The sequence below is a fragment of the Peromyscus leucopus genome, chromosome 20 (genome assembly GCF_004664715.2).
Source record: "Peromyscus leucopus breed LL Stock chromosome 20, UCI_PerLeu_2.1, whole genome shotgun sequence".
NCBI classification, from domain to species: Eukaryota; Metazoa; Chordata; class Mammalia; order Rodentia; family Cricetidae; genus Peromyscus; species Peromyscus leucopus.
This window is the reverse complement of record NC_051080.1, coordinates 36047094-36326057: the sequence shown is the minus strand read 5'-3', so window position 1 is coordinate 36326057 and position 278964 is coordinate 36047094. Positions and strand designations below refer to the sequence as shown.

At 53.7% G+C, this 278964-nt stretch overlaps 7 protein-coding genes and 1 non-coding gene across 24 annotated transcripts; 5 read left to right on the top strand and 3 right to left on the bottom strand.

Annotated features, from left to right (window-relative positions):
* The first annotated feature begins 10211 nt into the window (after window positions 1-10211).
* Window positions 10212-48185, top strand: LOC114694261 (casein kinase I). Of its 5 annotated transcripts, none has more exons than XM_037197667.1 (12): window positions 10212-10293; window positions 27861-27944; window positions 37476-37586; window positions 37772-37920; window positions 40565-40793; window positions 41397-41567; window positions 42087-42235; window positions 45190-45250; window positions 45984-46176; window positions 46287-46426; window positions 47067-47129; window positions 48104-48185. In XM_037197667.1, exons 2-11 carry the CDS (start codon window positions 27869-27871, stop codon window positions 47081-47083), a joined length of 1296 nt encoding a protein of 431 aa, XP_037053562.1. In that variant the 5' UTR covers window positions 10212-10293; window positions 27861-27868; the 3' UTR covers window positions 47084-47129; window positions 48104-48185. The 5 variants fall into 5 exon arrangements, with proteins under 5 accessions (XP_037053562.1, XP_037053563.1, XP_037053560.1 ...); XM_037197665.1 differs by lacking the exon at window positions 10212-10293 and adding an exon at window positions 24625-24739; XM_037197666.1 differs by lacking the exon at window positions 10212-10293 and adding an exon at window positions 25844-27685.
* An 11925-nt stretch (window positions 48186-60110) lies between these two features.
* Tmem184b (transmembrane protein 184B) lies at window positions 60111-103209 on the top strand. 2 transcript variants are annotated; one of them, XM_028871140.2, is made up of 10 exons: window positions 60111-60213; window positions 83652-83918; window positions 85231-85396; window positions 93704-93794; window positions 94073-94148; window positions 96826-96917; window positions 97665-97834; window positions 98228-98422; window positions 100072-100092; window positions 100945-103209. In XM_028871140.2, the coding sequence occupies exons 2-10, from the start codon at window positions 83724-83726 to the stop codon at window positions 101184-101186; spliced, it is 1248 nt and encodes a 415-aa protein (XP_028726973.1). In that variant the 5' UTR covers window positions 60111-60213; window positions 83652-83723; the 3' UTR covers window positions 101187-103209. The 2 variants fall into 2 exon arrangements, with proteins under 2 accessions (XP_028726973.1, XP_037053559.1); XM_037197664.1 differs by lacking the exons at window positions 60111-60213; window positions 100072-100092 and having other exon boundaries at window positions 83656-83918.
* Window positions 103210-104493: 1284 nt separating this feature from the next.
* Maff (MAF bZIP transcription factor F) lies at window positions 104494-115757 on the bottom strand. 2 transcript variants are annotated; one of them, XM_028871143.2, is made up of 3 exons: window positions 115394-115757; window positions 106531-106597; window positions 104494-106148 (listed from the first exon to the last, which is right to left on the bottom strand). In XM_028871143.2, exons 2-3 carry the CDS (start codon window positions 106564-106566, stop codon window positions 105714-105716), a joined length of 471 nt encoding a protein of 156 aa, XP_028726976.1. In that variant the 5' UTR covers window positions 106567-106597; window positions 115394-115757; the 3' UTR covers window positions 104494-105713. The 2 variants fall into 2 exon arrangements, with proteins under 2 accessions (XP_028726976.1, XP_028726975.1); XM_028871142.2 differs by lacking the exon at window positions 115394-115757 and adding an exon at window positions 114940-115234.
* A 6722-nt stretch (window positions 115758-122479) lies between these two features.
* Trnaa-agc lies at window positions 122480-122552 on the bottom strand. Its single transcript has one exon. It is a non-coding gene; the product is annotated as a tRNA-Ala (tRNA).
* Window positions 122553-136532: 13980 nt separating this feature from the next.
* On the top strand, window positions 136533-178798 carry Pla2g6 (phospholipase A2 group VI). 6 transcript variants are annotated; one of them, XM_028871133.2, is made up of 18 exons: window positions 136622-136723; window positions 137126-137206; window positions 147004-147252; window positions 151448-151663; window positions 152626-152809; window positions 155275-155462; window positions 158240-158336; window positions 159265-159447; window positions 163748-163856; window positions 164903-165067; window positions 166680-166758; window positions 168840-169003; window positions 170602-170752; window positions 175547-175683; window positions 176036-176190; window positions 177177-177344; window positions 177769-177842; window positions 178090-178798. In XM_028871133.2, exons 3-18 carry the CDS (start codon window positions 147044-147046, stop codon window positions 178232-178234), a joined length of 2424 nt encoding a protein of 807 aa, XP_028726966.1. In that variant the 5' UTR covers window positions 136622-136723; window positions 137126-137206; window positions 147004-147043; the 3' UTR covers window positions 178235-178798. The 6 variants fall into 6 exon arrangements, with proteins under 6 accessions (XP_028726970.1, XP_028726972.1, XP_028726966.1 ...); XM_028871134.2 differs by having other exon boundaries at window positions 136622-136951; XM_028871137.2 differs by lacking the exons at window positions 136622-136723; window positions 137126-137206 and adding an exon at window positions 136533-136606.
* Window positions 178799-178893: 95 nt separating this feature from the next.
* On the top strand, window positions 178894-205511 carry Baiap2l2 (BAR/IMD domain containing adaptor protein 2 like 2). Of its 5 annotated transcripts, none has more exons than XM_037197661.1 (14): window positions 178894-179726; window positions 180455-180530; window positions 180959-181045; window positions 181618-181679; window positions 196557-196628; window positions 196879-196995; window positions 197428-197574; window positions 201696-201848; window positions 202122-202260; window positions 202376-202589; window positions 203979-204101; window positions 204384-204543; window positions 204879-204922; window positions 205074-205511. In XM_037197661.1, exons 1-14 carry the CDS (start codon window positions 179676-179678, stop codon window positions 205147-205149), a joined length of 1521 nt encoding a protein of 506 aa, XP_037053556.1. In that variant the 5' UTR covers window positions 178894-179675; the 3' UTR covers window positions 205150-205511. The 5 variants fall into 5 exon arrangements, with proteins under 5 accessions (XP_037053556.1, XP_037053555.1, XP_028726965.1 ...); XM_037197660.1 differs by having other exon boundaries at window positions 204357-204543; XM_028871132.2 differs by having other exon boundaries at window positions 204336-204543.
* A 980-nt stretch (window positions 205512-206491) lies between these two features.
* On the top strand, window positions 206492-211464 carry Slc16a8 (solute carrier family 16 member 8). Its single transcript, XM_028871278.2, has 4 exons — window positions 206492-207370; window positions 207942-208085; window positions 208304-209089; window positions 210828-211464. Exons 1-4 carry the CDS (start codon window positions 207157-207159, stop codon window positions 211145-211147), a joined length of 1464 nt encoding a protein of 487 aa, XP_028727111.1. The 5' UTR covers window positions 206492-207156; the 3' UTR covers window positions 211148-211464.
* Window positions 211465-213187: 1723 nt separating this feature from the next.
* On the bottom strand, window positions 213188-234525 carry Pick1 (protein interacting with PRKCA 1). 2 transcript variants are annotated; one of them, XM_028871131.2, is made up of 13 exons: window positions 234116-234525; window positions 233699-233802; window positions 232611-232722; window positions 224554-224682; window positions 223104-223170; window positions 221964-222053; window positions 217809-217862; window positions 217394-217456; window positions 216591-216724; window positions 216204-216296; window positions 215271-215321; window positions 214319-214463; window positions 213188-213923 (listed from the first exon to the last, which is right to left on the bottom strand). In XM_028871131.2, the coding sequence occupies exons 2-13, from the start codon at window positions 233737-233739 to the stop codon at window positions 213652-213654; spliced, it is 1251 nt and encodes a 416-aa protein (XP_028726964.1). In that variant the 5' UTR covers window positions 233740-233802; window positions 234116-234525; the 3' UTR covers window positions 213188-213651. The 2 variants fall into 2 exon arrangements, with proteins under 2 accessions (XP_028726964.1, XP_028726963.1); XM_028871130.2 differs by having other exon boundaries at window positions 233966-234180.
* Window positions 234526-278964: the final 44439 nt, after the last annotated feature.

The window sequence follows — 278964 nt, the reverse complement described above, 5'->3', positions numbered from 1 at the left end:
GTACCCCCCACCCCTCTTCCCCAGGCTAGTCCCACAGTCCCCATGCCCTCTTAGAGTCACCCTTTCCTGGTCCCATTGCTAGCCCCCAGGTGCTGCAGCTTCTTCCTGCAAGAGCCCTGGGTACCCTCTGTCTTCATCGCTGCACGGGTTGGTTCAGTTCCACGCAGACCAACTGTAAATGGGGGTTGGGGGGGGTTGGGGGGGGGGGTGAATGACATATCCACAGTGGGTGCAGGCTCCCATGGTTACCTCTGGCTGAGATACCAAGGGATCACTTTGCACACATGCGTATTATGATTCTGGAGGAGCAAGGTGCTGTCTGTCTCCAGGCCTTTCTATGGGGCGCCGCTCGGACACCTTCATTCTTATCACACTCGTCCAGAAGGGGCAAGTCTAGCTGCCACCTTCGTGAGCTGGGGCTTTTCTTTCTGAAAAAAAAAAAAAAAAGAGGAAACAATGGATGTTTCTCCATCAAATAATGGCTCAGAAAATACCTGCCAAGTTGAACTTGTGCACGCTCAGGCCACGACCGAATGGCATCTCGCCCTGCCTGTACTTCCCTAGGTGACCACACGGGGGCAGCAGCTGAGCGCAGGCTGAGCGCTCCAGCCTGGGCTGGGTCGTAAGGGGCACAGGGAACCGGGGCCAATGGACATCTTGGGGCTCAGATCTTTCAGTGGTCTCATTCCAAGAGCCTCAGTTTCCCCATGTATCAAATGAACTATGTTGTGTGGAAGGACATTTTAGGTCTGTCAATCCCCGAGGATTTGGACCGGTATCCCTGCTCACAAAGTGGGATTCCACCTTCTCACAAAAGCCTGGCATGTCCAGAGGGAGAGGAGGAGCTTGTGGGCGGGAGACCAGTTTGGGAAGGCCTCACAATCACAGGTTCAGGTCTGGACCTAAGGAAAACCCAAAACTGAGTCCTGAAAGGGCCAGGGAGCCGCCACCTCTTACCTCTGACATGAGGACAGGCTAGTGCTGACCCTGACTGACAGAGGTTTCTTCATGCCTCCCTCAAGGTCTGAGGACTTAGCACCTTTTGCTGGTCCTTGTCCATTGTCAGTCTACTCTCTACAGACCGCGGTGCTCACAGGAAGGGCTGCTTGGGGGACTCTGGATTCATCTACCACCACCCTTCACCACTGCCGCGGCCTCTGTTCTTCCCTTCCAACATCTCAGCCACGGCCTTCACCAGCGCTGATTGGCTCTCCGTTTGCTCTCGGGAAGGAAGAGCAAAGCTAGGATGTAGCTTTGTAGCCCCTGTGACCCAGCCATCCCGGACCCACAGCACAGCAGTCATCCAAGGCAGAGGAAGATCCTGAGGTTCAGAGAGCCGCAGAGGCCTGACCCTCCCTGTCTCTGGGCCTGTCTACATGAGCTGCCACGGAAAAGGAAAGCAAAGGGAGATATGCACAGAGCCCTGACCTGAAGGACTTGTCTCTCTGGGTATTTCAGCTCCACCCACTGAGGGGCGTGGCCATCTCGCATCCCCTTTATAGTTAGTTGAGGTTCAGCCACACCACCTGGGAAGACTGAGCCTGCCTCAGCTTAGCTTTGGCTATCTCCTTGTGCGGGGGCCCTACAAGTAGCTTCCTTATTAGCCCCTGAGCCCAGAGGATGTCGAGGACAGTGAGTTTATCAAAGGTGACCTAGAGAGCACACTGTTCCATGCCTCAGTTTCCCTAGCCCTCCCCAGTGGCCCAGGTAGCATGTGACGGTTACAGAGCTGGGCCTGCAGGGCAGGCTGTCTGTGAGCATCTTCCTCCGCTGTGTGACCAAGCCAAGACTGTGAAGGCCCTTCAGCCACAGGAACCCAGGGCCGGAAGTGGAGGGTGGGGGTGGGGGTGGGGGGAGGCTGGGAGCATCCCAGGATTCCAGGGCCCCCAAGTTGAGAAGAGAAAAAGAAAAGCAGGGACAACCAGAGTGTCTGGGGCGGGGAGCTGGTGCTTTTAAGGGGAGAACTGGAGACTTCCTCTCCCACCACCCCACATTCAACTCAGCTGGGCCCAGTCTTGTCAGAGAGTGAGAAAGACATGATGCTGGCCTCTGGGGGTCACCCTGGCCAAGAAGGGTGTCAGTCCCAGAGAGGGTGTCAGTCCCTGAGATTCCTCCTGCTCATTGTCATCACCACCAGCAGCATCATCATCACCTCCACCACCACCACCACCACCATCAACATCATCACCTCCACCACCACCACCACCACCATCATCACCTCCACCACCATCATCATCATCATCACCACCACCATCATCATCATCACCACCACCTCCACCACCACCACCACCACCACCAAGATCATCATCACCACCACCACCTCCACCATCATCATCACCACCCACCATCAACACCATCATCATCATCATCACCACCTCCACCATCAACATCATCATCATCATCATCATCGTCACGTCATCACAGTCATCATATCTTCGTCATCATATCTTCGTCATCGTCTTCATCACTCTTATGGACTTCAAAGCAATGGGAAGAATTTCCAGCTGTGAGCAGAGAGCCCAGGCGTACAAGGCCAGTGAAGAGCTGAGGTTTCAGCCAGAGTTGGGGTCTGGACTGGAGGCCAGCGGGCCCTAAAGCTTCTTGTTTGAATACCTGGTCTTATTCCCAGAGGAGGCACCTGTCCCAGAGTTTCAGAAATGAACAGGTTAGAGTGCTTGCTTAGCATATGTAAGGTTGGAACCCTAACACAGTCCCCTCCCTCCCTCCCCTCCCAAGAAAAAACAAAGAGGGGGAGATTGTGTGTCTGGGTCCGTTCCTGTGAGGGAGCTGGGGTAAGAAGTTCCTAGAGACAGAGAGAGGAAGGGCGAGTTGTGGGGGCTGCGAGTGGCTAGGAGCTGGTGTTTTAAGGGTGCAGCTTTGGTTTAAGGTGACGGAAAGTTCCAGAGACAGATGGCGGTGATGTTTGCCGAGCAGCGTGAATGTGTATGACATCATTAGACCTTAGAAATAGCAAGCTTCACGTGGTGTCTGCGTCATTACTGTTTTAATAGTTACTTTCGTTTAAAAAACTAAAAAGAAGTAAACAGAAAGCTGTCTGTGGTGGCATACACCTCTAAACTCGGCACTGAGGAGGTGGAGGCAGGAGGATCAGGAGTTCGAGGCCGACCAGGGATATATGAGACCAAAAAAAAAAAAAAAGTTGAGCTATGTGTGGCTGCAGCACAAGCCTTTAATCACAGCACTGGGAGACAGAGGCAGGTAGAGCTCCGTGAGTTCTAGGCTAACCCCATCTATTTATCTACATAGAGAGCTCCATACACAGAGTGCTGTACACAGTGAGATGCCGGGAAAATACATACATAAGACAGTTGCCTAAAACTGTGGGAGGGGAGAGAGATTGTGTTCAAAAGGTAATGGCAGCCGGGCAGCAGTGGCGCTCGGCCTTAATCCCAGCACTCAGGAGGCAGAGGCAGGTGGATCTCTGTGAGTTCGAGGCCAGCCTGGACTACAGAGCGAGATTCAGGACAGGCACCAAAACTACACAGAGAAACACTGTCTTGGAAAACCAAAAAGGTAATGGCAAGGCGTGTGGACACTGAATTAGACAAGGTGAGGAAGTAGGGCCGGTGAGGCGGGACACAGCCAACATTCCCACGTCCTGCCTGGCCCCTTGCCCAGCCCCCAGAGCCTCTGAGTCACACTGAACAAGACCCTCCAGCACTGGACACAGGAAGCTGGGGAGCTGTCCGTCTGTCTCCCCACACAGCTGCTGTGCACACCTCTGGGGTGGGGTTGCCAGACCCTGAACTGTGGGCACCCGCACCTGCCTCAAGAGGCCCAGCCAAGTGGTGGTGGCGCACACCTGTAATCCCAGCACTCAAGAGGCAGAGGCAGGAGGATCTCTGTGAGTTCAAGGCCAGCCTGGTCTACAGAGTGAGTTCCAGGACAACTAGGACTACACAGAGAGACCCTGCCTCGAAAAACAAACAAACAAACAAACAAAAGCAACAGAGAGGAAGGAGGAGAAGAAGAAGAAGAAGAAGAAGAAGAAGAAGAAGAAGAAGAAGAAGAAGAAGAAGAAGAAGAAGAAGAAGAAGAAGAAGAAGAAGTGACCTCCCCAGGATCCCCTGCTACAGTCTAGACCCTGAAGTCTGCCTTGTCCCAACCTCCAGACCCTCTCTACTCTGGGAATGACCTCCAGCCTTCAAGGCTGACCTTGACTTTTTCAAAGAGCCGCCCATGTGGACACAGGTGCTTTTCAGATCAAATTCCAGATACTACCCAGCATGCCTTGAATGTACAGCCAGGATCAGGAGAGAACATCGTCCTCTGTTCAGGCCCTGTCCCACATTTACTGTGTGACCTGAGGTAAGTGTCTACCCTTCTCTGGGCTTCGGTTACAACGGAGGAAATGTGGCCTACAGCAGTCATTCCCATAGGATGTGCTTTGTCAGCCAGAGAGGGTGTGGTCAGGATTCAAAGCTTGTGGGTGGGGCATACCAGAGGACAGAGCCAAGGTCATCATCCCTGCAGCAGTTGGCTGGGCACTCGCTCAGCATTTACTGGGCCTGCCCTAGCTGCTGGAATGTCAGGGCGTGGCCAGAGCTATGACATCACTGCCTTCATCACTGTCCCATCATCCTTAAGAAGTTCAAAGAACTTCCTTCTTTAGAGAGAGCCTCCCCATGGGGATGCTCAGGCCGATCTCTGGATAGGGCAGGTGCATGGACCTCAGACTTCTCAGAGTCTGCTCTGGCCCTTCACAGGTGGGAGGGAGGAGCCGCCCCCCCCCCATGTCTGCACTGGGCCTTAGCTCTGGGAGGTCCTCAAGGTGGAATTCTTACCCACAACTTACAGGTGGGAAAACTGAGGCCTGGAGCCCTCGTGGGGAAGACATGGCTTACTCCCAGCCTGCCCTGCAGTCTGTGCTTCCCTCCACCTCTCCAGACAAGAAGTAACCCAGGACAGGAACACTAAGGGGTGGGCAGTTGAGGAGGCCGAGGTCCGACAGTAAGAAGAGGTCCCTGAAGTTCCTGTACACAAAGTTCATAGTCTTGTTTCTTTTTTTTTTTTTTTTTTTTGGTTTTTCGAGACAGGGTTTCTTTGTGTAGCTTTGCGCCTTTCCTGGAACTCACTTGGTAGCCCAGGATGGCCTCGAACTCACAGAGATCCGCCTGCCTCTGCCTCCCGAGTGCTGGGATTAAAGGTGTGAGCCACCACCGCCCGGCTTGTTTCTTTTTTTTTTTTTTTCCTTTTTTTTTGTATGTTCATAATCTTGTTTGGGGATGGCCACAGAACATTTTTGTGAAAGGACCCATCCCTATGCAAGGTCTAAAGCCCAGCTATGTGACCCCAGAGTCTTCACAATAAACTTGTAGGGAGTCCCCTCTCCATTCCCAAGTCATTTATCGGTCTGTGCCGGATGGGTGTTACTGTTTCTGAGTTCACCCAAGGACTGCTAACATCCTTCTCCCCCAAAACGGAGTCAAAAGTTGCCTGTAGGCCAGGCCTGATGGTACATACCTTTGGCCCCAGTACTCAAGAGGCAGAGGCAGGTAGTTTTGTATGAGTTCGAGGCCAGCCTGGTCTATAGAGTATAAGAAGTAGTTTTGGCTGGGTGGTGGCGCACACCTTTAATCCCAGCGCTCGGGAGGCAGAGGCAGGCGGATCTCTGTGAGTTGGAGGCCAGCCTGGGCTACAGAGCGAGATCCAGGACAGGCACCAAAGCTACACGGAGAAACAAACAAACAAACAAACAAAAAGAAGTAGTTTTGTTTTGTTTTGTTTTCTATTGAAGGCATTAACCCAGAAAGGAGTCACATTTCCACAAGGAGCTAGCGAGTCCTGTCAGTTTGTGATGTTGAGCGCCTACCAAGGGGAGGAGATTGAATCACCACCTAAGCCAGGGATGAAAGGCAGAAGCCATGTTGGTCCTGGTGTGTTGTTAGCCCCACGTGAGCTCTGGAGCCCAAGTTTTGCAAAATGAATTGCCTTGTGGAGAGCTTTCATTTTGTGTGTTCCTTTATGTGACACTGAGATAATTCGTTGTTCGTAACACAGGCCATCCTGCTGTACATAGAGAGTTCTAGGCCAGCTTGGGAAGATCTAGAGGGAGGGGGAAGCAAATCTTGAAAGGAGAAGCCATAATTCAATCAGAAAAGCCATCCCGATGCTTTAATTAAAAAAACAACATCCGGGCGGTGGTGGCACACACCTTTAATCCCCGCACTCGGGAGGCAGAGGCAGGTGAATCTCTGTGAGCTCTGAGGCCAGCCTGGGCTACAAAGTGAGTTCCAGGACAGGCTCCAAAAGCTACACAAAAAACCCTGTCTTGAAAACAAAACAAAACAAACAATAACAAAAAAAACCCAGTTAATTACATTTCTTGATAAATTGTGGCCTATTCAGAAATCCAGAACATGCTGGCTTCATCTGGTGTAAACTCCAAATCGCTGGTGAGCCAGGGCCAGCCATTATAATCCTGTGACACTCAGGCTGTTTAGCCCTTCAAAAATGCAGTGAATTAGGCAAACAATGGTCTACTTTGGGCAAATGACCAGAAAATCTAGACTGAACTTCTAATCCTCCTGCTTGTCTGGGGCTTGATTGGAGCCACGGGTCAGCTTCTGCTCCTGGTTCTGGTAGACTCCTGTGCTCCCCGGTAGGTAAGCCGGCTTGGCCACGTAGGTGGCGCCTGTTTTCTTCAGTCTAAATTTCTCTCCTTCCATCATGTGGGCCTGGGTATCTAATTCAGGTCATCAAGCTTAGCGGTGAGGCGCCTTTACCTACTGAGCCATCTCATTGGCCCTTATCTTTATTCTTTAAACCAGTCCTCACCAGGGAGACATTGTGGGGCTCCTACAGAGGGGCTGAGCTCAATGCTTGACACAAACTGACTCCTTGAATCTCTTGTGGCTGGCTTTACACTATGATAGTCCTTTGAAAACGAGGAAACGGAGGCCCGGAACACCAGGGGGCCTGCCTTTGATGAATCATTTGATAATTCGTGTCAGGAGAGTCTGTTTGCCTCAGCTCCTGCTTTGGTGAGTACAGACATGGAGGGGCCATCAGAGATCAAAGAGAGAAGGTAGCAATCTTGGAAGTCTTTCTGGAGGAAGGAGCACCACAGCTGGGCTTCAAAGTATGCATAGGAGTTTGCCGTGATGGAGTAAAGGCAGAGGAATTGGTCTGCCACCTGAGTAAGGCCTGAGGTGTGATTTGAGATGTGATGTGGCCAAGGACAACTTACCACGAATGTCTGCCCTTGGGCAAGAGAGACAGGGCCATGGCATGCTTGGGGTGGGTGGACATTGTTAAGGAGTGAGGAGTTCTCAGGGCCCTGGCCAGGTGTCAGAGCATGAGGGCAAAGTCTGGGTCTGCTTGCAGATGTGGGTCCCACCCTGAGAAGTGATGGGCACCAAGTAACCATGGACAGATAACTCCAGTGCTCAGAAGGCCAAGACAGAAGGACCGTGAGTTCCAGCCCAGCCTGTGCGCTGTCTAAAACCAAACCACAAAACATTGGAAAGAGAGCTGGGAGGGTCAGTCAGTAGCACTACCTCCAAAAGGGGAAAGGCCCCAGGCCAGAACCTCAGCCACAGCTCTGTGACCCCCAGCCGAAGCCCAGATCTCTGGGCCCCGGATCCCAAAAGAACCCTGTAACTCCAGTTGCAAGCACCCACCGTCAAAATCTCTGCAGGGGTCCAGAAGAAGAAAATATGGGGGCAAATCATGCTTTCCTTAATATGTAAAGAATCCCTAGAAATAAATAAGAAAAATAAGCCACCAATGTAGTGTAGATATGACTAAGAATAGCAGCCAGTAGCTGGTCACAAGAAAGATAAGAAAAAGGCAAACTGGGGCTGGTGACTATGTGGGGGATGGGCAGGGCGAAGTGGGCAGAGATGTGGGGGGAGCTTGGGGGTGAAACCCAAACTTTCCATACATTCTATTGTCATCTCTGGCAAAACATGGTAGCTTCCTGCAGAAGAGTCCAGAGGGTGGGGGGGAGGGCAGGGAGGAAGGGATATTGTTTGTTTATTTTAGAATTTAAAATGTATTACAATTATTTTATTTAGTTGTTTGGGTGCTTTGCCTGGATGTGTGTCTGCACACATGCATGCAGTGCCCATGGAGGTTAGAAGAAGGTATCAGATCCTGGGACTAGTTACAGATGGTTGGGAGCCATCATGTGGATGCTGGAAATTGAACCTGGGTTCTCTGTAAGAGTAGCCAGTAGCAGAGTAAACTACTGAGCTATCTCTCCACCCCTGAAAGGGCACTTTGTGGTGGTGGTGGTGGTGGTGGTGGTGTGTGTGTGTGTATGTGTGTGTGGTATGTATGGTGTATTTGTGTGTGTATGGTGGGGGGTTATGTATGGTGTGTGTGTGTGGTGTGTATGGTGTGGTGTGTGTGTGTGTGTGTGTGTGTGTGTGTGTGTGAGTGGTGTGTGTGTGGTGTGTGTATTTGTGGTGTGTGTGTGTGTGTGTGGTGTGTGTGGTGTGTGAGTGGTGTGTGTGTGGTATGTGAATAGTGTGTGTGTATGAAGTATGTGTGTGAGTGGTGTGTGTGTATGGTGTGTATGGTGTGCATGGTGTATGCGGTGTGTGTGTGTATGTGTGTGTGTGAGTGTACACTAAAAAGACAGATTAGGGAAACTTGAATGTGGAGTATGGAATGATGGGACATGCTAAGACCTGGTGTTCTGGTCTTAGCAAAGCAGTTTTTTGTTAAAGATATTCCCTGAAGCACGTCTGTTTCCTTTCTTCACCTTTTTTTTTTTTTTTTTTGAGATAGTTTGACCCCAAACTCAATCCTCCTGCCTCAGCCCTCCAAGTGTTGAACTTAACTGCCACACCTAGTCAGAAGGCCTATGAGAGACATTGAAGGACCTGGGAGCAGGTCTCTATTGGCGCCCACACCTGTCCCCAAGAGCCTGTCCCATGCTGCAGCTGTCGCCCCAGGGCCTCTAGAGGAGGGCAGGCTAGGACAGTCCAGCACAAGGTGGTTCCCCGAGTCACGGACCACCTCCCAGTTCCTTTAGCCCAGATCTGAGACTGGCGGCCTTTCTGGCCTGGGTACTTCCCAGAAATCAGCTTAAGAGGCCTTGTTGGCCTCGGGACAGAGTAGCCCTTGTCTGACCCTCTGTAGTCAGGTGACTGGAGAAGCCGCTTCTCAGACCTTCATTTCCTGCTCCTAACATAGGAAGTCTAACTCTTCCTCCCTCGGGCTGTGTGCGAGGGCTGTTTCTGGAGAGGTGCGTCCAGCTAAAGGGAACTTCTTAGGAGGTGAAGGCTGGAAGGTGGCTTGCTGGGAGAGGACTTGATCCGCATGGACAAAGCCCTCAGCACAAGAACAAAGGAAAAGAACGTGAAATAAGCCCATTAGATGTTGGGAGGAAAGGCTCAACAAGCCTGGTCGTGCCTCCACCCACAAAGGGCGCAGCGAGCATTTTCTTCCCGGTGCATAAATTGTGTTTTTGTTTTCAACTGTGACTGTATCCACATCCTGCTCTTAATTCTCTTAATATGATAACATTTCCTCATATTATCATAAGCTGTTTGTAAACATGCCCTTTGATGCTTGCATAATATTCCACTGTCCATTTGCACTGTTCAGCAGTCCTCCACTCTGTTGGTCATTTAGATTAGTTCCAGTTTTTACCAGCATAAGGATCTCTACAATGCATGTGTTCCAGATGACTTTGTTAGGACAGATTTCCAAAAGTAGACTTGCCGGTCCAAGGCAAACACGTTTTTCAAAGCTTTGGGGGTACTCGCAAATTTCTCCAAAGACAGCTCTTGTAGGGGCGATCTCAACCAGGATACCTTTACCCAACTCACAGCGTTCCATAATCCCGGATCCCTTAGTGGTGTGTGTGTGTAGGGGGGGAGATTGGGACAGCTGGTGGGCGGGACAGGGAGCTGGTACAAAAAGAAGAAAAAAACGTCCTGGGGATCAGATCCCTGATGCCAGGCCCAGGTTCCTCCTCACCCATAGATAGCTTCAGCCCGGAGTCTGACGGCTCTGTATTAACAGGGAGTGGGCGGGGGGGGGGAGGGGGAGGCGGGGCAGATGGCCGGGAGCCCAGGCACGCAGGGCGTGAGTGTCGACAGAAGTGTCCAGCACCTCACCCAACAAGCATGAGAACCATGAAGCCCCAGGGCTGGGAAGCCGGGGCGGGACCGGGAGGTCAGGGGCGGGGCCTGGGTGACGTCACGCCCCGCCCCCTCCGACTCCCTCCTCCCGGGCTCTGGGCTGGCTGGCGAGTCCTCCCCTGGAGTGACAGGTGTGCGCGTCTTCGAACCGCGGAGGCTGACCTCCCTGCATCAGGTAAGCCCTGCTGATCAGGTAAGCCCCACAGGAGAGGCTCCGAGGCCCGGGCCGGGCAGAGCCTGGAAAAGAGCTGGGGGGTCCCGCGCTCCCAAACTCTCCTTGTCTCTTAGACAGACTTACCTGCACTTGAAAACGTAGGCCTTGGAGGGATTTGAGGCTCGGGAAGTTGAACCGGAAGGAGCCAGTCTCAAATACTTTACAAATGCATTATTCGTGTTTTATGGGACACTGTCCTTAGAAAGGAGTGTGCACTGAGCGCTGACCATTTGTTAAATCGAGAGAGCTAGGGACCAAGTCCTCAGTGTTACTGAGACAAACTGAACCGCCGTGGGATTTGGGTGCCTGTCCTTGCGATCTCTTTTTTTTTTTTTTCTGTGCCCAGGGATATTGGCGTCGCTTTCTCGTACTGTATTTACAGTTCCCATGTCTTGCTTTTCTCTCGACATCGTAGAAGCATCCTCTGGTGTTGCTATTAGTCATCCCCATACGTGTCATCATCCTTTTTAATGGCTGCATAGTGTTACAAGTGAGGGATGGGCGGTGGTTGGGTGCATTCTGAACCCCAGAGGAAGGAAGTGAGGAGAGATGGAGGTGGTATAGAAAGCTGCTGTTTGGGGCGCAGAGGTCAGGAGCCCCCCCCTCTGCCGTGGGATCTTGGAAAAGAGCCTCTTGTTCTGGGGACTTGAGGCATCTACTTTTTTCCCAGGTGTATGAGGCATAAAGGGCTAATAAGCAGAACAGATGGAGGCTGTTTGTTTGGGACCTGGACCAAGGGAGGTCCTAAGGAAAGGGAGGACTCCCAGAATTGGGGGCGGAGGGGTGGTCTCTGGTCTGGAACAAATGGGCAGGCCCCAGGAGAGACAGTGCAGGTCTGCTCTGTGGGGCAGACACAGTGTCCTAGGAGGCAGGGCCAGTGAGCACGAGGCGTGTAGAGTCAGCCTCTTGGTATGAGGCTAAGGAAGAGCTTCAGAGTGGAAGAAGAGGAAGTAGAGGAGGCGAGAGGGCTTTGTAATCAACTCCTGAGTGGACCGGGACTAGGAGGATAAGACTTGTTCAAGATCCAAGTGGGCAAGATGGTACAGGCTTGTGATCCCAGCCCTGGGGAAGTCGAGGGAGGAAGATCAGAAGTTCAAGGCCATTCTCTGCTCTAGCATGGGCTGTATGAGCCCTTGTCTTTATCAAAGGGGGGACCGGGCGGTGGTGGCGGGTGGTGGCACACGCCTTTGATCCCAGCACTCGGGAGGCAGAGCCAGGCGGATCTCTGTGAGTTCGAAGCCAGCCCACTGTACAGAGCGAGATCCAGGACAGGCACCAAGACTACACAGAGAAACCCTGTCTCCGGGAGAAAAGAAAGAAAGAAAAGAAGATATCAGGGGGGTGCGCTGGAAGTAGCTGAACCGGTAGACAGCTAGCCTAGGTGAACAAAGCCATAGGTTTGGTCTCTACCACTACTGCGATGGATGTGGTAGCTCACGCCTGCAATCCTAACACCAGGGACGGGGAGGCAGCCTGGATTAGAGGTTCAAGGTCATCCTCAGCTACATTTTAAATCTGAAGCCACTCTGAGATACATGAGACTCTGTCTTAGCACCCCCCACCACCACCCCACCCCCTGGGCTGGGGAGATGGCTAAGCAGTTAAGAACACTGACTGCTCTTCCAGAGGACCGAGGTTCAGTTCCAATGGCAGCTCACAACTGTCTGTCACCCCAGTGCCAGGGGATCTGACACCCTCACACAGACATACATGCAGGCAAAACACCAGAGCACATAAAACAAGAAATCATTAGAAATGTTTTTAAAGCCGAGTGTGGTGGTGCATGCCTTTAATCCCAGCACTCAGGATTCAAGTTCAAGGCCAGCCTGGTTTACAGAGCGTGTTCCAGGGTCGGCCAGAACTACACAGAGAAACCCTATCTTGAAAAAAAAAACAAAATTAAAATTCCACATGCGGGGGAGGTGCTGGTGAACCAGCCCGGAGGGTAAAGGACTTGCTGCCAAGCCTGAAGATCTGAGTGTGACTCCCAGGACCCACATGGTAGGAAGAGAGAGCTCTGACCTCTGACCTCTGCACAGGCTGCTGTGGTACATGCACACAGGATCTCAGAGCTTGACTGGGTAAGAGGAGAGAGCGTGAAATCATCACTGTCCTGGGACCAGCTGAGGCTTACTTAGAGAAAACAGGAGTCTCTGCTGAGTGTCCACTTCCTCCCCAGTGAACTGGGTCTGACAGTTTCCACCTGCAGAGGAAGCCAGGCCTCCTACTTCAGGAGGTCCCATCGACTTCTGGTCATGCGCCCTACCCTGCCTCTCACCTTCTGAGCTCACGAACCATCTTCAGAAGTTAAGTGGCGGTGGACTCAGGGGGAGCCAAAGTTTTGCCGGTTAGGGTGGGGGGTCACACCCCTCTGTTCCCAGCCCTGCAGCTGCCCGCTGGGGTTCTGAGCTTTCCTGTGCTCGGTCCTTCTGTTCCCAGCAGGTGAGAAGCAAAGCCAACTTCTGGGGTAGCAGCTAAGCTTCAGGAGTGTGCAGTTAGGGCCGGCAGACCGTCAGGTGTCCCTTCCCACATGGCCTGATACATCAGGGTGGTAGGTAACCAGGCCTCCTTATACCTGGGGACCTAAAGCAGGGTGGTGCTCTGACTTTATCACCTCCCTGTTCACAGACAATAGGTTTCATTTTATAGCTACAATATTTTTAACAGCATGCCGATGAGGCCCAGGACTCAGAATCAGGTCCCTTGCCTTGGGCCTGAGACCCATTCACTTCTCCACTGATCTGGTCAAGACCCAAACCTCCAGACAGGCATGGAGGTTCATGTCCGGAGTGCCAGCAGCAGCACTCGAGGGGGAGGCAGGAGGAAGAGTTTCGAGCTTGAGAGGTCCACACTTTCCTTAGCAGCGCTGCCTGTCTGAAGAGACAGAGGATAACAAAAACAATGGACCACTGACGCTCCTGGCAAGCCTCGTCTCCTACCTGGCCGTTTCTTGGTGTCCTTTACGGCAGTACCAAGCTTGTTGGTTGTTGAGATGTCGCCCAGGCTTGCCTGGAGCCTGCTATGGAGCTGAGATGACATTGAACTTGCTGATGCTCTGGTCCTGGGAGTGCAGGCGGCGTGTGTCAGCAGCATGCCCCGTTTATGTGGTGCTGGGACTTAAACCCAGAGCTTTCCCTGCGCGCTCGGCAAGCACCCCACCAAGCGAGCCCCATCCCGTCCGCACTTTATTTTTGTGCTAGAAATCGAACCCAGGGACTTGTGTTTGCATTGAGTACATCCAGCCCTCAGAGCAATGCCAGTGAGGTAGACTGTCATCTTACAGATGGGGAAACTGAGGCACAGAGTAGTAGACTGGCCCAGAATAGAGCCAGGATCCACTCCTAGGCCATCTAGTACCAGCATGTTGCTGTTTCTTTTCTTTTCTTTTTTTTTTTTTTTTTTTTTTTTTTTTTTTGGTTTTTCGAGACAGGGTTTCTCTGTGTAGCTTTGTGCCTTTCCTGGATCTCACTTTGGAGACCAGGCTGGCCTCGAACTCACAGAGATCCGCCTGGCTCTGCCTTCCCGAGTGCTGGGATTAAAGGCGTGCGCCACCACCGCCCGGCAGCATGTTGCTGTTTCTATTCTGATTGGCTTTCTTCTGAGTGTGCCTAATACCCAGCCAGATTTTCTTTGTTTGTTAGTTTGTTTTCTATTTTTTTTCCAAGACAGAGTCTCTTTGTGTAGCCTTGTAGAGCTATCTTAGAACTCACTCTGTAGACCAGGCTGACCTTGAGCTCAGAGACATGCCTGGCTCTGCCTCCTGAGTGCTGGGATTAAGGGTGTGTGCCACCACCTGGGTCAGGTTTTCAATTTTTAAGACAGATTTATTTTGTTGGGTAGTAAGTAGTGCACACCTTAAATCCCAGCACTGGGAGACAGAGGCAGGCGGATCTCTTTGAGTTTGAGGCCAGTCTGGTCTACAAATTGAGTTCTAGTACAGCCAGGGCTGTTATACAGAGAAACCCTGACCCTAAAAAACAAACAAAACAAAGTTATTGTTGTTGTTATTATTTTAATATTTTTTAAAAAATCTATTGTATAAGTGTTTTGTCTACATGTATGTTTATGCACCAGGTACATGCCTGATTCTGGCAGAGCCAGAAGGGGCCATCAGATCTCCTGGAACTAGAGTCACAGGTGGTTGTGAACTGCCTAATGTTGGTGCTGGGGACCAAATTCCAGACCTCTGTAAGAGCAAGTGCTCTTAACCACTTAGCCATCTCTCATGACCCATCCCCACCCCCACCCCTGACACACACACACACACACCCCAGACAAGGTTTCTCTGTGTAGCCCTGGCTGTCCTAGAACTTGCTCTGTAGACCAGGTTGACCTGGAACTCAGAAATCTGCCTGCCTCTGCCTCCTGAGTGGTGGGATTAAAGGCGTGCTCTACTACTGCCCAGCTAACCCCACAATTTTTTTGGGGGATCGGTTTCTCCATGTAGCTTTGGTGCTGTCCTGGATCTCGCTCCATAGACCAGGCTGGCCTCGAACTCACAGAGATCCGCCTGCTTCTGCCTCCTGAGTGCTGGGATTAAAGGTGTGCTCCACCACTGCCCGGCTAAACCCACAATTTTTAAATACATTTATTTACGTGTTGGTTTGTTTAGTGCATGTGTGAATGGGGAGCATGCCACAAGCATACATGTGTAATATACATATCAGAAGATGACTACTCAGTTCACTCCTTCCTCTGTGAGTTCCCGGGATGAGACTCAAGTAGCCTGGCTTTTTATCCACTGAGTCATTTCCAGGCCAGTTCTGAGACAGGAAGCTACGGTTAGGAAAGATTTTGAAAATCAGCCTCCCAGCATAACCTTGGAGTAGCCGGGGAAGAACATGTGGGCACATGCGACCCACTTGTCTAGCCTGTAAAAAATACTTAGAGCGTGCATTTTGTAGTTTTATTCTTACATGTTCACAGCATGTAAGTTCTACTATGTTAGGAATACATTATAAATATTGCAATAGAATCCCCAGGGGCTGGAGAGATGGCTTGGGAAGATGGAGAAACATGAGGTCTGAGCTTAGTGTGAAAAAGGCGGATGTGGCAGCTGCCATCTCTCTTCCTGGAGCTGGGGAGGCAGACCCTTAGGGCTGCTGGCCAGCCAGTCTAGACAGATCGGAGAATTCCAGGTTCTCAGACTGACCCCATGTCAAGATTAAGGTGGCTTCCAGCCCCCAAAGAAGGTGGTTCTCAGCAGAGGCAGAAAGAAGTTCAAGGCCAACCTGGTCTTCCTAGGGAGTTCCAGGATAGCCCAGGCTACACAGAGATCCAGTCTCAAAATAATAATATAATAATAAATAAGGTGGAAGTTGATGGAGGAAGGCATCCACCGTCAGCCCTTGGCCTCCATCTGAATGCACACGCATGTGAACATGTACCTGCCTACATGCAAACAAATAACATCTAGAAGACCAAACTGGATGCTGAATAAGAACACAAGCTGTAGTTTTTCTATTTTTCTTTCTGTCTATGCTCACTAGTTCTTGCTAGGTGCAGAGGCCCAACCATGGACACAGCTAATTTTGTATTGTTTGTGGTCTGTCTGTCTGTCTGTCTCTCTCTCTCCAGGGTCTCACTATATAGCCCTGGCTGGCTTGGGACTCCCTACATAGACCAGGTTGGCTTGAACTCAGAAATATCCCCGCTTCTGCCCTCTGAGGGTTAGGCCTCAAGGTGAGCACCACCACACTTGAGAGACACAGCTCCCTGGGTGGTCACCAGCATCCGTGGGGAGTGGATTTGTGGTGTCTAGAAGAGCAAAGAGACTTTTCAGTAGGGATCTCGGGTACCAGGGGCAGGTCCCCATTGTCATGTATTGAGGAAGCAGAGACCCACCAGGCTCCAAGCTGGGTCTATGGAAAGAAGCACATTGGTCCTTCATGGTTTTCCTGAATGTAAACTCAGCTCTCTGAGCCTGGGCTTTCTCCCTATTCACAAGAAGAGGGATTACCTTCCACCCACAGAATTACTGTGGAATTACACCAGATGCACTAGAAATGCCCAAGGGGCAACCAGACATACTGTCCATTCCATACATGCTGACTGTCGCTCTCCCACCCCATCTCCACGCAAGGTTCAAAGCTGTTCTCAGCAATCTAGACGTTTCACTCAGAGTCCTGGGGCTGTTGGAGAGAGTGACCATCCGAATCTGAGGAGAGGGGGAGAGGGGGTCATGGGCGTCAGCTGACTGGCTTCCCGAGAGGGAAATGGCTGAAGTGAGTGCTTGCTGGGGTCATTTCCCCCGACTCCTACCTCCCCTACCATTCAAATCCTACCTTCCTCCTGCCCCACCAGCTCCCTCCTGCCACACAGTCAACCCCCCAGATTCTCTGTAGGTAGGATTTTAGGGGGCAGTCTGACTGTGGGAACATTGGGCAGTGTTTCCCTTAAGCTTAAGAACAAAAGTGCCGGGCCGTGGTGGCGCACACCTTTAATCCTAGCACTCTGGAGGCAGAGGCAGGTGAATCTCTGTGAGTTTGAAGCCAGCCTGGTCCACAAAGAGAGTTCAAGTACAGCCAGGGCTGTTATAGAGAAAAACCCTGTCTCGAGGGGAAAAAAACGAAAAAAAAAAATGTGGCTGGATATGATGGTATACCTGCTGTCTAGACACTCAGGAGCCGAGGGGTGCGTCCTTGAGTCTAGGACTTTGAGACCAATCTGGGCACTGGTGTGCGTGCGTGCGTGCGTGCGTGCGTGCGTGCGTGCGTGCGTGTATGTATGTGTGTGTTTGTGTTTGTGTGTGTATGTATGTGTTTGTGTGTGTGTGTGTGTGTGTGTGTGTGTGTGTGTGTGTGTGTGTGTGTGACTCAGTGGTGGCACTAGCCTGGTGGTGCAGTGGTGTCATGGAATGCCCTGGGGACAGAGCAAGAGGGCAATTCCTGTCTGTAATGTTCTTTCTAAACTGGCTGCCCATCTTTCTTATGTATCACAAGCCCTGTTGTTGATCTGAAGTCTGGGTGAAGTCTCTCAGGCCCCTCAAAGGAGCTGGCATCAGGAAGTGTTTGTGGACAGGCATGTGACCCGGCCAGGACCCGAGTCACGTGGAGCTGAGGAAGAGGGGACATCAGCTTCGCTCCAGCCCCAGATAATAAGTGGTTGTGCACCCCTGGGGAGGCACTCCTGACTTCCCAGAGTGGAAGAAGCATCTTTTTGGAGACTGTTGACAGCCTTACAAACAAGGGGCATTCATTGTGCTGAGCGGCTGTTAGAGGAGCCCAGAGGGGCAGGGAGGTGACAGGCAAAATGTAAGGAGATGGGGTGGAGTTGAGGGTGGGGTAAAGAGTCTTTGGGGTCCGTGGGAGATTTTAGAGTTTCTTCTTCTTCTTCTTTTTGTTTTGTTTTTTTTTTTTTTTTTTTTTGAGACACAGGGTTTCTTTGTATAACAACTCTGGCTGTCCTGGAACTCACTTTGTAGACCAGACTGGCCTCGAACTCACAGAGATCCGCCTGGCTGTGCTTCCCAAGAACTGGGATTAAGGGTGTGTGCCACCACTGCCAGCCACAGGCTGTCTTCTAAAGGACAGAGAAGAAGCCCACTTATGACCATGGGGTTGGAGGCCAGAGAGATAGCTCAGCAGTTAAGAGCATTTACTGTTTTTGCAGAGGACCCGGGTTCAGTTCCCAGCACCCACATGGTGGTTTAAAACCATCTATAGATAAATACATACATTCAGGCAAAACACTCATACACATAAATAAGTAAACCTTAAAAATGTTGCCAGATGGTGGTGGCACACACTTTTAATCCCAGCACTCAGGAGGCAGAGGCAGGCCTGGTCTACAGAGTGAGTTCCAGGAAAGGCTCCAAAGCCACACAGAGAAGCCTTGTCTCAAAAAACGAACAACAATAACAAACCTCAAACAAAAACCAAAACAAACAAACAAACAAACAACAACAACAACAACAGTCATACTTATTGGTGCAGACCTGGATTTCCAGGTACTCAAGAGGCAAAGAGGATTGCAAATTAAAGGCTAGCCTGGGCAAACTTTTTTGAGACTGCCTCAAAACAAAAAGTCAAAAAAAGGCTAAGGCTGAGGCCATAGCCTTGCAAGGCCCTAGGTTCAACTCCACAGTACCAGAGTCCGTTGGTGAGTGGTGAAGGACCGTGGAGGTGACTTGAGCTATGTACAGGTAGCCATTGAAGAGACTTGGGCAGGTCGGTCTAGGCAAAGGCTTTGCAGTCCGATGAAATGAAAGAGACCAGTATGTGAGGTGTGAGGTGGGGCTGGAGGCGCTTAGGAGCCAGATCGCTGCAGCCCAGAGAGTGGATTTCATCTGTAGTTGTATTTATTGATAACTGAGGGAAGGTTCTCAACAGCTGTCCGGGTAAAAGGCAGAGGTTGGCGGCAGGATTCAGAGTACAGTGGGGATGTACTAGGAGAGAGGATAGCCCAGTTTGAAGTGGGGGATGGCGAGGGGAGAGAGAGCCCTTTCCCACTGAGCCCAGGCTCATGTATCCTCAGAGAATTTGCTAACACAGAACCCTGGCATCTGGAACACAGAGATGGTTCCCATCAGCTCCACCCCAGGGCACAGGGCAGGGAGACTGAGGACCTGTGCAGGCAGGTCATCTCATTCAACCTCCAGAGAGAGACTTGAATTCTCGAAGATTCCATTGATGTCCGAAGACTAGTTGGGATTCAAACCTAGGCAGGCCTCTTGCAGCTCTGGCTCCAGGCTCTGAAGGTGGAGCCTGAGCTGGGTAGCTTGTGGGATTACCCAGCAGCCTGAGTGTTAAAAGGAAGAACTGAGAGGCAGCCAGAGCCTTGGGGAACATCTGGGGACAGGGAGCTGGTGCCCCGTTCAGCAGTGGGGCAGCTTCCACAGGCTGGCAAGCCCCTGGGCGAACTCTTCAGGACACAGGTGAGCTATACACTTCAGGGGGCTGGGGAGACACCCAGGGTCTGCCTGCTGGTGCCTCAGATGCTCAGAGCAAGATGGGTAACACTTTAAGTGCTTCCAACTAGGCCTGCAGCCTTCCAACCTGGTCCACCCCTGAAGGGGCTGCTGGTGGTCCTTCAGAGGATGGAGGAGGAGGCAGGAAGTGACCAGGATGTAGCTTACAGCACTAAAAGGAAACCCAGTTAAGAGGCCCTGATTTAAGTCTGCTCTCCTAAGAACAGAAAAAGTAACTACTACTCAGGCCTTCTTCTGGGCAAAGTTATTTTTGAGGATTTATTATTTATTTGTGTGCTTGGTGTTTGTTTGTTTGAGACAGGGTTTCTCTGTGTAGCCCTGGCTGTCCTGGAACTAGCTTTGTAGACCAGGCTAGACTTGAACTTATAGAGATCCACCTGCACCATTAGGCCACTTTTGTGGATTTTATCTATCTATCTATCTATCTTTCTATCTATCTATCTATCTATCTATCTATCTATCTATCTATCTATCTATTTTTGGTTTGGTTTGGTTTTTGAGACAGGATTTCTCTGTAGTTTTAGTGCTTGTCCTGGATCTCACTCTGTAGCCCAGGCTGGCCTCAAACTCACAGAGATCCACCTAGCTCCGCCTCCGAGTGCTGGGATTAAAGGCGTGCACCACCACCACCACCACCACCACCACCACCACCACCACCACCACCACCGGCTGGCTCTTTTGTGGATTTTTAATCCATGTCATCCACACTTTACAAAAGAGATGAAGAGGCTTTAAGGAATTTCAGCCTTTGAAGACAGCTTCTTTTCTGGTTGTTGTTGTTTTTTTTTAAATATACTTATTTTTAATTATGTTCATGGGGGGGGGGTAGTGTGCACATAAGTGTAGGTGTCATGGAGGCCAGAAGAGGCATTGGATCCCCTGGCTGGGTTAAGATGATTGTGTTTGACGTGGGCTTTCCACACACGCAGTATGAGCCCTTAACTGCTGGTCCATCTCTCCAGTCTCTTGGTTCTGTTGTTGTTTGAGACAGGGTCTCTACCATGTAGTCCTGGCTGGTCTGGAGCTTGCTGTGTAGATCAGGCTGGCTTCAAACTCACTCCTGCCTCTGCTTCTGAAACACTAGGAAAGCATGCTTGACTATGCCCATTCCCTGAAACCAGCCTCTTAGAACCACAGGGACTCTTGCTTCCAGCTCCCCAGCCAGGTTCCTGCCCTCCTTAGACATCATCGGTCTGCAGGGGTGGCAGGCCGTGGAGGAGAGTAAGTAACGGGGCCCTTGGGACCCCGCAGTTCTCTAACTGGGAGGCTGGAGTTTTAAAGTATCTATTTGTTTGTTTGTTTATTCATTATTATTTAGCTTTTTGAAACAAGGTTTCTTTGTGTAGTCCTGGCTGTCCTGGAACTCTCTCTGTAGACCAGGCTGTCCTGGAACTCACAGAGATCCGCCTGCCTCTGCCTCCTGAGTACTGGGATCAAAGGCGTGCGCCACCACCGCCCGGCTTAAAATGCTTATTTTTAATTTAAATTTTTTCTGTGTGTGAGGGCTGGAGAAATAGCTCTGGTGGCCCTTAACTGCCGAGCAGTCTCTCCAGTCACTTCCGTGTTTTAAATTTACATTTATTGATTGTGTGTGGGCCATGGCGTGTGTGTGTGTGTGTGTGTGTGTGTGTGTGTGTGTGTGGAGGACAGAGGACACCTCCTGCCACCGCGTGGGTCCCAGGAACCAGATGTAGGTTTGCCAGGCTCGGCTGCAGGTGCCTGTCCCATCTCCGCAGCTCCGGAGTGGCTTCCTTACTGGACAGTATGGAGCCTGAGCCAGAAGGAGGATGCCAAGGGCTTATTCCTTCACAAGCCTGGGTGAAGAAGCCCTGGCAGGTCACCGCCTCCTCCCACGGTGGATGTGAGCGTCTCATGAGTCAATGCTGGCAGTGTGGCCTGTTGCTAGGGTCTGAAACTGGGGGACAGCACTTTGTGTTTGGTTGAAAGGGGGAGAGCAGAGGCCTCTTCACAGTCCACTCCCTCACCAGCTATCTGTTAAATGCCTCCCAGGTGCCAGACACCATTACAGATATTCACGACATAGCAGGACCCGAAATAGCACCGACTCCCTGCTTTCATGTACCTTAGTCCTCTACGTGGGAGACGGAGGTGAACAGCACAGGGGCAGCACCCATGTTACTGGGTGCCGAGTGGCAGTGTACAGTGGCATGCTGGAGAGACGCTAACCCCACCGGGTCCGGGGTCCAGGATGGAATTTTTTTTTTAATATTTTTTTTTTATTGATAAGGAGTCACACAGTCTTTTTTTTTGTTTGTTTTTTATATTTTGTTTTTCAAGGCAGGGTTTCTCTATGTAACAGCCCTGGCTGTCCTGGAACTCACTCTGTAGACCAGGCTGGCCTTGAACTCAGAGATCTGCCTGCCTCTGTCTCTCAAGTGCTGGGATTAAAGGTGTGCGCCACCACTGCCCGGCTCAGGATGGAATTTTATACAATTGATTTTAAATTTGGTTCGATGATATGTGCATGGGGGTACATACATGCCACAGAGTCCGTGTGGAGGTCAGAGGACAACCGTAAATAATCCGTTCTTTCCTATCTTAACATGGGTTCTGAGGCTCAAACTTGGAGTCCTCAGGCTTTCTGTGGGGCTAGCACTTGACTCAATAAGCCACCTTGCCAAGCCAGCAATAAAATTTTAAATCAGGAGACAGGGAAGCCCTTTCTTGAAAGGACTGAGCAAGGAGCCCCAGGGAAGTGCTTGGGTAAGTGTATGGCTTTCAGGAAAGTGTGCCAGGCAGTTGAGTGGCCAGGGCCAGGACAGAGACTCCTAACGGAGGAACCAAAATCAAGAATGCTGCAGGCGGGCCATGCAGGGGAAGGTCATTTTTAGGACTGTCCCAAACACTTGGTAAGCCAGAATGTCCGCAGTCAAGAGTCCAGCTTCTCTGCGAGGTCCTGGTCTCGTCTGCACTGTGCTGCATGCCCAGGGCTGTGCCTAAGCCCCGAGCGCAATGCTCAGGAGTGCCCAGTGGTGCTGAGGAGTGTGAAATTAAGAAACAGTGCAATGTCCAGTGTGGAGAGGAGGAGGGAGAGCCGTCACCCCTGACAACAACACAGAACTGTGAAAAGCTGGTGGGGCCCCTGGCGAGCTTGTGGGTGAATGGAGGGTGCCTAGGGGATGCCATCAGGCTATACCTTTGGGCTTGAAAGGTGGAAGTTGAAGAGGGGGGACCTTTGAGAGAGAGTAAAAGGTAAAGCAGAGAAGACTGAGGCGGGCCCTTGCTGCTGCTGGCATTAGGCAGGATTTCTGTTTGGGAGCAGTCTCCCGCCTTGCCTTCCTTCCTCTCCTCGGCTGGGTTTTGCGTCACGGCTGTCTCCCCTTAGAGCTCAGCTGCAGATCTGTGTGGAGGACTCACAGCTTGGACTTATGGGGGTGTAGGAAGGAAGAGGATCAGGCCACAGGCAACTGTGTGGGGAGCATCCTTCCAAGGGGGGCAGATCTGGGAAAGAATCTAGGGGGCCCAGCGACCCTGTACCCCACAGCAGGTCTGATGTGTGTGTGTTGGAGCTAGGGGCTCTAAGACCAGCTCCCCCCCCCCCGACACCTACCAGAGGTTCCATAGTGGGGGGGGGGCCAGGGAGAGGCTACAAGTCCTGCCTGGAATGGAGGCGGGCAGGTGACGGGATGAAGAGAGGAAGCTGGGACAGTGAACCGCAGACACAAGTCTTGTTCCAAAGGGCATGCGATGTCCAGGAGAGAGGGGGATGGGGGGAGAGTGGCTTTAGGAAGAGCTGGATGGGTTCCAGTCTCCAGAGAGGCCGACCTGTGCTGCTGAGTGAGCACTAAGGAGCCTCCAGTTCCCTTTCTGGAAACCCTGGAATGAATGCCTGTTGTCTTCACTGGGGAGGCTTAAAGGAGCTAGCCGCCTCTCCTGGCGCTGAAGAAGAGCAGGCCCACATTTGGAAGAAGCTGGGCCCAGGTTGGAAGGGTTTGGGGGTGGTGGAGACAGGAGGACATTGGTACCTGCTGTGTTCTGTTCAGTCTTGCCAGGGCCCCACCTGCCTGGGCTCTGACCACAGGGGCTGGCTGCTGCCGGGACCAGCTGCCTCTGCTGAGGACCTGTGCCCAGAGTGGCCAAGGCTTCAAGAGAAGTCAGGAATGTGGGCCTGTAATACAAAAAAATCTGCCAATTGGGAATCAATTGACAAAAACCAAGGAGCACCATGTAGGCTCAAGCTCAACCCACCATCTGGCTGATGGTCTCTGCCTGGGCAAAGGTGGTCCAGAGAGCCAGTGCCCAGTTTACCATCACAGATGCCTTCTGGAAGCGGCTCCTCCTCACTCTTCTGCCCTCTGGTCAGCATTCCCCAGGACCACCAGAAGAAGAACATGGCCATCTTGCTGGGCTGTGTGGGCCTGGGCACACCTCTTGCCCTCTTCCGGGCCACAAGTTCTGCGTCCTGTGAAAGGACCTGGTCTGTAGGGCTCCCAACAATTTGGGGGAGCATCTGATTAAGTCCCTCAGCCTTGGGGAAAAGATGCAGTTATTATGAAGCGACTCTTTCAGAGACGTGCTTCCGGGATGGGATGAGGTGATCAGAGGTCCACAGTCACAGCTGTGTGTGAGAGAATGTAGGTGTGTCATCAATTTGGGGCTTTGCATGACCCAGTGTAAATATCATCATTTTAATAGCCTTGTGCTGGGACCTTTCATGGCTGTGCTGGAAGCTGGTGGGAAGCCTTCATTAACTCTCCCGTGACCTGAGCAGGGGATAGTCCTTCTTCCTCTTCCTTTGCTGTTCAGGAAACCCAGGCCTTGTCTTGGGGATGACATGGCTGAATGGGCACCTCTGGGCCCCCTGACTCACGTGTGAGCTCTTGGTGGGGGCAGGGGACTCAATGGGTGAGATACTTTGGAATCTGAGGGCCTGCCACATTGGAGCTGAGCGGCAGGGAGAAAAGGGTCTGTCCAAGTTTTCTTTGGCTACCTCCGTTGTCCATGCCCCTCCACCCCTATCCCCAAAGCGCCTGGCCCGTGTTCTCCACAACCTTCAGGCGGGCGATCGAGCCCCAAATCTCTTTTTGCAGCGCCAGGCGTGTTGGCCAGTCCTCCCGGGAGCCCGTAGCTTTGGCTGGAGATAGGGCAAGAAGGCCGGAGTATAGGAAATCCGAGTTTTGTGTGCCCTCCTCGTCCAGGGTGGCATCGTCAGCTCGGCGCTCCCGGGGGCTGCGGGCCCTTTAAATCCTCCGGGGCGGCGGCGGCGGGCGGGGGATGACATCAGCGGGCGGGCCCGGGGCTCAATGGGAGCCGCGGGGACGCGCGCGCGGGCCGGGAGCGCGCGAGCCGGCGGCGGGGGCGGGCGGCGGGAGGCGGCGGCGGCGGCGGCGGCGGCGGTGAAGCGCGGAGCCTGAGCCCGGCCGGGCCGAGCGCAGCGCAGCGGGCCGGGGAGAGGCTGGCGCGCCCGCGGCCCCCGCGAATCCTCTGGCATCCGCCCCGGCGGGCCGCCCCGGCGCGGTGAGCATCGGGGCCGGGGAAGCGGGGCTCCCTCCGCCTCTTTGTGTTTTCTTTTTGCGCGAGCGCGGGGCGGACACGCGCGTCCGCGCTGGGCTGGGGGCGCCGCCCGTGAGGACAAAGGCGCGGCCGGGGACGCGGAGGGGACGGGCGCTTTGCAGGCCGCCGGCTGCACCGAGGCGGCCCCGGGCTGGGGCGGTGGGGGACCTGCGGCAGGGGCCTGGCCGGGGTCCCGGGGGCGCGTGGGTTCCGGGCCGGCCGCGGCCCCTCCTCTGCGCCCTAGGCTCCGGGTCAGCGAGGCCGTTTGCGTGTAGGGTGGGGGCGCCCGGGGGGTCCTAAGTGATGGGGTGCGTGGTCACCCAGGCCACCGGCTTTGTTTTCCTTTGTGGCGAGAAGAAGGGAGGGGATTATTTATCGCCTGGATTCTCATTGCGGCGTGTGAGACAGCCTTGTGCTGCAAGCCTCTGAAGCGGGGTGCCTGGGCGCCTGAGCCAGGGCTGCGACTTAGGCCAGCCCCCTCCCCCTACTTTGCCTAGAGTTTTCCCACATATTTCCTTGGCATAACCTCCCCCTGGGAAGGGGTTCTGGAGAGAGAGAGAAAGGGGTACAGTTCCGATGAATACTTGGGTTTGGGAAGCCAGCCTTCCCTAGGTTGAGGGTATTCCTTCAGCTTTTACTTTACTGTTTCATTAACCAGGGTCTTGGCCCTGGGGGAAGGTGGGTGGTGTGTGTGAGTGTGTGGGGGGGACTACCTGTGTGCCCCGCTGGTTGTACTTTGTAATTTTTTTCTAACCAGCTGAGAAGTCTTGACTCCTCATGACCACCTTTTTTTTTTTTTTAAACTTTGTTTACCGGCCCCCCTCCCCCCCCTCCCTCCCGTAGGGGAGAGGGAGTGAAGAATTGGAAAGCTACTCTGATTCCCTAAAGAAGCCCTCAAAGAAGCCGGTTTTTTTCTTTCCGGGTGGGGGGCTTTTAAGTGGAGGGGGGCTGGGATAGGCTAGACTCTCTCTAGGGCTCTGGGTCTCCAGGGTGGGGAGACCCTGGCGTTGGTGGGGTCCTGCATGGTGGATGGTTTGTAGCCACCTTTCTGTGCATACAGCCGTGAGCAGAGAGGGGGCTTGGGGGGGGGGGGGTCATGTGCAGTGTATTTATGTAAGACACCCAGACAGAGGGCACTGGTATTTATATAACCTGGCGTGGGTATTTATGTAATATAGGATGCAGTATATTTATGTTCCTTTCCTAACCTGTGGCTTCCCCAGCTGCCATGTGTGGTCTCTGAGTTGGCGTTGGTGGAAACCCGGCGGGGAGTGTGTGTGTGGGGGGATGTTTGTGAGTACACACCCAGGGCCCCCCCCTTTCCCTTAGGGATCACGAGGGTGAGCCTCTGCTCCTGTCTTGGGGGGGGGCGGGGTGTGCACTTAGGAAGCTGGACCATGTGTGGACCTGTGGTGCCAGGCTGGTGGGTTTTCCACAGAGGTGCAGTAAGTACTGCTGTTGGCAACCAGGGCAACTCAGCTGAGTCCAGGCCAGCCATGTGGGCAGAGGCCCTAGATGAAGAGCCCAGAGTTTTTGGCTGGCGTCCAGTGGCAGTCTCTTCCTTGTGAAAGGACTGTGTGGCTCTCTGGGAGCTAGTACTAGGCTGAGGTGGTTCTCCTGGCTTGGACCTCTCGGCTCTTAGGCTGCTCAAGGGGAGAGCTAGTGAATCTCTCCCGGCTTCCTTCCAGGCCTGGCAGCTAGGGGTAGGCTTGGCACAGGGAAGGGGCAGGCCCCTCCCCGAGCAAGCCGGCACAGCTACCTACCATCTCCCGGTTTTACTTCTCACGCCTAGAGTGAAATAAGTTCTGGGTAGGAGGCCTGGGACCAGGTGGGCTAACCTGACCCCTTTTGATCCTAGGTGAAATTCTGCTTTCGACTTGCCGCTGCTGGGTGGCAGGCAGCAAGGTCACCCCAGGCTTGGGTCCCATCTGCAAAAGGAGTCCCCTCCTGTTTGCTCACATTAGCTCATCTGTAAACAAGCGGAGGTCTCAGAGACCCGTTTTCTCCCCCATTTCCCTGCCTCCCCATCTTCCGGCAGCCCAAACTGCCCTCCAGTCTTGGAGTCGTCTTTTTTGCTGGCCTGGAACTGTACCCAGACCTCTCCCAGGCTAGTACAGAGGGATCCTGCCATGGTGACCCAATCCTTGTTACCCAGGGTTTGGGGCATCCGGTTATCTCAGGAAGGAGGGATGCTACTTAGATCACCCTTGTTGGGACCAGTGACTTCAAGGAAGCTTGCCTGAGAACCCACCCAAAGAGACATGTGCAGAGAGGCCTAGAGATGGTCCTCTACATCCTGGGTAGATAGAGCCTGGGAGGCATCAGAGGCATTATGAGGGACCTTGCCTCCCCTTCCTGAGTGGGGATCAGACCTTCTCATGTGGGGCCTACCCGAACAGGCCAGCCCAGCCCTGTGTTAGCATCCCAGGGGCATGATAGAGGTGGTACCCTGTGCCCACAGGAGTCTCATAGTCCCTTTTTCTTCTTCCCACCCCTGGAGGTTGGATCTTGGTGGTGGCTCTGGTAGTTTTCAGGATGATCTGCTCCATGGACCCTGTTCCTCCTACTTCTGACAGATTTCTGGGGTTCAGGACCTCCCTGGGGTATTCAGGTGCCTCTAGAGTGTGCATGCAGATGAAGCACGCTGGAGACCTTTGGCCTTTAGCCTGTTAGGGTTGGTGGAGAGACGCTGCTGAGCCCTGGAAGCAGGACTTGGGTCCCCTGGCTCTTCCCTGTCCCCTCTTTGTCCTTGATGTTCCTTTAGGGCGTTAGCCCATGGTCACCAGCCTCCCCCCTGAGGAGGCTCACGTTGGATGGTCCACTTGGCTTTCTCTTCCTGGGCCTTGGCTCTGATTCCACCTTTTCTGGACTGAGTGAAGCTTGTTCTAGACCTGCCTCAGCCGTGCCCAGGTGTGTGGGCATGAGGACTACCTGATACCTGGCTGCCCTTGAGCAAAGTGAAGCCAGATAGATCACTTCCCAGACAGTGGGAGGGAGAATGCCAGCCTCTGGCGGGGGAAGGAAGGGTCCAGGCTCTCGGGTGCTCGAGGTCCCTTCTCTGACCTGTTTCTGCTTCCACAACTAGGGTGAAGCATGGAGCTGCGTGTGGGAAATAAGTACCGCCTGGGCCGGAAGATCGGCAGTGGGTCCTTCGGAGACATCTACTTGGGTAAGTAACCGCGCCTCGGGCTGTGGCCCCCGGGAGAACCTGGGATTTTATGATCTGAGGGCAGAACTCTGCTCTGGTCACATGGCATGGCTCGCACGCCTAGATCCAGAAGGAGGCTCAGGTGGTCTGGGGATGCCTCTCACAGCTGGGCCGGCAGGGCTCTGTAGGCAGCCACAGCAGAGGCGATAATTAGCAGATTTCCAGCTGCAGCTGACCTGGGTCTCCACTGGGGCGTGGGAAAGCCCTGGCTGGGTAGACATCCCCACCCCTTGGGTCTTGGCAGGATGATACTGGTATCGTGGACCCCTGGGGAGGCTCCCCAGGAAGTACAGGCCCCTCCTGCTTAGATGTGGCTGTCTGGAATGCAGCCTGGGCTGCTTTGGCATGACACAAGGAAGGTCTCATCCCTCTGGGTGCTCTCTATCTTCTGGATGTGTTTCCTGTTGGAAATCAGCGTTTGCCCCGATGTCTTTTTAAGGAGATTGCTGGCATCTCAGCCTCTAGTGAGGAGGAAAGCGAACCCTCCATCCCCTTCCGTCCGTTGTCTTTCCTAGCCCTGTCCTGTGCCATTTTGCGTCTTGTTGGCCTGGAGGGGAGTTTGCTTGGTAACTGCGTAGGTGGAGTTGGGAGTCGTGGAGTTGCTAGAGTGATTGGCAAGCCTCCTTAGGTCACCCTTGGCACTGCTCCTGTGCCCTCAAGAGTAGGACCCAGCTGCCTCGTTTTCCTCCTTAGAGAATGAAAATCACTTCTGTCCTGGGCCGTGAGAATGGGCAAGGCAGGATACTGTAGTCATTAATTAGTTCACTCTAGGGTTCCTCTTCCCTAGTGCTCAGAGTCCCTGGCCCTTGAGTATGCATTCTTCCGTTCAGTAAGCCTCAGAAGGGATGGGCGGGGCCGGCACGGGCCTTCCTGGGCTCCCACCTGCAGGCCCCTTTCTGAAGTTAGCCCCAGAACCTCTGGTGGCAGAAGATGCATTGTGGCTAAGGTGACCGCTGGCGATAGCTCCAGAAACCTAGCTGGGGTGGCCTTGTCCCCACAGCTCCACTGCGTGCAAGGGTAGAAGAACGGGACACAGACAAACCTGGATCCTACATCTCATCTTGTGCAGCTGCCCTGGGACCTCAACGTCCCCCGTCTCTGTCCCCAGATGATCAGGTGCTGTGGGCGAACACCAGTGAACCAACCATGAAGTACAGTTTCCTACCTAGCATCCGGTAGCTCACTATGTCCTGTAAACAGATTGGTGTTTCTCTCTGGAGGTGGTGTGTGCCTGTACACCCCCGCTACTCTGGAGGCCGAGGCAGGAAGATTGCTGGAACCCAGGAGATAATGGCCAAGCCATAGCAAAGTAGTGAGATAACTCTGCTCAAAGAATAAGACGTTTCTGGGTCCTCTCATGCCTTTTAGGAGAAGCTGGTGAGAGCTTGCGTCTGTTCCCACACCCCCACCCCAGTGCCCAGTATGTGGCCTATCCACAGTGGATATCCAGTGAAGGCTTGAGAGACTCAGCAAGGAAATGGGACTGTAGCCTGTAAAAGCCTTGCTGTGGGAGGCCAGGAGATTGGGACTGGGAACTGGGCGGGCCTGGTTCCTGTTTTTAGTGATCCTCATTTACTGTGTGACCAGAACAGTCCCTTTCTCTGAGCCTGGCGTGGGTGTGTGCGTGCATGGGTGCGTGCGTGCATGCGTGCGTGCGTGTGTGTCCGTGCGTGTGCGTGTGTGCTGCTCTTGGTGCACACTCAGGGACCCCGCTGTGAGACAATACACTCTCCTGACCCCTCTTCTGCAGAAGGGACATGGAAGCTTGTGGACGGAGAGGTGCAGCCCAAGGTCACTCAGAAAGGCCAGTGTCCCTGCTTCCTGTGGTCTACCTCCCTGGGTGCAGAACTTCCTGTTTATCTGTGGTGTCGCCTCTGTTACACTAACTGCCAGGAACAGATTTGCCCCTGCCTGTGTCTGCTCTGGAATGAATTGACCCTGGTCTTCCCTTTTGCCTGCTGTAAACTCTGGTTCCCTGCCAGCCTCGACTTCCCCCATCTGGGATGGAGTTGTGAGATAAGTAGTCGGGGCGTGTTGTGTGAACCCCTTGCCTGTGCCGGCACCTTTACGTTGCACCCAACTTCGGCTCTGTTGGGGAGCCGACGCCTTCTAAGGATCTCAGTCCTCTGGGGGCCTAAGGGGAGGGGAGTTCTCCCTCTGTCCAGCTTTGACGGGGTGCACCTATGTTGGGGTGTTTGTGGTGAGCGCCTCACGCCAGCCCCATCCTAGACCTCTGTCTTGCCTGGGTGGGAACAGTGGTGGCTGAGGGACCTCTTTGACGGGCTTTGCTGGCACCCTTTGTTCAGAGTGCTGGCCACATTCTCATCGTGGTGTTGGGCCAGGGCCTGACTCCAGATGGCCTCTACAGGTGGGGCCAGGCGAGGCTTCCACAGCTAGCTTTCCAGGACTGACCTCGAGGAAGTCTTGGGACGAGAGCATTGTGGAGTGATCGTGAGGCCCGAGGCCCTCCTTCATGACCACCCATAGTCCCCTCTGTTGTGATATTGAGTGCAGGGGGACCCCAGCTGGCCAGGCTGTCCCACGGGTGAGGGAAAACACGTTGGGCAGATGTGGCGGCGGGCAGCGGCACGTCATTCACAACCCAGGCGCTGCAATCCGCGTGGAAATGAGTTTATTATAATAGAGAGATGAGGAGAAGGACAGGGAAAGGGGAGGACAGAGAGGAAGAAGCGGGGGGGGGGGGGGCGGGGGTCGAGGGTGCACGCCTCACGGGAATGGAGAGAGAGCGGAAGAGAGAGGAGGGAAGAGTTTTTCCTTAAATCAGGCTCTTACGTCAGGACGCAGGGCAGCCCCCAGGGGCAAGTCAGAATATTAACACCCTCCCTTTAGGGTCTAAGGTTAGCTGTGCGTTCTGGGGGACTCTCTAGATCTGTGGAAAGGTGGGGAGGACCTCTGTGCCTCAACTCTGCAAGGGGGATGGAGCAGGTGGTTATAGGGATGGTCTTTTTGTTTGAGACAGGGTCTCACTGTGAGGTCCTGGCTGGCTGGCCTTGAATTCAGAGATCCGACTGCCTCTGCCTCCCTGTCGGGGGATTGAACATGTGCACCACCATGTCCAGCATCTAGCCTTTTGACATGGGAGTTCGAGTTGCTGCTGCTGTCGGTTCTGGCCTGGACGGGCTCTGCGCGTCCCTCCGCCCGTCTCTGTGTCTGTGGAGGTGGCCGTCGTGAGCTGAAGGGGTTGCTCACCACGCCCTGTGGCCTCTTTCTAGGTTTCTAGTCCATCTGGAGCCAACCAGGCTCACACCTTCTCTATGTCCAAGATTGTTTGGGGGACCGATCAGTTCCTCCATTTTGGTCGGTGCTGTGTGGAACTGTGGGCCAGGAAGCAGGTCGTTCCTTTGGCTTCCAAGCCTTCCCATATGTAGCCCCTCAGCGAGGCACCCATGCCAGCCATCTCGCCTCTGTGGTTGCTCTGACCTCTTCTTACAGCACTCCCACAGAAGGTGAGCAGAGCCTCAGGACAGCCCGGCCGGCTCCATGCTATCCGCAGCCACTGCCGTGAACCCATGTGCTTGGGAACTGGAGTGGCCGGAGAAGCGGAGGCTCTGGGAGAAATGTGAAATCCTGGCTCTGCTCCAGCCAGTTCTGTCTGGCCTAGGCCAGTCACTTAGCCTCTCTGAACCGTAGCTCAGTGGTTGGCAGGATTAAGGGAAGTCAGAGAAAAGACTGGCTGCCTCCCGATGGGAATCAGACTGCCAAAGGCCTGGCTGTGGGGGAGGGAGCCATGGTGTGCATGTGCGTGTGTGTGTGTGTGCGTGTGCGTGTGCGTGTGCGTGTGTGTGTGTGGCTGTGGGGGAGGGAGCCATGGTGTGCATGTGTGTGTGTGTGTGTGTGTGTGTGTGTGTGTGTGCGCGCGCGCGCACGCGTGTGTGCGTGCGCGTGTGTGCTCGTGTGCGTGTGTGAGTGTGTGTGTTGAGAGGGGGAGGTCAGAAGGCTTTGCCTAACAGCTTAGGTCCCAGGCCCGCGGCCTGGGAAGTTGTATGGCAGGTGGTCATTCAACCTTTGCTGAGTTTTCCCTGTGTCCGACAGAGACACCATAGCCCTGCAGGGCGGTGTCAGAGTTCACAGGGATGAAGAGCCCCTACTGAGTCACCAGTGCGTGTAGGGATCCTCTCTGCCCTCTGCCAGGGCATGGCCACCCTGCTGTGACCTGCCAGGCCTCCCTTCCCTCCTCAAGTCCCCTCCATCCCTGGTTTATACACTGGTGATTCTTAGTGAGAGGTGACTTTTGTCTCTTGGAGGGCATTTGGCAAATTCTGAAGACATTGTGGTTATTACGACATGGAGCGGCGGGGTGGGTTGGGGTGGAGGGGGTGGGGGTGTGTGGTAAAGGTGGCATCCAGTGGGTGGAGGTCAAGGATATTGACAAACCCCCGACGGTGCAGAAAGAGTCTTCTAACCCCATGTCAGCCGAGGTGAGATTGGGAACTCTGTCACTGTGTGTCTTTACCGGTCTCTGTCACTGCGTGTCTTTACCCGTTGGGACCCTCAGCTGGGTGGCCAGGACCTTAGCCCCTCAGGTCCCAGTCCTCACCTTTGTCTACCTCTGTCACTCTTCAGCTGTCCCTGGTCCCACCTTCCCAAATCCCTCAGCTGCACCCTTCCTGCCGAGCCTTTGCATATTCTGTGACCCTGGTGTGTCTGGCAAAGCCTTGTCCCTGTCCCAGGAGCTCAACGGCCTTTTCTCTAGGGAAATGCTCCCCTGCCAACACTGTTCTCCCTCTTCCTTGGTTCCCGTGGGGCCGGTGTTGACCTTTGCCACCCCACTTCATCCCACCTCTGGCAGGGCTGCCTTGCTCCTCATCAGTCCTCATCACTGTGGAGTGCTTACTGTGCCCTAGGGCTCTGCTGAGCTCCTCTGTGTCCTAGACGGCCCGGCAAGCTGAGTTTGGCTAGCAGTTTGCGGGAGGGGCACCTGGACTCAGAAGTAGGCGATCTGAGCCATCTTTCCAGGCCCTCTGTCGTAGAAAATGGGGTGGAGAGTGATCGAGGAAAACCCCCCACACCAACCCCTGGCTTCTACATAGCCGTATACATAGTGCATGCACATGCGCCAGGTGATAATGAGGTCCCCTGGTCAGCCGGTGATGGGCTCAGGACCTAGGGTCCAGCAGCGTGGCTCCATAGCAGCCAGGCTCTTGGTATGAAGTCCAGACTGGCTTCTAACTCCCCATCCTCCAGTCGCAGCCTCCCAAGTGCTGGGATTGCGAGTGTACCCCGCCACACTCCCTCACAGCCGCTCCATTCTACTGCTTTTGATGCCCATGGCAAGACAAGGTACACCACAGGACTCCAGGTCACCTCAGGTCCCTTTTTGTGCCATAACCTTATGGTCACATGAAAAACTCCAGGCTCTGGAATGATGACTGCTGATGTGTAAAAAGTACTTTACAGGGAACTGGGGAGAAAATGAAGCGTTTGAGGTCCTCAAAAGCATGAGAACCTGAGCGACAGTGTCCCCTATTCACACACATTAAAAAAAAAAGCCAGGTGGTGGTGGCACATGACTTTAATCCCAGCACTGGGGATGCAGAGGCAGAGAGAGGGGGTCCCTGGGACTTGCTGATCAGCCATTCTAACTGATTGACAAGCTCCAAGTTCAGTGAGAGACCCTTCTCAAAAGAGTTACTTATTTTTATTTTGTGTGTCTGTGCACTCGGTTGTAATGCTTGTGGAGGCCAGAGGGGGCATCAGATGCCCTGGAACTGGAGTTACTGATGATTGTGAGCTGCCATATGGGTGCTGGGAACCAAAACCAGGGACTTCTGGAAGAGCAGCCAGTGCTCTTAAGTGCTGAGCCATCTCTTCAGCCACTGTCTTAAAAAATAAGGTGGAGCCAGGCGGATCTCTGTGAGTTCGAGGCCAGCCTGGGCTACCAAGTGAGTTCCAGGAAAGGCGCAAAGCTACACAGAGAAACCCTGTCTCGAAAAACCAAAAAAAAAAAAATAAGGTGGAAAGTGATTGGGGAAAACTCCCAACACCAACCTTTGGCTTCCACATAGACGTAAACATAAGTGCATGCAACACACACACACAAATAATAATAATAGTAATGATATAATTATAATAATAACAACTTCAAATTTTTTAAAGTAGTTTGCAAACCAGTCTCCAGCTGCTCCCAGGATTTAGTCATCTAATCTGTTTTTCTTTTATGTAGCTCAGAAATCAAAGTACGTATGCAAAAATTGGAATAATGTGTTAAGGGAAAGGAAACAGAAGACCACATAATGGGTACTTTCATTTCATTGAAATGCCCAGAATAGGCAAATCTATAAGCAAAAAGTAGTTAAGTGGTCACTAGGGGCTCTGGGAAGGAAGTTGGGGTCACAATTACTAAAGAGCATGGGTATTTGAGGCTCTGTTGGACATTTTCTCAGACTGTGCAATGAATGGAGTGTACAACCCTGTGAACGTCTAAATAGTTTCACAATGCCGTGACTGTGTCTCACAGTTTACATATTACATTTCAACAGAAGTACACAAGTAAGAAGTGACATAATAAGGTGTCCATGAAGTGTCCCCACCCCATCAGCCAGTCTTGTTTCTTCATGTGACTGCAACCCAGCACAGCCGCTTCCCTGTCTGAAAGAGCGCAGACAGAGTACGTGGTCTGTGTTTTGCTTTCTCGCTTCCCGTGTCTTGGAGACCTTGCACTGTCCGTGGAGTGAGCTTCCTCCTCTCACCATTGTGTTCTGTTAGGGATCAGCTGTTCTTTATTTAGCCAGTTCTGAGAGACGGACACGTGGGTGGTTTCCAAGCTTTGGGGTATTGCAAGCACCTCGACAGTGGACAGCCTTGGCCAGGCTCTTTGTACAGCATACAAGGATGCTGGCTGATGGGACTGGAGAGATGGCTCTGGAGTTGTGTACTCACGGGACGGGCACCGGGGAGGCAGAGGTAGGTGAATCTCTGAGTTCCAGGCCAGCCAGGCTACATAGTTAAGGCCCTGCCTTTAAAAAGAAAAAGTAACGGGGACGCCTCTAATCCCAGCACTCAAGAGGCAGAGACAGGTGGATCTCTGTTTTGGAGGCCAGTCTGGTTCCAGGACAGCCAGGGCTACATAGAGAAACCTTGTCTGGGAGAAAAAAAAAGAAAAGCAAATGAATAAATAAATAAACAAATAAATAAAGACGGAAATAAAAGAAAAAGTAAGAGTTTATACTGTTTTTGCCGAGTACCTGAGTTTGGCTCTCGGTTCCCAGCACCCCCGGTAGGTGGCTCATAACCGCATGCGATTCCAGCTTTAGGGAAATCTAATGGGATGCTCCGGCCTCTGCAAGTCCATATGCTACTCCCCTCCAAACACAGATAGGTATAATTTAAAACAACTTTTTGTTTTTTGAGACAAGGTCTCCCCTATGTAGCTTTGACTGGCTTGGAACTTATGATGTAGACCAGGCTGGCCTCAACTCACAGAAATCTTCCTGCCTCTGCCTCAGAGAGTACTGGGTCGAAGGTGTACCCCACCACACCGGGCAGAAATTAAAATCTTTAAGAAAACTATTGAAGGACTATCAGCCACCCTCCTAAAGTAGAGGTGCCGGTCACAGCTGGGCCGTGGAAAGGCGCCTTCCAGCTGTGTAGGGAGGAGAGCGCGGTGGCCCGTGAGAAGCGTGAGCATCGTGGGACTGTGGCTGTCCAGAGGCCGCACTCTCCCCGTGGGCACTGTCCGTTCGCATCCCCCATCCCGTTTCCCCTCGGCTCTTTCCTGCCCATCAGCTGTTTGCCTGTGATAAGAATTATGTGTTTTTATTGCAGCCTTATTCCTGGTGCTTTGGCCAGTGTGAAAGGATGCTGAATGTTCTCGAAGGAGAGGGGAATCTTTGACGTTTTCCCTCGTTATCTCTATTTGTGTATGTGTAAGCTTGTGTGCATGGAGGTCAGAGGACCGCTCTTTGAAGTAGCTCTTTCCTTCTGTGTAGGTTCTGGGGATTGAACTCAGATCATCAGGCTTGGCAGCAATCACGTTTACCTCTTGAACCATCTTGCCATCTCTTTGAGCATACCACCCCCTAACTTCCTCTCTCTCTCCAGGGTTTCCCTGTGTAGCTTTGCACCTTTCCTGAATCTCGCTCTGTAGACCAGGCTGGCCTCGAACTCACAGAGATCCGCCTGGCTCTGCCTCCCAAGTGCTGGGATTAAAGGCGTACGCCGCCGCTGCCCAGCACCCTCTGTCTTTTTGAGAAAATTTGTTTCGTGTGCGTGTGTGTGGGCACATGTGTACCGTGGCATATGTGTGGAAGTCAGTTATCTCCATCTGAGGTAGGAGGATCACAGGTTCGGGACCAGCCTGGGGTACATCGTGAGATCAAAACTGGCAAGCACGCAGTTGGGTGACCCTCACTGCACTGTTGCCCCGGCTAAGTCCCGCATTGGCATCATTCCCAAGAGCAGCGGCTGCCCCTCCCAGGGTGCCGCAGCCGCAGATCTGCTTCTGGCCTCCAGTTTGCCGGGAACCCCCTCCCTTCCCCACCCCGTCTTCTCCTCCACGCAGCCCCTGGTAACTACAGTTCTCTCAGCGTCTACAAGGATCCACTTTGACCCCTCCTCTCCTTCCCTCCCTTCCACTCTGTAGCCCAGGCTAGAAATTATTAATAGCCCAGGCTGGCCTGAAACCCGTGTGTAAACCAGGAAGTTCTCTTGCTTCGGCATCCTCCGCATTGGGATTCCAGGTGTGAGCCACCATGCCCAGGTTGTCTTGTGACTTCTTGAGTCACAGCTTGTGGCTGAGAGCTAGGCCTTGGAGTGTGTAATTCCCTAGATGGAACATCTTGCTGCAAGGGGGGGTAGGCAGTGATACAGACAGGAGGACTCGTGCCTAGACCCAGAAGCCAGGAGGACGGGGCTCGCTCTCCGTTTCTCCATCCAGCCATGTGGCCTTGGCTGAGCCTGTTTTCTTCTTATCTATATAGTGGGGTTGAGAATCTGATCAGAGAAGGTGCTGGGGTCCAGTGTGGGGACCGCCTCTGATGGAGAGTGAGGGGTTGGTTGTTTAGACCCACTTCTTTATTGAACTACCTTCTTCTAGGAGTTGTTGTGGGGGACATCCCTGGCCCCAACAGTCCCCACTGGGCTCTCTGTGGCCCTTCAGACCAAACACACCCGCTGGCCTGCCCATCTCTAGAGTCAAGTTCTGTTCCCTGGTGATTTGCAAGCCTTTGTGTGCATCGTTGTCTATCCCCTGACCCTCCACAGGTGTCAGCCTGTCTGGATGCACCTGACCTGTGGCCTCTAAGCAGCCTAGGGTGTGCCAAATCCATATACTTCCCATATGCTGCACAGGGGTCCCCTTCCCACACATTCCCTGGTTCCTCTGTGACCTGGCTTCCTTCCAGCCTCACCAGGTGCTGCTGATGCCCAGACAGCCTCAGGCCCGAGTCACAGCAGCCGCAAATGCTGAATGGGGAGGGACCACACGGTCACTTGAGACTCACCCTGGTCCTTTGCCTCCTCTGACACTGGCAGGTGCCAACATCGCCTCTGGTGAGGAAGTAGCCATCAAGCTGGAATGTGTGAAGACGAAGCACCCACAGCTCCACATTGAGAGCAAGTTCTACAAGATGATGCAGGGAGGAGGTGAGGCAGGGGTGGGACTGGGGGGGAGGTGCAGAAGGAGAGGAGGGAAAGGGAGGGAGCAGAGGGAGGATGCAGAAGATGGGGGGCGGGTGGAGGCTGGCAGTCCTGGTGCAGGGCAGGGAAGAGACACAGCAGAGGACATGGCGGGGAGTGACCCTGACCTGGCCTCTCTTCCTTGGGCCCAGTGGGGATCCCGTCCATCAAGTGGTGCGGGGCTGAGGGCGACTACAACGTGATGGTCATGGAGCTGCTGGGGCCCAGCCTCGAGGACCTTTTCAACTTCTGTTCCCGAAAGTTCAGCCTCAAGACGGTGCTGCTGCTGGCCGACCAGATGGTGAGTCCCACCCCTCCCCTCAGGTGTCTCAGATGTCTCTCCCTCCACTGGCCGCTGCTCTCAGCCATCTTGTCAGTGGGTCCAGCCCTGCCTCCCACCTCCTGCGGCTGGACCGTTCCTTCTAGGGACCAAGGGGCGCTGACTACCCATTGTGGAACCTCATTGACATGTAGACTCCAGGCTCAGCTCCAAACCCGATGTGTTAATTACGTCTCTGTTACTATGATAGCACATGTGACCAATCCAGGAGGCAGCAATGGTGTGCACCTTCAGTCCCAGCCCTCAGGAGATAGAGGCAGGTGATCTCTGAGTTCAAGGCCAGCCGGGTCTACAGAACAAGTTCCAGGACAGTCAGGGCTACCCAGAGAAGCCCTGTCTCGAAAAACAAAAACAAACAAAAACGTGACCAAGAGCAACTTCTGGAGGAAAGAACCGATTTGGGCATAAGGTTCCAGAGAGGGAGTCAGGTGGTGGGGAAGGCAGGTGTGGTGGCGAAAAGCCATTTTTGATTTAAACCACGCTACCTGCTGAGTCACCTGCTAAACCTCGGGCTGCTGCCTGCTCAACTGTCAGGCTCTGTCCCAGTGCCGGACCTGACTAATTCCTGGGGCTTCAGCCACCTTGTTTTCCCTTTGCCAGGTTGTCATGGGGATTAAGTGGGGTGCTGTGCAATGCCGGGGGTGGGGGGGTGGGGCAGGGAGCCAGAGCAGGTGTTGGGTCCTGCAGCCCTTGGCGATCCACAGAGAAAAGAGAGGAAAGAAAGCCTTGTCTAAAGGTAAAACACTCCCCCTCTTTGGTAGGTCCATCCCTACCTTAGTGAGGTTACTATTGCTATGATGATTTAAAAAAAAAAAAAAAGCTGAGGAGGAAAGGGTTTATTTGGCTTACATATCCCGAGTCAGTCTACTGCAGGAAGTCAGGACAGGAACTTAACCCAGGCAGGAACCTAGAGGCAGGAGCTAGTGCAGAGACCATGGAGGAGTGCTGCTTACTGGTTTGTTCCTCAGCTTGCTTTATTACAGAACTCAGGACCACCATCTGAGGTCCTACCAAGCACTAAGGAGGCCAGGCAGATCTCTGTGAGTTCAAGGCCAGCCTGGTCTACAGAGTGAGTTCCAGGACAGTCAGGGCTTATTACACAGAGAAACCCTGTCTCAAAATACAGACAAAAATCACTAAAACCCACACTTACATGTAAGCCTGTGCACACATATATAAATAACTGTATTAACTTATTAGCCTTGGGGCCGACAAGATGGCTCGGAGGTAAAGATGCTTGCTGCCAAGCCTGAGGGCCTGCGGTTGATTCCCCGGGACATGGTAGGGAGAACTGACTCCCTCAGTGTTCTCTTACTTCATACCCATGTCATGGCACCCATACCACAGGCAGACATAAACACAAATAAATAAGGAATCTTGCCGGGCAGTGGTGGCGCATGCCCTTAATCCCACCACTCGGGAGGCAGAGCCAGGAGGATCTCGTGAGTTCGAGGCCAGCCTGGGCTACCAAGTAAGTTCCAGGAAAGGCGCAAAGCTATGCAGAGAAACCCTGTCTCGAAAAAACCAAAAGAAAGGAAAAAAAAAGAAATCTTAGAAATTTGCACCTCCCATGGAAGTTGCAGGTCTTGTTGCAGGCTTTAGGTCTTGGTCTACAGCCACTGTGCATTTTTAGTACACCTGCATGCACACAGAGAAGAATGGGCAAATTCTCACAGAGTGAAACCCAGAAACATCCTCGAGGTTCTCAGACATTGCCGAGACACGAGGCCTACCTGCCAGAAGCCATGTCACATGCATTCATGTTAATTTGAGCTCTTAAAAATCCTCTGTGTCACCGGGTGGTGGTGGCACATGCCCTTAATCCCAACACTCAGGAGGCAGAGGCAGGTGGATCTCTGTGAGTTCGAGGCCAGCCTGGGCTACCAAGTGAGTTCCAGGAAAGGCGCAAAGCTACACAGAGAAACCCTGTCTCGAAAAACCAAAAAAAAAAAAAAAAAATCCTCTGTGTTACCGGGCGGTGGTGGCGCACGCCTTTAATCCCAACACTCAGGAGGCAGAGGCAGGTGGATCTCTAAGTTTGGGGCCAGCCTGGCCTACGTAGGGAGTTCCAGGACAGCCAGGGCTACATAGAGAAACCCTGTCTTGGAAAAACAAACAAACAAATTCTCTGTCTCAGAAAGAGTTTCGCTCTGGACTTCTCACTTGAACTTGTACTGATCACTCACTAGTAAAAACCTCATAAAGGGAAGTGAGTTGTGGGTCTGTCGGACTGTTGGTGGCGTTTGGAAGCCGAGTGATAGTGATGAGTCCTGGCTTGTGCTCCATTTCTCTGACCTCACCCCACGTCTGGTTGACTGTCTCTGGCTTCGGGCCCTGGGAGGGTCGAGCCAGGCAGGGTTCCATAGAACGAGGCTGCCTTTCTGCCTGCCTTCCCCTAGATCTTGGCCTTCCTCTTCTTGTCTCTCACCGTGTTTTGTGAGCTCCTTCAATGGCTGTCCTCCTTGCTCGGGAAAGCCTGGCCCGGCCCCTGAAACCACGCTTTTATACCGAGGCTAGATCTTCTTCCCCCTGGCCAGAGCGAGGGGCCTCGCATACGTTTGCCCTCCCTCTGTGGAGTGACCTGCTGTCTCCTCACCTCCCCCAGATCAGCCGCATTGAGTACATCCACTCCAAGAATTTCATCCACCGGGATGTGAAACCTGACAACTTTCTCATGGGCCTGGGGAAGAAAGGCAACCTGGTCTACATCATTGACTTCGGCCTGGCCAAGAAGTACCGCGATGCCCGCACCCACCAGCATATCCCCTACCGGGAAAACAAGAACCTGACTGGCACTGCCCGCTACGCCTCCATCAACACCCACCTGGGCATCGGTGAGTGGGCTGGGCCTGAGCAGGCATGCCAAAATGGCTGCTGGCCAGGATGAGCCTGGGGCGGCGACCCCAGAGGTTTTTTTCCTGGTGAGCCTTACCGAGATCCCCCACCCTGTCTGGCCCAGGTCTGGACTTGTTCCCCCGGGACCCCTTCATAAGTAGAGCTGTGTGTATTTGTCTACCTTGGCAGTCCACTTGTATGGTGGCAGGGTTTCCTCATTCATAACCTCTGAGACATGCAAGCCCAGGGGTTGTAACGTGCCGTGTAAGGGCATGGAGCGTAATGAATTCTGGAGCTGGATTTGACCCCAGTCCTGGCTCAAGCTCTAGTGTGAGCTGTAAGCACAAGACGGGCCGGGTGAGGGGGTGGTGGGTGCCCACACACAGTTGTTGAATGAAATAGCACCTGGGCTGGAAAAACTGGCTGGAACAGCCCTGAGAAAGCTCTGCCTCAGGCCGTCTAGAAGAGGAGGAGAATCGGGCACCAGTTACAGTGTTTGGGAGGCGGGCGTGGGGGGTGGGGGAGGTGCCCAGCGAGGGAGTGCAGCCTGACTGGGACTTTGACCTCCTGACCTGTGGCCCCTGACCTCCTGACCTGTGCAGAGCAAAGCCGTCGAGATGACCTGGAGAGCTTGGGCTACGTGCTCATGTACTTCAACCTGGGCTCCCTGCCCTGGCAGGGTCTCAAAGCAGCCACCAAGCGTCAGAAGTATGAGCGCATCAGTGAGAAGAAGATGTCAACGCCCATTGAGGTCCTCTGCAAAGGCTACCCCTGTGAGTAGCCAGCGGGCATGGCATTTCCTTCTAAGGGCAAGACGGGGGGGGGGGGGGGGGTTACCCATGGGGCTACCCATGGAGTTACCCCTGACCTTGACACCAGAACGCTTAGGACAGTCACTGAGATCTCTCTGCCTAGGAGCTAGCTGGGATACCTGAACCCCACACCTGGCTGTCACATACCAGGTGTCCCCAGCCCCATCTCTTGCCTTATCCTGAAGGCTCACTCTCAGCCCGGATGGTTTGAAGAAGTAGAAGCTGGGCTTAGGTCATGATGGGACTCTGCACCCCATCAGGGTCTGGAACGGCCTTTTTGAGTTTGGGGCAGCCGTCGACCCGGTCGGTGGCCGTGACCTCCGGGTGCTTGGTCAGACAGGTGGCAAGCTGTGAGCCTCGTAGTTTCCTCTCAGATTGGCACTGTGGCAGGGGCAGTGGGTGCCGGGGACAGGGGCGGCGGTGGCTGAGGCTCTCAGGGGAGTGCGCCTCACGGTGGCCTCTTGTGACCCCCCCCCCCAGCCGAGTTCTCGACATACCTCAACTTCTGCCGCTCCCTGCGGTTCGACGACAAGCCGGACTACTCGTACCTGCGCCAGCTCTTCCGAAACCTCTTCCACCGGCAGGGCTTCTCCTACGACTACGTCTTCGACTGGAACATGCTCAAATTCGTGAGTCACCGGCCGGCCAAGGCGGGCTTGGGGGACTGGACAGGGCAGGCCCTGACTCGGAGGGCCAGAGTGACCTGGTGGGGGGCGGGGCTCCCACTAAACGGGAGGTATGAGCTGGACCGTGCGAGTGACCTGGCGGGCCATCCCGGGGGACGGGGCCCAGGGAAGGCACTGCTGCTCCCTGCCAGGTGGAAAGGGGCCTGGCCTGGCCTCCGGTCCCTTTTGGGTAGGTGCGGCTCGTGGATGGCGCTGCCTGGACCCACCGCCGTCCTGATAGCTGTCTACACTTTCCTGCTCCTCTTGTGCGTCCCCCAGGTGGTGGCCCTTTCTGAGGCCTCTGCAGCCAGCCTGGACTCTGCCAGAGTGGCTTCTTTGTTCCTGGTTATGGGACCCTGGGTCTTACTAGGCAGTTCTGTCTCCCTCTTTTAAGGGTCCTGGGGGGGGGGGGTTAGGGAGAAGCGTTCACCGGCCATGCCTCAAGCACTGGAATCCGTGCAACTGTATGTCTTGTTTCACATCTCTTCTGGAAAAGGGGGCTCCCTCCAGCCAGGCTCAGCCCCGAAACAGCGAAGCTCTTGCGTCGCCCCGCCCCCACCCTCGGCCTTGCGCTGGGCCCACGTGCCCGCCCACCTACTGGTAAGGACCCTCCGAGGCCTGGCCTTTCCGACATTTGCAGCTTAGCCCGGGAGGACGAGGGCCGAGCCTCAGCTGGGCTCTCTGTCTGTGCTTTCCAGGTGCCCGGCGCCCCTGGGCACCCAAGGGCCCCCGGATAGGCCGGTGGAGGAGGCGGAGCCACTGCCCCCCCAAAGATACTGGCCTGTGGTCTGGACTCCAGGGCCCCAGTTCTGACACCGCCAGGGGTGTCTCAGCCCTTCTCAGCCGAGCTTGAGGAAGCATCCTGTGGGGGGGGCCGGAGTGACAGACACCCTGTCCGGTGGAGAGGGTGTGACAGCATGGGATTCTCAAGAATGAACCTGCTGCCTGAGGACTAGAAGAAGCCTGAAGAAGAGAGAGCGACGCTGTCTGGGAGGGCTTGGTGGCGCATCACAGGACCCTGCTCCATCTAGACCTCGTTGTCGTCGTTGGCCTGTGTACTGATTCTGAGCTCATTAAATACTTCCTTCTCTTCGACCTCGTGTGCCTCTCTCTTCCCAGAGTGGCCCTTGGCCCGCTCCATCCAGTGTTAAGAATAAACATAGGTCTTGTCTTCTGGACACCAAGATGGACACATTAATTTCGGGGCTCCTCTTCTCTCTGGGCCCCAGTCAGTGGCCTGGGTCTGTTCTCTGAGGAAGCTTCACAGACCAGGGACCTTGGGGACAAACCTCTGTGGCTTTTATCTCTGAGGCTGGAGGGAAAGGTGGGCAGTAGGCTCCTTCTGCCTCAGAGCATGTTGGTCAAGGGCCTAGTCACGGGGCTGCCTCTTCTTATCACAGGATGTCCAAAGCATTGGGCACCAGATGTGTGCTACAGAATCCAGTTTGGGCATGGGCTCAACCTTCTCAGTAAAACTCAAAGAACGGATTTTGTGTCCTCTAGATCAGGGCAGCCCACTCTCATAGCCTCTGGCCACGTAGTGCTGACTTTTCCACTCACTAAACTATTGGAGATGGACGCTGGCCCCTCAGTCATTCACCAGACTGCACTCAGAAGGCCACAAGTGGCTGCTACATCCAGCATGGCAAGTGTGAGCATTTGTTATTCCGGGAGGGTCGACGGACAGCTGCTGTAGATGCTTCCCTCACAGGGCCCCTGGTGTGATTGGCCAGCTGACAACATTTCATACTTGGCCAGATGCCACCCTCCCTGGAGCCTTCTTGGAGGTAGACTCTGGAGTTCAAAGCCGGACAGCCCCTGGCTCCACCATGTGCGACCCTGTCACCACGTGGCCAGCTCCGTTACCAAGAACATCTACAGGACACGCGAGAAACATTCACAGCCATCACCTCAAGACCAGGCCTCTCCATCTGCCCTGCAATAAGCAAGCCACCACCAGACTGGGAAGATCCGCTTGACCTTGGAATGACCTTCCATGTTCCACCCCAGGGGACTGGAGTCCCCAGATGCTGGAATCCTGGGATGTCAATGAGAACACAGCCGCTGTTCTAGCCAGGAGGAGACGCCACACAGCCAAGGACAGAGGTCCACACAGTAGAGCCAGACGCTTGTGTGACTTGGACGCTGACTTTGAGTTTCCTTGTGGGCAAATAAAGGCCATGAAAACTCTCTGGTGTGCATTTCTGGATGCGTCCATCACATTGAGTAGGTGGAAACAGGGTGAGGGGCCAGGTCTGGCCTGAGCCTAACGGAGCTGCTGAGACCCCAGCCATCCTCGTGGCTATTGATAGCAGGGCCCTGCGCCCCTGGGTGAAGCTCTTAGCCTCACCAGGCCTCAGTTTCTCTTTTGACAAGAGACTGAAATTGCTGCTGTTGAATGCAGCTGCCCTTGTTTCTGTCAGCTTGGGCTGTGTTCCTGCCAAACCAGGCAGCCGGTAAGCGGGCGGCGCTCTGGCAGTCCTAAGCCCTGGTTTCCGAGTGGAGGGCTAGCAGTGTCCAAGGCAGGTCTCTGAACAGTGTCCTTTTGAGGGGCAGTGGGACTCGGTGGCCCGACCGTGTTCAGCCCTAGCTTTCCTGGCTGAATAACTTCAACCAGGTCACAAGGCCTCCGACCAGGCCAAGGAAGGACAAAGATGTCAGTAGTGCCCCTTCAGGGGGTGGGCCCAGACAAGGAGTGAAGAGTGCCAGCCATGTGCCTGCCTGGCTTGGCTACCCTAATAGGACTCGGGATCCTCTGAATCAAGCCACTCCCTCCAGGGGTCCCTGAAGACAGCTCCCTCCCCATTTCCCAGAGCATCGGGGCTTCTTAGTACCAGGAAAGTCACAGGTTTGCAGAGCCCAGACCCCATGGCCCGTGAACAGGCTCCTGTCTCAGCCTATAGCTCTCTCCTTCACAGATGCGGCCCCCCTTCTGCCAGCCCCCTGCCCTTCCCTGTGGACGGCCTCAGGACCAGCTAGGTAACTCAGCCAGGCGCTGCTCCAGCCCTGCATCCCTTTCTGGTCCTTTCTTCCTTCCTCTCGTACTTGGGGTGGCAACTTAAGAGGACTGGCCCCCGGGGGGGCTCAAGGCGTCTTCTCTACTTTGCCCGAGGGCCTCCTTGCTCCATGGAACATCTAGCCTGGCTTTTACTCCCCAGGCTTTCCGGCAACAGCCTTAATGGGGTCCCCTTGGTCTCCTGGCTGTCACCCCATAGTAGGAGTAATGGCCAGGTGCGGGAGCCAGGGAAAGGTGGCCTGTGATTGGGCACGAGGGGACCTTGGGACAGCCCTGGCTCTGCTCTCGTTGGAGTCCTGACTCCAAATCTGCACTTTCTTCCCTGGCTCTGGCCTGTCTGTCAGCTAGTTGGGCCTCTGAATGCCCTCCTGCTTGATTGGGAACACAGAGGGGCCAGCCTGGAAGAACCCAGAGGTACCCTTGGTTGTCCTGTAGCTATCAGCCTGGTCAGGCTGAGCTCTCTCTCTGTTTCTCCTCTGCAGTTCCCTCTTCTAGGTGTTGGGTGACTTGGTCCCTGGGTGCTATGGTCGAGGGTAAGCTCCCGCCTTCTTGGGAGTGTTGGAAAGAAGGTGGAACTCGTTTTCTGAGCTGTCCACACACCTCTCCCCCTCACTCCTCTGCGCGGCTAGGGTTCCGGGTTGCAATGTAGCGGCGTCCTTACAGGGCTGACTCAGATCTTCTCTCGTGTCCTTACAGGGTGCAGCCCGGAATCCCGAGGACGTAGACCGGGAGCGGCGAGAACACGAACGAGAAGAGAGGATGGGGCAGTTGCGGGGGTCCGCGACCAGAGCCCTGCCCCCTGGCCCCCCTACGGGGACCACCGCCAACCGACTCCGGAGCGCAGCCGAGCCTGTGGCTTCCACCCCAGCCTCCCGCATCCAACAAGCTGGTCAGTGGGGGCCTGGGGCCTGGGGCTGGGCCCGAGGGCAGTTAGGGGACTGCTTGTACCCACACTGAGGGTGGCTCCTTGTCCTCCCTACCTCCCTCCCTCCCTCCCAGGCAATACTTCTCCCAGAGCGATCTCACGGGCCGACCGGGAGAGGAAGGTGAGCATGAGACTCCACAGAGGTGCGCCTGCCAACGTCTCGTCCTCAGACCTCACTGGGCGGCAAGAGGTCTCCCGGATTTCAGCCTCACAGGTGAGCTACCTCTTGCCAAGCATCTCTGGGACGTAATGGACCTAGGTATTCCTGGTGTTGGTTTGACTTTATGGTCCCTTTCCTCCCCTTATCATCACCCCAGAGCTAATTAACCCTCTTTCATTGAGCAAACTGAGAAACTAAGGCTCAGAAATAAGCCGGCCCAGTAAGCGGTAGCACTCAGCACCTTCAGGACCCAGTCTGGGTAGGGAAGCCCGCTGGAGTTCCCATCAGCACTGATAACAGCAAGGGATGCCGGAGGGAGGCCCGTCCTGTGTGGTGGCCCCACTTAATGGTCCCATTTAGGCTCAGCATGGAGGGAAAGGGACTCGGCGGAGGTAGATCTAACCTAACCCCCCTCTTTCCTTTGGGAGATGAGCCTCTGTGGACCCCAGACCTGGGGTTGAACCATCCTTGGCCTCCAGTTTGGGTGTGGCCTGCATCGGTCGCTTTGCTTTATAAAGCCAGGGGCAGCCTCCAACCCCTGACCCCTGAAATCATGTGGCCTGCCTTCGGATTGAGTGCTCTGCTGTGGTGGGTGGGGCTCTGGGTGGGGAGAGCTTTGGGGAATCACTGTAGCCAGCTGCATAAGGACTTGACTGGATTCTTCCCCCCCCTCTCTCTCTGGCCCCTCTTGAAGACAAGCGTGCCATTTGACCACCTCGGGAAATGAGGGGAGCCACACGGACCAGTGTTCTCTTAGGTGAGTGCCGGTGCCCGCTGGGGTCTCTGAGGGGAAGGAAACTAGTGGTCCGTGGCACCGTGGTCCGTGGCACTGTGGACCGCCCCTTCCTGCCATCCGACTGTGGCTTCCTACAAGCCATCCTGCATCTGTCCATTAACACTTCCGGGGAACCTGTTTTCAGCCCTGTTTCTTCTGTCCCCTTGGCTCCTTGGAGAGACCAGGGTACCAACCACGTGGGCTCCCAAGGCTTTGGCCTAATTCTGCCTTCTGGCTGTTACATAAGCTAATTTGTGCAAAGCCAAAAGGGGGCCAGGATGTAGAAAGGGCCTTGGTGCTTTTATACGCAGGAAAGGCCCTCTGGCCGAGGTGAGTTAGGGTTGGCCTGCTTGAGGCTTGGGAGGCAGTATCTAGTAAAATACCCATTAGCTCGGTTTGGGGGAAGGGGCCACAGGCTCCTTTGGTACATATTGACTGGGCTCCCTGGAGAAGGGGGTGGCAGCAGGCAGCAGCTCACCCTTTTTCTTTTCTTTTCTTTTCTTTTTTTTTTTTTTTTTTTGGTTTTTCAAGACAGGGTTTCTCTGTGTAGCTTTGCACCTTTCCTGGAACTCGCTCTGTAGCCCAGGCTGGCCTTGAACTCACAGAGATCCGCCTGCCTCTGCCTCTGCTGGGATTAAAGGCATGCGCCACCACTGCCCTGGCAAGCAGCCCACCCTTTAAGGGACTGGCTTCCCAGCAGGTGGCCTTCAACAGGAGTAACTCTGCAGAAATTCTCCCCCAGACAGCTAGTCTGTTCAGGCTGGGAGGTGGCTGGGATGGCCGCTCAGCCCACCAGGACAGAGGAGCATGTTGCTTCTCTCTCTTCAGACAGTGGGGCACTGTGTGCTGGACCTGAAACCAAACTCTGGGCTCCAGGAGAGACACGGAGGGGATCTGGTGTCGGGGTAGACTGAGGCAGCCGGGCCCCTGACCTGTGGTCTCTGTTTCCTTTCTAGTATCTTCACTGCGTTTTCTCTAAAAACAAAATAAAACAAAGGACAGAAAGAAAGAACCAACCACTCGAATGATCAAAAAGGAAAAAAACAAAAACAAAACCACAACCCAGCACAAAGTCGACAATGGATTTTGTTTCTTTGATTTATTTTTCCAATGGTAAAAAGACAAGATGTCCTTATCACTGAGGTTTCTTGTCCCCTTGCCTCGTCCACTGCTCCCAACCTGAAGGCTGCCAACACTCCTCTGCTGACACACTGGGTCACGCTCCAGCCACCTGTTCCTACCACCACCCACCACGTGCCGGGCAGCCGTTGGAGGTGCCGGAAGAGCTCGCATCGGGGAGCGGTTTGGCCAGTCACAGACAAGTCCCAGGAGATTTCGTGAGCCTCGGATCCAAGGAGCCACACACGGCTGCAGCCCCTTGGCAGCGAAAGTGGCCAGCTTCGTATTGGGCTTTCCCAGAGTCCCCCTGAGCATCCTGGTCCCCCTTCACCCCCGCCCCCTCCGTCACCTCTGTGCAGAGACCTCGAGGGGGCGATGAGGTGGTGGCCATGATGTCGTGTGCATGTGTGTGTGTGTGTGTGTGTGTGAGTGTGAGTGCGTGAGTGTGTGAGAGAGACACCTGTATTTTCCAGGGCAGCAGGTGGCCTGCTGTGCCTGCCTGGCCAAGTTTCTGTTCTCATCCCCCTAAAGTCAAGGTGGGGTGGACAGTGACCTCCATATCCCTCAGGGCATAGAGTCCTTGCCACCACCTGTTCCCAGATGCCAGTGTGTGGCAACCCCATCTCCCATACCTGATCTTAGGACAAGTTCACGGAGTCTGCTCCCAGATGGCGTCGGCTCTGACTTACCAATTAGTTCCCTGGTCCTGACAGTCACCTGTGGTCACCCCTCTTCCCAGGCCTGACTTCTGAGTAGGACCCTGGGTCAGGGCTAAGTGTTGAATTTACCCTTCCTGGTTAACACCTGGTTTTTTAATTTTATTTTATTTTTGTTTGTTTTCTCGGTGTGTATTTCCTAATTTATTTACCTCTTTTTCCCTTTCTTTTTTTTAATTAAAGAGCAAAACTTTTTATTACTTTGTAATTTAAAAAAACTGAAAAAAAATTACTGAAGAACTTTGGGGGGAATTTTGTACTTTTTTCCTGTGTAAATATTGGACTTTTTTGAGCTTTATTGTGGTTGTTAATTTGAAGTAATAAAGTAGAAAAGGACAAAGTGATGTAGGCCGTCCTTTGTCTACCTCTTTGCTCTTGGGGTTTCTGTCAGGGACAGCACATCAGAGAGAAGCCATTAGCCTCAGAGGCAGCTGTGGCCAGGCCATTGAGACATGTTGTCTTGTACATCCAGGGGCCTTCGAGAACTCAAGGTTCTCGAAGTAGCACCTGTCGGTCTTATTCAGTGCAGCCTCTGAGCCCATGGCGATGGTGGCGTCTTTAATCCCAGCACTCAGCAGGCAGAGGCAGGTGATCTCTGAGTTCGAGGCCAGCCAGGGCTTCATAGTGAGACCTTGAAGATATATTTAAGAATACATATGTTAGCCGGGCGGTGGTGGCGCACGCCTTTAATCCCAGCACTCGGGAGGCAGAGGCAGGCGGATCTCTGTGAGTTCGAGGCCAGCCTGGGCTACCAAGTGAGTTCCAGGAAAGGCGCAAAGCTACACAGAGAAACCCTGTCTTGAAAAACCAAAAAAAAAGAAAAAAGAAAAAAAAAAAAAAAAAAGAATACATATGTCGCCAGGCGGCAGTGGCGCATGCCTTTAATTCCAGCACTCGGGAGGTAGAGCCAGGTGGGTCTCTGTGAGTTCCAGGCCAGCCTGGTCTACAGAGCGAGATCCAGGACAGTCACCAAAACTACACAGAGAAACCCTGTCTCAAAAAGAAAAAAAAAAATATATCAAGTAAATAATTTAAGTCAATTTCCTTGTTCTCTGGATGTTTCTGGGTGTGTTCAGACGTGACTTGAAATCATCCATTGAGTGGCTGTCTCATCAATTAATTAATGAGTTACTGTTCCACCTCCCAATTTGGCTTCATTTATCTGGAGGTGCAGTGTTTATATATAGGAAAGTCACATTATTAAACAACAACCCTAATCAAAGCAAGGTGTGTTGTGGTAACAGGTGCACCATGGTATGAACCTGAGGTGCAGCTGAGGAGACCCTGTCTCCCCAAAACACAGAAGCTAAACCCCCAAAAAGTGACAACAGTATCAGCCCCGTCCGAGCCACCCTGTTCCTCCCCAACCTTGTCGCTTCCCCTTCTGCGGATCCTTCCAGGGAAGGGGCAGTGGCTGACCAGAGGGAAGGGACATTGAGGCCAGAGGACACCTCCAGCCATGTGGTTAATTATGCAGGCCAAACAAACAGCAGGAAGTTTCACTCAGACTGAGGGCAGCCATGCCACCTGGTGAGTCACTGTCACTCACACGGCAAACACTGGTGGGTCAGAGGTATGCTGGGCAGAGGTGGAGCAGAGATGGAATCCAGAGAATACCTCTTGTGCAAGGTGAGGTGGATGATGGATGTCCACTCTCGAGAACTGTCGGGACTAAACAGTCTAGACGGATACAGTTCACAGAGGGCACCTGTGCTGAGCCCTGACACCCCAGCAAGGATAGCTAGGGTCTCAGTCTCCATTTTGTGGAGGTCTACCTTGGTGTCCACCAAGGCAACGAAACAAGTTCCTGCTCCACAGCCCAGTCTCTGGACCTTTAGTGTAGGCACCTGCACATGCTTGTCCAGGGCAAAGACTCAGGTAAGGAAGTGGTTCATCCGGCGCTGGAACATGCTGCGGGCTGGGATGTGCCTCAGTGGTAGAGCTGCCCAGAATATATGAGGCCCTGGGTTCCATCGACAGCACGAGAATCCAATGGGTGGCCCCAGGTCAAGCAGGGCCTGAGGAAGAAGAGAATGAGTGTCCTTCGGAGGAGATGCCCCAAGGATGCTTGCCCTGGGCCTTGAAATGAGCACTGAGTGGGAAACATTGTTCCCAGCAGGGGAAAGAAGTGGAAAAGAGGCCTAGCGGTTTAGTCTCACTTGACATTGGGGTGTGTGTGTGTGTGTGTGTGTGTGTGTGTAAATGTGCAAGCAGTTAGCATGCATGCATGTATGAACTCGTGGAGGCTAGAAGTTGATGTTGAGTGTCTTCCTCTGTTGCTCTCTATTTTCTGTGTCTGTCACTCAACTTGGACCTCTCCGGATGGCTAGACTGGCACCAGCTCGTCTCCACTTGCCCGGCACTGATGTTACAGGTGTGTGCTGCCAGCCCTGACTCGGTGCTGGCCGTGGAACTCAGGTCTTCACATTCAGGCTACAGACACTATTGGCAGCCATCTCTTCCAATCCTTTTTCTCTCTAAATTTTTTTTTCAAATTAATGTATACATTGGTGTGTGTGTACATGTTCATGCAGGTGCCCATGGAGGCCACACAGGGTGTTGGATCCCTTGGAGCTGAGTTACAGTGTAACTCTTTGTTTCTTTCTTTCTTTCTCGTTTTGAGACAGTGTCTTTTTTTTTTTTTTTAATTTGAGACAGAGTTTCTCTGTATAGCCTCTCTGGCTGTCCTGGAACTCTCTTTGTAGACCAGGCTGGCCTCGAACTCACAGAAGTCCACTTGCCTCTGTCTCCCAAGTGCTCGTATTAAAGGTAGTGTATACCACATGTGCATGCAGGTGCCCTTGGAGGCCGGAAGGAGGTGTCAGGGTCCCTGAAGCTGGAAAGGACACTGAGAACCAAGCTCAGGACCTCTGGAAGAGCAGAATGGACTCTTTACCACTGAGCCATCTCCCCAGCCTCTTGACTCCTCTTCTAACGAAAGGGTCTCACACAGCTGTGTGCCCGCACACCACGGGCTGGAGGGATGGGATGGGATCCCAGTTTTGTACACTGCCTCCCACCCAGGTAGGCCGTGCTCAGCAAAGAGCAGTTGTGATGATGCTACAGATTCACCGCTGGGGCTGCAGGGAGGAACACTGTCCCTTTAAGGAGGCCTCACTGGAAACTCTTTCTTTGGTGCTGGTAGGCAGCAGCTTGGCTCCCCCCTGCCCTTTGGAGAATGCTGCTTAGGTAATTATACCTCCCGGGGGTTCTCATCCAGCACCTTCAAAGCATCCTTGATTCCGGTGAGCCCCACCCTGGCCTTTGAAGTCAAATCATTCAAGTTTACAAACCCTGGGCACGCAGAAGGCCCAACGAATCGAATCGAGGCAACTAACTCTAGACTTGGGACACCCAGGCATTCCGGACTAGCCCCTCCGCTCCTGAGGTGGGGTCCCTGACCTACAAGGGGCACCTCTCCTGTATTAGTTGCTTTTCTTCCTCTTGGGACAAAATCCCAGACACAGCTTGAGGAAGGAAAACTTGATTTGGGCTCATATTGTAGGGGGATAGCCTGTCCTGGTTGGGGGCATCATGGGATCAGGAGCGGGAAGAGGTTGGCTACACTGTGCCCACAGTCAGGAAGCAGAGAGAGATGAAGGCCCGTGCTCAGCTTGCCAGCTCCCTCTCTTCAGTCCGGAGGACAATGCTGCCCTCTTCAGTTAAAGCTTTCTGCAGACACACCCAGAGGCTCTAAGTCCCTTCAAGGGATTAGCCATCTGCTTCCTTTCCCAAGGGCCACATTTCTACCTCTCGGCAGCTGCAGCCCGGGGTTGGGGAGAAGGTCGGACCCTGGACCTGCTCCCGTGAGCATGTCTGTCGGTGCTGACTGCGTTTGCAGATGGCTTCACCTCTCCAGCATTGCGGGGTCTGGATGGGTGCAGCTGGGAGACAAAGAAAGCAGAGTTCTCTGGGTCTCCGATGTAGGCTCACATCACTGATTCATTCACACATCCCCAGATGTTGCCCCAGGAGACGCCTTGTTCTGCTTCCTAATGGCCATCTGTGTCCTAAATGTCATCACAAATGTCATCACTTCAACAAGAAGGGTAGCCTGGGTTTTCTCTTGCAGACTGTCACAACCTCAGGTGATATTTGGGAAGTGTCCTAGATTCATTTCACAAAAAGCCATTAGGCTCACTGTGTGCAGGGTCACTCAGGGTGACTTCTGCAAAGTAACACGGAGTCCTTGTGTCTTGGTTTTCTCATTTGCCAAGTGGCAGTCACTGCTGCTTGCTAAGCTAACAAAACTTTGTGAATCTGTAACTCCAGTTCCAGGGGATCTGATGCCCTTTTCTGAGTTTGAGTCCCAACACTCACAAAAGGCGGCTGACAGCTGCCCATACTATACAGTTCAGAGGACCTGACCCCTGTGGCCTCTGTAGGCAACTAACTGCACATACCCACACAGAGACACATGCACACACATACACATAATTCATAACATAATTAAAAAATAGTTTTTTCAGCCGGGCAGTGGTGGCACGCACCTTTAATCTCAGCACTGGGGAGGCAGAGGCAGGCGGATCTCTGAGAGTTCCAGGCTGGCCTGGTCTACAAAATGAGTTCCAGGCCAGCCAGGGCTGTTATACTGTTGCCTTTGAGACAATGTCTCCCTGTGTATCCTGGCTGGCCTGGAACTCACTGTGCAAACGAGGCTGACCTTTCTTATCTTCTCTAGTTGTCTCTCTGCCTTTCCTCCTGTTTCTTTCCTGCTTTTTATTATACTTATTTATTTTGTGTGCACACAGGTGTCAAAGGACAATTCGCAGGAATCTGTCCTCTCCTTTTTTTTTTTTTTTTGGTTTTTCGAGACAGGGTTTCTCTGTGTAGCTTTGAGCCTTTCCTGGAGCTCACTTGGTAGCCCAGGCTGGCCTCGAACTCACAGAGATCCGCCTGGCTCTGCCTCCCGAGTGCTGGGATTAAAGGCGTGCGCCACCAACGCCCGACTCTCTTTTCGGGTTTTTGAGATCCGAGGCTAGCCTTGAACTTGCTTTGTATCCAAAGCTGGATTTGAGTTCCCGACCCTTCTGCCTCTACTTTCTCACGTGCTGATGTTACAGGCATTGCTTTCATTTAACCAGACTGCGGCACTGGCTTCTGGGACAGCTGAGGAAGCAGAGGTTTCTTGGGGCTTCAGGACTTGCCTAAGATTGTTTCACCTGCCAGGGGCAGAGCTGGGGTTCAGACCAGGTGGTCTGGCCACTGGACAGGCTACATACAGGCCTCCAAAGAGCCACCCCATCCTGATGGCTTTGCCCTACTTCCGGTTTCTCTGCTCTGGGTGAGGCTGCACTTCAGTCCCACCCTGCTCTTTTCTGGGTGACCCTAGGAGAGTGGCCTCAACTTCCTGATCTGCTCCCCTGCCCCCAGGCAGTTTCTTCCCTCCCCAGTGGCTCCTTCTCCCTCCAGCTATAATACAGACATTCTTTGGGTACTCACCACATCCCTCCAGAGAGCTCAGCCCACCTACTGTCTCTCAGGGCGGGACCTTCATCCAGGCCTGGCTCCTCACCGCATGGCATTTCCTCTCTTCAATGATTGGCTCAGAGATGGGACCAATCAGGCAATCCTGGGACAGGCCGGAATTCTTGGGAAAGAGGTGCACTCTCAGTCAGTGGGGTGAAAGGCCAGCTGGGAATGTGGCCAACACACACACACACACACACACACACACACACACACACACACACACACACACAGTGGGAGAGCAAGCAAGAGACAGAAGGAATAAAGCCAGGCTTTACTGACCCTGTACGAGCCCTCAGATCCTCCACCTTGAACTTAAGTGAGCCCACCGACCCTGTGTTTAGTTTACTTTGCATTAGACGCCAGTCTGCTTCAACCAGAAGGTCTGATTCTGACTTGAGTTGGGGGTTTCAGCCGCCACTGCTCTGCACACACCAGTAAAATACTGGCAGGTGGGGAAACTGAGGCTCAGAGAACAAAGGTCATTCTGCTGAGAACCACTTCTGCCTGCTACTCATAATGACTGTCTGGGCCCCCGACTGGATCTCTTACAGTGTGCTTGGACACCCGAGGACAACACAGAGGTTGTGGGGGAGCTGGGCTCCCCATCAGCATGCATGGCCCCTGCTCTTCCCTCCACGCCTCCCTGTCAGAAGTCAGGAGTGGGCTGGAAGGAGGGGGAACCTTACTTTGGACTCCAGTCTCCTTCCCGGCATCCAGTCTCAGGGTGGACGTTTGGCCTGTTGCTATTTCCTGAGCCGGGATGGGAGGCTACAGGGATAAAGGGACCCTGCACCCCCACCCTGCAGAGAGCCTCCGTCTCCCCAGCAGACAGATGACTTGTGATGCACAATGAGAAGGAAACGCAGATGGGGAGAACGCATCACTTCTGGAAATAACTCTCTGCTAAGTTCGAAGATCTTACATGCTTTGGAAAATTAGAAAAAAAAAATCACTACTCATAACTCTGCCACTTAGGAGGATCCTTTGATAGCCCATCTGCTATAGGTCCTGCTAACCTTTCAGCACTTTTTAAAAATAGTGTTCAAGCCAGGTTGCCCCACAAACTTCTTCCGGCCTTTATCATATAATATTATTCCTAATAATTTCCTTCATAGCAAGACTAATCATGGTGACAGACTATGTTTTCAGATTGTGTAATTACTTTTTTTTTTTTTTTTTTTTTTTTTTTTTGGTTTTTCGAGACAGGGTTTCTCTGTGTAGCTTTGTGCCTTTTCCTGGAACTCACTTGGTAGCCCAGGCTGGCCTCGAACTCACAGAGATCCGCCTGCCTCTGCCTCCCGAGTGCTGGGATTAAAGGCATGCACCACCACCGCCCGGCGTAATTACTTTTAATTTTGCATATGTGTGTATGTGTGTGTGCGCGCGTGTGCATACACACACACATACACACACACACACACACACACACACACATGTATGCACGCACGCACGCAAGCACATGAGTGCCGATGCATGCAGGCCACAGCAGCGGTGAGGGGGACTGGATTCCTGTTCTCTGCATGAGTGGTACATGCTTTTTGCAACTGAGCCTTTCTCCAGCTGCATTAAGAGACAATTTTAAGGGGGTTGGAGAGATGGCTCAGTGGTTAAGAGCACTGGGTGCTATTTCTAGAGGACCTGAGTTCGACTCCCAGCACCCACATGGCAGCTCACAACCATCTGTAATTCCAGTTCCAGGGGCCCTGACACCTTGTGAGGGCACCAGGCATGGACTTGCAGGCAAGACACCCATACACATAATAATAATAATAATAATAATAATAATAATAATAATAATAATAATAAAGAGGCTGTTATCCCAGCAGCATGTGATGGTGCATGTCTTTAATCCCAGCACTCAAGAGGCAGAGGCAGACAGATCTCTGTGAGTTCAAAGCCAGCCTGGTCTACAATTTCCAAAACAGCCAGGGCTGCACAGAGAAATCCTGTTCTGAAAAAAAAAAAAAAAAAAAAAATAGAGGCTGTTTTAATATCTACATTCAATGCCGTTGTGTGGATCACTCACTAACCTCTCTTCAGTGGCTGCCAGGTTGTTTGTGAGGTTTCCTTAGGGAAAAGTGAATTAAAGAAGTTCAGGGAGGCTAAGGAAAGAGCATTGCCCTCAACTAGAGCCCAGGGTGGGTGGGCTCCGTAGTAAATTCCAGGCTGAACTGAGCAACAGAGTGCGGCCCAAAGACAAACCGGCTGTGGCATGGCTCAGCGGTACAGCAGTGCGCCCCGCATGCCGAGGCCCCGGGTTCTAGTCACTGCCGCAGAGTAAGTAAACAAACAAGGACGGACAGGAACAAGAAGCCGGTACTTGCTGTGGTCCCCGAAGGAAGCTGGTGGTTCCCAGAATAGAAAGGGGGTGGAGCTGCGGGTGGGAAAAGACGTCCCTCCGTCATTGATGGGCAGGTGTAGAGGAGAAGGGGGCAAGCAGGGTGGTGGCTGCAGATGTGGAGAGAAAGCTGGCCCTCGGCTTCTTGTTAGACAGACTAAGTGGCGAGGGGAGCTTTTCTTCCAATGAGGAGCCCCGGTCGTCCCCCGCCCCGCACCCCCCCACCCCACCCCACCCCCCGCCTCCACGTGCCACCTGCCAAAAGCTTTACCAGGTCAGGGGACTTTCTGTTTGGGGGGCCTTTTCTGGTAACTCGTGCCTAAAATACCCGCCACCTGCCTGTGCCCCTGCTAGACAAAACTGTAAGTTGAGAGCCATGAGTACCCCTGGGGTGCAGGAATGAACAAGCTCTGGAAAGGGGGAGGGCTATCAAAATCAGTCTGGTTTGTCAGTGGGGTAGATATGGTGACAGTTGGGGACAAGGAGTTTGCCCTAGGTGGGTAGCAAGTCTGGAGGGGGAACCAGGAAGCAGTGAACGAATGGGGATTTCTAACCTGGGCTGGGAAGATGTCATTCTTTCTTTCTGATTATTTATTTATTTATCTCTTGGATTTTCGAGACAGGGTTTCCTGGAACTCACTCTGTAGACCAGGCTGGCCTTGAACTTAAGAAATTCACCGCCTCTGCTTCTCAAGTGCTCAGATTAAAGGTGTGAGCCACCACCACCCGGTTTATTTATTTAATTTTTTTTTTGAGTGACTCTCTCACCACTTACATAGCCGTGGCTGGTCTAGAACTTGCTGCAACCAGGCTGGTATCGACTCACAGAGATCCACTTGTTTCTGCTTCCTTAGTGATACAATTAAAGGTGTGTGCTACTATTCCTGGCTTTTTTTCCCCTTTGGAAAAAAAATTATTTATTTATTTATTGTGTGTGTGTGTGTGTGTGTGTGTGTGATTGTGTGTGCACACAGGTCAGAGGACAACTTGTAGGAGCTGGTTTTTTCCTTCAATCATGTAGGTCCGAGGGGTCAAACTCAGGTTGTCAAGCACCATTACCCCTGAGCTGCCTTGTGTCCTGCACGGGGTTTCCCCTTCGGACCTAGCTAGGACAGCTGTACACGCCACAGGTATTTTCTGCACATGTTTGCCATGCCAGCCCCAATGCTGAGTACTGGTTTATGTCAGGAAACAGAAGGTCAGACATCTTTGTCCTTGCTGCATGCACTTTTCCTGTGAAGATGTGAACAACTACTCGTCCCAGGTAAGACACCAGCCACAGAATGAAGGAATGATTCTGCCCAGTCTAACTGGTGAACCAGGGAATTTATTACAGCTGCCTTTAGGAGCAAGAGTGAAGAGTTGCTTACAGATGCATGGCTGATTGAAAGAAAAAAAGAGCCATGCCACCAAAAGGTCCCAATCCAGCACGGTAATGACCTCCTCATAGCTCCATAGGTGTTCCCCTCCCTTCCATTTTCTACCTCCTAAATACTCCAACACTCCCAGAGGCCACATGCAGCACTGGGAGATTGACATATGACAGCTGTCAATCACCCCTCACCCATGTGGCCATAAGTAAGCCCAATAAACTCACGGGTTCATGGAGGGAGAATTGTGTGGGATTGTTGGTCTGTTGTGGGCACCCTCCTACTTGGAGCTGGGTGTTTGTTCACGTCCCCAGAGAAAATGTTAATGCAACAGTCAACTTATCTTCTCCTGGAAGAAGATGAATAAAATATAAAAAACGATGTGCTTCTAGGAGACTAGGACTCCATGAATGTGGAGCGCATGGGAGGGGCTCAGCCATCTTCTGGTAGATCCTTGTCTCAGAACAACACTGCCTCGGCTTCCCTAGTGCAGACAGCAGAGCAAGCCTTTGAAGGTGCGTCTGGGGAAACTGAGATCCCAGCAGGTGCAAAGGCATGGGAGATGAATGCCTTCACCTGGCTGTAGGGACAGCTAGAGGCCTGTGTCCAGGGAAAGGAGGAAATGAGGTCAGCATGCCTGGGGGACATCGGAAGATGTTGGCTTCTATCTGGAATTTAGTGAGGAACTCGTGGAGGGTTTTGAGCAAAGTGCTATAGTTTAACTTGGGTCTTATTTATTTATTTATTTATCTATTTTATTTTATTGTCATGGTGACACAAATCAAACCCAGGGTCTAATGAATGCTAAGCAAGCGATCCTCAGCTGTTTTTTGTTTTGTTTGCTTGTTTTCTTGTTTGTTTGTTTGTTTGTTTGTTTTGAGACAGGGTTTCTCTGTGTAGCCTTGGCTGTTTTGGAATTCCCTCTGTAGACCAGGCTGGCCTCAAACTCACAGAGATCTGCCTGCCTCTGCCTCTGGAGTGCTAGGATTAAACAGCTTAGATCCAGGCTTTAAAGGAATCCTTCTGATTTCCACATTGACACAGACTGGCATAAGACAAGGTTGGAAAATCCGGGGCTGTCTTAGTTCACAATACCTGGGCAGAGCCTGGATCACGTGGCTGCAGTAGGGTGGGGTGGAGGAGGTCAGAGTCTAGGATACAGGATGTCCTGCCCAAGTGGATAGGGGGGATTCAGGGATGATTCCAGACCTTCTGACCTGGAAGCAAGGATGGGGGAAATGCTGATTGAAAACGGGCGTGGAAGGGGAGGCGACTGAGCCCTGTAAGTAAGAGGCGTCGGTAGACAGTTGGAGCTGGAGATAAAAATAAACTTGGTTGCATATTACGCATTTCAGTTAACTGAGCAAGACGTGGGGACCGCGCAAATCAAAATGGGGTAGGGGGCTGGTACAACACTTGCAGAATTCAGTTACTTTAGGCGGCTTGGAACGAGGTGGGGCAGGACCCACGGGAGCTGGATGGAGTGGAAAGAAAAAGCCTCTTTTGGTGCTTTGCAGTTTCATTTTGCATAACTGCACAAAACGCTCCGTGGAAGTCCGTTCCATAGTCCCACACCCACCCTACACGTCGCAAACGGCCACTAGATCTCTCCTTTCACCTTCAGCGTAGGCGCGGAAGAGGCTTCAGAGAATTGAAGCGCTTGCCATCCCGCGGGTGTCCAGGGCAGAGTCTCTACCCAGCGGGTCAGTCTGTGCATCCCAGGGCTGTGGTGGGTGGGACTCGGAAATCTGGGCCTCCGGTCTCTCTCTCCCAGTGCGTTTGCGAGTTGCGAAGAGGACAGAGCCATCCTCCTGACCCGGGGTTCGCTCACGCGGCTTCGCAGCGCGCGCACGCGCGCGCGCGGCCCCTTTAAGACTCGGCGAGTGACCTCAGCCGCGCGCTCCGGCCCCGCCCCCGCCAGCGGCGCTCCGAGTGCGCAGGCGCGTCGCGGCGGCAGTCGGCGGGGCTCGGGACGCGCCAGCGGCGGCGGAGGTACCGGGCTGCGGCGCCGCCTGCTCCGCCCGCAGTGGCCAGCGCCATGGGCTCCTGAGGTACCCGGGCGGCGGGATGCGCGGGATGAGCGGGGACCCGGCGAGGGCTGCGTCTCGAGGGAGAGCCCCACGCTGGGGGCTCCCCGTGGGGAGGAAGGGACGGACTCCCAGGCCCCCGCGGGGCCCGTGGGTGTGCCCGCTCCGCCAACGTGGCGGGGCCCTGAGAGTAACCGGACCTGCCCGTGGGGGAGCAGGGGTGGGCGGCGCGGGGCCCAGCCTCTTACCGGTGGGACGGTGTGCGCCGCGGTGGGTGTGCTGCTGCATCCAGCCTGGCACGGCCGAACGGGGCGGGGAGGCGTCGGTCCCCGGTGCGGTGGCCTTGACCTGGCCAGGTAGTCGGCCCTCGAGGCGGTACGAGCGTACGTGGGGGAGTGTGAGCGCCTTGCACACAGGTCAGTAGATTTGGAGGGGGACAGATAGGAATGCGGGGGGGGCCTCAGGATGTTGGTGTTCAAAGGAACCCTGGAGATGGTTTTGAGTGTGTGCGTCCGACTTGTGTGTTGTGCCTGTTTTCCTGGGCACGCCCTTGGACACCTTGCTTGGATAAGACTCCACTTCTAAGGGGCTCCAGGCAGTGGCAATGCTAGAGAGTCTGGGGAATGGGCCCGGGTTTCTAGTCTGTATCCTTTCTGGGGGACTTGACGCCGGGGCATCTCATCCTTCCCTCTCTTGCAGGCCGTGGTGGGGCAAAGCAGGTGTCTCTCTGCCTGATACCTCTGTGTGAGGTGAAGGGCCATGTATTATTCATCTGACTGCCAGGTGCTGTATGTAAGGAGAGAAGTAGCAATCTGTGCCCTGGAGGCTAATGCTGCAGACTCCGCCACCACACACACACACACACACACACACACACACACACACACACACACACACACACACTCAGCAGCCGGAGCAGCATCAGAGGTGCAGGTCTTGGAGGTCCGGATTTCTTTTTTTCTTTTGTTTGTTTTGTTTTTCAAGACAGGGTGTCTCTGTGTAGCCCTGGCTGTCCTGGAACTCACTCTGTAGACCACGCTGGCCTCAAATTTAGAGATCCATCTGCCCCTGCCTCCTGCCTCCTGAGACCTGGGATCAAAGGTGTGTGCCACCACAGCTGAGGTCTGGCTTTCTTGACAGGCTGTTGGCAGCATCCCTTCCCACGTCAACAAGTTTGGTGGGCTCTTGGGCTCTACACGTCTGAACATCTTGAGAGTTCTGTGTTGTGCCAGAGTCGGAAGGGTGTGGGAGCCCCGGAAGCCAGGCTGGTGTTCACCAGGACACAGATGCGATGATCCAGGCATCTGGGAACTCTCGGGTGGTTGGGTAGAATCAGACTTGGACATAAGTAACTACAGGGTTTCCAGAAGCACAAGACAAAGGCAGAAGAGTGCAGAGGTGGGTTTAGTGCTGGGTATGGGGAGGGGGAACAGGCCAGCAAAAAAGACTTCAGCGCAAAGGGACAGTTGAGCCCAAGCTGGGTGACTGACATTCCTCAGGGGTGTTTTGCTTCCCATGTTTATTTTCCCAGTTCGTTCACACAGCAGCCCTGTGAGCAAAGTGTTGTGCATAGTTGTTGGATGAGGAAACTGAGGCAGCGAGGGGATTAGTGACTCACTTGTCAGTGTGATACAAGTAGGCTCTGGTGGACTCCGTCATCCTTGAGTCAGGGACTGTCTTGTCAGGTTGCCTTGGAACTTACTGAGCATCTGCTGTGTGCCGGGCTCAGGGCTGTCTCCAGTTCTGCTCTGCTCATTCTCTCCTTGCAGTCCCTGGGGTAGAAGACCTGCTACCTGCCTCTAGAGGCTCCCAGTCTGTCGGGGAGGTGGACATGGATGGCGACCCCATTGGCCGGTGTGAGTGGAGAGGCTCTAAATATCTCCCAGGGGCTGACCTGGGTGCCCTTTTGCAGTCCTGGGGGATAGGTTCTAAGTTGCTCCCAGGGTAGTGGGGTTGTACTAGGAAAGAACAGAAGAGCTTCTAGATGGGAAGGATGTGAGTAAGCAGCTTGTCCTAGTTCTGTGGACCTGGACTCTTGTCTAGGGGTTGCTTTCTCCCTTTCTCTCTTTTTTTTTTAAAAGTCCTGTGCACTGACTCGGGCTCAGGCACTCCAGGCAGGCCTGTGCCCCCGTGCTATGTCCTCAGCTCCCTCCCGTTCTGTCTTTGAGGTTTTGCTCCTGTTTGCTGGCCGGCCTGCCCAGTCCTCTCCCCAAGAGGGGCTCAGTGCTATTTCTGGTCCCTGTTGTGCCCGTTTCTCTCCCTCCGTTCCCTAGAGGAGAAACTGCTCGGCAAGGCAGGTACAGCCCTTGATTGTTTTGAAAGCGAGTAGGCAGCAAATGAGATTGGGGATTTGGTGTGAGTGCTGGGAGGCCCGGAGCTGGGCTCTCAGAGTTCTCTGTGGGGTCTGCCCCAGGACCTTGGCTGAGGCTTTTGGGGTGGGTGGGAGCAGCAAATACTTCCTGAATATCTCCTGTGTGCCCTGAATTTGCTGGCCATCAGGGAAGGGAGGCCAGAGTCCTGGGTTGCCCCCCCCCCCCCCCCCCCCCCCCCCCCCCCCCCCCCCCCCCCCCCCCCGTCCAAGGCTGTGGTTGGCCAAGGTAGCCCAGCGTGTAACTAATGCATTTGAGACAGTGCTCTCTACCTGTGGTCGCAAGAGGGCTCTGAAGGGGCCAGAGGAAGAGGAACAACAGCCTGTTTCTTGAGCACTTACTCTGGGCCAGGCCCAGTCCCAAGTGCTCCCGTGAATTATCTTTCCATCGTCCAGCGGGGGAGGTGGGGCTCACCTTTCAGATCACAGGTGAGCTTTGCCCTCTCCCTCTGACATGGGGTGTGCTGCATGCCTTCCCGGTCCTGAAGGACTGGGGGTTCGATACTGAGGAGGAAGAGGAGAGCTCTAGGCCGCAGGCAGGAGCCCTGAGCAGATGTGGAGGCCTGTCATGCTTCCCCTCTCAGAGGGTTTTGATTCGATCCTGGTGTGGTCAACAAAGAGCCTTTGAAACTTTGAGAGGAAGTGACATGCACTGCCCTGTATCGTGAGGCCATATCGTCAGCCTGCATCTTGCTTCCTTCATTCTGGCAAATAACTCCAAGATGACCTGCCTCCTTCCTGTTGGCTGCCCCTTGGGTCCCTAGTTTCTCTTTAGTCTTTGCTTCTGTTTTTCTTTTGCATCATCTGGGCTGAAGGTTCCTGTGCCCCAGGCCAGGCCTCTGGACCCTCCCTTATACTGTTGCCTGCTGGCCTCTTCTGGTCTCTGTCATTCAGCTCCACTGAACAAAAACTTGTTTTGGTTGGCTGGTTGGTTGGTTTTTTGAGCAGGGTCTCATGTATTTCAGGCAGAACTTGAATTCACTGTGTGGCTGAGGATGATCTTGAACTTCTGATCCCCCCTGCCTTTGCCTCCCAATGCCTAGGATCACAGGCATGCGCCACCTGCGCAGCGTATGTAGTAATGCACATGCCAGGGAGGTACTTTACCCACTGAGCCAGCCCTGGACTTGTGTTCTTAAGGATTGAACTCCCGATTCTCCCAGGTCTCCTGGGGTCATAGCTTCTCATGTCACAGATCTCAAGTATCCTTGGGAGGTATGGTCTGTCTCCCACTGTCCATGCTTGGAGCACTTAGCTCTATGAACGCAGGCAGAAAGGAGCAGTGGATAGAGCCAGTACTGGGGCCAGGCAAGCTGGATGTAGCTGCAGGCTTTCCTCTGAGCTCCGTGAAGACATGCCTGCTCTACTTTGCCAGGGGCTGGGTGGGCTGGCATTTGATGAAGAATTAGACACCATCCCTTCTCTGGACAGCGGCTATGAGATTTACATACTCCACTAGGGGGTCTTTGCAGACTACTGCTGAAACACAGCTGTGTGAGGAGGTGGGGGCACATGGGCTGTGGGATGTGAGCATGAGAGTTGGGGGAGATTGTCCAGTTGAGTGCCCTAGGGTAAGCAGTTGAGAGTTGAGGAATCTGGGCCAGCGCTGGCCCGGTGGGTAAAAGCACTTGCTGTGCAGGCCTGGTGACCCGGCTTTGATCCCCAGGGCCTGTGGTGGACGGAGAGAACCAGCTCCTGAAAGTTGTCCTCTGATGTCCACATGTGTGCTGTGGCATTCTGTGTCCACCTTCTCTCTCTCTCTCTCTCTCTCTCTCTCTCTCTCTCTCTCTCTCTCTCTCTCTCTCACACACACACACACACACACACACACACACTAGTAATAATAAAACTAGAGTTTAAAATTAGAGACTTCATAGGTGCATTGGAAATGGTCAGTGAGAGCAGAAGAGAGGGAGCTAGTGAGCTGAGCAGTTCTGGTGACCTGGAAAGAGAATTAGGAATTGCAGGTCAAATCCCTGCTTTTATTAGCACTGTGTCCTTGGGCACGTTTCTTACCAGGTGTAACTCATGGTTTTTAAAATAAAGGTAGCCAGGCATGGTGGCACACACACCTTTAATCCCAGCACTCTGGAGGCAGGGGCACAGCAGATGGATCTCCCAAGTTCTCGGCCAGCCTGGTCTACATAGCAAGTTCCAGGACAGCCAGGCTGCAGAGTGAGACTTTGTTTTATTGAGATGATGGTGTGTCTCAAACTATAAAGCAATAAATTAGATAAAAGATAAAGCTAAGGTATTGTTGCACATTATGTAATCCTACTACTTGGGAGGTTGAGGCAGGAGGATGAGGTCAAGGCCAGCTCGGGGAAGGACAGGAGCTGCAGTTCACCTCATCTGTAGAATGCAGGTGCCGAAAGCATTGGCATCATAGGGCATCGTGACCCAGAGTTTGCATCGGCACACGGCATATACATGGGGGCTAGAGGTCAGCCTTGAGTGTTGCTCCTCATCCACCCTGGTTTTTACCACAGGTCTCTCTCACTAGGGCCTGGGGCTCTCCAATCAGGTTAGGCAGGCTGGCAGGGAGCCCCCAGGGACTTGCCTGTCCCTGCCTCTCCAGTCTAGAATAACAAGTGTTTTACGTAGGTACTGGGGACCGAACTCAGATCCTCAGGCTTGTGTGGCTAGGACTTTTCCAACCAAGCTGTCTTTCCTGTTCTTACCAGCTTTGGCTGTTGGCTTGCAGGCTGTTTAATTTCTCCAGGTATCCTGTGTGTCAGGCAGTTTGTGGGGAGCTGATCCAGCTGGGGAGAGAGACACCAGCTGCAGGGCAGTTATAATTGTCCCGGATGCTCTGAGGGTGTGTTCCTGTCTGGGCAGGTGCTCTCCTGATGAGGTGACAGTTAGGATGTCACTGTGTGGGAAGGCCGAGAAAGAAAGCTTCGGGCAGAGGGAGCAGCTTGGACAAAGGTCTGGATCGATGTCACAAAACCAACCCCGTGGCCCTACAAATGGGCATAACCTTATAAATAAGTACCTAGCAGAACGGTCATTAATGTTCATTGAAGGTGATTTCTGCCTCACAGAGACCAGAAAAGGAAGAAGTGGAGTTGGGAGCATCATGGAGGGGTCTGGGTGGGCCCCTGGTTTTAGGTTTTCTCCTGAATCCTCCTGTGCTGTTTCTGCTGTATGAACTGTGGGATTGCCCAACACACACTGAGAAATCACTGGCAGTGTTTTTTTTTTTTTTTTTTTTTTTTTTTGTTTTTTGTTTTTTGTTTTTCGAGACAGGGTTTCTCTGTGTAGCTTTGCGCCTTTCCTGGAACTCACTTGGTAGCCCAGGCTGGCCTCGAACTCACAGAGATCCGCCTGCCTCTGCCTCCCGAGTGCTGGGATTAAAGGCGTGCGCCACCACCGCCCGGCTTGTTTTGTTTTTTTGAGACCAGTCTGTCTGCATAACCCTGGCTGGCTTGGAACTCTCTACATGACTAGGCTGGCCTTGAACTCACAGAGATCTACCTGTTTCTGCCTCCCAAGTGCTGGGATTAAAGGTGTATACCACCATACCTAGTTTGTTTGTTTGTTTGTTTGTTTGTTTGTTTGTTTGTTTGAGGCAAGGTGTGATGTAGCCCAGGCTGGCTCAGCTCCTGATCTTGCCCTCACCTTCTGAGTGCTAGTATGTACCACCTCGTCCAGCTCAGAAGAGGTCTGTCTGTTAGGACCGAGGTTGCATCATTGGGGCGGGCAGTGCCCAGTATCTACCTACAGGGGTGAGGGAGGTCTCAGGCTGGCGAGAAGGCAGGAAGCCCAGCAGACACCCCCCTTTTCCTTCTCTGGAGTGGAAACCGGAGGGGGAAGATCCCACCCAGAAAGCCTTTGTGCCTGACCGGCGTCACTTCCAGCTCTCCTGTGTGTTAGTCACACAAAGATAGAGACACCCACCGTCTTAGCGAGGAGGTCTGCCACAGGGATCTGGTGCTGTGGCCTGTGCCCTGCTGGCGCCAGTGGAGTGGCTCCTGATGACTGAAGCCGCCCTGGGCCACAGGAGACCCAGTTTAACCCTCCACACTCCCCCGTAAAAGAAGGAATTGCCTCTGAGTTTGGTGTTGAGTTTGAAGTTCACTCTAGGTAGGAGCTTACACCGCCTCACTGTTTACTGAGTGTGAGGTCACAAGCATTTGCCTAGGTTGTTAGGAAGTTGGCCACAGGTAGAGAAGAGCGATCGATGGCCCTGGTGCTTTGCTTGCAGTTCTGTGGGAAAGATGAGGTCTCCAGCCTCCATCCTGGCCAGTGCTGTGGCCTGAATGATGGACAGGGCATTGGCAGAGCTAGAAACTGGAGTGACCTTGGGCAGACCACTTGCTAGTCCTAAGCTTTACTTCACAGTGGGTTCTTAGCCCTCTGCCCACCTCCCCGTGCCAGGTAGCTTCCCAGGTCAAAAAGCCTGGTCACCGGGATAAGGGACACACCCAGTTTGGAGGGTTGACAGGTCACATGGTTGTGAAGAAGGGTGTACATACACCTGTTGCTTCTGTCACAACCTGAAGTCTGAACAGTGATCTTGTGAAGACTCTGTTTCCCAAGTCCTTCACGCTGGTGTCACGGCCTGTTCCAAGATGGCTGTTCTCCTCTTTCCCCTCCTCACTGAGCTGATTGCCTCTGTCACTCTGAAAGGGATTTTCAGATCAAACGGCTTCCCCACCCTGAGGATACAGCACCTGCATTTTTCTCCTGGTGAACACCTGTGGGCAAGATCCCCAGAAGGGGCCCTGTCCTGTGGCAAATGGCTGAGGACTTCACTCTGAGGGGCGCAGCTGTTCTCCAAGGCCCAAGGGTCATTTACAGAAAAGCTCTGAAGGCGCTGCTCTAGCCTCTGGTTTGCTGGTTTGCATCTCTGTTTATCTCCTGTGAGCAGTAAGTGGAGGATCCCAGCAGCACCCACTGTGGGTGTCTGCACAGCACTGTGATGGGTGTTAGAAAAGGTGTGTATGTGTGTGATCATTTTTATAGTGTTAATATTGCCATGTAATTACCCTAATTCCATCCTCAACATGATTTGTGTAGGGCTTTGCAAATTCCACTTCCCAGTGGTCTTGGCCCTGGGAATCATTAATCTTGTTTTGTGGATGGAGAGGCTGAGACTCAGAGGGTGAATTGCCTGTGGTCCTAGGAAGGAAGTACCAGGCTTTCTGACTCTTCCTGGCCTGACCTGAGTGTCCACCAATGTTGCTGTCTCCCAGATAGCTTGCAGCCTCCTGGGAAAGCCTGGAATACCAAGTTGCTAGAGGTGGAAAATGTATAATGAGGGTCCTGGTTGATCTGTCTGCTCTGCCTAGGGTGGGCTGGTGGGCAGTTGAGCCAGAATGGTAGATAGTGGGTCATAGCGTTGGAGAGGAAAGGAAGACCTTCAGATGATGGGGCCATGCGGAGCACACACGGAGGCCTGGGACACAGGCAGCTGACAGAGCACTGAGGTGGAGTGAGCCTTCTTTCGTGGTTTGGGGTTCTGCCTCACCCCCAGGAAGGCATTGCGTGATGCATGAATGTTACAGTGTGGTTTAGGGGAGCGGGAATGTGACAGTCCGGATTTGCCTCAGCTGAATCTTTGCTCTGTGAAGCAGCCACAGAGCAGTTAGGGACCGTGGTGTTTGGAGGTCCTGGATGTCTCTGTCAGGTGAGGGTCCGTGTGTGGAGACAGGTGCGCTGCCTGGCTCTCCAGTGGAGGTCTCTCCCACTCAGCTAGGGGCAGGAGACATTTCCTTTCATCCACACTTTCTAGTAGCTGGGCCTGTTTTAGGGAAGAGGAGGAAGCCCGGTCCTGCTGGTCACACATCCTCGGTTGCCCTCATTCTCGGGGAGGACACTCGGATTCCTGCCTGAGATGACCCCCATCCTCCAGGACTGCCTGGCTGGAGGGCGATGCTTGGGAGGGTGGCTGTTGGGCACATGAGTTATGTAACAGGTAGTGACGGACCGGGAGTAGGGAGGGCGAATGTCATGTCCTGTGAGTGTTCGCACGACGGTGATGTCCCCACAGCTTTGGCAGGAGGTGTGACTGACAAGAGGTGCTTTTCTCTCACTTGGGGAGGCTAGACTGGAAGCTCGAGCCCCTCGGTCCTCTGTCCCACTCCTCTACCGGGCCCACCTGATCCTCCGCTGCACACTGGTACCTTCGTCCAGAGACGTCAGTTATAGCTGCCCGTCAGGCCATCAGAGCTGGAGCTGGGAAGGGACGACAGTCTGGGTCTGGTCTTTCCGTTCTTCCTTTTTGGCAATGCTAGGGATGGCCCCTGGGGCCTGTGCATTACTAGGCAAGGGCTCCACCGCTGAGCTGCACCCCCAGCCCTGGGGCTCCCCTTTTATGTGTAGGTGAGAAAAGCGAGTTCATAGGCAGAGCACTGAGCAGGTTGAGTCTGACCTAGGTCCAGTACCATTTCCTCACTCCTTATCTGTTGAAAACTCAGCTTTTCTCTGCCATTCCCCACCACCACCACCACCTCAAGTGTCCTTCTCAACACCACGATTCGTCCCTAGGTGAACTGAAGTGTACTCCGCCTCTGTTTGAAAGGTATGTTTCTGAACCTCCAGAAGCTACACGAGGAATTAGCCTACAGAAGTGTCACCATGAGAGAGTACATAAAAGGGGAGACCCGGGCCGCCCCTTCATGAGCAGCCAGCCTCACTTAGGCCCCCTGACCTCATCCAGTAAAAACACACACTTAGTTTTCACAAAAGGGTCTGAGAGGGAAGGTGTGGGGTTCCCTAGGAAATAGGACCTCCAGCTCCCCAACTGCTGTTGGCTGAGTTTAAATCCCTGCTTTGGTCAGCTCGCTTCCTCCGCAGCCTCCAGGGCTTTCCCCATGGGCAGCTAACGCCTGGGTGTCTCAGACCCCCCTCTAGTGCCCCCCCCAGCCCTGCTTGCTTGAGAAGCTGCTTTTTGAGCTACTGCTGTCCCTGATGCCCCACCTCCACGCCCGCCGCGCTCACCCTGCTTCTCGGCCGCTCTCCTTCCCTCCGTAGCCGCCCTGGGTACCAGTTCCGTGTCCACGAGTGTCTGCTCTGCACTGCCCTCTGCCCTTCCCACAGCCTTGTCTACTCCCTGCTGCTGTCACGTAGAAGTGTCGACATTGTCTCAGGTACCCCATTCTTCCCTGGGCCCCCTTGTGGTCTTTTACCCTCCCAGGTGAGAACTGCTCACGGCTCAGTACCTGGGAGTCGGCTGCCTGGTTTGAGCATCTGGTGCCTGGCCGTGCAAGGCTCTGGTGCCCGGCTGCCCCTCCGTGTGTCAGGGGGGCCGTCCAGCTTTGTAGAACTGGCCTTTGTTCTTTTCCACTGCTGTGGACATGTCCTCTGGCTGAGCTCGATGCTGTTTGTGTAGCCTTCCCTGTGTGGACAGGCAGCTGGCCTGGGGCCTCTTCTGCTCTTGTCTCGAGTTCCATGCACACGCTGTTGTGTATGCAGCAGCGTGGGTTGCCTGCTCCCTGCACATTTGCCAATGGCGTTTATTGGTTGGGCTTTGCCACCTTCTGATCCTGGACTGAAGGGAGGCTTCTGCTGACAGCATCTTAGGGAATGGGCACCTGCACCCATCTTTGTTGAGGCAGCCTGCTCCCCAGAGGCTGTGGGGCTGTTGGGGTTCAGGATTCTGCAGCCATGTGCTCAGTACTAGATGGGATATTAGCTAGCTTTCACTTTAGAGAGGCTCCAAAGCTAAGCCCTAGAGGCTGCACCTTGATCTGCTTGTTCTCAGCGTGGAAGAGAACTGAGTAACCAGAACTCAGCCTGGTACTGTTGAAAACAAAAAACAAAAACACTGAGTTTGTTTGTTTGCTGGGCATGATGGTGCATGCCTTTAATCTCAGTGCTCTGGAGACGAGGCAGGCAGATCAGAAACAGCCTGCCTTGTCTACATAGAGAGTTCTAGGTCAGCCAAGGATATGTAGTGAGACCCTGTCTTAGAGAAACCAACAACAAAACCAAAAACCCCCACTGAATTCGGGGCTAGAAAGAGGACTCAGTGGTTTAGAGCACTTGCTCTTGCAGGGGACCCGGGTTCCATTCCCAGTACCCACATGGTGCTCACAACCATCCTAACTGCAGTTCCAAGGGATCCATTTCCTCTTCTGATCTCCACAGGCACTAGGCATGCATGTGGTACACAGACATAACATGCCGAAGAAATGTTCACATACATACAATCAAATACATTAAAAAAGTAAACAAAGCCGGGCGGTGGTGGCGCACGCCTTTAATCCCAGCACTCGGGAGGCAGAGCCAGGCGGATCTCTGTGAGTTCAAGGTCAGCCTGGGCTACTAAGTGAGCTCCAGGAAAGGCGCAAAACTACGCAGAGAAACCCTGTCTCGAAAAAACAAAAACAAAAACAAAAAAGTAAACAAAACAACAGCAAAGCCCCGAAGCAAAAGCACTGATTGCAAAGCAGTTCTAAGTAACCCCTTGCTGAGGACCGACTCCTCTCTTGTTGCCTCTTGCTTCAACGTCCCCGAACCCGCAAGTGGCAGACAGGCCCAGGTTGGGTAAATTTTCCTCCCTGCTTCAGGGAATGTGGGCTGGGAGAAGGGGGTGTGGAGCCTCCACAGTGGACTGTCTGGGGGTGTTGATGGGGAATAGCATGTGGGGGAGGTGGACCCCTGTACTGTCGTGAGGCATGTGACCTTTTTCAGAAGGCTTGCCAGGCAAAGCTGCCAGCTGCTGGCCAGCCACTCTCTCCTCTAATCCCCTCTGGAGAAGGGCCAGCCTGTGGCTGTTGTCTGTCTCTGATGTGGGTCAGCCTCACTCCAAAGGCAGCCACTGGAGGTGACCAAGCTGAGCAGCTCCCCGAGGCCAAAGGGTTTCTGCATTCCCAGGCTGTCGGCTCAGGAGCAGGGAGCCCCTATGGGGGCAGAGGAGGAGGCGTGTAAAAATGGACGCTCCTCCAAGGGATAAAACAAACAAGAAGCGAACTCTCTCTCAGGGTGTGTGTATTCACATTCCAGAGAAGTGCCTGCCCACCTGTTGCCAGGACAGCCTGTGGGCGGCAGCTGCCTGAGCAGGCAGGCATTCCAGGGCCACAGCTTGCAAGGGTTCAGATCTGAAATGAATGAGCAGATAGCTGGCTGGGTGTTGTGGCTCATGCTTAACCCAACACTCACGCTGAGGCAGGGGGATCAACCTAAGTTCAAGCCAGCTTGGGCTACAGTGAAACCTTGTCTCAAGAAAGAGGGAGGGCTTGGTGGATAAGAGTACTTGCTGCATGCACAGCCACGAGGACCCGAGTTTGGATCCCAGTGCGCACTTAAGCTGGCTGTGATCTCAGCATGCAGTTGTAGCCAGTGCTGGGGTGGGGGTCTGAGCCAGGAGGATTGCTGGGCTTTGCTGGCTGTGGCCATAGCCAGAACACATGAACTCCAGGTTTAGAGAGAGAGCGCTTTCCTCAGAGGAATACCTGACACCTTACTGTCTGTTTGCATGTGTGTAATACATACAGAGACAGCACACACACATGTACCATATACATACATATACTACACACATACACCATATTCACATCCACACAACACACATACATATACCACAGATACACCATCAACACACCATGTACACCACATATACACCCTACATGTACCCCATATATACATAGCCCACATATACCACACACACACACACACACACACACACACACACGCACCAAACAGACATATGCCATATATATAGACACACACACACACACACACACACACACACACACACACACACACACGCACCAAACAGACATATGCCATATATAGATACACACACACACACACACACACACACACACACACACACACACACACACACGATTTGAAGACCAGTGACCAGAGGTAGGGCCAGCCTGGGCTCAGAGACTGACAGGAATGTGACACCCCACCCCACACCCCATGATGGGAGGATGTGGTGCAATGAGACCAGTAATAGTAACGGTGGCAGCATGTGGTACCTGCATCTTGTTCTTTCCTGAAAGCTCCTCTCACTTGGGTGTGACTGTGCCCTTAGTGCCAAGCAGGGAAAGGTTGCATAATTTGTCTCTGACACACAGCTGGAGTGGCAGAGCTTGGAGCCAGGTGTAGGTGATGTAGCTGCAAGGCTCAGGGTTGAAGAAGGTCAGGCAGTGTGAGGAGGGTGTCCTCACAGAGGGACCAGTGCCCTGTCTTTTCCTAGCGGAGGCTGCAGGTGGGGCATGGGTTGGGGGAGGGGGAAGTTTACAGAGTTGGTTTCTGGATTTGACATAGTTCATTGGCCAGGGCCTGGTTGAATTTTATTCCAGACCTTCCTTCCTGTTTCCCACTGAGTCTGTGCTCTCAAGCCTCTTCTGGCTCGGATCCAGCCCTCTGATGAACGGTAGAGGGGACACTGTGCTGGCTACCCCTTGTTTTGGAGCTGGGTTTGCTCAAGCTCGATTCCTTCTTTCCCATTAGCCCCAGGCCCCAGCCCCAACAGGAGCCCTGCCTGTGTCATGGTGGCCCCCCCCCCCCTGGGCTCTGTCTGGGTGCTCTGACCAGATGAGCGAGCTCTATCTCACATGTGTCTAGAATGCTGTATGTGGCCTGTCACACTGCCTTGCACTGCCCCTGTGTGAGGCCTTCTTGCACAAGCCTGCTCAGAAATCAAGAGGACACAGGCTAGCTCCACACCACAGTCCATGCCGTGACCCCTCCCCCGAAAGCAGTGTTTGGCAGTTCCTTTCTTTTCTTTTCTTTCTTTTTTTTGGTTTTTCGAGACAGGGTTTCTCTGTGTAGCTTTGCGCCTTTCCTGGAACTCACTTGGTAGCCCAGGCTGGCCTCCAACTCACAGAGATCCACCTGGCTCTGCCTCCCGAGTGCTGGGATTAAAGGCGTGCGCCGCCACCGCCTGGCCTGGCAGTTCTTTCTAGTCTCCACACCCTCGCTGTCAGCCAGCCCTCAGTTCCATAGCCCCTGCTCTCATGGAGCTCCTCTCACTGGGAAGGCAGGTGTCGAGTGACCAGATAGCATCGGAGTTGAAAAGACTGAGAGAAAAGACCGGGCCTGCAAAGATGTGACACCGTGGATGTGATAGAGGGTGGTGATGTACACTCAGTTGGAGTAGAGGGTGGTGATGTGCACGCAGTTGGAGACAGAGTTCTTTTTTGTTGTTGTTTTGTTTTTTGTTTTTTGATTTTTCGAGACAGGATTTCTCTGTGTAGCTTTGCGCCTTTCCTGGGAATAGCTCTGTAGCCCAGGCTGGCCTCGAACTCACAGAGATCCACATTGGCTCTGCCTCCTGAGTGCGGGGATTAAAGGCATGCATCACCACCGCCCGGCGAGACAGAGTTCTTTAGTGAAAATGGTAGAACATTCTAGACCCCAAGGCAGGTGCTCTAAGACATGACCTTTGACCTCCTCCAGAAGGTTGCAGTGTTGTCGTGGAGAAGGCAGGAGGAGCTGACCTGTGGTCAGTGTCCCTAATCAAGGAACTTCCTTCCTCCAAAAGGAGCTAGCCCCTTGCCAGAGTGTTCCAGTTGGTGAAAGCATCTGTCTTCACGGCTTCACCGTCGTGTGCCCTGCCAGGCTGTAACAGTCCTTTGCTCTCCTTGGTGTGGCCTTTCCAGGCTGGAAGATGGTGTGACTCAGCTCCCATCCTCTGCCCTCTCCATACCTCCCTCCAGCCGCACACTCGGGTGCTCAAGCTGCAAAGTGTCAGCAGTGGGGAGGCCCTGGTGACAGAGCCCACAGCAGGCTCTCCTTTGCTCAGTTGCTCACACAGTGGCCTTTTTCCATGTCCCTGCTGCATGCCTGGCCTCATGGGCCTAGAGAAGTAGAGCATGTGGGAGACAGGAATGTAGGCCTCTGCACTGAGCACAGCCAGGTTCCACTGGAGTGGGCTGGGCCTAGGGGTGGTGGTGATGTTTTTGGTGAGGTGAGAATTGAGGTCTTGTGACCATGAGGACCAGGGCAGAGGAGAAACACACTCAGACGTGCTCACACATGTGGGGTGGTAGGGTTTCTGTTGCTGATGCTCAGACAGGAGGCTGGGGAAGGAGGCCAGAGGCCTGGGTTGCTGAGGAGTCAAAGACTACAGCCCACTCCTGACAGGGCTGAGTGGACGTAGAAGTCAGTCCTTGTAGCTCCAGGGCTCCACAGCCATGCCCCTTCTCCACCATGGCAGGCTCTAGATCTTGCAGAAACCACAGATGTTCCTCCTCACTCAGCAGCAGACTCATTTCCCAGCAAAAATCTGACCTGAATTGATGTGAGGCTAATTATAACCTTTAAAAAGACTGTACCCAGGTGGGTGAGCTCCATTTTCCGCTGTGGGAATGCTGTGCACGGGAGGTTTAGGGGTTTGCCTAGGCCCTGTGTGAATGTCAGACCACATGCAACACTGTAACCTATTTACTTACTTACTTACTATCTAATTGTGTTGAAACAGTGTCACACACCTCAGGCTGCCCTCAAACTCACTGTGTAGCCCACAGTAGTCTTAAGCTTCCACCTCCACCTCTAGCTCTGGGGTTACAGACACGAGCCACCATGTCTAGTATATACGCTAGGGATGGAATCCAGGGTGCTGTGCACGCCGAGCAACCATTGTAACCACCGAGGCATGTCCCCAGCCCCAATACCCTTTTAAAAGTGTCGATAATTCTGGTTTGCTAAGCTCATTGGCTCAAAGGCCATGGCAACAGGACAGTACGTACCTTTGCTCTGCTCCCAAGATAAGAGCCTGCTCACTTGTTCGGTCCAGCTCAGGTGACAGCACAGATTCCAGCTCAGCCACCCAGGACTCAGTACCGGGGACAAAGTACCAGCCTGAGGCCTGGCCTCGTCAGAGTTGCAGGCTGGTGGGGGAGTGGTGGATGGTGGGGTGACATCCCAGCTTGAGGCCTGGCCTCTTCACAGTTGCAGGCTGGCGGGTGATGTTGAGGTCCACAGAGGTTTCCTAGTGAGATCTGAGCTTGCTTTACCCAGCAAGGCTGCATAAGGGGATGGATTGACCACGTGCTTGGTTACCAGGTGTTTGGAAAGGTCTACACTTGCCTGTGCCGTGCCATATTCTTTGATCTAGCAAGGGGAGGTCTTTTGCCCCTCCCCTTGCCATTCCTTTAAAAGCCCTTTAGCAGAGACAGAAGGGGCTGGTGGGTTTTTACCTAGACCCTCCCGAGGCTATCCTGTGTTTCTATCTGTCTCTCTCCCTTCTATATTTCTATCTAAATATTTCTCACTTCTCCCTACTCGAGAGTACCTTAGGGGAAAAAGTGGGAGCAGGTCCCCCACAAGGTGAGTGATGGGTGATGGGTGACAGTACCCACTGGCAGGTGGGCCACTGGAGGGACCCAGCAAGTGCTTGGCTCTAGTTCCTGTGTGATCTGCAGTCTGGGACCAAGGGGGCTAAGGGACTGTGCTAGAGAAGTAAGGACAGAGACCTCTGCAGGAAGATGCGCCATGCAGGTGACCTTTGCTCGCTGTACCTGCACACTTTTATCAGCAACAGAACCCCCAAACTTGCCATGCTTCTGATCTTAGCACTCCAGAGGCAGAAACAGGTAGATCTCTGAGATCCAGGCTAGTCAAGGCTGTGTAGTGAGACCCTGTCTCAAAACAAAACAAACAAAAACCAGATGTCGCTGTAGGATGGTTCAGTGGGTAGAGAGCCCTTTCTGTTTCAACCATGAGGACCTGTGTTTGGTTCCCCAGCATCCATATAAAAAGCCGGCTGTGGCCTGCATGCCAGTTACCCCAGCGTAAGTGGGGCAAGATTGTTGGGACTTGCTGTCAATCTAGCCAGAAAACAGTGAGCTCCAGGTTCACTGAGGGACCTGTCCCAAAGGAATAAGGCAGAGAGCAGTAGAGGGTACCTGACCCCCCCTCCATGCCTGCACATGTGCACATGGGTGCACACACAAACAGCACACATGCACAGCTGGACAAACACCAGGCTTTTTGAGCATGCACCTCCTGTGTTTGGGTTTTGATGTACTGAGTAGTATAGACAACTCGCCCTTCCCATTCCATTGTAACTCTAAGACCCATTCGACACAGAGGTCACAAGACAAGCTGAAGATGTCATGAGTTTTGAAGTTGGTGTCACTGATGGGTGCAAGCCCTCCGGCTTCCCAGGCCAGTGCATTCTGGCAATGTGAGCTTTAGCGCAGTGAGGAAGGAATCTCTGGAAGGCCCGACTCTACCATCCATGTTTCCATGCCCGGTTTTCGGGGCTGCCTTCCCTGACAAAGCTCCCTGCCCTCCACATGCCGCAATGGACAGTGCTTCTCCCCGGGCTCTTCTCAGATCAGGTTGTTCACAGCCCATCCCAGCCACTGACTGTGTAAAGGAATTGAGAGTTTAGCTGGAACATCTCCATTTCCTGTCAGTCAGGTGTTTTTATACGTCAGACAGGCATTTGCTTCCAGGTCTCTAACACAGCTAAGATTCGCTGGGAGTTTTTTTAATCAGCTAGAAAATTCTACTTCGTAGTATCTTAAAATTTCAGATTTGAAAACTTTTTAATTTTTTAATCTATGTGAGATACAGCTTTTATTTTTTTATTTTTAATTTTTATTTTTTTTTTGGTTTCGAGACAGGGTTTCTCTGTGTAGCTTTGCGCCTTTCCTGGGACTCACTTGGTAGCCCAGGCTGGCCTTGAACTCACAGAGATCCACCTGGCTCTGCCTCCCGAGTGCTGGGATTAAAGGCGTGCGCCACCACCGCCCGGCTTATTTTTTTAATCTATGTGAGATACAGCTTTGGTCACAAAGCCTTGCACCAGTAGAACCGTCCATGCTGTGGCCTCTGCCGGTGGCGGCCTAGGGCCTCTAAACCAGGGCTCTTTCCTGTGAAGGAGTGTCCCACGTGCCTGAGGGCTGACCTCCTACAGCCAGTGTAGAACTAAGTGTCCACACGTGGGGCAGTTTACTCTTTCTTTTTGGTGCTTAAGATGGAAGCACCTGGCATTGAGTCCAGCCTCAGTTTCCCTATTGTTAGGTTTGGCCACTCAGGTTGCTTTCCTGCAAGGTAAGGAGACAGTTTCTCCCGTAGGTGTTTCCAGAGTCACTCAATTTCAGCTTTTGTGGAGGTTTTCATGTTCTGCCTAGTGAGTGTTTCATTATGGAAAATTCCTTACATGCTGAAAAGCCTGTCTCTCCCACCCCACAGAGTCTTAGCAGTTACTCCATATGATCTTATTCCATCTTTCTCTCTTCCAAACTGGATGCTGTGCTCAGGCTTTAGGGGCCGAGGCAGGAGATTTTTTTTTTTTCCTTTTTGAGACAGTCTCATGTAGCCCAATCTGGCCTTGAACCTGCTAAGTAGCAGGGGATGGTGTTGAACTCTGTCTCCCAAGTGCTGGGATTCCCGGCGTGTACTACCATCCATTTCTGTGTGGTGCTGGTGGCTGAACCTAGACCTTCAGGCATGCTAGGCGATCGCTTTACCAACTAAGCCTCACCCCAGTCCTGAGGACCCCTTGAACACAGGACACAGGATTTAAGGCCAGCCTTGGGCAGTGGGGATGGGTGTGGGATATAGCATCATGCTATTTTTTTTTCCCATATAATAGGCCAATATGCATCTCTACATGCTGGAGACTTTAAAATCTATTTTTGGGGCTAGAGGTGGCTCAGCAGTTAAGAACACTTGTTTCACCTGAAGAAGACCCAGGTTCAGTCCCCAGCACCCACACAGAGGCCTATAACCGTCGGTAACTCTACTCCCGGAGGATCTGGCACCGTCCTGTGGCCTCCGGGGGTCCCAGGCACACATGTGGTGACATAACACATATGCAGACAAAATACTCACACGCATGAAGTAAAATGAAAAAATAACCTAAAAGCAAATACAAAAACCAGCCCTCTGTTTGAAACAAATGGAGAGCCCCAGGAAGTCCGGAGCTGTACAGAAGGTGCAGCGCTCCCTTGGTTGGCCATGGCCTTGTTGGCTGTAGCCACACCAGAGTAGTTCATGGAGGCAGTTCGCAGGGGGCAGGCAGCAGGAGGGACCAGGCTGTGAGAATTCCTCGGTTCCTCGCCATTGTCGCCGTGGGATGCATGTGTCTGCGTGTCGTTCTGTGTGGTTTGTCTCCTGTGGAATTGTGGGTCCATCCCCGCTGTCAGGATAGCAGCTGTCTCAGAGCCGGAAGAAACCTGCCTGCACACACTGCTGCTCTCTGTCCCTGGCCTGTGCTCCCTGCCCACCCGAGCTCCCCCTTTACAGCCTTGTCTCACTGAGAAGGGTCCAAGAATGGACCCAGATAGTCTCTGACTTGGAGATTGGCTCCTTTGACTAAGCTTATGCCCTCGAGGCAGCCCAGTGCTGTGTGGGTGGGTGTGTATTGATACTTTCTCCTTTTACAATTCCTCCTCTTGGCTAGGGTTCCAGTACCAGGCATGACTTCTCGCTTCTCTCTTTTTGAGCAGGTCATAGTTCAGTTAGAGAGCCGCGGGTCACTGCCACAGTACTTGTGCTGCTACTGCCCCCTTAGATGCCACACTGTTTGTGGAGGCTCGTGGGCCTCGTGCTTGGGTAGGACTGTTGGTCGCCTCCCTCTTCTGTAAGCTTACCTAACGCCTACAGGTACCATGGACGCCAGTCCCCGAGGAGGCACTCAGGTTAGCTCGACTCCGGGCCCCTGGGCCTGTCTGAGGTGCGTGGTGTCTTCAGCAGCAGAGGTTAACTTCCCCGTTAACTTCCCCCTCTGGAGGGCAACCAGGGCCCGTAGTAACAGGCTGAATGTTCTAGGAGTCTCTTGTGTAGCCCTGGTCAACAGAGAGAGCTGCTTGTGCCTAGTGTTGGGGTTCTTGTTTTTCTGGACAGAATTCAGTCTGTCTTGTGTAGCCCTGGCTGTCCTGGAACTCACTTTGTAGACCAGGCTGGCCTTGAATTCAGAGTGCTGTGATTAAAGGCATGTGCCGCCGCCGCCGCCGCCGCCGCCACCACCACAGGCAGACTTTCTCTCCCCCCTTTTTTTTTGGTTTTTCGAGACAGACTTTGGAGCCTATTCTGTATACCAGGCTGGCCTTGAACTCACAGAGATCCGCCTGGCTCTGCCTCCCAAGTGCTGGGATCAAAGGCGTGTGCCGCCACACCCAGCAACTTTTCCCTTTTTTAATGCTGAGTAGTAGTCTGAGATGAGGATGTAGAGATTTTTTCAGTCTTCACCTGTTGGTGGACATTTGGGCTGTTCTCGGGCTTTTGAAGGGAGAACGGGCTTATTCCAGCTCCCAGTTCCTGGTTGTAGTCCACCGTGGTGAGGAGGCCAGGCATCAGGCCCTTGAAGCTGCTGGTCAGCACGACATCTTCAATCGTGTGCGCTTGTGCTCAGCTTGCCTTCTCCGCTGTTAGACGGTCAGGACGCCCTGCTTAGGGAATGGTGTCACCACCATGGGTCAGCCTTCCCACCTCAGTTGACACAATCAAGACAATCCCTGCAGACTCCCATCTTCCAGGGATTCCAGGTTCTGTCAAGTTAACGGTTGATTCTGACCTCACAGCGGTAGGTGAACTCCTGAGCGCAACTGATCGTCCTGCCCCAGCCTCCTGAGGGTTGGGGTTATGGGGCTGTGTAAGAAATGGCCGAAGCATGTTCTGCACTGTCTTCACACCAGTGTGCATTCGGGGTGCGGTTCCTGTGCCTTCTCACCCGCCTTGGCACCAACACTGTTTCTCATTTTGTAGTTCTGGGGTACCTCAGTGTGGCGTTCATTTTTTTCTCCATTATCTCTTGAGGTTGTGCTCACCGGCTGTGTATCTACTTAGCCAAATGCTCTTCGTGTCTCTTGTCTCTTTTCAGGTTGGAATGTGTAGTTGAGCTTTTGACTGTTCTGCCCAGGATGCTGGCAGTTCCCCAGGTTTGTGCTGCAGACACTCTCCGCCTGCAGCGCATCTTTCACAGTATAAAAGCGTTCACTCTTTCTCCCCTTTCTTAATCAGAGACTTGGAGGTGATTAAGGAAGGATATTTTTAGCTGGCAGTGGTGGCACACGCCTTTAATCCCAGCACTCGGGAGGCAGAGGCAGGTGGATCTCTGTGAGTTCCAGGCCAGCCTGGTCAATAAAGCGAGTTCCAGGACAGCCAGGGCTACACAGAGAAACCCTGTCTTAAAAAACACACAGATGAACACCTCTCCCCGAGAGAGAGAGAGAGAGAGAGAGAGAGAGAGAGAGAGAGAGAGAGAGAGAAAGAAAGAAAGAGAAAGAAAGGAAAGAGGAAAGAAAAGAAGGAAAAGGCAACCTGCTAGAGCAGTTGGAATTTGGAACATTGTCCTGTATGTCTCCTCTTACCTTGAGGAACATGGACTGTATTTATAGGGGGGCCATAGAGACCACATGGATTAGCGGGGGCTGTACCAGCTGCAGTTGTCCCAGCCACAGTCAAGGCTCAAGTGCTGAGCCAGGCCATGCTCTGTTTGTTACTAGTTCTAGGCCAGCAAGTGCTCCTTCCCAGGGAAACATCTGTCTGTCCTAGGTATGGAACAGTGGAACCCAGTATCTCTCCTCTCCTGTACACAGTGTGAAGAGTGGGACCCGGGGTCTGCTCCCTCCTCGCCCTCTGTACACACTGGGAACAGTTTGCAAGTGCAGTGTGTTGTGGACTGGACTGCAGATGTCGGAAGCCTCCATGTGGGTCTTGGGTCTGGGTGGAGGAGCTGCTACACCTGCCTTTCAAGGGGACCAGAGACTAAATGTTTATGAGTGAGGGCATTGCTTTAACTGTTGTCTGAGAGAATGTTCTAGAAACCTTTGAATCATTTGGTAGGGGGCTGAAAGCCAAGTTCCACATCTTTTTTCTATTTCCAAGATGTAGATAATGTCACTTACTTTAACGTTGCCAAGAGAGAAAATAAACATGAGATAGTATTTGGGGGACATGCTGGCGATTGAGGGGCGTTTGTTCGTGTTTTGCCCACCCCCATGTTTATTCTTTTAATCTGGGGTGACAGGCAAAGACGTTGATTTACAGTGAAAGCCTCCTAAAGCAGCGTCTCAGGCACTAGCTCTCAGCTTGGCAGCCATGCCCACAGCAGCTATTATTAGGCTGACACAGTGTCTTTTTTCCAGAACTTGCCACCAGTCTTTATATATAGACACCTTCTCCGTTTTTGAGTTTCCCAATTTAGGTGCCTTCTCTGTTTTTGAGTCTTGGATCTGTCTTTTAGGCAGTGGGTTAGGGATTGTTTATGTGAAAGAAAACAGCAGCATGAGGGACTTTGGCTGGGCCAGTGTCCTGCAGGGGCCGACAGGCAGATGTGGAGACCGGTTAGAGGGGAGCCGGGCAGGAGGTGTGGGTGGACAGCAGGCAGGTGTGGCCAGGTCATAGGGCAGGCGTATGTTGTTTGGACCCCACAAAGACCCTGGAGAGTCTTCTGCAGGCGTCACTGCATTCTGGTCTGCATGTCAGCTCCTCAGTGTTTCTGCTGTTCACTGTCTCTCCATTTATCCCTCTGGGCTGTGTGTGCCCTGGTGCAGGGTGAGTCTTGCGTGGCCAGAGTCCGTGGTTGGGGTAGTTGGCCTTCCAGGTCAGCTGATGGCGGGTGGTACTGCCTCTTGTCAGTAGGTGGCAGTACGGAAGAGGACGAGACTCATGGGGCTCTGAGCCGTGGTGGAGGGGGCAGTTGGATTCCTCCTCTCCAGCCGCTGTAACAGAATGCTGGAAACTGGCCCGTTTCTCACAGTTCTAGAGGCTGGGCGGTTGAGATCCAAGCACTGACCACACTCTGTCCAGCGGGGCCCATTTCTGATTCACAGGCAACTCTTTTTACTCTGTCTTCAAGTTGCAGAAAAAGCAAGGGGTCTCATGTGAGGGTACTAATCCCATTTGTGAGGGCTCCCCCCTTCTGACCTAAGCACCCCAAATACTCCACCTCCTAATGCTATCACTTAGGAGTCTGGGGCATCAGACTCCTAAGCACACATTCTGGATGATCCTGGAAAGATTTGCTCTTTGAAAGTGGCTCTGGTCTCTGGCCCAGCCTCGGCCTCCATTGGTGGACATCTTGGGTACCTGACAGCATCTTTTCTCTGGGCCATATGGGGGCTGCTTCTCCACGTCAAATGGGACTCCATCTCTCTACCCAGGAAGGTGTTGCTTCCACAGAGATGCCATCCAGTCTCGCCTCCATTTTCCCACTGGAGAGTCCCTTGATGTCTGTTTCCTCAGTTGTGGCTGGTTCCATGTTTGTGGAGTACCTTACTCATATTCTCTGGATTGAATATGGATTGAAAGCCAGTAATGAAGTTGAGCATTATAAAGGGCCTGGGTGCTGGGTTTGGTGGTGGGGATTCAAAGACAGGAATAGGGTACTGCTTCTGAGCAGGCAGGAAGGTAGACATGTGGACCAAATGCAGACCACGTGTTCGAGAACAGTAAGGGCGGCATATGAAATGGATTGGAGTATCTTTTGGGAAAGTGTATAGGCAGGGTTTCAAGAAAGAGCGTTTTTATGCTGAGTTAGAAGATGATTTTTAGGGGCAGCAATGTAGGTCAGTGGTAGAGTACTTGCCTCACGTGTGGAGTCCTGGGTTCTGTAGTTCTGTAGTTCAAAGTTTGAGGGTACACAATTGGGAAGAGCTGTAAAGTCTCGAAGATAGCTCAGCCGGGTCCAGGGGATGGACCACTCTTAGCCATTAGGGAAGTCAGGAAACTCAAATACCAAGTCCTTCAGATAGAAGCCTATAGCGATAAAATGGTTTTTGCCAGATCAGGGTGGTACATTTGTAATCCCAGTACTCAGGAGCCTGAGGCAGGAGGATTGTGAGCCCAAGGCCTGCCTGGGCTATACATAGCAAGACCTTGCCTCTAAAGGGGAGTGGCAAGAGGACCCACGAGGCAGTTGTGTGTGCCGAATGAGGTTCCAGCGTGCAGCAGCAGTACTTGGGCACTGCCAGGGGAGCAGGGGGGTCAGGCGTTCTTGACAGTTGTGGGGTGGCACTCTTCTGGACCACTGCATTCCCATGTTTTGGTCTCCTGACTTGGAAGGGAGCTGTTGGGGACTTTTGGCAGACAAAGGTCCTGGTCTGACTAAAGCCGTTGTGTGTTGGCCTAGACACGGCAGGACAAGGGCAGTGTAGGGCATGGCTGGGCCCAGAGTGATGTGGACCTCGAAGGGTGTTCCCAGTACTAGCACTCACCTGGATTCCTTTTCTAGGCCGCCCATCACCCACTCCAAGAGATTCTCTCAGGAAGCCTGCTGCTGCTGCTGCTGCTGCTCCTGAGCACCATGACAGTGAGGGGGGCTGCGCTGGCCCCAGACCCAGCGTCACCCACGACCGCAGCAGCTTCGCCTGGCCAGGTCTCTGCAACCCCCGAGGGCAGTCCCACAGCCATGGAGCAGCCCGTGTTCCTGATGACCACCGCCGCCCAGGCCATCTCCGGCTTCTTTGTGTGGACAGCTCTGCTCATCACCTGCCACCAGGTACCTGGGTGTGAAGAGGGAACCTCCATGAGGGTCCCGAGTGGTTTCTAGTCCGACAAGGCATACTTCAGGCACGCCAGGCTGTAGCAGTGAGCATGCCCTGCTTCCTAGGTGATTTCTCCTCCACACCCCAGCTCAGCTGAGGGCAGGTTGTGGCTCTGGAGTTATCTGCACCCCTGACAACCAGAGCTGCAGGAATGTGAGGAGACACACACATACTTGTCTGCCTTGATCTAGAAGTGACACTGTTACTTCCGCTTAGTAGTTATTGGCTATGCCCATGTCTAGCCGAAGCCACAGAACTGTACGTGTTAGAGATGTCTTTGCGAAGGAGAGACTTGAGAACCCGAGGTGGGTGGCAGAGGAGCTGATCGCATGTATGTGGCTGGCAGCTCAGGGAGAGAAGTCAAGTCTTCTGTCTTCTGCACTCGTGACCTCAGGGGAGGTTGGGCGCTCAAGAAGGAGTCTTGATGAATGCTCTGGGTAGGCTGGTTGAGTCTGCTCGGGGCCCCTGGCAGTCCTTCACCAGCTGTCCTGCGTCTCAGTCTCTTTTAGATCTATCAGTGTCCAAGAGATGGGCTCACAGCAGACGGGAATGTTTTGTCCTTTTCCTCAGCCAGGGCTGGGCTGGGCCAAGAGTGATGTCATGAGAGTTGGGACCAGGCCCTGGGGCTGGCTCTTGGCTCTGCTTTCTCAGAGTTGCGCTGCCTTCCTCTGGCTCCCCGGGGACAGCAGTGCCGCCTGGGTTCAACAGATTGAGGAGCAGGGGCATGGTGTGAGCACGCCACTGTGGCCACATGGCCGGGAAGTGTACCTGGGTCCTCCAGGGTGAAGCTCCTGTCTGTCCCACCCTTTCTGGCATCTACCAAGGGACACAGCAGGAGGGTCACAGCCAGATGGCCTCGATTTGCCCTTGATCAGCCCTTCAGTTAACCCAGTGCTGCTGCTGTGCGACCCTGGGAACTTGGCCTTGGGAAGGCAGGATGAACACACACTGAGGACCACAGCGTCAGCACCACCATGGCCTTACCTAAGTCCCATCGAGCTGAAGGGTGGCCCGTGGATGCTGCTCATACCAGCTTTACGTGATCCCTTTGCTTTGACTCTTAGGATGGAAGTTGTATCAACTCATTTTCCTGAGCAGGACTAAGTCCCAGGGTGGGTGCTTTATATCAGGCCATAGAACAAGAAGGGCAGGGCCAGGGGCCAGGGGCCCCCCTCTTCCCTTGGGGCAGGGAGAAGAGGGCAGATAGACAGTGGGGGGCAGGTGTGGTAGCGGAGGGTCTTGACTGACGCGGTGCCCTTCACCCAGATCTACATGCATCTGCGCTGCTACAGCCGCCCCAACGAGCAGCGCCACATCGTGCGCATCCTCTTCATCGTGCCCATCTACGCCTTCGACTCCTGGCTTAGCCTCCTCTTCTTCACCAACGACCAGTACTATGTGTACTTCGGCACCATCCGTGACTGCTACGAGGGTGAGGACACAGTGTGGAGAGGACCGGAGGGAGGGTGGGGAGCGGGGGCCATGGGAGCAAGGGGAGCGCTCCCCCTCCTCACTCTAGGATCTGGGGGCGGGGGCGTCGTCCCTCAGTTCTTCCCTGGAGTCTGGACCTCATGAAAATTAATGTGGATTCCTCTTCCCCACCTGGCGCTCCATCGATCCCTAATGACGGGTAACCGTACCGTGTAGCCAAGTATCCCCTTACAGACGTGCTTTGGTGTGGGGGATCCCAGGTCGCAGTCACAGATGCCGGGAGGCAGGAGCTCCACCTCTAGCTCGTTTTTTTCTCAGTTCTGGCTTCTCTAGCTGGTGAGCAACTTGTAATGGTCCATCCCTGGGTGAGAGGGTTTGCGCAGCTGGACCTGCAGCTCCATGTGTCTCCATGTGGTGCGCTGTTGGGTCTCAAAGGAAAGGACTAGCACCCTCTCCTGGGCCTCGGCTCCTTAGCTCCTCCCACCATGTCCCCTCATCTCTCTTGCCTCCTCCACACTCTCTACCAGAGACACAGCAGCCTCCATCCCAGCTGGAGCAGTAGGTAGTTTCCTGGTGTTGGGAGCTGGCATGGTCTGATTTTCCAGCCCTGGGTGGGCCTGACCCTCATCCTGTCTGTTTCCCAGTGTCATACCCTTCTTGTCCACACATTGTCCGCCTCTGCTGAGAGGAGGCTTCACTCCGCATGAAAACACAGCCAGGCACATGACAGCGGCTGACTCCGCTCCCTGCTTTGAGACAGGATCTCATGCAGCCTAGGCTGGCCTCAAACTTTTTGTGTCAGGGTCTCATTTTATAGCTCTCACTGGCCTGGAACTTACTGTGTAGACAAGGCTGGCCTTGAACTCACAGAGATCTGCCTGTTTATGCCTCTTGAGTACTAGAATTAAAAGGTGTACACTTTATATTCTTTGTCCGTTTGTCTGTCTTTTATGTGTCTGAGTGTTTGCCTGCCTGTAGATCTGTGCACCATGTATGTGCAGTGCCTGAAGAGGCCAGGAGGTGGTGTTGGTAATCAAGCCAGGATGGATCTGGAAGAGCAGCCAGTGCTCTTAACTGCTGAACCATCTCTCCAGCACCAACTCCAAACTCTTTTTTTTTTTTTTTCTTTTGCGACAGGGTTTCTCTGTGTAGCCCTGGTTGTCCTGGAACTTGGTCTGTAGACCAGGCTGGGCTTGAACTCAGAGATCCTCCTGCCTCTGCCTCCCGAGTGCTAGGGTTACAGGTGTGTGCTACCATACCTGGTTTTGTGTGGTGCTGGGCGTGGAACTCAGGGCTTTCTAGATGCTAGGCAAGCACTCTACCAACTAAAACACATCCCCAGTCCGTGTGCATGCTTGTGTTGGAGGAGTGGGGGAGGGGGGCACACATGCCGGGCATGTGGTTTTCCTTTAAGCTATCCTCTCTGAATAAAGAGACTCGCACTGTGAGCCCTATCCAGTCCTCCGCAGCTGCATCGTCTCCCAGGCACCCTTCTCCTGGCTCATGCATGCTCTCATAAATTCCTTCCAAGAGAGAATGTAGAGGCAGATGGGGGCCCCGCTCAGTGCTGCACTGTGCTTGATGTTCCTGAGCGCAGAAAATCCCCCAGGGAAACCTCTGACTGGGAAGGGAGGAGCTGGGCATCCCCCTCTCTGCAGGTGCCAGCCTCAAGTGGTACAGCGTCTGCTCACCGGGTTCTCTTAGAAGCCAAAGGTTATTCTTGACTGTGCGTGTGTCTCTGTGTGTGTTTGTGTCTGTGTGTCCTGTGTAGTCGAGGGGCACATGTAGGCTTTCTCCTTGGTTTGGCCCTGAAGATGGGACATCTAGCAAATGGTGGGGACACGGGGGAGCTGCCAGTCTGTCCTTACTCGACACCCCAAAGTAGCAGCAGATGGTGGGTGGCACCCCCACTTCAGAGGCCTCTTTGTTTCTCCCACCTACCCCAACCAGCCTCCGGGCCTGTGGCAAGGTTGGCTCAGGAAGTCTGCCACTCATCTCCTAGCAACACTATTGTCTCTGGCCTCTCATCTCCCAGGGAGTCACAAACAGCACAAGCACCTGGAGCTGAGGCCGCCTGAGGTCACTGGCTTTAGTGTCTTGAGCCGGCAGCCTGGCCTTCACTCCCACCTGGCCCTTCTTCAGGTTTCTTTTGCTTCGTGACCAAATTAAAAAGCGCGTGCGCACACACACACACACACACACACACACACACACACACACACTCATAAACACTTCTCTTTCTTCCCCTTACCAGGGAGACCGGACTACGGTTTTTTCTAGTGTTTGCGTTCTGTGTGTTTAAATATTGTCCAAAGTGGAGCCTTGCGCTGCCCCCACTCCCCTTCTTCTCTTTGCTCTCGTTGGTTGTGTGACTTGCTCTGTGTGTTTGCTCCCCCTCCCCTCCATTCCAGAGTGCTGGGAGTAAAGGCTGGATTGTAGCTGTGCCTTGGCCTGGTCCTCCCTGTCCTTTACATGGGAAGTCTGGGGTTTGCCACAGCTACTAGCTACTTGTTTTAATTTGGGAGTTGTCTAGTTTTCTGTGCTTAGCATTCATTTATTCCTGGATGCTACAGTTGGGTTTTTAATAACCAGCCCTGCTCTCCCCAAGGTGGCGATGTGCGACTCTGTCACTACTGGCTTTTCTTTGTCCACATTTCTCTGGAGTCTGCAGAGCTTGCTTGTGAGGCCTCCTCTGCTCACCTGTCACCCAGGCTCTGTCATTCACTGTCCTTGGACAGCGTCGGCTTCTCCTGTGCTGCGTGGGCCACCTGTCCCCATTTCTCCTTGGTTTGTGGTTTCTTCTTTCTGTGGATCAGGGCACATCCTCCACCAGCCTCCTGAAAAAGCAGGTGCATAGGGTGCTGGTGTGAAGTCCAAAGTGTCCTTATTGATTGCTCTGTGATTGACATCCCGGGAAGGGAACACACCTCGGGGTTGGGTCCTGCAGGCCACCTCTCACGGCTTCAGCTCGGTACTGCTTCTGGGAAGTCTGTTGGATTCTGATCCTGCCTAGGTGCTTGCATATTCTTCCTAGCTTTTAAGATCTTGTTTTCAGGCCAAGCGGTGGCAGTGCACACCTTTAATCCCAGCACTCGGGAGGCAGAGCCAGGCGGATCTCTGTGAGTTCGAGTCCAGCCTGGTCTACAGAGTGAGATCCAGAACAGGTACCAAAACTACACAGAGAAAGCCTGTCTTGAAAAACCAAGAAGGAAAAAAAAAATGGTCTTGTTTTCAACCTCCAAGTTCTGGAATCTCACAGAAGATAGACTAATAGTCACCGTGTTGGGAGACCTGGCAGGCTTGAACGCTGCAGGTCAGGTCAGGACCTGAGACCTTTTCTTGTTTGTGTCTTTGATACTTTTCCTTTTGCTAACTAAATAATAAAATTTAAATTTTATTATTTAGTTAGCAACTTGGAAAGAGATATTCACATCAGGATTCAGCAAGGTTGGGTTTTAAAACTACCCAGGTTTTGCTTAACATGAATATAAAGAATATAACAGAGTTAAAGCAAGCCAGAACCACCCCACCACTAGCCACAACCTACCTAATCTTTGTGTCCAGGTCCCGCTCACTTCATCCAGAGGCCTTCACGGCTTTCTGAAACGTGAACACTCCTCTTAGCTGTGGGCTGAAGTGTCCATTTGGTTGGAGGTTTGCACAAGTCGGAGCCACAGACCATGACCTTCGTGAAGTTAGCAGACCTGAGTCTTGGACTGGAGGACGGCCTTGCTCACGTGCTCAGTGTGAGGGATTGAGACCCCTGTGGGCTGGGCAGGGAGCAGCAGCCGTACCTGGGCTTGAAACACTTCTCCATCTTCAGGTCTTCAGGAATGTCCACCCAGGGAGGGTGACTTTATGGTTCAGAAGCTGTCCTGCCGCCGCCCAGTCCCTCGGAAGCATCCTCTCCTTTCCTTCTTCTTTCTGGGGTTTCTGCCCTGGGGATGCGCTCCTGGACCGAGGCTCGTGTCTTTTCAGTGGCTCGCTCTGTCTCTGTTGCTCTCCAGGAGCTGTTTATTGACTGTTTTCACTTCATCGTCTCTGACTTTCTTTGCCTGTTTCCCTTTGTTTCTCATCGTGATGTGTCATCGGCTCTTCTCTGCTCTTCTTCAGGTCCCTTGTTCTTGGTGCTCTGAGTATTCTCTTCTCTAGGGATACTAATAATGATTTTTCTCCCCCCACCACTGTGTGTGTGTGTGTGTGTGTGTGTGTGTGTGCGCGCGCGCGCGCGTGCGCGCGCGCGCAGGTGCAGAGGCCAGAGGAGGCTGTCTGGTGTCCTGTCGATCACTTTCTGCCTTATTCCTTTAGTTAGGGTCTTTCTCTAAACCTGGAGCTAGACTGTGGCCAGAAAACCCTAACGGTCTTCTGGCTGTGCCCCTGAACATTCTCCACCCCCTCACCAGCTTTGGAGTTACAGGTGTGCACACATGACCATGCTCGGCTTCGGTCGGGATTTGAACCCGGGTCTCCATGCTGGTGCAACAGTGCTCTCCCCCACTGAGCCATCTCTGCCTCTGCTTTAGCTTTTGACCTTTGGGCTAGCAGCCATCGCATCACCCAGAGCTCCTGCTGTCTCCCAGCAGTGGCCCCATTGGCATCCTCCCTGCCCCTGATAGTTTGCTTCTTATATGAGGTCAGTTCCAACGGTTTGGTAGCATTTCAGAGGGAAGAGAGGGCAGTTGTGTGTCACACCCAGGAAGTACACATCTGTACTCAGGTAGACGGCAGGGTTCCCGTTCTCTGAGGCAAAGGCTGAGCCTCAGAGATGTTGGGCACCTTTCCCAGGATGCCCCAGCTCTATACAGCACTCATCTGTTGGGGACTGTAGTTCACACGGCACTGGGATAGGCCACATGGCGGGGGTGAGAGACAATTGCTGTACACACTGTGGTGTCTGATTGGGTTTGAGGTGAGGTCAGAGCCTGGAGGGTCGGTGACCAAAGGTGGCCATGCGGCTTCCCCTGCTCCCTCCCTGTATAATGTGACAGATGTTCATGTGGCATTCACAGTTTGCTCCAGGTTCTTCATCATCGTTAGCACATTCTCACCTCCTATTACCAGGTGGAGTATGTATCACACACCCATTTTACAGTGTGAAAACAGAGTTGCAGGGAGCTGCAAACCTTGTCCAGAATGACCCCATAGTGATGGAAAGCCAGATTCCTACCTGGTTCTTTGCAGCCAGGATTTGCTAGATGCTGGGCTTGGTGAAGGAGAGGAAAAGACCATTGTTTTCCCCCAGAGAAGTGTGAACTCCCTTTGAGAAAGTTTGCATGCATAGGAGGAATGCAGTATCCTCTACCCATTTCTGAGTTCAGATTCTTGTCTTTGAGATACAGTCTAGCTATGTAGCCCAGGCTGGCCTTAAACTCATGGTCCTCTCGCCCCAGCCTTCCCTGAGCGGGCATCACAGCTGTACAACATCACACCTGGCCTCAGAGTTCAAGTTTTAGATGCACTGAATCTTGACTTGTGGCCCAAAATGAGCCGTCTTTCTTGCCAGAGGCCACAGTGAATGAACGAAGAACCATAGGCCGGGGGTCAGTGAGCCAGCTCAGCCAGGAAAGATGCCTGCCGCCAAAGCTGATGACCGGACTCCTGCAAGTTCTCCTCTGAGCTCCACACCCGTGCTGTGGCACACATGTATTCGCACATATATACAAATAAATAAATGAAGGTAATTAAAAAAGAAGAGCCATTGGCCAGTTTGCAGTCAGTAGGTCACCCAGACGGGTAATGGTGCTGCTGGCCACAGCTCACAAACAAGTCGTGTAGAGGACGGGGAGAGAGCCGATGGAAGAGGGATCCGAAGCAGCATGTGGGCTGCCAGAGCAGGGACAAGCAGGGTTCACAGAGGGCTTGGAGCAGTGTAGAATTGGGGACATTTACTTAGGGGTAGGTCCTCTGTCCACCAGAGCTGGTTCATTGTACTGTGACTGCCTAGGATGGCCACATAGCCCCGAGATTCGAGAAAGAACCTTCTGAGTCTCAGTGTACCAAGCAGAAAGGACTCTGTCCAGAGCAGGCCCATTCAGTTTTCCAGACATATCCTCAGTTATCCGGAATGTCCCAGACAACTTGGTCTTTCCCGATCAACTTAGCGTCTCTGTTTAGCAGAGGCAGAGACCAGCCGAAGATAGTCAAACTGGACAGAGCGTGGAGCAGCCAGATACACTCGGAACCCTCAGCTCTCCACGGCACCTAACGTTCGTAGTAGTCACTGAGTGTATATTGAACAGCGTATGACTCCTGGCCTGGGGCCTAGAGGACACTATTGAGCAGGTTCTCTCGACAGCTCCCAGACTGTGTGTTGTTTGTTTGTGGGGCTGACAGTGGAGAGACTGAGTGGGCCCTAGTGATTTAGACTATAACCTTCTGTCCAGGTAGTTACTGGCTAGAGAAGGGACCCCGTCTCTGCCGAGGGGTGCCTGCCTCTGATGCTTGTGTCTAATGGCCACCCTGGAGCTCATGGCTTCCTTCTCTGATGACAATGCTCATAGAAATGTTCTTCCCACTGGGTGATGGTGATGCACGCCTTTAATCCCAGCACTTGGGAGGCAGAGGCCAGCCTGGTCTACAGAGCAAGATCCAGGATAGGCACCAAAGCTACACAGAGAAACCCTGTCTTGAAAAAACAAAACAAAACAAAAAATTAAAACAAACAAACAAACAAACAAACAAAAAAAAAAAACGACCGGGCGGTGGTGGCGCACGCCTTTAATCCCAGCACTTGGGAGGCAGAGCCAGGCAGATCTCTGAGTTCGAGGCCAGCCTGGGCTACCAAGTGAGTCCCAGGAAAGGCCCAAAGCTACACAGAGAAACCCTGTCTTGAAAAACAAACAAACAAAAAAAACAACCAAAACAAAAAAGAAATATTTTTTTCCAAGTCAGGTGTGATGGCACTTGCCTGTAATCCAGCACTTTTGGGAGACAGAGGCGGAAGCATCTCTGCCGGTTTGGGGCCAGCCTTTGCTACATGATGAGCCCCTGCCTGGAAAAACAGGGAGGGAGAAAGGTTTGTTCATTCTGTTAAGCTGAAGTCCTCCTGGGATCTGTCTGAGACCGTGTGGCTCCTGTCTGGAGTGTGGACAAGCCTCCAGTATAATCCTGTTTGTTCTTGATCCTCTCCCTCCTTCCCTGATGGTGTACTCCTGTCTGTAATTTGAGATGTGGTATCTAGAATGGAGCAGAAAGTTCTAGATATCCAACAGTCCAGGGCAGGAGTATGAGAGACCATCACTTCCCTCGGTACTGTGGGTCCCATGATCATTGACGTGTCCTGGGGCCTAGCACACAGCCTGGCATATAGGCTGTGGTAGGTATTCAGGATGCACAGGGGCCTTCCTAGAGACAAGGTCTGGAACCATTTTGAGAGTGTGGCAGGGTGACAACCTGCTGCCTGAGTTACACCCCTCCTGGCCACATGTCAGCCTCTCTCTGTTCTGTTTCTGGCCTGTATAGGCCTCTGGTGTAAACGCTCTTGCTGGGTGTTTGGATCTATTCTGTGTGAGCCTGTATTTTTCCTAGAAAGGGGATGGATTTTTCCAGATGGTCAGGGGCTGATTTGACCAAACAAATTATGTCTAAGGAGATTGTCTCTGGTCCCCTTTCTCTGAGAAGGGATGCAGTCCGTTGTGGACTCACTAATGATTCTTTGGAGTGACACAGTACACTGACCGGCCGGCCCGTGTGCTCTTAGGCAGGCCTCAATGCTGTGGTAGTCTGAGCAGCTCAGTCAGAACTGGCTGTGGCTCAGGCTTGACCAGCAGCCCAGGTACACGCTGTCACAGCGTGCAGCACAAAATGGGAAAGGGGTGAGCTTGGTGGCTCTCCTCCTTAGGAGAGCGTTCCAGGGACTGCTTGGCAAGAGGTGATGATGAGGACGATGATGATGATGATGATGATGATGATGATGATGATGGGCCCTGTGGCTTTTCTGGAGGATCCACCTCGAGGAAGGTTTCCTTCTTGGCCTGCCAGAGGGAGGGTCCTGTGAGAACCAGTCTGCGAGAAAGCCTGTGGCCTGCCCTGGGCCTTGGCTGGAGATGCTTTGGGGCTAGGTGGTGCCCATTCCCACCTTCCCATCCCACGTCCATCCCCTTGACTTTGATCCCTTCAGTGTTGGCTGTGGGCGCAGGGACCGGGGCTTTGGTTGGTACCGGTGGCGGGACTCAGTTCCTCCCTGCCGCGTGTTCACAGTCTGCAAAGACTGCAGGCCTAAGTGTAGCTGGGCTCAGCTCCTTTCATGTTGTTCTAGTCCCCGCGACCATTCTGCTGACCTGACTGCTTTGCTCTGGATTTTTCACAGCCTTTGTCATTTACAACTTCCTGAGCCTGTGCTATGAGTACCTTGGGGGGGAGAGTGCCATCATGGCTGAGATCAGAGGGAAGGCCATCGAGTGAGTATGACAGCTTCCTGAAGCCCGCCTGGGCCCCTCACAGCCTTGCAGGTGGACATACAGACCCCTGTGCCCTTCCTTGCCCTGCTGTGCCTTGCTCCCCAGCTCCTCCCTGGCCCTCTCTGTCCTTTCCTGTTGGCGTTTCTCCCTCTACAGCATTTCCTTTTCCTTCAGTGCTTCTGCTCCCACCCTGTGCCCTGGCTTGTTTGATAAGGGGGGGGCAGCCTTTCCCCTCCCCCCCTCCCCATCTCCTACCCCTCTCTACTCGTCTCTCCTAGGTCAAGCTGTATGTATGGCACGTGCTGCCTCTGGGGAAAGACCTACTCCATCGGATTCCTGCGGTTCTGCAAACAGGTGTGTGCCTAGCAGCAGCCCCAGGTCAGGAGGACCAGGCTAGACACACGGTTCTGACCTGTGTCTCGGAGGGCAGTTCCTGTTGCGTGCTGACCTGCTCCCGACCTGTGGAGGTCCCCTGGTCCCCAGCTGTCCCCAAGCTGATCTGGAGACACTCGAGTTCTAGACTGTCAGTTTGAAAACTCATCCCTGTGTCTGGGCAAGAGGGTCTAGGCATTAAAGATACATAACAGACAGGACTGTGTGGTCCCTACCCTCCCACATTCCAGTTGGCAACGCCACAGCTTCTGGTTTCCTTAGCTACCACTTCTCGGCTTGTCTGACTATGTGACCTCGGACCATTTGCTTAACCTCTCTGAGCTTGTTTGTCCTTTTATAAAATGGGGGTGGCAATACTTATCTCAAGGGGTGACTAAAAGGAACAGATGAGGCAGCGAATATAAGCCTTTAGTGCAGCTCTGGCTCATTCAGGGAGATAGAATCTGAGGGTGCCACACCCAGTCTTCATGACTGTCCTGGGCCTCTGCAGGCCCTCTGTCAGCCCCTCCAGCATGACCAAATAATCAAGAGAAATGCCCGCCCTGCCTCCTGCCAGGGCACCCCAGCCTACCCCAGGGCCACCCTGTTTTCAGTTTCTGTGAAGGCCTCATGGCCACAGCATGGCTACCCAACACAACAGTATAGACATGCCTGGGCTCCAGTTCTGCTACTGCTTCTGCCTCCCTGAGGGAGCCTCAGGATCTCTCTCGTGGAGTGGCCCAGAAGGGGTTAAAACTGTCCTGGTCCAGGGTGGGGCTTGCAGAGCCTTTGTTTACATGGTTCAGCCACCCAGTCCAGGGCCCAGCGTGACTCATAGCCGCTTTTGATCATTACATTGTCCTCGCAGTTCTGCCCTCTAGAGCAGCGGAGAGAGCAGAGTGAGCCTCCCATCACTGTCAGCAGGTACAGATCATTCCCTGCCCTGTGGGCTCCGCCGTTGAACCTTGACATGGCGGACGGGCAGTGAGAGGACAGGAACACCCGAAGGCTCCCAGCAGGCGCCCCCAGCACTCACAGTATCTTCATTCCAGAGCCACGGGGTGGGCCAGGATGTCCTTGGGCCCTGCGCCCAGTGACTGAGTTTTGGAGCACTTGTTAGAAGTGGAAATTCCTGGGCTTGGGCTACAAAGTGGTGGAAAAGCACTCGCCTGGCCTGTGTGAGGTCCTGGGTTCTGCCCCTAGCACTGCCAGTGAGGAGGAGGAGGGAAGGAGGAAGGGGGAGAGGCAGAGACAGGGAAAGGAGAGAGGAAGGGAGAGAAGTAGAGAGTTTTGGATCAGTGACCCCTGGCCCCCCAGCAGAGGTCTAGAAAGGACTGCCCACCCACCCCTGGGACTGACACAGGACTTTGACATCTAGCCTGGTCTGTGGATCTCAGACTGACCCGTGGTGTAGCTGGACAGACTCTGGGGCCTGCTGCCTCGGACTCCATGCTGCGATTGCCAGTGCAGCCCTGTGCCTCAGTTTCTGGGGTGTGAACCCCTGATCTCCTCCCTCCTCGAACTCCCTCTGGGGGGAGGTTCGCAGCCCAGGGATGCTGTGGGGCTTCCTGTCACATCTGTCTGCCATGGCTCTCCCACAGCACAAACCAGGTTGTCAGTGGGGCAGAGATGCATTCCCAGGCTGCCCTTCTACCAGCCACGGGTCCTATCCAGAGCCACGCTGGCCAGTCCACATGGCTGGACTTTCACGTGCCCACCCCTTTACTCAGGGCTCCTGGCTGAGGGTGAACACTTGTAAGTCAGGGGGGGTCTGTGGGTGGTGCGGACACCCCACTGGATTACAGGAGTTGTAGGGCCTGGCTTAGCACGGCCTCCCGGGTCTGAGCGAGTTTGAAAAAGCCTGACTGCACATAGAATGGGCAGCCTCAAGAAGACACTGCTGTCCAGCTCTTCCATCCCATATTGGCAGCCCTGTGCTGTGGGCATGGGTTACGTTAACATTTACCCAGATGGCTACCACTTGGAGACCAGGTGATTGCCGGAAAGACCGCAGTCAATCAATAGCTGACTAGGCCTGAATTCCCATGTACCTTTTGGGTCTCCTACATATTAGAGGGATGTCCCCTCCTTGTCCTCACCCGCTCCCTGTGTGGCCAGCTCCTCATTAGAGCCCACTTGTCCAGAGCATGAGGTCCAGGACCTGCTGCTCTCTCTAGTACCCACTCCTGTCCTTGCTCACACTCTGCCCTGGGTGAGCCTCTGCGTGACCTGCTCCTTTCTATGTATGCATGCATTTATTTATTTCTTTGTTGGTTTGTTTGTGTGTGGGTGTGACTTGCAGGAAGTTCTTTCCTTCCACCATGGTGTCCTGAGGATCCAACTTACACCAGCAGGCTTGGCAGACGAGTGCCATCCCACTGGCCTGGACCTGCTCCCCCTGCCTTGACCCTGCCTTTCCCCATCTTCCTGCAGGCCCTCATCCTCTGAGCGGTCTCTGAGGTGTCTTCTCCTCCTGGTCCGCTGGGCCCCGTGTCTCCTTACACACACACACACACACACACACACACACACACACACACACACACACACACACACCCGGCACACAGTTCCCTCCCTAGCCACCAGCGTAGGCCCAGCTGCCAGGGCTGGTGCTTTCCCACATCCCTGCTTCATCCCGTCTTGTCTGTCTCCCACACAGGCCACCCTACAGTTCTGTGTGGTGAAGCCGCTCATGGCTGTCAGCACCGTTATTCTCCAGGCCTTCGGCAAGTACCGGGACGGGGACTTTGAGTAAGCAGGGGTCCTCCCCTGGGACCTGTGGGTGTGTTGGCACAAGGGTGGGTGCCCTGCCTTATAGAGCCCATACCTGTGATCTTCCTCCCCGAACCTCTGAGCCTGAGCCTGGCAGTGGCTGTTTAGCGCTTGGTCCTGGTGCCAGCTCTTAGCCAGTCATTGCCCATGTTTGTACCCAGGGTGTACAGGAGTAGCTGTGGGTGAGTCTCAGAAGGTGGTGCCTGCTCTAACGAGCCCTGGGAGGCCTTTATATCAGCCCCGGATATAAAGACCCCACTGTGTGAACTGGTCACACCTTCTCATTTGCGGGTTAGTGAGGTGGCCTTACACCCGGCCCTGTGCTCCGAGTTCTTCTTTCTGCCTGTAACCAGCACCACAGCCCCCCTAGGCGGACAGGCACACTGAGGTCGGGAGGAGAGAGCAGAGCGAGCTTAGGGTACCCACTGTGACCTGGCCTCCAGCGTAGTCCTGGCTTCCCTCTAGTGTCCTCCATGAGGAATGGGTTCAGAGCAGAGCCACCATGTGAGTGAGCGAGTTGGTAGTGGAAGACTGGCCTGCCCATAGGCACACCCCTGTAGCACATTCCCAGTGTGTCCCCCTCCCCCTGTCCCCTCCTTCCAGTGGTTCATTGTGCCTCACTGGAGAGCACAGCTGTGAGCCATGGAGACAGGTTGTGGGCAGGGCAGAGGAGGGGGCGGTCTGCCCTCGTGGGGTCGGTCCCAGCCACGGCATGCCTGTCCACAGTGTCGCCAGTGGGTACCTCTATGTGACTATCATCTACAACATCTCGGTCAGCCTGGCCCTTTATGCGCTCTTCCTCTTCTACTTCGCCACACGGGAGCTGCTCAGTCCCTACAGCCCCGTCCTCAAGTTCTTCATGATCAAGTCCGTCATCTTTCTCTCCTTCTGGCAAGGTGAGCCTCCTCTCAGCCTGGTGACCACAGCCTATTTCCACTTCCGTTTGAGTTCATCCCTCCCCTCCATGTTCCCAGAACTGTGGGTCCGAAGCCAGAGTGCTGTCCTTTATGTCCTGCCCCAGAACTCGGAGATACCTTGGCCACTGGGCATTTGGGAGGGGTGGGGCTTGCAGGAAACTTGAGTGCAGCCTTGTCCAGTGAGTGATGTCCCGGTGTTCCGATGACAGGTAGCTGAGAGGATGGGGCTTGCGGAGGCCTCGGCTTGTGTCCTCAGCCTTGCCTCTAGGAGCGGATGAGCCCTCTCGTACCCTGGAGTGTGTGGCGCTCGCAGCCTGAGGAAAGGTGTGGGAAGGGTCCAGTGTGTGACCGCACAGTGCTTCTTCTGTGCAGGCATGCTACTGGCCATCCTAGAGAAATGTGGGGCCATCCCCAAGATCAACTCAGCCCGCGTGTCCGTGGGCGAGGGCACCGTGGCTGCCGGCTACCAGGACTTCATCATCTGTATTGAGATGTTCTTCGCAGCCCTGGCCCTGCGGCATGCCTTCACCTACAAGGTCTACGCTGACAAGAGGCTGGACGCTCAAGGTACGAGCCAGCTTCCTAGGGCGGGACCCCAGCCTCCTGAGGTCGGCCCCAGAACCTCCCCCACCCAGCATCTGTCTGTTCTGAAAGGGAGCTGACGTCAGAGAACGGGGGGCCCAGAGGGACCCTTGTTTGTTTCTGGGAGCGAGGTTCACCCTTTAGGTCCTAGTGTGGAGACCCACAGGTGCTATAGAAAGGTGTATACCTGTAATCCCAGCATTCAGGAGGCTGAGGCAGGAGGATTACTGTTAGTGTGAGAAAAAAGAACAAAGAAGGAAGTTGGGACAGAGACGAGTGAACAGACATGACTGTGTGGAGTCTGCTCTGTCCTGTCTGCTGAGTGAGAGTCTTCAAGGAACCCAGGACAGAAAGGACTTCCCTGGGAGAAGCACGGGCAGAGGCAGTTGCCAGAGCTTGCTTTTTACACTGCTAATCCTTGTTGAAGAGGATCCTGCAGCCTCTGGTGTACAGAAGAGTGCCCTAGAGAGACCTCAGTGGGTCGGGCCCCCCTGGGCACTTCCGTGATTGGCTATGATGCATAAGCCTTGAGAAGCTCTCTGGTGCCTGGGAAGGCAGTGGGCCAGCAGGGCAGAGGCCAGTTCCTGAGGGGAATGCCTGAGGCTGGCATCCACAGTGAGAGACTGCAGGCCAGAGAGGGAGGCCTCCTGCCCCAGGCATCTGTCACCAGTTGCTGTCAGCTTTTCCCCAGGACTGGAAGCCAGACAACCCCTCTCCCCGGGCTTCAGTGCCCACCACAGGTCCCCTGCTGGGCATGGAGAGTCTTAGGGGTCCACAGGCACAGGACTCCCTGCCTCGTCCCTCTGTTGCTCCTGTCCTGGTTGGGAAGAAACCTTGAGATGCCTCTGCTGGCGTGTGCGCTCTGCCACACTCGGGCCTCCAGATGCCACCCTGGTGGCATCCCTACTCTGTGCTGAGTCACTTTGCTGTCTGGTGCCCCCTGCTTCCTGCTGGACTGCAGTGGGAAACATCTGACAACACTCATGCCCGTCCCTTAGACCTGGCTTAACAGGCCCTGGGGCCTGGAGCCAGGCTGCTTGCAGGAGCAAGCTGGGTTATCTACAGCAGAGGGTGCTGTGTTGTAGAGGCTCTCCAGGAACGCCTTACTGGTGACCTAGCTGTCTTTTCATGTACTACCCCCAGACTGCACCCCTCCCCCCCATTAGATGCACCCTACCCTGCAGAAGAAGCAGCCCACCCAGGACAAGCTTCTGTTGCTGAGCGCCGCAGTCTGTCCTCTTAGCCGGGGCCCCCAGTTCCTCCCGGCTTCACCTTAGGCCGCTCTGCAGTCACTCTGCGCCTTGACTTCCAAATCTACGTAGAGGAATGAGCTTTGCAAGGCACAGGGCTCCATGCAGGCGTAGCTCCAGCAGACCCTGGGAGAAGTGGGGATGGAGGCCCCGACTCAGCTGTGGGATGGACTTCCACTGCCACCAGGATGACCCCAGTTCGCATGGGCACTGTCCTTCAGCAGCGGCCAGAGCAGCCTGGCTGTCTGGGGATGGGGGGGAGGGGTGTCACTGGGCCTGGGGTGGGCGGCAATTTTCACTCAGCTGTCTCTTGTCTTCTCTATCCCTCCGGCTTCTCTCCCTGCCCCTTTACCCTGCATTTGCCCTGGGTTTGGCCTCGGGCAGTGCTGACATACGGCCCATACGGTAGGTCTGCTCTCTCCTCTGTCTGCCCGTCCGTCCGTCCTGCACGTCAGTCTGGTCCTGTCCCTGGCATGTGTTTCTGTAGCTCCTCTGTGTACCCATCTCCTCCCGGTTGGCACTCCTGGATAAGAGCCCTGAGCACCTACCGAAGGGGCTGCCCTTTGTAGAGCTTGGCTGCTTCGTTCCGTTCTTAATTTTGAAATACACCCTGCTAGGTTCTGGGACACAGTGTCCACTAAAGAAATGGCAGGGGCGTTTAGCAGTGTCTCCAAGACGGAGCACCCAGAGAGTGGAGAGACTGTGAGTCCCTCGGGAGTCCTGGCCCAGGGTTGCGTTCATCCCTCCAGCTTGCCTTGGTGGCCTCCACTGTGCTTCCACCCCTACCCCCCGATCCTGTAGGGCACCTCTGCAGGTGGAGGGGTTGGAAGCATGCCAAGGGAGTGAGTTCTTGCCCTTTTAGAGGGATAGCCAACAGGCCAGCCTGCTCCTGTGGGGCCTCTGGTACCTGGTCCAGCAGCCCTCCCAGGTAGAGGCCTGGCATACGGTTTGGGGTATTCCAGGTGACTGCCTGCGGATTTCCCACTTCTGCCCGGTCCCTTCCCACCTGTGAGCATCCCTCGCAGGGACGATTTGCCTCTTCCCTTCGTCTTCGCTCTGTTCGCAGCCCCCTGTGTTCACTCCCAGTCAGCAGCAGCAGCACTGTTCTCCTGCCCTCTTTCGTGTCTGGGGCGGCGGGGGTGGGTGGGTGGTGGTGAACAGAGCATTGGGGTGGGTCCGACCCAGCAGCAGTGGCAGGGGACTGACCAAGCCTCCCTCTTCCTGCTCTGTCCCTGCCCCACCGCCTCCTCCCTGCAGGCCGCTGTGCCCCCATGAAGAGCATCTCCAGCAGCCTCAAAGAGACCATGAACCCCCATGACATTGTGCAGGATGCCATCCACAACTTCTCCCCTGCCTACCAGCAGTACACGCAGCAGTCTACTCTGGAGCCTGGGCCCACCTGGCGCGGTGGCACCCACAGCCTTTCCCGGTCCCACAGCCTCAGTGGTGCCCGTGACAACGAGAAGACTCTGTTGCTCAGCTCTGATGATGAGTTCTAAGTGTGGGCACTGGTCGGGAAGGAGAGGCGCCGCCTCCAGCCTCCAGCCAGGCCGGGGAGTCGCCCGCACAGTGTTGCTGTGGCCCCTTTATTTATTGGACCAGAAACACTCGCATTTCGCTTTGAGAGGAACAGGCCTCAGGAATGTGTCGACATGGCCAACCCTGCACTACCTGGGGCAAGAGCAGGGGACGCCGGCTGCAGCTGCCACCCCTCTGCTGCCCATCCTGTACTGGGACACATCTGGAACCAGCCATGCCTGGGCCCAAATGCTTGTGTGTTGGCCAGAAGCTGCATCCCAAGCCCCCTCCCAACCAGCTATCTGCCGAGGCTGTCAGGCCCAGCCCACCGCACACCGTGCAGTACCCAGACCTGACCTCATCTTCCCACCTGCCTGCCCCTCCCTCTTCGTCCTTGTCAGGTGTGAGATTTGTCTCATTCTGGGCAGGAGGAGGAGAGTGAATGTTCTGTGGACCTTCCCCTTCTCCTACCCTAGGCCTGCCTGGCATGCTGCAAGGATCAGAGCCAGACCCCAGGAGCCTCGGGGCCCACCTAGGAAGGATGCCTCCGTGCCTATGGGCCCTTGGGTGACATGTGGGGCTCTGGGCCCTTGGGTGTCCTCACTGTGGCCATTTGGCCTGCCTTTTGGCTCTTGTGGCCTGCTGGGGACAGCCAGCAGCCCATCCTGCTCTCTCACTTGGGTCCAGTTCTTGATAGTTTGGGGCAGAGCCCCCCCATACTTCTGACTGTGCCAGGGTTTGCTCCTCCTCAGTGGAGCAGTCAGACTCCTGCTAGGTCCTGGTCTCTGCCTGGGGCTTATCCCTCCTGGGTCATGGAAGAAGTCTGAGTCTCCACGTTCAGACCGCTTCCAGAGGGAGGCTGGAGGGATGGTTGTGCAGCGGGGTCCAGGTGGGGTGGTCTCAGACCCCTGGCTCCCCTGGCCATGCAGGGCCTGGTGTTCTGCTCCCTCTGGCCCCTGGCTCATCTCTTCTGTGCCTTAGTCACATGTGAAAGCCCCTCCCCAGTCCCCAGTCAGTCCCAGGCACTTCCTTGCTGAGCTGCTGGCACTCAGGACTCTAGGTCAGGTGTCCTTGTCTGGGACCCCTCATCCTCTCCCCTGGCTCCCTCTACACTCACATCCCGGATCTGCCTCCAGGGCTGGAGCCTCCAAGGGAGCGGGTGGAGGACCTGGTGAGTGGGATCCAGACAGCACCTGGGTTTGGCTTCAGCAGCCTCTTGAGGTGGGCAGGGTGAGGTGGAAGGAAGAGCCCTGCCCGTGTGGCCTTCGCTGGAAGACCTCCCTCTGGTCACTTCTGGAACAAACCGGTTCCTTCCCTAGGGTCCGTGGGGAGGGGCCTCATGGGGCTGTTGCATCCTAGCAACCTCATACTCTCCTTCCTTCCTCATGGCCTAGAGGCCAGCATGTGGGGTGCAGGAGGGCAGCTCTCAGCCCCACCCACCCAGTAGGCCTGGCCAGCTGGTCCCAAGCTGCCCAGGAAGGCACTGGCAGACGGGAGCTCCTTGGGGCGTGGCCATGGTTCCCTCCTGGGATGGCTTCCACCAGTCTGTTTCTCAGACTTTTCCCTTCCTTCCAGGCCAAAGGATGTTGCTGGTTTCTGTCCCCACTGGTCCCCACCCACCCTGGCACTTGCCTGTTGGCATGGTAGGCGAGGCTGTGGGGGAGCTCAGTGGCAGGAAGCTTGTGGTCCATGGGAACACGGGACAGGAACCTGTACCCGACCGCCCCATTCCTTCTTCCTAGGATGCAGAACCTATCTTGTCTCATTTATTTTTTATTCTTTCCAGATAGAGTAGCTCTTTGTACATAAAAGAAAATACTTGAAAATTAACTGTATGATGTATGAGAAGACAACCCCTAGTTTTGTATCTCGTCCTGTGACTGCCATGCCCTCCACCAGAAAGCCGCTCTATTTTGGTCTCTGTGATATTTTAAATGCGTGACAGAAGCAGCAAATGAAGTCAGGAAAAATATACATGAGATAATATAGATTGTACCGAAACTCCTCTGCCTGCCGGTGAGGTTCTTTCCTGCCCCCTCTGTCTGGAAGAAGTGTAGTGGCTGTGGACGGGGATGTCCACCCTCTTCCTGTGTGCCATGTGTATGTGGGTCATGGGGGGTGTTTATGGTGTCTGGAACTGAAATCAGGTTCCACGTCCCCAATGGACAGTTTCTTCTTTCTGCACAGACAGCGGACCACAAAGTGTTCACCCTCCCCCCATCCCCACGGGGACTGGGCCTCAGTCCAGTTTTTTCCAGAGGTAAGTGGTGAACTTTTTGTCAGTATCTCCTAAAAGGTGTCAAAGGCCTGCCTTGGCTTCTCTGAGCCCATCCTCCATCCTTAGGAACCAGGAGGCCTAGGGCAGGGGTACCAGGCCCTAGTACCTTCCCTGCATGCACCATGCCCAGGCACCGTGCCGTTCTAAGGTCTAGCCTGGGGCTGACAGGCATGGCAGGAATGCGTGCGGGCGGGGGAACTTCCCAGGCAGCCTGTTCCGCGAAGGTAAAAGGCTACATCATCTGGGCACCCTCATTCCCACCTACACCCCTTCCTGCTGCCAGGCCCGAGCTTAGCCTCTCAGGAAGGAGTATTGGCACAGCCCCAATTTGAAGGGGAGGCAGTTCTGTGGGTCCAGCCACACGATCTAGTTCTTCCCCACAGTCCAACTCTACCCCTTTCCTTGGCCCCTCTCCCTCCCTGACCAGCCACAGACAAGGTCCTCACCCTAGTCCTATGGCCTGTCATTTGTTAACGCTTTTAGGACTGGCAGCCCTTCTGGCATTTCTAGACCATGCCTCCATAGTACCTTCATTTGAAAGGAAATGGGTACGGCGAGAAACTAGTCAGTACCACCCAGAAAAAGACCAGTTGGGTTCCAACCCATTTCCCTGGCTGAAGACCAGAGTATTCCACTCCTTACCAGACAGGACCGAGTAATGAGTGGGTGTCACCTCCCTCCCTCCCAAGACGGAAGATTAAGGCTGAGGCCTGCTGGCCAGAACTCAGCAATCTACTTCTCTGGGCCTTCAAGTCCACAGGATAGTAGTTTCCCTGGGGCTGTAGAAAATGAGACCTACGTGAAAGCGGTAGACAGAGTTTGAAAACCCAGGACTTCTCTCTCCGCCTGGGACTGTGTCCAGACTGAGCACAGCCTTTCCTTGCCCAGGCTCCACCCACACCTGCTTGTAAAAGGTAGCGTGGGACTTAGCCTCCCATGACCCAGAAGTTCCCAAGACCCAAAAGTGGTCTCAGGCCACTCATTCAGAGACCACACAGAACACTCCAGGATTATATACACTTCTCTGTGGAAAAAGAGAACTCGACTTTATTCAGAAAGTCTACAAAATACTCAAGGCAGATAACTGGCTCACTTTAAGTCAGAAAATAAATAACTCTGGGAGCTGGGCAATTTTTAAAAAACCTCGTTGTTGCCATCCAGCTTTCCCTAAATGTAAGATTAAATGTGATTTATTTGTAGATATAAAATATAAAGTCCAGCCCAGGGCCCACATATTTCCCAGGGCAGAAAGCTGGGCTCTGCTGGCGAGAATAACTTAGATTCGTGCAATAAATAAGTGTAGAAGGTCAGCTGTATACAGTGTTGGGGAGGTGCTAGGGCCAGACTTCCCAGGGGACCAGTGGTCAGCCCCCACACCACCACGGATACTCCGGACCAAAGCGGAAGCCCTAATTCCGAGGGACCCCCCTTTTCTCATCTGCCTGCGTCAGGACCCTAGTGTCTGTCCCTACCTACCACAGAGGTCATCTCCATTGCCCCTCCTCCGGCTGGCCAGCTCCTCGCCTCGTCCCTTAGCGTCACCTCCTCTCTCCTTCAGCTTCTCTTCCCCACCACCTAGACAAAGGTCTCCCAGGCAGAGAGGAGTCCCTGTGTGTTCCCCGTGAGGTCAGTCCGCGGCTGGAACGGTAGGGCAGCAGTGAGAAGGCCCCAATGTGGTTGCAGCTCAGCCACTCAGCTCTGTGTGGCCTGGGGTCCGTTAGCCTGACAGCTTCCCCATCTGTCAACTGAGCTCCGCTGGTCCGGTCCAAAGACTTAGCTTGGGAAAAGAAAGCCTGACATTCCTAGGTCCCAAGCAGAGTTGGGAGGTCTCTTGAGCTCTGCTTCCCAGCAGGGCAGCCCCACAAGGCACACCTAGTCCTAAGTCGTGGGAAGTTCGGAAGGGCATACTGGTTCAATCCAAAGCCTCCCCCGCCAGCTCTTCTCCGGGCCATCTCTACACCACCTCGCTTCCAATCGGAGATGGACTTTCAGCCCAGGGAAACCCAGGACCCCAACGTCCCCCTCACAACTTAGCGAAGTTGCCCCCTCCCCAGGGCCATCAGGTCCCAGTCTGGGGGCCTGCAAGAGTTAGAAAGAGCCCAGGAAAGGAATGTGAAGTCATCACGCCGGGTAACAGTGGCAGGGAAACGGGAGCGGGAGCGGGAGGCACTCAGGCACTTGGGGAAGGGAGTCGGGTCGGAGGGGCGTGGGGCGGGGGAAGGGGCGGGTACTAAGAGCAGGGGGCGGGGTCAGGGGCGGGGGCGGGGCCGGGCGCCGACTTGACGATGGTGATGACGCTGGCGGGGGCCACCAGCGCGGCCGGGCCGCGGGCGGCGGCCACCGAGCGCGCGAAGCCCTGCAGCGCCTCACACTTGCCGCGCAGCGCGTCGAGCTCCAGGCGCATGGCGGCGTTCTCGCGCGCCAGCTTGTCCACCTCGCGCTCCAGCTCCGACTTCTGCTTCTGCAGCTCCTCCTTCTGGCACACGCGCTTCACCCGGCAGCTGGCCGCGTAGCCGCGGTTCTTGAGCGTGCGCCGCCGCTGCTTGAGCCGCGTCACCTCCTCCGCCGACAGACCGCGCAGGTTCCGGTTCAGCTCGCGCACCGACAACCCCATCAGCGCCTCATCCGACAGGTGCGGCGTGTTCTCGCTCAGCTCGCGCTTCACCTGCGAGCCGTGGGGAAACAGAGGCACGGGGCCCCGTGCTGGGGATGCCGCCCCACTTCCCAGGGCGTCCTCCCTTCCTCCCTCCCTCCCCATTTTGGCGGTTGCTGCACTCGAGCTAAGACCTTGAAGGGGACCGGGACCACCATCAGCACACTGGAGGCCACCAGGGCTCGAACTAACCAAGCTGAGAAACCCAGCCTGGAAAGCCCCTTTCAATGGGGACAGCAGGCGCAGAAGGAAGTGAGCTGCCCCTTAGCCCTGTCGCTGCTTAGTCCCCTTTGGGGCTTCCAGGAAGGAAAGGGGAATTGGGGTGCCGCCGCGCTGTGAGGAGCAGCAGCAGAGAGAGACCACAGAAACCAGTGTGGTCCAGAAGCTAGCTCACCTTCAGGGCTTTGCTGGATAAGGGATCCACAGACATTTTTGCAGACGGTGCCCTCTGGGCTGGAGACCTAGGAGAGCACGAAGTTCGGGGTCATCTTAGTTGGTCTCTTCGTGTTTTACTTAGAGTAAAATCCAGTCTCCACACCCTGGCCATTCAAGGCTCCTACCTCAGAACTGAGACGGACCTCCTCTGATCCCAGCTCCCCGTATGACTCACTATCTAGGTCTTTGCTGAATGTCACCTCTTCGGAGAGGTCCTCCCTGACCACCGTCCATCCAGGCTGGTGGTTTGCCCCTCCCTCCCCGCTCTCCAGCACCGTGTCGGTTTCACCGCAGGCTCACCACGCCAAAGTTGGTGCCTGCGGACACGAAGTACTTGAGAGACGTGAGCCAAGGGAGCCTCTCACTGACCACTCTCCCATAGGGATGACGTTTTGCTGTGTTTCAACTATGGAGGTGGGAGGAGAATCTGAGGAGTCAGTTCTCTCCTTCCACCTGTGGGTGCTAGGGTGTCCACCTAAGATCCTTAGGCTTGGCAGCAAGCTCACCATGCATGTAGCCCAGGCTGGCCTCAGACTCCCTATCCCTGCCTCTGCCTCTTGAGTGCTGGGATGACAGGCTATCTACAGACGTGTGCCCAAATGTGTGCAGGCCAGTGAGTCTCCAAAGTCCATCCTGTACCCCATCAAGATAGAGCACACCTTTAATCCCAGCACTCGGGAGGCAGAGGCAGGCGGATCTCTGTGAGTTCGAGGCCAGCCTGCTCTACAAAGTGAGTTCCAGGAAAGGCACAAAGCTACACAGAGAAACCCTGTCTTGAAAACAACAACAAAGATGGAGCATGCCAGTGTCCTCCCAGCAGCATTTGTCCGAGGCCATGTTTTGGGAAGATTTCCCAACTGTTTGAGGTCTGCACACCAGTAACCAACTCTCCGTGACCCTAGAGGGAACAGCAGCTGTCCCCTAACCTAGAGTGCACCAGTGAACCCAGAGCCTTCCCCGTGGGCCAGAAGCCTTCGTTCCTTCAGTGATCACCTGAAGAGCTAGAGTTTGCCATGCACCCGGCACTGGGGAGAAGCGAACCCAGCATTTGAGGCATCGGATCAAGAAGGACTTCAAGGCCAGTGGGGGCCACATAGCCAGTTTGAGGCCAGCCGGGGTTACATGAGACCCTGTTAAACAAGCGCTCTTAACCATGGAGCCATCTCTCCAACCTCTTCCTTTCTTTTTATACTGGGGATTGAACACGTACACAGACAAAATACTCATGCACAGGAAATAAAAAATAAATTAACGTTAACAATTTAAAAGGGCAAGCGAGAGGCCCAGGGTTTGGATCCCTAAGACCCATGTAAATGCAGGGTGAGTGTGGTACCCCACCTGTAATCCCAGAATGGGAGTGGGTGGAGATGGGCTCCCCAGAGCAAGCTGGCTAGCTAGGCTTGCTGAACCAGGAGCTCTGAGTTCATACGGGGCTGCAAGCCATCAAGGAGGATGCTCGGGGCCAACCTCCGACCTCCACACACACTTGCACGCACAGCTCACCCTGAGGCTTTTACCACCCTCACATACAGGCAGCATCTTGCTCAGTGTCTGTCCTGTGAAGATGCCCCCTCTCCCTGTTGAATCTTCTGTGGCTTACCCCAGGGCTTAGAACAGTGTCTGGCCAGAGAAGATGCTTGTGTGGCAACTGTGGAATTCTCAGTTGTGACTCAGGCCTCGGTGGGGACAGTCTGGGGCTTCTGAGGAACTCTCAGTGGGTTAGGGGTCGGTGGAGCCACCTCGGGCAGCAGGAAGGAGGGGGGCAGGAAGGGGAAGTTGGCCATTCAAGACACTTTTGACTGCCAGCTACTGTGGCCCCAAGGCTAGGAGGGTCTTACAGGGCCTGCAAGGGAGCAGAGCCACAGGGCAGGGATCCCAGCATCAGGAACAGACAGGAAGGAGGGTCCGGAGTTCAGGTCCTCCTGTTAGATCATGAATTCAGAGCCACCTGGGCTACATGAGCCCCGCCTCAAACACAACTAAGATTGATAAAGAGCCACTAGGTCAGGCGTGACACACACCCTGCGGTCCCAGGGTTGGGGAGGCGGAAGCAGCAAGATCACAATTTCTAGTCCATCCTTGGCTACGTATCAAGTTCAAGCAAGACCCTATCTCTACAAAACAAAAGCCACCATGCCTCTTAGGATGTATCTAGAAGCTGCACCTGGGGCCCAGACCAGGACTTGGGCAGTTCTAGACTTCTGTGCTGATTCTGGTGAGGGGCAGGGTGTCTCCTTGATTTCACAGGAGAGCCTAGAACTTATGATCCTCCTGCCTGTTGCCTGAGTCCTGGGGTTACAGGTGTGGGCTAACATGTCTGGTTGTGGTGGCATTTTTTAAACAGTCCCCTGCCTGAGCTACACACTGTTGGGGGTGGGGTGTCTGTCCATCAAGAAAATCTGACATGCCACGGCCCACATGGCACCCCACCCCCACGGGTCCCATTGATCCCTACTAGCCAGAAGACCAGAGTCCAGACACCGTGTAGTGCTCCAGACAGGCCCGTGCCCAGCCGCACCCTGCTTCCCACCAGCCCGCCTCCATTCTGCCTCCAAACCCTGCCGCCTCTCCACTTTCCTCCTCAGTTTATCTGCCAGGCTCCTGCTCACTCTCTGTCCCAGGGTAGGAAGCCCTCCCTGACCCACAGGTCTTGCCGGGCACCCTCTGTCCCCCAGCCTTTCTCCCCCTTAGTGGGGTAACCATTTATTTCCTTGTCCCTATACCAGACAGCTGAGTCAGCCCCGGGCTCAACAGGGGCAGGGAACAGGCCGTGGGGGTGTGGGTGGGTGGAGTTTCTGTCACGGTCACCCAGCTGGTCAGTGTCCCAGCCAAGTTCCAAGACCAGCAGCATGGGGGAACACAGTGTGAGTGAAACCTGCTAGTTAGCCTCCACGTCCTTCTCCTTGCCATCTGCCTCGTGGGGCAGATGTCACTGGTGCCAGGAGAATTGGAGCAAGCATAGGGACCCCACCCATGTGACCTTGGGCCCAGATCAGGGCTTGGGAGACAGGGAAAGGGGCACTGGCTGAGAGGCAAGCCCGGAGTTTGAGTTCTGTCCATGTTTTCTCCAGGCTGTGCAACCTGAGGAGAGCTACTTCACATCTCTGGTCTCTACTATCCCATCTGTAAAGTGGAACAATGTCTTCCACAGTTTTAGTGGAAGCTTGTCATATAAACAGAGGGACAGAGGTGGTCTGGCATCTTAGTAAAAACGGTTGAGTCAGGACTGCATTCAGCTCTGGGGGCTTGTTCTGAGTCAGCACAGCCAGCTAGGGTCACCACAGAACTGCGTGTAGGAAAGGCCCTAGAGACCACCCCAAGAGGAAGGAGTGACCCAGGGAGGCACATCACTTGTTGGAAGCCACACAGCAGCCTGTCTGAAATACAGGCAGAATTCTGACCTTTTTTTTTTTTTTTCCTCTCCATTTTTTTCGAGACAGGGTCTCTCTGTGTAGCCCTGGCTGTCCTGGAACTCGCTCTGTAGACCAGGCTGGCCTCGAACTCACAGAGATCTGCCTGCCTCTGCCTCCCGAGGGCTGGGATTAAAGGCGCCGCACCCCCCAGGCTCAGGACTGACTCTTGATACCTTCCTACCATCGTCTTCGTAGTCTCCCTGATAACACGGTCAAATAATGCCCAAAGAGGGTGACAGAGGGGACACAGCCACAAAGGGCAGAGCCCAGGACTGAAGCCACTCTGAGCCAGACACGTCCTCACAGTATGCTCCTCCTACGGGCCCTGCTTCCTCATCTCTGTGAAGAGGAGGCCACTTGACCTGTGCTGTGCCCGGACCTAAGTCGGCTAGGGATGGGGTAAGCAAGTGACCCCAGATATCCAGGCCTTATTGCCAGTTGTGTGCAGCTGGACGGGTGAAGGGTACATGCTTAGTCAAGGGACCTGATGGAAGAAGGGGGTCTCTCCCTGCAGAGGTTAACTAAGGACCTGCTGGGTGCTGAGTGCTGGGTGCTGAGTGCTGGGTGCTGTGCCTGGTCCAGAGCCTTGGCAGCAGCAGAGCCTGGCCCCTCATGACTCAGTTGTCTTTTCTGGTCTCCTTGAGTCTTAGATCAAGTCAGGTTTGGACTCGGGTGGCTGGGCACAGACCACTCTAACCAGGCACTTATTTCCAGTGAGATGAAACAGCCCCTGAATCTTTCAAAACCTCAGGTGGTGCACGCCTTTAATCCCAGCACTCGGGAGGCAGAGGCAGGTGGATCTCTGAGTCTGAGGCCAGCCTGGTCTACAGAGCCAGTTCCAGGACAGCCAGGGCTACACAGAGAAACCCTGTCTCAAAAAACAGAACAAAGCCGGGCGGTGGTGGCACACGCCTTTCATCCCAGCACTCGGGAGGCAGAGGCAGGTGGATCTCTGTGAGTTCCAGGCCAGCCTGGGCTACCAAGTGAGTCCCAGGAAAGGCGCAAGGGACACAGAGAAACCGTCTCGAAAAACCAAAAAAAAAAAAAAAAAAAAAAAAAATACAGAACAAAACAACAAACCCCAAAACCTCAGTTTTCCACTGAACCTTCACATGGCCTCAGAATCCTTCTCGACACAGCCAGCCCCCCAAGAGAAGACAATGAACAGTCTACCCTAGGAAGGCTAGGACGCGCCCATCCTCCTCCATCCCCACAACCCCCACTCTAGCCTCAGGCCCCTCAGTGGCATCCTCAAAGTCCATGGAGGCCCACATTTGCCCAGGAATGTCCTAGCTCAGCAGTGAGCCAGTCACAGAGGGAATGTCCCAACACAAGAAGGGGGACAAATTTTCCCATCACCTTTGGCTTTTGGCTTTTCTAGCAGCAGGACCCCAGTTTCTAGGACACAAGGCAAGGAGACGCCACTGCCACTCGTCTGCCTGGCCCGAGGTGCCCACCCTCAAAGGCTTTTCTTCTTCCTGGGGAAGCCAGCAGGGCCAACTCCAGGTCTGAGGTTCCTAGTATTCTTTGGAGACCCAGGAATGAGCTCATTCTTGGGGACATGACGGCTAACCAGCCGGGGGCCATGGCCTTCCTGTCCCTGTCTCTGGCCCCTCGCTGTACACCCGAGACATCCTGCAGACGGCCCACCCACTGGCATGGGCTCCTCTCTGGCTGCTGAGCCGGACTGCTTACTTAGTGAGGACAGAGGGAAAAAATGTGTTTGCCTGGGTCTTGGCAGTGAGCACGGGGCGCCTCCTCCCTGCTGGAAGGGCGCAAGGCCGGGCGGGAGAAAGGAGCAGTTCAGGGAAGCAGCAGCCTGGGGTTCCAGCCCCATTCTGCTACCCATGCTCTCACTGTGTGACTTCAGGTTGTCAATCTCTTTCTCTGGGCCTGGACTGCCCAACACGCCCAGCCTCCCCCGAGTCTAAGGTACCACCCAGCAATGGCAATGTCTGAGTTTACACTGTCAGATTCTGGCCCAGGGTAAAGCTCCAAAGCCTCCAGCAGGGTGGAGGCGCTGGAAGAAAGGAAAGGAAACCAGGGAGGGCCTCCTGGAGGCAGAAGCATGAGCCCACAGACAGCCAGGCTATGAGTCCTAACCTCCTTTCTCCTCCACCTGCACAGCTAGGGGCCACTTCCTCTTCCAGCCAGACCAAGACCACAATGGCCTCACCACTGCCTTACCCCCTCCTCTGCCTCCACCTCCAATAGCATCAAAGGGGTCACTAGAGACACAAACCTACAAACTTGACCATGTTTGGCAGGTTTCGAGACCTTGTGCTAGTCGGGTGTGGTCACGTCCACCGTGAATGCAGCCCTCAAGAGACAGAAATAGGAAGGCCAACAGTTCAAAGCTGGCTCAGGCTACATAAGACCCCTGTGTCACAAAACAAAACCAAGCCAGGCCTGGAGAGATGGCTCTGTGTTTAGGAGCACCTGCTGCTCTTGCCGAGGACGACCCAGCTTCTGTCCTCAGTAATACACCAAGTGGATCATAACCGCCCGTAAAACTACAGTTCCAGGGATCCGACACCCTCTGGCCCCCACAGCCAGCTGCCACACATGTGGTACACATAAACTCACTAAGGCACAAACACCTACGTAAATAAAAAATGAACTTAAAAAAAAAAAATCTTTGAAAAAAAAAAAAAATCAAAACCACAGTCCCATGCTACCAGCTGCCCCAGGCCACAGAAGAGCCTCGGCCGATAACATGTTCCCTCCACTCTCTCAACATTCTTTTTGTTAATAACCAACGAATGAGCAGATTGGATTTCCTAATGACAATTGGCCAGGAGGAACACAGGCTCCTGTGTGTGTGTGTGTGTGTGTGTGTGTGTGTGTGTGTGTGTGTGAAGGAGGAAGCCACCTGCACCCTGAAGGACCTGCTCATTTGAGGGGAAATTCCTCCAAGACCCCTACAGCCCCCAGTCTCGCTTTCTGCCTCCCTGGACCTGTGGTCCTCTTTCTGTCCTGTGCCGCTGAAACCCAAGGACATGGATCCATTGCCCATTTCTTCAACTACCCACATATCCAAGAAGCACCCACTGTATGCCAGGCCCTGTCTTGAGCCCTGAAAGCCCAATGAGGAATCGTAGCCCTTGTCCTCTGGGTTCCAGAGCCACCGTACCATCAGACTCTACTGCCCAGCCACCTCCCTGGGGAAACCTTCCGTGACTGTCCTGGCTAAGTAGGAGCCCTACTGCTACTTCCCCTTCGTGGCACCCATCTCAGCTGCTGCTTTGTTCGTGGCTCTTGGACTCTGTTTCCCAGAAGGCAGTCCCTGGGTCTGTCTGTCTGTTCACCACACCCCTAAGGGTCTAGCCCAGCCACTGTGCAAGGCTCAGAACAGCGAAGCTTCCCTGTGCACTGAGATGGGAGCCAGCAGCCCCACAGACCCACGGTCACAGGAGAACTGGTCTCACCAGGCCTTCCTGCCGCGGTGAGTGCTGCTCCTGAAGAGGAGGCCCCAGACTTAGTGCCCAGCACTCACACGATGGTGCACAACCACCCGTAACTACAATTCCCAGGGATCCAAGACCCTCTTCTGACTTCTCCTGGCACCAGGCACACACAGGGTGCAAACACATACATGCAGGTAAAAGACTAGTTTTTTAAAAAGTGTGGCCGGGTGGTGGCGGCGGCGGCGGCGGCGGCGCACGCCTTTAATCCCAGCACTCGGGAGGCAGAGTCAGGCGGATCTCTGTGAGTTCGAGGCCACCCTGGTCTAAGAGTGAGTTCTAGGACAGTCAGGGCTACACAGAGAAACCTTGTCTCGAAAAACAAAACAAACCAAAAAGAAAAGTGCATCATCTAGGGATCCTGGGCCCTAGTGGACCCCTGGGGATTCAGAGGAAATAGGATCTTTCAATGCTAAGTTTCCATCTGTCAGTGGCCAGTTAACCACTTCCCCTCACCACTGACCCCCAGCCCCACTGGGGAATGTTTCTTGATCAGCTTTGAGGATGGACCCACCTAAGTCCTGTGGCCCTGGCTGCAAGGCCCCCAACCACCAACTCTACATACACCTCCAGCCGCAGGCCTTGGGGTTGGCTCTGTTTTCCCAGCTTCCCCCGGTAAACAGGCCGTGCATTGCAGCTGCCTGAAATGGCTCTCCTGCCTCCCTGCTGCAGATGGGGACACTGGAGTCCTCACAGCGGTAGCAGAACTCACTGGGCTCAAAGTTAAGGTATCATTGATTCCGCCCCCTAACAAGCTCAGTTGCCACCTCCTTGGATTCCAGAACCCTCAGGTAGCGGGAACAAGAAGGAAAAAGTCTGAGTAGGATCATGGGGTTCCCAGAACCAGCCATCCTTCGGGTTGCCGGCCTAAGCAGGTGCCTTCTGGCACTGTTCCCCTCCCACATTGACCCCGCAGGAAGACCAGGGATTACACTGCCTGCTGATCTTGCTGGTCCAGGGTGGACTCTAGGTGTGCCAGTCTTTAATTAGCCCTGGGGTCCAGCAGTCCACATGCCGGTCCAGTCTAACGAGTCCCATCTGAGAACTGAAACTACCAGGAGCGTGGCTATCAGCCTCACGCCATCCTTCAGGATCCAGCAGGTGCAGCCTCAGAAATCCAGACCAGCCACTGTCGCCACCAGGGTAGCCTGGGAGTCTTGCCTTCCCCAATCTTTGCCACGGCCTTTCTGGCCTTCCCTATTTCTCCTGAGACTGGAGAAATGGGACAGTCCAGCGATGAACAGTCCATACTGAGCCAGAAAACCTGGGGCTAAGGAAGGACTTCCACCAGGTGGCCAGGAGAAGGCTGGCTCGCTCACCTCTGCTCTACCTAAGGCTGCAGGCACCCGCGCTGGGCGAGAAACAAACACTGATGTCACACTACAGCCAGGGGAAACTCCGGAGACAACTGGGGCTCGGCAGTCCCGGCTGGTGGGAAGGAGGAGGATGCCAGAGGGTGGAGAGGAGGGAGAGAGAAAAAAAATTCCAGACCTGGTGTGACCATCGATTGGGCCACTTCCTTCACTCGGGTCCTTATTCCGCATTTGCTCCAGTGGCCACCGGTGCGCACTCACTTCAAGGTGCACCCGGCTAGTGCCAGTCTCCAGGGAGCGCGTGCGACCACAGACAAACACACGCACACACCCCGAGGTACACCGTGCGCACTCAGCCCGCGGGACCCAGGGCGCTCCCCCCCAGAGAACACACGCGCATGCACGCCACCGGGGGACGTAAACAAACCGCGCACACACGGTGCTGGGCGCGGCTCCAGGGACTGTTCTCACAGAGTCACGTACGTGCACGCCCCGCCCCCGCCCCCGCCTCCGCCCTGGCTTCCTCCCCGGTCCGCGCACCGCCTCCCAGCCAGCCCCTGTGAGGCCCCTCGGTGGGCAGAAGTACAGGGGGCGCCGACAGGGCGGCCCCAGGCACGACTCCGAGCGCTCACCCCTAGCGCGGTCCCGGTCCCTGACGCCGTCCTTCCCGCTCTCCGCCAGGCCCGGCGCTCCGCGCGCGCTGGTCGCAGCTGTCCCCGCAGCTGTCGCGGTGGCGGTCCCAGGCCGCTCTCGAGCCCCACTCCTCTCCGATCGGGACCGCGGTTCACCGGGTACCCGGCTCCGCGCAGCGCCGCTCCCGAGTTTTGTTATGGGGCGGGCGGGCGGCGCAGGGGGCCGGAGCCGCGCGCAGTTGTAAGGCGAGCTTCCCGGAATTACTCACGCACAGGATTCCTTTCATTCATAAAAACCCAGTCATGCACTGACGTCATCGCCCCGGCCGCCGGCCGGCCCCTGAGCTGCCGCCCAGAGCCAAGGCCACGCCCCACACCCAAGTGAGGCCCCGCCTCCAGTAGGCCCCGTTCTAGGGGCCCACAGCCAGAGCCTCCTGGGTTCTCAGCCTTCCCCCCCCCCGCACCCCCCGACTTGGTCCTCTATGCATTCACGTGACACCTCTCGAGAATGGCAGTGGAGGTATCACTTGCTTCACTTGACGGTTCACTGTCTGGACTCTTCTCTTGGATCTACACCCTTTGCCCGGGTGATCTCATCCAGTCTCGTGGTTTTAAATGCCATCTCTGTACCTGTGAGCCCTAGGCTTGTATTCCCAGAGCCACAGCAACTGCCAACTCCAGTCTTCGGCCGCGCCTCCGCTCGCCCCAGTGACGCCTGCCTCCACCGTGTGGATAAAGGTGCTTGTTACTGACTGACAACTTCCACGGAAGGAGACAACTGACTCCTGAAAGCTGTCCTCTGATCTCCACATACTTACCGTGGCATGTATGCACACACACACAGACACATAATAAACGAATTTAAGGTAAATATAAAAGTTATAAATAGCCGGGCGGTGGTGGCGGACGCCTTTAATCCCAGCACTCGGGAGGAAGAGCCAGGTGGATCTCTGTGAGTTCGAGGCCAGCCTGGTCTACAAAGCGAGTTCCAGGAAAGGCGCAAAGCTACACAGAGAAACCCTGTCTCGAAAAACAAAAACAAAAACAAAAACAAAAAAAAGTTATAAATAAGAACAAGAATTTTTAAAAATTTTAACTCTGAACTAATTTCTCAGTTCTAGAAAGTACACAGTCATGAGTTGTCTATCCTGTTCATGCCCACTTCCCTACCTTTTAAAGAGCTGAGGCCATGCCTGGCAAATAGTAAGTGCTCAACTAGTGAAGGAATCCAGTAGATTTGGATGACATGAGGGAACCCGCGTGGCTAGAGCCTTTGGCCTCATCCCCAGCCTAGGAGCCCGAAGGAGTGAGGCTTCAGCATCCACACCCTGATGCCCTTGGACGTGGTCTCGTCTCGGTAATGGTCAAATGATGTTGTGCAATGTTGCATTTAAAAGTGGGGTTGAGCTGGGCGGTGGTGGCGCACGCCTTTAATCCCAGCACTCGGGAGGCAGAGCCAGGTGGATCTCTGTGAGTTTGAGGCCAGCCTGGTATACAGAGTGAGATCCAGGACAGGCATCAAAACTACACAGAGAGCCGGGCGGTGGTGGCACACGCCTTTAATCCCAGCACTCGGGAGGCAGAGCCAGGCAGATCTCTGTGAGTTCGAGGCCAACCTGGGCTACCAAGTGAGTTCCAGGAAAGGTGCAAAGCTACACAGAGAAACCCTGTCTCGAAAAACCAAAAAAAAAAAAAAAAAAAAAAAAAAAAAACTACACAGAGAAACCCTGTCCCCCCCCCCAAAAAAAAAAATGGGGTTGGTTGGCCCTTCTCACACTCTCTTTTCAGTCCTGAGATGGCTCAAAGAAAATGGTACCCTGCAAGGTGAAGGCAAATGAGGAAGAATGGATCTTCGGCCTCAGAGCTCAAGTGGCTGGAGGAGAGAATTAGTTGGTATCTCTCACATCTTTGCATCTTTCAGTGAGACCTTTGTCCTTGTCATGGATCTTTCTGGTAAGGAAACCATTTGCCAAGAGGGACTGGTGAATGAAAGTGAGAGCTGGTGAAGACGAGTCGTCCCATATGTGCCATGTCGGCTTCAAGAACTGGGCACTGCTGTTCTGTCTACCAAACTCTGGGCCACAGGAGGAAACGGGCTACAACTCTTGGACCCAGGACCTGTCAGTCCCCAGAGTTCTTGCTCACTTGGGATGACAGACCAGGCTGATTGAGGATGTCACCTCCATCCCCTCTGACAGCCCCCACAGGAAGGAAGGCCACTGTGGTCACTTCTGTGGACAGGACTTCTCAGGTTATTTGCTGTTAATAAATTGCCTTCCTGTAAGCTAAAAAAAAAAAAAAAAATGGGGCAGGGCTCTCTAGCTTGAGGCAGCTCTGACTAGCTAAGTCTGGGACAACTTGGGCATTAAAAGAGAGTAACAAAGGATCATTACCTATTAGGTAAGGATTGTTGAGTTTACACTGGTAGAAATAAATAGACGAAAGTGGAGAGAGCTATGGCATTAGACAATGACCATCATGCCACCCCATTGTAATACCACAGTGCAGCAGGGATCAGCAGCAGGAATTTGTGTTTGACACGAAGCGAGGTGTTCACGTCGTTTGGAGCCAGCGAGGTGGCTCAGCAGGTAAAGGCGTTTGCCACCCAAGGACGCAAGTCTGACAACTCAAGTTCAAGTCCTCAGAATCCACGTAAGGGTCAAAGGAGAGCACTGACCTCACCAAGTTGTCTTCTGACCTAACTAGACATGGGTCACACATACAGAGAGACAGAGACAGAGGAGGATGGTGATTAATAAAAGTTTTTAAAAAGATATTTCAGGCTGGAGAATTGGCTCAACAGTTAAGGGCATGTGTCGCTCTTACAGAAGACCTGAGCGAGGTTCTCATCACGCACATCGGGTGGCTCACAACCTCTTGTAACTACAGCTTCAGGGGTATCGGAAACCTCTGGCTTCTGCCTCTAGCTGGCACCTGTGCTCACATGCACCCCCCACCCCCCCCCACCACACACGTACACATAATCAAAGATAAAAAATAAACCTTAAAAAAGAGACTCTTGGAGTTTCAAAGTAATTTTACACAAGACTATTAACTATTATTTTTATGTTTTTATTTATTACTATTGTGTGTTAAGGTGTGTGTGTGTGTGTGTGTGTGTGTGTGTGTGTGTGTGTGTGTGTGCAGGTCAGAAGGCCAACTTTCTTTTTCTCCTTCCACCGTGGGCTCCAGGGATCCAACTCAGGTCATCAGGCTGGCACAGGAAACACTTTTATCTGCTGAGCTTTCTCGCTGGCCTGGAATAGTTAATTATTAACTATGGAAGGAAACTAGTAACTCTACAAAGGAGGAACTTGGCAGATCCCAGCTTCACTAGTGATCCAAGTTGCTAAACCTGCACTGGAACAAACAGATGATTAGAAAGCACCACAGCTCATGGCAGACGACAGAACCATATTCTTATAGCATAGCGTCGTCAGTTCCTTGTTCTGTGATGTCCTGTGAGCTGTAGGAGAGTGTTCTTGATTTTAGGAACTATTCACGAAGTATTAGGTAAAGGGACCTCGTGTCTTTGGTTTACTCGGAAGGCATTGAGATACAAACATGTAAATAGCCTGTGCTAGATACTTTTTATGTCAACTTGACCCAAGCTAGGGTCAGTTGGAAAGAGGGAACCTCATTGAGAAAATGCCGTCCCCAGACTGGTCTGTGGCCAAGCCTGTAGTACATTTTCTTGATTGATGTGGGGGGTGGGGAGCAGCTCACTGTGGGCTGGTGGTCCTAGAAAGCAGGCTGAGCAAGCCATGAGGAGCAAGCCAGTAAGTGGTGTTCCTCCGTGACCTCTACATCAGCTCCTGAATCCAGGTTCCTGCCTTGAGCGCCTACCCTGACTTCTCTGGATGGTGGACTACAAGCTGTGAGATGAGATAAACCCTCCCCTCCCCAAGCTGCTTTTGATCATGGTATTTATCACAGCAATAGAAACCCTAAGACATCATGTTGTGGGCTGAATGGTGTCATCAAATCGTGGATATTGAAGGATACCTAACACCTCATAACATTGACTGTATTTGAAAGTAAGACATTTTTTAAAAAGATATTTATTTTATTTTTTGTGCATGAATGTTTGCTTGCATTTATTTGCACCACATGTGTGCAGTGCCCTTGAACACCAGATAGGGCATCAGATTCCCCATAACTGGACTTACAGACAGGAATATCAACAAGTTTTAAAGAAGTGTAAGTTAAAAGAAGGTTGTTAGGGTAGACACTAACTTCGTCTGATTTCGGTCCTTACAAGAAGTGGGAATGTTGACACTCGGGGAGAGTCAGGGGGGCCCCACACAGTGAAAGATCTGGGGAGATGAGGCCTCTGGGGAAAACGACCCTGCTGTAGCTCGGTCCTCGGCTTTCAGTGTAAGGTGTGAGAAAATGAGTTTCAGCTCTGAAGCCATCCAGGCCGTGGCATTTCGTCATGACAGGCCAATCAAAAATTAGAGATAGAAGGTACTATAATACAATAAAATCTGCTCAAATAGCAACATTTGGGGACTCTTAAGAACAATACTAAGGAAATTAAGCTTATAATTTTTCTCTGAATTTGAATTATGTCATAATGAGAACACTTAGAGACTATCAAGATGGGTGGAGAGTGGTGTTCCGGGCTGCCCCTCTCAGCTGACCTTCCCTGCTCTGCAAGCTGGCATGGTAACAGTGCCTGCTCTGTGGGCTGGGAAATAGTTTCATGCGCTCACACCTATAAGCCTTTATACCATGCTTATTATGTAATAGAAAATCAATAATATTGGGTGAGACGCAGAGGAGGCCTCCAATGTCTCCTAGGACACTCCCTCTGAGAAACCTACTTATCCCACGGTGAGTGACTTTAGTCACACCAAGCTGGGTGTGATCTCACCCTGTCAGGACACCTCATCATGCAGGGAGGCACCCTGTTGTCAGTTTCTAGAGACAGAGAGTCACCTCTGCTTGCACAGCCCTGTGGAACTGTTGCTGGCCCAGTTGCTCCCCCCACCCCCCCATCTTCTAGACTCTGGGGGATGGATGCCCAGCCTTGTTCCCTCGAGACTCTGGCTCATAGCAGAGGAAGTGGTTCGGGGACAGGGGTGCAACTTGGATTGCACTTCTAGCAGAACTCAGTTGGGGTCAGGGAATGCTGTTCATTTTTCTTGGCCTCATTTGCGCCTGCAGACTGAGAATGTGGGACTAGGTCTCTGGATTGATTTCCAGTCCCTGTGAGCTGATGTCTTTTGGACCTCCTCACCACCTTCTGCATCAGGACATCCATTCAGCACCGGGCCAGCAGCACATTCCCGTGGGTCCCTTTGCCAAGTGATGCTAAAGAGGGATCCCTTCAGACACCTGGTGTTGCTCAAAACACTTCCACTAACCACCAGGCTTGCACTAGTTTCTTACTATGGGTAATTAATGACAACTTATAATAATGATGATTGTGCCCTCAATGAGACACTTCCTTTGTGCCGGGCACCATGCTAAGTGCCCACAGCCTATTCTCATAGTTTCTTTCTTTTATTTGGAATCAGGATCTCATGTAGCCCAGGCTGGCCTCAAACTTCTTATGTAACCGAGGATGACCAACTTCTGATTCTCCTGCCTCCACCTCGTGAGTGCTGAGATCACAAGTGTGTGCCTCCACATCCTGCTGGGGATCAAACTTTGTGTGTGCTAGGGAAGCACGCTACCAACTAGAGCTTCATCCGACCTTTCCCTGAATGCTGTGCATATGCTAGCTCTTCTTTCTCACTGTCCCAACCAGCCCTACCTCCCCCAGCCCTCAGCAACTGATCCAAACTCATATGGCATGTCAGTCTTACTTTTCATTACTTAGAGAATACTTTATTTCTGTAATCAGATCTGCATGGATCCATAAGTGGTGTTGCTCCTGTTTAAAGCATGTTGATGTATTTAAAGATGTTTTCCCTTCTCACAAAGCCTCCCTAGTGAGAAGCACAAAGAGTCACCGCCTCAGAGCTGTGAGCCCATCCACCAAGGCCAGGAGGTGGGGGACCTCCGGTTCCCCAGGTGTGGTGAGACCCCTTTAGCCATCTCCCTGTCTTAGCAGTTGGGTGCTTGTAAAAACTTGCCAGAGGGAGACCTGAACTTGGGGCTAAGTCAAGAGCTGAACTGTCTCCTATGGGGCTCTGTTAGGGAGGTGTCCTCCAGCAGATGCTCAGAACTGTGGACAGTGCTGAATGAACCTCGAATCTGTTTCTTCTTATCCAGAGCCAGCTGTGATAAAATTTAATTTATAAATTAAGCACAGTGAAAAATTGGCAACAGGGGCTTGAGAGATGGCTCAGTGGTTAAGAGTGTACTGCTTTTGCACTGAATTCCGTTCTCAGCACCCTGATCAGTTACAACGCCAGGAGATGCAACGCCCTCTTCTGGCCTTCAGGCACACTGCACTCATGTGCACATACCCGCACAGACACATAATTGAACATAAAGTGACTCTTTAAAGAAAAAGATAATCATGATAAAATAGGACAATCATCACAGGTATTAGAGGTGATGATTGTGATGTGAATGTGGCTTCCTCATCTTGTTTCTCCCGAGTCCAGACAAACATCAGTATTTTCAGGCCATAGCTGAGGACATATAAGTGAAACTGTGGGAAAGGAATCATGGGTAAGGGACTCGATCGACCATGCTGTAGACATTCCTATTTTTTTCCTACTCACCCCCCATTTTTCCCTCTAAAAAGCCTTTTTCCTCTGACAATGGCAATGGGTGTCCCTTATCTGCCATGCTGGAGACCAGAAGCATTCTGGATTTTGAGTCTGGGGATATTTTCATATATTCAATAAGATATTTGGGGGATAGTGCCTGAGGTTGAATGCAGCATTCATTTATATTTCATATTCATCTTCTACATATACCCTAAAGCCCATTTTGTACCATATTTTTACTGCATCTGTTTTATTTTGGTTATATGTGTGTTTGTGGGGGGATGGTTCTTTTCTACTGAGTCTCCTGTGTCCCAGGCTGGTCTTAGACCCAAGGGCAAGGATGAACTTGAATTTCTGACCCTCCCACCTCCACCTCCTGAGTGCTAGGATCTCGGGCGTGTGCCATTTTGCTTGGTTTATGCAGTACTGGGGATCGAACCCAGAGTCTTGTGCATGCTAGGCAAACTCTCTACCAGCTGAGCTATACCCCAGCCTGCCTAAGTATACCTGTGTCACCTGTGGTCAGGTGGCATCGTGATGGCAATCAAACTGTTTCAGATGTGGGAGCATTTCGGGCTTGAGACTATCAGAATAGAAACTGCCAGCCTTCACCTGGGAAGCTGCAACCTTGTCTAGTCCTCGCCGTGTTGGAGCGTGGCAAACTATGACCCAGATGCCACCATTTAGCTGGGCTCCTCCTGCCTGCCACATCACTGGGCTCAAGAGAGACCCCACCGTCACTGTCACAGCCGCTCTAGCAGCAGTTGGGAGTACACAGTGCCATCCCCTGAGGTACCACAGCTCTCTCAGATGCCAGGGGGCCCTCTTGCAGGTCCCAGGCCCCTTACCACATTCCATCTCTTGCCCCACCTTCCTACCAGCCCCCCTTAGCCTTCAGTCTGGGCTCACCCCCTCCCTGTCGTCCATACAGGCCCTTGCAGTAGCCACCTGTTGCTATGCCCCAAGCCCACATCTCCTCCTGCCCACTCCTGGACCCTCATGCCCACAGCATGGCCCACCTTCACCCCAGCAGTTCAGGTCTCCTTTCTCCCCTCCCTCCCTTCAGCCCCCATCCCATTTCCCTCCCCTCTCTGTGGCCACATCCCAAGGCCTCTCCCTCCCTCCTTCCCTCCCTCCCTCCACACTGCCAGTGCTGTGTCCCACAATAGACTCTTGCTGAGGCCCAGGGACCTCTGTTGCTGTAACTGTGAGATCCTTGGCAACCTGTGCATGGTCTCTTCCGCGTCTCTTTCCTCTCCATTCAAATCCCCCTCACTGGTCCAGCCCTCCCCCTGACTCTTCCCTACCCCCATTCCAAGGGGTTCCCAGAGCTTTGACCTTTGCCCTCTCTCTTCTCCTCCAGGGCGGCAGAACCTCACCCAAGTGTTGGGTGTCATCCTTAAGTCTCTGCCTCACCTGTCCGCCTCTCAGGACGCATCAGCTTTCCCTGCCCTTCATACCATGTACAGCTCCACTTCGTCACAGTTGATCTCAGTGCCATGCTTCGCCATCTGTACCCCCCTTGTGTCTTTAACAGCTTAGGGGCACCCCCTTTTCCACCCCAGGCATTTCAGGGAGAAACCAGGTCACGTGTTTACCTCATCCCTGCCCCTGACTCTCACAGCTAACCTGGTAACTGGCTTGTGAGGATCCCACATCACCTGCTCCTCTGTCTTCTCATTTCCTTCCCCCAGCTATGGCTTCCCTTCCGGCCAAGCAGTCTCTCCCCAGGACAACTGCCACAGCCACTTGCCCGTCCTCCACGCCCCCAGACTCCATGCAAAGGATTGGGGGAGCATCTGAAAACCTCAGCTTGGCCTGGCTGCCCTGCTGAGCGGAGCCTTCTCTGGTCCCTTCCCTACTACAGGCCAAGTGCAGACCGTACTCTGGAGGCCTCCTGGCTCCGGCCCTCCCCGGCCTCTCTTGCCTCAGCCCTCTTCTCCCCTAGCTGCAGCCACAGGCTCCTCCCCACTCCTAGGGTCCCGCAGGTCCCTCCATCCAACATGTCCTCCTGGTCCGTTTGCCTTTCCGTCTCTCCCTTGGATGTCGCCTTTCTCAGCAGCTCCCACATCCCACTGGGAAGGTGCTCGGGGAGAAGTCCCAACTCACTCCCTCCCTCCCTCCCTCCCTCCCTCCCTCCCTCCCTCCCTCCCTTCCTCCCTCCCTCCCCACTTCCACGTTTCCACAGCTCTCTCATGGACCGTTATCGTGTGGGGCTGCAGCCACCTCCCCCTCTTCTTTTCAAAAACAAAGCATTTATTTAGGGTAAGCGTGTGCACAGGTGGGGTCCAGGCTTGCTAGGAGCAAGGTCTGGGGATGGGTGTGTGTGCACAGCATGTGCAGGTTAGCGAGCTACAACAGCAGACTGTATGTGAAAAACCCACATCAAATAGCGTCCCGGGTTCCTGCGCTGTCCCGGGTTCCTGCGCTGTCCCGGGTTCCTGCGCTGTCCCGGGTTCCTGCCCTGTCGTGGGTTACTGTGCTGTCCCGGGTTCCTGCGCTTGGATTCTCAGAGTCTTTGCTTACTTTGTGGTGATTTACCTATTTCCCCACACTAATTCAAGTTGGTTTGTTGTAGTTTATATTCAAAAGTTCTGGCTCATACTGATCTTTCACTCTCTCTTCCTCCTTCCCTTCCCTCCTTCCTAATGCTTTCCTTCCCCCCTCCCTCCCTCCCTCCTTCCCTCTTCCTCTCCCTGTCCCTTTCTCCCTGTCTCCAAGGTCTTGTAACTTAATCTAGATTGGCTAGGTGCTAACTACGTAGCCCAGGTTGGCCTTGAACTTGCAACCCTCCTGTGTCCACCTGCTGAGTGCTGGGATTTCAGGCGTGTGCCACCACACCCAGCACTTGCTTCTTTCTGTTTAATCAGATAGGACCTTGCCCATCTTTTCTCATTTTCCTCTGATGGAAATCTCTACATAAATGACTGTATTGTCGTGTCAAACTCATTTGCATGTGTTTTGAGAAACCTGTCCAAAGACTGACTGAAACATGACTAACAGTTGATCAAGCACAGAGGTCTTTTTCATCAGAACTAAACGTAACCTGTCGCCTTGTTGGTCACCTTGAGATTTGGTGAGATAGTCACACATTTTCTAGGCTCTTCCTGTTTCCTTTACCAGCTCCTTTGAGTTAGATATGGCTACACGTTGCTTAGGCCACTGAATTGCGAGCCACATTGCCTCTGGCGATAGCTTTAAGAGCTAGGGTGGGATGCACCAGGTGCTCCTTCCCTGCTCTGGTGACCATGAGTGCCTCTCAGACTGACCTCTAAGTGGTGGCAATAAATGAGATCCCATCCCTCCTCACACTGAACAGAGAAGTTCCTGATGGTGAGCCAATGAAATTGAGGGGCTGTTGGCAATGACAGTCTCCATCCCGTGCCTATCCTGCCTGATACAATCTAAAACATGACCCAGTATCATTTCATGGGGTGTGTCTGTGTGTGTGTGGTGTGTGTGTGGTGTGTGTGTGTGTGTGTGTGGTGTTGTGTATGTATGGTGTGTGTGTGTGTCTGTGTGTGTGTGGTGTTGTGTATGTATGGTGTGTGTGTGTCTGTGTGTGTGTGGTGTTGTGTATGTATGGTGTGTGTGTGTGGTGTGTGTGTGTGTGGTGTGTGTGTGGTGTGTGTGTCTGTGTGTGGTGTATGTGTGTGTGTGTGGTGTTGTGTGGGTGTGGTGTATGTGTGTCTGTGTGTGTGTGGTGTTGTGTATGTATGGTGTGTGTGTGTGTCTGTGTGTGTGTGGTGTTGTGTATGTATGGTGTGTGTGTGTGGTGTGTGTGTCTGTGTATGGTGTGTGTGTGTGGTGTGTGTGTCTGTGTATGGTGTGTGTGGTGTGTGGGTGTGTGTGTGGTGTATGTGTGTGTGTGTCTGTGTATGGTGTATGTGTGTGGTGTGTGTGTGTGGTGTGTGTGGTGTGTGTGTGTGTGTGGTGGTGTGTGGGTGTGGTGTGTGTGTGTGGTGTGTGTGTCTGTGTATGGTGTGTGTGTGTGGTGTGTGTGTGTGGTGTGTGTGTGTGTGTGTGTGTGTGGTGGTGTGTGTGTGTGGTGTGTGTGTGTGTGGTGTGTGTGTCTGTGTATGGTGTGTGTGTGTGGTGTGTGTGTGTGGTGTGTGTGTGTGTGTGTGTGTGTGTGTGTGGTGGTGTGTGGGTGTGGTATATGTGTAAATCTGTGGAGGCCAGAGGAAGACGTCAGGTTCCTGCTCTATCATTCTCCACCCTATCCCCTTGAGACAGAGACTGAACCCGGACTAGACTAGCAGCCTACAATCCCCTCGTCCGTGCCCTCCCAGTGCTTAGGCCACAGGAGCACATGGCCTCAGGAGGCTTTTGACGTGGGTCCTGGGTCCTCGGTCATGCTCAGCAAGTGCTTCTGCCCGCTGAGTCCTCTCCCCAGTCCGCCAGCGCGTGATTTTGACCAAATTTTCACAAGCACCATCTTAGTCCTTCAGGCTACTAGAGCAAATACCTCAGACTGGGAAAGTCACAGACCGAGAACTCATTGCTGGGAATGCTGGAGGCTGGGAAGTTCAAGACCCCGGCAGGTTCTACCTAGATCAGGCCTGCACTGCTTTCATCCATGTCTTGTTGCCAAGTCACACAGTCGAGGGGCCAAAGGGGACCAACAGGCTCTCTCACGCATCTTTGCGATGATAATGTTATCATAACCTGCATGATTAGAAGCAGAAAGCCTGTGATTGGTGTAAATACACTCCTTCGTTTGCATGAAGAAGCATGCTAGGATTGATGGAAACACCATACTCACACACACTCTTGCCTATATAACCAAACTACTGTTTTTTGTTTTTGTTTTGGAGATAACATCTCACTCCATAGGCCAGGCTGTCTTTGAACTCACAGCAGTCCTCCTGCCTCAGCCTCCCAAGTGCTAGGCTTACAGAAATGTGTCACCCTACCTAGCTCAGCTGCTTTTCTAGCAGTTGGGAGAGAGTACCCTTCTCTGCTACCTCTGGTGTTGCTTCGTCCGTCAGGCCCGCTGACAGGCTTCCGGGGTGTGTGTGTGGGGTGTGTGTGTGTGTGTGTGTGTGTGTGTGTCTGTGTCTGTGTGTCTGTGTGTGGGGGTGTGGGTGTGTGTGTGGGTGTGTGTGGGGGTGTGGGGTTGTGGGGGTGTGTGTGGGTATGTGTGGGTGTGCGTGGGGGTGTGGGGGGATGTGGGGTGTGGGGTGTGTGTGGGGGTGTGGGGGTGTGTGTGGGGGTGGGGTGTGGGGGTGTGGGGGGGATGTGGGGGGGTGGGGGGGTGGGGTGGGGTTGTGGGGGTGTGTGGGGGGGTGTGGGGGTGTGTGGATGTGTGTGGGGGTGGGGGTGGGGGGGTGGGGGTGTGTGTAGGGTGTGGGGGTGTGTGGGGGTATGTGGGGGTGTGGGGGTGTGTGGGGGTGTGTGGGTGGTGGCTCATTGGGCAGAGATGCTTGCTCTGCAATCAGGAGGATCTGAGGTCGAATCCCTAGTACTCACATGAACATGGTAGTGCACGTCTGTACCCCAGCATCGGTGGGAGGGAGCAGGCAGATCCCGAGGAATCACTGGCTGGTCCAAGCTATGGAATGTCCTCGGAGTCTCTCAAGGCAATGGGCCTGAAGAAGGGTGGAGGATGACCTCCAATGTCCTGCTCTGGCCTCAGACCGTGTGCTCATGGACATGTGTACCCACACACTCACGTGCATGGGTCACATACACACAGAACAAACAAATGCATGGGGGGCGGGGTGGGTTTCAGATGGCTTTTCCTTGCCTACTCGGGACTGTTTCGATGTGCACAGTGGGCTGATCTGGGAACACACAGAAGATGTAGGCAGCGGCAGCAGCAGCAGCAACAGGGGTACCCCCAAGGAGGCGACTGGAGAGTCCCAGAGAGTGATCGATCATTCAAGGCAGTGAAGAGTTGAAGAGGAGGAGGGGCCATGCCCTCTGGTCCACAGAAAAGTCCCAGGGAACAGGCAAGCCTTCAGAACCGAGGAGCCACTGGGTGGGGAGGGGTGTGTGTGGCACGCACCTTTAATTCAAGCACTCAGGCGGATTTCTGAGATCGAGGCCAACCTGGTCTACAGAGTAAGTTCCAGGATGGCCAGGAGAAAACATAGAGAAACCCTCTCTCATAGTCTCACAAACAAACAAACAACAAAACAAAAACAAACAAACAAAAAAAACCAGGAACTGTGACACTAATCTCTGTTAGAAGTCATGCATCTCCACACGTTTTGCTGGGGAGCTTGACACCAGTCGATGCTGACTGCTGCTGCTGGTGGCACCTGCCAAGTGTTAGGCCACTCAGAACAGACCCTCTACGTGCCGAGTACTTGGAGCTCTAAATCTCTGGGTTTTGGTATCTGGAGCCATGAGCTCCTGAATGTGTCTGCTCAGCCTGTAAGCCTTTGGCTCTCAGGAGTCCAGAACTACCAATATGATTTACATCTCAGCAGAACAAGGGGAACCCAGCCAGCTGACTGGTCACATGCCGAGCACATGGGCAAGGGTCTCCACCATGGGAAATCCCACCTTTCCTGACCAGGGTCAGGTTTTCCCCTCAGGATGGGAGTGTATGTGGCGGCTGCTTCCTTCCTGAGGAGGGCAGGAGGACACAGCCCCAGTTGCCCCACAGAAGCCACATAATTAGCCTAACCACACACAGCTGCCTCTGGCCTCCCCCTGCTGTCGTCTTTCGTACAGGAGAAGGGTTTTACACACCGCTTCTCTGCAAAAGAAATCTTACTGCCTCAGAAGAGGCCCCCAGCCACAGCCCAGAACTCTAGACCCCAGCTGACCTCCGTGGTCTGCTCACGAGCTCACACACCAGCTTCCAGCAACACTCACTCCATGTAATTTCATCCCAGTCCATGTAATTTCAAGATGTTGACCTCACCTCTCCTCCCCCATGGTTCCTGCCACCTAGAATGTTCTTCCTTTCCTAATCCAGCTGTCGAAGTTATATTTAGTCTTTGAAACCCCGATTTAAGAATAGGGTCAATCTTACCACAAGAAAACTCACAGAATCAACTAACCTGGGCTCATGGGGGCTCACAGAGCCTGAACTGACAACTAGGGAGCCTGCATGGGACTAACCTAGGCCTTCTGCATATATGTTACAGTTGTGTACTTGGTCCTCCTGTGGGACTCCTAACAGCGGGAACAGCGGTTGTCTCCAACTCTTTTACCGGCTTTTGGGACCCTGCTCCTCATACTGGGTCACCTTGCCCAGCCTTCATACACAAGGACACGCTCAGTCTTACTGCAACTTGATAGGCCATGTCTTGTTGATCCTCATGGGAGACCTGCCCTTTCCTAAACAAACAGAGGAGTGGATCAGGGGTGGGAGGTGGGGGACAGAGTGGGGGTGGGGCTAGGAGGAGAGGAGGGAGGGGAAACTTCGGCTGGGATGTAAAACAAACAAATAAATAAATAAATTTATTAAAACAAACAAATAGGGTCATTTTTGTTTTGTTTTGTTTTTCCCCCAATCAAGGGCCAACCTAGAAATACCTTAGGCTTTGTCGGCCAGGTGGCTTTTCGACATGACTCCTCAAGTCTGCCCTTGGAAAGAATAGACATACGTAAACAGTTGGTGTGGCTGGGTCTGGTAAAACTTTGCAGAAGCAGGTGGTGGTGGGACGGCATTGCCCACTCCTGCTCATGGGGTACCTCACAGAGCTCCCCTCAGGAAGAGTCCAAGCCTTCAAACAATGGCTTCCTTCACCTCACAACTTTTATCTGGATACCAACCAGGACTACAGTGATGCTACTGTCTCCACCCCAGCCTCCTGGCTTCTGCCTTGCCTTTACAGCCGATTCTCTCAGAACAGATCTGCTCACTTAAAACGTAAATCCAATCCGGCCACTCTCCTGCTATGAATCCTCCCATGGCTTCCTCTTTATTCCTTGGGAGTGAAAACCAGTCTCAAGCTGCTCTATGTCTTATGGGTCCTGTCACCCTCATGCACCCCTAATCCCTTCTACCCCTTTCCCCCCACACCCGCTCTGGCTCACTTTGCAGAGGCCTCTTTGCTTGCTTCTCTCTCTCTCTCTCTCTCTCTCTCTCTCTCTCTCTCTCTCTCTCTCTCTCTCTTTGGTTTTTCAGAGACAGGGTTTCTCTGTGTAGTTTTGGTGCCTGTCCTGGATCTCACTCTGTAGACCAGGCTGGCCTCGAACTCACAGAGATCCGCCTGGCTCTGCCTCCCGAGTGCCGGGATTAAAGGTGTGCACGGCATGATGTGAGGTCCATGCCCCCATGCCAGGCAAAGAGGAGAGTCCCAGGAATCAAGAGGCTGAAGGGACTGTGAGGAACCACAGGCAGAGAAGGCAATTCATTCACTACAGGTCAAAGTCATTAGGCAGGCAACTGTCGGCAGGCACCAAGGCATGTGCCATGACACGCAGACCAGCACACGGCCTGCACAGAGCTAGGCACACAGAGCTCAAAAGCAAATACACACAGGCAGGCTGGCCAAGACCCAAGCGGAGGGCTAACAAGGGCCCTGACCTTAAGGGCATGTTTATACAAAATCACACAAGAGGCACTCTGCCAGGAATAATTATATAACAGATTATATCACCGTTCACTTTGAGGCTCCCTGGACATTCGCTGTCAGCCATTTTGTGCTGACTCATACCCCCACCCACGCACCACATCTGGGGTCAGCCATGTTTTCGTTGACTCATACTTGATATCTACATCACTTCCATGCTGCCTTAAGTATTAAACCAGCCCTTATAGCCTGCTGTTCCCAACACGCTCACAGCCTTAGAGCCTATATGTGGGGTCTGTTTGAGACAGGATGAAAAGACTAGGAAAACAGAGGCAAAATGTGGAAGACATCTCTTGTCACCTGAGGATCAGCAATTCCAGCATAATCTACAAAGGTTGCTGAGATGTTTGCCTACAGAGACTGTTAGGGTTCCTGGCCACTCCCTCAGCTACATGACCGCACATGCGCTGTCCAGTAGCCAGGCAAGAGGTTTTGTCATCTCAGGGCCTTCCGTCCTACATAATCTATGCACATGTGTGGCATGGCTACATAAGTCCATATGCGCATGTGCAGGGGGAACCTATAAAAAGTGGGTTCCACCTAGCCTTCCTCTCTCTTCTTGCATGATCTTCCCATAGGCCTAAGCACCACCTTCTGTTCCCTTCCCTTAATAAACTCTTATAGTGGGATTTGTTGTACCTTGTAGCTTTTCTCTCAGGGTAAACAGCGCTTAATGAATAACATTGCACTGCTTAATAAATAACAGAGACAATATGCCTTTCCCTTCCAACAAGATACTTTAAATAATACTGTTGAAAAAGCAATGGATCCTGCTTAAAGCTTAAGGTACATGACAGAATATGGACTCTCACAAAAACTCTCACACAGCCTTTGACCCATGGTTTTAGTTTAGGGGGTTGCAAGCCTAGCCAAGGGTCCTACAGAGCCATCCTATGATCCCAGTAATCAAGAAGGAATCAAATCAAGAGGGAGACCTCAGTGGCATGAGGAACTGAGTTCAGGTCCCTTGAATCATTTAAAACTGGTCTATCCCAGCCTTCCTATACTGTGGTTTGAGGAGGAGCCCCGGAATTCTTTGAGCACTCACAGGCCAGCTAGTCTGGTGGAAAGTGACAAAGAGATCTTTTAGAAAAGGATTTGTGTTCTTTTTAATGGGTATATGTGTCTATCTGTGTGTAGGTATGAGAACATGAGTACAGGTACCTGCAGAGGACACAAGGGTGGGATTCCCCTGGAGCTGGAGTTAGAGGTGATTGTGAGGAGTGTGTCTTGGGTGCTGGGAATCACGTTTGAGCCTTTGGTCACTTGGTATGAGCCCTTACCTGCTGAGGTGCGCCATCTCTCCAGGCCTGAGGTGTTGTAAAGGTAGAAATCAAGGATTGACAGCAAAGGTTGCCCTCTGACCTCTACATTCCTGCACAGGCATGCCTGTACAGACACACAGGCTCATACACAGGAAAACATGTATGTCAGGACGCTTGGGTACAGCTCCCCCTTGAGAAGTCATACTCATATGTGTGTATACACTGTCCCTTCTTCTCCCCCCACCTCTCTCTCTCTCTCTCTTTCTCTCTCTCTCTCTCTCTCTCTCTCTCTCTCTCTCTCTCTCTCTCTCTCTCTCTCTCTCTCTCCTCTCGAGACATGGCCTCAGTATGTAGCACTGAATGACCTGGAATGCCATCTAGACCAGGCTGGCCTCAAACTCACCAAGTTCCACTTACCTTTGCTGGGACTAAAGGTGCATGCTACCACACTCGGCTTCGCTTTCCTGTTGCTAGTGTGCCCCCACTCTAAAGAACATTCCTCAGGTTGCTGCAGGTGACTCCCAGGGTGGCCTGCCCCACGGTCACTGCCATGTTAACAGGAAGCCGCTGACCCCAGGACACTCTGAGCAAAGACTTTAAACACATTGCCTTTCGCTACTGCATCTTGCTTGTTGCCGGTTGTGATGACCGGTGTTTGTAACTTGACAAAAGCTGGAGTCATTTGGGAGAGGAGAACCTCAACTGAGAAACTGCTTCCATCAGACTGGCCTGTAGGCAAGTCTGCGGAGGCAGTTTTCTTGATTAATGATTGATGTGGGAGGGCCCAGCCCACTGTGAGTGGGCCTGGGCCTGGGCTGTATAAGAAAGCAGGCCAAGGGAGCCAGTAAGCAGCATTCCTCCATGGCCTCTACCTCAGTTCCTGTCCGCAGGTTCCTGTCCTGGCTTCTCTCAGTGATGGAGTGTGGCCTGAGGGCTATAAGCCAATAAAAGCCAAATAAGCCCTTTTTTTCCCCCAAGTTCTTTTTGGTCAGTGTTTTATGACAGCCACAGAGAAGCAAACCAGAACACCTGTCTTTGCCGACGAGGATGCCAACACCACAAGGACTTGGACATGGTTGGTTTTATCAACTGCAGTTTTGTCAGCACCAAGAACGTTGTCTGGCATGTGGTGGATGACAAGATAAGACAGGTCTGCTTCTGCCTCTCACTGACATGCAGCTCTGGGATTCATTTCTTCACTTTCTCTGTCTACAAAGTGGGGGTGATAGCATTACTCCTCAATGTTGTCATAAGGGGGGAATCACTAAGTGTAAGCTTGCTGTATTAATGCAGGGTTAATTTCTGTCTCCTTCTCTGAGGGAGGGGAGTGGTCTACTGTGACTCTCTGGACTCCTGGGAAACTCTGTGGTACCTGTAGCTGTAGGGCTGAGTACAGCCCTTAGGAGAATTTCTTTTCTTTTCTTTGTTTGTTTTGTTTTGTCTTTTTCGAGACAGGGTTTCTCTGTGTAGCTCTGGCTGTCCTGGAACTCACTCTGTAGACCAGGCTGGCCTTGAACTCACAGAGATCCGCCTGCCTCTGCCTCCTAGGTGCTGGGATTAAAGGTGTGCTCCACCACGGCCTCGGTTCTTCTTTTTCTTTTTAAGATTTATTTTATTTTCTGCTTATGTGTCTGTGGGTGGAGGATGTGTGTGCACATGTGTGGCTGTGCTTGCAGAGGTCAGAAGAGGGGGTGCTGGATCCCCTGGAACTGCTTACAGTTATGAACCACCTGACGTGGGTGCGGGGAACAGAACTCTGGTCCTCTGGAAGAGCAGCAAGTGCCCTCACTGACTCTGCTCTCTCTCCAGCCCCAGGAGACGCCCTTTGATTGGCAGTCCTGACATCTCCCATTCAAGATGCTGCAGAAATAAGTTGGAGCGAGCCACCTCGAGCTGCCCCACCCTTCCCTACTGTGGCGTGCTCATTTGCTGCTTCCAAAGGATCCACATTCCCTCTCTTGATGTAGCCATTCCTTAGCCAGAAGCACGGACAGGAAGGACACGTTGCTTCGTCTTCCACTGAAGTTCTGCTCTTTGATGATGTTTCTGTTGCGCCTTTAAGAGTCTCCAGCCCCACTGACCCAGGCTCCTTGCCCGTTGCTATGGTTCAGATTCGGTTGTGTGGCGGTGTTGCCAAGCCTGCCATTCTGAACCGCAGGGTGGCTGCTTGCTTATATGGAACTTACCCTGTCAACCTTTCTGGTACCGGGCAGGGTACCCTGTCTTTTGTAAGCTTCCTGATAGCTATCACCCTGACTTCATTTTGGGGGGCATGGAGGGCAAAGTGTTTTCATGGAGAAAATCTTCATCTCTTTTTTTTTTTCAGATCAAATTTAAAACTCGAGAAAAATTTCAATCTTAGCTTAAAGGAACAGTTTTACTACCCACAGATGATGGTATTGAACCCATGCTTTAATCAGTAAAACACTATGCAGTTATTAGTAACTATAGTTGTTTTTATTTATTTATTTTTGTTTTTAGAGATAGGGTTTCTCTGCGTAGCCCTGGCTGTCCTGGAACTCACTCTGTAGACCAGGCTGGCCTTGAACTCACAGAGACCTGCCTGCCTCTGCCTCCTGAGTGCTGGGATTAGAAGTGTGTGCTACCACTGCCCAGCTACAGTTGGTTTTACTAACCTGTGTAAATTCTTTTATTTATTCTTTTACTGTTATGGGATATTTGTACACTGTGTGACGGTGTATTGCTGTGAGGTGTAATAAAAAGCTAAATGGCCAATAACTAGGCAGGAGGTATAGGTGGGACGGACTTCCGGGTAGAGAGAGGAAGTGGGAGGAGGAATCTAAGCATGTGGGAGATGCCAGGAGACATGGAGAAGAAACAGGAGGTGCAAAATGAAAGAAAGGTAAAAAGCCATGTGGTAGAACATAGATTTTAAAATATGAATTAATTTAAGATATAAGAGCTAGTTAAAAACAAGCCTAAGTTATAGGCTGAGCTTTCATAATTAATAAGAAGTCTCTGTGTTGATATTTGGGAGCTGGCTAGAGGGACAGAGAAAGACTCATTACATCTTACTTATACTTTTGAGATAAAGTTTTGCTATGTAGCCCAGGCTGGCCTTGGATTTGTGGAACTGTTCCTTTCCCTCTCAAGTGGCAGCATTACAGGTGTGTGCCAATGCCCCTGGCAACCTGTGTAGGTTCTTAACTAAACATAGAAGAGTGGTTGCACTGGCCACCCCACAGCTGGGCATCCATGGAGGTCTAGAAGAGCACCAGCAACTGCACTTTCCATTTGGACAGAGAACAGTCTGAGAGATCTAGCTAGCCCTCTGGCTCAAGGCTCATTAGAGAAAATAAGTAATCTCTATTGAGTCTCCAAACCCAGTCTCCCTGCTTTTCTCCGGAGTCCTCAATATCAGCATTATTAATCCTAATTGCCATTTATTGAAATCCCACTATAGACAGGCACGAGGATTGAGTCTTCTCAGTGACCGTCACCTACCCCTAGATGTCACTTCTCAGCTTCACAGAGGTCATTTGACTAAATCCCGACTAAAAGTGCTAAGCTATTTCCAGACATTGATTTATTTATTTAGAGACAGTGTCAGGTTTCCACTGAACTAGTTGAGGTTGAGTTTGAACTCATGATCTTCCAGTCTCCAGCATCTAAGTGTTGGTATTACAAGTATGCAATTACCACACACAGCATTTCTTGACTTTTTTACTTTTTTTTTTTTTTTTTTTGGTTTTTCGAGACAGGTTTCTCTGTGTAGCTTTGTGCCTTTCCTGGAACTCGCTCTGTAGACCAGGCTGGCCTCGAACTCACAAAGATCCACCTGCCTCTGCCTCCCAAGTGCTGGGATTAAAGTCGTGCGCCTCCACCGCCCGGCTCCTTGACATCTTGAGGTAGGGTTGCCGGACAACAAATAAAATTTTATCACTGAACACTCACAGTTTGTTTAGGTGCTGAGTGGATTGCTCAGTTGGAAAGTGCTTGCTAAGCTGTCATGGTGACTGGAGTTCAATCCCCAGCACCCACTGAAAAAGCTAAATGTGTGTTTGTAACCTCAAAGCTGTGAAGAAGGAGACGAGGACTGCTGGGGCTCGGTGGCTAGCCCAGTGGGTGAGCTCTAAGCTCAGCGAGAGACTCTGCCTAAAATTAATTAATTAATTAAAATAAAGTGAAGAGTGGTTGGAAAAATCATCCAACGTTGACCCCTGGCTTCCACACGCACGTGCGCACTTGCAAACATTAACATTTTTGTTTGGTCTTGAGTCGATCTCACCGGAAGTCCCATATTTTGATTTGCAGCCTGGCGTGGGGAGAACCCGGCAAAATCAAATCAGGTTCTTCCCGGTTATGTCCTGTGGCTTTCTAATTATCTCCACGAGCTGTCATGAATGAAAAGTTCGGGGCCAGCCCCGCTTGCTGGAGGTCAGAGCGAGCCCGGGACGGCCGCCCGCCCCTCACCAAGATGTCTGCCAAACTGGCGTCAGGAGGACCTTCCGCCCGCTGCAGACATGGCCGCCATCAGCCACGCAGGATTGGCTCCAGTGGGAATCCCGACCGCCCCCTCTGGCAACAGACGCGGCTTCCATTGGGCGGTTACAGAAGATGGCGGCGCCGGACCGCGGGTGAGGCCGCGCTTGGGGGCGGGGCCACAGCCTGCCTGGCGCACGGGCGCCGTGGATTGGTGGAGAAGCCGTAGGGGGGCGTCACGTGGTCGCGGCGCGTTTGTTTGCGGAAGTAGGAGGGCCGAGAAGTGCTGAGTAAGCCGAGGTGAGTGACGGTGCGGCGGGGGCGGAGCCTGGCGGCCCTTCCCTAAACTTCTCGGTTCCCCGGTCTCGGATGTCGCCACCTGGACCCCCACTTAGGACTGTCCTCGTGTCTCCGACCGTGAGACTCGTCCTCCGTTAACTCTTGTCTGACCCCGCCCCCCCCCCCGAGTGCTCCCGGCTGGTGGCCTTTGATCCCCTGGCGCCCCCAACTCCCATCCGGTGACCTGCATTCTCCTCGGTTGCCTCCTGTCGTTTCCCTAACTTCCTAAGTTGACCCTCCTCTCCACTCACTGCCCCAGCTTTCACCCCAGACTGCCCACCGTCCCCAGCTCCTCCCTGTGCGCCTGTAAGTGCTCCTGGTTTTCCGCCTCAGTAAATGATCGCCCTGTTTCCCCCACGCCCCCTGCCTCCTGTGTCCCTCCCGTTGTGCGCCCCCACCCCCCCACCCCCATTTCTAACTCCCTGCTTATCTTCTCTTGTGCCTCTGATTTTCATCTGCTCCCACATGTGTTCTTCCCAGTTTTCTAGCCTCCGATTCTGGGTTCACCTCCAGCTCCCCACAGATGACCTGGAAGCTGGTGACAGGGAGCCTGTGACCCAGGTGACTGTGTGACTGGGCCAGGGATTGGGTGTGAGACAGGGAGGGCTTATGGATCTGTGCCTATATTTTTAATGGGGCTACTCACATGATCCCAAACAAATACTAACCCTTCCGCTAAGGTTCCCTCACCTGCCCTTTCGCCAGCCCAACAGGATTGGGCAGGTTTGGATTGGCATCGTTTGAAGCTCCACCCTTGGGCGAGTTCAGTGTTTTGTTCTTGTCTCAGCCTTTATGTTTCTGGAGCTTGGAGGCGATGTTCTGTCCAGGTTTCAGCTTTCTCACTGTGCCAGAGGGCACTGTATTCCCTGCCCGCTATGGCTGCTGTGAGGCTCAGTATTTGAATGAGGTACAAGTGTGGCCCTGTACAGTGCATGGCTTTGCCATTGTGTCACAGGCAGGATGGAAAGGGAAAGGGACCAGAGACAGAGAGAGAGAGGAGCGGAAGTACGTTTCCTTTTGTCCGTGTTTTCAGTGTTTATTAATCACCCCTGTCAGACAGGCGCTTTTATCATGTTACCCTTACTATTCATTCATTTTCCACTGAGCAAATATTGATGTAGCCAGCGCTGTTCCTACTTAGCATGAGAAAGGGAGGCCAGTGACCTCCCTTGCCAGGGCCATGCTAATGAGCATGGAGCTGGATTTTCAGTGTGGAGGGTCCCTAATTTATTGTTTTTTTTTTTTTTTTTTTTTTTTTTTTTTTTTTGGTTTTTCGAGACAGGGTTTCTCTGTGTAGCTTTGCGCCTTTCCTGGAACTCACTTGGTAGACCAGGCTGGCCTCGAACTCACAGAGATCCGCCTGCCTCTGCCTCCCGAGTGCTGGGGTTAAAGGCGTGCGCCACCACCGCCCGGCTAATTTATTGTTTTTAAAAGAGATTTATTTATTCTTACTTTATGCGTGTGAGTGTGTTTGCCAGCATCTGTTTAAGTGCACTCCGTGTGTGCCTGGTGTGTATGTGTGTTCGCGGCAGAAGAAGGGGCTGGGTCACGTGGAACTGGAGTTGTTGTAGAAGGTTGTGAACTGCCATGTGGGTGCTGGAAATTGAACCCTGATCCTCTTCAAGAGCAGCAAGTGCTCTTCTGAGCCACCTCTCCAGCTCTGAGGGTTCCCAGTTTCTAATAGATGGACTGGATTTCTGGAGTTGACAATGTTATGAAGAGGTCTGCATTTAGTAGAAACTGTACTTTGAATTTTGTTTCTGATCCAGCGTCGTGTGACTTGGGCAGTTGCAGTGACCCACGCCCAGGCGGCTATGGTACCCAAGGGAAAATGGCAGACACTGTTCAGTGTACCGTGTTACTGAATCACATTGCTCATAGGGCAGATGGCTTCCCTACTTTTCCTCCTGTGCCCTGTTGGAAGTCAGAGGATCTGTGCCCCACAGTGTGACACCAGCCATGTGACTGTCATGTTGTATAAGGGTTCCTACTGTTGGCTCAGTGCTTAGGGCATTTCCCTACCCTTCCATGGGTTACATTTCTTGTTAAATGTGATTATGGTAGCATGCTTAAGAGGGGATTTCCATCGGGGCAGTGGTGATGCACGGCTTTAATCCTAGCACTTGGGAGGTAGAGGCAGGTGGATCTCTGTGAGTTCGAGGCCAGCCTGGTCTACAGAATGAGTTCCAGGACTGGCTCTAAAGCTACGCAGAGAAACCCTGTCTGGAAAAATCATTAAAAAAAAAAAAAAAAAGAGGGGATTTCCTATTTGCCCAGCAAAGTGTTATCACCAAGACACAGTGAAAGGAACTGCCTAAACACTGTGTGCCTATGTGTGTGTTCTTCTGCACTTTACTGCCCTGGGTGTGCACACAAGTAAGTGTGGCCTGTGTGGAGGGCATACACTCCCGGGCATTGTGTACACATATGAAAGCTGCAGGAAGGAAATCGAGATCATGCCTGGATCGGTCCTCAGGTCCTCAGCCTGCAGCCATGGGGGTGGGATGCGGTGGACAGGAGGGGCATCAGCTGCTCAGGAGGGTGGCACCCCAGCGTTCCCATCATGAGATACCCTGTGGGGATCAACAGGCTGTTAGCTCTGTGTGTTTGGGTGTGCTCCCGGAAGCCCCTGCAGCCGACCTCTGAGATCTGCTCAGATGTTCTGACCTGTTCCTCCTCCCTCTGTGGTTGTCTGGGTCAGGTGGAGGCAGCCCGCCCCCCATCACTAGACAGCTTTCATGACAGGCTAGAAACAAGCTTGGTTGTTGGAACCCTGCCGGGAGGTGATTTTTCCAGGAGGAAGCAGTCCAGCACCCACTGGCACTCCTAAGACCCAGAAGTGCTGGAGGAAGGGTCTCCTGGTCGGGGGAGGAGTGGGGTGGAGGTGGTCCTTGGAGGAAAGCAGGAGACTGGATTCACCTGCCTTTCTTGTGGAGAGCAGAGCCTGATGTATAGAGGAAGGTGGGATCTGTTTGTCTCTTGCCTCAGGGACACCAGCTGGTGGCTCACAGACATTTGTTTGTTCCCATCCGTCCACTGATTTGTTAAGTTAATGATAAACTTGATGTTTATCACACAGCTGCTGGAAATGGGTACCATGCCCTTGATGGAGGAATAAAAGCAGTATCATGGTCCCTTTGTGAAGGATCCCATGGTTTGGGGTTGCAGAGGAGAAAGGCTGAGGGAAAGAGGGCTTCTGGAAGAGGTAGCCCCCAAACTGGGTCTTGAGAGATAAGAAAGGAAAGGTTTATTTGAGTACATGCTTCTTATCTGTGGTTTGTTTGTTTGTTTTTTTGAGACAGGGTTTCTTTGTGTAGTTTTGGAACCTGTCCTGGAACTTGCTCTGTAGATCAGGTTGGCCTGGAACTCACAGAGACCCACCTGCCTCTGTTTCCCAAGTGCTGGGATTAAAGGCGTGCGCCACCACCGCTCACGCTTATCTGTCAGGAGAGAGAGGTTAAGTGGGGCAGGGGTAATGAAGGTGTCGGAGCGCCTAGGCACACTGGCACAAAGGTGACATGTCTGGGAGATAATGCTGGCTAACTAGAGTCGGGTGAGTGAGCTGGAGTGCAGGCTGGCCCTCTTCTGGGGACCCTGACATGTCCTCTGGAGTTTGGGCTTTCTCTGAAGTGTTGAAGATCCACGGGACATGCAGGATCAGCGGGGAGCTATGGTCATTCAATTTGTAGTCTACATACTAGATAGGCACAGAGGAGCCGTGTGAGTGAGATTGGACCAGGACCTGGGCTTCCCACACCTCCATTTAGAACTGTCTTGAATGCCAGCTGGTCGGAAGGGGCCAGTCCAGTGCTTGCTTTGCCTTTGGAGCGACAGAGGACCCAGAATGGCGAAGCAGGGACCTGGCATAAATAAGCAAGGAGGACATTCTAGGTCCTATAGAATGAACTGGATGGCTCATGGCTCCCATCTAGCAGCTTCTCCCCAAAACCATCCAAGAGTGAGGAGGGGAGCTGTAACCCGAAGTCTTTCTCTGTCCTGCCCAGTCCCGTGGTCCCACAGCTGCTTATAAAATAGTCATTCAGAGGCTTAATATTAATTACAAACTGTTTGATCTATGGCTTAGGAAACTGGTCTGTGGCTCAGGCTTATTGTTAGCTAGCTCTTACATCTTAAAATAACTCATTTCTATTAATCTGTATTTTGCCACATGGCCATGGTGTTACCAGTCTGTTGGACATCTTGCTCCTTGGGTGACTGGATGGTGTCTCCCTATATCTCTGCTTGGATTTCCTGCCTGGCTTTTATCCTGCCTTTCCATAGGCCAAAGCAGCTTTATTTATTAACCCATGGGAACAACATATATCCACAGTATGCAGAAAGACCATCCCACAGCAGGAAGACAAACAGCCAGGCAGCTTTGGAAGAAGAGTGACCCCAAAGAGTAGGCACAGCTCCTGTCTCCCCTGAGACCTGCCCAAGGATCTTCATCGCTGAGGCAGATGCAGACCTCCCTCAGCCAAGCCAGATGCTTGCTGGTCCATGGTGGCCATTGAGGCCTCTGTCTTCCCACTGGTTCCCTCTACTGTACATGCTTGGGTGCCTTCTGTCTTTCCTAACCCAGGGACCATGCACTCTGAGCAGAGCCTGGGCCTGGCTGGCCCTCATGGGCCCAGTCGACTCTTCCAGTAAAACCTTCAGGGTTTTTGTTTGGTTTTCGTTTTGGTGGCCAGATGTATTCCCTTGTCTTTTGAACCCTCCCTGGATGTAACCTCCCTATCTCTGCTTGAGTCTTCAGTCCCTCCAGGAGAGGCTTAGAGCCCACAGACATTGTCTTCCAGAAAGAAACCCAGCAGGTCCACTGGGCCCCTGACCAGAAGTGGGTGACAGAGACATGGGGAGAGGCCACAGAGCCCGACCTCACGCTGGAGTCAACAGTCACCACCGGCACCATCACCATGGATGGTTTGGGCTTGTCCCTTTTCACTTGTGGTCCTTACGCCTGGAAACAGGCAGTTGCGTCAGATGACCCCATCAAGGAGCCGGCTCTGGCATGGAGCAGAAGGGTCAGTTGTAGAAAAGGAACGTTAGAGGAACATAGAAGCTGTAAGAGGCAGACCCAAGAGGTGGGGGGGAGGCCCTAAGTGGAAGAGCTCTTACAGGCTGTGGTAGCAGCTTGTTCGGAGCCTGAATGGTGCCCTGTAGCTAGACTGGAAGGACCCAGCTGGGCCCTGAGGTGGCAGGGACAGGGTGGCAAGAGGTAGGCACACATGCCTTCTCTTGGTCTTGTGCATCCCTGGCTGTGCATGCCATGCTTGTTCCAGGATGTGACCCACGGGTCCGTAGAGTTCATTTCCTCTCTTCCTTCCGATGAGAACAATGGCTGCTGTTAGAGTGTCGCTGTGGGCTGCCATCCTGGCCTTTTCCTTAGTTACGTCATTGTGTCACACTGGCCCCAGCTGGATGGAGGCCAGGCCTTTCAACACATGGGAGGCGTCTCTACTAGAGAGTGCTGGGGTGGGGACCTTCCTCTAAGTGAGGCTGCTGGTCCCACTGGGAAGTGGGTTAAACCAGCGGGGCTCTTGGGTGTTCTTGAAGTCCTCCTCCATCCCTGGAGCACTTCCCGGCATCTGGCCTGGCCTCTGGCAAATCTCAGCCTGCACACCTGCTTTCTGTAAAGCCATAGTAATTTCGTGTGCCAGTTGGAAAATCAAGAACAGGCACAGTATTGCCCACGAAACCAGGACCTTCACCTCCAGATATCCGGGTACATTTATTTTATCTATTGTCTTTAATTTACTTTTTTATATGTGTGTGTGGGTAGAGTGAGTGCAATGGTGGACGTGTGGAGGTCAGAGGTCAACTTTGTGGCGTTGGTTCGCTCCTTCCACCTTAACCTGGGTTCTCGGGATTGAACTAAGGTTTCCAGGCTTGCACAGTAACTGCCTTTACCCACTGGGCCATCCTGCCAGTCCTTTAAAAAAATGTGCAAAATAAATACTCAGTTAAATTTTGTCATAAGAAACTTGAGCTGGGTGGTGGTGGTGCAGCCTTTAATCTCAGCACTTGGGAGGCAGAGGCAGGTGGATCTCTGAGTTGGAGGCCAGCCTTGTCTACAGAGCAAGTTCCAGGACAGCCAGAACTACACAGAGAAACCCTGTCTAAAAAAAAAAAAAAAGAAAAGAAAAAAGAAAAGAAAAAGAAAAACTTAATCAAGCTATACTTTGTACAGGAGTGAGAGACCTTTGTAGGGATGAGATACCTTCTCTGTAGAGGTGAGAGACCTTCTCTGCAGGGGTGAGAGACCTTCTCTGCAGGGGTGAGAAACCTCTGTAGGGGTGAGAGACCTTCTCTGTAGGGGTGAGAGACCTTCTCTGCAGGAGTGAGAGACCTTTGTAGGGGTGAGAGACCTTCTTTGTAGGGGTGAGAGACCTTCTCTGCAGGGGTGAGAGACCTTCTCTGCAGGGGTGAGAGACCTTCTCTGTAGGGGTGAGAGACCTTCTCTGCAGGAGTGAGAGACCTTTGTAGGGGTGAGAGACCTTCTCTGTAGGGGTGAGAGACCTTCTCTGCAGGAGTGAGAGACCTTTGTAGGGGTGAGAGACCTTCTCTGCAGGGGTGAGAGACCTTCTCTGTAGGGGTGAGAGACCTTCTCTGCAGGAGTGAGAGACCTTCTCTGCAGGGGTGAGAAACCTTCTCTGTAGGGGTGAGAGACCTTCTCTGCAGGAGTGAGAGACCTTTGTAGGGTGAGAGACTTCTCTGTAGGGGTGAGAGACCTTCTCTGCAGGGGTGAGAGACCTTCTCTGCAGGGGTGAGAGACCTTCTCTGTAGGGGTGAGAGACCTTCTCTGCAGGAGTGAGAGACCTTTGTAGGGGTGAGAGACCTTCTCTGTAGGGGTGAGAGACCTTCTCTGCAGGGTGAGAGACCTTCTCTGCAGGGGTGAGAGACCTTCTCTGCAGGGGTGAGAGACCTTCTCTGCAGTGAGAGACTTCTCTGTAGGGGTGAGAGACCTTCTCTGCAGGAGTGAGAGACCTTCTCTGCAGGGGTGAGAAACCTTCTCTGTAGGGGTGAGAAACCTTCTCTGCAGGAGTGAGAGACCTTTGTAGGGGTGAGAGACCTTCTCTGCAGGGGTGAGAGACCTTCTCTGCAGGGGTGAGAGACCTTCTCTGTAGGAGTGAGAGACCTTCTTTGCAGGGGTGGAGAGACCTTGGAGCTGCTCACAGAGGGACGCAGCAGTCATGCCTCTCCCTGTCAGCTGTGTGGCTTTGGGCATGTCACTCCACCTTGCTGATCCTTGGTGTCCTCCTATGTAAAGTGAGGACAACTGTGTTGGAGGGTGGCTGTGCGGAATGATGAGCATGTGTAGATTTCCAGGATGGGACCCAGGGAGGCCTCGGGCATGCCCAACATGACAGTCCCTTAGAATATGCTGGGGAGATGGTTCAGTCGGTAAAGTGGCCACCTCACAAGCATGAGGACCTGAGTTCGATCCCCAGTGGTGGCGTGTGCTTGCAGTTCTGGAGCTGGAGAGGTCCTGGAACTTGCATGCCAACCATCCTAACTGGTTAACCCCAGGAGCCAATGAGAGACCTTGTCTGAAAAAGAAGGCCATGGCTCCTGGGGAATGGGACAGGAGGTTAACCTCTGGCGCCCGCGCACATCCACACTCACACACACATGCATATGGAACTGAACATGCACATACACCAATACCACACACAGAACTACACACAGGGGTGTAACAGGAGAGATTTTTGTTGTTACTTGAGACAAAGTGTCATTTGGTAGTCTATTCTGTCCAGAGCTCACCGTGAGATCAGACTGGCCTTGAACCCACGGTGATCCAACAGCTTTAGCTTCCCATGGACTGGGATCCTAAGTATGAGCCGTCATGCCTTGTAAGACTTTTTTTTTTTCTTGAAAAGTGTTGGGGAGCCAGCAAAATACCTCAGTGGGTAAAGGCATTTGCTGCTAAGCCTGACAACTTGAGTTTGATTCTTGGAACCCACATGATGGAAGGATGTAGGTGGTATAGCACAGTTGTTCCAGCCACTGTCTTATACACACACACACACACACACACACACACACACACACACACACACATGCACTTTTATGTTTATGTATTCATTTGTCTGTGTGTGTGTGTGTGTGTGTGTGTGTGTGTGTGTGTGTGTGTTATGTTGCATATGTGGAGGCCAGAGGACAATGTAAGTCTGTTCTTTCCTTCTACCTGTGAGTCTGAAGGATCAACATAGGTTGTCAGGCTTGGCTGCAAGTGCCTTAATGTGACAAGCCACCTTGTCACCCTGGCAGAATCATAACCTCATGTTGTCTGTCCAGACCCATTCATCCTCCATATCTGCTATTTTGTGCTCTTTGAACTTTTCTTTCTTCCTTCCTTCCTTCCTTCCTTCCTTCCTTCCTTCCTTCCTTCCTTCCTTCCTTCCTTCCTTCCTTCCTTTCTTTCTTTCTTTCTTTTTTTAACGAGTCTCTCTTTGTAGCCCCGGCTGTTCTGGAACTCGCTATGTAGACCAGGCTGGCCTTAAACTCACTGAGATCCACCTGCCTCTGCCTCCCAAGTGCTGAGACTAAAGGCCTGTGCCACCACACCCTGTAGGCAGTGTTTTCCTGTGCTGGCAGTCACTCCCAAATAATCACTCAGAAATTTAATATTAACTGTAAATGCTGGGCCAATAGCTCAGACTTGTTAATAGCTAACTCTTACATTTAAATTAACCTATATTTCTTATTTGAACTTTGCCATGTGGCTCTGTACCTTTTCTCAGTATGGCAGGCTCATCTTGCTTCTCTCTGCGCCTGCTGAGGACCCTGACTCTGCCCTTCTTCCTCCCAGCATTCTCAGTTTGGCTCTCCTGCCTGACCTTATTGTTGTTATATATTGGGTGTGGATGTAGGTTCATGCAGGTCCGTGGAATCAAGACCAGCAGGCACCTTTCCCAGCTGCAAGGTGGATTTATCTCTCCAGACTGAACCACTCTAGTTTAGCAAAGGGCCCTTTTATTATTATACAATTCCCACCTTTAGCAAGTCAATTCCTATACCAAAATCTCCCCAAAGGGACAATGCCAAATGCAAATTCTCAGTAAAGGAATACCACAGTGTTCTGGGTTGTCCCTAACCAAGTTTGCATAGGCTTTGATCCCCTAGGAAAACTTTCAGATCAGACTTCCAACAGGAGGTATGGAGACAAAAGTTAGCAATTACAAAGGGTAGATCAAAGCTGGGTGCAACACTCCAGAGTCACACTGGCTGTAACTCTGTGGAAATTCTCCCATCATCTTACCCTGTTCAGCTATCGGTCAGTCAGCTTCTTTATTAAACCAATCACAGTGATATATATTCACACAGTGTAAAGGAATATTCCACAATGCCCAGCTGTGACCTTTGATCTATATTGTTCTAGTTCCTGACCCAGGAGCCATCATTCTATTTTTTATTTGAATTTAGTCCCACATATAAGTGAGCTCATGTAAATTTTTCTTAGTATTTTATCAAGCCTTGTGTTTTTAAGATTTATTTATTTTTATTTTATGTATATTTGTTTATTTTGCCTGCGTGTATTTCTGTACCATGTGAATACCTGGTATCTGTGGAGGCAGAAGAGGGCGCCAGATCCCCTGGAACTGGAGTTTCAGATGGTTGTGAGCTGCCATGTGGGTGCTGGGAACCACATCCAGATCCTCTGGAAGAGCAGCCCAGTGCTCCTAACCTCTGAGCCATCTCTCCAGCCCCTGCTACTTTGATTTGTCAAGACAGGGTCTTACTATACAGTCGAAACTGGTCTGGGATGTGCTGTGGAGCCCAGGCTGGCCACCTGCATTGCCTCCCGAGAGCTGGGATTCCAGGTGGGGCGAACACATGTAGCTGTTCCTGTGTTGAAGGAGACCCATCTCTGGCTGCTTTCAGAGCTCTGTGTGAAACCAGGGTCAGGGTGCAGAGGAACGGTCACTCCCCGCTCCCTTCCTAGAGGTGTGGTGCAGTCTGGTGTGTGTGGTGAGGGGCCCTGGGTTTTGCTTGTAGAATTGGCATGCCCATGCCAGGCTTTGCCAGGCATCTCTAGAATGCCATCTTTGACTTGTGAGGTGATAAGCTGTCCACTTGGCCAGGCCTTTCTTGCCACAGACAGCACATTCATGCCCACTATTCTTACTGTCGGCACCAATCCTCTGTCAGAGTGGTCCTTGGCCTGGCCTGAGGGTTCTGGAACTTTCCATCAGACCTGTTGTTCCACTCAGGGCCATTTCTCTCCTCTTCAGGTTCCTACTGGTCCAGAATCAGGGCACAGAGCTGGTAGGGATGATGGAGTGCCCGTGCAGGACACCAGTGAGGTGGGCATGAGAGACTGCGTCCACCTGACCAGAGACCTTATCTTCTTCCAGAGCCAGGGGGCAGGCCGGGCCCCCACCTGCCCCACGGAGGATGCAGTTCTTCGGGCGCCTTGTCAACACCCTCAGCAGTGTCACCAACCTGTTCTCAAACCCGTTCCGGGTGAAGGAGGTGTCCGTGGCTGACTATGCCTCGAGTGACCGTATTCGAGAGGAAGGGCAGCTGATCCTCTTCCATAACGTTTCCAATCGCACCTGGGACTGCATCCTGGTCAGCCCTAGGAGCCCACAGAGCGGCTACCGGTAGGCGATGGTCAGGGCCATCAACTCTCCTTTCTTTCCCTTCGTCCTCAGCTTTCGGGGCCGAATGGATGTGGCCTCTTTGGAGCTCTGCCTAAAAGATGTATTACTGGAGGGAGGGGCCAGGAGGAGAAAACAGTGGGGCCTTTCCGGAGTCTTCACTCCTGTAGATAGTGGGAAGAAGGAAGGATCGGGAAGCTGAGAAGACCCACTGGGGTGGCCTTCCACTGGATCAACAGTCCGTGACTGTGTAGGATCAGAGTTTGGACAGCGGGTATGTAAGGGCTGGCACTAGGCATGTTGGGACTTCTTGGCCCTAGAAGGCTAGGGCAGGACTTCAGGGCAAGACAGAGTGGGGAAAAGGGGAGAGTCTGCAGAGCTAAGGCTCCATTTCAGGGTCTGATGGAGCTGGGCTGTCTGATGTTGAGGCAGGGTGTGTGTGTGTGTGTGTGTGTGTGTGTGTGTGTGTGTGTGTGTGTGTGTTACCAATGCTCTCTCTGCTTACTCTTCTGCCTGGCTATCCCATCATCCACCTGTTCACAGGAGCCCTGGGCCTGGGGCCAGTCAGCCCTGTGAGATGACTCACATGGTCTGTGATTTTTAAGGAATATGCAGGCTGGTGAAGGAAGCCACAAGTACACAGGCCTGCTAACACCTTAAGGAGCTGTGTTTTGACAGACGTAGAGCCCGGGGAACCATAGGGACACAGGAAGCAGTCCTTTGCTGTTGCTGGCCAAGCCGCCAGAGCTCCTCCAGAAGAGGGATGACTTTGTCCCAGAGAAGGGGAGAAGGCTGTTCTAGACCTTCAGAGGGCTGAAGCTGTGGGTGACAGGTCCTTCTGGTCCCCTCCCTCTGCCCACTTCTCACCCCCTCCTGTATTGCCTGCTCTCTGATCTTGGCCAAAGTGACTGACAGACTAGGTACCAGCTGACCACACTTCTCCATCTTCCGATGCTGTGTCAGGCTCACATCTCCCTGTAGCTGCAGGGGAGCCTGTGTTGGGTGCACAGCCTTTCTGTGCGTCTCTGGACCTCCTGGGTTTACCCTCACATGAGCCACCTCCCCTGACCCTCCTCCATGGCCATCCACGCCTGTCTCAGCTAGTACTTCTCTGGGCCTTTGTGAAATGAGCCGCCTGAAGACAGCTCCAGCCACCTGCCTGCCTGCCTCCGGCCCACCTCTGAAGCTTTTGCTTGGCCCTCCCTGGGCCACTGTAGATGCTCCATCTGTCTGTGCTTCTGAGGCTGTTGGCTCCCAGGCCGCATCACACCCTCCTCCCAGCACTGTTCTCCTCCACCCCCTGCAAAGCCCTCTCTGCTAAATATTTCTTCTGTGAATTGAATGTTTGTGCCCCTCCCGCTTCGTGTATTGAAATCCAGTCCCCAGTGGGATAGTATTAGGAAGTGAGGTCTTGAGATGTGATTAGATCATGATGGTGGAGCCCCCACAAAGGACATTAGTTCCCTCATTAGAAGAGACACAAAAGATGATGTCTGTCTGCTGCTACATGAGAACACAGCAAGAAGGCAGCATTCTGCAGGCCAGTAGGGGCCCCCCAGGGGAGATAAATGGGTGTTTGATGCAGTCCCTCAGCTGAGCACTCTGTTCCTAAGCCTCACCCTGGGGAGGCATTTTTCAGTACTATGCAAATGAATTCCCCTTCCCTTAAGAAGATCTTTCTTGTTTTGTCTTGTTATGCCTTTGTTTGTTTTTTCAAGATAGGGTCTCACTGTGTAGCTCTGGCTGTCCTGGAACTCACTCTGTAGACCAGGCTGGCCTCGAACTCACAGAGATCTGCCTGGCTCTGCCTCCTGAGTGCTGGGATTAAAGATGTGTGCCCCCATGCTCAGTTATTACTTTTTAATTGTGTGTGTGTGTGTACACCTCTAGAGACCAAAAGATGGTATCGCCTTCCCACAGAGCTGGAGTTACAGGCATTTGTGATCCACCCTACATGGATGCTGGGAACTGAACTCTGGTCCTCTTCAAGAACACAAAGGACTCTTTCGTTTTTTGGTTTTTCGAGACAGGGTTTCTCTGTGTAGCTTTGCGCCTTTCCTGGGACTCACTTGGTAGCCCAGGCTGGCCTTGAACTCACAGAGATCCCCCTGCCTCTGCCTCCCAAGTGCTGGGATTAAAGGCGTGAGCCACCACTGCCTGGCCACAAAGGACTCTTTAAGGCTAAGCCATCTCTCCAGCCTCCTCGGGTTGTTCTTTGTTTGTCTGGGGGTTTGCTGTGCCGACTCTTCTCCCAAGATTTATTTTCCTTTGGCTCTGTGGAGCTGTCACTGTGTTGTCCTTGGCTTCCGTGTTGACAGGCCAGCTGTCACACTGGTTACCTTCTGCCGTTTACTCACCTCCTTGCAGCTGTGCCCTTGTCAGTCTCTGCTGTCTTGTGTTGAACAGTGTCTCGTCGCCAGTTAGTTATTGCTGTGTAACAAAGCACCCCAGAAAGCAGTGGCCCAAAACAGTACTGGTTCATTTATCCCAAAAGTCTGGGATCTGAGCAGAGCTCAGTGTCATAGTGTGCAGTGGAGGTGATGTCATAGTGTGCAGTGGAGGTGATGTCATAGTGTGCAGTGGAGGTGATGTCATAGTATAGAGTGGAGGTGATGTCATAGTGTGCAGTGGAGGTGATGTCATAGCGTGCAGTGGAGGTGATGTCATAGTATAGAGTGGAGGTGATGTCATAGTGTGGACTGGAGGTGATGTCACAGTGTGGAGTGGAGGTGATGTCATAGTGTGCAGTGGAGGTGATGTCATAGTGTACAGTGGAGGTGATGTCATAGTGTACAGTGGAGGTGATGTCATAGTGTACAGTGGAGGTGATGTCATAGTGTGCAGTGGAGGTGATGTCATAGTGTGGAATGGAGGTGATGTCATAGTGTAGAGTGGAGGTGATGTCATAGTGTGCAGTGGAGGTGATGTCATAGTATAGAGTGGAGGTGATGTCAGTGTGGAGTGGAGGTGATGTCATAGCGTGCAGTGGAGGTGATGTCATAGTGTGGAGTGGAGGTGATGTCATAGTGTGGAGTGGAGGTGATGTCATAGTGTGGAGTGGGGGTGATGTCACAGTGTGGTGTGGAGGTGATGTCATAGTGTGGAGTGGAGGTGATGTCAGTGTGGAGTGGAGGTGATGTCATAGTGTGGAGTGGAGGTGATGTCATAGTGTGCAGTGGAGGTGATGTCATAGTATAGAGTGGAGGTGATGTCAGTGTGGAGTGGAGGTGATGTCATAGCGTGCAGTGGAGGTGATGTCATAGTGTGGAGTGGAGGTGATGTCATAGTGTGGAGTGGAGGTGATGTCATAGTGTGGAGTGGAGATGATGTCACAGTGTGGTGTGGAGGTGATGTCATAGTGTGGAGTGGAGGTGATGTCAGTGTGGAGTGGAGGTGATGTCATAGTGTGGAGTGGAGGTGATGTCATAGTGTGCAGTGGAGGTGATGTCATAGTGTACAGTGGAGGTGATGTCATAGTGTGCAGTGGAGGTGATGTCATAGTGTGCAGTGGAGGTGATGTCATAGTGTACAGTGGAGGTGATGTCATAGTGTACAGTGGAGGTGATGTCATAGTGTACAGTGGAGGTGATGTCATAGTGTGCAGTGGAGGTGATGCCATAGTGTACTGTGGAGGTGATGTCATAGTGTACAGTGGAGGTCAGAGGGCAACTTTTGGAAGTCTGCTTCCTTCTTCCATGTGGGTCCCTGGGATTAAACCCAGATTGTTAGACTTGGAAGTGGATGCCTTTACCCACGGGGTTATTTTCCAGCCCCTCCCTAGGACATTAAACCATTTTAATGGCTGTATATTATCCACTGCACAGATGATGAGCCACACCTCACATGGTATTCTGTGGCTGGCCATCTAGGTACCACTTACTTAATTCTGACCACATACCAAGAGCCAGAGTTTGAGACTGAGGCTCCTGGTTGTGACAATCAAATTAGAGGAGAATACGACATAGCTTTCATTAAATAAGGCGTAAAATCACCAGATGAGAGACTTCAAGCACAATGAAGTCCTAAGTAAACTCCACTTTTGAGAGTGGTTGGAGCAAGGAGAGCCCACTGCAGCCTGGGGCACAGGGTGGCTTGTTTGCGGGATTTACTACGGTCTGTTTATGCTGGGCACTGCCCCTCAGCTGGCCCAGCCTCTGTGCCCATGACTCACCCCGTGGCCTCTCTTCCTCGGCGGCAGTCTCTTCCAACTGGAGTCGGAGGCCGACGCCCTGCTGAACTTCCAGCAGTACTCTTCCCAGCTGCCCCCCTTCTACGAGAGCTCCGTGCAGGTCCTGCACACGGAGGTGCTGCAGCACCTGTCTGACCTCATCCGCAACCACCCCAGCTGGACGGTGACGCACCTGGCGGTGGAGCTGGGCATTCGGGAGTGCTTCCATCACAGCCGCATCATCAGGTGGGCAGCCGATCCTGGGTATGCGTCCTGCATGGGGGCTGGGGCCGCTGGAGTGTGGCGTTGGATGGCACTCAGCCCTGTGGAGCACACACGCAGCATGCTCGAGTGCTCTCTTCTTTCCATGGCTTGAGTAGAGAGGAACAGCACCGCCCTGGCTGATAACTGAGAACCCCGATTCAAATCAGAAGGAAAGGCAGACACCGAGCTCTCCAGCTACTCTGGCGTCTCAAAGAGAGGCTCTGGGACCAGGGCACAGCTTTTCAGCAGGAGAGGGCTTAACAGGGGCTCAGATCATAGTCTCCTTCCCAAGCCCTGCCGTTTTCCTGGAAGCTTGGATGGCCTGTTTTATATCCATTTAGTCAAGGCTATGTCAGCAAATTCCCTGAAGAGGTCACCTTGGATGCCCTTGCAAGTTACTGGCTGGCCGCCCAATACTTCTCGGTTCAATGCCTGGGTTCTAGCTGAAACCTCACCAAGTGGGACATGGTGACACACGCCTTTAGTCCCAGCACTTGGGAGGCAGAGGCAAGTAGATCTCTGTGAGCTTGAGGCCAGCCTGGTCTACAGAGTAAGACCTTATTTCAAAACCAAAACCAAAACCCTCTCTGAGCTCTCCAGCTCCCAGGGATGAGCTTGGGCACCATGGTGTCCCATCTCACAGAGCTCCTGAAGTACAGAGGTTCAACCAGTTTCTGTATCATGTGACCCTTTTCTGTGCCATCCCTTACCACCTCGTGCTGGCGTAGCCCAGGGGTACCTCTCCCCACGGGTGAGCAGAATGCACCGCAGCCTGGCACAGCTCAACAGACACGATGCAGTGGCTCAGGCTGAGCTGGGCTAGAGTCACCCCAGAACCCCCAAATTTAGCCTGGGTCCTGCTTCTGCAGTTGGGCTTCTCAGCACCTTGCCTTCGGGGTCCCCATCTCATCACTTACCTGTCGCTGCCCCCCCAACCCCAACAGCTGCGCCAACAGCACGGAGAATGAGGAGGGCTGCACCCCGTTACATCTGGCCTGCCGCAAGGGTGACAGTGAGATCCTGGTGGAGCTGGTACAGTACTGCCACGCCCAGATGGACGTCACTGACAACAAAGGAGAGACCGCCTTCCATTACGCGGTACAAGGGGAAAATTCCCAGGTGCTGCAGGTGAGTGCTGGGTGGTGGGCCGCAGCCAAGCACCTCCTTGTGCTGGAAACTTGCTTTGGGGCCTTAGGTTCATGGGTCCCTCTGAGGCTTCTCATTCATCCATCCTTGATGCTTGAGGCTTAAGTTCCTTCATCACCACCACCCCCCACCGTCCCCACCCCCGTGACACTAGAGGGAGACATATCTTTAGCCTTGGGAGTTCTCCAACTCAGTGAGCTGAACTCTGGAAACTCCAGTCAGGCATGGAGCTCAGTAGCTGCCCAGAGCCAGCTGCTGGGCTGGCTGCATCAGGTCAGCCCCTGACTGGAGGGCACAAGGTACACTGGGACTTGACCAATTTATGGGTACTCAAACCAAGCCGACTGCCCAGCACCTATGGGCATTTGTGCCAGGGGCACTCCTGTCAATTCCTTAAGTACCAGGACAGATGATGTTTTAAGTGTTTTTCAATGCATTTTTGTGTGTATAGATGCTTTGCCTGTATGCAGGCCTGTGCACACCATGTGTGCAGTGCCCTCAGGCCAGAAGAGGGTGATGAATCTCCTGAGGCTGAAGTCACAGATGCTGTGAGCTGCTCTGTGGGTGTGGATTCAAACCTGTGCCCTCTGGAAGAGCAGCCAGTATGCTTGCCCACTGAACCATAGTCGTGGTTAAGTAGATGAGCTGGTGTGATGAGAAGCCACTGTTAAGTTGAAAGGAAAGACAGATCTGAGCTTGTGTTTTATTGTCTAGAATAAGCAGGCCAGTCTGCAGGTTCTATCCTCTCTGCTTGGCACCTGGATTGTTCTAGAAAACACAGATCTGTGTCTCATGCATAGCAGTCCAAGGGAAGGCATTCCTAGTACTGCCTGGAGGAGGAGCGACGGTGTGCCTGGCCAGTGGGCATGCACCATCGCACCTCTTCCCTGACTGTCGCTGGCTTGTTCCTGCATCATGTGTTCTAGTCAGTTCTCAAAATGCCCTCCTGGGTTGGAGTACTGTGGCCTTTTCCTCATACAAGAAACTAAGGCTCAGCAGAAGCAAGAAATGTGGCCATTGAGGGCCACCAACCTGAGGATGGGGCAGGCTGGCCTAGGCTTCCCCCAGGTTGCCAGCTCCTTGCCCTCCTGGGTCTCCAGCCTTCCTTGTGTCTCAGCTGTACCCAGTGGTCATAACTAACACCAGGGAGATGACATTGAGCCCCAAACGGGAGGACAGAATCCTTCCAGCTTCCCAATAGCACAGTCACTCTTGGTGTCTGTGGGTGGGTTTCATATCTGGAGGAAAATTACGTATGTGTACAGACAATTTTTCCTCATTGTTATTTCCTAAAAGCCACAGCATAAACAACTGCTCGTCAAGCCTGGCACCTTTAATCAGAGGTGGGCAGATCTCTGTGAGTTTGAGGCCAACCTGGTCTATAGAGTGAGTTCCAGGACAGCTAAGGGTGTTACATAGAGAAACCTTATCTCAAAAAAACCAAACCAAACCAAAAAAACCAACTATTCATTTAGTATTTCCATTGTATTAGGTTATAGGAGTCATCTAGGGATGATCACAAGTACTATGGGGGTATACAGAATGTAATCCCAGCTGACTAGGATGCCAAGGCAGTTCCAGGCCAGCCATGGCACCAGAGTGGATCCCATAGAACAAAGTACATGGGAGGGTATGTGCAGGTTCTTTGCAAAATGACTAATCCATACGAAAGATTCAAGTACGTTAGGATTTTTGGGTGGGCAGGAAGGGGCGGGCGGTAGCAGGGATTGGATTCAGAACCTTGTGCATGCCAGGTAAGCATTCTACCACTAGGCCACGTTGAATTCTTTATTGAAAACATAATACCTGCAAGCAGAAAGATACTCAGCAGGACCAACAGTGTCCCGATGACCTTTCTCTTGCTGTAACAGAACATTCCGACCACAATCTGTCATTAGGAAAGTCAAGGCAGGAACTCAAGCCAGAACTCAAGTAGGAACCATGAAGGACTGCTGCTCACTGGCTTGCTTACTGGCTCCTCATGCTTGGCCTAGCAAGGTGGAAGATCACCTGCCTGAAGATGGTACCACCCACAGTGGGCTGGGCCCTCCTACATCAATTAATTAATAATCAAGACAGTCCCTCACAGGCATGCCCACAGGCTGACAAGACCCAGACCACTCCTCAGCTGAGGCCTCTCCTCTCACAGGACTCTAGACAGGACTAGTCAGGACAGAAGGACATCCGCTGGGAAGCAAGAACTGTTCCACCTAGAAAACTGAAGGTTCCTTTTGTTCTTTTTATACAGTCTCCTGTAGCTCAGACTGGCCTGGAACTCACTGTGTAGTCTAGGCTGTCTTATCTTCTCCAGAGCACCATTCATTACTGTGGCTCCTCTTCGTCCTCGTGGAGTCAAGTGTCCCTTCCCTTTTGGTGTCCAGAGGAAGATGGCCCCTGGAATGCTAGAGAGGGCAGTGCCAGGTGGCTTCCCTGTCTTGTCCTGTCAGCTCCTAGGAAAGAACGCCTCGGCCGGCCTGAACCAGGTCAACAACCAGGGACTGACCCCGCTGCACCTGGCCTGCCAGATGGGCAAGCAGGAGATGGTGCGCGTCCTGCTGCTCTGCAACGCCCGCTGCAACATCATGGGACCCGGTGGCTTCCCCATCCACACAGCCATGAAGTTCTCCCAGAAGGGGTAAGCCTCGCCATCACATGACCCCACTCCCCTGCAGGTTCTTCCAGCCTCATCAGGTAACCAGCCAAGGGTACCGGCCTCAAGAAAGCGCTTGATGCTCTTATGTGGGAGCTGGACACCCGAGTCCACAAACTGCCGCACAAGGAAGAGACCCTGTAGTTTTGCACTAACGCACCCAGTTTCCTGACCACGAGCCTTTCCTCCCCTGTGCTTACGTGCCAGTTCTCAAGTCTGCTGCAACCCTGAGGCGTGGAGGGTCTGCAGCTCTCAGCTCCTGTGTGCCAACGGCCAGGGATGCTAGCCCTGGCTGTCCAAGGCCCGGTGTGTCTAGTGCATTGCCTCTTCCCAGCTCACAGCGCTGCAGGAGGCAGGTACCAGGCTCTTGTCTTAGGGGTCCAAGACCACTCTCTCGCTTTCCCATAAACCCTACAAGTTCTCAGGTCCCAAGAAGTTCTCCGTTTGTGTTGGAGGAGAACCAAAGTGGTATCTTCCTGGGAAATGATGCCCAGCCAGAACAAGGTCTGGAGTGAGTGAATGAATGGGGTCGGCTGGCCTTCGTCCTGGCTCCTGTGCTAAGCACTGACTTGAGAAACGAATGAGAGGAGGCCTGGCCATGGAGCAGGACTGACTCCAGCCTCCCTCACGGTGCTGGACTCCAGTGTCCTGTAGTGCAGAGGTGGGAAGCAGACAGGTGGATAGTGACAGGTCGTGAGTGACACCGGGGACACAGGCTGCCCACCTGCCTCAGGCACTGTGCAATAGCTGGTCACTGCCTGTGGGACCCCTCCTTGGTGTGTCCCCCCGTCCCCCGTCCCCATCCCCCCCCTCCCCCCCGTCATCCTCGGTGTGTCTGGAGTCACAGTCTAAGGGAGACCTCTGTGCAGAGACTGGAGCGTGGGGACTCTGTGTTGTTTTCTTTGTCTCTAGTTTATTTTTCTGCTCTCATTTTTACTGTTTCTTGCCACCCACTCGATTTAGGTTTAGCTTGCTTGTTTTTCAAGTTCTTGAGTTGTATCATTGAGTGATTTATTAGTGCTCTTTCTGATTTTTCAATGTAAGCACTTAGAACTATAAACTTTCCTCCTGAGACTGCCTTTAATGTGTCCCAGAGGTTTTGTGTTGTGTTCTTCATTTAGTTCCAAGAATTTTTTCTTCTGGATTTTTTTCATTGATCTACTAATCATCCAGTAGTGAACTATTTAATCTCTGTGAGTCTCCACGATGGAGATCCTCTGCTCAGTGTGGGAGTGCTCTCTCTCTCACACCCTCGCCAGCATCGTGTCCAATTATGTTTTGGTAATAACTCCTCACAGCTAAGAGATGGGATCTCAGTGGTTTTGATTTGCATTTCCCTGTTGACCACTGAGGCTGAACAGCTTGCCATAGACCCACTGGCCATTTTTATATCTTCTTTGGGGAAATGTCTATTTGGGTCTATAAAGTGAAGTTCCCAGGGCAGGGAAAGCCTTGCCTATGTTGGGGATTCTACGAGGCTGTGTAATGGAATAGAGTGTCTTGATTGTGCAGGCAGAATTCTGAGATCCAAAGCCGAGTTCTCTTGGGCAATCTTAAAAAAACAAAACAAACAACAAAACCAAACCAGGCCACCCTTGAATTCCTGACCCTCCTGTCTCTGCCTTCCCTGTGCTGAGATTAGTCATGTGTCACCACACTTGATGACATTTTGGATGTTCTTTAGTCCCCTTAACAGCTTCATGCCCTTCTCTGTGTCTATCAGGTAAAACTCTTAGCAGACCACTAGCTTCCAACCAACCCCAAACTAAGAATGTCACTATTAGCAGATAAACCATGGCAGAGACTTCCCAACCTGGCTGTAAGCTACCCGTAACATTCCAGGCCATACCTGATAAATGATTTGCTTAAAAAATGTTTATTTTTTAATAAGCATTTTTATTTTTTAAACATAACTTATTTATGTTTAAAAAATAAACATATTTTATTTTATGTATGTGAATGTTTTGCTTTCTTATATGTCTCTGCACCACTGTGGATGCAGTGCCCACAGAGGCCAGAAGAGGGCCTCAGATACCATGAAATGAGAATTACTGTTGTGAGCCACCACATGGGTGCTGGGAATCTAACCCAGGTCCTCTGAAGAACAGCAGCCAGTGTTCTTGAGCTCTGAGCCAGCTTTCCAGCCCCATGGCTTGCTTTTTAAAAGTTATTGTTGAGCCGGGCAGTGGTAGCACACACCTTTAATCCCAGTACTCGGGAGGCAGAGGCAGGTGGATCTCTGTGAGTCTGAGGCCAGCCTGGTCTACAAAGTGAGTTCCAGGACAGGCTCCAAAGCTACACAGAGAAACCCTGTCTCTGGGGGGGAAAAGTTATTGTTGCTGTTGTCTTACATTTATTTATTTGTTCATGTGTATCCCAGGAATTGAACTCAGGTCCTCAGGCATAGCAGCAAGCATTTTTACCTGCTGAATCATTCTGTGCCCCACCCCCACACACCCTATGCTATGTAGTCCAGCCTGGCCTGTAATTTGGAATCCTCCGGCCTTAGCATCCTGAGTGTTGGGGTTGCAAATGTCATCCCAACCACACTTCCCCTTAGTTTTCACTTTTCACCCCGGCATATAGGTTGTCCTTTCACCTTGTTGCTCATTTCATTTGCTGTGTGTCAGTCTGGAGTTTAACAGAGTTCTGTTGATTTACATTGCCATCGGCAGGCCAGCTCCTCCTCCCCCACCATAGCAGAAGCGGAAGTCCTGGCTGCTGTGGTGCCCCTCACTGTCCTGCGGCTCTCTCTCTCCCAGGTGTGCTGAAATGATCATCAGCATAGACAGCAACCAGATCCACAGCAAGGATCCTCGCTATGGAGCCAGCCCCCTGCACTGGGCCAAGAATGCCGAGGTGGGCAGAGTCGGCGGGTGAGGGGCAGGGTAGGTCCAGAGGAGACTCCTGAGAGGCTGACAGAGGCACCTGGCAACAAGTCTCACAAGGGTGCAGGGGGCAGACATGCCAACGGACAGTTGAGGTCCTACCACTGCCCTGCTGCTCACTGGCTGGTGGCCTTGATTTCTTCGACCATGGCTGGGGGTCCTGCTGTCTGACTTTGGAGGTGCTGAGAGTTAGCAAGGCAGTGCATGAAAAATTGTGCCTCGCGTGGACAAGGGGGCGATGGTGATATGGCCATTGGGCACAGCGGCCCCCACAGAGAAGCCTGGTGGCCACCCAGGCTGAGGTCTCTCCTGAAGCCCTCCTGAGAGGATGCCCAGGTAGCCTAGCTTGGCAACATCTGTGGGCCACCAACATCCTGACCTGTACTTGCATGTGACGGGCAAGTGGGCTAGGCTGCTGCCTTTGTGGGCCACTGCCTTGTTCAGACATGTTTCTTCCTTGCCATATCTGTGAGGCATGAAAGTGTGTCCCATGTCAGGACTGAAGAGCTGGAAGGGCAGTGACAGATCCAGGCTCAGGCTGCAGGAAGGGCTGATGGGGCTTTAGACTCAGCACTGTCCTCCCCACAGTTCAAAGTGAGCCCGGATACCATGCAAAGACCCCTGGGACATATCCCATGGAGGACCTCATAGAGTCGGTGCTGTGGGACCCGGCCCAGAGAACCCTTTGTAGCTCCAGGAAAGCGTCAGAAGCTTCTGGAATCAGTCTGTTTGTCTTCACCCATTTGTCACCTAGTTCCTGGGGAACTGGTGTGTGTGGGTGAAGGTCGAGGGTCACTTGCAGAAGTGGGGCCTGCCTCTGGACTTCTCTTCCTTTGCTTATACTGGAGGAGTGCCCAGGGAGGCTGCCCCCTGAGTGCCCACCTGGTCTGTGTCCCCAGATGGCCCGCATGCTGCTGAAGCGGGGCTGTGATGTGGACAGCACAAGTACTGCGGGGAACACAGCCCTGCATGTGGCGGTGATGCGCAACCGCTTTGACTGCGTCATGGTGCTGCTGACCTACGGGGCCAACGCAGGTTTCCGAGGAGAGAACGGGAACACGCCGCTGCACCTGGCCATGTCGGTGAGCCTGGGGCCCATGGCCTCCCTGTGCTGGCCCTGCCAGCCATGGTGGGGGTGTGGGAGGAACAAGAGAGTCACCTGTGCCTCAGCTCGCTCTCCTCCTTTCCTCAGTTGCTACATCATCAGACGTGCCTCCTCCCTTAGCCCAAAGGGCCTGGGTTGTTAGGAAATAGACGTCAGCCTTAAAGTGTCTCTAGTGTGCTGAGACAAGAGTATGAGCTTGCTTGGCCCATGGCAGGAAGAGTACCATCTGCTATCCATCTAGTGTCGGATGAGACTCTGAGGGAAGCAGTCAGCCGCAGTCAAGGACAGCCTGTTTTGTTCCATGACCGCAGTGGGTACATTGCCCAAGAGGCTAAATGCTGCTAAGACCAGGGAGGTAGCAGAGCCGCCCACGTCAGGGACATGTCTTGCTCTTCTTTTTCTTCCTTTCTTCCCTTTTTGTTGTTTTTTGTTGTTTTGTTTTTTTCAAGACAGGGTTTCTCTGCATAGCCCTGGCTCTGTAGACCAGGCTGGCCTCAAACTCAGAGGTCCTGCCTCTGCCTCCCAAGTGCTGGCATCAAAGGTGTATGTCACCACACCTGGCTATCAGTAACATTTCTGTGGAAAACTTTATTTTCCAAACCAAAATAAAATTAATGAGTAAAACACGTGGCACTGTTTTACACATTGTGAAACTTTTATGAATCTTTTTATGCAGAAATCACATGAATCCTCATGTCTCCTGGGCATGTTAAAGCACTTAGGAAGCTCTAGAACCCCCTTCCCGCCCTCCCCCAGTGGATGGGAAGTGCCCACCTTTTTAGCTGCTTGGTGAATTGCTTTGATGCTGTGCCAGAATTGGTCATGCCAGAACTCTGGCATGCTAACTGCGTGGGCCACTCTGAAGCCATTTCCCTGAATGTTGTCACCCCACTGCCCCTGGCTCCTCTTGTACTTTTTTTTTGGGGGGGGGTTTGAGACAGTTTCTCTGTGTAGCTTTTGGAGCCTTTTCTGGAACTCACTCTGTAGCCCTGGCTGGCCTTGAACTCACAGAGATCTACCTGGCTCAGCCTCCCGAGTGCTGGGATTAAAGGTGTGCACCACCACCACCTGGCTCCTCTTGTACTTTGCAGGGATCCCCTTATACATGCATGACTTCATGTTGACATTGGAAAATACTGGTGCAGTGAATGTGTAGCAGGAAAGCCTTTCAATGTGAGGAAGTGGTTAAGCCCATCACAGCATAGGCAAATATGGGAAAATTGTGATTTTTTTTTTTAAAGTTTGAATCCCCCCACCCAAGACAGGATTTCTCTGTGTAGCCCTGGCTGTCCTGGAACTTGCTCTGTAGACCAGGCTGGCCTCAAACTCACAGAGATCTGCCTACTTCCCAAGTGCTAGGATTAAAGACATGCACCACTACTAACCTGTAGTTGGAAGTTTTCTGTTTCCCCCCTGGTCTGCAGCCACTCAGACCCAAATAAATACACAGAGGCTTATATTAATTATGAACTGTATGGCCTTTAGCTCAGGCTTATTACTGACTAGCTCTACACTTAAATTAATCCCTAATTCTTATCTATGTTTAGCCACGTGGCTTGGTACCTTTTCTTAGTTCTGCCTTGTTATCTTGCTTCCTCTGTGTCTGGCTGGGGACTCCTGACTCAGCCCTTCCTCTTCCCAGAATTCTCCTCGTCTGTTTGCCATGCCTATACTTCCTGCCTGGCTATTGGCCAAACAGCATTTTATTTATCAACCAATCAGATCAACACATATTCACAGCAACAGGCTCACTGCATTCATTCTTTCTTTCTTTCTTTTTTTTTTTTTTTTTTTTTTTTGAAACAAGAGTTCACTATGTATCTCTGATTGATCTGGAACTTGATATATAGACCAGGCTGGCCTCAGTCTCAGAGATCCACCTGCCTCTGCCTCTCGAGTGCTGGGATTAAAGGTGCGCACCACCATGCCTGACATTGTCTCCATTATGTATACTTGGTGGCTAAGACTAAACACTGCTAGTTTATTTGGCGGTCTTTGCTACCTTCCATCAACCAAAGCAGTTAGTTGAGCTGGTAACTCACACAGCTGTCTAATTCTTACTGATGCGTTCTTCAGTGGAACTGGCCTCTTTCTTCCTCCCTCCCTCCCTCCCTCCCTCCCTTCCTCCCTTCCTTCCTTCCTTTTATTGTATTTTTTGAGAGAGTGCATGTAGTTGTGAAGAACACACGTCTGCTGGCTGTGAACTTGATTAGTGTTGTGGTCAGTTCTGAGGCACTGGCAGTTCCACCCGTCATTGTTTCTGAACCATCTTGTGTCAACATGGTTCACAGGCATGTCACTTCTTGGCATCCTTGTGAAAACAGCGGTGACCTCCTAGACTGTTGGAGTGTTCTCCTAGACTCACGGGCCCAGGTCTCACTCCGAGAACTGTTGGTGTGTTTTTGTTCCCTGGACTGTCACATTTTCCCAGTTTTTGGTAAATCACTGACCATTCTGACAGTTATATATGGAATCACTTCTTCAAGTAAATTTATTCTTTTTCCCCCAAAACAAGGTCTTGCTTTACAACCCAGACTAGCCTTGAAATTGTGGTAGCCCCCCTAACTCAACCCCTAAGTGCCAGGATTAGGTGTGTACTGCCACACTCAGCTGGTTTATTTTCAAACACACTTAAATTTATTTGGAAGTGCATATGCTAAAAGTGCATATGTTAAAAACCCCAAAAAGAAAGCCTTGGGTAACCAGAACACACACATTTCTGTGTCCATGTAAATTCAATAGAACATGAACTGCTTGGCAAAGAACATTCTAGATGCACCACTGCATTCTTGGCAAGGAAATCAGGCTCTTAGACCAGAGCCTAGGCTTTTAGGCAGCCAGTACTTTGGTTTGTGCTTGCCTACCCAGGTTTAGCTGCATGGCATTCTGGGGCAGGAAGCTACTCCCTTAAAGGCTGCCACTGGGGAGGGTCTGTGCAAGGTTGCCTGGAGTGGACAGGTAAGATGGCGTCCTCAGTCCTCATGCGTCCTGTATTGCTCCTGAGTGTTGTCAGCGTTTGACCCTTCCATGTCCCCAGGTGCCTCACTGTTCTGTTGCTTTGAAAAGACACCGTGACTAAGGCAACTCTTATAAAAGAAAGCATTTAACTGGGGCTGGCCTACAGTTTCAGGGGCTTGGTCTATCCTCATCATGGCAGAGAGCATGGCAGCAGGCTGGAGAAGCAACTGAGAGCAAGGAGGGAGACAGACAGACAGACAGACCAACCTGAGCCTAGCATGGGCTTTTGAAACCTCAGAACCTACTCCCAGTGACACACTTCCTTCAACAAGGCCACGCCTACTCCTAATCCTTCTAATCCTATAAAGAGTTCCACTCCCTGGTGACTAAGCATTCAAATATCTGAGCCTGTGGGGACCATTCTTGTTCAGACCACCACTCCATGGCTCCTGGGTTGTCAGCCCAAGTACATTGCTTCCTGTGAGGAAGAACTAGGGTTAATCTTTCTGTGCCAAGTCCTGGACAGCTGGTCCTTGAACTTGCCTGGGGCAATGCGGGAATGAAGAAACAGCAGATGACCCACAGGAAAGCTGGCCGGGCTGGCTCTGCTGGGGCCAGCAGCACTGCTGCACAACTCGGAAGCCCTGCTTACTAAGTCGTGCAGCACAAGGAGGAGGCTTAGCCAGTTCCCGTGGGGGTCGCTCTGGGGGCGTGGTCTCGGCTTGCCGTCAGCTGGGAAGAGGAAGCTGTGTTTGCTCATTTCTGCACGCACTGTCAACATCTGCAAACTACAGGAAGACTGCCAATTGGGAGCCTAACTTGGAAAGGCTTTGACATCCCCGTGGGCCTGAGGCCTTGGTGTCCTTGGTGCTATGCCCATATCAGTAATACACATCCACTCAGGACTTCATCTGCTCCAGGGTTCTTCAAATACTTCTTTTTTTTTTTTTTTTTTTTTTTTTTTTTTTTTTTTTTTTTTTGGTTTTTTGAGACAGGGTTTCTCTTTGTAGCTTTGCACCTTTCCTGGAACTCACTTGGTAGCCCAGGCTGGCCTCGAACTCACAGAGATCCTCCTGGCTCTGCCTCCCGAGTGCTGGGATTAAAGGCGTGTGCCACCACCGCCCGGCTCTTCAAACACTTCTTAAGCCCTCACTGAGGGATGCTCTGAAGTCACTGGTGGAGGCACTGGTCTTCAAGCAGCATTCTTTGTCATGTCAGGGGACCCCAATGTCTCCTTATACTGCTGAGAGGCCATGTGAGCACGTTGGTGGGTGGGGTCTTGGACCATTGCTTATTTTCTCACCTTCTATTCCCAACAGAAAGATAACTTGGAGATGATCAAAGCCCTCATTGTATTTGGGGCAGAAGTGGACACCCCAAATGACTTTGGGGAGACTCCTGCATTCATAGCCTCCAAGATCAGCAAACGTATGTGCTCTGCAATCTGGGACCAGAGTTGGGGGGGGGGCTTAGGGACTGAAGAGGGAAGTCCCAGCTGTAAGGTATCAGACTGGCCCAGCTGCTCCCTGCTGAGTGGCCAGGAACATATGCAGCTCAAAGGGAGCCTCCTTCCCCAAAGACAGGGAACAGTAGATGCAGGCCCACCAGGGGCTTTGCTGAGCATGGTCCTCACCTCAGAGTGAGGGTGTTCAAGTCCCAGTGGGGGCGGGACCAGGTCCACAGCAGCAGAGCCAGCATAGGGTCATTGCATGTGCCATGCTTGTCCACATACACCCATGCTTCTTCAGCGTGCTGGATGCATGCATAGACGCGCATGTGCATTGCCGCCCTGTCCACTCTGCTTAGCTCCAGAGGTACAGGAGGCAGCTTCCCTTCACAGAAGCCTACATCCCTCTGGAGGCCTTGCAGGAGTATGGGTTAGCATGGGTGTGGCCCTGATGGTTTGACCTCTTCTCCCAGCAGAGAGCTCAGCCCCACCATCCGCCTAAACAACCTAGGTGGGCCCCTTTCCTCCTCCCTCCCCCTCCCCCTCTTCCCCCCTTTCTCCTCTCTCCAGCTTTGCCCAGCCCTGGGTTTAGAGCCAACCCTGCAGAAAAAGACATGGAGCCCAAGGTAGAAGCAGGCAAAAGTGCTAGTCATGGTGTCCTATCCCTGTGGCCTCTGTTCACCGGGATTGGTGCCATTGGCTGGCTCATCCCTCCGGGACTCTGCAGGGACAGACAGCCTTTGTCGGTTTTGAGAACTGATAACCATGGAGTTAGTTGCTTTGCATCACAGCTGGTGTGGAAGGAGAGATGGGATGCCCACGGGAACTAGGATGAGTCTGGCCTCCTCTTGCCATATCCCACAGTCCTCCTCGGCCCCTTCCCTGGTACCAGGAGACATGCCAGTCAGGGTAGTTGCCCCACACAGCCAGGTCACCTGCTAGATGGGGACCATGTACAAAGAGGGGGTCTCACTTGCTAGTTGACACCATGTCTACCCTCTGCCATCTCTCTTCCCAAACCGACAAGTGATTACCAGGAAGGCGCTCTTGAGTCTGCTGAGAACTGTGGGGGCTGACTACCGCTTCCCGCTCATCCAGGGGGTCCCCACGGACCAGAGCTCTGCAACAACACCTCACCCCCTCTTCTCCCTGGACAAAACTCAGCCCCCAGAGATCAGCTTAAACAGCCTAGGTAGGCCACTGCGTCCCCCCTCTCTCCAGCTCTCTCTGGGCCCTCAAATCCCAGCAGTCCCCGCTAAAAGGAACAAGGCTTCAGGGCAGAAGTAGTTGAAGCTGGGAAAGCCAAGCTTTATCAGCCAGTGTAGGCCACCAAATGACCCACAGATCCCTGAGGCCTACCTGGTCCCGTGGTCTACTGTCCCTGAGAGAATGCCCTGGACATGGGCTCAGGGTGGCCATTTCCTATGGTACCTCTCAGGTGGGCACTGCCACAGCTCTGGCTCCCTGGGAGGGAAGGGCGGATGGTAAGGTGCTGCTCGGCCACCTGGCTTCAACTCTCATTGTTTGCCTCTGTCTAGCACGAGACTTGATATGCCCCCTGCTGGCTCCTTGGATCACTTACAGGCTTTTGAGGTGGCCAAGAAGCCAGCCAACATTTGCAGCTGTGCCTCACTGATGCCCTTGGAGACAGTCCCAGAGTAGATGGGGACCCTGTTAGGGCCTTCTGTGTTCTGGACCACGCAGGGACCTGGGATGTTTGGGAGCTAGAGTCCGTAAACAGAACTGGGTCTTAGCCAGCCACACCTCTCTAACTGTGGATGTAGAAACCCCAAGCCCAGCCCCTCCTGCCAACCTAGCCAGGCCTGGAGCTCTGGAGGGCAGAAAAGCCGAAATCCCCCAGCACCCCATCTTTCTCTCTCCATCTACAGGCAGACAGTCACTCAAACCAGGCTGGATGGTAGGCCTGGGGTGCGGCAGTGAATGGGTAATGCCTGAGCCTAAAGAAGCGCTGAGCCTGCCCCCCCCCCATAGCTAGAGCTCTAAACCCCACCCCCCTTCTCAAGCTGCACACCCAGGCATAGGCACCACCCTACACCCTGTCCCTGGCACCTTCTGCTGTCTTGCCGGCCCATCTCCTGCATGTGTACCTTGCCTGCTCTGTGGCATGTGCCTGCTGAGGGAGGCATGCCGGTACCCACGCACCTTGCTGCCTTTAGCCTCGCTGCACAGTGGCTGTCAACCCAGTCATGCGGGGTGACTGGGGGGCTGGGGGGGGGGGCTAGTGCACAGAGGAAGACTAGACTAGATGGAGCAGAGGGGCAGATCTGAGCCCAGAGGCATGGAGGAAGTTTAGACCTGGGACAAGGACAAGGGTGGTCTGAAGGATGACTGGGATGTTTCCATTCATTTGTGGAGTTGGCCCTGATCAGTGTCCCCAGGATAAAGCTCCTTTAGCTAAAGGACTGCGGTCGAGGCATGGGTGCTGTCAGCAGCGTTGGCTCTGACACAGCACAGCACACACCCGGGGGTCAACTTCAGGGTTGTAGGAGGGGATGAAGGAGCTTCTGGGAGCTAGCTGGACGATGGGAAACCCTTCCTAAAGGAGCGGACTCCCTCCTCGTCCCAGCTCACCTTTGCCTAGCAGGCCCAGGGCGTCTAGCTCAGCTTTATCCGGGAGCAGAGAGCCCCTCCTGGGGCGGGAGGCGGACCATGGGAGGAGTGGTGTGTGAGTTCAGCCGTGCGGAGATATATAGCAGGATGGGGTGCAGTTCTGTTTGCTCTAGAGACCCGTGGGGCCTGGGAGAGACCTGCTGGCCCCAGAGTGTCCTGCCCTGTCCCCACAGAGCTCCAGGACCTCATGCCCATCTCCCGAGCCCGGAAGCCAGCGTTCATCCTGAGCTCCATGAGGGATGAGAAGCGGACGTGAGTAAAGTGAGGGCCAGGCCGGGATGTGGGACTTCCTGTGCCTCAGTGGGCTTGTTCCTCATGCCCACCGTGTGCTGGGGGGCCCTCTCCTAGCTTTATCAGCCAGTGTGCACAGTCATGGCAGAGACCAAGTCTTTGGAGCCTGTGCCAGCTCATTCGTGACAGATGATGCCCCCTCCAGAGACCAGTTCAGGGTGTGCATCGGGCTTGGGCTTGGGCTCATGCAGTGTAGTCTCATTGTCTTTTTCCTTGACTTCATGATTTGTGGGGAGAAGGTTGCTTGAACCCCTTCTGGAGAGATGCCTGCAATGTGCTTCCCTTCGCTGCTGGCTTCCCAACCTGCCTTCCTCCCTCCTCAGACTCACTGTTTCCCAGGCTGTGTGCCCTGGCCATCGTAGGAGGTAGGCCAGAGAGACGGAGCAGAGACAGAAATCAGAGCTTGTCGTCCAGAGGTGGAGTGTGAGCAAAGAATGGCTGCTTCAGGGTGGCAGGGCCGCCACAGGGAGTTAGGGGCTGGGGCAGCTGTTCCAGCTAATCCTGCTGCCACTGGGTGGCCCTTCTAGTTTAATTTCTGCTACTGTAATAGAGCAGCAGGCAGAAAACAGCTTGAGGGGAAAAGGAGTTTGTTTCATCTTAATATCCCAGGTGACAGCCCATCACTGTGGGAAGTCAACGTAGGAATTTCAAACAACTAGTCACATCACATCTGCATTCGAGAGCAGAAAGAAATCGGTGTGCGCATGCTCACTTGCTTGTTTGTGCTCAGCTCGATCCTCTGCTTGTACAGCGGTTGGGACTCGCTGCCCAGGGAATGGCACTGCCCACAGTGGTCTGGGCTCTTCCTCCCCTGCAGACTTGAACAGCCAACCCAGTGTAGGCAGTCTCTCACCAAGACGCTTCTCAGGCGATTCTCAGTTGTGTCAAGCTGACAGTTAAAGCCAGTAATCACAATGGCGTCCTTACAGGCAGTGATTAAAGCTGAGAAGAAGCCAGGCATGGTGGCACCTGTTTGTAAATCTCAACTCAAGAGACTGTGGAAGGAGGATTGTGAATTCAAGCCAGCCTGAGCTAGTGTGAGACTCTTGTCTCACAACACCAAAAAACATAACAAAATCATAAAACCGAGGGAAAATGAGCCTAGAAGGGAGGGTTGAGCATAGACTGCAGCACCCCAGGGCATGGCCATGGAGGCCTGGCTACTTGTGTTTTCTGCCATCTTTGAGACTAGGCTAGGCTGGGCAGGAGTGTACAACCTTATAACACTGAGACATGACATTGTCACCTACAGAGTTCACACACAAGATTGTATTGTAATTGTATTATAACAGCAAAATTACACATGCGTGCACACACGCATGCACACACACACACACATATCTTATGCTATGAGTCCGTTTATGATTACACTCATAGCTGTCCTCAGCCACGTACAGCTCCCAGGCTGCAGGTTGGACAAGCCTGCTAGAGTGTTTGACTCAGAAGCCAAGCATGGGACTTCATGCCATCCTCTCTTCACTTCTGAGCCCCTTTCCAAGATAACGATAATAAAGACAGTAGAGAGGAGCCTCCTCAGAGGGGCTTGGGCCAGTGAGGTGAGCTAATGCTGCCTACCCTTCCCCAGCCCCAGCACAGACTTTCCTTTCTCCCTCCCACCTCCTCCCCTGATCCTCCCTTGAGGAGCGGTCCCTGGCCCCTTTCCACACACTGACCCAGCTGGAGGAAACCAACCCTTCCTCCCCTTCCATGTTTACTTCCAACAGACACTGGGTCAGGCCTGCAGCTGACCTGTTGAGCTGAATCACTGCTGTGGTCACAGAGCCCCGACCCTGCTCCCCGCCATGCTCCCCACCCCACTTCTCATCCCACTTGCCCTCCTGTTCCTCACCCTGATCCCTACCCTGACCTCTACCTTGTTCCCAGCCTTCGCTCCTTTCCTGCCCTTCTGGCTCCATACCCAATAGCAAGTAGGCTCCAAGGCAGGCCCCTGTAGCCTTGTTCCTATGTCCCCTGCTGTGCAGAAGCTCAGGGGACAAGAGTGCCCTCATGAGACCCTTAGGTCACTGCTCTCCTCACTGCAGCCATGACCACCTGCTCTGCCTGGACGGAGGGGGCGTGAAAGGCCTGGTTATCATCCAACTCCTCATCGCCATCGAGAAGGCCTCGGGTGTGGCCACCAAGGACCTCTTCGACTGGGTGGCAGGAACCAGCACCGGGGGCATACTGGCCTTGGCCATTCTGCACAGTGAGCACAGCCTCTGGGGCATGGTGGGGTGGGCGGGCAGGCAGAGTACAGAGCTAGTTGAGGAGGGTATTATGTATTAGTGGTCCTCGTCAACCTCCACACTCCCGCAAGGCAACCGCACAGACCCCGCCAGCTGCTTCCAGTAGACACACCTTTGGAGGGTGGAATGGGCGTTTGGGGATAACGAGTGAGTCACAGGAGGCCAGAGCCCTGGGCTACTTGGACAGTCAAGACTCTGGCTGGGAGAGTGAGCCATAGCACAACTGTGGGAGTACCCAGGCCAAAGCATTCCCCTAGACTCTCAGTCTATCACCTCACAGGCCATCAGCCTGCCTCTTTTGGTCTAGCCTTGCAGAAGTACAGGCATTTGGCTACCTGGAGGCTGCCACATAGGGTTAGTGTTACCATTCGAGTGGCCTGGGAGTGACTAGTTGTTATTGCTGGCTGACTAGACATTCCCAGAGGAGGGCTCAGTTGCATCCCTATAGGCCTTTTCCCTGGTCTCCACCTCCCCAAGTGGTACCTCTTGCCTGGCTGTTGGTCAGAATCTCTTTTTGCCGAAGTACCTGTCAAAATCAGGATCCTGGTAACCCAAAGCCCTGGAGGCATCAGAAGAGGACACCTCCTTCCACCCTAAGAGTAGGCACCATGAGAGCTCATGGACTCTGAGGATGTGGAGCTGAGTCTTGACTTCAGAAAGCTCCTGATGAGATAGGGATACAGGCACCTGGGTATCTGCTGGGCACTGGGGTGAGGCCATGGGGTCAATCTAGGGACTTTCAGGAATATGGGCCCAGCCATCCCAGGGAGCTGTCGGCTCTGAGAAGATAGTCTTCTACTGTTGGGAGCTGCTGGTATTTGGTCATCAGTGGTGATCTATTGGCAAATGCTTATTGATGTGGTGATGCTCACCATAGTTCCGTGGGGTCAGCCACAGGGAATCTGATGACCGGGAAGTCCTGCTGTACATCAGACCAGAGCCGGGGGCGGGCTCCAAGGAGTCAGCCCAGCTCTCCCCCGAGTCCCTCCTGGCCTGTGAAAGGAGAGAGCTGCCTCAGGACCTGCTCTACCCACAGTGCATGGGGGGTCTTCCTCCTGCAGAACAGGCAGAGGTGCCAGCCCATCTTCAGATTGGAGGAGCTGTGGCAGGGAATGAGAAGCTGCCCAGGTTAGCCTCAGACAGGCACAAGTCCTGCGTCAGCAGGCCCCTCTGCTTGCACACCTTGAGGAGCTTGTGAGGTGGCTGGCACCTCCTCCCCATAGCCTGGCTGGCCTGCAGGCTCAGGGATAGTGCTGTTCCGCTTTTACTGTGACAGGGAAATGGGACTAGTTTTTGTACAATTTTATGTCCTCAGAGCTCTTTTTAGTAATACAGATTTAGGTAGAGAACCCTGAAAAGGGGCTTTCTGCCCATGTGGGTAGGTTTTATAGAAGGGCCCGGAAGTTCGTGTCCATTGACCCTTTGGTACCCTTCACCACCTCCTGCACCCCCAAGCCTACCCATGCCTCCTGAGGCTTGCAGCTGCATAGCATGCTGTCATCCCACAGGGGCCTGCACACCACGTGGGGTCTCCCCAGCTCTCATCTTCTCTTCGTAGGTAAGTCCATGGCCTACATGCGTGGCGTGTACTTCCGTATGAAGGATGAGGTGTTTCGGGGCTCACGGCCCTATGAGTCGGGGCCCCTGGAGGAGTTCCTGAAGCGGGAGTTTGGGGAGCACACCAAGATGACAGATGTCAAAAAACCCAAGTAAGCCATGTTCCCAGCCTGCCCAAATCTGGGGAGCAGGACAGCCCCTCGTCCCGTGTAGATGAGAGGCTTCTCCTGAGAACATGGGGGACTGTGTGCGTGCATGGAGAGGAGAGTGGGAGGGCAGAGCTGGTGGCTGGAGCTTCCTGGAGAGAGCTGGCCTGCCTTCTCCAGGCCAGCCAGACAGCTTTGGCAGGCCTAGGGACTCCTTAACCTTCCGTGGGCATTGTCACCCCGTCCATGCTTGTTCCCTGTTCTGTCACCTGGCATCTCTGCTGGACCAGCTCCGCAGTGCCCGTGGAGGGGCAGGAGGAGGAGCACCTCTCCAGAAAGGCTGGAGAGAAGTAAGCTAGACCGCAGCAGGCAGGGAAGCTGCTGAAGAGGCCGCAGAAGAACCTGCAGCATGCTGCAGCTCCGAAGACGTGCCTGCAGCATGCTACAGCTCTGAAGATGTGCCTGCAGCATGCTGCAGCTCCGAAGACATGTGCCTGCAGCATGCTGCAGCTCCGAAGACATGTGCCTGCAGCATGCTGCAGCTCCGAAGACATGTGCCTGCAGCATGCTGCAGCTCCGAAGACATGTGCCTGCAGCATGCTGCAGCTCTGAAGACGGGCCTGCAGCAAGGCCCATATTCTTGGCCAGGCTATGAGCTTAAAAAGACAGGAGTGTGCCAGCCTTGTTCTCTGCAGCCCTGGCCTCTAACGCAGACAGGCCACTGAACAGTGTCTGTCACCCTCCTGAGTGACTAGGAGCAAGAGAAAGGGGACTGCCTGGAGGAAGTGGAGTGTAGGCAAGGCCCAGCAGCCTAGGGTTTGTTTTTTTCCAGCAGGGGGCTTGTTTCTTCCTTCTTTCTTTTTGGTTTTTTGAGACAGGCTCTGTTGCATAGCTCTGGCTGTGGGGTATTGTCTTGATTAATGGCTGATGTAGAGGGGCACAGCCCCTCCAAGAAGGTGGTGTTGAGTTACATGAGAAAGCAGACTGAGCAAGTCAGTAAGCCGCATTCCTCCATGGCCTCTGCTTCAGTTCCTGCTCCAGGTTCCTCCTTGACTTCCCTGAGAGCTGTAAGCTGAAATAAACTCCTTCCTCCCCAAGTTGCTTTTAGTCATGGTGTTTATCACAGCAATAGAAACTTTCACTAAGACACATAGTATATTTAATTCTGGAGTTCATTTGTTTGAGTTTGGAAGACCTCTCTATGAGAGTGGAACGCTGCAGCGCCCACTATATTACTATTTCAGGACCTATGTGGCCTTTTATGTCTTTCAGCGTCTGTTTTATGAAATTGGGGGCTCTAATATTGGCACACAACTGCTGTCTGTTGCTCCCCTGGAGGCGTTGGGTCTCTTCCGTGTGGTTCTGCTGGATGCCTGCCTGCTGGATGTTGCTGCCCAGCATTAGATGCTCACATGTCCCACCTGGTTCTTCTGGTGGGCCTGGGTGGTGTCTGCCAGCCTCTTTCTTTGGTTTTAGAATCCGGAGTCATCTTTCTGACTTTTGTCTCTCTAGTTCGTCCCCCATCTCCCGTCTCTCTCCTTGTGTGTGCGTTTCCTCTGCACATAAGTTAAGCCCGTAGTAAATGCATGCTTATCTCCTCTAGATCTTTTAACTTCTCTTGCATTTTCTTTTTAAAATTGTTAACATTTCTTTTAGAGACAGACAGAGACAGACAGAGACAGACAGAGAGAGACAGGCAGAGAGAACAGAGGTCAGAGAACAACTTTCAGGACTCTCTCCTTCCACCACGTTGGTTCAGAGGATCGGTCTCGGGTCGTCAGGACTTGCAGCCAGTGCCTTTACCTGCTGAGCAGCTAACCAACCAGACCTCTCTCAAATTTCCCCCCCTGTTTTCTTTTTCTTTGAGACAGAGTTCTTTATATAACCCTGGCTTTCCTGGCAGACTAGACTCGATCTCACAGAGATCCACCTGCCTCTGCCTCCCAAATGCACTGCTATACCTGCTTTCTGCTGTTGGATCTCCTTGTGTTGCCGTCGGGATAATGTCTTACCTGTTTTTCAGTCCACTGATCTCTCTGTTGCTTTGTTATTTAGCCTCTCTGTTGATTTTTTAAAGAATGTTCACGTACATAGACAGATGGGTGTGTGTATACTCTTGCTCCCGAAGTACTCTTTGGTCTTCAGGGTCATTACCTATAACCTCTGTCCCCTGGAAATACCCCAAGGCTTGCTCCGCAGTCCCTGCTCAGCACCAGTGCTTGCTCAGTGTGCCTCCAGCATGGCAGACAGCAAGGCTGTTACCAGCCTGCATTTGTTGTTAGCTGTCCCGCACATAGCCGCGCTGGGTCTGCTGCAGCCTGGGCGGGGTTTTGCCGTCTCTAGTCTGCCTTGACTCAGGGGGGGTCTTCCGTCACTGAGCTCTGTCCCAGCTCTCATGGTGACTTCTCCTGTGTGCCCTGCCCTATTTCTCTGTTTACTGTCTGCACTGTTCTTGGTGTTGAAAATGAGATTCTTTGAAACGCTGTAGGAATGGCCCCTTCCTACAGAGGGCTTCGTGCCGTCCCCCAGGTGTGCAGACTTGTCACCGTCTCTGCCACCTGTACGGGATTGTTGTCATGAAAGCGTTGCGACTTTGCCCAGATGATGTGAGCACCAACTGGAAGTTCTCAGGCAGGCCAGCCGCACATTCTCCATCCTTGGTCCATTCTAGGGTTTCTTTTCCCTGTGACCTCCAGGGTGAGGAAGGTGCATGCTGGGGCAGGAGAGATGACTCAGGAGTTAAGAGCATGGGCTGCTCTTGTGGAGGACCTGGGTGTGTGATTCCCAGAACCCACTTGGCCGCTCCCAGCCATTTGTAACTGCGGTCCTAGAGGCTCCGATGTCCTCTCTGGTTCTCTGCAGGTGGTGACACACATGTGCACAGACATGCATACAGGAGAAACACCACACACAGAAGAATGAAAAATAATTAGGTTGTTTGTTTGTTTAGAGACAGGGTTTCTCTGTGTAGTTTTGGTGCCTGTCCTGGAACTCACTCTGTAGACCAGGCTGGCCTCGAACTCACAGAGATCCACTTGCCTCTGCCTCCCAAATGCTGCAATTAAAGGTGTGCACCACCTGGCTAAAAATAATAAGTTTTTTAAACAAAGGGGCCTGTTTTTATCCTGGGAGTATAACCTTTTGGAGTCCCAACCCAATATAGCAAGAGTCCCCGTTCGACCTCATCTTTGGTGGGCTTTTGCCCTCCTTTATTGTCAGCTGCCCTGTCCTTTTGAACAGTGTTTATTTTTCACTGTGTGTGTGGTGTGTGCCCATGTGTGGGGGTGCCCTCAGAGGACAGAAGTCATGGGCTCCCTGGTGCTGGAGTTACAGGCGGTTATGAGCCTCCTGACATGGCTCCTGAGAACCCAACCTGGGTCCTCCGTAAGAGCAGGGAGCACTCTTAACCACTGAGCCTTCTTCTCAGCTCCTCTTAGGCTTTTATGATCAAAACCAGGGGCTGGAGGGACGAGTCAGCGGTCTTCCAGAGGACCTAGGTTCGATTCTCCTCATTCACTGACAGTGTGCTGCTTTTGCGGTTAGATCGCCTGTGTAACAAGCTGCACAGGGCGACTAGCTGCCGCTGCCGCTGCCGTCGCCGCTGAGAGCTCCTGCAGGATGAACTTCCTCTCCGGCTGGAGCTCCCGGGACCAGGGCTGTGCAAAGATCTGAGCACACTCTAGTTTGTAAGGGTGTCTGCCCCTTTGTGTCCCAGGATTAGGAGGACCTTCTTTCTTGTTGTTATTTTGTGTGTGTGAATGTTTGTCCTGCACGTGTGTCTGTGCACCACTTACGTGCCTGGTGCCTGCAAAGACCAGCAGAGGGCATCAGATCCCCTGCACCTAAAGTTCTAGATGGTTGTGAGCCGTCCTGTGGGCTCTGGGAATGGAACCCAGGTCCTCTGCAAGAGCAGCAGGTGGTCTTAACTGCTGCGCTGTTTCTCCAGCCCCCCCCCCCATACACACACATCCTGGGTGAGGGGAGGCCTTTTATAATGGGCTGTTGGAATGACAGAAGAAATGAAAGGAAGGTGTCAAAGGTCACAGTGGGGACACCCCCCACTCCACCCCCACGCAGTGTCCTGGGGCTGCAGTCTGCTCACTGCTCTCTGAAGGGGCCCTTCAGAGGGGAGCAGTCACACCTGTTGTTTTTTTTTTTTTTTTTTTTTTAAAGATTTATTTATTTATTATGTATACAGTGTTCTGTCTGCACATATCCCTGCAGGCCAGAAGAGGGCACCAGATCTCACTACAGATGGTTGTGAGCCACCATGTGGTTGCTGGGAATTGAACTCAGGACCTCTGGAAGAACAAGCAGTGCTCTTAACCTCTGAGCCATCTCTCCAGCCCCCACACCTGTTGTTTTAACAGCTGACAGGGTGCTGGAGGCCCTGCCCCCGAGCCTTACTTCCCTTGTATGCCCTGTGTCTTGGCACTCCTGCCCCCAGTAAGTGCCACCTCAGTTGTTCTTCAGTGCCATGCCACCCTCGGAGTCAGGAGTGACGCTTTATGGCAGCTGGCTTGCCGATGGACAGTGACGTTGTCCCAGTCATCTAATAACGGGTGCTGCCATTGGTGGCTGTGTGGCCTGTCTCCTGCCCTGGTGACCTTCTGGGGTGGATTTCCAGAATGGGTTATTGGAGAGAGGGAAACGCCAAAGTCCCTCCGTGAAGCCACCCAGGTCCACGGGAGATGTCTGTAGGAGGACAAGGAGAAGCCCACTTAGAGCAGGGATCCAGGGCATACCCTGGCGAGGGGATGACGGGTGGCTGGTCCAGCTCTCCTCTGTCGCCCCCTACAGGGTGATGCTGACGGGAACACTGTCTGACCGGCAGCCAGCCGAGCTCCACCTCTTCCGGAATTACGATGCTCCAGAGGCCATTCGGGAACCTCGCTTCAACCAAAACATTAACCTGAAGCCCCCAACTCAGCCTGCAGGTCAGAGCCGTGTATCTGATGTGTCTGTGAGAAGAGCTAGCCGAGGCTGGTGGGGATGGGGGGTCACAGACCAGACACTGGACGCCCTCCTCACCCACATCACTGCCCTGGTCTTGGTTGGCTAAGGGCAAGCGTTGCTGGAGGCTGTTAGGCCTCGGAGAGTTCAAGAGGCCCCTGGAATCCACAGTGACAGACAACCTTTCATCAGGATGGCAAGACCCAGCAGCAAGGCCCTATGGGTCCTGTTTCTAGAGACTTCCTAGTCCCCCTCTTCCTGTAACTCCCCCCTGCACCTGAGATCTGAAGGGACAGGTCTGATGTCATTGAGCCCCCCCTCTCTTCCCACCCCTAGACCAGCTGGTATGGCGGGCAGCCCGGAGCAGTGGGGCAGCCCCAACCTACTTCCGGCCCAATGGGCGCTTCCTGGACGGTGGGCTGCTGGCCAACAATCCCACACTGGATGCCATGACTGAAATCCATGAGTACAATCAAGACTTGATCCGCAAGGTGAGAACCCTCTCAGGTCAGTTTGGACGTGACCATACACTGACTGCTTCAATACGTGTCCTCGCCCGTTCGTACAACACTCTGGCAGCAATCATATCTCACGCAGAGCCTATCTGACGGGCAGTGTCTGCTGGGAGACTTGTGGTCCCATCCACTCTGAGCACAGAGAAGGCTGTGATCAGTGGCCAGCACCCGCTGTTAGTGGGGAGGGCAGTGTACATCTGCCACCACCCAGCCAGGACACACCCGCCTTGCAGCGCTTACATCCTGTTGGAGAGTCTCCTGTATGTGTCAGTTCTGGGAGAGCAGCCTGCAGAGGCAGGAGGAGGACCGTGGGGGAGGACGGAGGTCTGGGGAAGGGCTCCTGAACTGGGCACCCGTCCTGAGGCCCGGGGCAGTGCAGAGGTAGTGATCCAAGGGCAGACCGTGGCCCTTACCCAAGTTGTTAGAACAGGGTGTCAAGGGAGGTAGAGCAGTACCATGGCTGCGCCAATACTGCCTCAGTTTCCCAATCTTCAACTGGTAGCAGTGCCTGTCGGAATGCCCTGGGGACTCGGGATGCCATGGTCTGTGCGATGTTCGAAGGGCACCTAGCCAGGTGTTCACTGCCGCCTTCCAGCCCCAGAAGTCCCAGCGCAGCCCCGGAGCACTGATATGCACCCCCGGCAGATAGAGTGGGTTCCCGCAGGAGATCAGGCAGTCTCAGACACGTCCAGTAGAAGTCAGGGCCTATGAAGGATGAGGAGTCGGGGTCCCTGAGTGGGAAGGAATTCCATCAAGGTCACCCAGCATGGTTGAGCAAGTCCAAGGCGGCCTCCATCAGCTCAGCCTCAGCACCTCCCCCACCCCTTCTGTCCTGATGGGGTGGTTGCCATGCCTACACCAGCTGGCCCAGGGAGCAGCTGCAAGGGCCGTCCAGGATTCACATCTGGGGTGCTCTTGCTCACGGAAATTCCCTCTGACTACCTTTGTCCTGCTCATCACAGGGCCAGGGCAACAAGGTGAAGAAACTCTCCATAGTCGTCTCTCTGGGGACAGGAAGGTCCCCTCAAGTGCCTGTCACCTGTGTAGATGTCTTCCGCCCCAGCAACCCCTGGGAACTGGCCAAGACCGTTTTTGGAGCCAAGGAACTGGGCAAGATGGTGGTGGACTGTGTGAGTCGCTATCCTTCCCTGGGCCCTGTTCCCTCAGGGTCTCTACCTCTGGCCGATGCCTCCGCACGGCTGTGTCGTCCCTGTCCGCCGGCTCTGGAGACAGCCCAGACTCAGTCTCCAGGCTGACCGGGTCCCACCGGGTTTTCAAACGTTCTTTGACTATCATCTCTGTCTCCACACAGCCATGTGGAAGGCCAGAATGCATATGGACGAAATCTACAACTGGGAGGGTGGGGTGGCCCTCAGTCACTACACTCATTGCCATTCAGAGATCCTGAATGGATTCTGCCCAGCGAGGCCAGGCACTGAGGCCCAGACAGACCTGTTCAGAGTCACTCCGCTAATGAATGGCTAGAACCCAGGGATCTCGGAGGGTGGGTAGCAGGGCACTGTGGCCTGGCCTTATGGGGACTGCTTCCCTCAGTGCACAGATCCAGATGGTCGGGCCGTGGACCGGGCCCGGGCCTGGTGCGAGATGGTCGGCATCCAGTACTTCAGGTAAGGTTCCGTATGGCCTGACGCCCCCAGGCCTGGGGAGCCCCACCCACCCCATCTCACCAACAGAGGTCCTCGCCCCTCAGGTACGACCTGAGACTTATTGACACACATGCCCGCCAGCCCTTGATGTGGTCTTTCCCAGCACCAGGACAGTACTCTGTTCCCCAGGCCCCCCTCCCCAGCCCAAGCTCTTGTCCCCACCCAGGCTGAGCCTCCTGGGTAACCCTCTCCTCCTTTCTCCCGACAGACTGAACCCCCAACTAGGATCAGACATCATGCTGGACGAGGTCAGTGACGCGGTGCTGGTCAACGCCCTCTGGGAGACAGAGGTCTACATCTACGAGCACCGGGAGGAGTTCCAGAAGCTTGTCCAGCTGCTGCTGTCGCCCTGAGCCCAGGCCCTGCTGCCAGGGATGCACCAGGCCACCCAGCACACTGAGGGCCAAGCGGGGCCGGGCAGCTAGCTCCGTGTCCACCTGAGGACTGGGCTCAGAGCACAGACAGGTTCCCCACAAGGCACCTCTCCTGACCCATCTGCACTTTGCCACTCGAGGCTGAAAGCCTGGAGTCCCCTCAGCCCCGTTAGCCGACTGTGAAGGACAAACCAGCTCCGTCAACTGCCCCGCATATAAGATACACGTGAGACCAACACTAAGGTGCCCAGTGTGCCCAGAGGGTTCCCCAAGTTCCCTGGCCACTGCAGTCCACCCCTTCTTCCCACTTCCTGAAGTCAGAGACGAGAGAAACGGGATTCCACCTCATCATCTGGTGAAGTCCAGGCCATTGAAGTCCAGCCCTGTTCGACTTTGCCCCTCTGCACCTGCCAGCCACCCCACCTTAGTTCAGCCCTCCCAGCTCCCAAAGGTCGATCCTGTGCGTGCTCTCTTCTCTGTAAGGAGAGTGGGGAGGGCTCGGGGCCGCCTCAGCTGTGAAATAAACGGGTTTAGACCCAAGTCGGCCTGTGCAGTGTGTGCCATAGTGTGCGTGTGGCCTGTCCCCAACCCTGCTCCCTCAGACATGAGCGGTACAACCTCTCCTCTGGCCCTGATAACAGGCCAATAGAGTAGGCAGAGTTAGTGCCAGGCCCACCTGCCCAGGGGAGCCTGTGGGAGCCTCATTTGAGACTTGGCGAGGGCAGAAGGCCTGGACAAAGGGCTGGGTGGTGACAGAAGAGGGCCACACTTCTGCCGCAGGTCTGTGGGACTGGGGTTCATGTCATCCCTCCTCTGGCATTAGGAGGTGGGGGATTAGGGCTGGGGGCGGGGAACTCAGTGGTGAAGTACTTGCCCAGGATATATGAGGCTGTGGTCCGTCCCCGGCACCGGGGCCAGGGTCCCCCTCAAGGAGTCGGGTCCCAAGCAGAGCAGAAGCCTGTCAGAACAGACAAGTCCTCCACATGGGTTCACCTCCAGGGTGCCTCAGCTTGCTGTGGCAGAAGGGTGTGTGGTCCAGACCTGTAGGGTGGGCAGGGCTATATAAGGACAGATGAAGGCCTGGGGGCTCCCGGAGGTGACCTGGGAAAGTGGCTCATCCACGCATGCCCACCAGTCCACGCCCAGAGGGTAAATAATTGAAGGGCAGGTCACAGGAGCCTGCCTGCGTCACAGGATGCCTTCCCCACAGGGTCTGGTTACGCCCCAGATCGCATTGACATCCCCCCCGGCTGGTGAATAATTAAGCAGCCACCTTCTTCCAGCTAGGACTCCATCTGCAGGTCCCACTCTCCAGCTTCCTTACTGCCCACTGCCCGGGAGGCACAGCACTGGGCACCGGGAGAGACTGACTCCAGCCCTGCTAGGGCCACCCGCCTCCTCGGTGCCAGCGCCACCTTCCATGGCTCCCGAAATGGACCAGTTCTACAGGTCTACCATGGCCATTTACAAGGTGAGCCCATGGGCCGTGGCCAGCATGGAGAGGCCAGGCTGGCTCCAGGGCAGAGGGAGAGAGCCTAGGCTGGGCTAAGCTATAGGTGTGGGAGTGTGGATCCTTGGGATCTGTCTCCAGGACCCTTCCCATGCACACCTCGCACACCCTCCCCTGTGAGGTAGGAAACAGCCAGCCTGCTGGAGAGATGAGAAACCGAGCCCACAGAGGTTAACGAGCTCGTTCGAGGTCAGCGAGACGCACCGCTGGGATTGGAGTCTAAGCCCAGTTCAAAGCGGCAGGCTTGCCTCCACTGCCCAGGGTGTTTCCCAGCTGGCAACGGCCCGGGTGGGGACCCGACCCCGTCGTCGACCCCAGGGGTCTTTTTTGAAAAAGGCAGTGTGCAAGGTGATGTCAGCAGCCCCAGAATCTATTCTGGTGAGGCCGGGGCACAGGACGGGCTGAGCTGTGCCCAGTGGGGTGGCAGCCGATAGACAGGCTTCCTTCAGCCAGTGAGACCAAGAGAACTCTGAGGTTGGTCGTGTCAGGCTGGAGCAAGCCTCCCTGGGGCAGGCGTGTGACAGAAGCTGTCTGCAAGGGACTCCTGGCACAGGACAGAGGCATCTGTAGGAGGGAGCCAGGGTTCTGGTGGCCTCAGAGGCCAAGGTGGGCTTCCTAGGGCTAGGTACTTATGTTCATCTCTCCTTCTTTCCACCACTACGGCCTGCATCCCTTGCCCTCGGGTCCAGAGCATCATGGAACAGTTTAACCCTGCCCTGGAGAATCTCGTGTACCTGGGTAACAACTACCTCCGAGCCTTCCACGGTGAGTGTCCACCCTGGGACTCAGCCCCTGCCGTCACTGAGGCTGCATCCCACCGCTTAGCACTCCTTCATGGCTGCCGGGCTCACCCTCAGCCCTCAGTGCTACAACCCACCCGCGTTCCACACACTCCGAGACCCTTTGCACACAGCCCCCTCCTTCTAGGTGCTCTGCCCTTAGCTTTCCAGTACACCCACCCGCTCCTCCCAGAGCACACAGGTGCCTGCCGCCCTCCTTCCCTCCCATGGGATCCACAGGAAGGTCTTCCTCAGCAGCAGACAGGGCAGGCGCCTCTCAGTTCTCTGGCAGTCTCAAGCTTCACACATCACCCGAGGGCACCTCTCCCCATCCCGCCACAGCCCAGCGTCCCCTCCGCACCATCAGGGGAGCACAGATTGAGCGCTGGGCCTGAACTCTCGCCTCTCCCGCAGCTCTCTCCGAGGCGGCTGAGGTGTATTTCAGCGCCATCCAGAAGATTGGGGAGCAGGCCCTGCAGAGCTCCACATCGCAGATCCTGGGTGAGTCTCTGTCCTCTTGACCCCACCCCCACCCCCACCCCCACCCCCACCCCCAGCCTCTGCCTTCTGTTCCAGCCCAGGGTCCTTTACCTGTGATAGTTTGTTTTTGTTTTTTGAGATAAGATTTCTCTGTGTAGTCATGGCTATTCTGGAACTCTCTCTGTAGACCAGGCTGGCCTTGGACTTAAAGATCCGCCTGCCCCTGCCTCCCAAGTGCTGGGATTAAAGGCGTGCGCCACCACACATGGTTCACCTGTGTTCTTATTGTCTCCTCGGGTCTAGGCCAATGTGGCCCGCACTCTGGGGCCTCCTTCTGCCCATGTGCCTTCCTAGAAGCCCCCCACCTCACCACAGGCCTGTGGCCAGTGCTCGGAGCCCCATCTCTCCTGCTTGTACCCCAGTCCTTCCCTATCCGTCCCTATAGACCAGAGTTACCAAGTCCTGAGTCAGAGCCATGTGTGAAATCCTTGGACTTGGGTTCCCAGTCCAGCCATATGTCCTGACTGGCTTCTGGCAGGAGGAAGGCAGATGGAGCAGGCTCTCCACACTAAAACAGCCCTTCTTGCCTCCAGGTGAGATCTTGGTTCAGATGTCGGACACTCAGCGGCACTTGAACTCAGACCTGGAGGTGGTGGTGAGTATCAGGCCCCGAGGCCAGAATCACTCAAGCAGATGGGCTGCGCTTCGAGAATGAGGGCCCAGAGGCCGAGGAGATAGGCTCTGGTGGAAAAGAGCTGGCTGTGCAAGCCCGAGGGCCTCAGGTCAGACCCCCAGTACCGATGGAGAAGTCCAAGCATGGTGGCACACGCCTGTAATCTCAGCACCGGGGAGATAAGACCGGAAAATTCTGGGGCTTGCTGGCCAGATCGTCTTGTGAGTCAGCGGGCTGTAAGTTAGTGAGAGACCCTGCAGGGTGGCAAGCCATGAAGGAAGACACCGGCTGTCACTCTGTAGCTTCGCATGCATGCACACACACATGTGCACATGCCCCCCACATATAGACACATACAAACCTGCGCATGCATACACCAGGGAGGGAGAGAGAGAGAGAGATCTAGGGACGACCTCTTAGGCCCTTGACAACATGGAGACAAGTTGGCCTGGTCAAGCCTCAGCAAGCCCAGCTGCCGCCACCTTTTCTGTCCTGTTGTATCAAGGAGCTGAGTCTCGGGGTCTAGGTGTCCTTGCCCACAACTCTAGAATGAGCAGAGGAGCTGGGAGGAGAAAGGTCAACTGCACCAGGCCCAGGGCATAGTCTCTCCCCACCCCAGCTCCTCCCTCGACCTCCCTAGCTGCAGCCGTGGGGTTCTGACTATGACGTCCCAAGTATAGGAGCCACCACGCCTCCCTCACCATCAAGAGCAAATACAGGCACCTCAGCAAAGGCCTCAGGCCCGGCACACCCAGCAGCCCTGTCCACTCCGGAGTCCCGGCCCTGCTACCCTGAGCAGCCGGCCCTCTGCACGTGTGGTCATGGCTGCTGTCCTGCTGGTCTCGTGGCCTGGGACTGTCAGCCCTTCCTCCTGCGGCCTGGCACGGGTGTCCCTTCCCCCAGCAGGTGCCATCCACCCTCCCTTCCTGGTGCCAGCAGATGCCTCTGTTTGCTCCCTAGCACATGAAAGTGAAGGCAGGAAGCTGGTTCAGGCTCAGAGCCTGGCTTTGGTGCCCCTGGACTCTGGACCTCAATTTACCTACCTTAAAAAAAAAAAATGGAGATAATCACATTTCCTGATAGGGTTCTCTGGAAGAGGAGGAGGTAGAGTGAATCCAGGTGAAGCTGTTTCCTAGGCCTGGGGACGTAGCTCAGGTGGTAGAGCGCTTGCCTAGCGCACATGAAACCCCGGGTTCAATCCCAGCACTACATGAAATGGGCATGGTGGGGTAGACCTAGAATCCCAGCACCTGTGAAGTAGAGGCAGAAGGATCAGAAATTCAAGGTCATGCCCAGCTGCATAGTGTGAGACCCTGTCCTTTTTTTGTTTGTTTTTTGAGACAGGGTTTCCCTGTATAGTTTTGCGCCTTTCTGGAACTCACTTGGTAGCCCAGGTTGGCCTTGAACTCGTGGAGATCCGCCTGGCTCTGCCTCCCGAGTACTGAGATTAAAGGCGTGCACCATCACCGCCAGGCCAGACCCTGTCTTAAGAAACCATTTTTTCTGGCAGGGTGAGAGAGCCCTGGGTTCCTGAGCCGGGCTGTGGGCTAATGAGATCTTAATTTGCCTATGTCTGCTCCTCTCCGCTTCAGGACCCGCAAAGGCAGGGATCTGCTTTGCTCTGTGGCTCCAGGTCCTGTGGGCTCTAGGCAGGGCTTCCCCCGGTGTGGAGGGAGAGGGAGGGGGCCTTGGGAAGGGAGTGGAGCTTGCTAGGTGGAGGAGAGACGGAGAGAGCTTCCCAGAGGGCACAGCAGCAGGCAGAAGCAGACCTGAGTCTGGAAGCCAGGCAGAGTGGAGAGGTGGGTGTGCCCTGATGGTGACGAGGCCTCGGAACACTCAGGAGGGGATCTAGACTGGCAGTCCCTACTTTCCGTCTTGTGGGGGACTGCATGGTAGGGTGTTCTTTGGGGCTCTGTTTGACACAGAGATCAGTTTTCCTGGTGGGAAATACCTACGGTACTATGCATGGCCGAATAGCACTGTGGCACCAGGACTTCATGGACACTTGGTAGCACAGCCTTCAGCCCCCAGCACATGCTTGGACTTGTCGTCGGTTATGGACCTTGGCTCTGGGTGTCTCTGTGCTTCACCCGGGCTGGGCAGGGACAAGTGTCACCCAGGCCCACTCTGTAAGGAGAGCTGCCTCTCCAGGGACCAACACCTTGGCTGTGATAACTGGGCAGGGCCCCCAGCCAGAACCACACCAAGTAGAGCAGCACCACAAGCTGACTCTTTGGCGCTCCGGTCCCTACGGATCCTGGGCACTGTTGAGGTGGCTGGGACACAGACAGAAATCTCGCCCTCCCACAGAGGGGCGAGACCAAACGGCTTGGCCAGGGACCCTGTGTGTCCCGCAGTAAATCCGCACTTTGCGGTAGAGAAAAAGGGTACAGGGCAGGGGGTGTCTGAGGGGCTGCAAAGGAGGCCATGCTGAGGAGGGGGGGTTGAGGAGAGCCTGGGAGAGCTGTGGACCCAGGCTCCAGCAGGCAACAGGAGCCAGTAGGTCAGCCAGTAGTAGGGCCATGGTGGCCGTTCCTCTCGGGAAGGGGCACCGTCAGCGGCTCTTGGGTGAGAAAGAGACAGGCTCTGGCTTAAATTTCTTTAAAAAACGTTTTAAAATAATCAAAAGTAAAACTAAGTACAGCATAGCACACCAGACATGTTAGTACTGAATGTCTCGTGATAAGATGGCCCAGCCCAGCGTCAGCATTAGCTCCCAGGTCTAGAACGCGGTCTGTCCCTAAACTCCAGCCCTGGGGGGCCCCTCTTGTGTACCATCAAATTCACAGCCTCCACCCCCCTTACCCTCACAGTAGTGGGTGTCTAAGCTGGCACTTCTTCCTAGTTTGTCCCCCAAATTCGATCCCAAGACCTAGAATGTGAGGTTGTTCTTTGTAAAGACAGGGTCTCTCTGCATAGTCCTGGCTATCTATCCTTGAACTCGCAAAGATCTTTCTGCCTCTGCCTCCTGGGTGCCAGGATTAAAGGCATTCGCCACCTCACCCAGCCTTCAGTGAGATTTCTTCAGGCCTTTTTTAAACCTGCTGACTCCTCTCCATTTGTATCCTTTATTTCCTTTGGCTAATGAACGCCTGGGCCCGTCGGTCTGGCCCCCTAACTCCTGGGGGGTCTCTGATGTGCTCCTGGCTCAGTCTGGTGGATCTTTTGGCTTTGGGTCTTTCACCCTAGGCTTGATGTGGGTCCTTCTGTTGGGAGGCACCCTGCTGTGTAGAGTCATTTATGAATGAATGGGGTTCCCCAGCACTGCCAGTTCTCTGGGGGAGCATGGCTACCTGAATATGTCTGTCTTAGTTGGGGCCACTATTACTATGAAGAGACACCGTGACCACAGCAACTCTTACAAAGGCAAACATTTCATTGGTGCTGGCTCACAGTTTCAGGGGTTTAGTCCATTATCTTCATGGTGGTGTGCAGGCAGACATGGTGCTGGAGAAGGAGCTGAGAGTTCCACGTCTTGATCCACAGGCAACAGGAAGTGAACCGTGTGTCCCCCACTGGGTGTGGCTTGAATATATAAGACCTCAAAGCCCACCTCCACAGTGACACACTTCCTCCAACAAGGCCACACCTCCTAATAGTGCCACTCCCTATGGGCCAAGCATTCAAACACATGAGTCTGTGGGGCCATTCCTATTCACACCACCACAATGTCTATAGAGATATGCTTCCTCTCTCTATGGCTACCCACCATGTGCCTCACATTGCAGAAGGCAGAAGAACACCTCGCTGCCCTCCCCTCCCCTCAGGTCTCAAGACAATGAGTCCCTCCCCCATCTCCCTCTGAAGATGACCCAATTGCTAAAGTACATGAGTGTATGTCTGAGTGGGGTATATTCATGTGCATGAAGTTGCCCGTGAAGGCCAGAGGAGGACATCAGAGTCCCTGATGTTGGAGTTAGAGGCACTTGAGAGCCGCTCAGTGTGGATGCTGGGAACCGAACTCTAGTACTCTGCAAGAGCAGTATGTGTTCTTAAAGGTTGAACCATCTCTCCAGTTTTAATTTGATTTTTAAGAAAGATTTATTTTTGCTTTTATTTATGTGTGTATGCCACAGGTATGCAGGTGCCTCTGGAGGTCAGAAAACAGTGTCAGATCCCTTGGGACTGGAGTTAGAGGGGGTGGTGAGCCTCCCCATGTGAGTGCTGGGAACCAAACTCGCCAGACCCTGACAAGAGCAGCAAGCATTAACCACCCCGTTCCTGACTTGATGTTTTTCTCCTACACCGTTATTGCTCTGTCTCCTGCTGCTGTTGGCGGTGGTGGTTTCAACCTCTGGGGCATAGTTTGCTCCTGAGCAGTGGTTTTCTCTGTTGAAGATCTTTAGCCAGGGAAGCCTGGGTTTCCAGCTTCTGTGCCCTTTAGACAGGATCCTAGAAGTCTGTGGGCTCCTGGACTCTGGCCTTACCCTTCCTTTGCTGCTGCTTTAGATGTGGACTTAGCTGTTTCTCCACACAGCCCCGATGGTGTTTTGGCTCTGATTTTTTTATGTTTCGTGGCAAGTGGTAGTGTGAGACCATAATCTGGGCACTGGGAGCATTGAATGCTCTAAAACTCATCATTGGTTCTGGTCTCTCTCAGTGGCCTGTGCTATACATAAGCACATGGAGAGTCACACATTCATATCTGCATGCATGTAGATACACATAGCTATACACAGACACACGTCGACCTCAGGATAAAATGCCTGCACCTTCCAGTTCAGGCACAGTGCTCCACCAGCTTCTCCATCACACTCCTGTCTCCTTCCTCCCCCATCAAGGGTCCCTCTTCTTGAGCATGTGGAGAATGAACATTAGAATGTCCTGCAGCACCTCCTACCCCTTGCTGCATCCCACATCCCACACGGCAGCCTTGGAACAGCGATGCTGACTGCCATTCTGGAGAGCAGCTGAAATGGGCTGTGTGCAGTCTCCAGCATCCTGAGAGCAGCTGAAATGGGCTGTGTGCAGTCTCCAGCATCCTGGGAGCAGCTGAAATGGGCCGTGTCCCTGCTGTGTGCAGTCTCTGTCATCCTGAGAGCAGTTGCACCATCAGCAGAGCGTGCCACACCTGCCTCAGCTTTCTCCCAGTTCATCTTCCTGCTGTGGCCAGGCAGCGCCCACCAGGCAGTGTGACTCGAGTCATGTTGGCCATCCTTCAACAGCTCCCACAGGAAGGGGATCCTGGGACAATGTTCTCTGAGTTCTTGCTGCTGGGTGGCGTTTATTCTTGTTATAGTAAAAAGACCATTTTGCCCCCTCCCCCCATCCTTTCTTGCTCCACCCCCTACTCCCTCCGTTTCCTCCCTCTCCCCTCTCTTCTTGTTCTTGGAATAGCTTGAGTGTTCTTCTTTTGGACCAGAACTCTGAGCTCTGCTATAGAAAAGTCTGACTATCCAGTTTTTCACTTGTTCTTTTTTTGCCTAGATGTATGATTTTCTCCCTTTTTCATTTTCTAAAAACTAATATTTTTTTCGACAATACATTTTGAGATTGACCAGTCTGGGTTATTTTCAATTAATTATGTGATGTACTTCTCTCTCTCTCTCTCTCTCTCTCTCTCTCTCTCTCTCTCTCTCTCTCTCTCTCTCTCTCTGTGTGTGTACATGTGCATGTATGTGCTCATATGTGAGTGGACCAAAGGTCAACATCAGTAACTTCTATCTCTCTTCACCTTAGTTTCTGAAGCACAGTCTCTCACTGAACCTGGAGTGTACCAAGTCAGCTAGACTGGGAGGCTAGTGAGTGAGTACCAGGGATCCATCTGCCTCCATCCCTCAGTACCAGGGTTATAGGAGCATACCATCTTGCCCAATGTTTTATGTGGGTGCTGGGTATCCAAGCTCAGGCCCTCATATTTAAGCAGCAGGCATGTTACCACGGAGCCACCTACCCAGGCTTGAGATGTAATTCTTCAAAAATTATTTTTATTTTATTGTATGCATCTGGGTGTTTTGCCTGCATGCATGTCTGCACACCATGTTTGTGCAGTTCCCATGGAGGCCAGAAGAGGGCATCCTCTGGACCTGGAGCTAGAGACAGGAGCTTGCTTCCGTGTGGATGCTAGGAACCAAACTCAGGTCCTCTACTGGACCAGTAAGTGCTCTTATCTGCTGAGCCACCTCTGTAGGCCTCTTCTTCATCCTGCTCATCCTCATCATCTCTGACGTCTCTTGTTTTGGGCTCTATGCATAATGCATGCTCCTGGACAATAGGCCAGAACACGATGTCACTGTCCGCATCTGTTGCTGTCTTAGCACCTAGAGACTCTCACTGAGCCAGAAGCTCAAGGTTTTGGCCAGGCTGGCCGGACAGTTTGCTCATGGAACCTGCCTCTGTCCATCTGCCATGCTGGGGTTACAGACACACAGGGATTTGAACTCAGTCCTCATGTTTAGAGAGCAAGTGCTGAGCATCTCTTCAAACCCGTGCTTATTAAATATGTCATTTCAGGTTTATTTTTTAATGATTTATTTGTTCTTATTTTTTATATGCATTGGTGTTTTGCCTGTTTCTATGTCTGTGTGAGGGTGTTGATCCCCTGGAACTGGAGTTACAGTTGTGAGCTGCCATGTGGGTGCTGGGAATTTGAACCTGGGTCCTCTGGGAGAACAGGCAGTGTTCTGTCTCCCCAGACCTTCAAGTTTATTTTTTAACTTCAAGCAGTTGCCTTGAGTTACATTTTTGGAGTTATTTTGCTTTATTTTTTCACTGTTTCTTCAGGGGCTCCTGTTATCTGTACACTAGACCTTTATAACCTATCTTAAAAAATTAGTCTTTTCCTCCTGGGTTTTTGGCACTTTCTGTTGGTTTTTTTTTTTTTTTTTTTTTTTTTTGGTTGTTTGTTCTTTGTTTTTGTTGTTGTTATTGTTTTGGGGTTTTTTTGGTTTTTCGAGACAGGGTTTCTCTGTGTAACCTTGGCTGTCCTGGAACTCACTCTGTAGACCAGGCTGGCCTTGAACTCACTATCTTCCTGCCTCTGCCTCCTGAGTGCTGGGATTAAAGGCGTGCCCCACCACCGGCAGGGAGCATGTTGGTTTAATAAGGGGAGCTCGGTAGGTTACAATCATAGCCCAGGCCACCCAGTTCTATGTTATTATTGCTGTTATTATGTGTCTACTTTATACCTCTTATCATTTCGCGTGTTGTGTGTGCGGATGCTCCATCTGTCTTAGTGCCTAGTGACTTGGCTGTGTGTGCCCACAGCTTGCCTCTCCAGCCCCATGTCGCCAGGTGGTTCTTTCCGGCCGACAGCTGTTAGCTCTGAGAACGTGTGGAAGTCCTTTGTGGGTCTGTGAGTTCAGTTCTGTTGAACAGCTGGGAGTGGAACCTTCGGGTCAGAGAACTGACATCTGTTTGGTCTTGGGAGGGACTCCAAAGACATTTCTGGAGCTTGTGACCTCTGAGTTCCCACCATGACCGGCAAACACTGCTGCTTCTCAGCTCGTTGGCGGCACCCTCGCGTGGTCAACGGTATTTTGTTTTGCCCTCTTTTGGTCATGGAATGCTCCTCACTGTAGCTGTCTCGTACACCCTGGATGGATGTGACTTCGACGGGCTCACTGGACGGCTGTGTGTGGTCTCCCGAGAACATTCGTTTAGTGTTTGTCCTTTTTACTGGGCTGTACTTATTGATGACATTTCTTTGAGACAGGGTCTCACTATGTAGCCCTGGCTGGACTCAAACTCACAGACCTCTGCCTGCCTCTTTCTCCCAAGTGCTAAGATGACAGGAAAATGCCACCATGCCCAGTCTATAGGAGTTCTTTGTATAATCAAAACATGAGCCCTTTGTCAGATGTACGTACTCAGTGACAACTTTTCCCCAGTCTCAGCTTGTCTGTTTGTCTTTTCTTTTTCTTTCTATGGACTTTTGAGACAATGTCTCACTGTGTAGCCCAGGCTGACCTTGACTTCACATCAGTCTCCCTGTTTTAGCCTTATGTGTGCAGATTCCGGACACACACCCCGTGCCCAGCTGTCTAACCGTCTGTCTGTTTTCTTTCTGTTTCCTTTTTCCTTATTTCTTTTATTTTTGAGATTACATCATCCCCTCCTCCCTTCCCTCCCTCCAAATCCTTCCAAATACTCCTCCTTGCTTTCTTTAAAGTTCGTGGCCTCATTAATTATTTACATAAATAATTTTCACTAATTATGCACATATGTATGTATGTACGTATATATTTCTAGTTATGACTGACTAGGTCTGTATAATGTTCCCCGTATGTACGTTTTCAGGGCTGACCCTTCGGTGCTGGGTAAACAGCTGGCGCTCTTCCCCAGGAAGGACTGTTTCTCCCACTCTTGGCAGTGGCCAGTGGTTCTTTGTGTGGTGGGGAGGCCTCGTGGGCTCCCCCTGCCCACACTGACATGTCTGTTGGTGTCCTCTTTGTTCAGCTAACGTTTGGGGCATCATGTTGGGGAGAGCATGGGCGTAGCTCCTGACGTTACTCGGAGACACAATCTCACCGCAAACTCCCCGTTCCCCTGGCTCTCGCAATCTCCCAGAGCCCTCTCCCACGGTGTTCGGTGAACACTTGAGTCTTGGGTGCGGGCTTGTTTGCGAGATGAATCCGTTGGGGCTGGGCTCCACAACTCTGCGTCGGTTGTGGTTTTCTGTATGGTTTTCTGTATTGGTCTCCGTTGCAAAGGGAAGTCTCCTTGATGAGGGGCGAGGGCCACACTTATCTGTGGGTCCAAGGACAAATGTTTAGAGTGTAATTAGGGATTCTGCTGGTTTAGTAAAGGGGTTGCAGGTGCTCCTCCAAGATCCATGACGTCACTAGCACTGAGCGCTGGTTAGGTTTCCAGTCCCAGGCACCATTTTCCTCTTGTTGAGCAGATCTTAAAGAGCCGTTGGTTACCACCAATGTATGCACGCCACTACTGAACCCTTAGGGCTAGCTAGCGTGCCAGGCTGGTTGATGTTATGGTTTATTGGTGCCATAACTGAGTATCTATTCATTTTATTTTATTTTATCTGTATGAGTGTTTTGTCAGCATGGAAACCAGAGGAAGGTGTCAGATATCCAGAGTTAGAGATGGTTGTGAACCACCATGTGGGTGCTGGGGATTGAACCTAGGTCTTCTGGAAGAGCAACCAGTACTTTTAACCACTGAGTCATCTCTCCAGTCCCTCTGTCCACTAGGTCAGGTATGGTAGAACATTCCTGTAATCCCAGCACTCTGGAGGCAGAGGCAGGAGGATCTCTGAGTTCAAGGCCAGCCTGGTCTACAGAGTGAGTTTCAGACCAGTCAGGGCTACACAGAGAAATCCTCTAACAAGAAATTATATACATATAGTGTAGTCTTTTAAAAAATTATTCATTTTTTATGTGTATGAGTGTTTGCCTATATGTGTACTTGTATGCAATGTCCGTGGAGGTCAAAAGAAGGTGTCTCATCCCCTAAAACTGGAGTTCTAGATTATTATGAACCGCTATGTGGGTGCTGGGAACTGAACTCAGGTCTTCAGCAAGATCAGCCAGCACTTTTACCCTCACGCCACCTCTCCAGCCTGACCAGTCTTTGATGAGCAGGGATTCTCAATTTTTGTAACTGTTTGTGCTTACATCTAGTCTAAGAAACGTTTGCTGCCCCATGGCAAAGGTGTTGCTCTGTTTTCTTCTGGAAACTGTCTTCCAGGCCTTACATCTGTTTCTGATCCTTCACAAGTCTGCCCTTGGAGCCAGGCAGTGATGGCACACGCCTTTAATCCCAGCACTAGGGAGGCAGAGCCAGGCGGATCTCTGTGAGTTTGAGGCCAGCCTGGGCTACAGAGTGAGTTCCAGGAAAGGCGCAAAGCTACACAGAGAAACCCTGTCTTGAAAAACAAAAACAAACAAACAAAAAGTCCGCCCTTGTATGTAGAGTCAGCGTTCACACACACACACACACACACACACACACACACACACACACACACACACACACACACACACACACCATAGCTAATCAGATATCCCAACACCACTGGAGAAAGTTTCCCTCAATCATTGACAGACACGGAGTCTTGGCTGGAAACTGACTAGTGGCACCCGGAGCGGGGAGCATGTCTGGGCTCTTGTTCTGTTCCCTGCTGACTTTCTGTCCATAGACTCGTCCCATGCCATCCCCCACGTAGTTGAGGGTGAGTTCTCAGACCAGGCGGGCTAAGAATGTCTCTTCTCATTGTTGAGATCATTTGCCTGCTGAGACCCCTTTCCATCTTTCTACCTATCTATCTGTCTATCTATCTATCTATCTATCTGTCTGTCTGTCTGTCTGTCTATCTATCTATCATCTATCTATCTGTCTATCTATCTATCAATCATCTATCTGTTATTTTATTATTATTGTTGTTGTTATTATTATTATTTTGAGTTTTTGAGACAGGGTTTCTGTGTGTAGCCCTGGCTATCCTAGAACTCGCTCTGTAGACCAGGCTGGCCTTGAACTCACAGAGATCCGCCTGGCTCTGCGTCCTGAGTGCTGGTATTAAAGGCGTGCGCCACCACCTCCTGGCTTTTTGTTTTTGTTTTTGTTTTTCTCTTTCCATGTATTTATAAATCATGGACTCAGCCTGTCAGTTTCTTCAGGAAAGCCTGCTGGAATTTGACAGAAATTGCTCCGGGCAGGGGGCGGGGGGGCCGGGGGCCGTACCTTAACCGTGTGTCTTCAGATCACTCGCATGCTAGAGCCCCCGTTTATTTTTCTAAGTAGTGTTCTGTTGTTTTCAGCCTAGGACAGGCTAGTTCCTGGTTGTCAGATGTTTTAAAGTCTATGTGTGTGTATGTTGTGTACGCTGTATGGTGTGCGTTCGTTTGTGTGTGAGTCCTGGGCATGCCCACTCCACGGCACAGTTGTAGAGGCCGAGGACAACCTCGGGTCTCAGTCTTTGCCTTCCACCTGTTTGAGATACAGCGTCTTTGTTGTTTGCTGGGGGCTGCCCCAGGCTAGCTCACCTTCGAGTTTCCAGGGATCTCCTGTCTCTACCTTCGTCTCATCTTGCCAAAGGCTCACTGGGGTTCCTGGGCCGCTGAGTGTTGCTTTATGTGGGTTCTAGGGATTCGAACTCAGATCCTCACACTTCTACAACCAGAGCTTTACCCACTGAGGTGTATTTGATGTTTCTGAGGTCATGTAAATGGCGTTTGTAAGTGGCATTACCAACTTCTTTTTCTGATTGTTCATTGCTTAGCTGGGTGAAGCGGCACATACCTGTAATCACAACATTCCGAGGAAGGAGGATTTTGAGTTCAAGGAAAGCCTGGGCTACATAGCAAGACTCTGTCTCAATAAAACCTCAGTTGTGGCCTGGAGAGATGGCTCAGAGGTTGGAGTCACTGACTGCTCTTCCAGAGGTCCTGAGTTCAGTTCCCAGCAACCACATGGTGGCTCACAACCATCTGTAATGAGATCTGGTGCCCTCTTCTGGCCTGCAGGTGTACATGCTGACGGAACACTATATACAAGACAAATAAATCTTAAAAAAAAAAAAAAAAAAAAGATGCTGTAGATGTATGTCCCACCTTATTCCCAGTACTTGAGAGACAGAGGCAGGAGGATCTCTGTGAATTAAATTCTACTCCAGTCCACATAGCAAGTGCCAGGCCAGCCAGGGCTGTGTAGTGAGGCCCTACCTCAAGAGAAACAAGCAAAACAGAACAACTCGGGCGTTCATTGCTTGGCTTACGTTCTCATGGGATGAGTGTGGTTCCCATAGTAAGAGGCTTCAGTGCAGGGAAGAAGGGCAGAAGTCGGGAGACCAGCCGGAGGTGGCTGCAGTCTCTTGGGAAGGGTGACGTGGCTGGGGAAGAGGTGGCCGTGTGGTGGTGGTGGTACAGGGAAGAAATCAGACTTAGGGAGATGGAGGGCGAAGATGAGGGATTTTCTGAGAGATGGAGGGAGAAGGTGGGATGCCATCCAGGCTACCAACTAGACTAGTGCTTCTCCACCTTCCTAATGCTGCGACCCTTTAAAACAGTTCCTCAAGGTATGGTGACCCCCAACGTAAAATTATTTCCATTGCTCCTTCCTAACTCTGATTTTGCTACTGTTATGAATCGTAAATATCTGATCTGCGACGCCAAGGGGTCACGACCCACAGTTTGAGAACCACCAGACTAGACCTACCCGGTTGCTCTCATCGGAGGTGCTTTGTAGCCAGGAATCAGAGGTCTGGGAAGTCAGTCAGGTGGGGTGGGGCCTGGGCTGTGCACCTGTCGATTATCAACCTGAGCATTGAGGAGCTTACCAAGGTGCGGCCGGAGCAAAGTTTGCCCTTCCGGGGTCAGGAGGCCACCCTGAGAGGTCAGGGGGAGGAAGAAGAGTAAGGTCGGGCTCAGCTACAAAGCTGAGGGAAGGCACCTGGGGAGGAGTGAGTGCCAGTCGTGTGGGGTGAGGAGTCCCAGGCTGGCACGGAACGGAGCGGTGTGGTGGTGTGGGGTCGTTGTCATCGGTGAGTTGGAAAAGCGCTGTTATTGGCATGATGGCTGGGCCGGGGGCTGAGGGGGCAGGAGCGAGGGTCGTTCCATCGAGGCAGCTTTCAGGAGGCTCCTCGTGCAGCCGAGGCTGCAGCTCAGTGGTAGAGCTGGGCCCTGGGTTTGACACTCAGCGCTGCAAGGAGAGGCAGAGCGAGTCCTGGCCTACATGGCAAGAGGGTTCTCTGGGCTGCCGGCCCCTCCCAGGGCTTCGCGATCTGCACTGTGCGGCTGGCCTCGGTTTCCTGTGTCTGTACCCAGGACCTCACAGGGTCCTTTTATGCCATGAGTGTGCCCCGTAACAACAGCAAGAGGGGGTCCCTTAGCCTTCCCTGGGGTTGGCGACGTCCTCGTGGCCTAAGCCACCTGCTGATCACAGGCATTCCTCTGGTTTCTCTGCAGCGAGACCTTTGCTTCAGTTCAGGCTCTAGGACCACTTCAGCTTGAGGGAGACTTTCCCTTGTGACCCTTGACCCCCAGCTGAGGAGTTAGCCTGTGTCTTCTGCGCCGTTGGCCATCCCAGCCATGCCACAGCAGTGGGAGAGACTGAGATGTGGCTGTCCTGTCCTGTTGTCTTTGTCCATGGCGTGTGTGCCTCAGTTCACACAGGACAGAAGACGGCGGGAGCCATATTGCCCCCCACAGAAGCCGAGACAGGAGGACAGGGAAAGCCCACATGGGCAGCAAAGACCCTCAGCTTCGCCTCTGCCTTGGAGAGCTCTGCAGGCTGTGCTTGGGGGAAATGCCAAGGGCATTCCGCTGCACAGCCGTCAGGACAGGCCGCTCTACTTCCCATGCCCGCCCTGAAGTTCTGGGTCCTCTAGGTCACGGTCTCCACAGGCAGGCTCTCCCAGTCGAAGCATTCCGAGTGTGTCCCGTCTGTTGGTTTGGTACACTTAAAATGTGCTATAGCTTTCCGTGGGGGTTCAAGGCTATCACTACATAACTACCGTTCATTGTCTTTACCGATGCTCTGGTCACAGAGTGGCCTGGGTTTGATTGAGGATGGGCGGAGCCCCACGCCTTCCCCAGGCTCCGGTTTATATTGGCAGATTGTGTAGAAGATGGGGTTTTGGGGAACACACGGATGTGTCTGCGTGGAAATCCTGGACTGTCTCTTTGGTGTGAGAGAGCATCATGAAGAGGGCGGGGTGGACAAGGATGTCAGATGTAAACAGAGCGCTGTGAGGCCACACCTATCCAGTGGTCCCATCCAGTACGCTCACCTTATGTTCTAGAATGATCCCCATTTCTGTTTGCGGTTTTTATAAGCATCCCCAGGCACAGGCTGGTGACAGTGGCTGTGGTTTGACTTGTACAAAAAGGAGCCTCAAGGTTCCTGGCAGACCAGCCACTAACAAGTTCTTAGGAACAACCGTGGGAGAACTTTAAGAATGTTCTAGTATACTAACTCTCTGCACATGGGTAAGTTCCCAGCATTCCTTTTGTGTGTGGTACCTTAGCCCCGTGGAAAGGGCCCAGGGCAGCAGGAAGCCTCCCACAGGTGAAGAATGGATACAGGAAAGGCACTCAGAGCTGGCAGAAGTGAGCATGTTAGAGGTGGTAATCTTGTTCCCAGGCAGCTCACACCCAATGGCTCCTCCATTGACTCCTCCCAGCATGGGGAGGCCTCAGGGAAGCTGACACAGGGTTTAGCCCTACCCAGCCCACAGCATCAGAACTCCTCAGATTCCTAGAGAGCATCAGACCAAGCCCCGGGGAAACCGAGGCCCAGAGTGGAACAGCACCTAACCCAAAGTCACAAAGCACGTTGGAAGCAGAATAGGGCTGATAGGCAGCTCTTTTGGACTTCAGTTCAGCCGCTTTCTCCTGCCTCCCAGGAGATGCTTCTGAGGGGCTCCCCACGTGCCTCCGCCTTCCCAGGCCTCTGCAGCTCTGGACCCTTCTACAGGGCAGGCCCTGCAATGCCTTGGGGACCAGAGCTGCACTTCCTCACACTCACTGCAGCTCCAGTGGCCTGTGGACAGGGAACTGCAGTAAATTCTTCCCCATGGCTGGAAGAGCAAAAGAATGTGTGTGTGTTCTAGAAACAAAGGAGGGCTGTGGACTCCGCCTGGGGAGGCAGGAAGGGTTCTCAGCCTGGGGAGGCAGGAAGGGTTCTCAGCAGAGGGGCAGGAAAGCAGCATTTGGAGATGGATCAGAAACCACAGGCTGAGGGGACAGAATGCACAAGGCCCAGGAGCCTTCAACACATTCACTGAAGGATTCCAAGCCGGAAACCCCCTGGTCAACTGCGCAAGCCTCCCTCCAGCCACGGGACCTTACCATCCCCATTTATCTGTTATGTGGGCCAAGGCCTGGTGTGTTAGGAATAAGGTGGGTAGCATTGTTGAGGTCCAAGGGCACCCTGGTCACCCCCAACTTGTGCTCCACTCAGGTGCAGACATTCCACGGAGACCTGCTTCAGCACATGGAGAAGAATACCAAGCTGGACATGCAGTTCATCAAAGTGAGCCTGTCCCTCTGCCCCAGCCCCTCCCAGACAGGACACACACACACACACACACACACACACACACACACACACACACACACACACACCCCTTGCAGGAGAGGGCCAGCTGGGCCAGCTCCAAGCATCCACCTGCCCCAGATTGTACAGTCCCCTCTGGGCCCCTTGGTTCCTTGTCCACTACTCTGAGCCCTGGCCTCTTTGATGTGGGACCCCCCGCCCCCCATGTCTGTCTGTCCTCCCCCAGGAGAGCTGCCAGCACTATGAGATTGAGTATCGCCACCGTGCGGCCAACCTGGAGAAGTGCATGTCTGAGCTGTGGCGCATGGAACGCAAGAGAGACAAGAATGCACGGGAGATGAAGGTGTGAAGGCCCAGGGGCTGGGCTCGGGTCTCTGGGGAAACCCTAACCCCCTGGTGAGCTCCTCCACCCAAAATGATCCCAACTGTGGGGAGCACAGCAGAGGAGAGTCACCCAAGGCCACCCTCAACACCTCTCTCTTCCTCAGGCTCACTGAGAAAAGGGGACCATTGGTCCTGTGCTCTTGAATGGGTAGCAAAAATGGGTCCACCCCCAGCCTGCCTGAAAAGAGGCACCCAGTCCCTGCCGGGGCACTCCCGGCTGCCATCCCTGCCTCAGACTCTGGGCCACCTCTGCACTCGCCCTGTGCAGGATAGCAGAGATGCAGGGACACAGGCTGCAGGCGCAAACCATGCATTCAGGCGAGGCCTGGAGAGGGGGCCTCTGAGGACAGGGCTCAGGCCTCCGGCTAGAACCTTCTCCCTCCACCCCCAGGAGAGCGTGAACCGGCTGCACGCCCAGATGCAGGCCTTCGTGTCCGAGAGCAAGCGCGCAGCCGAGCTGGAAGAGAAGCGTCGCTACCGCTTCCTGGCCGAGAAGCACCTGCTGCTGTCCAGCACCTTCCTGCAGTTCTTGGGCCGGGTGAGTGGGGCTGGGGGCAGCAAGCTCTGCCCTCCTGAGCCAGCTGTGGGCAGGAAGCAGGCTCCTTCCTGCACACAGCTCCTTCCTTCTCTCTTCCTGTCCTTTCTTCATCTGAGTCGAAATCAACCTCACAGCTCTGTTTCTGTGTTCACTTGCGGATATCACTAACTCCTGATTTGTTCATTCATATGCACGGCATGTATTTATGGGTCAGAGGACAACTATGTGGAGTTGGTTCTCTCTCTTTTAACCTTTTCCTGCTTCCAGGACTCAACTCAGATCATCAGTCAGGCTTTTGCCGCAGTCTCCTTTACAAAGAGCTGTCTTGCTGTCCTCCGATTTCTTTCTTTCTTCTTTCTTTCTTTTTTTTCTTTCTTCCTTCCTTCCTTCCTTCCTTCCTTCCTTCCTTCCTTCCTTTCTTTCTTTCTCTCTTTCTTCCTTTCTTTTATTTCGAGACAGGGCTTCTCTGTGTAGCCCTGACTGTCCTGGAACTCACTCTGTAGACCAGGCTGGCCTTAAACTCACAGAGATCCACCTGCTTCCGCCTCCCAAGTGCTGGGATTAAAAGACCCAAGTATTAGGAGGGGGCATCCCCACTGAGACTTGGGGTAATCACAGAGTTACATGTGGGGGATTCCCAGAACCTCTGAGCTTCTGTGATTTGGAGGAATAGGAAGCCCCTGGCGTCTAGTCAGAGCACCTCTGAGTTATCTTGTCCTGTAGAATTTGGGTGCATGGCCGGGCAGTGGTGGTGCACGCCCTTAATCCCAGCACTCGGGAGGCAGAGCCAGGTGGATCTCTGTGAGTTCGAGGCCAGCCTGGTCTACAGAGCAAGATCCAGGACAGGCACCAAAACTACAGAAAGAAACCCTGTCTGGAAAAACTAAAAACTAAAAAAAAAAAAAACAAATAAACAAACAAACAATACAACAACAACAAAAAAAAAAAAAAGAAAGAATCTGGGTGCATGGCTGGCAGCTGTGGGTCTAGGAGAAAAGGCAGATGAAGATGGATGGGAAGATTCAGAGGAGAGCAGAGCATTGAGGTCAGAACCGAGGTTCTGTCCACGGGACTTACATTACTCATGGGGACAGAGGCCACAAAGACCAGAGGTCTCAGGTTGGACCGGTGGCTGTATGCCTGTACAGTGAGCATAGAGGATGTCTGTGCTTCCAAAGGAATGACCCTGGGGGAATGGGGAGGGAACTTTCTGCCCGGAAGACCCTAAGAGGCTCCTGGCTTTCAGCACCAGATATAAGAATGAAGCAGAGAAGCACTCGGACTGAGGCCGCTTTATCGGAACAGTGAGGAACCCACACTCCCACAGGCATTTAGAGGGGCTGGGGGCACCTATAGATATCTGGTCATAGCTACCAGGAAGTTACAGCTCGTTTGTGTGGTTTGACTGGGAGCCGGGTTTTGTTTTCTGTACCCGTGCGTATTGTTTCTTAGGGGTGAAGCAGCGTGGGAAGGCTGGGGCCAAGCGATTCCTTACGGTTTGGGGCTCTTGCCCAGTGTAGCCCGCCTCGATTCCTCATGACCTAAGGCTGTTGGCCATATGTTACCCACCATATTGTACTACAATAAAGGAGCAGAAAGCATAGAGCAAGATGTGACGAAAAGTAAAAGGGCCTGGACCCTGGAGACTGTCTTTCCCATCTCTCTGCTGGTCAGGCCTTCCTCCGACCTCACCCAGCTCCTCTGTGTGTGACAAACCGTCTCCAGATGCAGATGGAGTGGGTGAGCCCGAGGGCACGGGCTTCACTGCGCTGACGTGTACTTCCGCCCACAGTACATGGGACACTCGTGTCTGGCCCCTCAATGATAGCCTGGGGGCTGTTTCTTTAATCTTGGCTAATCAGAGAGTAAAACGACCTCTCTGTGGAATGTCCCCTCAGAAGTATGAGTTTCATAAGTGAGATTGGCATTTCTTCCATTTTCAGAGTCCTTTTTCTTCACTGGGATACAGCATAATCTTTTCTTCCATGGTGCTTATTAATGTATAGACTGCTTCATTTCCATGTGTTGTTCATGCCCATGCATGTATGTAGTAGAGACTAAGGCTGATCTCTGGTAGCTTCCTGTCAGTCTCTAGGACCAGGTCTCTTGCTGAACCCAGAACTCACTGGAGCTGGTTTGGCCAGGCTAGCTAGCCAGCTTGAGAGGGGACCTATGACCTCCAAGTTTTTAGGGGTTCTGGGGAGTTGAAACTCCCATCCTCAGCGCTTTATCCCCTGAGCCAGCTCCCGGGTCCTCGTGTTGATTCTTGGCAATGCAGGGGTGGAGCGCAGGATCTGGTGCATGCTGGGTGCCTGCCTGCCCTGGAGCTGGGTCCCAGCCCACCAGCAGACACTTCCCGTGTTCTGGAGAAACCCTGGTGCTGACCCAAGACTATGTAATAGCCCAGGCTAGCTTGGAACTTGCTATGCAGCCCAGGATAGCCTCAAACTTGCAGCCATCCTCCTGCCTCTGCCCCCTGAGTGCTGAGATTATAGGAGAGCAGCAACCACCATGGTAGACTGTCCCCGCCCCTGACTTAAACTCCTGATCCTCCTGCCTCCACCTCCCCAGTGCCGCGCTTAAAACACTCCCCATCATGCTTGGTTTATGTAGTTCAGGGACGGAACACAGGGCTTCGTGCATGCTAGGCTAATACTCCACCAACTGAACGACCCCCAGCCCTGATTTGGCTTTTTTTTTTTCTTTCTTTTATTTGTTTGGGTTTTTGTTGTTATTGTTTTGTTTTTTGAGACAGGGTTTCTCTATGTATCCCTGGCTATCCTGGAACTCACTCTGTAGACCAGGCTGGCCTCAAACTCACAGAGATCTGCCTGCCTCTGCCTCCTGAGGGATTCAAGGCGTGAGCCGCCGCCACCTGGCAACTTTTTCTTTCTTTCTTTTTTTAATTATATATTTGTGTGTATACATACACATGCCACAGTGAATGTGTGGTCTGTGGGTTCTTGCCTTCCACCTTGTCCAGACGGGGTCACTGCTGCTGGTGTACTGCGTACCCTAGGCCAGCTGGCCTGAGAGCCTCCCGTCGCCACCTCCCATCTCGCTGCAGGAGTGTTGAGCATCAGGCTTCCTCCTTGGGTCGTGAGGTTCCTTTGCCCTCTGAGCCGTCTCCTCCCACCATCCGAGAATCCCTTTCCACCCACCTCTGTACCTTTAGTTTCTCTCATGGTGTCTTCCCTGGAACCCCAGCTCCACCCTGCCTCTCCCTGGGTGCTGGTTAGCAGGACTGGGCAGGACTGGGGGAAGTAAGCGATGCCAGGCCAGCCTTGGTGTTTTAGGCCTGGCCAGGGGCTCTCAACTCGGGAAAGGTCCCTCTAAACTAGACAGGCAGGGCCCATGTGCCAACCGTTCACTGCCCCTGAAGCATCTCTCTGAGCTCCTATGCTAACTCCTGGCTGCAAGGAAACATGCTGTCCACCCAGGCCTGCTGGACCAGCTGCTTCCCGGTCACTGCTCTGAGGTCGTCGGCAGCTGCTCCAGCTTCCAGGGAGAAACCCTTGAAAGGTGGCCATGGGAGTTGCCTCTGCTGCTCAGTGGCTGGGAGACCATCACTGAGCTCCCTGCCCCTCTCCTGTAAGACTGAGATAGTAAAGGGACCTCTAGGAGAGCTAGGAGATAGAGGCAGCTGCCGCCTTTGCTCCATCCACTTCCGGTTTATGAACGGAGGCAGAGTCTTGTAGAACCCGGAGCCTCACCGCTGTTGGGCTCATTAGCTAGCCAGCTTGCCCAGGAGGTCCCACACAGCCTAGACACTTTGCTTTGCTCAAGCTTACCAGTTCGCCTTATTTCATATGATAAAGCGTACAGCTTGCTCAGACTAGGACCCATGCGTGCACCAGATGCGTGCATGGTGAAGGACCATGGTCCCCTATGGAGCCCCGAGCCTGACAGGCCCATGGTTTCCTTGGTAAGGAATGGGCCAGGGAAGGGTGGGTAGGTCTGGGCTGCCCGACTGCCTCTGCAAGGGGCCGGGGTGCGGGCCCTTGCACACGAAAGTCAGGATCGCAGATAAGGGGTGGTGTCTTTAGCACTAATCTCCAAGATGTGACACCTGTGGGACCCCAGAGTCGGCGGGCCACACTTGACCCAGTGTCTCCGGCCAGGCCCGGGGGATGCTACAGAACCGCGTGCTGCTGTGGAAGGAGCAGTCGGAGGCCAGCCGCAGCCCGTCGCGTGCCCACTCCCCGGGGCTGCTGGGCCCGACACTGGGGCCGCCCTACCCCTCGGGCCGCCTGACGCCCACCCGGCTGGACATGGTGAGGCCCTGGCCGCCCCCGCCGCCCTTCGCGCCCCCGCCGCCCTTCGCTGGGCCCTGGGCACCGCCGCCCTGCGCCTGGAGCCCGCCGCCCCTCGCGCCCCCGCTCTACGCTGCACCCCTCGCGCCCTGGCGCCGGGGGCTCGCCTCTGCACCCCCGTGGTGGCCCCACCGGGTCCCCAACCCTTACGCCGACGCTTGGGACTGGGGCTGGGGGCGGGGCTAGCGAGGCTCCGCCCCTCCCGCCCCACCCCCCTGCCCTCTCCCCTCGCAGCCCCCGAGGTCCCTGGGAGAGTATGGCTCCCCCCGCAGCCGGCAAGGCTCCAGCTCCTACAGCCCCGAGCCCGCCGAGGCGAGGTCCGCGTCCCAGTTGGAGCTAGATCGCCGATCACTGCCCCGGACACCGTCGGCCTGTGGGTACCCTGCGCACAGAGGTGCAGGGGACGGGCCGGGAAGGGGCTGGGGCCGGGGCTGCAGCAGGAGGGAAGGAGGATAGACTGCTGGGAGAACTTCCACTCATCCCCGCAGCCTCGCTCTACGCCAGCAGCACCCAGCGCTCACGGTCCAATTCCTTCGGCGAGCGCCTGGGCGGCGCGGGTGCCAGGAGAGTCCGGGCCCTGGTCTCCCACTCGGAGGGTGCCAACCACACGCTGCTGCGCTTCTCGGCTGGAGACATCGTTGAGGTGCTGGTGCCCGAAGCTCAGAATGGCTGGCTCTACGGCAAGCTGGAAGGCTCGTCCGCGTGAGTGGAGCCCCGGGGTCTGCGCTCCACCGAGGTTTCCAGGCCTCCGACTCCCTTTTCTCCAATCTCCGCCCCGCCTCCCTCTACTCAGCCGCTCCGGGGGCTGAGAGAGCCGAGTAGGGGCCTTGGAGAAGGGGGACAGATGGGATGGGCAGCGGGATCTCAGAAAGGAGGGACTGGCCAAACCCCACTGCCTTCTGTGTGCCCCCCTGCGTCCTCCTGTGCTGGAGCTGAGACGGAGGTGGAGGGAAAGCGCGCCCCCTCCCCTTACACCGGCTGGTCTGCACCCCAGTGGGGAGTGGGGAGAGCCAGACACCCCTGAGTGTCCACGCAAATGAGACTGGTGGCCTCTAGGAAGTGTACAGGGCTCTGGGGAAGGGGAGGGCAGGGTGTGACTCAGCCTGCAACTCTCCCAGGAGGAAGAGTAGACAGAAGCCAGCGTGTGAACCCTGGAGGGCCAAGAGCAACAGCTAGGAACGCTCCTACAGAAGACTGGGGGGTGGTCAATGATGGGCAGGGAGTGGATGGGGTGGCCTGGGGGTCCAGGCGGAAGTATGCAGGAGTAGAAGACAGGTAGGGGAGCCAGGTGGTGGGGACAGAGGAGGATGTGGGGTGTGAGCCCCTCATGTCCTGAGTGGGACTGAGTAGATGGGGGATGGACTGATGGGTGGCCAGTGCCCCAGTGGATGCCCTGGAGGAGGCCCTGGGTGGCTGCCCAGGTGAGTTATGGGTGGGTGAGCAGAGGTGGGTCCTGAGGGAGGTAATGTGGCGTCCAGTTAAGGTGGAAGTCGATAGGTCAGTGCCCCGTGAACCAGGAGCAGAGGTGACTGACAGACAGCCTAAGCTGTAGGCATGCAGCGGCCGCCATGCAGACCCACGCCACACCACAGACAGCTTACAGAGCCCCGACAGGAAGCCGACTAGATACAACTGTCCACCCGCCAGCAGGGCGGAGGTCGGGGAAAGTGTCTCCTCACTGGGCACAGATTGTTATGTCAGTCGCTTTTGGATGAGGGATGCTCTTGGGAGAATATTCTCCCAGCATCTACTGCCCATCCCCCGTGGGCTTTCTGGAAGATTAAGGGGGGTACCAAGCCTGGTGGCTGGGGACACCCATAACTGTGCCGCTAACTGGCCTGGGCCAACTCCAAACGGGTGCCGAGCACTGTGAAACGGAGACAGGACCAGCCTGCTTGCTGACTTAGTTGCCAACTCCTCTCCTGGATGCCTCGGCCCCTGGGGGGACATGAAGTTAAGTGGTACTGTTAGGCCTTGACTGCCAGGAAAGCCATGTTGGTGGGGTGGGCCAGGCCACCGTCGGTAGTGTCTTGAGAGCCAGCCGGGCTGCCGCCCTGCTTAAGGGGCCATTGATGTCTGTCTGCCCTGCAGAAGTGGCTGGTTCCCCGAGGCCTATGTGAAACCTTTGGAGGAGATACCAGTGAACTCCATGAACCCAGTCACGCCCATGAACTCCATGGCCCCCATGAGCCCAATGAATGAACTGCCTTCCAGGTACCTTAGCTGGTGGGGTGGGGTGGGGCCCCAAGGGTGTTCCGGTCCCTCCCTCCCTCCCTCCAGGAGGCATCTATGAGATAATCTAATGGGTCTGGCCTCTTTGGCCTCTGGAGAGCTGTGGCCCCGATTTCCCACCTCCTAATGAAGGGTGCGGGGTGCCTCCCTGTCCCCAGCCTCAGGCCCAGCAGGTGGGAGAGGGAGCACCAGGTCTGGCTGCTTTCTCTGACTCAGGTCCTACCCCCTCCGGGGCAGCCACAGCCTTGATGACCTCTTGGACAGGCCAGGCAACCCCGCAGCCTCATCAGACTACTGGGATAGCCAATCCCGCTCCCGGACCCCGAGCCGCGTCCCCAGCCGGGCCCCCAGCCCCGCACCCACACCCTTGCCCAGCAGCAGGCGGAGCAGTGTGGGCAGCATGGGGGCAGCCACCGACGTCAAGGTCAGCCCCACCTGTCCTCAGCCTGGCCCGACCTATGGAGTAGCCCAGCAAGGGAGACCTTGGCCACTCTTCTGCTGGGGATCGGGGGTGGGAGTGGCCGGGAAGGAGTGGGCTGGGGCCGCGGGGTTACCAGCCCTACCTTGCAGGGGCAGCCGGCCCCAGGCCGTGGCACTGTGCAAAGCCTGGAGCTTTCTCTGAAACTAGACTTGGGGCTGCACAGTGTCCTCGGATCTGGCCCTGCAAGGCCTCGACCTCCCAGTCCTGTGCTCTCCTGGGGCGAGGGGTGGGACCCCCCATCTTCCCTTCACCCCTGAACCTGCCCTCCCTTCGTGCAGAAACTTATGTCCTGGGAACAGCACCCCCCAGAGCTCTTTCCACGGTGAGTCCCAGTGGGCAGGAAGCCAGAGGGTAGCAGGTGACTTGAAACAGGCGGGCGGCGAGAAGCAGACGCTTGGCCAGCTGCCTGGCCGCTCTCCCTAGGCACACAGACGGGGGTCTCTGCCCCCCTCACGCCGGCCTGTTCCCCACAGGGGTACAAATCCCTTTGCCACCGTGAAGCTGCGTCCCACCGTCACCAACGACCGCTCAGCACCCCTCATCCGCTGAGGCCATGTCCTCCACCGGGGCCTGAGGTGGCCCAGCATGCTTGCCCAGGGCTCTTCCGGCCAACAGCAGCAGCCCAGCCGTGGACCCCAGATGCCAGGCGCTGATACCCAGGGGACCGGCCTCAACCCTCTGCCTGCAGCCCAGGAGCTCACCAAGGGCTGGGCCTGCCACATGGAGCCAGGAGAAGGGGGGTGGGGCACAGAGCTACTTGTTGCTTTGTGGGACCCCAAGTCTCTCCCCAGGACCCAGCCTCTCGCCTCCCATCTTCCCGCCTGTGCCTCCTCTTCCGTCCCTGCCCCATATACATCCCTGCTTAACTTTTGTAACTGATTAAAAAAATAAAGGAAGTGGGCACAGTGAGAGCCAGGGTGTCTGATTTGGGGACAGGGTAAGGCCTTGGAGGTGGGGATCCTCTAGGGTGAATGGAGTCTCGGATCTGCCCCCCCCCCAGCCCCTTCAGGACTCTTCTTTTGAAGTCTTTAAGGCTGTACTGAGGCTCTCACCTTCATCCCCCCATCTCCGAATGGCACCCCAAGGAATGGTGCCTGTCCCCTCAGCTGGGACACACAGCTCCCTTTGTTCCAGCGGCCCTCCACCTTCTCAGAGCCAGGCTCAGGCCTGGATTAGCCTTATCCAAGGGAAGCCAGGAGCCCCTCCTGGAATGTGGCCTGGGGCTGGGGTGGACAATGGTGTACAGAACTGACTTGGCAGCCTGGGTCTCTCCAGGGCACCACTGTGCCCCCCAGCCCCAGATTACAACCCCCTCAAGGCAGGGCTTTGTGCCAGTCAGGAGGACCCAGGAGGTAAAGGGGGGTCTCCTTGCCCCTTGTCCCACTATGTCCGCCCCGCTGGCTCATGGTCCCTTGTGCCCGACTCCCTTACTGGTAAAAGCCTCTTAGCAGGGGTGGGATGAGGGACGCTAAGCCCCAGGCCTGGGGAAGGATTGAGTCCGCAGCAGCGCGGCCACAGTAGCCAAGGCTGTTGGTGTCTGCTGGCCCCTCCTGAAGGCCTCGGGAGATGTGAGGCTGGACCCTAAATCCAGACTCAGGTGAGTGTGTGGTGGGGGCTGCCAGGGGCCAGCTTCTCGTCCCTGTGTTCATAGTCATGCTGGGTGGGGGGCGGGCAGGCAAGGGAAGTCAGAACCTGGAACTGGGGGAGGGCAGAGAGTCCCAGGTGTCCCCGGGGAGAGGTCCTGGAGGGAGAGCCCAGGGCCTTTAGGGCTTCCCACCCTCTTGTGGCCAGTGCAGTAGGACTTTGGAACCCCTGCCTAGGGATGGAGGGCCTAGGTTATGAACTGCTGGGGCTCAGGTCTCCCTTCCAGAGCCCCTTCCAAGGTCGCCACCTCCCCATGAGGTCCAGACCTCTCCTTCCTCCCCAAGGTTTCCAGCTGGTGTACATCAGGCATCCTACTGGTTAGGTGAACTGGGGAGGAGGCTTGTCCAAGTTACAGGGCAAACTCCTTCCGGAACTGGCGCAAGCTGGACCTAAGGCTGCTGAGACGAGGCCAGGATCCCCTGTGGTTTTAGTCATGAGTTATTCCTGGTCACTGAGAAAAGTTAGGAACAAGGTGCAGGGTCACTGCGGCTGGCATCTGCCCACTGGGTGACTGGCCCATTTGCCCACAAACCTACATGTATTCATGGCGGACACTGACAGTACCCCCGAGTGCGCACACACGCACATGTGCACGCACACACACACCCACACACACCCTCTGGGTCCACAGTGGCTGCTGGGCACTGGCACTCACTGCACCCCTTCCCCTAGGTCCCCGGAGGAGAGGAGCCCTAGTGAGGAATCCTTGAAGTCAAGTCTCCATTCACCCTTCACAGGCCTTTGCAGGAAGGAGGCAAGACTTGGGGTGACCTTCCTACCTCGCCGGCTTTATAAACCTCAAAGGGCTCAGTGGGCGGCCTGGGGCTGTTTCTCCTTGCAGGTCTCCATTGACTCCTCTACAGCACCCACCACTGCCTTTTGTCCCCCTCTTCCCCAGCAAAGGTAGAGGCGATGGGCGCTGGCGGCCCGCGACGGGGTGCAGGTCCCCCAGATGGTGGCTGGGGCTGGGTGGTACTCGGCGCCTGCTTCGTGATCACTGGCTTCGCCTATGGCTTCCCCAAGGCCGTGAGCGTCTTCTTCCGAGAGCTCAAGCAGGACTTCGGTGCAGGTTACAGCGACACAGCGTGGGTGTCCTCCATCATGCTCGCCATGCTCTACGGCACGGGTCAGCACTTCCCCCAGAGCCTCCGGGGGTCCGGCATCTGGGGTTGGGCATCTAGAGCCTAAAGAAGCCCCGCCCCGCCCCCACCCCCACCCCCGGCCCTAGGAAAGAGTGGGTAGGGCACATAGATCAAAATGGAAACCTGCTCCTTCTGCTGGCCTGGAGGGACTGGGTTCATTCCATCAACAAACCCACACTGGGCTTCGTGAAGCTGGAGAAGCAGCATTCCAGCTCCCCACAGTCCTAACGCTGGAGTTGTGAGGGTGGGAACCTTCAGGAGGATGGCAGTTTGGTGGGACGCGGAGGTGGAGAGTGGAAGCCATCCTTCCTACTTTGGTTCTGGTCTGGGTTCTCGAGGGCGTTAGGGATGGGTGGCCACGCTCCCCCCACTCCACCTTGTCTGCCCAGTCCAGCTGTGTGACTATACCTCAACCAGACATTGCCCTCTTTCATCTCTGAAGGGGCGGGAGTGGGGAGTAAATACCCCGTCAAGGTCCTCAGAGGTACAAGGCTTGGCGCATTTTCTGGAGGGGAGGTTGGTCTAACCCCGACAGTGACCCTGCTCTGCCCACAGGCCCCTTGTCCAGCATCCTCGTGACGCGCTTTGGCTGTCGCCGGGTGATGCTGGCTGGTGGGCTCCTGGCGTCCGCGGGCATGATCCTGGCTTCCTTTGCCTCACGCCTCCTGGAGCTGTACCTGACAGCTGGGGTGCTCACAGGTGAGGGCACCCACGTCTCTCCCCCGCAGGGACGTGGGTGCGGGTCGGGAGTCCCTACTGCAAGTCTCTCCGTTCCCAGTTTCCCCCAAAGGGGCGGCCCTCGAGTCATCTGGCTCGGCATCCCGGGTTCGGGCTTAGCCTCCGGGTCCCGGGCCAGCCTGGCCCAGCTGCTGGGGCCAGAAGGGGCACCCCAGCCAGCCGCGTCGCCTCGCCCGCAGGCCTGGGCCTGGCCCTCAACTTCCAGCCGTCGCTCATCATGCTGGGGCTCTACTTCGAGCGGCGCCGGCCCCTGGCCAACGGGCTGGCAGCGGCGGGCAGCCCGGTGTTCCTGTCCACGCTGTCGCCGCTCGGCCAGCTGCTGGGGGAGCGTTTCGGCTGGCGTGGCGGCTTCCTGCTGTTCGGTGGCCTCCTGCTGCACTGCTGTGCCTGCGGGGCCGTCATGCGGCCGCCCCCGGGGCCGCCGCCCCCACCGCGCCCAGACCCCGCCGAGGACCACCGTGCGCCCTCCGGTGGCCGGGCTCGCCGCCGCCTGCTGGACGTGGCGGTGTGCACCGACCGCGCCTTCGTGGTGTACGTGGTCACCAAGTTCCTGATGGCGCTTGGGCTCTTCGTGCCCGCCATCCTGCTGGTGAACTACGCCAAGGACGCGGGCGTGCCCGACGCCGAGGCCGCCTTCTTGTTGTCCATCGTGGGTTTCGTGGACATCGTGGCGCGGCCGGCGTGCGGTGCCCTGGCAGGTCTGGCGCGCCTGCGACCCCACGTCCCCTACCTCTTCAGCCTGGCCCTGCTGGCCAACGGGCTCACGGACCTGATCAGCGCGCGTGCGCGCACCTACGGCACCCTTGTGGCTTTCTGCATCGCCTTTGGCCTCTCCTACGGCATGGTGGGCGCGCTGCAGTTTGAGGTGCTCATGGCGACCGTGGGTGCGCCCCGCTTCCCTAGTGCGCTGGGCCTGGTCCTGCTCGTGGAGGCCGTGGCTGTGCTCATTGGACCGCCCTCTGCCGGTGCGCACCGTAGGAAGGGTGGCTAAGCCTGAGGCCTGTTAGTGTAAGGGCAACCCTTTAGACAGAACTCCCAGGGAGGAGGGGAAGGCAGGCCCCCTTGCTGAAAAGCCTGGTTGGTGGACTCCTTTATGGCCAGGTAGCTCCTCCCCAAATCAGGGACCACCCCGGGGGATGAGGATGGAAAAGCTAGAGGTCAGTCTCAAGGAGAAACACACAAATAGCCGTCTAGCCAGCCATCTTGGGCATGTCGGCCTTCTCAAGCAGTTAGCATGAAGGCCTTGTGCATGAGAGGTAGGCCGGGGAGGGGGTTAGATCCGGAAGCTTAGCCTGAGTTGTGGGCCCAGATCTGCCCCTGCCGGAGAGCTAACCTGGACTGAATGTGTGTGGATGCTTCAGTCCCCAGCCTGTAAGGCAGAACAGGGAACCAGCCCTGGCTAGGAGCAGAGAAGGGGTGCTGGAGAGGAGAGGTGCTGGTGACCCCCCCGACCCCCCCGCATGCGCAGACTGCTAGGTCCTCTGCTCATCCTGGCATAGCTCTGCAGGTGCCGGCGAGTGTGAAGGGCTGGGGGTTGCTTGGGAAAGTGTCACCGTGCAAGCGAGGCCTAGGCTAAGATTGGAAAGGCAGAGATGGGGACACCGAGATCTTCCTGAGTTGTCTGATTATTCTGAGGCATCAGGGAGCCAGGCAACCTTAAGTGAGAGAGGCCATAGTCAGGCTTCGGGAATGCATAGCGGGAGGAAGCCTGGATGGAGCCCAGGCTGCAGCAGAGATAGTAAGCTACCACCTTTGCCTCTGAGCCAGCCAGATGGCAGAGTGTTCTGAGCAAGCTCTGTCTGCCTGCTCCACCCAATAAGAAAGGCAAAGCCCCCGAGCCAGTGTGTGGGTACCCTCTCTCAAGCCTGCCACCCAAAAAGCCTCAAAGCTGACCCACCTGGAAGCCCAGGGACCACCTGCTGCTGGGTGGATCTAATAGGGAAAGAAGGCAGACCCGGTGAGAAAGTGAAGGGGATTCCAAAGCTGAGTATGGCCAGAGACAGGACTGGCTCGTCAGGAAGGGACAGAGACATTTAGATAGGGTGAAGTGATGGTCACCAGGAAACTTCCTGAAGGCCACAGCCTGGTGTGGACACGGGAACACTCTAGAGTGAAGCCCATGGAAGCAAGCGCAGTGGAGACTAGGATGTAACTGTGGCAGATCACATACTTAGCATGTGTGACGCCCTGGGTCCAGTCGCCCACAATACAACTAGAGATTTCCCCACATGGAAATACTGTGCCCAGGAAAGGGACCTGGGCAACGGAAGGAAATGAGCCCTCTTTCCTGGAGCACAGGCAGAGCCCACCCCCCAGCCTGTGCTGAGGCACCTCACCAGCTCGGTTCGGATGGCTGGTAGCTCCTGAGGAGGATGCTGAGCCAAAGCCATATAGAGCAGATTATGTAGAGAGAGTCGGGGAGTCCTCAGTCCTAGCCCCCTGGGCTGGGTCCAGCCCCACTGGACCCTAACACCCACAAGTGGGCTTGCACTGATGTGGAGGGGGGACCCTGTACGCTATAAAAACAGTGTCCTCAGAAGCATTAGACTGAGGTTCAGGGAGGGGACGTGGCATTTGGGGTCTCAAAAGCAAGGGTCCATGTGGAGTTTTGCATTTATAAACAAAGAACGTATGTGTCACCAGTAAGCCCCATCTAATTAGTGTAGAGGGGACCCTGACAGGTTGTGACACCCCCACCCCCAGGCCGCCTGGTGGATGCCCTGAAGAACTATGAGATCATCTTCTACCTTGCTGGCTCTGAGGTGGCCTTGGCCGGAGTCTTCATGGCAGTCGTCACCTACTGCTGTCTGCGCGGTAAGGACGCCCCATCAGGCCCAGCGGCTGCAGGAGGAGCCAGTGACGCCGAGGATGTGGAGGCTGAGAGGGACTCGGAGCCAATGCCTGCCAGCACCGAGGAGCCTGGCAGCCTTGAGACTCTGGAGGTGCTGAGACCCCGGGCTGGGTCCCCAGGACCAGAACCGGAGGTGGAGGCTGTGCCTGGGCTGGGTCATGAGTCTGTGTAGACATCAGGCAGGTGGCCTGCAGGCATGAAAACATGGCTTCCCCTCTGAGGGCCTGGTACATGGGGAGGCAGCCTGGGGTGACCCCTTGGGTACCCCATCAGCCAGGCCCTGTACCCAGTGAAGCTGTTGTGAACTGATGAGCACAAGCTGATAAAAAGCCTACTGAAAGATACATTCTGCTCCTGTACCTCTGCCAGGGCTCGGGCCACCTGAGCTGGGGAGGGCCAGGGAGAGTCAGAAGGGTCCCCATGAAGTCCTCTGAGCCGTTGGAGCTCAGCAGGAACAGTGGGGGGCACCCCAGCTAGAGACACTGGGGGCTGGTGGGGATGCTGTATGCTGAAGCACATTTGGCCACCATCTGCACAGAAGCACAAGGTCCAAGGTCAGGGTCAGGAGCAGACCTATCCTGGGTCTTCTTCACATGTAGGCTTCAGTCAGTTCCAAAGAGCATGGGAGCCAGGTGGTCAGCAGCAAAACCCAGAGGCCCTCGAGGTGTGCATGTCCCCTCACTGCCCTGAGCTGCCACCCCTCTAGAGGGTACATTCTAGTGACCTGTCACTTGTGGTCAGAACACTGTTCCTGAGGAGACTGTTGTGGCTTTGCGGGTACCTGCTCTCTACCACAGGGACTTGTGGGCCATGACCTCTCTCAACCAGATTCTATCCCAGCCACCCAAGTGCCAGGACGGCCCATGTCCTCCTACACCCAACGCTTGCACTTTGACCTGTGACTGACGACCTGCCTGTCTCACTCCCAACTCTAGCTAGAGCTCAGTAGAGTCCCTCCCACAAATGGCCCCTTCTCACCTACTGGTCCCAGCTGTGCCTCATTTTCCATCCAAGGTTTGGAGAACCCAGGCAATGCTCGGTTGACTTACATTCATGTATGGCTCCCAGACTCCTGATGCGACAGCATTTTATCTAAGTATTTACCCAAGAGTGCTTACTTGGCCAAGCAGTAGTCTAAGCCCTTCATGAATGTTGGTGTATTGATTCTCCTAACAACCCAATGAGGTAGAATTTATCCACACTTCAGACAGGGCAACATGCACAGGGAGGGCAGAAATCAGCCCAGGGTTACAGAGACCATTATTGGATCCTGAGCTGTAGTTTGTTTGTTTTGTTTTGTTTTGTTTGAGACAGGGTTTCTCTGTGTAGCCCTGGCTGTCCTGGAACTCTGTAGACCAGGCTGGCCTCGAACTCACAGAGATCCACCTGCTTCTACCTCTCGAGCGCTGGGATTAAAGACATGCACCACCATGCCCGGCTTCAAGCTGTAGGTTTTGTGCCCTTGACCATCAAAACTGGATGTCTCTTCAGAGATGCAGTGTGGCCAGACGGCTCTGTTGGGTCCCATGTGGATGGATGGTGACAGGCTATCTCCCTCCAGCTCCAGCTCCAGCCTGAGAATCCCACCTGAGTTTCTGCAGGACAGCAGAGCTCAAAGCTACCAAGCAAAAGTGTTTTTCCATTTTGGACCCTGCCTACCACCTTGCACACTCCTTGCCTGTTCTGCTCCCAAATGGCCATATCCCGTCCTAAAGGGCATTCAGAGTAAATCTTTGCAGGTGTGTACCACACCCAGCCTGGCAAGGGAGCAGACAGACTACTGCCTACGGGTAGCAGCATCTCCCTAGCGCCCCCTTGGCCCTGAACTGAACAGGCGCTCCTGGAGTAGTCTTCCTAGCCTTGCATCACCCTGACCAGTACCTCTTCTGCCCCCTTGCCCAAACAAAGGTTTATTTCACAGCCAGAAACACTGAAGGGTTGAAGGGAAAATGCTCAATGATGCCAGAAGCAGTGGGAGCAGGTGACAGTCAAGATCAGCGCCCAGTGTTCCCACGTGTGCTCCTGAGCAAGATGCCACCCTGCGCCTCTCACCCCAGAGGCTATGGGAGAAAACTGCTCCTGCGGGTGTTTCGACATGAGCAGTGGACACAGAGAACTGCCTAAGCCTCTGTCCCGCCCTCCCTCACGCCCCAGGAAGCAGCTGAGATCTGGTTGCAGGGGAGGGTCTGAGCCATTGCAAGGAGCCCATCCGGTCTGTCTGGGTTTCTGTTTATTCAATACAGGCCCAGCATCCAGCCCTTGAGGCTAAGTCAGAACAAATAAATATAGGCTGCTGAGGTGTGCACACGGACTCAGGGCCAGCCTGGTACGCTGGCCCCAGCCTCGGATGTCCACCCAGCTCCCGTTCCCTGCAGGCTTGGCACCACCGAGGTACTCACGGGGACAGGTCCTGCGCTCTGCCTGCTCCAGCCCCTCCTCTTTTCTGTCCAAGGCCCAGCTCTCCCTTGCTGGGAGGTGGGAAGGAAGGATGGGGGCCAGAGTCCAGGTCCCAGGCTGCAGCCCAGGTTCACTGTGCGAGGACAGAGGAGCAGGGAGGCAGGCGCCGAGCCAGCAGGCCTTTATGCGCCACCACATGCCTCCGCTGCCCTACAGCGGCCCCGCCCCGCCCCGCTGCGGTCCTCCCCACTGCCCTGCCCCAGGTCCACTTGAGGGCACTCAGGAGTCACACCAGCTTCCGCCCTTGTCCATGGGCCCAGTGGCCCCACGTGCATTCTTGGACACTTCCCTAGCTGCCCCGTCCTCCTCCTCCTCGTCTTCATCCTCTCCATCAGTGAAGCCACTCTGGTTAGGGCCGTAGGCTAGAGTGGTGTGCGCCAGGTCCACCTCGATGGGGAAGACGTCGGCGTCCCGCAGCACCGCATAGCAGTCATTGTAGTACTTGGACATGGTGGACACGAAGCGCTGCAGCTGGAACACGATGTCCTGGACTGGGGCAGGAGGTGAGCAGACAGGCCCAGTGGCTACAGCTGCCTCCTCCTAGGGAAGACCTGGAGCTGGCCTGTTCTTCCTGCTGGGACACTTCCTGGGCCCCAGGCCTCAGGAAGGGTGGCACAGCCCAAGGCTGCCTGGCCCTACCTAGTTGGCCACCTAGTCCTCCAAACTCCTAGCTCAGGAAAGAGAGAAGGCTGCCTGAGTGAGTGATCATGGGCCCCAACCCAGCCAGGTTCTGAGTGGACTCCTACCAGGGCCTGGTCCTGAGGCCTCGGGGAGACTACCCTCTCTAGGCCTCATCTCTGATCTAGGGAGAGAACGGCACCACCCTGGGGCTCAGCGCCAGGAGAGGACCGAGTCAGGGGGTGCCACAGGCTCGAGAGCCCCTCACCGTGTTTCTGGTCCAGCAGCTCCATCTTCTCTAGCACATCCTTGCGCATCTGCGAGAAGCGGGCCCGAGCCTCCTGGCGGCAGCGCAGGATCAGGCGGTACTCATAGTTGCCTGTGCTCACTCGGTAGAGGGGTTCTCCTAGAGCCTGGGGCAGGCAAGCTTGTCAGCTCTCTTGGGTGGACCTGGGCCTCCCGGGGACAGATGGGGCTGGAAGGCTGCAGGGCTGGCCCAGCTCACAGCTCTACCACAATGGGCTTCCAGACGCCAGTGACGGACAGAAGCTCAAAACAGTAACTTTGGAGGGAGAAAAATCAGCCACAGAAACACGAATACAGCTCACATGAAATAGATGAATACTGGTTAAAAGAGGGACCCTGACTGCAAACAAATCACAAATCAGAAACAACAACAACAACAAACAACAACCAGGCATGGAGAGCGGCTCAGCGGGTAAGAACACTCACTGCTCTCGCAGAGACCCGGGTTCAGTTCCCAGCCCCACACGATCGCTCACAACTGTGTAATTTTAGATCCAACACCCCCGTCTGACCTCCACAGGCACCAGCCATGCGAACGGACACACACACACACACACACACACACACACACACACACACACACACGCAAAACACTCATATATATATAAAAGTAAAAAACACCAACTTTTTTTTTTTAAATCAAAGCATAGGTCAGAAGTGAAATCAGTCAGCTTTTTCTTAGAGGAGCCTCACAACCTTGGAGCACCTGGCCTAGGAGTCACTTCATGGCACACTAGCTGGTACTCCAAGCCAGAGGAGCTGGTAGAATGGGCGGACAGCCCCAAACTCCAGCAATTAAGACCCCAGGGTGCCTGACACCACCCAGAACCTCTGGCAGACCCAGGGCCTTCTAAAGAGGAAGTGTGGGCACCCCACGCCTTCCCGCTACCAGCCGGGGCCCCTTTGGTACTCACAATGCAGCTGTATTCCTCGTCATCCATCTCCTTCACCTTTAGACAGTAGGACTGGATGGGATGGGATGGGTGAGGCCAGGAAGTCAGTAGCCAAACTTCCTGGACTCCCACCCTCATGATTCCAGCCCCACCTGTCATGCCTCCCTATCCCTCAGGTCACCTGGGAACCTGGACACACCAAGAGAGCAGTGGCCACATAGGCCACCTAGCCCTGGACCACCCGGGAAAGGCTGGAAGCCGACATGGACAGAGGCCCAGGAAAGGGGCAGCAGAGCGGTGAGGCACTCCTCTGGGAGGGTGTAAAGGCCTGAAGGCTGGAGACATCCAAAAGGGACCAAATTCAAGTCTCAGGAGATGCTCTGGGGACTGGAGGGTGTGGCTCCGTGGTACAGCACTTGCCTAGCATGCATAAGGCCTGGGGTTCTATCTCCAGAACAGCAAAGATCCCAAACCAAAACCAAAAGGTCCTGCGTGTGGTGGTCCTGCTGGTGGAGCAAAATAGCTGGGGGCTCCTTGAGGACATGCTGTGCACAAGCCTAGTCAAGGCCCTGAGAGGTGAGCAGCAAGAAACCTGAATACTTAACAGATCACTGTCTGGCTTCTTTGACAATCAGATTATCATTTAGGACTCTGAAGGTCCTTGGAAGAATCCTAGACCTAGTCTGAGCTGCTGCTAAAGGTGACAAGTCCCAGGAACAGAAATGACAGAGAATGAGGACTCTCCTGCTCACCAGGCTCTGGGTAACTCAGCGCTCCTTGGTGTGGGAATGCAGTCTAGGCTGCTTCTGATTAGTCAGGCCTTTAATCCCATACTCCTGACTCAACAGAGTGGGTCTGGCCCCACCCTGCCTGCCACGGCACGGCTGCTTGCCTAGGCTGGCCTCAGGGTGGGCTCACCCCAGCTGGTCACACACTGCAGACCACCCAACTCACCAAGTACTCGAACTTCACATCCAGGTATTTCTTGATGGTGAGGCGCGTATCAGGGATGGCTTTGTTGAGGTACGTGTTCAAGTCTGTCAGCATCTAAGAGGTTGGGTGACAAATGGCACAGATGTATCATCCCTCCCAGTGGACTTGGGCATCAGCCAAAGGGCATTGTGTCAAGGTTAGAGACTATGTCAGGCCATGGGCACATTGTGACCCTGCAATGTCTTAAGGTCAACAGGGACCCAGGGAGGCAGAGCGACTGATGGCCGGCCATAGAGGTGACACCAACCTAGTGTCTGCATGGCACCTGACTCCAGCCCAGAACGCCTCCTGTGCTAAGCTGTCCCTCCTGCTCTGACCAGTGGGCATGCTGCATGCCGAGGGACCCACCGGTTTGATGGTTTTCAGTAGCCGAATGCCAAACTTCTCAATGCTGCGGTGTGCATCAGCAAACTTCACGAATGCCTCACTTGCTGCTGGCTGCGGCTCCCGCACCCCAATCACAGAGAACACGTCCCCAAAGGCTGCATGACAAGTTTGCTTTGAAGCCCCGACTTGACCCCCTAATGGAGAAGCCAGGGGCTTGCTGGGCGGCAGGACAGGGGCCTGACAAGCAGAAAGCCACCGTCTGCTCGAAAGGTCTACATCCCAAGGAGGTACATCTTCAAGAGGCCTGCACCATAGTCCCAAGGAGCTGCATCCTCATTCTGGGCCTAGGCTCCCAGGGGAGCTAGCCTTTGTCCCCCAGGTGACCAGACAAAAGGCTAAGTGAAAATCTAGGTGGTCATGCTAGGCAAGAGCAGACACCAGGCCGAGAATCTGGACGCCTGGGTTTGAATGCCAGCTCTGCCACCATGAGCTCTGAGCCCACTTCCTGTCTGGGCTTCCTTTCCTAGCCAGTAAAAGGTTGTCTTTCCTGCCCACATGGGACCGAAGAGACCAGAATGAAGAGAAGCTGCCTGCACTGTGAGTAGCAGTGAGGTACGTGGTGTCCCCCAAAGGTCAGCTGGACCAGATGCTCCATGGTCACTGCCACCCGGTGTGAGGTTGGAGGTCAGAACTGGGCGCTGGCCTTGGCATAGGGATGAGAAGGGCCCCAGAGAGGAACTAGCCACACCGCACTGTTCGGTGTAATTAAGCCCCAAGGGACAGGGGTTTGCAGGGTCACGTGACGTATCTGGGGATGCCATTACCCCGGTGTGTCTGTGACAACTCATAAAAGGCCCGTAGGAGATTCTTGGTGTGTTCCGTCATCCCTGTGGGAACAGACACAAGTGACAGAAGATGGAGACCAAAATCAGGGATCACATTGGCCCCCCAGCCTCACAGTCCACCTGAGGTCCTCACTGGGCATTAGGTCTCCAGGCTTTTCCCCAAGGCCTGGGGATGAAGGCTGAGTTGGCCCTCTATGGGGATCCCATGTGACAGGCAGCTGGGATTATGTATGACAGTCTCCTCGGGGATCTCTCTGGGAATGCAGGAATTTGGAGGGGCGTCTGTTACATTTACTGCTCCCCAAACTCTCTAGGTAGCTCCCCTGCCCCACTGACACTCTCTAGGACAGGGTCCCCAGGACAGACAGCGGCAGGCACTTCCTGGCCGACCTACCCTTGTACAGCTCGGCAGTGCGTTCCAGCTCCTCCAGGCGCTTTACCAACCCATCTGTGGAGGTCAAGAACAGGAGGCTGTGGCCTCAGCAAGCCGGGGGCACAGCCCAGCAGAGGCCAGGCAAAGGTAGAGGCAAAGGTAGCCCGAGGGCTAGCCTCTGCCAAAAACAGGTCTGGGTGGAGTTTGGGCCTCAGGGTTTACTCATCAACTCCCCAGCAAACCCAGAGACAGCAGAGCTGGCTCAGGAGCCCTGTCAGGACCTGGGGCAGCCCAGGGGCTGACGCTCTTCCAGTACAGGCTCTTCCCGAAGCAGGAGGGCTTGAGGGTGGGATTCCCTAGGCAGGCCCCAGGGCGGCTTCCCATAGGCCCAGAAGGCAGACCCTGGCTGGGCTAGCAGCCAAGGCCCCCACACAGCACTCGGAGTGGAGGAGGGCCTTCTGAGCATGGCCAGGGCTGGTTGGGACAACTGCACAGGACGGGCTAGGGTATGGGGGAAGAGCTTCGGAAGGGCTCAGAGGAAGGTCTCACACTAGAATTTGCTGATCACAGCCAACAGCCCAACAGGTATAGACTAAGTGCCCATTTCTCCCTCAGACTGACCAGATTCACTCGACCCCCTCACTGCCAGAGAACGCAATGAAAGCTGAGTCCCTCTCAGACTGAGCTAAGCGGCAGAAGACAGGGACCAGAGCAGCTGCTGGAGAAGCAGAAACCAGCCGCGCTGCCTGGAAGAGGCTTGGACAACTGGGGCCCCTGGGAAGGATGCTCCCCCCCACCTTCACACCCCCCACCTCCCCCACCCCCCCCCACCCCCGGTGGAGTCGCCTGCAGGCTGTGCAGTGAGCTCCAGGTTCCCAGCTGTGTGAGCTGTCCCGTGCTGGGGTGAGCGCTGGGGATGCAGCTGTCTGAGTCATTTCTGCTCCTGGGAGCGACCCCCCCATTCCTGAGCGACCCCCCCATTCCTGAGCGACCCCTCCACACTCCTGGGAGCGACCCCCCCACTCCTGGAGCGACCCCCCCACTCCTGGGAGCGACCCCCCACTCCTGTGAGCGACCCCCACTCCTGGGAGCGACCCCCCCACTCCTGTGAGCGACCCCCCACTCCTGTGAGCGACCCCCCACACTCCTGGGAGCGACCCCCCCCACTCCTGGGAGCGACCCCTCCCCACACTCCTGGGAGCGACCCCTCCCCACACTCCTGTGAGCGACCCCCCCACACTCCTGTGAGCGACCCCCCACACTCCTGGGAGCGACCCTCCCCACTCCTGGGAGCGACCCCTCCCCACACTCCTGAGCGACCCCCCCACACTCCTGAGCGACCCCTCCACACTCCTGAGCGACCCCCCCACACTCCTGAGCGACCCCCCACACTCCTGAGCGACCCCTCCACACTCCTGAGCGACCCCCCCCACACTCCTGAGCGACCCTCCCACACTCCTGAGCAACCCCTCCACACTCCTGAGCGACCCCTCCACACTCCTGGGAGCGACCCCTCCACACTCCTGTGAGCGACCCCCCACGCTCCTGGAGCGACCCCCCCACACTCCTGAGCGACCCCCCACACTCCTGGGAGCGACCCCCCCACACTCCTGAGCGACCCCCCCACACTCCTGAGCGACCCCTCCACACTCCTGAGCGACCCCCCCACACTCCTGAGCGACCCCTCCACAATCCTGGGAGCGACCCCTCCACACTCCTGTGAGCGACCCCTCCACACTCCTGTGAGCGACCCCTCCACACTCCTGTGAGCGACCCCCCACGCTCCTGGGAGCGACCCCCCCCACATTGCTGTGAGCGACCCCCCCCACTCCTGGGAGAGACCCCACTAAAACCCCCTGGTCCGCCCAGTGGGACTTGGGTCTGCGTGGCCCTCTCTGGGGTGAGCAGACTGTGTTGTGGCCCCTCACGGTTCTGTCACCAGCTCGGCCACCGCCCAGGCCCGCAGACAGCCATGGTTGGCCCTCCCTAGCATCTCCCCCGCCAGGACCTGACGGAGCTTGTGAAAGGACTGGTCCTGGGGAATGACGCCCACAGGCTCTCCACGACTGGGGGCGGCCACAGGGCACCCCAGAGGAGTTCTGGTGAGGATCCAGTGAGGATGGTGTGTCTGAAACCTGAGGCCCTGACCAGACCAGTGACTCACTGCAATCAGCATGTGCCAGTAAAGCTGATGGGTGACACACCAAGGTCCCCAACGCCACCAGGACGGATGGGGAGGTGCTGGAGAGGCAGGGAAGGAGAAGTGAAGGGGTTTGTTGTTGATGTCTCGGTTGGGGTTTGTGGCTTTGCTGACTCACTTTGTTTCATGGTCTTTTGGGAGGGGGCGTGGCAGGGACAAGGGGAGGATATGGGGGGACGGGGTGAGCAGAATTGGGGTGCATGATGTGACACTCCCAAAGAATCAATAAAGAAGTTAAATGGAAAAATAAAAATAAAAAGATGTAGAACTCTCAGCTCCTTCCCTGGCGCCATGCCTGCCTGTCTGCTGCCTTGTCCTGACATGGCGATCATGGACTGAACCTCTGACTGTAAGTGCACCCCCCATGAAATGTTTGCCTTCGCAAGGAAAGAAAGGAAGGAGTGTGGTCACGCAAGACCACACTAGGTCTGGGGGTGACCGTGGTAAACCGAAGATCCAGGTCCTGCCCTTGGGCTCCAAGCCCAGCAGAGGCGCTCGGCCAGCAGCCAGTGAGGAACAGGACAGGGAGGAACAGTCACCTCAGCTCCGCCGGCCAGGCTGGAACTGGGAGGAGGCTGACTGGCAGGGGTGGAAAGCATTACAGACACAGGCCTGGGAGCGCAGGAAGCATGGGCCTCCTTGGGCTCCCCACCTCTGGATATGTCCCCCACCTGTGGGGGTGGAGTCCACATCCCTCTCATGACCCGGTGAGGGCTTCTGGGCCCTGACCAGGCCTGAAAGCACCTGCAGCCACACGGAGTCACCCGCTGTGAGCCACAACACTGAAAGTCCGACAACCCCTGTGGGCAGGGACCGCTTAGCCTCTTCTACAGAGGAAGCTGAGGGCTGAGTGGCAGGCTAAGTGCCTCAAGTCATGCAGCCATGCCTGTCTGGGCAGGTCCTGGCTCTCCTGGCTTTGGGGTGGGATTTACTCAGTCAGGGGCTTTGAGCTGGAGGACAGGGACACGGCACAGACCGAAGCTCTTCCCTGGACAGGAAAGCCGGCTGTGGGAAAGGCCTTGAGTGGGAGAGTGGGGGAGGGTGGACACCACAGAGGTCTTCGGGAGGCTGTGGTGGCCCACGGCCTCCAGGTCCCGGCTCCCTGGAGCATGAGCACATGGCCAGCAGGCCCGGCTGTTTTTAGCTGGGTCATGGGACATCATGACAGCTTCAATTTTAGAAATCCTATTTACAGCGAGGGAAATTGCAAGGTTCGGGGGAAACAACAACCCGTTCTAATTTCATCTCAATGCATGGTGACTACAGTAACAAGGATTTATAGGCACCACGGGGCTGAAAATAGCAGCCGCCACTTTGTACCCCATTTGGAACATGCTCAGGCCCCACCCCCACTCTCCCAGCCAATAAGGCCCGTGTGCCCAGCTGAGCCCATGGTTTACATGGGTATTTTTATCCTCCCCGAGTACATGCATAGCACTGCTATTTATAAGCCTGGGCTGGCGGTGGCAGGGACCACGGGTTCCGTCGGCCTCCTGGGGAGACATCCAGTGCGCGTGTCTGCGTGTGTGTAGAGTGCCGGCCGCACATGGCTCCTCTGAGCACAGGTAGAGGCGCCAAGGGCGGCAGCGCCACCTCCTGGTCAAGGGCAGGACTGAGGCGGACAGGACGAGCAGGACAGTGTAGCTGTGCAGGGGCATGCAGGGGTGTGCAGGGGCCTGCATGAGTGTGCAGGGACGTGCAGGGATGTGCAGGGGCGTGCAGGCGGTGGAGAGGGACTCACTCTGCTCAGGCATCCCTGCTGGAAGGGAGCACCCGCCCTCCCAAGTCTGTGCGGCCCCCCACCCCCACCCCCACAGTGACCTAGAGCCCACAGCTGGCAGCTGTAGTAGCTCTTGGGGTCCCCAGGGATACAGAGGTGTGACTTGGCTGTCCTCACCGAGGCAGCGAAGGGCTATCAGACCCAGGAGCTTGACGGAGAGCCGGCCATCAGTCAGGCTGGCGGAAGGAGCACTTACCATTGCACAGGATGGCTCGGCTTAGGCCCAGGGCATCAGCTGTGCCTGAACTCATGTTCTCCACCAGGCGGTGCTTGACTTTCTTCAACACTGGGGCGGAGAGAAAAGGCCAGTGAGACTGCTGCTGAGCAGGTCGTGCCCTCGGGCGGGCGGGGGACATGGCCCAGGGTCTGGTGTGTGGAGTGGTCAGGAAGCCGTGGCTCTCAGCAGAGTGTCCTGAGCTACCTGTCCCACTCAGCGCTGATCGGAGGAGCCAAACAGGTAAACATAGAGCGCTCGGCACAAGGACTGAGACCTGCTATCTGCCGCTGGTCACTGAGAGCCCAGGGCTTGTCCGTGCTAAGCAAGGGCTGACAGGCCAGCCAGAGAGGCCTCGTCCCTTCTTTCTTCCAGGGAACACGTGAGATGGCTTGTGGCACGGCAAGGCTCTGGAGGGGTTCTTAAGCTGATTACATCATAGTAGTGGGCATCATGACTGCCACCGGCCGGCCGGTCACTGCATATACCCAGCTAAGGTCTCAGAAGGGTCCTGGGCTGGAGTCACGGGGCTCAAGAGAGCAGGAATGTCAGACCAGGCGTGGTGGTGCAGCCTTTAATCCCAGTACTCGGCAGGCAGAGGCAGGGGGATCTCTGAGTTGGAGGCTAGCCTGGTCTACAGAACAAGTTCCAGGACAGCCAGGGCTACACAGAGAAACCACTGGTGAGCTTGTCTGCCCTTAGCCTCTCTCCCCCAGGGCCGTGGGCGGTACGTGAGCATGGGTTGATCTGGGTCTTCTGCCAGGAGACTGCCGAGGCTCTTTGCCTCACACCGTTGTCATGTGGCTGATCCAGAGGAAGTGGCAGCTAATTATTGCTGTTTCAAGGCTTCTACAGAAGCAAGGTCCTGCCCTTCTAGGCACAGGCAACTTCCAAATAGCACACCCTAAGGTCCAGTGTGCACCCTAGTCTTCCTGGAAGTACAGTGCAGGAGAGGCCACAGAGGAGGCGTGGGAGTGGGGGGTGTGATACAGGGTGGTGGGAATGCAGGGCCGGGGCCTGGGAATGCTACAAGGGGAGCACCTGGCTCCTCCGAGCCTTCTGGATCAGCTTGGACAGAAAAAGCCAGAGCCCACGGCACATGGCTGCTCTGGCCTGGCTTACCGATGTCCAGGGACATGCCCTGCTTGGGGTCCGCCTGCAGCTTGTTGTAATGGATGGTCACCTCCCCCTGCAAGAGCAGCACAGTCAGTCAGGGCGGCAGTGGACTTCCGGCCCACCCGCCCTCCAGACTATCGCTGCAACCCTCCCTAGACCACCAACCAGAAGGGGAGGAGCAGGACTCTGGGGACTCCGTCCAGCAGGAGAGGTTGAGTGACTCGGACAGGGGAGGGCGTCCGACCACAGGCGGCCACCGTGGTCACTCTAGTCTCTGCAGTCCTAAAGCCTCTGAGACGGGCTGAATCTGCTCACATCCCACTTGGACTGAAAACTCACACCCACAGCACAGACGAAGTGAACCGTTGCCGTCAGTTAGGGGCAGGCTGTGAAGGGCTCCCTGGGGACTGACAGGGCCCTGAGCCCCTCCTTGGTCTGCCCGATGCCTGAAGGGGCACTAGGAGGAGCTACAGAGGTCATCCTCTCCTTCGTGAGGACTAAGTACCAATGTGACTCGGGTACGGGACCAGAGGAAGCCGGGGTGGTGTGTGCCTGAGTGGAAGCAAGAAGGGGGCAGTGGGAGCTGAAGAGATGGCTCGGTTCTCAGCACCCACATGGTGGCTCACAGCCATGGTCACTCCAAGGCCAGGGGGCTGATGCCCTCCGACTTTCCAGTACAAATGTGGTGCACACACATACTTGTAGCCACTATGTACATAAAATAAAATAAATCCACTAAAAATATTTTTGAACGTAGGGGTAGTAGGGCTGGTCTGGAGCCTCGGAGGACGGCATAGGAAGGGGAAGGCACTGGCCTGGCTGGGGTGTGGGGCCTCAGGGCCCAAGTCTACACAAGCTGGACCCCACCCTGGACGCCGGGACTGCCTGCCATCTGTGGCTTTGCAGTCCTCACAGAGCTCGCTCACTACAGTTCCCAAGGCTCCCCAGTGCTGAACTGCTGGGGAGTGGCAGAAAGGCCGTGTTTGTCCTGACCGAATGGACACTGCAGAGCAAGGGTCTCAGTGGAACATCTCGGGTGGGGAACTAGCAGGAGGGAAGGGATGAGGGCTACATCTGGACTGGAAATGCCTGAGCTTAGGGCTCCCCACAGCCTCAAGTCCCCGAGAAACTCAGGAAGCAGTTCCCACAACAAAACTCTAGGGCAAACATGGCCCAGCTGTGGTCACTGGAGTTCACTGACCCAGGGAGGTCACTGTCGGCATATAACTGCCTCTGAGCTCTAACCAGGGACATCACAACTCATCTGAGTGTTTAGCACTTCTGGGAGCTTACAGGGGTCCAGGAGACTCCAATGTGTCCCTCATACTGCGATACAAGAAGCAGTGACCCTAAGCCGGCTAGGCCCCTGGCAGCCTGGGTAGCTCAGCAGGGACCTGACAGGCTCCGCCTCCCACTCCAGAGCGAGCTCCTCCCCGCTGCTCCGGCAGGGTCTCACCTTCACCTCCTGGATCATCTTCGCCACCTCGACTTTGGTTTTCCCTTTGATCGACCTGCCATTGACCCCGGTGATCTCATCCCCAGCCGCCACCGTGCCGTCCAAGGCTGCAGGTGTATTGTCAAATACCTGTCATGTGAAGGAAGTGGAGGGCAATGAGGTGGACCGGGGACCGGGGCAGGCCCTCCCTCTACTCAGGCAGTGCCAGGGAAGACGAGAGGAAAGCTCCCCATTCTTGGGAAGTGGGGAGAAGCAGGCTGTGGGGCCCAGCAGTCAGACTGTTGTCTATACAGCAAATACACTGACCCTCACGGCCCTCACACCTGCTCCTGCAGTCACTACCTTCCACGGCTTTTCCAACAACGCTGTCGGCAGCCAAAGCACTTCTTAACAATTGCACAGCTCCTCTGGCTGAGCAAGGGCCCGTTGCCCGGGAGCCCTTTCCCAGGCCCACCCTTCAACAGGACTTGTGCTCACTGGCGGTCAGGTGGTGTGCCGTCAAAGACCAGCTGTTTACTGGTAACAGTAAGGAGACGGCTGTCTATGGGGGCCACACACAGACGCAGGGCACACACAGATTCAAGGGGCACACACACACAGACATGGTGTGCACACACACAGACATGGTGTGCACACACAGACGCAGGGGGCGCACACAGACATGGTGTGCACAGACATGGTGTGCACACACAGACACAGTGGCACACACACAGACATGGTGTGCACACACAGACACAGGGGCACACACACAGACATGGTGTGCACACACAGACACAGTGGCACACACACAGACATGGTGTGCACAGACACAGGGGCACACACACACAGACATGGTATGCACACACACAGACATGGTGTGCACACACAGACACAGGGGCACACACAGATGGAGGAGCACAGACTGGACCGGAGAGTAAGGACAGAGACACCAAACTTGCCAGCAGTGGTTCTGTACCTTCAAACTTGTTTTTGAGATAGGTAGGGCCTAACTTTGTAGCCCAGATGGGCCTTGAACTAGCAAACTTCCTGCCTCAGCCTCATAATAACAGGGATACCAGCCACCATATCTGGCTCCTGTGTTATCTTTAGTTTCTAAATTTTCTAAAAGAAAAAACATGTCTAAAGGATACTTTGTAATATGTTTTACAATGTTACAAGGAAAAATGAAGCAACTAAGGTAAACATTTATCAACCTTCTGATCATGTTACAAGTATCCCAATAAGCCACCAGGAAGCCAGGGCGGCCCTGGCACACGCCTTTAATCCCAGCACTCGGGAGGCAGAGCCAGGCAGATCTCTGTGAGTTCGAGGCCAGTCTGGGCTACAGAGTGAGATCCAGGACAGGTACCAAAACAACACAAAGAAACTCTGTCTCAGAAAAAAAAAAAAAAAGTGACCAGGAGACAACAGGGACTATGGAAACACTGCTGAGAGAAGCAGGCATAATCGGACCAAAGCGATGCTGGACTTGACCGCCACCATGTGCAGACGCAGATTGGTGAAGCACCTCTTGGATATGTTGGTGAAGATGTTTCCGGAGAGAATGAACTGAGTGGGGAGCGGGGAAGCCTGCCTGAAACCTGGGCAGGGCCACCCCACAGGCCTGGCTAGCAAGGGAGGGTTAGAGGAAAGGCTGCTAGCACAGACGCTCTCTCTGCTCTCAGGCCATCAGCAGGGGAGCTGCTCTGCTCCTGCCACGGAATACGACAAACCCAAACTGAGTGCTTCCTCCAAGTTTTCTGGAAGGTATGCTGTCACGGCAATGATAACGCCCAACACAGAAAATGGGTACTAAAGAGGTGAGGTGGCTGCTGTGACAGCACAGTCATGTGGTCCTGAAGTCTGGTGTGCACAGGACATTTAGGAAAGCTGGGCGGTGCAGGCTGGAGAAGCCCCAGATAATGTGGTAAACTTATCCCAGTGGGCAGAGCTGGTGTAGCGGAAGAGAGCCAACTCCTACAATCTGCCCTCTGCCTTCCACTCATGTGTCATGCCATGTGTGCACACATGCACAGACACACATGCAAAACAGATCAATGTCAAACAAGACTATGGGGGGCTGGAGAGGTGGCTCAGAGGTTAAGAGCCCTGGCTGCTCTTCCAGAGGTCCTGAGTTCAATTCCCAGCAACCACATGGTGGCTCACAACCATCTGTAATGAGATCTGGTGCCCTCTTCTGGTGTGCAGGGATACATGCAGGAAAGAACACTGTATACATAATAAACAAACAAATAAATGTTTTAAAAAAACAAGACTATGGGGATCTTTAAAGATAGCTAATACATTTGGATACATTTGGCATGTAAGATGAATATGAACCTTTCAGGACCCAGAGTGGATGCTGTGGTTTAAGGTGGGTGTCAAGCCGACAAGATCTTGACAGTCAAGTGACTGGACTGAGAAATACACCTTGTTGTCACATGGTGTCCTAGGAACCCCAAGGACCTTTATGTGAGTCTGTGAGGATGTTTGCAGAGAGACTACCTAAGGAGTGTGTGAATGCAGGCTGTACCATCCCATAGGCTGGAGCCTGGAGGAGAGGAGGAAAGGGGAAAGGCGGCCTGCACAGTACACACATGTTCCTGTTCTCTGGATCCTCTCATGTGACTGCTCAGCCACGAGCTCCCTGCACTGAGAGACAGAAACCTGTGACCCAGCCAAGGTAAATCCCTCCCCTAACTGTTCCCCTTGGGTATCTGGACACAGCAGTGAGAGCAATGGTCCACATTTGTGGATGAGAAGACGTGACGGAAGACAGCAGTACTGTCCGCAGCAATCTGCAGACGCAGTGAACTCCTGACAATACCCCAGGGACATTTTTACAGATGGAAAGACTAAAAACCTAAGATTCACAGAATATCGAGGAACTTTGAAAGGCCAACATAATCTTGAGAAAGAATAATAAAGCTGGGAGACTCACATTTGATTTCAAATTTTCCTACAAAGCTAGAGTCATTGGACTAGAGATCTAGAAATAACCTGCATAGACAGACAAGTGATTGATGAGTGCTAAGAACATTGGAAGGACAAAGGTCAGTCTGGAGAACGCAGGACCCATGGCAAGAACATAGAAACGTAACTCAACATTTTGAGTTAAAAATAAACTACAATACAATGAACTCTAACATCACACTAAGCAAAATAAATCTCTAGTTCTACTTACAAGAGTCCCTGGAATAGTCAAAGCCACAGAGACAGAGAGGAGCATGGGACCTGCAGGGGCTGAGGAGAGGGAGTCAGCGAGGCCATCCCCAGTCAGTTTTAAGGGCTGGAGAGTGGTGACAGGTGCACCATGTGGCGAGTGTATTTTAAAGCCCCTGAGAATGGGTAGGTGGGTAAGTTCTGCGGGATGTGTGTTTGTGACAACTGGAAAACAGGGCAGGGTGTATGTAAGAGTGATATATGAGACGCTCATATACTACAGAGGCCCAGATGACACCCCTTTCTGAGGACCCAGCACAGCCACAAATAAGGCTGTGTCTACAGCTGTCACCCCGACACCTGAGACGCAGGAATGACCAGTTCCCCAAAGGCTTGATGGATAAGAATAAGGCACACATGAGTAAAAGTCCCAATAAGAAAGACATAGTGGCCGGGCGGTGGTGGCGCACGCCTTTGACCCCAGCACTCAGGAGGCAGAGACAGGCGGATCTCTGTGAGTTCGAGGCCAGCCTGGACTACCAAGTGAGTTCCAGGAAAGGCACAAAGCTACACAGAAAAACCCTGTGGGGGGGGGGGGATCCAGTGAGATGCTCAGTAGGAAAAGGGGCTTTGCTGCCAAGCCTGGTGACCCTAAGACTTAGGCGGTGGGAGGAGAAGCAACTCCCACAAGCTGCACTTCAACCTCCGCACATGTTCCGTCACACACACACACACACACACACACACACACACACACACACACACACACACACACGTTCCGTGACACAGGAGCCCCTCCACTAAATAAGTGGGTCTGAAAAGTCCTCACTGATCAATTGATCGTTTAAGACGGAGTCTCTCTACATAGCCCTGGCTGTCCTATAATTCACTATGTGTAGACCAGGGTGGCCCTGAACTCGCAACCTGCCTGCTTCTGCCTCTCTAGCACTGGGATACTTGGTGGGCCACCAAGTCCAGCCCTAAACATTTTTATTTATTCACTTACAGAATAAAAATTAGGGGATGTAAACCAGGCAGTGATGGTGCACACCTTTAATCCCAACACTCAGCAGGCAGGGGCAGATGATCTCTGTGAGTTCGAGACCAGCTTGGTCTACAAAGCAAGTTCCAGGACAGCCAGGGCTACACAAGAAACCCTGTCTCAAAAAACTTGAAAAAAATAAATAAATAAGGGCTGGAAAGATGACTCGGTGGTCGAGGGTACTTGCTGCACTTGCAGAAGTCAGTTCCCAGCACCCATCCAGTGGTTCACAACCATCTGCAACTCCAGTCCCAGGGGACCTGACACCCTCTTCTGACCTCCATGGCACAGGCATGCATGTGGTGCACAGACACACGTGCAGGCAAACATTCACACACATAAAATAAAATACATAAATCTATCCAAAGTTCAGGTGGATATCTATTTCCAAACCTAGTATTATTTTTTAAGTGCTGGGGATGGACCCAGGGTCTCAGTCACTCTCAGCACGTGCCATACCACGGAGCCACCCTGGCCCTCTGACCTTCACTCCTGAACTTGAGCTCACGTTACCTCTGAGAAATAAGGGAATGCCAGTGACAGACAAGAGGCCTCTAGACTGTATACTGTCCACCTGTCCCTCCTCAGAAAGCCAGAGGACATGCTCCATCCGAATGGGGAATGAAGCCAAAAAGAAGGCCCTGGGACTGAGAATGAAGAGCAGAGGCCCCCAGGGGTTAGACTGAAGACAGACAAGGAGGGAAAGTCTACTGAGAAAGCAAGATCGCATGGGGCAAAGAGCAAGAAATACCAAAGAGTAATGAGAGGCACTGCTAGGAAGAGAACAGGGCTGAGCATGGGCACATGCCTCTAAGTCTAGCATGTGAGGTAGCTGGAGAATCAGTAGTTCAAGGCCAGCTTCAGCTACATGGGGAATTTGAGGCCAGCCTAGGCTACATGAGACTGCCTCAAAAAAAAGTCACCGATTCAAGACTAAAGAGACAGTTGGGCAGTTAAGGGCACAGGCCACTCTTCCAGAGGACCTGGGTTTGAATCCCAGGACTCACACAGTGGTTCACAACTGTCTGTAACTCCAGTCCCAGGGGATCTGACGCCCTCTGCTGGCCTCCACAGGCACCAGGCATAGATGTGGTGCACAGACACATGTGCCGGTAAAACATCCACACACATAAAATAAAGGAAGGGGGAGGGAGGGAGGAGGGAGGGAGGGAGAGAGTGAGGGAAGGAGGGAGGGAGGGAGGATGAAAGACACCAGTTCATCAGAAAGTTCAAGACAAGCGCTGTAGAAGGGGCCTTGCTTTTGTCCCTTCTCTGTCTCCTTGGCCTCCAGAGCTGACCAGGATTTGGAAACTGTTCCCCAAACGTTGCCTGTGGTGCTAACACTGAGTCAAGACAGTGACTGTGATGGGAAGATGGGGTAAGAGGGAGATTTGTGGTTTTCGAAGAGCTGAACTCCTTCTCCTGAACCAAGAACAAGTGATCAAGGAAACAAAACCAGGAGGGCTGGAGAGGAGGCTCAGCAATTAAGAGTGCATCCTGGCCGGTGGGGGTGGGGGTGGGGGTGGGGGCGGGGGTGTCGCACGCCTTTAATCCCAGCACTCGGGAGGCAGAAGCAGGCAGATCTCTGTGAGTTTGAGGCCAGCCTGGGCTACAGAGTAAGTTCCAGGACAGGCTCCAAAGCTACAGAGAGAAACCCTGTCTCAAAACAAACAAACAAACAAACAAATAAATAAATAAATAAAGTGCATCCTGTTCTTGTAGAAGACCTGAGTTCCCAGCCCTCATGTCAAGCAAGCAGCTCACAAATGCCTGTGACTTAGCTTCAGAGGGATCTAACGCCTGTTCTGCATGGACATCTACACACACACACACACACACACACACACACGTAATAGTAAAACCAAGGCAAGTAGGAGTCCTATCTGCAGCAGTAGCTGAAGAGGAGGAGACAAGGGGCAGGAACTGCAGGTAGACACAGGCCTTTGTGCACTTGCTATATGCAAACAAAACAAATCCCATCATGTTCTGATGCAGTTCATTCAAACACACATGCCCTTGGGGGCCTGAACAGATGGGCCCAAGGGGAGTGGCCAGGAGGCTGAGCAAGCACGTGGTCAGGAGGGACTCAGAAAGGTCTCCTTCAGTCTCCTGGGGCAGAAGAGACCAAATCACCCTTGAAGGTAGAGGTCAGAGCAGATGATCCTCCCAGAGACCCAGTGCCGTCTGCCCGAGGCCTACTCTGCTGGGTGTCCCAACAGGGTACAGTCTGGATCCTTCCTTCCAAGGCCACAGGAATGTCACTGACTGCTCAGGCACCTGGTGAAGGTGGCCTCATGACTGGCTGCCGGAGCCGTGCATCGCAGTGGACACATCATCAGGACAGCCTCCTCAGCAGACACCATGAAGCTGCCATCCAACACCAGCACGGCAGCTGGGGCAGGAAGACAGGCACAGCTGTCAGAGACCAGGGCAGCGGTGACTCAGTGGAGCTGCCTAAGTGCCTGGCCTGCGCTCTGCCATTCGGCTTCATTTTCACAAGAACTCAGACATTTGTGCCTGCATTCTTTATCTCATTAATGTACTTGGTTTTGTTTCTTTTGAAACAGGGTCTCATGGAGCCCAGGACATTTACTTAATTTTAAAAATGTCATGTGATGTGTGTGATGTATGTGCACCATATGCGTGAAGGGACTGGAGGCCGCATCAGATCCCATGGAACTTGAGTTACAGGTGGTTTGTGAACTGCCTGATACGGGTGCTGGGAACCAAACCTGGGTTACATATTTTAAACCCCCACTTTCCAGATCAGAAAACTGAGACCCAGAGTGGATACGAAACTCACTGGTAATTCATGTGAATCTTGGGCTACTACCTCCTTTTGTTTGTTTGCTGAGAAGGTCTCAAGTAGCCCACACTGGCCTCAAACTCATTCACCGTGCAGCTGAGCATGACTCATAATCGCTGATCCTCCCTGCCTCCACCTCCCAAGTGCAGGGATCACAGGTGCATGCTGCCTCCTCCAGCAAGGACATTACTATTTCATAGCCTTCCTACTTCGGTCGGTGAGCAGATTGATTAGAGACCTTCCCTGAATGTCTGTTACATGCTAGACACGGACCAGCATTAACTTAGTCCAACACACATGGTGTAAGGCCAAGAGCCTGCCAGACAGCCAGATCAGGACAAGCTGTAGCGAAGAGCAGGTGGAAAAGGGAACAGGGCAGCCCCTCTTAGAGCGGGGGCCAGTCTGGCTAAGAACAGACCTCAGAAACACGGAAGGCTGGTGAGATGCCTCAGCAGGTAGAGTACTTACTACACAAGCCTGCTGGCCTGATTTCCAACTTGGGATCTCACGGTAGTCCCCTCTATATATTCGCCATGACTTGAGGGCACCCATACACATACACATACACACACACACACACACACACACACACACACACACACACACACCAAACGCAAAAACCAATGGTAAGATCTTAAAGAAACAAGACAGACCTTTGTCTCTGTGTGTATGTTTACACACTCAGGTGTGTGGTGGTCAGACGCTCTTTGCTTTCATTCTTCGGGCATCAACCACTTTTTGGGGGGGGACTCAGTGTCTCTCCGTGGCCTGGAAATCACCTATTAGGTTACACTAGTTGGCCAGTGAAGCCCAGGGATCCACCTGTCCCCACCCCCCACGCACTATGGTGACAAGAGCATACTGTCCCATCAGTGTTTTACTCAGGCGCCTGGGATTGAACTCTGCTACTCAAACTTGCACGGCAAGCATCCTACCGGCTGAGCCGCCCCAGCCCGGAGCTAGTTCTTCCAGAGTGGAGAGATGAACCTCCTTCTGTCACACCCAAGAAAGGAGGGGACTCACTCCACTCAGGCCCCTGCCCCCCCCCCCCCAAAGCGTGCCTCATACCTGGACAATATAGAGACAGGGACAGTACTGGGCCCCTCCTCCAATGCTGATCCCAATCAAGTTCTGAGCATCCTTCTGCAGGGTGACCTTCCCAGGCACAGTGGGGATTCCTCTGGAAAGAGAAGCAGGTGGAGGTGAATCTGGAGAAAGGATGACTGGAAGGAGAAGGCCACATGAAATAACCTCTTCCTTCCTGAGCCAGAAAGAGCATCGGTACCAGAACACGCTCAAGAGTCAAGCAGCTGCAGGTTCAAAGCCCAGAGCTCCCATAATCTGCTCTGGGACTCAGGTCAGGCACTTCCTCTGCTTCTCTTTCCTTCACCCCCAACATGAAATGAGGCTCCCTGGTCAGAGACCTTACAAGAAATGTGCATGGACCCCATCCTAGTCCAGAGCAGGCAAGTCCAAGAAACAAACTCAAAGATTCAGCCAGGCTCCGTCCTTGCCCCCTTCTCAGGCACACGCAGGACGTTATAGCCACCTTCCCTTTAGAATAAAGCTAGTCAACTATGCCCCAGCCATCTTCCAATGATACTGCTCAGTTACCACCCGGCAATGTTCACTATCAATGAGCTTAGGTGTGTCCTGTGCTGAACAGGCTCAGGTGTCAACCTGGTTACTGAAGACTGATTTGCTAACAACCAACGGCTGCTCATCCCTTACTAAGGACTAACGACACACAAGGCCATGACATCTACTCCTCACTCTGGGACAAATCTAATTTTTCAAAGTCTACCTTACTGATCATCTATGCTGGGGAAGAAGGTCTGTGATGTTCCCGGGCAGCCCCTCTGTGGCCACCTTTGGAACACCTTCCCAAGGCCACCCCAACAGGACCGCTCCACTTGCTGTGCTGTGGCTGGATCATGCCATCGGGGCTCGCAGGGCCTGAATCGTGATGACCTGTTAGCCTGTCACAAGCCCACCCACCCCCACCCCGCCCCCACCAAGTGAAGAACTACTAGAATGTTCGGATCCATTTCTGCTTCCATACACTGAGAAGTAGAAACGCGTGGAGCTGAGACACCCAAGGACACGAGGGACCTGGGTCCTCAGCTCCCAGGTCTTGGTGGGAGGGGAACACTCACAATTTATCCTCCTCGATGTCATAGTCCAAGTCCGCAAACATGGTTCCGAGAGTTGGGGCCGACAGGCTAACTGCCCAGCTCGGGAGGGGAATGGGGAACTGGGTCTGGGAGAAAAAAAGAACGCGGGGCTCGAGGGAACTGAAGTGCCCAGATGTCAGCCCCAGCTCCCTCCCACCCTGCCCCATCCGGGACAGCGCGGGCCTCCAGCCCTCCGCTCCGGACCGGGCGGGGAGCCTAGGGCTGGAAGCCGGGGCAGGTGATTCTTACTTGGTACCGGGGAGGACCCCAGGCCAGGGCGATGGGCTCGGATTCCAGAGTCCGCCCCAGGGTCTCCAGACCCTTGGGAGCCGCTTCGGTCGCTCACCGAGAGAGTCGGTCCCACAGCCGGGCCTGGGCCAGGCTGGCACCTGAACCCACCTGCCGTTCCACCTGGCGGCGACCGCGACTGTCGCGTCACTTCCGGCGGGGCGCGGAAGTCCCGCCTCCCCCCGTGGGTGTTTGCCCCAATCCCTGAAGGCAACCCGTCTCTCTCCGCTCCCCGACTCTCTGAACCAGGAAAAAGGACAAGTGTGTAGTGGAAGTTCGCTGTGAGTGTGAGAAGACGGGGAAGGAAGGAAAGGTCCAGACCTGCTGGCGGCCCCGGGCCCCGCCCTAGGCCGTGCAGCCATCTTGGGGAGGGCAGGGCTCTTCCCGGCTTCCTTAGCTGCCCTCTGGGGACCACTCTAGCCCGGCGGTTGCTAGGGCAACGGAAGCATCCTGGGGCCGGGCGAAGTTCGGCGAACTGCAAACCTCAAGATCTTCGCTTTCCCATTTTCAGTGCCGCTTCCTATGGAAAGCCTGTGTTTCCTCTACTACAGAGCGTCTGGGCCGGAAGGTTCCCGCGAGATCTCAGTCTCACAAAGAAAGAAATTAAGTACCTGAGGGAGGGAGTAACTTTGTTCAGGGATGCTTACAGTTGGTATAAGATCCAGATCTTGGTCCTGAAACCCCTACCGCCAGTCTGGGGTCCTTTTAACATCTGCGCTAAACTCGAAGCCACAATAGGTATATTCAGTGGGCTTTTTTTTTTTTTAAAGATTTATTTATTATGTGTACAGAAGAGGGTGCCAGATCTCACTACAGATGGTTGTGAGCCACCATGTGGGTGCTGGGAATTGAACTCAGGACCTCTGGAAGAACAGTCAGTGCTCTTAACCGCTGAGCCATCTCTCCAGCCCTCAGTGGGCTTTTAAAGGACAGATTTGGTTTGTCTTTCCTGCACGTACCTCAGTTTCCCCACATACATACTATTAGCATTCAGTAAATGTTTCTGCGGTAATTTGGCAAAGACCCTTCACACCACCTCCTTCCTTAGTGCTGAGGGACCTGGAATCCTACTGAAGATACAGCCTCCATGCCCCCGAGGCTCAACAAACACCATCAATGCTTCCCAGCTGGGAAGGCCAATCTCATCCGCCCACGACCCCTGCTGCCAACAATATGTCAAGTAAATTTGCTGGAGGAGAATGGCCCTGCTAGGACCACAGTGCTGGCAACCACCTCATCCAGGCAGAGTGAGACCAGTGTCCCTACCCAGCTGTTAGAGAGTGCATCTAGGAGGCACGAAGTCCCTTGTGCTCACAGATAAGCACTAGGGGAACCAGGAATGTTAACAACACAGGGTTGTCTCTCCAAAGGAGAGATGTATAACCTGTTTTCTGCCCAGAAGACTGGGAATGGATGTGGTTAATTGCTTGGTGACCTTGGCACTATCTGTGTGGCTGAGACCACACTGGATACTTCCCCAGATCCTCATCTTGAGCTTGCTTTCTCAGTTAATCTATAGAACCCATCTTTATGGAAGATATCACTTGTACTTTACAAAAAGTTTCAGTGTAGTCATGTCCGGAGCACATAAGTGAGTCAATGATCACCAGAAAACTTTTTATCGGAAAAATTTTTTTACTGTGCTTAAATAAGCCCAAAATAATGCCTCAGGGGCAGACTCAGAAGTTTGCACCACTATTCGTAATAGCCAGAACTTGGAAACAACTTAGATGCGTGTCAACTGAAGAATGGATTAAGAAAATGTGGTACATATACATAATGGAGTACTACTCAGCAGAGAAAAACAATGACAGCATGAAATTTGCAGGCAAATGGATGGAACTAGAAAATATCATCCTGAGTGAGGTAACCCAAACCCAGAAGGACAAACATGGTATGTACTCACTCTTAAGTGGATACTAGATATAAAGTAACGAACAATCAGACTGCAACCAGGGAGGATACACAGCAGGGGTGACCCTAGGATGACTGGGGTTTATAATAAGTTTTGGTTTTACCCAATCATTGGGCAAGCTTTAGTGAAACATTCACTATTAGGATAAGAATTTGTGCTGTATCAAGCTGATAATAGAAAAAAAATAAATGAAAAAAAAAAGTTTGCACCAACACCAACTACTGAGACATGTTGAATCAAACTGCCATCTTGCCTCTCCTGGATTGACACTCTGCTGGCCGTGGTGTTCACAGAGACCCCTGCAGGGGTGCGGGATGGCTATCCACATAGCCTAGGGAGGCCTTCCCATCGCCTGCAGGGAGCTGAGCTGAGTCTCAGCGGGTGTGTTGAATGCCACCATGGCAGCCACCTTCCCTCTGCCCACTGCTCTGCAGCTCAGATCACTGACGGAGAATCCCAGTCCATCTTCTCCCCGTGAGGACAGAACAGGTACTGGCAGCCACCCCGTGCAAGTGGGGAGTGGGCTCTGAGAGGCGCCTTCCTCTATTGCATGGGGTCGGTGGCAGGAGTGTGGTTCCACCAAGCTCTGCTTCCAGGCCAGTGGGGGGTTTTGTTTGTTTGTTTTTGTTTTGATGGAGATAAGATCTTGTGTTGCCCAAGTTCACTACCTAAGAATGGCCTTAAAGTTCTAACCTCCCGCCTCCTCCTCCTCCTCCTCCTCCTCCTCCTCCTCAGGGCTGCTTGCCCACTCAGGGCTCCCTCAGCTTTTCTCCCCCACACAACCCTAGTTCATACTCAGGCTCTGCCATTTTATAGCGGGAATTTGGAGCAAGTCACCGGCACACATCTGGCTGGGAGTCAAATGCTTGCAGAATTGACATGGTTCTCTGTGGGACCATGAGAAGACAATTGGCGTGGCTTCAGGAGGTCCAGAGGGCTGGACATCTTCAGGGAGAAGTGACCAGAACAGCAGCAGTGGCCTGAGTTTCCTCCATCATGCTGGAGTCACAGGCCAGTGTTAGGTACTGAACCGGGCTCAGTGAAGGAACATCCTCCAAGTCCAGAATTTGCATCAAATTCACCTTTCCAGCTCCCAGATAAACAGCAGAAGTCCAAATCCCACCATCTCACTGGGGACCTTAGGCGATCACCATTTTTCTACAGGCCTTGGGTGCCTGCAGAGCGACCATCCTCCCAAGATGGCCAATAAAGGGGGATGAAATGTGACTGTGTTTTGTGAGTGATCTCTGTCACACAGATGTCAGAGGTTTCATGTTGCTTCACAGGACAACAATGAAGTCCGATGGGCAGTGGTGGCACACTCCTTTAATCCCAGCACTCAGGAGGCAGAGGCAGGCAGATCTCTGTGAGTTCAAGGCCAGCCTGGTCTACAGAGTGAGTGCCAGGACAGGCAGGGCTACACAGAGAAACCCTGTCTCAATAATAATAATAATAATAAAAATAATAAAAATAATAATAATGAAGTCTAACCATTTCAAAGGGCAGGGCCTCCAAAGGGCCTTACAGTACGTATGTGTCTGTGTGTGACTCATCTGGGAAGTGTCCTGAACTCGGATCCCTGAGCTCTTCTCAGACCAGGCTAGGTTGGCACAATTCTGTGTGTGTTGTCCAAAGATGTCAGAAGCCCAGAAGTGTCTACATATGGGACAGGGCTGTTCAGGTCACCAACACTCCTGAACAGGGACCTCTCCATCCCTGGAGAGCAGGATGCCGTGTGGGTCCAGAGGAGTGCTCTAACGGGCAGGCTTCCTGGAGGAAGGGGCTCTCTGTCCTACAGGAGGTGTGCAGAGGAAGAGAGGAGGGTGAAGGCTTCTAGAGGCAGGCTGTGGAGATACAGTGTCTGACCTCAGAGAATCCATGTGGCAGGAGAGACAGACAGCTGGGAATGGTGACTGGAAGACTAGGCTGCCATGCATGTCTCATGGAAGCACAGAGTGAGCCCCATAGGCAGAGTGTTCAGCAGAGATCTCATAGAGACTTCTAGGCTCTTCATCAAGGGCAGCTGTGCTCCTGGGGTCTAATACAGAGTGAGGATAACCGCGCATTTCAGGTTGTTCCCTGACAAGCTCGGGCCCTGCTTTCCAGTTCATTCCCTCTTGGACAAGCCTCCCGTTTCCCATTCTCTCCAAGCAGGTGCCGACCTCTCTTCTATCTCAGCCCTGCCACTTAAAGCTTGTGACCCTGTCTGTGCGAGTTGTAGCCCCTTCTAGGCCTGGGTCCACCGCGCTTGTACCTCTGTGGTTCCCTGGGTCGGATTCAATCCCCAGAGCCACATCCTTTTCCCGAGGAAGTGCTGCCACCTGGTGGCTAATTTTAGCACTGCCGCCTAGGAGTGCCAAAATAGCCATTCCCCGGGGTCACAGCCTGCTGACTCAGTCTGTGGAGTCTGCAGTGTGTGGACTGTGGGTGAGGCTGGTCATTTGAATGCCAGGCTGTGCCCGACCCTCTACCCCTCAGCTGCTGCTGTGACCCAGCACAAGGCCTACATTCCTCACTCTTTGACCTCTCCAAGGCATTGAAGGTCACCGTGAAGGTCAAGAAGTCAGGGCTGGGTCTGACCCACGCACTCATTCCTAAGTTCATTTTATAAATATTTATTGAGCACTTGCCAACTCCAGCCAGAAGGACATGCAGTGAGGCAGACAAGTGGGGCGTACTGCTGACAAGTTCTTAGGAGCCAGTGGGACTGGCCGGCAAATGGGAGGAGACAGGCTAACTCTAAGATGGACGTGGTGGGAAAGGTGACTGACTGTCTCTATTCCTGCCATCTCTGGGGAGACACTGCAGATGCCAGTGAGGAGGCAGCTGGCAGAGACCCCAGCAGAGAGTCCTTGCGGCAAATGCACACCAATACATTTGGGGAGGTGACATGAGATGCTCAGGAGGCCAGCAGGGCCACTGTGTGTTCATATGTGACAGTTTGTGGTTGTGTGTATATATTTGCTTACTGACCAGCTCTCTCTCTGTCTCTGTCTCTGTCTCTGTCTCTCTCTCTCTCTCTCTGTCTCTCTCTCCTCTCTCTTATCTATCTATCTATCTCTCTCTCTATATATATCTCCTCTCTACCTTCTACCCTATTGTAAACTCCCAAAGTCTGCAGCCTACCGTAATCAAATCACCCTCCATCCCCAACTCCTAGCAAGGTGGCAAGTCCATACCATCAGCATTCCCCACAGGTCTGTTTGGATAAATGAGTAACGGTCGTGATCCCACCACTTTGGCAAACCTTTCTTCTCAGCCACTGTCTCCAGTCAGCTGACTAGGCCAGCAGTGGGATGTATACCTCAGAGGGGCCCGAAGTCCCTCCAACCACTGGCTCAGCTCAGCAGGCAAAGGCTGACCTCTGACTTGCCCCTGCCCCTGCCCCCCCCCAGCACTCTGCCCTCTGGGTTAGGTCAGTGATGAAAGGCTGGGGGTGGGAGCAGAGAGACAGTGTCTAATTGTTCCCCATCCCTACTGGCCACTGAGGACTAGGTCTCAGACAGTCCCTCCTCCCTCCCCACCCCTCCCTCTGTGTCTTCTCTCCCTCTTCCTTCCCTCCTCCCTCTCTCTTCCTCTTCCAAATTCCACTGGGAAGTTATTGCCCGTGCAGATTCGAGGCACCCCACCGCGCACCGGAGATTCTGAATCAGCCATCTGGCTTGGGGTCCACTTTGGAAGGGGCCCAGGATGAAGCCAGAAGACTTGGGCCCCCTCTCAGGCAGTGACCTCAAGTGACATGTAGCTTGGGATGCAGGAGTGAGTGCAGCCACGCAAGAAGGCTCCAAGGATGACAGGTGGAGACAGATGTGTCCTGCAGTGTCCCCTGGGTGCGACCTTGTGCTAGCCCCTTGGTCTCAGGGTCCAGCTGTCCGGCAGGGAGCCCACTGGCCTAACTGGTGCTGAGCACGCCAGGCCCCTCTCCTCTGCCGGGTATCTGGGGCTCTTGCTGATTCCCATGATCGACTGTGTTGAACTGAATGTAGATGCAGTTTGGGAAGACATGGGAATCTTGACTCTCCTTGGGAGTTAATGGCTGCCTCTGGGCACTGATTTGTATCTTTCTCTTTCATTTCTTTTTTGTTTTGTTTTTGTTGTTGTTGTTTTTTCAAGACAGGATTTTTCTGTATAGCCCTGTCTGTCCTGGAACTCACTCTGTAGACCAGGCTGGCCTTGAACTCACAGAGATCCATCTGCCTCTGCCTCCCCAAGTGCTGAGATCAAAGGCATGGGGCCACCGTGCCAGACTCCAGCATTCACTTTTAAACTTTTCCAACTAACTTTCTTGACAATCACGGACAAAGTGCTCTGTGGTTCCGTGTGTTCATTTCTCTCAGACAAATGCCTGGGATGCTATCACTGGACTCTGCAGTAAATATATTTTGTTATCTTACTTATTTTTAAAGTTTAATTGAATGTGGTGTGTGTATGTGTTCAGGCTCACTCATGGAGGTCAGAGAACAGCTTTAAGGAACAGGATATCTCCTTCCACCGTGGTACCCAGGGTTCCCATTCAGGTTCTCCAGCTCAGGTGGCAAGTGCTGTTATCCACCAAGCCCTCACACCAGCCCCACGGTTTGAATTTTTTTGTTTGTTTGTTTTTGTTTTTGTTTTTCGAGACAGGGTTTCTCTGTGTAGCTTTGCGCCTTTCCTGGAACTCACTTGGTAGACCAGGCTGGCCTCGAACTCACAAAGATCCGCCTGCCTCTGCCTCCCGAGTGCTGGGATTAAAGGCGTGCGCCACCACCACCCGGCTTGAATTTTTAAAAAGAAACCACTAAACAAATTTTCAGCAACACCATAAATCTTTTATTATATTTAATTGTGTTATTATAAGTGGAAGCTTTGTAAAAATCATCTTTTTAAGAGCCAGCCAGGCAGACATACACCTGTAATCCCCACTCTCAGGAGGCTGAGACAGGAAGATCATGAGTGAAGTCCATCTGGACTACATAGTGAAACCCTATTTCAAAAAAGTCAGCCAGTCTGTGGTAGCACACACCTTTAATCCCAGCACTCAGGAGGCAGAGGCAGGAGGAACTCTGTGAGTTTGAGGCCATCCTGGCCTACAAAGCAAGTTCTAGGACAGTCAGGGCTACACAGAGAAACCCTGTCTCAAAAAACCAAAATACAAAATAAAAACAAGCCAGCCATAGTGACTTGCATCTTTAATTCCAGCACCCAGGAGGTGGAGACAGGGGGACCTTTGTGAGTTCTAGAATAGCTAGAACTCCATAGTAAGACCCTGTCTCAAAAAAACAAAGAGGGAAGGAAGGATGGAAATTTTATTCTGTTACCTTTGATGTTAGATGCAGTGATTTTTGAGTTTGAATACGATCCACACACCACACACATTCACATTAATGTCTACTGCACCCATCCAGTGCTGTTGGGGCCCTTACAAGGTTACACAAGTGTTTAATTCCAAAATATTTTTTATCATACTCCTCCCTCCAAAAAAAAACATTTACCCACCTACATTCACTTCCTGGTCCTCTTTCCACAGCTCTCCCCAGTCTTTCTCTGCTTGTGGCCTCATAGCTTACCTGTTGTGGAATTTCAAAGAATTGGAATAATTTAATGTATGTCCTTATGTAACTGGCTTCCTTCATTGAGCATATTTTCAAATGCTGCAGGTCATGGTTTTGTTGTTTTTGATTTGTGTGTTTTTTTTTTTAAAGACATTCTCTCACTATGTAGCCCAGCCTGGCAAAGAACTATGTAGACCAGGCTATCCTAGAACTTTCAACAATCCTCATGCTTCTTTTTTTTCCCCTTCATTTTTAACCTTATGTGTATGGGTGTTTTGCTCACACATCGTTTTATGTCTGTGCAATGTCAATGGAGGCCAGAAGAGGGCATCGGAACCCTGGGACGGAAGTTAAAGACAGTTGTGAACCCCTGTACCGGTGCTGGGAATCAAACTTGGGTCCTCTGGGGCCAGTGCTCTTAGCCCCACTCCCCCAGCCATGTCTCCAGCCCCTGCCTCTGCCTCTTGAGTGCTGGGATTGCCCTCAACTCGATTGAACTAAACTTGGCCTTGCAATTAAAAGAAGAAAATTAGTAGGCTGGAGGGATGGCTCAGTAGTTACCAGTGTTCAATATCCAGGACACCTCTCGTGACTCATAACAATCTGCAACTCCAGTCCCAAGGGATCCAATACTCTCTTCTGGCCTCTGAGGATACCAGGCACATGCTTAATACACATTCATTCATAGGCAACACACTCATACAATTAAACACACACACACACACAACACACACACAGACACACACACGCCCTTGTGCGTGCACAGGCCCAGATATGGAGGTCAAAGGGTAAGCCATGGGAATCTGTTCTCTTACCATTTGGATTCTGGGGTTGAACTCAGGTCATCGGGCTCTGAAGCAGGAGGAGCCTTTACCTGCTGAGCCGTCCTACTGGCCCAGCAGTCAGTCAGTCTTTCGTAGTGCTCTAATGGATGTGTCTCAGGTAAATTTCATTTTGTAGCCATTTTCCTGTGCACTGGTTTGGGTTTTGTGTAGGCAACTGTGGCTCTGTAATGTCAGTCTGCACCCTCCTTTTCAATCCTTACACTTTGTTTTGTTCTGGAAGTTTACTGTACAGGCCAACTGCTTTGGCTAGGAGCTCGGATATAAACTGGACAGACGCTTGGATGAGTGGCGGATACCGAGAGCCCAATTTGAAGGGATGGGTCTCTTGCCCCTTTGGAAACTGTGCTGGGTGGCTTCAGCAATGATCTTTCTTAGCTCGGAGGCTCCTCTCCTGCCCCCACCCTGTGGGTCTAAGACAGTTCATCCCAGGGAGTTGCTGAAATGTGTCTCCAGGGCTAAGACGGCCATGGGACCGGCTCCTGAATTCATTCATTCAATGATGAATTGTGTTGACAGATTCCAAGTATTAAGCCAGGCTCAAATTTCTAGGATGTGTGCATGTCCTTCTGCCTTGCTGGATCTGTGATGCTGAGACCTATTTTGGAGTGTTAGTGTTTTAATGTTTGAGTAGGACCCGACAACTTATTTCATAGCAGGCTTGTTCTCTGCCTGCCTCTGAACATACTGTAGAGGGGCCAAGAGCAGCCTTTATCTACCCTCTCCCTGTCTGTCTCTGTCTCAGGCTTTTCCAATCCTTCCTCTCACGCTGCTCTGGCTTGACGCATTCTGCCCCATGAACCCTCCTGAGGGTGCCAAAGTGTGAGATGCTCTCTCCTGCTCAAACCTGAAGTAGCTATGGAGCTGGAGAGCCTGAGGGCCAAGCTCCAGAGGAGCCTACAGAGAGTGGCTGTGACCCCCAAACTTCACTGAAAAGAGCATCATGATGGAATCCTGCCCTCCCTCCTCCTGCAGAGGAAGTGGCTAAGTAGGGGCCAGGGTCAGGGGTTAATGACCATATTGTGCTCAGGGCTGTGGAGAGCCCAGCTTGTCAGGGGCAGCATCTAAGCATTCATAGCCCCAGGGGAACCCCTCCCCTTTCCCATCCATCCTTCTTGGTGGGAGGAGTCCCTGCTGGCCCTTAATTGCCATCAGGTCACCGTACACAGTGGGGACACCAGGCCATCATCTCTGGTGAGGTCTGCTTTGCTGAGGCCCCAGATAAAGCCTCCATCTCCTCTGCCCCGCAGATACCAGTTCCCCACTATCATCGAGCGCGCGCACACACACACACACACACACACACACACACACACACACACACACACACACCAGGCTGTCCCACACCAGCCATGTCCATCTTCTGGACAAGTGGGTCCTCAAAACTGATCTGGGAGTGCCCAGCTCTTGGGGAAACTGAGGTATGACTTCCATCGTCAGGAACATGACCATGGTCCTGTGACTTCCTATTCCATATGCCAGGCTAGGACCAGCGCCGGGGAAGCAAAGGAGAAGTAGACATGCTCATCACTCTCAAGGGCTCACAGGCTAGGAATGGAATAAAATGTAATTAAAAATAATTACAAATTAAAAGATAATTAACTCAGCTGAGCATAGTGGCATGCAACTGTAATCCTAGCACTCAGGGGGCAGAGGCAGGAGGATTGCCAAAAGGTCAGGGCCAGTCTGGTTTATACAGAGTTCCAGCCTGGCCAGAGCTACAGAGTGGGACCCTGTCTAAAAAAATAGTAAGTCAGTAAAATAAACAACTCTCTAAGTTCCACAATCCCAAGAATAATTAAGGTTCAAATTTTTTCTGTTGTCTTTCCAGATTTAATTAAAAAAATTTTTTTTGTTTATGTGTATGAGTGTTTATGCATGTGGGTATGGGTGTCCAAAGAGACCAGAGAGGGGTCAGATGCCCCAGAACTGGAGTAACAGGTGGCCGGGAGCTTCCCAACATACGTGCTGGAAATCAAACTCTGGTCCTCTGCAAGAGCAGCAAATTCTTAACTACCGAACCATCCCTCCAGCCCTCTATTATTATATTCTGAGAAATGTTTCCATGTGTGCGAGCATGTGCACGCAATCTCCCCACCTTCCCCGGGAAACTCGTACATACATGCGCACGGAGGCTGGAGGACAACTTTGGGGTGCCAGTCCAGGGTGCAATCCACCTTATATTTGAGACAGGGGCTCACTGTGATAGCGCGCCTGGCTTTCTCATGTGGGTTTGGGGAATCGAACTCAGGTCCTCAGATCTGCATGGCAAGCACGTTACCCACTGAGTATCTCCCCCACCTGTCCTGTTTTCTCCTCACCCATCCTGTTTTCTTTCTACACGTGTTTAAATGCAGTTGATTCACGCAGGGCACACTGCTGATTTTTACCTCGTTGCTCCCCGTTGAAGTTATCTGAATGCATGTATCTGCTGACGTCCCATGGTTCCACGTAAGCTAACACCATAGACACTTCCCCACATCGTTAAAATCCTGCACAAAGCCGGGCGGTGGTGGTGCACACCTTTAATCCCAGCACTCAGGAGGCAGAGGCAGGCGGATCTTAGTGAGTTCAAGGCCAGCCTGGTCTACAAGTGAGTTCCAGGACAGCCAGGACTGTTACACAGAGAAACCCTATTTGAAAAAAAAAAAAAAAATCCTGCATGAATGCCATTTTTACCACCATAATGCGTTGTGTGTGTGTGTGTGTGTGTGTGTGTGTGTGTGTGTGTGTGTGTGTGAACATAATCGGCCTTTGGTTCCTGTCCTGTGCTCCTGAGTGGTAAGGTCCCAGAGGCTTTTGTTGTTACACACACACTGCAACAGCATCTTCGGGCAGAGATCTGTACAGACACATTTCTTTAACGGACCGTTGTCAGGTGCAGCCTCCCCGGAACCAAGTCACCACAGAGACTGGGCTGGCACATGGTCCTTTGGGCAGCAGTGGCGGCAGGTGTGTCCTGGCTGTCATATGGTGACCCTGTGGCCCCTCGTGAAGGGAACCTGCCAAAGTGGAGATAACTCGACGACTACCCGCCAGGTCCTGGGCCCTCCTGCTCCTGTGCACCTTGGCCGGTCGCCTGTCCTGCCGCTCCAGTCCTGGGACCTGGGCAGCAAGGATGACCGATGTCTATGACGAAGTCTGAGTGGTCTGGGAGGCGCATGGGCTTCCCTGGAGATGAAGTGTCTGGTTTGGATAGCAGAGGAAACGACCCCCTCCCCTGCAGACCAGCAGGGGGCCCTGTTCTCTCCCTCACAGGAATATAGTGTTGGGTAAGGTAGCCTCATGAGTAGGCAGGGGTCAGGGCTTTGAACTCCGCCAAGAGCAGACAAGCACAGGGCAAACGTTCTTGAAGTCCCGCTATGTGCTTTGGTGCCAGGCTGTGCGGCGACAACTTTGCAGAGTGGGAGGCTCACACGGAGGGACGGGGCTGGAGACCACCCAACCCCTCTGGAGTTGCCTAGCCCTTGTTCCCCTTGATACACACTGTGGGGTGATGACAGCCACTCAGGGCCAGGGGAGGTACCTCTGCAAGACCGTCCGGAATGGCACAGGTGTCGACAGGCTCATTGCTCCCAGGCCAGGAATGTGGCCAGCACCAAGAAGGAAAAAGGCAGCTTGGCAGCTCCTGGAGATGCCAGCTCCCAGGGTACCCCAGCTCCGTGCACCCTCCTGCCCTCTCTAGACCCTAGATGCCAGCTCTCAGGGCATCCAAGCTCTGTGCACCCTCCTGCCCTCTCTAGACCTGGAGATGCCAGCTCTTAGGGCACCCCAAGCTCTATGCACCCAGCCTCCACCTGCAGAGTGGAAATGCCACTGAACAGAGTCTCCAGCCTCCCCTCCCCCACCAACAAATGGCTCCTGCCTCCAGACCCTCCCTCCAGATGCGGAATCTCCTTCCCTTCCAAGCCACTCCATGGTCAGCCTCCCCCCCCTCCCCTCCCCCTGCACCTTCAGTATCTCTCCTTCCTCATCCCTCCTTTTTCTCACCCTGTAGAGAACGATGCTTCCAGAATGTGGCTCCATATCCCCCTCCCATGCCCAAGGGAGCTGGTGCTGCCCCAGGTACCATCAGCAAGTCCTCTTTCCCAATACACCCACCTCTGCTCTGGGGAAGGTCCAGTGCCCAGGCCCGTCTCTCTGAAGCCCTCTCCTGTCTTTCCAGACCACACTGCTGGTCACCTGACCTCTAAGACCCCCTGTGGGAGTAGCGCAAGCCAGCATCCTCCTCCTCCTCTCCTCTCTCCACGCCCAGGGGATCTGCCACCTTTCCACACTCTAGGATGGGGGGCCTTCACCTTGTCCCACTATTTTCCCTCTCCCAAGCTGTGAGCCTCCCCAGACCTCATAGCATCTCCTCACATACATGTTCACAGTACCCACACCTTTCTGCCTTGCTGTGAAATGGATCCGTCTACAAAAACAGAGGGGGTGGGCTGCTCTCGACACCTCCCGTCTTGTGTCTGTCCCCCACCATCTGGTCCGCTGGTCTGCACTGTGTCTTCAAGTCTTACCCATCCCTATCCTCACGTGGTATGAGCCGGCATCCAGTGAATTTCCACTCACCACTCAGAGGTGGCGGGACCTTGGGCAAGTCCGAGTTCCCGCATGAGCCTCATTTTCCTGGATGAGGCGACAGAGAAAGCAGCCCCTCCTTCTTCATGGCTTGTTCTGGGGGCCATGTGAAGACCTTATGCCTTGAAGACTGTTGCCATGATCTCTGTTGCTTAGATAACTGAGTGCCTCCACATTCCCCCGAAGAACCCCCCACAGCAGAGTGCTGGCCTGCCACAGGACATGGAGGTCAGCCTGCCACGTTTCTCCAACCACTGCCACATGCCCACAAGGCTGGCACCTGTCACCCCATTTTACCCATGACGAGACTGAGGCCTCAGTGCCACAGCTAGAGAGAACCACTGCCTCAATGGCTGCTGTCTGCACCACCCACTGATTCAAAACCTTTCCCATAAGCTGGGCACTGTGCTAGGTGTTGGCTGGCACAGACCTAGCCAACAGCACAGAGATCTTTCTAGAACACAAAATAAATCTGATTCTATAAACTCAGTGAGTAGTTGGGGTTGGTGGCGCACGCCTTTGATCCCAGCACTTAGGCAGAGGCAGGCAGGTCTATATAGAGTTCCAGGGCAGCCAGGGCTCCACAGACAGACTCTGTCTCATAAATAAATCAATAAATATAAATAAAAACCAGATCATTAGGTTTTCCTCTGCCCTCAGGATCCATGTGTCTTCTCAACGGCCACCCTCAGCCCTCTGGGCTCACACAGCAGCTCTCCCTACCACACCCCACTTCAGCACACTTGGGCCATGGGGCTCCTCCCTCCCACACACCATCTCCTTCCCTGCCTCTCCCCAGCAGCAGCTCCTCCGTGTTCTTTACCTCAGCCTTCATTTGGACCTAATCTCTGTCACCTCCTCCAGGAAGCCTTTTACCCCCAGCTTCCAGAGAGAAGTCGGAGCGCCCTCAGTGTGTCCAGGCACCCTGGCCTGCAGCTTCTGAGACTCCTTTCTTCTCGTTGAGGGCCACAGGGGAAGTTGTTCAATTCAGAGTCTCTCCCCACTCTCCCACGCACCCCCTCCCCCCTGACACACACACAATCCACAAGTCCTCAAGTTGGTATCTGCCTCTGCCTCCCGGGGATGCAGGCCCAGCAGAGCAGAGACAGATGAGACCACATCCTCCCAGCCTGTGATGGGACGTGCTAAATCGTAGTGCTCGGTCCACGTCGGTAGGTGAGATGGAGCAGTCACTGGGTGTTCCGGTGGCTGAGCCCAGCCTCCTCAGAGCAATGGCCTCCGTGATTCTAGACGTGGCCAGGTGGCTATAATCCACCTAAATGTTTCTGTCCATCTCCTTCCGGGTTCTGGGCCCTTTTGGGGTGGGCAGGCAGTGGCCCTGGAAGACAGAACAAGAGAACTGGAGTCAGTGGGGGTGAGATCCAAGACCCGACTGAGTAGCTTCCCTGTGACTCAGTTCCCTCATTTAAACAGTGATATCATCAGCCCTTTGCCGCCGATGGCAGCAGGGTGGCTGAGGGAGGGGGACCGTGGCAAAAAACTTTCAGAGAGCAGATGCTGGCTCCATTGTCTGCCTGGCTTCCTGGCGTCCCCATCTCAGACACATTGGGTTGTAGTTTGCAAAGTTCCGGGGAAATTTGCGCCCTTTCTGGAGGCCAGACCTGGTGTGCATGCTGCTTGTTCTCTCTAGAGGAGGTTCTTGGGGGGACGAGTGGCCCGAGCCTCGGCCCCAACCGCAGCCCCTGCACAACGAGGCCTGGACGCCAATGTCCACCCTTTGAGCCCCGGTCTCCCTCCTCCCAGGGCCAGCAACTTCCGGGCCTCCCGGAGGCCGCTGTGTGTGTGGATGGAGACGGCTGCCTGAGACGTGTCTCGGTGCAGAGACGCCGCCGCCGGGGCTGGAAGCCCGGGAGAGGCGGACAGGGGCCCGCAGGACACCATCACCTTGCGCCCTAAGGCTCGCCCGGGGGAGCCGCGGGGAGCCGGGCAGGGCCGCTTTCAAAATGGCCGCCGCCATGGCCGCCGAGGGCCCTTCTCCCCCGGGGAGCCGCGGAGCCGGGCAGGAGGCGTGGGGAGGAGGGAGCTGGGGTGGGTGGGGGGCAGAGGAGAGCCCGAGAGAGGAGAGAGAAGGGCCGGGAGAGGAACAAAAGGTCCCTTTGTGACCCGGGCGGGAGCCCAGGGAGCGCATTACCCAATGCCCAGAAGCCATGTTGGTAACAAGAGACCCATTCTCTGCCCTGGCTCGGGGAAAACAACGCGGGGCCCAGGGAGACGGGGAGAGATTTTTAACCCCATGGGCGCGGGCCGGGCGCAGGGACCCCGAGGCCCCCCGCGGGCGGTGGGGAGAGGCGGCCAGAAGAGCCGAGCTGTGCGTGCGGCCTCCCAGGCCCCGGTTCCGTGGAGTTCGGGCCCCGGCTCCCAACATGGCCGCTTGGCCCAGGCCCAGCCGCCTCCGGCCGGGGGACGAGCCACGGACGGGCTTCTGCCTGCCTAGGCCCCGGCCGGATGAGCCACGAGGGCCTTCGCGTCCCTCTGGGCCTCGCCGGCCCCCAACCTCCGGGGAACCCCCCCCCATGCCTCCCATCTTCTGGGTTCAGGTCCCACGGCGGGGCCACCCAGTTCCAAGGCTGTTGGGGCTCCCGGGCTGCTTCCCGCCGCGGGGAAACGCCTCTCTCCGTGACAACCATCTTTGTGCCTTTTTTTGTCTTATAGAAAGTTCTTCAGAGCTAATTGGATTTCTTTATTCCCAGCCCAGCTTGTTCCTCCTACCCCACCTGCTACGGACTAGGCTTGGTGTCCAGGCTTCTCGAAGTCACATCCGATAACAGGACCAGGGCCACCAAAAGGGCCTTTTCCTCCCTCTCCCCTCCTCCCTTTTCTCTTCGCCTTCTTCCTCCGTTCCTGCTCTCTCTCCTTCACTCCTTCCGGCCTCCCTCCTTCCTTCCTTTCTTCTTCAGAGGTTGACGGAACACTCCTGCGTCCTCAGCCCCGTTCCAGCCCTCTGGCTCTAGCCATGGACAAATGGACTGCCCTTTGCCCTTGCAAATCTCATGTTCCTGTGAGGGAGATGGGCAATAAGCAAACCTAGGAGCCGATATCAGCGTATCTTAAGCTCCGTGGTGAAAAATAAAGCAGGGTAGAGGGCGAACGGGGAGGGAGGGTCACGGGAGAAACAGAGTCCCTTCCGATGTGACAGTGTGCACCTATGATCCCAGGACTCCAAAGCTGAGGCAGGGGAATCTCAAGTTCTAGACCAGCCTGGGCTACAGAAGAAGTGCCAGACAGACCCTGTCAAGAAAAAGGTGGAGGAGAGGGAGGAGGGTGAGGAGGAGGAGGAGGAAGAAGGGGAGAGGAAGAGAGGGAGCAGACACCACTCAAAGAGTATGACATTGAGCTGAGATTCTGAATGAGAGAGGGAAGAATATTTAGAACAGGAATGTTCTAGACAGAGAGATCAACGCATGCCAGGGCCCCCAGAGGGAATGTGTTGCCGAGCTTAGGAGCAGGCAGGAAGCCAACAGGGCAGGAGCAGACAGAGCCAAGGAGATGAGGGAGCAGAGGTCGGACACTGAGGGGCGGGAGCCCAGCTGTGAGGGCTAAAGGAAGGGGACAAGTCCAGGTCCACCAAGGCTTGGGGAAGGAGTGGTGTGGTCTGGGCTGTCCATGGGTAAGGCTTCCCAGGGGGTCTCAAGCATAGAAACTGGAGGCCTCAAAGGACCAGGCCACACCTTTGGAGTGTAGGGCCTGTCCTTAGGCCTGTCCTGCGGTCATCCAATTCTTGCAGTTAGTGTTTATGCAATGCCTACTAAGTGTCAAGAGTGGGAATTGTTCCTACCAGGTGTGGAAGGTGAGCTCCCTGGTGGTGGGTGGGTGACAGGCACCTCTAGAGGGCCAACCTCATCTACAATGCTTTGGCTAACATAGCATGAAGCCCCCCCCCCCCTGGACTGTTTCTAAGGACACCCATCTCCCAAGTCCCAGCTGGCTATGGCACCTCGCTACAAATGGCCCACAAAAGCAGAGCTTGAGTGCTGGGCCTCCAATCAATCTCAGGCTGGTCGCTGGCCTTCTGAAGCTTCGCTTTCCTATGTGTACAGTCTCAGCCACTCAGCAGGTTTGTGGGTACATTAAGAAAGAGAACCCAGCCAGGCATTGTGACACACGCCTTCGATCCCAGCACTTGGGGGGCAGAGGCAGGAAGATGTGTCTGGGTTCGAGGCCACCCTGGTCTACATAGTAAGTTCCAGGACAGCCAGAACCCTGTCTCAGAAAGGGTTGGCAGGGGATGGGAGAGAGAGAGAATATGAATTCATTCCTCAGAGGGCAGAGAGAGGTCACTCATCTGAGGTCAGCATCACTCAGGGAGCCATCACTGGCCCGGCTCGCTGAGACACAGCTGTGGGGGGATCAGGCCAGGCCTGGGCATTAGCAGCAAGCCGCAAGGCCCCTGCCCATGAGTCAGGGAGCCTGAAGCCATAGGTAGTAGCTGCAGAGAGGTGACATGGGACATGTTATGGGCCCTTGGGCAGCCCCAGGTCCCGGTACCCTTATCTGTCTGTAGCAGCCACTTTCAAGCCCTCAGGATAGCATCAAGAGAAGAGCCCGTGCGGGGGAAGGCTGTGGATGGAAACAGAAGGGGTCCAGGCATGCGCACAATTCACAACAATCCAGCAGGTGGACTCCTGCCACACAGACTGTGCAGGGCGCACTGAGAGACAGAGGCAGGAGAGCGGCAGACAGAAGGACTTGGGGGGCGGGTGGGCAGCAGGGATTGGGGGGCAGGGGAGGACTCACAGCAGCAGAGGGAGGACCGCGCAGTAAGAAGACTCTTGTCTACATTCTAATGTAAACCCTTTCACTAAAACACGCCTTGGAGCAAGCCCTGACTGCGCCAGGTCTTTTATTTTCTCATCCGTAGAATGAAGACCATATTAGTGCCTTTTTCATAGATTGTCCAGTAAAATAATAAACTCCAGGGATGAGGATGGCCCCTCGGTGAATCCCTGGCCTGGCATGTAGGAGGCATTACAAAATACTAACAACAATAATAATTTAGTTAATTATTAACTTCAATTTAGTTACACAGCCTGATGCTGGGAGTTCCTACTAAAAATAAATGACCCAGCCAGGTGTGGTGGAGCACACCTTTAATGCCAGCACTCTGGAGATGGAGGCAGGTAGAACTCTGAGTTTGAGACCAGCCTGGTCTACACAAGAATTTCAGGCCAGTCAGGGGCACATAGTAAGACACTGTCTCAGTAAGTAAATAAATAAGCAAACAATTCAGTGTGGTTTTGATTTTGTTAACGCTCCCATTCGGCCTGTGGCCTGTGCTTCCCTGGGATATGAGACAGGAGTATCTGTGGTTTTTATCCTGATTCACTGATGCGACCTCTCCAGGAAGCCAGTACTGTTATCATTCTCCATTTCCAGAGGGAGAAACTGAGTCTCAGAGCAATGTCCCAGGCTGCACAGCTGCTGTAACCATGGGGACTGTTAGCTAGGATTAGGAGACAGCCCTTCCCCGCCACCTCTCCCCACCCTACCCCACCAACCCACTGGGGTGGGGTGAAGGTCCTTGGTTCTTCTGGAACAATCCCACTGCTCAGCGGAGCAGCAGAAAACCTCACAGAGGCTGGGATTGGTCGGCTACCCCTCAACCAGGCAGTGTCTGAGCAGATCCGGAGGCCAGGGAGGAGGTCAGAGCAAGCAGGGGTGAGTAGAAAGGGTAAGGCCACCGCTGAGGCAGTGACCAGGGCGGGGAGCCCAAGAAGGCAACAGAGGCACCAACTGGAATGGGGAGTCCAGGGTGGGGCAGGCAGCAAGGCCCAGAATGGTGGACCCACAAACCAGCGGCAGCGGGAGCAGGAAGAGGAAGCGAGGGAGACAAAGGCAGCTATGTACGCCCCAGGCCTGTTTGGGTACCTGGCCCCCAGGATGACACAGACTGGGGGTCAGCCACCAACATGATCACTCTGAACTCACGGGATCAAAGGGTCGACCCAAGTGGGGGGGCAGCCTGCTTGGAGACAACGGATCACGCGGGGCGCGGCCCGTGTGGGCCCAGTGCCTCGGTCAACGCCACCCACTTGTCCAGCAGCCCAGGACGGAAGCCTCTAGGCCTTTCCACGCAGTACTGTCGTCAGCCAAGTCACATGGGGGGCAGGCAGCCGTGGGGCTATGGCGCCTTCCGGTGGCTTCTCCGCCTCCACCCCGCCCCTCAGGATACCGCTACCACGCTTGGAAAACAACCGAGGAAATCAAGTGGAAACACAAATCCGCCACCCGGTTCCTCCCGTTCCCCCGGGGCCAGACACCCCCCTACCCCCCACCCTTCAGCACAGAGAGGCAGAGCCAGCACAGCTTGGTTTGCTTTGGCGAGGCCCCGTGGGCACTGTGGCTCTTTCCCAGGATTCCCAGCAGCTAGCCCTATCACCCAGCCCGTCCTCCTCAAAGGAACGTGGGGCACCGGGCTTGAACCTCTTCCTCCCTCAGCCCCAACCCTCTAGACTCAGGGCAAGGGCCCGCCTGGCTTCTCCCCAAAGACAGATGATCACCCTGGCCAAAGCCCTTTCTTCTGTGGCTCTGTGCAAAATGACAAGTGCTCAGCCGGTACCCTCTTGCTTTCCCGGATCCCAGATTGGAGAAGCTGACCCCATTTAGATGACAGCAACTGTGGATGGCAATAAGGGTCCCCGAGGCCACATATCTCTGATCAGAAGTCCCCTAGTCCACAAGCCTTTCTCAACCTTGCTTCACTGTCCCCCAGTCTGGCCACCTCACCTCTCCCAGCTTGAGCACCCCTAAACGCTTCCAAGTCCCTAACTCCATGCCCACCGCTTCCCCTGCCCGGGTCTGGCTCCGGGAAGAATCCTGCTCATTCTTCAAGGCTCAGCTCCACTGTCCTCTGCCAAGCTCCAGATCCCAGAAGAGTGGCACCTGCCGCCCCTTGTGTGTGTGCACAGTGTGGAGGGTGTCAGTGTGTGGCATCATTGGGTCCTTACCCTGTGTCTGACAAAGGGTAGAGCCCAGTGGAGGTGGGCAGAGGGCGTGAGCAGTATTGATGGCTGATGGTGGGTGAGAATGAGCTTGGGAGGCAAGGGCATTCTTGAATGGTCAGAGTTCCGTGTGGTGCTTGGCACACGCCCCTTAGGGTTCCTTCCTCCTCTTCCAGGTTTAATCTCAGTAGCCAGTGTCCCTGGCCTCTCCTGGGCCCCAGCCTCCAGGGTGCAGCAAGGTTCCTTGCTCAGAGGTGGTTGAGGGTGGGAACACTCATGGATGTTAAGTCACTTCCTGTCAGGAAAATGCTGTGTGTTTCTCGGTGGGTCCCAGTATGACCCCTGGTACTCTGCTGGAGTTGGCCGTTTAGAAAGTGGACAGAAGCTTCCAGACTTCAGACCAAAACAGAGTCCAAGAAAGAGGGGACCAGAGCCCTCGGAAGGGGTTGGTGGATATGAACAATGGCTTGAGGGGAAAAACGGTTGAGGCTGATGACCAGCCATGAGGGTGATGAATTCGAAAGTTTCGTGCCTGGATCATTCAAGAACAGTGAGGCCATTGATGTGCCAGGAAGTGGTGGGGGCTTGTCTAGGGGCGGGGTGGTGACACAGGTTTGAGACATGGATATTTGGGGGCTAGAAGCAACTCTAGAAGCTACCCACATCCTACATGAGGAAGCAGCAACCAGATGAGGAGGAACAGCCACCTAGCCAGGCTGGGGACTTATCAAAGTCACAGGTGTCAGGTTTGTGCTAAGCTGGTGGAACCCAGAGGAGAATGCCACTCACTCCTCACCCTCAGGAGTCTGATGTCTGTCGGGGGAGATGGGCATGGCCACAGTCCTGTCTGGATCTTAGGAGTGCCCACAGGCATGGTGGGGACCCTGGGAAAGAATGGAGGAGACAGGGAGGGTAGCAAGGAGCCATAATGTCAACACTGTCCTGAATAGGCTCTTCCGTGTCAAGGACATCTATTTAACCCTGGCAACCATCACACGAGGTCCAAGCAGCATCGCTGTAAAGGATGTTAGTAAGATAACTGATGACTAATAAAACTGAGGTCTGTAGATTATCCAGCAGCAATGCTGATTTCCTGATATTGGATAATTACATTGTAACTAGGTAAAAGAGCACCTTGCTTTAATGAAAGATGCCAAATCATGGGGAATGAAGATTTATTTCAGCACATGTCCTTGATGTGTAGTGTGTATGTGCATGATGTATATATAGTGATATATATATATATAGTGTGTGTGCGCATGTGTAGTGTGTGTGTACATGATGTGTAGTGTGTGTGTTCTTGATGTGTAGTGTGTGTGCCCATGTGTAGTGTGTGTTCTTGATGTGTAGTGTGTATGTGCATGATGTATATATAGTGATATATATATATAGTGTGTGTGCGCATGTGTAGTGTGTGTGTACATGATGTGTAGTGTGTGTGTTCTTGATGTATAGTGTGTGTGCCCATGTGTAGTGTGTGTGTGCTTGTGCATGTCTTACAGGAGCACAGAGAAGAATGGAAAAGAAAATGATAGGACAATATAGATAGATCAGACAAGGTCAAATGTTAACCTTCGTGGAGTTTGTGTTGTGGTACATTTGAATTTTTTCACTAATTTAGTGGACTCTACTATCAGATAGATGGCTTAAAAATAAAACAAGGGCTGGAGAGGTGGCTAGTGGGGAAGAGAGCCTCCTGCTTTTCCAGGGGCCCTGAGTTCAGTTTTCAGCACCCACGTGGGGCAGCTCATAGCTGCCTACAACTCCAGCTCCAGAGAGTCATTCATACACCCTCTATGGATGCCCCTCTCCACAGACATGTAAATAAATAAAAAAATAATATTTAAAAATTTAAACAAAAACAAAATCTATATGACAATAACTATACTAAACATAAACAACAATATACTTTTAAACAATTGAAGTATTGTCCCTGATTGATAAATGAGCCTGAGAAAGATCGAGCAGACTGGAGGCCATGTTGGATCCAAGCCTTTTAGACAGGGCTTTTCCCACAGATGGGGGGGAGGGAATGCCAGATGTGCCAAGGACCAGAGACACATCTCATCACAGGTAGGCTGAGGCATGGGTGGTCTGGAGTCCCTCGTTGAGGACTGTTCAAGCCCCTCCCTCACTTCGCACTCCCTGGGACAGCTGATTGATTTGTCTCACAAATGAGCTAAGGGTAAGTCCTTGCCTTTATCCCCCTGTGCAGCCCAGCCCATGCTGCCCTTAACCCCCCTTGTGTGGTCCTCCAGGGGTCTCACACAGCCCTGAGCGTGGGGTGGAGTGTGCCCGAGTCACAACACACGCTCACCGAACTAAAGCGGAGATGTAGGCTAGGGCCTCACACACCCTGGCTACCATCTGCTTGTCCCCCTGGAGAAAGCGATAAACCAGGACAGGAGGGCTGAGTACCCACCGACTTAGAAACTGCACCCTACAACCCTGGAGAGGCAGCGAGCTGGAGTCAGCTCACACCAGCTCATGACAGCCGACTGCTCTACTCATCCCACACTTCTAAGCTGTGGTTTTCCCTTGGTAACTTGACATTGGTTGAGGGAAAATTTTAACACTGAAAATCTGAATCTGCCTCTCTGTGTAGCCTTGCGCCTTTCCTGGACCTCGCTCTGTAGCCCAGGCTGGCCTCGAACTCACAAAGATCCGCCTGCCTCTGCCTCCCGAGTGCTGGAACTAAAGGCGTGCGCCACCACCGCCCGGCCCCTAGAGGCTTCTTACCTCTGTCAAGCTCATAGGTGAGTCTTGGACTCATGACGTTGCTGTGCTCAGAATCCCTCAGTGTGCCCCACTGGCTACTAATAGAAGCCCAAGCTTCTAATTTCCAGCCCAACCCAAGGCAGGCCGCCACTGTCCTGAGGTGGTGTGGAACAGCCCCTTCATGCCTTGGTCTAAGTCACACAGAAGAGGTGACACTGAGGTGCTTAGGAGACCTGAGGGGTGCTGCTGAGGTGACAGTGAGGTGCTGAGGGGGTTGGACTGAGGCTCTGGAACTAGGAGGGAGCTGGGGAACTGAATCCAAGCTCTCGCCGCAGCAGAGAAGCAAGAGAAGTCTACCATTGGCCCCCTGCTCCCCAGGCTTTGGAGCACAGATTGGCTTCTGATTTCAATCATTGGAAACACAGGAGCCAACACATCCTGCCTGTGTGAGAGGGAAACCAGTTCCCCCACTCCCTGGTCAGTCTCCCTCAACTCCTCTACATCCTTCAAAACCCAAGCCCGATGCTACCTACCTCCTGGAGAGTTCTTTCCCATGGTCTATCAAGTTCCCACTTTGACTCTTGCCCTCATGGCACTGAGTCGTGCTCATCTGACCGTCCCCTCCTAGGCTGCAGCCGCCCTGAGACAGAGCCTTGTGAGGCGGAGTCCTCAGCCTGGTGCGCAGCAGGCTTAGGAGCTGCTTTCTGAGTTGACCTGGATTGTCTCTCTTCAGCTCCGCTCTCATCCTCCCTCTCTCCCTCGGCTCCTGGCTCTGTTTTGAGTTTCTCTGAACTTAGAGGTCAAACTAGGGCTTCACTTTGATTTCAGTTGTTTGGTTTCATTTTGTTTCAAAACGGGGTTTTACTCTGCAGCCCAGGCTGGCTTAAACTGAGCAATCCCCTGCCTTAGTTCTGGGTCTGAGCTCTGGGATTACAAGCACGAGCCTCCATGCCTAGCTCTCCCCTCAATATATAAATTAGACAGTAGCCTGCTCCACTCCCGTCCAAGGGCCGGTGAGGATGTCTGGCACCGCTCCTCCTCTTTTTAAAACATTGTATGGATTTACTTAGTTTATGAGTAAGTGTTTTGCCTTCATCTATGTCTATGCATTATGTGCATGCCTGGTGCCTGTGGAGGCCAGAAGAGGGCATCGAATCCCCTGGAACTGGAGTTACAGAGGGTTGAGAGCCGTCATGTGGGTGCTGGGAAGCGAATCCAGATCCTCTGCAAGAGCAGTCAGTGCTCTAAACCACTGAGCTAGCTCTCCAGCTTCTTGTTTGTTTGTTTGTTTGTTTGTTTTTCAAGACAGGGTTTCTCTGTGTAGTTTTGGTGCCTGTCCTGGAACTCACTCTGTAGACCAGGCTGGCCTTGAACTCATGGATCTGGCTGTCTCTGCCTCCTGAGTGCTGAGATTAAAGGCGTGCACCACCACCACCACCACCATCTGGCCTCTCTTTGTCCTCATCAGTCCCTAAGCTCCAGCCCTTGGTGGGCAATGCTCCTCTCTCTGCTGCCTCTACTTCTACTCTACAAGACTTCCCGGCAGTTTTTCAGGGTGCTTTCTTTTCTCAGATGGTGCTTCCTGAAGAGACACAGACTGTGTCCCCAACTCCAGCCTCCCTAGCTCCCTGGTAGAAACACAGCACCTTAAGTTCTCATCAGTGAGCTGGGACGGTATGGCCTGTGCTTGCAGGCTGGTGGCAGATTAGCAGAATCCCCATTCCGATGGGCCCGTCCGTCACAATGGGGGCTCCCCTGAATCCCGGGAGAGTAGATACGTGCTGTTCCATCCATGCTACAGAGGAGTAGGTCTGATGTGCACAGGCGTGCGTGCGTGCGTGCGCAGGAGTGTGTATGGGAAGGTGTGCCTCCCCCATCCTCTGATCCATGCACAGGCAGAGGCAGCCCCCCACGGCACATTCGCACTAACACACCTGCGCACAGGTACAGTCGCCCTGCATCTGGAATCTGCACAGCTGTCGGCAGGCTACCCACTTGTGCTGTCTGCTGGGGACCACAGGAATCTCTCAAGGGTCTTTTTTTTTTTTTCTTTAAAGAATTGCTGATTTTATAAATGAGAGAGAGACACACACACACACATACAAAGAGAGAGAGACAAGGAGAGTGCAAAAGCAAGAGCATATGTGTGCCTTGGTACATGCATGTGTGCCTTGGTACATGCATGTGTGCCTTGGTACACGTATGGAAGTCAGAGGACAACTTGGAGTCAGATCTCTCGTTACGCCATGGGGTGTCCTGGGAATTGAACTCAGGTTGTCAGGCTTAGCAGCAGGTGTCATTACCACTGAGTCATGTCATTGGCCCCTTATAGTAATTTTTTTTTTTTAAAGATAGGGCCTCATGTGGCCCAGGCTGGCCTCAAACTCCGTATGTTCAAGGATGATCTTGAACTTTTGTTGCAGGGATGTGTCACCACACCTGGTTTATACAGCTCTGGAGACAAACCCAGGGTTGTGAGCACACGGAGCAGCCCTACTCAAGGGTCGTGAAATCAAAGGCTACCTTCACCCAGAGCAGTGTCCCACAGCAGGAGAGAGACGGAACCTGCTCTGGTTCTTCTCTCCAGCACCTTCATGTTCTCATGTGGTCCACTTCTCCATCTCTACCTTTGTGCTTGGGGATCCGAGAGTCCAGGCTTGGGGGAGGGCAGAGCACACAGAGCCCGTGGCAGGATGCCACGCAGACAAGCTCCAGGGGGTGGGGGCTGCTCTGGGAGGCTCCTGGTTGATGCAGATACAATGGTTCAGAATCTGGTCTCTGACACCTCCTTCCTAAAAAGCCGATGATTCGAGGCAGCTCCAAACCTCCCTCTAGCCCAGCTGGCCTCTGGGTAACACAGTGGCAGGCAGGGCACAGCAGTACTATAGAGCAGCCACTGTGATGCAGTGGGCTGACAGGTGTCTGCCCTACAGTAAGTGTTCCATAAACATTAGCAGCTGGTCGTATGAGGCTGGAGGGGGTGGCATCCAAAGTCCTTGTCTGAGGGGAGGGAGGTTCATGAAGATGAGCTGGGACAGACAGAGAAAGAAGGGGCGGGGGTGGCCCTGGGTGGACACACTACGCACGCACACATGCTTCAGGGTGTACCAGGGAAGACAGGTGAGGGGCCGAGCCCTGCTGGAGAAGGCCAGACAGCTGTGACAGGGCCCTGTACAAGAGCAGAGGAGTCCACAGAACAGAGACGCGAACGGAGCAAGTTCTAGACAGAAGGACCGTCTGAACAAATGCCCAGTGAGTGCTGTGCATCATGGTTGGGGACAGTCTCTGTGAAGCCCACAACCTCAAGAGAATCACCACCCAGTTAGGTAGCACAGAGACAAGTGAGCTAACCTTGACCCCATTCCCCGTCACTGTGCACGTGGGAGCTCCCAGCCCCCCTCGGGATGTCATGCCTCGCTTCGAGCTCTGTGCTTCTGTTTTACATCGCTTCCTCCCAAAGATGTCACTGCCTCTTAGAAGCGCTGGAACCCAGTACGTTTTTTCTATTACCACCAGCAGACAGACCTACACTAACGGGAAACTCAGACTAGTTGAATGAATGAATGAATGAATGAATGAATGAATAATCAACTACCACATCACCTCAATGCTGATGAGTCACCTGATGACTGAAGCCATTGGCATGTGACCACACGGCACAACTCAGAGAACACCAACACACACCAGCAGGCCAGCACCATCACGAAGCCTAGCCGCCACCATGGTCACCCACAACCACGTGGAGAGTGGCTTCCTCTCCTTGGGCCCCTCCCCACCCAGCCGCCACCCACCCACGCACACTTTCCCTCCTGCCTGGGGCAGCTGGTGGGAGGGGGGCTGGGCCAAACTGGCGACTGGGGGAGGCTGGGAAAGTCCAGGCTGTCCCTCTTGGGGGGAACGGGGGCTGTGTGCTGGGACGCTTACGGGGATGGAGGGAGGGAGGGTCGACAGCCTGCCCGCCCGTACAGCTGCGGTCCCCTTCCCAGCAGCCTGCCCGGGCACAGAAAGGTCTCTTTGTTCTCTGCCTTTAAAGGGTAAGAGAAACACTTACGCATGGCAAATTAGCCCAAAAATGTATTTCTCTAAAGCGTCCGATTGTCTCCCTGGCCTGCAGCTGCAGGGAAGTCCCAGGGAGCCGGGGAGGGGCAGCTTTGGGGTGACCCTGGGGGACAGGGAGAGGAGGTGGAGAAAGAGGGGCCCCCGTCTTGCCTTCCTGCCTCTGCTCTCAGACTTCCAGTCACAGAAGGGCACAGCTGGAGAGGGTCTCGGGGTGAGGGAGACAACCCAGCCCTGTATTACAGAGAGGGAAACTGAGGCTGAGAGACTTGGTACGAGATTACCTTCAGGTCATATTGCAGGGAGGAACATTGGCCTGAGGCAGAAAGGTTCTCTAGGACGATTCTATCAGCTTTATCCTCACTTGAGGGAAGGGTTTCGTGGTCCCCATGGTCAGCCAAGCCCGCTGCCCCAGGCACGGAAGAAAAAGGAGCCTGGTCACTTGGCTTAGGCTTTGCCCACTCGGGGCCAGAAGGTGGACAAGGCCACACCTACCATGCCTCCTCCTGAGCCCTGAAGTTGCCCTCAGACATCTGAAGGCTGGCAGGCCCAGGAGAGGTAGAAATTGAGGACGAGGCCCATGGTGGAAATCCTCCCTAGGGGCAGCAGGAAGGCCACCTTGATCAGAAAATGAACTAGTCAGGTAAGGGAGAAAGTTCCAGAATTTCACACAGCGTACTCCTGGAACCAGCTCTCTGTGGGCCCAGCCAGCATCACTAGGTTCCCAAAGGCACATAGGGCAGAGTTGTGTCCTTGGGGAGCTCACAGTCCTGTGAGGAAGGCAGACTAGCAAATGGTAACAAGAGTCCCAACGGGAGAGGCCCCGGAGACAGACCCAAACCAAGCGCTCCAAATCCAGAGGAGCCGATATGGCGAAGGTCTTCCCCAAAGAGGGGTCCAGGCCTTGAGATTAAGAGTAGGAGGAGGGGCATACATCACTGTGGACCCCGTAGACCACGTCTGAGTCCCTCCTGTGGAGGACAGACTAGACAGGCCACAGCCCGGAGCTCTCATCCACCAGCTTGGGGAAGTGAGTTTTCTATGGAAGAAACTGCCCAGCTGGCGCAAACGGCCCCCAGAGAGGGCTCCGCTCTGGGAGACGACCAGATTCTTTGTGCGTGCCCGGGATGGTGAGGCATCCATCAGGAATGTCGCAAGAAGTGAGCAGCAGACTCCGCATGAGCCAAGTCCGTTGCCGAGGCGTGTGGCAGTCGCTAGGTCCAGGTGCGGTACGTACACGCAGGCAAAACACTCAAACACATAAAACAAATAAATCTAAAAAAAAAAATTTGAAGAGTATGCAGATGAGAGGCTGGCGAGATGACTGAGCAGATGAAGGGCTCCTGCCTCCAAGCCTGACTAATTGAGTTTGGTCTCTGAGACCCACATGGTGGAAGGAGAGACTGGACCCCTAAATTGTCCCCTGATCTACACACACACACACACACACACACACACACACACACACACACACACACTAAATAAATAAATACATAAGTGTAGTTTATTTTTATTTTATTTTTGCCTCAGGGTCTCTCTATGAAGTCTTGGCTGGCCTGGAACTCACTATGTAGACCAGGCTGGCCTCGAACTCAAACAGAGCTGCCTTTGCCTCCCCAACGCAAAGATTAAAGGTGTGTGCCACCACACCAGGCTTGTAGGCGTAATTTTAAAAAGCTAAGGAGTACATGTGAGTGTGCAAATGGGTATGAACGAACAGGGTGTGTATCTGAGTGGCCTGTGGTCGCACGCGAGTGTGTGAGGTTGTGCCCCTGCGCCTTCTCTGTGTGTGTGTGCTATGATTGTATATGGCCGCGTGCTCCTCTGTGAGTGTTCATGCCTGTGAATGCATATGCACATGTGTAGGTGACTAGTGTGCACACTTGCATTTGAACGTGTACTTGTCAGTGGATTTGGGGTGTGTATTTGTGGTATGTGCATATGTGTTCCTGTGTCTCAGTACTACAATCAGATGCATGCACAGTGTTGAGTTTCTGGATGGGCGTGGCCAGGAAAATGTATGTGGACTATGCATGCTGTAAGCACACAGGTGAGTGTGATGTGAGTAGGCACATGTGTGACCATGGAGGGACCCTCTTGGGAATGCTTCTGAGGAAGGGAACCCAGCTGAGCCTCCAGTCAAGGGTAAGAAGGAGCAAGCTGCCTGGACAATGTCCTCTTGGGTGGCTACAAGGACCGTGAAGAACTCCAGGAGACTGACCCGCTATGGGGGAAACCCTCATTCAATATGTTGTTCCCTGGCTAAGGGGGACACCAGCAATTGAGCCGAATCCTGAGTGGAGCATGGCCCCCCTCTCCTACAGTCTGGATTCTTGCCTCCAGCAGAAGCCAGAGCTATTACACCAGATTGATGGATCCCCTCACAGTCATACCCTGCTAGGTGCCTTGACTGACTCCTCAGCCAGACTCTAAAATACCACCGCTTGCCTCTCTCACACCTTGCCTGCTTGGGAACCCTCAGTTAGCCACCAAGTGCCTAACTTCACTGATCCCTCCCCTCTCCTCCCTAGGTTTCCCACAGTGTTGTTCTCACAGGCAGAGTCCTCGGGTGTGGAAACTTATCAATGATCCCTCTATAAAACAGCACAGAATCCAAAAGCAGAGATTCATATGGATGCCAGGCTGCCCCTGTTCCCAGCAGCCTGACTCACACAGCCAAATGATGGATCAACCCAGGGACCATAGACAGCAAATGGGTAAACAGATTGTAGTCAGTGCCGTGATGGACTTTGTATTATTCACCATAAAAGGGAGGCAGAGAGGCAGGGTGAAGGGTCAGCAGGTGAAATCGCCTGCTATTCATTCCTGACCACCTAAGTTCCATCCCTGGGACCCAGAGAAAGGAGGCAAGAGAGGACCAATTTCACAGACTTGTCTGCCAACCTCCACATGAGCACCATGGCAGTCATGTCCACATACACACATCGTGCACATGGTATGACCCTGGAAGACATGCGCTAAGTGAAAGAAGCCAGAGACAAAAAGACGAGGCTTAAATAACGGACCTGGAGTGGGCAAGGTGAGAGGCAGAAAGGAGAGGAGTGGTCTCCAGGGAGTGGAGGGGAACTCGGAGAGGTAGTGCCTAAGAGGCACAAAAAATTTTCAATTTAGAAAGATAAGAGAGCACATAAGTTTCATCCCAGCACTTGGAGGCAGAGGCAGGTGGATCTCTGTGAGTTCGATGCTAGCCTGGCCTACAGAGAGAGTATGAGGACAGCCAGGGCTACACAGAGAGAGATAGAGAGTTAGGGGGAGAGAGAGAGAGAGAGAGAGAGAGAGAGAGAGAGAGAGAGAGAGAAGGAAGGAAGGAAGGAGAAAAGAAAGAAGGAAAGAAGGAAGGAAAGAAAAAAGAAAGAAGAAAAGAAAAAAGATGACAGAGTTGTGGAAATGGAGGTGGTAACAGTTTCACAGTGTGAATGCAGTTAATACCACTGACCTGCACACCCCAAAATAGTTGTATCCTTTCTAAACACATACAGTAGCAAGCTTGCATGGAGAGACACTAAGCCGAGACTGTTTTATAAGAAAGTCATTTTCATGGTTTGGTTTTGTTTGAGACAGGGTCCCATGTGGTCCTTAGCTGGCTTTGAAGTCATATGTAGCAGAGGGTGACCTTGAATTTGGGATGGTCCAGCCTCCCCCTCCTGAGTGCTGTGATTACAGGTCGAGCCATCACACCCGCTTTGTGTCGTGCAGGGGACCAAGCCCAGGGCCTCCTGCACTCCAGGCAAGCGCTCTGTCAACGGATCTAGAACACGGTGCAGTTCTATAGATTTTAGGAAAGCACCCTTGCTTCGTAACGTGTTGTGACTGAAGGTGAATGAACAGCTTGAACTGACAGCTGTCACACCCCAGTGTCCTGTTGTCCCACGCCCAGCACAGAAACAGGTAGAGTGGGGGCATGGTGACAGGTGCCAATGGCAGGCTCCCCTGCCAGACAGTTTCTTTCCCTCTCGACACCCCCATGGCAGCCCAGAATCTTCAGAAAAGGCCAGGGCCCTCCCCCCAAGGGGGACACCCAATGGCCCAGTGGAGTTCCGAGAGCCTCTGCCCTTCTCTCCATTTTCTGTCACTATCCTAAGGTTTTTACTCTGAAGACCTATAATACAGAACTCTCATTTAAATAGAGAAATGGGGCTGGAGAGGTGGCTCAGAGGTTAAGAGCACCGGCTGCTCTTCCAGAGGTCCCTAGTTCAATCCCCAGCACCCACACGTTGCCTCACAACCATCTGTAATGAGATCTGGCGCCCTCTTCTGTGTACATAACAGCTAAATAAATCTTTAAATAGAGAAATGGCTCTGGCTTGGGATGCAAGTCGACCCCAAGAGAGGTTCTGTGAGATGCTCTCTGTCCAACCCTCAGGACACATGTCAACTGTAGCGATGGCCTCAGTAACCAAACTGGCTCCTGGGGGTTGGAGCATGACTCATTGGTAGGGATTGCTCCCAGCGTGTGTGGGTTCAGCCCTCGGCATCACAGCAAGACAAAAAGCTGGCGTCTGATCTTTTAAAATTGATTGATTATTTATGGGTGCAGGTGTTTGGCCTGCATGTGTATCCATGGGCTACATGTATGCCTGGTGCCCACGGAGGCTGTGAGAGGGTGTTGGGTCCCCTGGAAGTGGAGTTATAGGTGGCTGTGAGATGTCAGGTGGGATGCCATTTCTGCAGCCCTGTGGCATCTGATTCTCGCTCTCCAAGCTCAGGAGCTAAATAGCGTCTGTGAGTGAGGACTCTGCAATCTGGAGTCTTTGTGCTCCACATTTTTTTTTCCAAGACAGGGTTTCTCTGTGTAGTTTTGGTGCCTGTCCTGGATCTCACTCTGTAGACCAGGCTGGCCTCGAACTCACAGAGATCCCCCTGGCTCTGCCTCCCGAGTGCTGGGATTAAAGGCGTGTGCCGCCACTGCCCTGCCTCGCTCCACTTTCTTACCAAGAAGGTGGTACAGTGGGGCAAGTCCGAGACAGTGTCTCAGGCCATTGCAGGACAGACATCTGTGGTCCCATTTAACAGGCAGGGGCCGTGAGCCTTTCATCCTCACAGGCCTCTTAAAGATGAACCTGGTACAGAGAGGCCCATTAGCTCCTCCCTGGTACCAGGGCTGGAAGGCACCAGAACCAGGGCTCAGCCCTACTGGATCTAACCCCAAACTGTGCTGTTTGCCACTGGTCGCTCCCTGCAGGGCCTTTTTTATTCATCCTTGAGGAAACGCTCCTCAGAACCACCACACCAAACATCAGCAAATCAGGGCACCAGCCCCAGCCAGGCTAATAATACCTGCCTGGTCTATCCCTCCACACCTAAACCTCAAAGTCAGTAATGCCATGAAATCTTCCTTGGTCCTTGCCCCAGTCGGGCAACCTGTGAGCCCAGGTCTTTTCCTGTTAGTGGCTCCTCCAGCAGCAGAAAGGCCCCTGTGGGACTCCCCTCTGTGGATCGGATCCTCAGCAGAGACTCAGTAGACAGTGATGCTATGCGTGAGGGGCATGGGAGGCCCCTCAGGTCCCTGACATTGTATCTATGATGACCCTCATCACAGAAGCCAAAGGTCTGGGAGATGGGCAGGGAGAGAAAAAGAGAAAAGACATCAGTGACCAGAGGGGGTATCCTCACCCGCTTAGCCCCTGAATAGAGGCAAAAGGAAAGAACCAGAAAAGCCAGACAGTGGCTCCAGGTGAGTCTGAGTGAGGGGGAGGCAGGAAGCCATCCAGCTCATCCCACAGACTTCTCTTTGTTCAGTTTTTTAAGACGGGATGTCATATAGCCCAGGCTGGCCTCGAACTCCCTAGGTAGTCAAAAGTGACCTTGATTCTGATCCTCCTGCCTCTACTTCCCAAGTGCTAGGATGATGGTGTGTATCATCATGCCTGGCTTCATGCTGGGGATCCAATCCAGGGTTTCCTGTATGCATGTGCTACCACAGTCCCCATGGGCTTCTTAGAAAGCATCAGAAGATGTGGGTTTTGGGGGCCCCACCACTCTCCATGTCCTCTCTTGCCTTGGTCATGTGCCTGTAACCAGAGTTGGCTTAGGTAGTATAGGAGAAAAGGTATGTGGCACATAAGGCTGTGATTGACCTCTGACCTGATAGTCATCCTGCCCAGTCACCTCTAAGCTGGTCCTTGCTAGGCCTTGGAGCTGGTTCTGATCTTGGAACATCTCCAGTCACCAGCCAATTACCACGGGCTCTCAGCTGACAGGTTGGGCAAGGTTCAGACTCCAGTCATGTGGGATGGCTGGGACCGTGGTGGGATGCAGATCCTGCGTGCTGAAGAAACAGTATCCACAGCTCAGGATGACTCTACTCAGGTAGAGAAAGCATCAGCATGCCTCCATGCTGACCTACACACATATGCCCTCAACATTAGTTCAGCCACCGTTACCCCCAATTTAGGAGCATCCCCACGGGGACATCTTCCTAACCAGCAGCCCCCTACCAGCATCTCTGCACACAGTCAGGGGCTCCTCAACCTCTCTTCTTTTCCTGGTCCAACCTCCTCCACTCCACCCTCCCCAGCCTCTCCGCATTCGCCATGTTTCCCAACCCCCAAGCATCTCTTCACAGACACAGCCCCAGACAGGGTCCTGACCCACATCACAGCTGAGCCCTGGCCCCAGGCCAGCCACAGACAGAGCCACAGACACTGGCTATAGATTGTGCATCAAAGCTGGGTGATTGCCAGAGGCCTTTCCCCAGCCTGACCCTGGCCCTGACCCCAGCCTGCAGCCTGACCTTAAACCCAAAGTGAACACTTACCAGCCTTGATCTTGGTGACAGACATGAACCCTAATCCTGAATCTAAAATGAGCACTTTCCCTGGTCATGGACTAAGCCTCAAGCCTAGCTTGAACCATTATCCTAACTCTAGAATGAATACCCACCCTGTCTCTGATACATTCTATCTCCTGAGCCTTTTTCCATACCCTACACTACCCTGGTCCTTGGCCTGGACAGGACCCTTATCCTGAGTCTGGATCTTGAGTAAACCCTTTCTTTCTCCTACAGTGAATTTGCCCCCCAGCTACAGACCTAGTCCTGACCCTGACTGTACCCCAGGCCATGATCCTAACCCCTGACTAAGCTGATCCTAGCTACAATCTAAGCCATGATCCTAACCTCTGACTGACTAAGCCTCAATCCTCATGCTAGACTGAGCCCTGATCTTAGCCTGAGCTCCGAGTCCTCATCCTGGCTATATATGGCCTTTACCCTAACCCTCCTCAGGTAAAAAAGTACAAAATAAAATAAAATAAAAAATTGGCCGGGCGGTGGTGGCGCACGCCTTTAATCCCAGCAGAGGCATGTGGATCTCTGTGAGTTCAAGACCAGCCTGGGCTACAGAGTGAGTTCCAGGAAAGGCGCAAAGCTACACAGAGAAACCCTGTCTCGAAAACAAAACAAAACAAAACAAAACAAAAACTGGCTTCCTGTGAAGGCTCTCCTCAACTATTCCCAGGACAGGAAGCTCCTAGCCAAGGATCTCGGAGGATCTTAAACTTTCCATAGGGGCTGGAGAGATGGCTCAGAGGTTAAGAGCACCAACTGCTCTTCCAGAGGTCCTGAGTTCAATTCCCAGCACCCATATGGTGGCTCACAACCATCTGTAATGAGATCTGGTGCCCTCTTCTGTGTACATAATAAATAAATAAATATTTTTTAAAAAAATAAAATAAACTTTCCACAGATCCACATGTGGCCTGGTAAGGACATCGGGGACCACTGTCAGCATTTTACAGGTGAAGAGCCGGAATCTCAGAGAGCCTTGACTGGTTCTGTGTGATTCCTGAGGCAGAGGCAGAAAAGAACTTCCCCAGAGTCTGGGCTGGCCAAAGACAGAGTGTTCACTCTGTGTCATTGAGATGGGCCGGCACAGGCAGGTGACTTCCCAACTGGTGTTACAGAGAAGGCCACACACAATGTGGCAGGGAGAAGCCCATAACCTCAGAGGTCCCTCCATCTCAGAGAGGACCAGGGGCTTCATGTCTCCTTCAGATATCTTGAAGTCACACATCTAGATAAGCCCAGGCTGGAGCCTGATACCTGAGGAAAGAGACCGACTCAGGAGCCATCTAGTAGACTGTGGCTGAGTGGGATGGACCCTCGGCTCCACCTCTCATGTTCAGGTTCCTCTCTTTCCCCTCCCCTCACATCTGTCAGAGGCCCAGATGGGAGATGAGGCCCTCAGAGCCAAGCTGGCATTTGGCATTGCCATTCTGGGGGCAGTCTGGGGCTCTGTCCCAGCATGTGTTTCCTCCTCTGCCCGAGCTCAGGAGGACGAGCTCAGGAGGACTAGGGAGAACCCCCTTCGATTTCCAGAAGGTCAGGCAGCCTTTCAGGCCTAGCACTGCCCATTTCACAGACCTCAGACACGGAATCGAGAGGCAAAGCCAGCTGCCCAGGCAGCCCAGGCAGCCCGGGCCACATCGGAGGAATGCGGACCCCAACCCTGGCACGAGCCCCGCTCCAGCTGCCTGAGGAGGACCGGCGGATGGTGGGGGAACCTGGTGCCAGGCAGCAGAGGCTAGGGTGGGGGAGACTGGCTGACCCCTCATGCCACCGCCCCCTCCCAGGCACCCCTGCCTGGCTCCACGCAGCCCTGCTGCCCAGCTGCCAGCACATCCGCCCAGGCCCAGATATCAATCCACACCCGGGCCCTTGCTCGGCTTTCTTTGCCATTCTCTTCCCTCCTCAGCTCCTCTCTCTCTCTCTCTCTCTCTCTCTCTCTCTCTCTCTCTCTCTCTCTCTCTCTCTCTCTCTCAACATGTCATTACAGTAGAAACAAAAAGCGCGGGGACAATGCGGGCATTGACAGCGCCCCCCCCCCCCCCCCCCCCGCAGTGCGCGCCAGCACTCTTTCCACCCGCCCAGGGCTGGAACCACTGCCAAAGGAGCCCTGCTCATAAACAAGAGGAACCAGATAAACCAGGAACACAATAGAGGGATTTGTTGCCCTCAGAATGGTGGGAACAATGTCAACGTCGCGCGCAGCTGCTTCTAAGTCCCCACCCCACCAAGTCCTGCCAAGCAGCCCCTCGCCCCCAGCCCCTCTGATTTATAAAAGGTCAGAGGGCATCATGGCTAAAGGGCCCCTTCCTTGCATTCCTCGTTAACCCTTCGGAGACAATGGTCCCTTCTCTAAGAGGTGGCGCCTGGGGGCGGGTGTCATGCACAGCACTTCCTGGAGCATCCTGGGGCCGGCTGGTGGCGGAGTGTAATACGGGGAGGCGTGGGCTCCTAGATGCCTTTGGGGCCAGGCTTCATCCTTTCCCAAGTGACAGTCTCGTCGGAGGAGGTCTTCCTAGTGACCCCCACCTTGGGTTGACAAGATGGCTCCTGACGTTGCCGTCCCACTGTGCATTTGGGGCGACAGCGGTTGCGGATGGCCAGGGTGTACTGAGTCCCTTGCTAGGAGAAGGGGGTGTGAGGAGGAGCGAGACAGAGTCTCTAATGTGGGAGGAGACGGATTATGTAAGTGGAAGAAGCCCCGGGAAGTGGACCTGGCACTTCTGGCACTGGACAGGGAGGGTGGCAGGGCAGAATTTCAGGGCAGGTGATGCCTGAACAGAGGTGGCCAGGGTAAGAACACAGCAGTTCCCAGCGCCTCCCTATGCCGCCGCCGCTCCTTAGGGGTTAGTGAGACAGGGGTCCTTGTAGTCACCTCCCAGGGCACAGGAACACTGCAGGAGTGAGCACAAACCAGGCGAGGGATGATGGTCAGCCTGTCACGGCTACTGCTGTGGAGTCTCACGGCCACCCTATCTTCCTCAAGATCCCCACAGACCGACACCTGAGCTGAGACTCCCCGGACAGTGACCTGATGGCAACCCAGACCTTACGTCAGTTGGGACCCCCCTCCCACTCAACTGCTTTGGGAGGGGTCTTCAAACAAAGAAGAGGAAGGCTGAGGGCTGCTTTCAGACGGGGCCCAGCAGACTTGAGACTTTCTGAAAATATCCATAGTTTAAGCTCAAGTGTAGAAGGAAGACTCAGGAAGGCCGGTCTCTTTCCACCTCTGCTGATGAGGGACCCCGAAGACACCGTGACGAGCACCCCTGAGGAGGAGCCCCTGATGACATGACCACCCCTGAGGAGGGACCCCATGATGACATGACCACCCCTGAGGAGGGACCTCCTGATGATGCCATGAGCACCCCTGAGAAGGGACCCTGAAGATACCATGAACACCCCTGAGGAGGGACCCCCTGATGCCATGAGCACCCCTGAGAAGGGGCCCTGAAGACACCATGAGCACCCCTGAGAAGAGACCCCCTGATGATGCCATAAGCACCCCGAGAAGGGACCCCTGACGACACCACCCCTCCGTCTCCCATGCAGCAACCCTCCCCCTCACGGCCATCACTAAACCCCAGTCCTTTAAGGATTCTGTGATCTCTACTTTCACGGCGCACGTAGACATCTGCTCTCACTTCCATTCAGCACTAACGGAGAAGCCAGTGCGTAAAGCAAGAACACGAAATAAAAAGTCAGCAAAGTGGAGGGGGAAATGATGCTCTTCAGACAGGTAGATGGAAAATCCTAAACAAATGACTAACAAAAATTATAATTAATGGTCAGTTTAGCGCTAAGCAGTGGTGGCGCACGCCTTTAATCCCAGCACTCGGGAGGCAGAGGCAGGCGGATCTCTGTGAGTTCGAGGCCAGCCTGGTCTATATAGTGAGTTCCAGGATAGCCAGGGCTACACAGAGAATCTGTCAAAAAAAAAAAAAAAAAAAAAGAAAGAAAGGACGGAAGGAAGGAACGAAAGAAAAAGTTAGTTTGGCAAGTTCAATATACAAAAGTTACTTCCGTTTCTATGTACTACCAACAATCAGAAATTAAGTTTTAAGTATTTAAAATGGTGTAACTAGAGTTGGAGAGGCAGCAACAGTTAAGAGCATACATACACTGCTCTTACAGAAGACCTGAGTTCGGTCCCCAGCACCCCTGTTGGGCAGCTCACAGTCTCCTGGAACTTCACTTCGGGGGATCTGAGACCCTCTCTGTCCTCGGCGGGCACTCACGTGATAGATCTGCACACATACACATAATTAAAAATAAAGATAAATCAGCTGGGCTTGGTGGGGCACGCCTTTAGTCGCAGCACTTGGGAGGCAGCAGGTGGATCTGAGTTCAAGGCCAGCCTGGTCTACAGAGTTCCAGGACAGTCAGAACGATACAGAGAAACCCTGTCTTGAAAAAAATCAATAAATAAGTAAATATGAATCTTAAACAGTATCACCAAATAAGAAATTTGGGGAAATCGGGATAAATTTATATTCTAAACGCATATTAATGACCCAGAATGCTGGAAGGGGGTGCTGAGCCAAACCGTGATGTGTTTGACTGCAGACTCAAGGCAGAGAGAACTGCACACAAACACTGTGTGATGGATGACGCGTCTATTTTAAACGGGAGTGTGAGTCAGCAGTCTTGACTCCATCTTACACATGTATTAAGACTGAACAAAGGGAGGGCCAACAAGAGGGCTCATGGAATAAAGGAGCTTGCCACCAAGACTGAGGATCTGAGTTTGAGCCCCAGAGCCTGCGTGATGGAAGGAGGGAAGCAGCTCCCTCAAGGTGTCCTCTGATCTCCGCACATGCTCACACCAACACACACTAATCAACAAACTGGAAAATTGAACAAATGGCTAAACTCTCACTATAAATAACGAGGGGCAGCTTCATACACCGCCCCAAACCAGCAATGAGGAAGAAAAGGAGGGAGGGATGGAAGGAAGGAGGGAGGGGGAGGGAAGGAGGAAGGGAGGGAGGGAGGGAGGAGGGAAGGAGGGAGGGGGAGGGAAAGAGGAAAGGAGGGAGGGAGAAGGGAAGGAGGAAGGGAGGGAGGGAGGGGGAGGGAAGGAGGGAGGAGGAGGGAGGGAGGGGGAGGGAGGGAAGGAGGGAGGGGGGAGGGAAGAGGACACTATTGGAAACACTACGGGAATCTGAAGTCAGTAATTCACTCACTCAATAGCTCTGTACCAATGTTAATTTCCTCTTCCTCCCTGCCTTTCTAAAGACAGGGTCTCATGTAGCCCAGGCTGGCCTAAAACTTACTATGCAGTCAAGAAGATCTTGAGCCCCTGGTCCTCCTGCCTCCACCTCCTGAGTTTGGGGCCAGCCTGGTCTATAAAGTGAGTATCAGGTCAGGGCTACATAGTGAGACCCTGTCTTGGGTATGTGGGTGTCGGGGGAAGGGGAGAGGGACTGTTAACATCAGAGAAATCTGGGTAAAGGATATTTCCAGGATTTTATTATTATTATTATTTGGAGTGTCCTTATAAACTCTTTCTGCAACTTAAACTTTTTTCCAAACTGAAATATAAAAGCAAGACAACTTACCAGCTAAAATAGCCTTAAATTATAACCAGGTGGGTGAGGAAGATGGTTCAGGGGCAAAAGTACTTGGGTTTGATCCTGGGACCCATGTGGGAGACAAAGAGAACTGACTCCTGTTGTTGTCTCGTGACGTCCACATATGCACTGCGTCATGTGCACACATAAACAGTTTGTTTGTTTTGTTTTTCAAGTTTTTTTGGGGGGAGGGGGTTTCTATGTGTAACAGCCCTAGCTGTCCTGGATCTTGCTCTATAGACCAGGTTGGCCTCGAACTCACAGAGATCCACCTGCCTCTGCCTCCCGAATGCTGGGATTAAAGGTGTGCACCACCACTGCCTGGCTAACAAACCAATTTTTAAAGCAAAGGCTTATGAATAAATGTAACAGAAGATGTAAAGACCTACACGTGAAATCTATACAATACCGCTCAGCGACATTAAACAACAATCCACTGCAAAGGTCTGTTACGTTCACAGATGAAAAGACTCCATATTGGTGAGGTACCAGTTTCCTAAAACTGCTGGACAGATTTATGCCAATTCCAGTCCCAATAAAAACACAACAAGCGGTCAGTGTTATGGCTCAGTGGGTAGAGCACTTACTATGCAAGCTTGACAGCCTGCTTCTATCTACCGAGCGATGGTGGCTGACACAGGACAATCCCTGGAAGCTGGAGGGCTAGCTAACCCAGCATAGGCCGTGGTAAACAAGATGGATGGCAATCACTAGAACTTGAGGTCATCCTCTGACCACCACACATGTGACTTCATACCACCTGATCACATGACAGACAAGGCTTCAGTGATCACTGCAGAGAGTACTCCATTAAAAAATATGTCCTGGGCATGGTGACACAGACCTTTAATCCCAGCAGAGGCAGAGGCAGGCGGATCTCTGAGTTCAAGGCCAGCCTGGTCTACAGAGTGAGTTCCAGGACAGCCAGGGCTACACAGAGAAACCCTGCCTTGAAAAACAAAACAAAACAACAAAAAAAAATGCAGGTCAATGGGCAAACAGTGCCTAAGAATAAACCCACATTGTCAATTAGTTTTCAACATATGTGCAAAAGACAAAGCAGGGACAGCAGGGTGGCCCAGCAGGTGGAGGTGCTTGCCACCAAACCTGATGACCTGAGTTCAATCCCCAAAACCTACACGGTGTAAGGAGAGAACTGACTCCCACATGTTGTCCTCTGACCTCTACACATGTGCTTTGGCACACATGTGCCCAAACACATACATCTGCACACACACATACACAAAATAAGTAAATAATAAAGTACCATGCAGGTTGGTTTTTTATCAACTTGCCACAAACCACAGTCATTGGATGAGGAGCCTCAACTGAGAAAACGCCTACGTTAGATTGGCCCATACACAAGCCTGTGGGGCATTTTCTTGATTAATAATGGATGTGGGAGGGGCCAGCCCACAGTGGGCAGTGCTATGTCTGTCAAGTGGCCCTGGGTTCTATAAGAAAGCAGGCTGAGCAAGCCATGGGGAGCAAGCCAGTAAGCAGCAACCCTCCATGGCCTCTACTTTAGTTCCTGCCTGGAATCCCTGCCTTGACTTCCCTTCATGATAAACTGTAAGCTGTAAAATGAAACAAGCCCTCTCCTCCCCTGCTGTGGAATATCCTTCACACTGTGTGAAGATATGTCACTGTGACTGGTTTAATAAAAAGCTGAACAGCCAATAGCTAGGCAGGATTTCCAGGCACAGAGGATGCCAGGGAGAAGAAGGTCCGAGAAGGCAGCCAGGCGCAGAATGAGTCAGACACACAAAATGGGACAGAAGTAAAAGCCACGCGGTAGAATGTAGATTAATAAAATTATGGGTTAATTTAAGTTATAAGAGCTAGTTAGAAATAAGCCTAAGCTATCAGCTGAGCTTTCATAATTAATAAGAAGTCTCCATGTGGTATTTTGGGAGCTGGCTGGCGAGATAGAAAAATTCACCTACACTCCCCAGTTGTATTTGGTTGTGGAGTATGTCCCAGAAACAGAAAGCAAACCAGGGCAAATTTTCTTTAAAAAAAAAAAAAAAAAAAGAAAAGAAAAGAAAAGAAAAGAAAGACAGGTCAGCCAGACAGTGGTGGTGTAATCCTTTAATCCCAGCACTCAGGAAGCAGAACCAGACCAATCTGAGTTCGAGGCCAGCCTGGTCTACAGAGCAAGTTCCAGGACAGGCTCCAAAAGCTGCACAGAGAAACACTGTCTTGAAAAACCAAAATAAACAAACAAATAAATGACAGGTCACTGGGGGAAGGACAGTCTCTCCAATAGTGTGCGAGCAACTGACTAGCCACATGTGAAACAACCTGCATCTCAGCATATACAAGACAATTCCCCAAGTGGGTCACAGGCATAAACAGCATATCTGAAACTATTATGCTTCTGGGGGAACATCTGAGACCTTAGGCAAAGATGCACAGTGCATAAAAGGAAAAGAAGATAAACAAAACTCTTGCTCTTCAAAGGACACCATTTCATGAAAAGACATCAATATGTGCTAATTAAGAGGTTTTATTTTTCAAGACAGGGTTTCACTGTGTGGCCCTGGCTGTCCTGCAACTCACAATATAGACCAGGCTGGTCTTGAACTCATAGAGATCCACCTGCCTCTGCCTCTGCCTCTGCCTCTGCCTCTGCCTCTGCCTCTGCCTCTGCCTCTGCCTCTGCCTCTGCGTGCTGGGATTAAAGGTGTGGGCCACCACACCTGGCCTAATAAAAACTTTTTAAAATTGAAGACAATCCAAAGACAGAGAAATATCTATAAGTTGCATAGACAATAAAGATCAGTAATCATAAAATATAAGGAATCCTCAAAATTCAAGAGTTCTAATATCCCTATTTTCATTTAAAAATTTTTTAGATTTATTTATTTATTTTACTTTATGTAAGTAAATGTTTTGCCTGCATGTATGTATGCATATCATGGAACTGGGGTTAAGGATGGTTGTGAGCCATCATGTGGGTGCTAAGAATCAAACCGAGGGCCTCTGCAAAAACAAGTGCTTCTAACCACTGAGCCACCATCTTCCCATGCCTTATTATCATTTTTTAAAAATCTGTGCGTGTGTGTGTGTGTGTGTGTGTGTGTGTGTGTGTGTGTGTGTGAACTTACATGTGGTAAGCTTCAGAGCATACATGTAAAGGGCAGAGGACAACTTCTGTGAGTCAGTTCTTTCCCCCTACCTTGCTGAGGCAGGGTCTTTCACATTCCCACCTCACCTTGCAGTTGGCCCAGGAGCTTCCAGACGATTCTTCTGTCTCTACCTCCCATATCACTGTAGAAGTGCTGAGATTACAGATGTGGGCCACATCTGGCTCTTTTCATGGGTTCCTGGGATTGTAAGCACTTTTACCAGCTCAACCATCTCCCTGGTCCTGTTTATGTTTTGAAACATGGTCTCTATCTATCCTAGGCTGGTCTTGAACTCACCATAGCAGAGGATAACCTTGGACTTCTTGGTATTCCCACTTCTACCTCCCAAGTGCCGGGATTACAATCCTGCCCGAATACATCTTGTCTATGTTTTGCTGTAGATGGAACAGGGCTTTGTGCACCCTAGGCAAGCACTCTACCAACTGAGTCACATCCTCAGGCCCCACAATCCTTTTTCCCCCCAGTTTTTTGAGACAGGGTTTCACTGTGCAGTCCTGGCTGTCCTGGAACTCACTCTGTAGACCAGGCTGGCCTTGAACTCACAAGTGCCTCTGCCTCCCTAGTGCTGGGACTAAAGATGTGCACCACCACCGCCTGGCTGCCTTTTTTTTTTTTTTTTTCCTTTTTTCTTAATAGATAAAAGACCTGTAAATAATTCAACCAAGAGGACAAGTGGCAAACAAGCACAAGAGACATCAGAATGTGATGCATTAGGGGAAAAACCAACCAGAGCCATCCTGAGGCTCCTCTGTGATTATTGGAACAAGAAACCTTGAGTAAAGTGGCCACAGCAGGTGTCAGGCAGTGTGGGGAGAAGCTGGGCACCTTCACACTCTGCCGGTAGGGACATCAAGTGGTGTAGCCACTGTGCAAACTACAACAACTAAAAAAAAAAAGATCTTGCAACGTTAAATAGACATACCCTCTGACCCAGACATCGCACCCCTAGGTGTTTGCCTACAAGAAGAGAAACGTAAGTCTACACAACGAGAACACGAATGCTCATAGCGGTTTTGTTTGTAATAAGCCCAGATCTGGAAGCAGCCCAAACATCCATCAACAGACGGATGGGTAAACAAATTATGGTCTATCCATACAGCTGGGTGCTCTTGCTCAATAAGAAGGAAGCACTCCGACACACAACAGCAGCCACGGAGCTCGAAATAATTATGCTGCATGAAAAGGAGCCAGGCGCTCTGCTCCCCAAAAGCACATACTGTGAGTTCCATCAGAAGGTTCTAGAAGATGCAGACTAACTCATCGTGGACCAGTCCCATCATGGCTCCCTGGGGATGGGGTGTTGTTGGAGGGAGAGATTGCTAAGAAGGAAACTGGGGGAAGGAAACTGCAGGAGAGTTTGTGGCAATGGTTTTAGGTTTGGGGTTTGCCATGTGTCAAAGCCCATCTAAGTGTATGTTAAGTCTGAGAGCCTTGTATGATGTCAACCATACTTCAGTGGAACTGTGAAGAAGAGGAAGTGTGTGTGTGTGTGTGTGTGTGTGTGTGTGTGTGTGTGTGTGTGTGTGTGTTTCAAGACAGGGTTTCTCTGTGTACCCCGGGCTGTCCTAGAACTCACTCTGTAGCCCAGGTTGGCCTTGAACTCAGGGATCCACCTGGCTCTGCCTCCTGAGTGCTGGGATTAAAGGCGTGCGCCACCACTGCCCAGCAGAAAGAGTCATTTTTTTTTTCAGGTTTATTTATTGTTATTTCATGTGCATGTATGTGTGTGTGTGTGTGAGGATGCCCTGGAACTGGAGTTACAGGCGATTGTGAGCTGCCTGATGTGGGTGCTGGGAATTGAACTCAGGACCTCTGGAAGAGCAGTCAGTGCTCTTAACCACTGAGCCATCTCTCCGGCCCCAGGAAGAATAATTTTTAAGGCATGGAATGTGGCTCAGTCGTAGAGTGTAGCATGGCCAAAAAGAAAGGAGGGGTCTTGGAGGAGCTGGAGGAGGGCTTAGCAGAATGTATTGTATGGGGAAAAAACTATTTTCAATAAAAGAAATTTAAAAATTAAAATAAAAAAAAGAAGTAATTTTTAAATGGGAAAAACTAACTCACAAACCCAGTCAGGGTATTAGGGTCTCAATATGTAGCCCAGGTTGGCCTCATTAAGTAGTCCAGGCTAGCCATGAACTTGGGATGGTCTTGCCTTCGCCTCCCAAGTGCTGGGACTGCAGATGAGCGCCATCTCTCTTAGTTTCCCATCCACTCTTGTGAATTATCTCCAGGAGCCTCTTCCTGGTCTCCCAAGCCTGACCCCCCGCAGGCCTTCTCAGGAATGTAGACTAGGCATATCTTTGACAATGTAGATCCCAACGTATCTCTGTTGTGCATCAACCCTCTACCATCCCGTCCTCAGAGCCAAGCCAGACCTGTGCAGAGACCAGGTGATGGCCTCATGTGCTGGCCACATTGCATGTCCTCTCTCCTTCAACTCCGGCCACACTGGCCTCCAGCGGTCCCTAGAATACCCCAGCCACCTCGCCCACTGGGACCTCTCCACCCTCCTCTCTGGAATGTTCTTTCTGAGACACCCCTGTGCCTGAGCTCCTCAGAAGCTTCAGGTCTTCAGTCAAGTGTCTCGATCTCAGAAAGGCCTGCCTCGATCCCTCTGTTCACGGCTGTGGCTAACTATCCTCCTTTCTGCTTTGGACTCTTCCTCCTTGCTCGATTTCCTCAAATTACATCATGAAAACAATTCATTTGTAGCCCTTGTTCAGGCTTGTGATTCCAGCTACTTGGGAGGCTGAGGCAGGAGGACTTCAAGTTCAAGGCTAGTCTGGGCAATTTGTATCCAAAAAGGGGAGAGGGTGTTCAGTACAAGGTGTTTC

Excerpts from the sequence above, each read along its gene's own strand:
- LOC114694261 (XM_037197667.1), top strand. The coding sequence starts at position 27,869 with ATGGAGCTGCGTGTGGGAAATAAGTACCGCCTGGGCCGGAAGATCGGC. Across the intron at positions 37,587-37,771 it reads CAAGATGATGCAGGGAGGAG|TGGGGATCCCGTCCATCAAG; the intron begins GTGAGGCAGGGG and ends CCTTGGGCCCAG. Across the intron at positions 45,251-45,983 it reads ACGGCCTCAGGACCAGCTAG|GGTGCAGCCCGGAATCCCGA; the intron begins GTAACTCAGCCA and ends GTGTCCTTACAG.
- Tmem184b (XM_028871140.2), top strand. The coding sequence starts at position 83,724 with ATGACAGTGAGGGGGGCTGCGCTGGCCCCAGACCCAGCGTCACCCACG. Across the intron at positions 83,919-85,230 it reads TGCTCATCACCTGCCACCAG|ATCTACATGCATCTGCGCTG; the intron begins GTACCTGGGTGT and ends CCCTTCACCCAG. Across the intron at positions 98,423-100,071 it reads CAAGAGGCTGGACGCTCAAG|TGCTGACATACGGCCCATAC; the intron begins GTACGAGCCAGC and ends GGCCTCGGGCAG.
- Maff (XM_028871142.2), bottom strand. The coding sequence starts at position 114,992 with ATGCGGAATAAGGACCCGAGTGAAGGAAGTGGCCCAATCGATGGTCAC. Across the intron at positions 106,598-114,939 it reads CCAATCGATGGTCACACCAG|GTCTCCAGCCCAGAGGGCAC; the intron begins GTCTGGAATTTT and ends GTGCTCTCCTAG. Across the intron at positions 106,149-106,530 it reads TATCCAGCAAAGCCCTGAAG|GTGAAGCGCGAGCTGAGCGA; the intron begins GTGAGCTAGCTT and ends CACGGCTCGCAG.
- Pla2g6 (XM_028871137.2), top strand. The coding sequence starts at position 147,044 with ATGCAGTTCTTCGGGCGCCTTGTCAACACCCTCAGCAGTGTCACCAAC. Across the intron at positions 152,810-155,274 it reads AAAATTCCCAGGTGCTGCAG|CTCCTAGGAAAGAACGCCTC; the intron begins GTGAGTGCTGGG and ends TTGTCCTGTCAG. Across the intron at positions 155,463-158,239 it reads ATGAAGTTCTCCCAGAAGGG|GTGTGCTGAAATGATCATCA; the intron begins GTAAGCCTCGCC and ends TCTCTCTCCCAG.
- Baiap2l2 (XM_028871132.2), top strand. The coding sequence starts at position 179,676 with ATGGCTCCCGAAATGGACCAGTTCTACAGGTCTACCATGGCCATTTAC. Across the intron at positions 196,629-196,878 it reads TGGACATGCAGTTCATCAAA|GAGAGCTGCCAGCACTATGA; the intron begins GTGAGCCTGTCC and ends GTCCTCCCCCAG. Across the intron at positions 204,544-204,878 it reads GGGCAGCCACCGACGTCAAG|AAACTTATGTCCTGGGAACA; the intron begins GTCAGCCCCACC and ends CCCTTCGTGCAG.
- Slc16a8 (XM_028871278.2), top strand. The coding sequence starts at position 207,157 with ATGGGCGCTGGCGGCCCGCGACGGGGTGCAGGTCCCCCAGATGGTGGC. Across the intron at positions 207,371-207,941 it reads CGCCATGCTCTACGGCACGG|GCCCCTTGTCCAGCATCCTC; the intron begins GTCAGCACTTCC and ends CTCTGCCCACAG. Across the intron at positions 208,086-208,303 it reads GACAGCTGGGGTGCTCACAG|GCCTGGGCCTGGCCCTCAAC; the intron begins GTGAGGGCACCC and ends CCTCGCCCGCAG.
- Pick1 (XM_028871131.2), bottom strand. The coding sequence starts at position 233,739 with ATGTTTGCGGACTTGGACTATGACATCGAGGAGGATAAATT. Across the intron at positions 216,297-216,590 it reads TACTGAAAACCATCAAACCG|ATGCTGACAGACTTGAACAC; the intron begins GTGGGTCCCTCG and ends CCAACCTCTTAG. Across the intron at positions 214,464-215,270 it reads ACGAGGAATACAGCTGCATT|GCTCTAGGAGAACCCCTCTA; the intron begins GTGAGTACCAAA and ends TGCCTGCCCCAG.